The sequence below is a fragment of the Columba livia genome, chromosome 2 (genome assembly GCF_036013475.1).
Source record: "Columba livia isolate bColLiv1 breed racing homer chromosome 2, bColLiv1.pat.W.v2, whole genome shotgun sequence".
Taxonomy (NCBI): Eukaryota; Metazoa; Chordata; class Aves; order Columbiformes; family Columbidae; genus Columba; species Columba livia.
The window spans coordinates 70,710,241-70,998,598 of NC_088603.1; the positions used below are offsets into that span (position 1 = coordinate 70,710,241).

Genomic DNA, 288,358 nt, shown 5'->3' on the forward strand with positions numbered 1-288,358 from the left:
CCCAGACTCTATCTGTTTTCCCTGTTTAGCTCTATCTTGTAAAATCTTCTGTGAAAAGGGAAAGGTCATTTTTGTCATGTCAGTACAGAAGCTTCTAGAGATCTGACTGGAATAACGTTAATGGTATTTTAGAAGTAGTTTTCTGTACAAGCTTACAGCTTCAGAGTAATTTTTTTTTCCCCTCATCTTTATACCCACCTATTCCCATGCTGCATGAGTATTATAAACCTGCACGTGAAGCCAACGGTGTATTCAGTTTAACAGTCGACATCCCAACTCTAGCGCCTTCACACATGTACAATTTAACTATGGTGAGGGAAACAATGCAAGTGTGCAGGAATTCACTTTCTGTTTCAGTGTGTTGTTGGGAAAACCAGATACAACTGAAGAAGTCAAGGGGCTTTGACTTGTGGCTTGTCTGTGTTTGTATAAGATGAAATTTCATTTCAGCGCAGCCAGACAGAAAAAGGTCTGTCTGAAATGTAGGACCGTGATGTGCAATGTGCCTCCTGCCCCCTCTGTCCATAGCAGCCATGAGTCTGTCAGTTCTCACTGAAGGAAAGTGGCTGTTTGAATCCAGCTGGACAGACTTATGCTCCTACTGTGCTGCTGCTGCTAATTATTAGTAAGTCCAGGATGGAAAAGGTCAAAGCTGTGCTGCTTTTTTTTTTTTTTTTCCCCCACACCATAAAGCTGTTTCTTATTTTGAAACTTCATTGCTTTCACTGGAAACCTCACCTGTTTGCTTGGCGGAGTTTCGATTGGTACTGGATTGCCATTTTAACTTGGCAACTTCCGAGTCTGGTTTCCCAATGGCCTGCCAGCTAAATTGGTGTGTTACAGATGAATGCACAGCTCACAGATGGTGTTTGAGTGTTTAGTGGCTCTCAGAAGTAGATATGTACTTGGTCAAGGGGATGATTGCATTTTTCCTCCAGACAGAGCAAATGTCCTTGGGGAGGTTTTCTGTGTCAAGGTAGAAACTGTTCCACACATCAGGTACAGGGCCTCTCTTAGCTTAAGCAGGAGTACTGCCTGCATATACAAGTATGGCTTTTTCTCTTGAGTAAGGTATGCTGTTACTCTTAACATAAATTAAACATTTTAAAATCCTGATTCTCCTGAATTTCTATAGATGTTTTACACTTTAGTTTTTATTTTCTTTTTAACTGAGATAAACTTGAAGGTGTATTTATTACTCTGGTGTCCCTGTAAAGTTCTTCTCTAGGTCCTAAACTCTTTTTTATTGCTCATGCACAAAGTTGAGCATTCATGCTTACTTACTAGCAGAACAGCTTTACAGATAGTGTTGTGTGTGTTAGATCTATAGGTCCACTGACATCTTGCATCCTCCCCTGTGTGGGGCAGGTCTTTTTCTCAGTCATTCATTGTTTTCTTATTTACTTAAAACAGTCAGTGGGCAAGAAGTAGGGGAGGAGCTACATGCTTTTTTTTGCTTCTTGACTGGCTGAGTCATGTCATGAGGATGAATAACAGAGACTATTCACTGCCTTTTGTTCCTTACTAGAGTGAAATATAAAACAGAGCTTCTTAAAAGTTCTAAAAGCCACACTCAAGTTTCCCTGTTTCATGTTTGTTCCCATCCAGAGCTGGAACCACACAGACTGGAATATTTTAAGTCTGTTCTTGTAAGATTTCCAGACTCTTTTGCCAAGCCAATAGACCCATGAAAATGCAGTTAAGCATGAAATAAGAAAAGTTTTAGTTGCCTACCTAAATGGCAGGCATGATGATAATAATTTGGCTTTTTTTTTTTTTCATTTTTGCTTTGTCATTGTCAGATGTTGCTCAAAGCTGAAATGTGCAAAGCTCTGCCAGCTCTCTACAAGGAATCACACTGTCCTCCAGCACTATTGCCACTCTGCCTAAATTTTGTGATTCTTCCTTCCTCCTACGCTTCCTTCCCCAGCTTCATAAGAAATCTTTTCTTTGTGAATGTCTCAGTTAATTCCCCCAGGAAATTCTGAGTTAGCTAAAGGCAGGAGATGGGGTCCTCTGACAGGCTTTCACCACTGGGTGAAGAGACTGCTGAGGACACAATGTGAGGTTGTTTGCCAATTTTCTGTTGTCACAAACTCTTTCACAGTGAAAGCTGGGTGTTCACCATTTTGAGGTTAGCACACCTATCCAGAGGAATATGGAGCTGTCAGCACTTTCTTCCCTTCCTCTTTAATGAACATGTCTTAGCCCACTGACCCACAGTGTCCATCTCCCAGTATGGAAGAACATAGGCAACAGCTGTGCCAGACTATAACCCCATGAGCTTGTTAGTGTGAGTGGGTTGTGAAGAAAAGTTCAGCTGATGCGTTTGTTCTGGCTTCGGGCTATGCATGGGATGCAAACACACCTGGGATGTTGCTGATCCAGAGCTTGCTGCCTGTTGGCCACCTCCTCATGAGCTGGCACAACATGGATCTTGGAAGAAACTTGGCCACCATGGCCCTCCTCCTCCCCAGGTTGGCGGGGCAGCATGGGTGTTGCCAGGTGTGCTCACATACATACGTCACGAGCTTTGCAGAAAACCGAAACTATTATTGCGGTTATTGGCTGACTCTTTTTCCTGCTTTGCAAGGATATTTAATTCTAAAGCCTTCCTTCAGGGTTTTTGGATTTTGCATGCTTCTGGCAGTTTCTTTTTCCACCACAGGTGCACCTGAAAAATAAACTTGTCAGGATTTCTAGTATACCTTCTGTACCATGATTTTGGATTTTTTCAGCAAGCTGTAGAACAAATTATCCTATGATCACTTGCATGTTAAGGAATACCTAATGTTCCTTCAGGTTGTTTGCCACCTCTCTTACAGCAGATAGCCCCTAGATAGCCCCTGTAACTGTTTGTCATACCCACATTCATGATGCTTGCAAACTGAAGAATATGAAACATAGGTGCATCCTGGAAAGAGATGAGAAAAAACAGTGTCTTCATCCTCAGCAAATGTTCTCCCTAGTTATATTCACTTTGCATACAAATAAACAAAAAAGTAATATTTTATTAGGAATCCAGTGGATAGAATAATGGACTGTAACTCAGCAGAGCTCAGTTCACAGCTCTGCCGTTGGGTTATTGGGCAAAGTCGTTTGTATCATCACTATACAGACTGGGGCAAAGACAATATCTTTGTAATGTAGTATGAGATCTATAAAGGAAAAATATTATGCAGAAGGAATAATAATCAAATCCTTCTAATGACAACAAAATTATATATTTTTGTATGTATTTTATTTATGTTGTGCACAGTGGAATGAACCAGATTCTGTTCTGCCTCATGCTTCATCAGTGGTGCTTCTAATTGTTTGCCTTTTTAGGAGATACATGTATTAGCGCATTATTTTTAGATGTACTTTCAGATACAGTTGTGCTTTTCCACTGAAAACTATAGCATTTCATTGTAGTAACACTGGGCAGCATTTCCTGCATCTTCATTACTGTTGATAAGCTATAAAGGGATGATGGGGAGGGGTCCTTTTTATTTGTGAACTAAGTATGTTGCACAGATTCTTGGGTTGTGAGGACTGTGATTCCCTCAAAGTAATTTGCATAAAGTCATTCGTGTCTGCATTTGCTCTTTAAATCTTTGCCTGTATGGGTAACACAAACCATTTATTTTTGCCTTATTTTATGCGATGTAAATAATAGATACATTCAGGAATAGATCCTGAATACCTCATCTGGCATATACTGGTGCAGCTCTGGAACACACAGGGTTGTGTCAACTGAGAATCTATCCCCACCATCAGTTGTAAGTGCCAGTCTTGCAGTGCATTATACAAATGTTCACTGTAGTTTGTCACCAGCAAAGCTGTCAGCCAACACTACACACTGCCTTCTATCAGCCATTACTTTTCTGTCATCATCATGAAGTGTAGCTTAAGAGAATCTATGCATCGTTTCTTTCCTTCTGAACAATTTCCATTGAAATAATTGACCTGCTTTTATGGTAATTCAGTCTCTGCTATTTGTTATTGCAGCATTTTGCAAAGAAAAATGCAAAACTAATGCCCTAGAACAGAAACATTCAGCCAAATTACTTACCAGTAATCCAAGGAATCATGGATAAATCCATTGCTCAAGTGGCTTCATTTGAAGCTTTATATTTTTCACCCAAGGGTTGAATTTTTTTTTTTTTTTGTGGGTGGAAGGGCTGTTTTGTTTTTGAAAGGTAATACTCATGCTCTCTGCCCTAAAGCAACTATATATAAATCTCTTCTGAAAACCGTATCTGCCAGCACTGTCACTCCACCCACGAGTTTTCACTAGTAGCATCAGCTAAAAATATTTAAAGAGGCTGTTTCCACTTGTTTGCTGCATTTCATTTTGTGTTTCTGCTTTTCCTTTCTTCATTCTTCAAAAAAGTCAGTAAGAGATATCAATTAAGCCCAGTGTTTTGAAGCGACAACCAGTAAGCAGCCTTATGGTATGATCAATGAGTACTCAGGAAAAGTTTGCTGTAACTTACAAGTAAGTTGGGGCCCACTGAACTTTGTTTTAAAGTAGATGAGGAGATTCCAGTTATGGGTTGGGACCTTCACTGAGACACTGGTTATGCTATATTTTCTACCGATATCTACCATTGGCTGATGGTGTTTATGTCAAGGTGTTACACAGTCACAGGGAAGTACAAGCTAGCACAGAAGTGACACTCAGAATCCGGACTTCTGACAAGTTAAACAATAAGGAGGACTTTAATTTCCATTTAAAAGCTGGAAATGATGGTCAAGGTGTGTGATGAAAATAATAAAATCTTTAAAAAATTAATTGCTATTCCAAAAGTGAAAATTACTGTTGATTGGTTGTACCTAATGGACAACTTTTTCTTGATTTCATTGACTTCCAGCAAGCTTGGCTTTCTGTGGAGCTTTTGGGCTGCTATTGCTGTTTTCAGAGGGAAGATGCACAAAAGTAAAGACATCATAGATGTTGCCCTGCTGGTTTAAGTAGGGTCATCACCAGTGGAAGGCTTCTAGGGTTTGATAAAAGTGATTGTGCTCTGAATTTTTCTACTTTCCTTTGGAAGTTTGTTGAGTAGGTGGATTCCTGTGGCTGAGAGAGCCATCACCTTGGTAGGGATGATGTAGCTCACAGGTGGAGTTATTAGCTCTCATTTGACCTCTTGAAAATGGAAGTAGGTTGGGGAGCAATGGAGTGATGAAGGCACAGGTTGAATATTTTCAATGATGCCTAAGTCTTAGGGAAGTCCAATAGCTACACTTCATGTGGTGTGCTCACAGTGCTTACACAATGAGTTATAGAGCTGGTGTAAGCGTATTTATGAAACTCCAGTGAAAGTACTGATTGCAGCACCAGATCCTGCCTCTGTGAAGAAGTTACCTCATCTTCCCAACCCAGTGTTTTGATCACTAATGTTTCTCAGTTCTTCTAGTGCTCCAGGTGCTGTGAATGAAAGACGACTTGCTATTGTCGGGAGTCTGAGCTGTGTGCCCTCCTTCTCCATCTGTATGTTTGTTTGGAAGAAGAATTTATGTCTTGAAACATTTTACAGGTGGCATAACGAACATTTCACTCTGGTGTTGCTTGTTTGGAGGTAGTAAATTGACCCTAAATAAACTAGTAGCAACTGACTCTACCATGAAATGAGGTGGCAATCTAAATCCAGACTTTTATGGAAAAATCATGGTTACTCCTCCTCTCATCACAAACATGAAGATTGACAGTGTTCCGGTAGGATGTAGGTTTCTGGCATGGGTGAGACTGGGTGGGACATCTATGTAATTCTTCTTGTTTAATGAAGGATAAGAAGAGTATTAAGAATTAAGATAGTATCATTATTTTTTTATTATTATTTTTTATTCATTATTTTTTTATTATTATTTTTTATTCATTATTTTTTGCACAAGCAATGAACTATTTTGTCTAACTGAAATAATTGTGTGGCTAATCCTGCCCTATTAACTCTCCTCAAGGAGTCAATACGTTAAGAGTACATTTTGATTTAAATTATTAAAGATGAAAAAAAATTCCTTATATAAAAGGAAAGGTAGTACAGTCTAGCTTCAGAGTTTCAAACATCCAGAACACTATTGTAATATAATACCACAGTCAATTATATTTCTTATTTTACATTTTTCTTTGTCTCTTTCTCACACAAGCCTAGACTATGATTTCATAATGTTAATGAAATGTTTTGTGATGTTCCAGTAGGTTGTTGTGAGTAAATAATTACAATATGAGGAAGGTGATTCACGATGTGTCCCTAAGTCTGTAAAGCAGGACTTTGGGTCTGATTAGTATACAAGCAGAGTAGATTGCAGTGTCTTAAAAAGCCCTACAGAACCACTGACAGATCAGCCTATAGTCACTGCAAAGGTCTCAGCCCAACAGATGCCTATGAGAGAAGTTTTAGTCACTTGTACCTGAGGTCTTCTTAGTGATCCAAAACCTATTTGTTGTGTTGTGTTCTCGACAACTTCTCCGCCCATTCTTCAATAAACAAGGTAACTAAATCTTGAGTCTTCTCTTGAAAAAAAGGGCTGGATGACAGCATGCCTTGCCTTATGAATGCATCCGGCTCAACACTTAGGATAAGGAGTAATATGATGCCTAAGCTGGCCCCAAAATCCAGACCTATTGCTGACAAGTTTGGGGCTTTTGTTTCTCTTGCTCATTCAAACCTAGACGAAATGCATAATCATTTTATGTTTCTCCATTATTATTCACAGTTCTCTTTGTGACTGCTGGAGAAAGAAATGTACACAGCTGTTTAAGAAATTCATATGTGTAGGCAGGAAAATGCTTTAAAAGAGTATAAAATACAATGGAGATATTGCTGTTGTTTCTTTCCCAGTCATATGCTACACTTTAAAAAGACAGAATGTGTGTTTTTTGTTTTTTCCACAAAAAGATCTTTATATTTTTGAACTTTCAGAAGCCTTAATATAAATAACAGTTTGAGCATGATGACATCATATTTAGTTCTATAGTTGTGCATCTTAGCTGCTTAGTCATTTAAATCAGTGGAAATAAGCATAGCAGTTAGAAGTTACAAAAGGTCAAAGAAGCTACTGTCTTTTCAGCTTTGAATCAGCTGAGAGACTCCAGTTTCTTGGAAACAATGCCAAGGCTGCATCTTTGCATCTAATTTTTTTTTTCTTTCCCCTTTGAAGCAGTATAGTAATTAGCTTAAAGGGCAAATGACACCACACTCAGTATCAGAATACTGTACAGTGCAAGCTCCTTTCTGTTTCCTCTTTTACATGAAACTAGTTTGAAGACGAGTTTTAGCCCATATTGTATATGGAACATTTGACTGAAATTCTCTTAACCAAACACCAAAAAGCTCTTCACATTTTTCAGTAAAATGAATACTTTTTCGCTACAAATATGACAAGTAATTTTACCATTTTCTCAGAAGTAAAATAAGTGATAAAGTGGCCTTCAGATAACAATTTGTGAGAAAGTGAAAATCAAAGCACGAGACTTTTAAAAACTTGGTTTTAATTCTGATTTCTTGTTTTCTTCATAAAAGGAGAAGCATGATTTCTGGGAGGAAGCCACCTATCACCTAGACTGTGATGGATAAAACATTCTACCTTTTAGTGTTAGATGTGTCAGTCCATCAAAAATTATGATCAGAACCCGTGCCACAGGATTTTACAGTGTTTTAGCAACTGCTATTTCTTATATGTTTTTTTTTCTAATGACTTTTTAAAATTTATTTTTATTTTTAATTTTTTTTATTTCCATCTATTTCCAGCTGCCATTCTGCTGCTGAAGTGAAACTGTCCAGGCGGGTTGTTGAGAGTCTCCATTTCATGGTATGCGCAGCCTTCTCTGAGCTGGGACCAGCACGCTGGCGCTCCAGGGACTTCTGGCTGCTCCTGCTGCTAGTAGTTCTGCTTTGGTTCGTGAGACTTTACCTACATTATTTGAGCCAATGGCTCTTCCTTCAGGCCATCTCGGTTCCAGTTACAAAGTAAGTTCCACTGCCTTCTTTCTCTCTTGGATTATAGCTACTAATAGCTTGATTCAAAGCTGTTCCTTTGCACTACGAAGAGAATTGATGACCAAGAGTCGTGCTAAGGACTCTGCATGCAGAGCTTCATAGGAGCCTTTGCAGAGACTAGGAGAACAAGGACCACATCCAAATTCCAGATGATCTGATATGTAAACGTGACCCTAAGAGAAAGGTGAAGGTGTTAATAATGTAAATTTTCAATCCAGAACAAGATGTGTCTATTCGTGTATCTTGTGTCCTGCCTACCTCTCTCTCCTCTGGGATAACAGGCAGGTTATGTATCTTCCACAAGAAGCATTTATCATTTTGGATGAAGTATTTTAAAATGCCTAAGAAGTGCACAAAACTGAAAAGCATTTAAATCATATTTGATCATACCAAAGTGATCTATGAGTAAAATACTTAAAAGAATTTAACTTTGATATATCAATTTTACTGTGAGGACTCCAATGGGTTGACATATTTTAACTATATGATACATTGACTTCAACTCGGGAATCAGAGCTCTCTGGAGAGTTCCAGGAAAAGCATTACTTGTCATTACTTGACACAAAAAAAAAGATGTAGAGCAAGTCCACAAGGTGATATATGCCTGGTTCTCCATATGTTGCTGTGGGGTAGAAAATGGGTTTATAGAGAAAAAAAGATCAGTCATGCTTAGGGAGGATTTCTGCAATAGAAACTTCTTTTTTCTTCACTTTGAAGCATCATGCAAACCTGAATCAGGCAGTAGCACGCAGTAACTTGCGACTCTGTGACCTTTGTCTGCTGTCGTACTGGCAAAATTGACTAAAGTTTGTACAGGGTGTCTGAGCATAATCCTAATAGGGCTGAGTATTGTTTAGGTGGTCTAGATATTAATGTAAAGCCAACCATCTCTCGCTTCTGGCCTTGCACAGCCCAGGTGGGCTCATCCAGCTGGTGTTAAAACCTCTGGAAGGCCAAGCATCAAGAGACTGTGAAAGCAAAGGAAATACTATAGAAGGAAGCAGCATGTGAGAGAGATGGTCATGTTCAAAGTCACTAATCACAGCTCTCCCAGGCAGTCAGCTAGATAAAGGATCATGTTCTCAAGCCAAGAGGTCCTGGATCAGCATCCCAATCTGTAGCTGCGTGTCCGCATAACAGGAAGGCTGAATTGAGTGGTCTCTAGTCCCACCAATTACAGTGGCAGTGTTAACAAGCTGCAACCACCTTTTGTTAGGAGCAGAATTTAAGCCACTTCAATTGGCTTGAATTTTTTTCCTTGCATTTCAGCATCTGTATGTATCTCACAATACCATGCAGTTCCTGTCTCCTACATTGCCACCAAATTTGTTCATTGTCTGAGCTCTGCAAATCTCACCATCCCATGGTGACAAGAGGAGCATTTCCAGTCACTTTAGGATGCTAAAAGCTACGTCTTTTATACCTCATCTTCTGCTTTGTACAATGTCCAAGAGTGCTGCAATATGCAGAGAGGGGTGAGCTCCTGGGATGTGTGCTCATATTGGTGCTTCTTGGAGCTAATGTCTTCATATAGCCCTGCCTGCACAGTCCCAAGGGCCTGAATGTGCATCAGCTGAACTGAGAGGGGCTCAAAGGATGCAGATTCAGAAGGAGGAGAAATTTGGGGTTTTTTTGGTAGTTTCACACAGTTTTTGGTGAGAGGATTACAACCAGACAGGGATACAACTTCACGATGCAACATGCTGCATACATGATTCTATTTTTTATAATGATTTGCCCAGGAGCACAGACAAAGTCTCTCCTTTTGTTTACTTACAGATTCCAGCTTTTCCCTCACACTGTTGAACTGATCTACCAGAACTCCTTGCTGCAGACCAGTGAAGAGTTGGTCATGGTTGTGGTGGGACCCCTAACCTTGAACGCAGGGCTGCTTCTTATGGTCCTGATCAGATGGGTCTGTCAGCAGCTGTTTGACTCATACCCTTCCTTCTTGTCAAAGTTCATCATAGCTATGGGACTCTGGACAGTGCTAGACCCCTTGGCAGTGTTCATAGTGGATTCATTCCTGGGGGTAAGTCACTTAAAATAACTTGGACATGAGACCTTGACGTAAAAGTTTGTTTTATTCAATGAATCACTGAAAGATATGAAATTCCACCCCTGGCAATGGAACATGAAAGTTAAAAAGAAATTAAATAATAATGTTATACATTACCTTTTTATTAACAAAATTCCCATCTAATGGAGTCACTATGTTTCTGCATAAAATTAAGAGCACTGTACAAGTCATATATGGAGATAAGAAAGTAAATCCACCACTGGAATGATTGCATCTGCTTTGAAAAGGATTACTGCAATTTGGGATGTTAATGGAGATAGGTTAAGGAGCAGTACTGATTTTTAGCGCTTCAGATTTTTCTAAGCACTGAAACAGACAAAATGAAAAAATAGAGGTTATTGTGTACTTCTCTGACATGCAAGGTAGTTAATACAATTTTCTGGCACACCTGAAAAGACTTGTGAGATTGAAAGGAAAGAACTTCATCATATGTAAAATTATAAGAATAAAGCTCTCAACTCTATCTATGCTTATGTATGTGCTGTATAGCCCATCTGTATATTGGTGGCTGGGAACTTTTGTCACATCCGAGGGAATGCCCGGTCTCCCAGAACGTGTGTTTCAAATTTGGCTCTCACTGTGTAGGTGTCATGAGGTCCTTTTGATGGGCACAGGGTGCTGAGAACTTTTCTGTATGTGTGGTACTGCTGTTTTTCTGCCCGTGTCTACCTTCCAAAGACATCGTTGTTTCTGCTGCTCTCTCCAGATTAAGCAGTAATCCACAGCCCTTGTTGTGGATCAGGTTTTCTCAGGTCTCTGAGTTCCTCATCTGCTAACCTGTGCTCTGCTTTTAAGCAGACCTGCTAAAATGTGATTTTCCACTGTTTACATGCTGTTTCCCATTGCAGTGGTTTTGAAAATTAAAATTCAGCTATTCAAGAAAGTTAATTGGAGCTCACTTGGGAGGTAATTGCAATAGTTTAAACATGTGGCAACACACTGTAGTTCTTACTTGGACAGCCTGTCTTTTTTTTTTTTTTTTTAATTTTATGGTGTAAAACATGCACAGAATTGAATTTTAATTGTAATTATTCTGGTGAAGATTTCTTTTCCTAAGAGAAAAACCAAAAGTATTTCCCCCATACCCAGGCTAGAAACATTTAAATATTCAAAAGGCTTTTTTCTCACCCCTAATACTGGTGTATTCATGAAAACTGGAGGAAAGGCTGAGGTTTGCCTTCTCTTTCCCACACTTGCATTGAGAAAATTGCTGCCATTGACTTCAGTAGAATTGAGCTCCCTTCTAGTCAGACTGGATTTGTTATCATTCTCAAATAGGGCTTGGTCATGGGGAAATATGAGATATGAATAACTAAGTTTTTCATTACGACAATAAAAAAGCACACCTCTCTCTGTACTTCATACTAAAAACTTGGCACTTTTACCCACCAAGATTGTCTTTGGTAGAAACTCATTTGTTCAAATATTACACAATATCCTGTGTGTATCCTTTCCAAAATGAGACTATATCTCTTACATGTGTTTTCATTATTGCATTTGTAATTTTTTTTTTCTCATGGAATTCTTTCAGCAGCTATTTCAGATTTACTTGCCAATCTATATTATATCAAGCATTTTTTAAATGTTGTGTTTTGGTAATTTGAGTTACTTTAGGGCTAGGATGTATCTTAGTATCCTAAATGGCCTTAGTACTTATGAAAGATGACAGATAGCCCTGGAGACAAAAGTTTCTTTGTTTACTAACTAATACTTTTTATTGTCAAGACTAGAGAGCAATCGAATATTTCAGGAGGTTCAACCCAAAATACTGTGTGAAATGTGTGATTTCGGCTTTGATTTATTGTCATTTTGTAGAAAGATGTTCCAGATGTAAGAAACTTTCTTATGATTTTGGAGAATGCCGTTCAAGTTCTGGTTCTGCCAGAGCTTTCCTGGGACCAGTCATTTTGTCTCTTTGTAGCTTGTAAAATGCAGAGAGTAACACCTTCTCAGCTACATGGATAAATGTCACCATGTAAAACATCAGAGACCACAAAGTGCTCACACTGTGGTGTGATGGGTATCTGAGACAGATGTTGACAAATGTTATTTAAACAGTTTAAAATAAAGATGCCTTTTTTGGATCATGTCTTCAAGGACCATGGAACAATCTCTTTGTTATAAAAAACTGATAGAAAGGTACACTTCCTCCATGCCATTTTTATTTTGCCAGAAAGGACTGCTTGATAAGGAAGAAATTTATTCTTATTTGCGATTCAGAATTTTGCCTCTTTGGAGGGATGTCAGAATGTGACTGCTGTGCAGAGGGTTTTTACTCTTGGTAGACAGTCTCTTTGGTAAGAAAAAAGTAGAGGCAGGCAGCTTTTTTTTTAAATTTATTTTATTTTATTTTATTTTATTTTTTCTTCAATAACTGAGAATAGAATGAACAGGGAAATAGAAACAGAACCAGAGTATTTTCTTTTTTTTTTTGTAACCAATGTGGACAGATCTGAATTAGTGACTAGTCTTTACATATAGTCTTCATATATCTCCTGGGACCTGTAATTCCTGTTACAGAAACCTAGCAGTGTTGCAAAGGGTGGTGAGAGAGCAGAAATACACTCAAGAATTTCTGTCCTTGTATAGCTCGTCATTGGACTTGTAATTGTCTTTGCTTTACCATGCATGTCACTGCAAAGGTAGTAAAAAATGAGAAGAAAGTTTTGAGTCTTCCTAAGGATTAGTCTAGGCAAGTTGCTCAGGAAAGTGCAGAGTTCTTGAAGCCTAAAGGTCACAGACTCCCTCTCTGAATGATAAATACTGGATTTTTTTTGTGGTGCAGTTTCACATCCTTGTGAAATCTGTCAATGTGATTTAATATGAATATGCCTATCACTGTGTCACCTTAGAAAAAAGTGAAGAGTGGAATTTATTTTAGCTCTGAGCAGTAGAAGACCCATCATATATGTAGCTGAATTCTTCTAAATTGATCCAGTAGAGGGCAATAATATGTCAATACAGTAGCTAGTTCTTAAGAACTAGATAGGGGGGAGGGTCAGACGGAAGGAAAAGATTAGGTTTTTGAAAAATCTTTATTCTATGTTTTAGCAGAAATATTGTAAAACATGAAGTTCTATGGAACCTTCAGGGTTCATTGTGACTCTTTGCAAAAATACACAAACCACCTTATTCCCAATTAAATTACTATTTTTATTCTGTGAATATTAATTCCTTACCAACATTTAGTATGCCGAAGATTTATTTAATCCTCAGCAGAATGCAAATAGTTATACATGCTTATTTTTTTTTTTTACACAGCAGTTGAACATAAACTAGTAATAACATAACTAAGTAGGGTATATGACAGTCATATACTTTTGGAGAAGCTATTAATGATACAACTTATGGCTGCTACTTTGTACAGTTAAGAGGTATCTTTAATTCCACCACAGTAGTGGGAGTATGATACAGTCAAGTCTCTTCAGAGCTGTTAGTCTCATTGTGTCTTTATTTCTTCTCAGGAAATAAAGAAATAAGAGGGCTGTATCACAAAATAATGCTGAAGCTTGTTGGTCCTTCAATGTTACAGGCTGTTCATGTGGCTTTCCAAACTGGACTGACTGGACATTAGGAATGGGGGATGAGGGGAATATCTGATTTTCTGACTTAAAAAGTTGCAGACAGATTTAATAATGCATATATAGAAATTAAAATACTGCTCCATAAGGGGAAACTTGCCTCTGTTGCACTGAAAAAAGGTCATCCCCTTTGGGGAAAATGTAACAAAACCCTGCTGGTGTCTCCTGTAGATCTACTTGTAGTTGCTTTCTCGTTTTTCTCACCTCATTGGGTCTCAGTGAAGCTTTGCGAATCCACTACCTTCTTTGACCAATACTGTTGTTTGCAAGGCTGGTGGAAAAGCTGTGCTAGGTGTCAGCTAGCAACATGTACAGGTGCCCTGATACTTCCACTCAGCATTTCAGATAACATGATTGTTACTTCTGTTTTCCACTGGTAGCACCAAACACTGACTCGTTCTGAAACTGGGAATTAGTGTGTATGCACTCTCCAAAGTGCACATGTTTAAAATTATGTAACTTGCTGAGCCTGGTAGGAACCAGCATTTTTCTTGTAACAAGGGCAAGTAATTTTGAGACTGGTCAGTTTGGAATTATGCACTGGCACAAGTGTTTTGTGGTCACTCAACACTCCTAAAAAACAGCATAATAAATCATTCAATATTAGGCCTCTTAGGTCATTGAAATAAGAAAAATTTCAGCCTTTGTACTTCGTGCTTTTCCTGAAATATGTTAACCAGTATTTTCACTGACATGGGTTTTGTTCAATAAGCCACCTCTGAATGGTAGATTTAAAATGTACGAAAATAAGCCAGAAAATAGTTTATTACTCTTCATGGTTAATTTAAAATACTGTGTAGTAGACTAAGTTTCAAGCCATGTGCCCCACAAATTACAGTTAAATCCTTCTTCTAAATAAATTTTTGTTCTTTTGTGTCTATAGGTAAATCAAGATTGGTATTTTATTATTGTTGATTTTTTTCCCCCATGACAGCGACTTGGAAACAGTGTAGAGAAACCCATTGCTGATGCTGCAAAGCTCTACTGGGTCTTCTTAAGAGCAGAGGAGTCAGGGATTCCTGGTGCCTTAATCACTGTGATGCTTTATACAATCCTGTTCATCATCTCCTCAACATTGTTGTACCTGTACTTTTTAAGGTATGTCTCTTTATCTCATTATTCCCTTAGGAGCTTAGGCTCCAGTCCCTTCTCCTGTAAGGTAAAATAAGGTGACATCAGAAAAGATATATCAATGTCATGTATTCAGAGTCCAGAACTTCAGACAATCAAGGAGGGGTTAGCTCCTGCTTAACTTTTAATGCATTGGTACTTGGTGGCCACAGTGAGACAGAGAGGAAGCCACTTATTTCCTCAACAGGAAGATGAGAGAATGATTTTTCATAGAGTCTAGGAGTCTCTGTTGTTTTGTCTTCAGACAGTGGTGTCTGTGTCAACGATTTAAGCTGTAAAGTGTGTGTACCTTTTATTTGGGTACTTTGGAAGATATCTTTAGTCTCCTAAAATGGGATTTTTTGAAAAACAGGAAAAACTCAGAAAGCTACATATGGTGTGAAGTGCAAAATCTCTGAGTCTGCAGTGGCTCCCAGAGTCTTGTAGCCTTTTAATCACACAGGATTTTTTACTTGATGTCAGTAAGACTTTAACCTACCGCATGACATGACTTAGTCCAAATAATATTTCCATGACTTTACCCATTATTGATATTCAGTTCATCATGAAATTTGACCAACTCCCTTTCCTGTCACCATTCTAGTAGGCATCATTACTTCTATAGTCAATAAGGACAGGTGTAGGACACCGAAAATGAATGAGATAGGCTGTCTTAATATATTGAATGAGAAGGTGTATTTTCTTCTTTTTTTTTGAGTGACTCATTTCTAATGCAGTATGAGGTTTGCACTGGCCCCTGATTCACCTAGTGATGAACACTGAGTGGTGGCAAGCACAAATAAGAAGCTGTACACAAAGGCAAGATGCAGGCAGGTGCAAGAATAGAAAAGCTCAGCATACACCCTCCATCTGACATAATCATCCCTCGGTCTACTTTTAGCAAACTCTTGCAGCAGGCAGAAAAAGATAAATGGGAATGTAAATTTCTGCAAAGTATTTCAAAGCTTGTGCATTCCTGGAAGGTGTGCACAACTCCAATGTACTGGTAGCCTAGTTAATTAGTTTTGGAGATGTTAATGCCTTCTTAATCATTGACTTAATAGTTTTGAATAGCTTCATAAGTTTTAGCTGCTGTCGTTTATTACTCAGGAAAATTAATTTAAATTAAAACATTTGTAAGGCAGGTTTTTATGAGAATATTACCAACATCTTCATTGTCTGGGGAACAGGTGCAAGATCATCAAAGGTTCCTTTCCTTCTGGATCAATTTTCCCATAATGTTTTCCAATAAAGGGGTGGGGGGAGAATGTTACTAGGGGAAAAAAGTTGTCTTAGTATGAGACATTTTAAAAATGATTCATATCAAAATACAAAAGCAAAGGGAAGACAATAAAACCTGTTACAATGCATAAGATCTTTGAAGTTCTTTGCTTGATAACAAAAGGAAACATTTTAAAGACTGGAGTCTGTGCAGAGTAAAGTTATAATATGAGCTTCTGAAATTGGATTGCTTTCTCTTCATTGTATGTCCACAGCCCGACTTGGAGCTGGCTAGAACTCTTGAGTAGCACACTGTCGATCCACTAATGATATCATTAAAACCTTAAAGTGCTATAAGGAAAGCATCTCTGCAATTCATAACATTGTTTCCTGAATATTGATATAACAGCACTTATTTTCAAGAGGAAATGGTGTTATAACGAAAGCAGTAGTATCCCTTTGTATGAATATTTCTCAGGTGTTATATGTAAAAAAAATTCAAATGTAATGTTGCTTGACTCAGAAAATCTATTTTTTACACAGGCATCCACCACATCTTTCTCTTTTAAGGTAAACTGATATAAATATTGAGGCATGTCTTCTGTGTCCTGAGACAGCATTACACAGGGAAGACTTTAGCTGTTGGATGGTGGAGTTGGTGCCATTGGTTAGAACTACTCAGCAATTTGTCATTTAACAGAAGTATTCAGCAAAGTATAAAAAAGGGATGAGAACAGTGAACCCACCAGACCATGAAAGCAAGTAGGGGAAGTGTCTGTTTGTGACGCAGCTAGAAAGCTTCATAGCAGCACTGACAAAAAACCAGGAAGCTAATGAAATCATGGGTGGGGGATAAACAGCAGTAGGCGTCTATTTGTGACTTTATAAACCAACATACCTCAATAAATCTGGCTTCCCTTGGGTGTCTTGGGAGCCTGTAGTACATCCAGGGTGGAAAGATATTTTAATTACCTTTTGGAAAAATGATGTGGCACTGTTTGCAATTCTCTCATTTTAATTCCACTAGACATTAGAGACAGTCAGAAAATTGTTGGTGAAATGTTTTCTGCACTGTGAGAAAATGCAGACCCATCTCAACTAAAATTGTCTGCTGGAAAAAGTCTTAAATTCTTGGTATTTGTTTTTTTTTTTTTTTTTTTTGAGAAAAGTTTAAAAAAATCTACATTTTTCAATGTTAACAGCAAAATTATTTTTATATTTCTTACAGTTATTTTCAAAAAAATATGCAAAAGGCTCAAGTTGAGGATGTAATAAATTGTTCTAAACCACTCAAACTACTGTTCGAATTTTGGTTTGTGTAAATTTTTGAGAAGTCCATGTTTTGACCTGATTCTTGATAGCAAATGATTTCCATGTTTTATGTTCTTTGTGATAAATAAATGAACATGTAAGGTATCATACTGGGTCTCATATCTCTAGAAAACAGCATCTGAGTTTGGTTTTGTTCTTTATTGAAATAGCAATATAAATTATTACTGTAATATTTGTAAGAAGCCATGTTAAGATATGAGAAGTGTTTTATTATTTTATTTTTTTTTCCAAAAGAAAAGAAATCAAAGCAGGTAACAGGAGCAAGCTGAGTACTTTTGGGCAAAAGGAACAAAGCTGGAAGTCATGCTTCATGATTCTTAATTAATTCAAAGTTAATTATATTGTTTATAACCATGTGCTTAAAATCTTCATACAGAAAATGTTTATGGCAGCAAATAGACAGTAATTTAACTGCATTAAATTTTACTTCATTTGAAATAAGAATGTTACATTAAGTGAGCTTAAATAAATGGCAAGGTCTTTTTCTTGTTTAGCAAGATAAGTGGCAAGTCATTTAAACTGCTGACCTGGAATTTCAAAGACAAACACCATAGAATATTATTGTTTCAAGATGAGAAGTCCAGAAAGCCCACCAGCTTGATTGCTAGTTTTTTAACTAAGCACAAGACAGTTCTAAGTTGTGAGTCAATATGTTTGCAAAAATGTATCAGTTATGTCAAAAGAATATCTAATGCAGGCTAAGAAAAAAACTTTTATTTGAAGATGCTGTGGAATTTGCAAAATGAGGGGTATCAGTTATTTATAAAAAAATACCTCTGTAGCATGTTTAAGATAATTTAGTATCCTACTCTGCCTTAGCACTGATTTACATTTCACACTTTAAAGCTTTTTAAAATTATTTTTTGATATCCAGTTTTTTTATCCTCCCAGGACTACCTACATCTCAATTAGATTATCTTCCAGCTGCTCTCTTTGTAAGAGGATCCCAAAATGACCTCTTGGAAACTGCAGCAAATTTAGGGTTGCAGCTTAAAAAAGAATGTTTCAAAAAAGAAGGGTGGGGAAAAAAGTACAGAGAGTACTGCAGCAAAGCAGCAGATATGAACTCCTAATATGATGTTGGGCCAGGCTGCTAGATTTGAGTATCAGAATAGCTACTCCATCACAGAAACTCTTGGATATAGACCTTGACTTGACCCTAAAGTATACGTTTTCCTTTGAAGACAGAGCTAAAGCCCCTCCTGACATCAAGTTGAAAAACTGTCTGTTGGTGGATCTCCTTATTTCTGTTCCAAGATAAATCTCAGTTGTGGGAAAAACTGTAGTAAGCAGCTTATTGAGTGTGCTTCTCTGCAGTTACTGTATGCACTCTAAGGCAACATGTAGAGCTAGTGTAAATGTGAACTTATTCCAATTTACTTGAAAAGTTGACTGCCCTCCACCTCCACACATGTTGGTTAGCTCATACATGCCAACATAACACCCAAGAATAAGGATCAGATGCAAGATCTGCATCTGGTCTTGCTGTACCTGAGAAGGATGAGAGTTCAGAGGCTCAAAGGAGTTGTGCCTGTGCTCTCTTCCACCTGCCAAAAAAAGGAAGGACCTGTATGTCCCCAACTAAATCCGGGCTTTTTGTAATCCCTGCACTCCTTTTGACTACTTAGCCAGTCTCTTGGAAGGAAGGAGAAGCTGATATTGGTACCAAGCAATGACTGAATTATAATAAAGTATTAGCTTGGCAGAGGGTACAGAAGGAAAGACCTCAGTGTGATATCCGAGATTGAGATTCCAGGTTTTCTGATCTTCATTTTCTGAACCCCTGTTTTTGGAATAAAAGTAGAATAAGAAATAGATGAATTTGAAGAGGTTCCATTTGAATTAAACAGCAGTGTTTTGAAGTTTTAAAGTTCATCTAAGGCTAAAAATGTGACACTAGGCTTTTCCAAAAGCCTTGCAATATTTCTTGGTTTCACCTACATTAAGAAATACCACACAGCAAGCCTTTCTTGTGGTGGAGAATTTTACTGCATAGTGCTTATTCAATTCCCTACCACAGCACAGAAATGTCATAGAAAAACAAAGCCAATAAACAAAATGAACTTTTCTAACATCAAGAGAAGTTTAGATCGTATAGACTCCAGGCTTGGGGTTGAAAAAAATGGTGAGTAGTTCCTTCCTATATGATGTGGTTTGCCCATTATTGAACCCTGGTACAGCAGGATGTCCATTTATGTCTAATTGAGGTACTCTATGTAAGTGTTAGAACTAGTTACTCAGCCCAATGCTAAGGACAGACATTGGGCACTTCTGAAGGAAAGGAAGATCAGGATCTTTTTTGGAAGTCAATATCTTGAAATAATTAAACAAAATTGCTGTTGAAGTTATGTGATTTGATTCAAGTATTGTAAACTTTCCAGTGGGTTGATGGGGGTTGTATGTTGGAGAACTTGTAGGAAAGAAGCTTCTTACTCATGAGTAGAGAATATAGTCTTGAAGGCAAACCCAAGATTTACAAAACTATAGAAGGGTAAGACAACTTTTTTCTTTTTCTTTTTTTTTTTTCCCCATGAATACTCCTTTCAAAGATGAACCAAATGTGTCATTTTTGTGCTTAGGCTATATAGCGAAGGTTGGCTCTTGGATGTATTTCGACGCATTCACGGTGAGGAAGGCACATTCTTTGTTCCACTGGATTTGGAGATATCCATTCAGGAGCTGAGCTACATTATGAAGAGAGCTGAGCAGTGGAGAGGAATCAATGGTGAAAGACGGATGGTGAGTGGTGAACAAAGTCACCAAAATGAGTCTGTGACATACTGGTGCAAATTCATTCTTTGTATTTCTGGTTATTACTTAAAAGGACCTAGATATACAAGAAGATTATTCTTACAGTGCTTCTTTGAATGGAGAAGCTGAGAAGCATGTTCCAAAGAATTTTGTGAGGCTGTACGTGCATCGTTTGGACATCTAGAGAGGGGTTACAATCTGCTTATAATAGCCAAAGTCTTAGCAGTGTCACTGATGTCAAAACTGATCTAAGCTATCTGATGACTCTTGACTGGGTCATGGAGTCTTGCAACTTGTTGAAATGTCAGTACTATCCCACATAATTTCTAAGCCAGGTTGGCAAACTTGGAAACTCCATGAACAAGGCGAATTTGTTCCCTGCAAGGGCAAGCTATGCTGAGGAGGGGGTGTGAATTTGGTGAGTCAGATTTGATAGCCATGCTCTCCTCCTTGGCTCTTTCCTTCCAGGATAGCTCAGAGAATTGGGCTGATTTGGAAATCTGCAGGGGAAGGTAGGAGATGTCTGAAGTTGGTCTGCTCTGCTTCAGTTATTAAAATACTTCCTCTTTCTTTTCCATTAAGCCACTAACCTGTATGTACAACATACAAACTTTAAGCTGTGGTGTGCAGATGTATCTGTGTTTACAAAGTGTCCAGTGTTGAGGATGCCATCCACAAATGAGAATTCTGGTCATAATCGCTTTTGGAGAATTGAAAATAACAGAAGTGACATAGTAATCTGTGAGGGACATTTTCTTTCTTGCTTTCTAGCTTTAATTAATTCCCACAGGACTATCTTTTAAACCAGCTCTTGGACAATTGTTAAAGTGCTCATCTATGAGCGGAGTGCCTCTGTGGACAATGCTTTGTTTAGTAACTCCCCTGCTTCAGTGTAACAATGGGAAGATTCCAGATAGGAAGGAAATTAGTCCTCTTAAGCATGTATGAATTGTTTTCCTTTCTTTTCTAACCCACTAGAACAAATGGTTTCAGATTAGGGTCTGCAGGTTTTTCAAGTCGCTATAGCTACCCCTGAAAGATCAGCAGTTTATATAAATATATAGCCTCCGTTGTCACTGCTATAAACATCTGGCACAGCTGTAATTATTTTCCACTTTTTTTTTTTTTTGTGATGACAGTTAGGTCCCTGAAAGGAAAAATAAAAAGGTGAATGTGCAATTGAATGAAAAAGCAGATACTCAGTAGGCTGAATTTCTGTGGGAAAGCACCGAGAACCACATTGCATTTCAACAGAGGGGAGGAAAAGGTATGAATGAGTGAACAAGCTACCATAGTCACCTGCCTCAAACATTCCAACATTCCCACTTTTTATACAGGTAGCACTTATTTGCTATATCCCAGTAAGCAAAATAACCCTTTTTTGTCTGACTAAAAACTTCCTATAGTAAGTCAAAGCATAGCCACTGATGACTGGTTTCTATTACCTTTGTTACATGTTAAGGTCAAACAAAGGATATATATAGTGGACCTTATTTTACATGGCAGGATTACCAATGCCATATGGAAAAAGTGGTAGAAAAGGCAACTGCCAACAACTACTTTTCTGTTTCAAGTGATGAATATATTTCTAATTATATTACCAGCATATAATTTCTTGCAGTAGTACAGAAAGTGCTGAATGAGGAGACAAAAAAAAAAAAGGGAGGGAAAAGAGGGAGGGAGAGGGGAGGTAAAGACAAATAGAAAATAATGGAAAGAAAAATTACTTCTCTCTATACAAATTGTCTGCCCCTGAAGGAAATCTGGATTCTCCACTGCTATAAGACACCATACTTCAGAGGACAGAACATTGAAAACCATGACCCATAGGTATAGATATACATAACTGCCTAGTTTTTCTTCAAATATGCAGTGTGGCATGTATGAAATGACATATTGAAATATGGGTACCTGACTTTCATCTGAGATCCTTTAAAGTGGACACAGCCTCAGCCAGATCCAGCAGCACGGAGGGTGCAGAGTAGAGGGAGGACCCTCTGTGCTGTGTAGGAAGCATTGTGCATTTTGTTCGACAAAGTGAAGTGATGCACACTTTTGTCTTTTGAGTCCCCAAACCTTCTGATTTCTATTCTACATCTGTATTAATTTAATGCTTCTTCCTCTATATCAGTCCTAACTGAACACCAGGCTGTGACAGTATTAAACATCCCTGTTCTTGATGGGACATACAGGTGCAGACTGTAGAATATAAGCAGATACGAGTAATGCGGAAAGAGCACCGAAGTTTGCATCATCAGGATCTCTACCCTTTACTTCAGTGGGCACAGGATCTACCTCGCACTGAGGGAAACTTGTGAATGGAGACTTCTGTCCAAAACTCCTGAGCTATCTGCATGAAACATGAATACTGTGGAAAAAAAAGAACCAATGCTCTTCAGAAACCTGAAATCTTACCCTTCTGTTCCTTTTTTTTTTTTTTTTTTTTAATATAATTCGAATTTTGACTGGAAAGAGAACTGTCAAACCAAGTTTAATTAGCTCTTTGGCAAATCTAGTTTTATAATAAAAACTTGCTCCATTCCAGAAATATGTTCTCCACATGGAGCATCTGCCTGCAAGACTGAGAACTATGTTTTCAGGTCTTTTATGCTCCTAGGTAGATACTGAAAGGCCTTTTTTCTGCCATGCATTTGCATAAGGTGTTTATCTTGTCCCTCTCTTTTTGTATGCCTAATTGTACAAGGTAATCAGTATGGAAGACACATCACTAGGCCTTATTGCGTGCATTATTAATGTGTTAATTTTTAAATAAGATACCAAATTAACTGTGAGCAATTTTTATAAAGGGAAGTATGAGACTGCCATATCTTACATCACTCCATATAAAAAATCTATTTTAAATGGAGGTCATTCAAGTAAATAGTCAGTCAAACCTTCTGGAAAAAATAGGTCTACGTTTTCGCAATATTTTCTTGGTATTAACAATGTGCTTCTCATTTTTATTCCCTGGATTAAAAATTGCCCCATAAATGGGTGTTTTATAATATGCTTAATTTCCTTTTATTAAATTGATAAATGCAGCAGCAGAGGACACATTTGCAGTATGATGAGAATTTAAGGTTATTGCATTTTATAATTTTTATATTGTTCAGAGAAGTGATTTGTCATTTGTGGAATGACATCCATGCCATCATTTCAAAGTATTTTTAGTCATTCTTCTGATAAGAAAAAGGTCACTTTCTGTAGACCAGGAAGACATCACTCTATTAAACTAATTTGCCTACATGCAAATTTTGTCATTTTTACCTCATTAACTATTTATCATAGAGTAAAAAAATATATATATTCATAAAGAGGCAGCTAGCAGCCTGTTGGAGCTGGAACTAATATTTTGCAACTCTAATGATTTTTTGCATCCTTAATTAGATAGCATAAGGTTGATATGATTAGGTCAGGATGTAGTGTTTTTCATTAAAATACATTTTAGACGCTGTATTCATAATCTGCCCTTGCAATTAAATAATGAGCCTATGAGTTTAATATTATCGACCCAATTATTATCCCATGGAAAAGTACACCGTTAATAAATTTGTGCCGTAGGACCTTCATTAGCAACAAAATGAATTATATTTCCAGGTACACAGATTACATGGCCACAATCACATCTACGTAGCGGTTTGGAAGGCCCGTACCATGCAGAAACACACTTGATTATTTTGGAAGAAGTAATTTACAATGCCTTTAACGAGGAAGGCTGCAAAGAAGTAAAAATGTTGCCTACAGATGCAGACAGAAACATTTGTAAGAACAAACATTTGCAGAAACAGTTGTTCTGGGCACCCTCTGCTAGGAGGAAGCCTGGATCACCATTCCTCACCTGTTACAAATATGAAAGCAGAGCTGAATATTTAATGATCTTTTGTTGAAGATGTGCACATGTATGTCAATTTCCAGAATCAGGAATATCAGGACCAGTGGCAGACAGGAATACATTAACTTGCCAGTTCAGTGATGAGGTCAAAACTCTGGGTTTTAGCCAAGTCTTTTTTCTTTTGGTAGGTGTGATGAAAGTGACAATGTCTTGCTGTCCTCATCAAGTAATCAGTTTCCCAAAGTAACAGTTCAGAGCCAAGGTATGAAGTGGGATTTTTTTTTTCCCAAACAAATAGGAGTTGGAAAAAAAACAACAAAACCAAACCAAATCAAACCAAACCAAAATAAAGAGGAAAGTATTCCTAGTAAAACAGGTTCTGATCAGGAATGGTTTTCTGAATGGGATCTGTTGTGGCTGGATCAGGTGCTAGGTGTGCTGAGCCTGCTGCATAACTTTGCTCATGTTTAAAGCCTCTGAAGCATTTTTCATGTGAATTGTTATCAGCTGGGATAAAATGGAAAAGATCTGTCCCTTGGTGACTTTTACTACATTTAGCCCTCAAGGTACCATCACTGCCTGCAATGGGACTTCTTATATAATAATACTAATGATGAGAAAAGTTGTACAAGCAGTAAGCTGAAACAACACGGTCAGTTTACCAAGCATAGGCCCAAAAGGTTTCCACATAGAGAGGGTTTCTGAAAAAAATGCAAGCTCAATGGACAAGAAGATAGTGTGAAACTTAAACTTGAAATAAAGCCTGATGCACTGCAAAATTATTTTAATGGGACTAGGGCTAATTTTCTAATTCTAAAATTATATTATGGCAAACCATAAAAAGTTACCCAGCAGTAGTTTTTTGAAAGGAAAATATATTTGTAATTATCTTGAACACACAAGATTACTTCAGGGCCTATTATCGACACAATTTTTGGTACCACTTTACACTAATTTGCATTTATTACTCTCAGGCCAACTATTAATATGTTAATAAATAAGTCATTAATACTTGTTATTTAATTGCTGTCTATTTATTCCTGTTCAATAATGCATTAATTACTTGTGAATAGTTGAGGGCAAAATCCTGCCCTTGCTAGTGGAATCAGCAGTGGCAAGAGAGAAAACCGATGCTGGATGTGTGGGCATTACAAGAGCTGGCAGAGAACAAGTCGTTTAACCCATTAAGCAGAAGGAGGTGAATGTTTTATCTTGTCTCAGAGAAACCTTCATGGCCTTCCAGGCAATCAATGGTGCAGTAAAGCTGCTCGGCCAGAGAGTGGAGGCTGCTGAAAGCCAGTGGTACCACACCTGAAATTGCTGTAATTTCTGGCTATCCCCTCTCCTTATGTTCTTGTTCTTGCTCCTTTGCTGGAGTTTGTCCCTATTTGCAAAGAAGGATGGGTGATGGATATGGAGAAGCCAATGGCAAAGACTAAAGTCTGAAACAATGCCGAGGAAAGTATGCCACACAGTGTCTAGTGAGAAATCAAAACAGAAAGAGGAAGATGCCCTACCCTGCCCTGATCCATGATCCTGGATTCAAGCTCTTCTCTTCCCTTTGTATAAACACTGAAGTGGAGATTAAAAAAACTGAAAAAAATACTGACTGGAAAATTGGTGTATTTTCTGTTTGAAGGTTTCTGTTTGAATCGCACTACCCAAGTGCGATTTCTTGCCTCTTTTTGGAGAAAGCTGGCATTTAGAAATGGATAGTGAGACAAGGCCAAATGTTGAATAAGAATGTCAGCCTGCCTCTATGGATCTAATAGATCTGGTTATCTCAAATTTCATCTCTGTAGCTGCAGAGCAAATTTTTCCCATGAACACAAATATAAATTGTGCTGTTGGCTTCCAGGAAGCTTGATTTCCAAAAGAGAGGTGAAAAGTTGCAGGAGATTTTGGCTTAAAAAAATGCAACCAACCAGGAAAAAAAAAAAAAAAAAAAAAAAAAAAAGACTGGGGAGTTGATGAGCAGGAAGAGGTAATACTGTGGTACAGAATTTTGAATACTGAAGGAAAAGTCAACAAAGAACAAGCTGGTCATAGGAGAAAAGAATGGAAAGCCATTCAGGAATTTGTGCTGAATAGACAACCATGCCAAATAAAATTAAAATAAATTGAAAGAAACGTCAAGTAAGAGAATCTGATGGGAAAAAAATAGCTATACAATTGAGATACTTTTGGTTCTCCTCAAAGAATGCTTCTCTTCTCAAATTGCTGATTTAAGATATCATTGGTCTGCAAACAGAGAAATGAAAACATGTTGAGAAAGCAAAAGAATAGAAAGTGTAAATTTCCTTTTCATTTGACAGCTCTTCTGTTAGCAAGCTGACTGTGAGCTATATCTTATCTAGGTAAGCTTTACCTCATAGACGTTGTATTACGTCTTTAAAAACAATAAAGGGCTGAAATCACTCAAGCTACAGTGGAAGATATTGTATTATAATTTTGATTTGTGCTTTCTTCTCCCCAGACTAGTTTCAATGATCTTTCAGAGCCCTACCATACTGTGAATTCACTCTGGGGTTTCCATTTCCTAACTGTAACCCATGTTGTAAAGAGTTTTGAAGCTTCTCACTTGAGTAAAGTGTCTCCAGCAATTTAGATTTTACCAAGAATCAAAACAAAGTTTGCTGTTCGACTAGCATAGGAGACTAAAAAGCAGTGGCAAAACCAACTTTGAACATATCCAGAAAAAATAGCAGTAATACAGAATTAAATCTCTTTAGCCAGTATTAATAAATAAATACATTGATCTGGGGTAATGCACATTTATTTTAACCAGCACAAGTGAAAAACTCTGCTAGTCTAGGACAATTCATCTCAGCATGTTGAGATCACAAGACTAGGCAATAAGAAATAATCACCTATCTGCTACAGAAATTGTTGGAGGGAAACCTTGACCCCATTGCAAGCAACAGCAAAACTTGCACTGACTTCATTAGGGCCAGAATTTCCATCTGTCTGTGTAAGCAAAGGAGAAGGGAGGAAATAGGGCAATGTCTTCCTGAACTTCTATGTGATCTGTGTTTATAAGGTCAGATTCTCATCTGGGATAAATTATTGAAGGCAGAGTCTCTATTTTTTTGAAGATTAAATGGAGATTGAAAGTCATGAGATGAGCAGAGGGAAAGCTCAGCCCAGTAATAGGATGTTAGAGAAAATAGAGCAAAATATAAGGTCAGAAAAGAGTGTAGCATTCCACCGCCTCTTAGATTTAAAATAAAATTATTTCTGAATGAAATGATGAGGCTCGAACTGTGTAGGATCAAATTGGCCAGATGGTTCTGAAACACTTCACTTGCTTTTCTTTTAGAGTATTTAGTCCACAGGGAGTGGTGGGTTAAAAGAAGAAAGGGGGGAAATGTGGATGGTTGAAAGCATCTGGAATAGCCAACTATACTGACCATACCAGGTACACCATTAAACCTCACAACAGTTGATGAGTAATTCGTCACAAAGTGTGTATGTGCAAGCTGTGGAAAACAAGGTAATGCAGTCTACACAAAATAAAAGCTTCTTTTGCCTGGATGGATAGGTCTAACGAGTGGAACTACTTAAACAGATGTGCACACAAAAAGAAGCTGTAATAAATTATAAGAATGGTAGAATGGATATAATCAACAAGTAAACTAATGAAAATGACGTTAGAACTTGAGCCAGTAGAGTAACACTGCACAGGACTTTCTTGATTTCATGTTGTATCCCTTCTTAAAGAAGGATAAAAAAAAAGAGAGATGATAGATGGATAAAAAACCGAAAACAAATAGCTATGCAAGCTTCTCTGCATCTGAAAGTTGCATGACTGTGAGTTAATAGTATATAAAAAAAAAAAAAAAGTAAAAGGCAAACTATGCAGGGGCAAGTATTATGAGCTACTTACAGTGTTTCTTTTGTGGTTGCCATGTGATATCTTGTATGATAAGACAATCAACTGGAAACATAATGATTCAGTCAAACTCCATGGAAATTACTTAGGGAGGTTGTAAACATGATCTTGTTTTCAGAAAACATATTTTGTTTCCCTTTTCAATGAGAATTGATTTATTCAAGTCTCCTTGACTATCCCCATCATATGCACAATATAGTATTTCCAGAGTGAATAGTAACAAATCTTTTTAATCCTATAATCAATGCATGAATTATATAAAGGCGTTAGTGCAGATGGACCAAATTAATTGTTTGCTGACATCCTTCTGATTACTGTACTGGCAGAAAAGTGTTAATTTCTGTAATATTTCAACAGATATCCAAAGTGTTTTGTCAGAGAGTTTGGACAGTGATGGAGGAGGAGTACACTTAACTGCAATTTTTGTAGTAATTCATGGGAACTTCATTGACATGTGCTAATGGCACTTGATTGCCCTCAAGATGTTTTCACAACAGAACTCTGCGAGTGCCACATCAAGGTTTGCTCAGTCAAATATTTTTTTCTCATTGTGCCTAGATAATTTGTGACCACAGGCAAACTTTGGAAAATGCAAGGTGGTTTGCAACACTCCATTGGGGTGAATCTGTCATCAGCCGGTTGATACAGATCGGTGCACTAATGAAGAGCAAGCTCTTTGGGTTTTTTGTCATTTCTGTGCAAGCAATCCATTTCATTTCTCCTCAGTGGCAAGGCATGTTATACATTTCATCTCATATAATCTGACTTACATTACAATTTGATTCATACACAGCCTTTCCACTGAGATTAATTAGCAGCAGGCTTGAAGTTTGCAAGTGAAAATATGATAATTAGTTTTCTTGGAACGTTAACATTTCAACACTTCAGGTTCTCTCCATCTTTGTCTTCCAATGAAGCTGCAGTAAACGAGCACTATTTCTCTTCTAAATCAGACTCTTGTGAGGTTTGAAATACAGACATTTTCATCAAGCTGGATAATTTCCATAGAAAATTTACTAGCTCATGAAATATGGCAGGAGTAATTCATACGACTCCCTCCTCCCCTTGGTAGGTTGAAGTATGAAGTATTTCAGAAACCCCCCCAGGACAGTCACTTATTTAACAATGGTGATTCCTATGCTTTGTAACAAAAATCAGCTGACTCTTCATTTTTGCACAAAGCAGAATTAACCAACTGGTCTCTCATATGGTCATCGGGTAGAGCTGTATACAAGGCTACACTAACACCTTTGACTCCTTGCACTCATTTGTTCTGTGGGGGTGTATAATACAGGTAACTCATTGGTGCATACATCTTTAAGTCCAATAACTTAGCAGGATTCTGGAAAGAATTAGCAATTTATCTGAATGACGAGAACATTCAAAGTTACAACAGTGAGTAAAAATGATATATGAAATATCAGCCCTGATGATTTAAAGACATAATGTAATTGCTAACATATGGGGCTTAAGAAGAAACTCATATTATGGTAAAGTTATTTTGTTGTTGTCCATTATGGGTGGGCATAACTGTAGTTGCTTAATTATTTGTGAATTATCCTCCTCAATGTTGTACAGATTTCTTTTTTCCAATTATATAACTTTGAAAAATCTTAGCCTATCTAATTACTGGGCTCATCTGACCTTACACCTTTGGCATCAGTCATCCTCTGAACTTGGGCAGGGTACTGTTAGTGACCATTGATCTAGTCAAGTAAGGGGTAACTGAAATTCTTCTAAATCACCATGTGACCGTGAGCTTGCATACGTGATCACATGAAGCTCATGTGCCAACTACATATGTATGATAATTGCAAACATGTTTCTGCAGATCAGGCTCTGAATCTCTTCCTTTAGAGGAAATGGCTTTATTACCATTGTGTGAGTGCCACACAAAAGGCTGCTAACCAAGAGTGAACTATTTTAGATCTAAGTGCATTAGAGAATACCTGAACAATATTAGAATACAGAAGTGAAGTTTGTATTCTATAATAGAAATGACCTTTAAATATTCTGGGATCAAATTATATTTTCTTCTTTAAATGTAAAATTCACACTGACAGCTGAATATCAAAGACACCTGCACATAGCAGAGGAAAATCTCCTTGCCCACTGATCTGGGCTTTAGGGATATAGTAAGCACTGAACAAGGTTCAGCTGTGTATGAGAACAGCTGCAGGAGACTCAGTGGGAAGGCTGAGGTCCTATCACTCTGAGTCTGTCTACACAGTGAATTTAGCATAGTTGCACACTTGTTCTCAAGCCTAAACATGTCCATCCTCTTTTCTGTCTTAACCAGAGCTGTGAAGGCAAGGTGAGCTTTCTGCTTTACCTTAGATGTGAGGTTTGGCTCAGCTAATCCCAAGGTGAGCAGGACACTTGTCCTTCCTGGTGTAGATATGCCCAAGACTGTGGTCTCAGAGTGGGGTACAAAGCCCAGCTCTGGCACAAAGTTTAAAATAGCTACCCTTTGAAGCTGTATAGAAACATAGGCTGAGTTAGATTTCCTCTGCTGACATCTGACAGCTCTTTCCAGGCCTTATTTGCTGGAACTTTGCAAAGGGAACATGATTTTCATCCTGATGTGTTTGTTAGGACAGAAATTTGCTCTTAGTGTGCTTCCCATCTACATTGTTTTTTCAGTCTTAGTGGGAATCAGGGCATCTCAAACAACAGTAATTTCCTGGGTCTGTCTGAAACCTGGCACGTGTGTCTCTGAGGCCAGCCAGCGAGACTTTGTTGTTGCACAGAGCCTTGTTTTCTCCTGATCGACAAAGGGGGAGAGGAAGCCATGCCCTGGGGAGGTGAGGTTGTAAGGAATTTCTGCCAACAACAAAAAAGAGAAGGAGGCAAATTGACTGTTTTATTAGGAACATGATCTGTAGTGTTTTTCATCTGGAGAGGGGTTTGTTGCATGCTGATGAATATGGGTATCATATCACATGAGTGCTAAAATGCCCCTGAGCGAGTATGTTCCTTCAGCTCTCCTTCAGCAGCTCCTGCTATCCCAGCTACTGACCTGTGAAAAGTGGTCATGTCCTCTGGATTTTTCCTTTATTTTGAAAGCTGTTCTTTTCATCCTGCAAAATATTACTCTAAACAGTTAAATGGGAGTTACATTAGCAAGGATATGTGTATTAATATTAATGAAAAATCTGACGAGTTGGGTGGTCAGAGAGCGATAATCATGCCATTCAGGTGACATGTAGGTACAGCAGGTTTTATAGATTTACTTGATTTTGTCCAAAACAGAATAGGCTTTAAAATCAACATTTCTATAATTAAATCCTGCAATTTTGGATACAGTATAGAGAAATTATCAAGAGAAAAGTTGGGCAGATGCTAACTTGGGCATAGTCTAATGAAGACAGACCCAAACTTTGAGCCTCACAACAGCTTGATCCTAGTGGGCACTGTTAAGATCATCTACTTGCCATGTGAATCCTAGGGCTTCCTTTCTTGCTGGCTTTGAGCACTTCTTGCTGTGTCTAACCTAAGGCTTCAGGATCACCTAAACAGAATTTCTAAGGCATTTATCTCCCTCCCCTGACTGCATGCAGGGACTTATACATACATCAGGCTCCCTGATTATGACCTTAAATGTGCATCATTTATCCAGACACACTAGCATCAGCATGTTGATGTAAAACTTTTAGTGCTTCAGTCAGACACTAGGACTGAATTCTCATGTTCTCAAAATGAGAAAGGAAAAGGAAAAGGGCAAAGCTAGGCAGCACCTTGAGGAGCTGGGCTCTCTCAAAGTCCTCCCCAGGCTGCAGCAGTGGGAGAGACCTGTCTGGTTTTGCAGGGCATTTGTCCGGCCAGTGTAACTATGAAGGGTTACTTAAAAATAGGAAGTTTGCACCTGGTCATTTAAAACATCTCAGAAGGGTTTATTGCACCTGTCAGATGAACGGCCATTGAAATTGGCACACTGGACATGAGATGAGTAAATCTTCAATCTCTAAATCTTTACTCTACTCTTTCCCTTGATTAGTTCCTCTTTGCTGAAGTCTGATGGGCTTCAAATAAACTGAAGGCTTGTGAACCTGGGAGCCTAATCCCTCCTGCTGCTGAGGAAAGGTTTATGGACTAGTTCCTTTCATTATTGCTTTATAAATGACATTGTTTGAAGCAATTTGTACTGCAGCTTGAATAACAACTTGGAGGATATTAGTTAATTTGCTGTTTGAGAACTAGTGTCTTCTCAAGTGGCTTTTGAGGGGTTCAGGTAATTGTTAGTATTTGAGATAGACAGGAAATCTGTTGTCAGCAAATGTAATCTCACCTTATGCTCAAGTTTGGGCAAGGTCCACTGATGTATGCAGACCTTCTGGGCTACAGAGTTCCTTTGGCTCTGTAGGTAAGTGTGATGCCAATATAACTTATAGAGAGCCCTGCATAGTTCATCAGGTCTTTCAACATAAGAGAACCAAAACCTCCCACAGCTCTCCCTGCTGCAGCCCAGAGCATGCAGATCTTTGTGTGTCTCTCTTCCCTTCAAATGGCAGTACCAGGATTGGAGCAGCATCTTCACATACATCCTAGTACAGCCTCAGCACCTTCTTCTATGGAGTGATCTTACTTTGCTTGGTATCGGCAGTATACCTTTTTTTCAGAATATCTAATTCTGTGATGTCCACAACACCAAATACCTTGTTCCAGTGACAGAGAAAAAGATCTTGTCCCTCGCTACAAGAAAGACATTGAAGTACTGTAGATAGTTCAGAAGAGGGCCACAGAGCTGGTGAGGGCCCTGGAGCACAAGTCTGATGAGGAGCGGCTGAGGGAACTGGGGCTGTTTAGCTTGAAAAAAAGGAGGCTGAGGGGAGACCTGATCGCTATCTACAACTACATGAAAGGAGGCTGTAGCATGGAGGATGTTGGTCTCTTCTCCAAGTAGCAAGTGATAGGATGATAGGAAATGTCCTCAAGTTGTGCCAGGGAAGGTTCAGATTGGATATTAGGAAACATTTCTTCATATAAAGGGTTGTGAAGCACTTCAACAGGTTACCCAGGAAAGCAGCTGAATCACTGTTCCTGGAGATGTTTAAAAGACATATAGATGAGGTTCTTAGGGACATGTCTTAGTGCTAGAGTTATGTTATGGTTGGACTAAATCTTGATGTTCTCTTCTAACCAAAATGATTCTATGATTCTATGATCTTTTGAAATGGGAAAAGATACAGCGTGTCTGACTTTAAAAGTATGTTCTTAAAAGTGGTGCTCTTTCTGCCATAGGCCCTTCCATTCTTGGCTTTCTCCAAAACTAATTTTATACAGAATCTGCATATTCTCTGGATATAGCTTTCCCTCCTCAGTACCACAGCTTCTTTGCACTTGCTAAGCTATTTCTACTGTCTCTTGCCCCCCTACTGTGTAACAAGCAGCCAGGGATAAGGGTAGCCTTTTTGTTCAGTACCTGAACAAGTGTGTCCTGATCTCTGTGCTGCTGCCAGTTCAGTGTGAGTGTGCAGAGGAGGGTAATTTTAGGATTTGAGAAGCATTCTTCAAAGATGCGCAGGCATATGGCAATGCTCATCAGAAAAGTGCTGTGAATATTTGTGATGGCTTTAAACTGACCAAACCTCCTGCCATTAACTGAGAGGGTGCTTTAGCCTGCATGGGGAGACCAGAAGTGTATTGCAAAGCTTCCTACCAGGTTGAAATGGTCACTTCTCATCATATGGAGGTCCTCAGCTGTGCTGGGTCAAAGGCCAAGGTGCCACGGCCCCCCTTGCAGCATGCTTTGAGGCTGGGGAACCCTGTGTCGTTCCATGGGGTCTTTTGCTTTTTCAAAGCAGCTTTAGGCACACAGTTGGATGTTGCACAGAGTGACTAAAGAAAAGGAGGCCCAGTAATAGCAAAATATTCAAAATATTTTCTTGTTCAGCTTTTACAAGCAAAAGTATAAACACATGTGCATGAGTGAGAATGATATGACAGTGGATTATGACTGTTTTGGAGTTTTTACCCTCAATTTCCTCTTGCCACATTTACACTCTGAAATGCATGCATGTGGACAAGGATTCTTGTCACTCATGTATACATCCAGCCTGAGGAGCTATAATCAGCATTTAAATATTACAGGAGCAGTTTTTACATTGATTGCAGTGTCTCATTCATGCTAATTTATTTGTATGTGATGTTAAACACTTGAAATCAACCCTTCAGGTAGCTTCCAAATATGTATTTTGTGATTAAAACTAAAAGCAAACAGAATGGGCTTTTGAGAGGACAGAGAGGGAGGGGAAAAACAACAACAATGGCAAAAAAACAAATAAAAAGCCTCAAAACCAAATAACAATAAGGGCATCTTTGTGTAAATATAACATTCTTTTGTAGTGCTTGCAGACCAAATGCTGGGGCACTGGAGAGGGTAAGTGATCGGTACTGAGGCAAAACTTCATTATTATTTACTATAAATGCCTGTTAGTTTTTACTTCATTGTCCAAGCTGAATGCCAAGCACCATGAAAATAAGTAAAATTTACTAGAAAAAAAAATCCCTTTGCTTTTGCACTGGTGATGGTGCAAGTAATTGTGTCTATTTTAAATGTCTGGGGTCTGACTCTCATGCTGTTCTGGCATCTTGACAAAGCTATAGCATGGTATTATGATGTGCCAGAGCTGTGTGAAAAGGCCTGAGTGTACAAAGAGAAAGGAATTCATGATTTTTGAACCTGACAGTGCCCTTTAAGCTAACCATGGAGGAACATTATTTGTTTTGCCATATATTGCTCCATCTCTGGCCAATAAGGGTTACTATCATCATTTGTTGAATCTGTCATAGGATTTAGAGATGGATTAAGCTAAATGTTTTTGCTTTTAAAGCTTTTTTTGTTTTGTTTTCCTTTATTTTCATGGAACAAGCCTCTTTTCTGCCTGCACAAAGAGAGTTGTACAGTTTAAACAAAACCTAATGGAAATTCTTGAATGAGGAAAAGATGCTGCAGTTCAAATACGTTCATTCTGGTTTTGTGGTGATGTGGCATCATCATGACTAGAGTTTGTTGTTTCTTTTTCTGGTTGATGTGCAGCCAGGCAAAGATTTTGACCTAAAAGCTTAGGATTCATACTCCCAGCCCAGGCTTTTTTGAGAATCATTATCACTGCAATTGGACAAGGAGACGCTTTATGAAGCAAATAAACCAACAAAAATAAACAGAGAGCTCACAGTTTTTTTTCATATTTTCAACCCCATGACATTTTGTTTTTCCTATCTATATTAAGCATGTGGAGATGAAAGTTACCATAGGTCATAGGCTTGTGCTCATTTCCTGAAGGACCCTAATACTGTATTTCCTTTTTTTCCATAAGGGAGTAAAATTTGTTTCAGACAGTGCACAAACAAGCATTTTCATAAATCCTCTAAATTCAGAGTAATAATGATTCAGCCAACTAGGATATGTCTTTAATGGATTACTAAAGCATGTTTACCATCATATTAATTCTGTTCTAATGCAGTTTTTTCAAATGGAAGCTCTCTTCTCTAGTCTGGGCTGAATTTTGCTCACTTCAAAATTTCATTGTGGCTGGGGGAGAGAGGGAAGGGACACTTCTTGTTTCTAAAGATCATGTACAAACACGTAATTTGCTTGTGACAGGAAGCTGAACCCACTGCTCCAAAAGTTTCTGCAGCCTTGCCATCGCCCTCAGTACCTTTTTGGATCCTTTCAGTGTGAAGTTATCAGAAGAAGCCATAGGCAGATATTTTTGTCACTGGGCTGGTGCAGTGCTGTAACCTGCCCCTGCTCCATGGTTTGTCAGGTCAGACCTGATTCCCGCATCTGTGCTGTTAGCTCTGGAAGGCATTTTCATCTCACACACAATCCAGGGAGTTGTTGTATTTCAGCTGAAACAATCGTAGAAAATACAAACCAGAACCACATCACTGCACTGCATTATTCAAATGAGAGGTCAAATTACCCCCACTGATGTGAGCAGGGTTGCCAGGGTCTAAACGAAGACACAACTTGGCCAAAGGTCTGTTTCTAATGTGAGGTTTGAGGGCTGGTGGGTCTTGCATCTAATATCAAACAGCTGCAAGACAGTATCAGCTCCATTGGAAAATACACACACATTTCTAAAAAACCTTCCCCAAACAAAACATAAAACCTAACAAATCTAAATCTTAATACATTATTTAAACCTTGCCAGCATAAAACAGAAAGTATAATTACTCACTGTTGCCTGCTATTTTAGTTTGAGTTCCCTGTATGAGATTATTTAGGTGCATTAAAGCATGCTAAGATATTTCAGCATAATGGTGTTTTTGCTTCCCCCTCGGCTCCCACACACCCCCCAGACCCCTGAAAAGCCTTTACAAAAATGAAAGCTCAATTCTTGTATCATTTTCAGCCCTGTAGATCTGTGGCATTTTCTCTTCATTTGCATTTGCTAACAGAAAGTAAGCTCAAAATGTGAATTTGGTGTATTGTTAGCACGAGAAAAAAGATAGCTCATTTATTAGTTCTTAGTTTCATTTTACTGTGCAGTTTTGAGAAGACACTTCTATAACTATAATCACTCAGGAGCTCAACTACAAACATAGATAATAAATATGAATACATTGCTCAGAAATTGGTAATGGACAGTAAAGTATTCTTTTTCTGAATTACCGCCAAGTTTCAAAACTGCATGTGTCATCTTATCACGTACTATACATTAAGTGTTGGTCATGTAAGTCAGATCTGCCCTACGGGTATTTTAAATTGCAAACATAACTTTTTGGAAACTCTATTGTAATGTTTTTTATTTGGCTTGGTTTCTAAATCAACATTGTTTGTTCCTACCAGTTCGAGAGCCTTTTCCTTATTCTTTGGCACTTTTCAATCCTTTACCTGAAAAAGAAAAAAAGATAAAGTAATTTGTTAGGTAACTGAGCATCTAATGCTGTCTAAACTCTATAAAATCTGTAGTAAATTTGAAGTATACCCTTTTTCTTTTTTTATGCGTAACCAGTATAGAAGTTGAAATTTATACAGCTTGCAAGTTAGCCACGAATGAAACATGGTCTTTTTTCCATTAGGTATTGTCAATAATAAACTTAAAACATTTAGGATAATAATAATAATAATAATATCAAAACATTTGAGTTTATGCATATTTCTTCTGCTGTACAGTTGCAGTTCTGTAGTTTAGCTGACACCCTCCTGCTATATAATGTAATTCTTAGTTTGGATGTAGTCTCTTGTACAACTTCTTTGAGGTTTCAGCCCATTGCAAGCCTTCTCTCCAGCCTGAGACCAACTGACTGTGCTGCACTCTAACAATGCTCTAAGCCTCTTTCTGTTTCTTTTTTCTTCCCATATGGTGAGTGAATCTATAAGCAGCCACTCTAAATTTCCAAATCACCAACAATAGTGTAAAGACATGAGGCAGCGTGGTGCACCAGAACTTAGGTTGTTTTTTCCTAAAATGCTGCCTGTTCAGGGACTTTTGCAAACATTTTTCTAATGTTACCTGTCTGCGTGTTAGAAACAGATCTTGATGTGCAGATGAATGCTTTGAATGTAAATAGATAGAATTATCTCTGAAAGTTATGGGGAGATAAATGGATCAGTATAGAGTCATGTATTATATGCAGAATATATTTGTGACATACAAACAAGCTGTGAGGAAAACACAAGTATAGAAAAGTTGACTTTTTTTAGAAGAGAACTACAACATCTCAAAGAACATAAGATTAAAGTAGTACTTCCAGCCCTTCTATCTAAATTAATTATTATATATATAAATTTATTTGCACTGGAATTTGGAGAGGCCATTTATTTCACAAATACCGATGTTATCCAAGGAAATGGAAATGGGATTATGAAAAAAAAAATATTAAACAATACACTTTAGTTTTTAAGATGGCTACAGTTCCAAGAGACCAAACATGATCTAAGTTTGGGAGGCAAATTAGTGTTCTGTTGGAAAGGCTTCTGCTAGGCAGGATACTACAGCACTGGGCTGCTTTCAACTACACCCAGAATAACAAATCTTGTAATCACTCCATGTCCACAGCATATCAAAGTCAGGATTTCTTTGCAGCATAGGTAAAATGGGCTGCTACTATCGGAGGAACAGAGTGGTTTCTGCTTCTGGATCACAGTCATGATGGAGACTCCCAAGCTACTTCTGCTCTTGCTGTCTGTGGAGGAGCAGCCCCAAAGCAGGGACATTCCCTGGGTGCAGCAGCAGCCACCAGCCTGGCTTGCCAGGGCACTGCTGCAAGCCAGGTAATCAGAGAAGTAAAACACAGGTTGATCTCCCAGGCACCTGCCTGCTTTGCTTTTGCCTGGAGCTGCTTCTGCTTTAAGAAGGGAAATAGTCTGGACAGACAGAGCAGTCCTTAGATGGGTGATTGCTCACTAACATAGCCTTATATTTAATTTTCAATGTTTACTAAAAATTCAAGGTACAGTCAGCTGGAAACTGATTAAGTAAGAGGAGGAGCCAAGCAAGATTGCTGATCCTCTTGTAGTGATGGAGATGAATCCTTAATATGAATGAACAATGATTCATAAATATAACTTATCCAGTCTCATACCCAGCAGGGATCCCAGAACATTTTTCCTCAATAATATTTCTCAAAATATATTTTAACTTCAGAAAAAACGGAAGCGCCCCCATTCTCCTTGTGTTAAGGCTTTTGAAGTCAAGAGTCTTTTGGTAGTATTTCCATAGAACCAAACCATCAAAATGTGCTTGAAATTGCAGATGTGCTGAGCATTTTATTACTTTCTTTGAGTGGGGTTCACCCATCCCCATAAGGTATATAATGAGAAAAGGAACCAGCAGAGAGCAGAGAAATGGTACTGTGTCCTGTTTTGAGACTCACACTTTTACATGTACCAAAAAACCAGGGTGGTCAGTTGAAACTACTTTAGGCAAGGAGTATAGAGAAAACGGCTTTTTTCTTGGTGCTTTCAATCCTTGAAAAGTGTCAACTAGGTGTTTGGTAACTGCTGACTTAAGAAGGCATTATACCGTTCTTTGGTACACTTACCCCTTTTCTCTAAAACAACTTAGCTGATGTTTTCCTATGCTTAGTATTCTGTTGATTGATACGTTGTTCTATGAAGCTGGAGAAATGTTGGGGTTGCAGTTGAATAAGATAAAATGTATAGACACGATTAATTCTTTTGCCACTGTCACTCACTCTAATTTTACTCGATCAAAGAAGCTACACCAGCATAAAAGCAGCAAAGTTGCAGTGAATCAAGTACACATGCAAAGCGGAAAACATAATAGTTTTTAATGAGATATTAAATTACTTCATATTATCTAAACTACTATAGAGTATATTTTTTTCATTGAAATTAAAGATTTATATAATGTGATACAAGTGCCATTGTGAGAGGCATAAAATTTACTTAAAACAAATAGTGAAAAGACAGTAGATCTATATTTTTAAAGCTCTGTTGTTGATTTTACTAATAATTTGCCCTTTTGAAAGGAAACATCTCAGTTACAGGTACTATTTTTTGTAGAATTCCATGTAGCATAAGCTGAATTAACTTGCATTTACTTTGGCCAAAGTAATTTTCAGTGTTTACCTCTTTTATATCTTCACTATGTAACAAAAAGCTGCTATAAAATAGCAACGTCTCTTATTAGTTCTGTGAGTGGAGAAGATACTTGTCATCTATTAAGCTATCAAAATTTAAGCAAAATCATTAGGGAGTCATCTTCCTTTCCAGTATCCACTGTCTGATGTAATGAGAATGGTGCACTGACACATTGCTTACATTCCTTACATGACTTGTGGAAGGAGTCACTATCCAAGCAGAGTAAAAAATAGACCCTGGTATAAAACTTTGTTAAAATTTAAACTTCCAGTCTTGTTCATTTTGCCAACCCAACATCCTGCAGTTTTGTGTCTTTGCTATTGTAGTCTTCTACAAAGACTGAGCTGCCTTTTAATGGATTAATTAAGACTAAGCAATGTAATTTATTTGTGTTTCTTTCCCACGCTTTACCATTTATGCTTTGTGATGTACTTAATTGTGGTAATATATGAGTAAAATATAAGATGCTTTCATATAAGGAAGAGATACCACTTCTCCCTGGGTCACAGAGTGAGGGCTCAAGTGATGCCAATTGTGGTCTCCTGATCTGTGTCTTTCCCAGGGTTCTCTTTTCCTGGTCCATGTGTGACTGTTCATCAGTGCTTCCAGGGGATTTCATCTGGCCTACAGCATGACTCCTGTAAACTCCTGAACGACACCAATGAGAGAAGGCTGTAATGGATAAATTGCCCAGGCAGCAGCACCTTGTCTCAGCAGCTGTCTTTTCAGCTGCAGTTCTGGTCTGCTCAAAGTTATTCCTGCACTCTGGTGCTGTAGTGGAGTATCCATGCAATGCACCATGCTGCAGATCTCGTGGTGCTTGCTCTCAGGCTAACAGGACAGAGGTGTGCAGCAAATACTCTGCTCCCTGTAGCTGGCCCTCCTCTTTCATGCTTGGTCAGAGGTTCAACCACATGTCCTGGGAGGGAAGACAGTATTCAGTCCTAGAAGTAACGGGAGGGCAATGGGGCAGTGACTGTTTCTGAAGCTCATTAAGACATTGTGTTCAGGCAACATACATTTTATTATAACTCGATCTTACTATGAGTAACATTTCCTAATTAACTACAGAGAAGCATGAGCTTTGCAGACTGAAAGAGAGAGCATAGGAAATGTCCCAGGTCTGTATTTAATCAAATTTATGTTGTTGTGAGTTGCGTGCTTTTGCAAAAATTTTCAGGGGTAGGCAGTCTTAGGAATTAACCAGGGGGCATGAAGACACTCCCAGTTACATCCTTGTAACATCTCTGGAGCTGTACCTGTGTTTCTTACGAAATAATTCTTTCTACAGAATTAGAACATGCTTCTGAGTGGACATAGGAATGGTGGATTATCTCATTACCTTTATCCTCCTTAGATCTTTTCTAAGGCTGTTCAAGTTCACCAGGGACTGTCTCTCCAGTCCCATGTAGACCCTGGTGGGTCATGAATCTAGAAACTGAACTTTTGCATGCAGAAGAGGATGGATTTGTGATAATGAAAGCATTCAGCTGTTGAAAAAGATTTTTTTAAATAATCCCTAATGGAAAATACCTTTTTTCTTGTGTGAATCATACCAGACTTTGACTGTGTAGACACACCAGTGAAGAACTGGAGAGCTGTCAGCGCATGCTCTGTGCTACAAACATGATAGGAATAGCTGTGTATAAAAGTACAGGGGGAAGCTGTGGGCTGGTACAGATAAAAATATGAAGGAGGGAAGAAGAAATAGGAGTGTAACTACCAAATTGACTCTGGGTCAGACCAGGGCTACGTGTCAACAAACCTCACAGTTCAACACAGGACAAAAAAGGGCAGCGTTTAGCAGACCTAATACACAAGAGGGTGTGACTGGAGTACACATCTTTCTTTTTCATGGCAAATCTTTGTAAATAAACCTGTTAACATCTAGGAGGTGCATAATGTTTTTCTGACTTGTGGCTATTCCATAACCAAGCATATGCCACTCATTTGTGAAAATTAGGGACCATCTACTTTAAATACAATTACAGTAATAAAAAACTCTTAAATTTTTTCAGTGTTAAAAAAAAATCCCCATCAATGTCTGTATTAGTATATTAGTTATTACTATAATAAATAAGCAAGATTTTATCATATTAAAGATAAGGTATGTTAGTGTTTGTGTAGATATGAATACTGTATTCACACAGAAAAAAAACAGCTCTGGAGGGACCAGTGAAACTGGTAACCCTGATCAAAAGTCAAGGTTTCCAAGACAAATATGTCACTAAAGTGATGTGATATTGAAGTGTCTGGCAGGATTTGGTCTTGTTTGTACCTGATTTGTGAGGCAGAGCTGTCTTTTTTTTCTGTACATGAGTTTTCCTGTCACCTTGCACAAGAAGGGTCCCAGTTCACAGCCACAACATGAAAACACTACTGCAGTGTTGAGTGCAGGAGGCTCGCTGCTTTGCCTCATGCAACAACTACTATTACTGTAGGAAGCTTCATGCTTCAAGAGGAAAGTAGAGTAGGTAGCATAAAATTCTTGACTGCAAGGGCCCATGCCATAGCTTTGTGGGTTGTCATCTTCCTCTTCTCAGGAAAAAAAATCAAGAATCAAGAAGAAGAAGGTTTTTTTGGTTAGTTACTTGTATTTGTCAGTGAGCTAGTGATTGAAGCACACTTTTGTGATCCTGTCTTGGAGTCACTGACTGCAGCACAAGTCAAAATCTCTACGCTTATGCTGCTGTGCCAACACAACAATGTTGTGAGGAGCTCTGTGTAGTGGGCACCTGCTGAGCCAAAGATTTGAGATGAATAGCACCCATATTGATTTGCCTATAATGGAGTGGAAAAGAAAAATGTCCAGGTTTTGTTGCAGGTATTTTCATGGGGTATTAAATTGGTGGATTAGTTGCAAACAGCAGTACTGATAAAGTCTCCTGTCCATCTTGATGGTTGGGCCTTTCTATTAAAATGACACATAAATAACCTATTATGTCCCCCACCCATGGAAATTCAAATGCACCTGTCAACTTGATAAAGCACTTGCCTGGAGGGAAGCATTGTTTACATTTTCACTCCATTCTTCAGAAAAAGTGAGATTCTAATTATTTTTCCCACTGTAAATTAATGCTGACTATGATGGTTAGCATATCTCTGTATTGTTATATCTATGCAAAAGTTAAATAATAGAACTGATCCATCATGTATTATGCAACGTGCATTTTTATGACAGGCTTCCCTCTGATTTTATTATGCCTTTCTTCATAAATACTTATTTTTTTTCCCAGCAGCTGGGGAATCTTTGTTGACTGCTGGTTCAGAAGTTGAAATCTGTCCTGTGTGAAAAGGAAAATGCAATTTAGATGTTTATCAGATGCTGAACTCTGCTATCTGCTAAGGGGGAAAAAATAAGGATATAAAAGTACACTCCATTAATTATAAGCTTCATTATAATAGACAATTGGTCATAGTACACTAAACTATATTTCTCCAAATGAAGCACATCAAACTCAATAATGCAATGCAACTGTTTCTACATATCTTAGTAACTTTTGATTCAGGAAGGGCAAACTTGTTGAGGTGAAACCAAATATGGACAGAAACTTTCTTCCATACATAAAATCATATTGCATATTTGTCCAAAACTTGAACCTGACCCATAAATCATTTGTTAGAGCTCCTAGCACTCAATATTACTTTTTATTTATTTATTTATTTACTTTTTTTTTTTTTTTTTTTTTTTTTTTGGTGCATTTCGTGATTACTGCTTGAACTGAAGGCAGAAGTGCTGAAATACCATAGAGGAGGCTATTTTTGCAATACTGCACTACAAGTGGGAAATATTGTTGCCAGAAGAATTTTTGCTATCTGGTTTCTTACCTCAATCAGGGAAGGAGACATTGCTTAGAGGTTCTTGGTATGCTCAGAGAACCCCAGGAGGTGGCCTGATCTTGCAGGTTCTTTTGACAAGTTTTGCAGACTGAATTGGTTTGCATATCCCGTTGAAGGCTTATGCAAGCTGCCCTGAACCTGTGACCCTTTGTCTACTTTATACAGTAGATTTCTACTTCTAGATTTCTAGGCAAGTGTCAGTGACGGGTGTGGTTAAAATGTCTGCAAGATTCAAAATTAAAACCCTAGGGCAGAAAAAGGAAGGAGTGAACCGACAATGAGGAAATGCCTTGGCAATTGAGGCACTTTTGGACTGAGTTCCATTTAGCTTACAATCGCCTGGTCCTATGGAGGCAGAAAAATGATCCTTGGGGTGAAGATGGCAGAGGGTATGGGATGGGATGGGAATGGAAGATGCCAATCTTGACCACAAAGGAAGACAAGAGCCTTTGTTGTCTTCATTTTTTTTCTTCCCTTCTTTTCTACAATGAAACCAGCATGTGTTTTACTGCTGTGAAACATCAAATTCTTACACAAATATACTAGGCCCTTCCACTACTGTCCATCCTGCCAGGAAGATGAAACTTCTTTTCTTCAGTTCTCCATGGCCTACTTGTGCAGTGACTTCTGGAACAAGAAGCTAATTACTGGTGATTATTTGAGTAAATGGATAAGATAATTTAGGGACAGTTAAAGCAAATAGCCTCTTATATGTGGCTATATACTGCTATTGCCTTGATCTTGCCATAGGTTGTTAACTGTTTGTTCTCCATGCAGCCAATTTCTACCAGTCTGTACAGCAGCAGAAGCAAGGAGGCCGCAGTGTGAGTGTTCCTAGACGCCTCTGTGGAAATGTTTGCTAATAATTAATGTCCGTGATGGAGTAGTAAGCATACTCTTTAGGACTACTGGAAGATCAGAGAAAAATGACAATATTTCTAAAAGGGGCAACCATCCCTCTGGGATTTTCATGTGCATTTTACGAAAAGTGTTGCAGTTTTCTTTCCTTTTTCACATTCTTTTTCCTAACACTTTTCCATCTAGTTGAAAAGAAAGCAAGAAAACTAGGAAAATTTTGATTCTTAGAAAAACTTCATAGCAATTTTGCTATTGTTTGAAGACTATTTAAAAGAAGAAAAAAGAAGTTTAAAATGCAGACTTGGTCAGGTGTCCAACAAAAGACACTCTCCACAAGAGTACAGTTGGCACTATGCATTACCCCACTGCCACAAAGATCCACAATTCCTCTGCTTTCACAGAAGGAAGTTTTCTGAAACTGTAGAAGATGCAGCTAGAATCCACCAGTCCAATATATTTAAGTTCTCAGCTGATTTACTGCCCATATAGTGATTTAGATTTAAATATGTTATTTAGCTGACAGGAACAGATCTGTCCATCAGACATAAGTCACAGGTGAGTAAAAGTGTGTCTCATACCCAGACATACATCTAGTATGTACATGGTCTTGGAAGTGGTGAATAAAATATACGAACACACACTTATTTGTTTTAAGTATCTTTTTTCTGTGTTTAGTTCGTTCCAAACAGTAAAAGTCTAAAATAAGATGTTAATCACAAAGAGGTTAATTGATAAACTTAGCTCCTTTGGTTTTTGTTTACAGATTCTTTTTGAGCCACGATGTTTTTATACAGATCTGTCAGGTTGTTTTCACAACTTTTTTCAGAATGTCTTCTGTGGGCAATTTTCATCCCCTAAGTTGTACTGCTCTGTTGATCTATTTACTGTTTGTTGTTTCTGGTGTATGTTTGGTCACCAAAGTCATATAGTATTATTTCTGCTTTCTGACTGTCTTACATTTGTAAACAGATGAGTAATGAACAACAAATGTTGATGAGCAGATAATGAATAGCAGACACTCTCATTTACAGATATGCTCTTGTATGTATTAAAATCCTGACTACCATAGGGAAAATAGCTTTTCCTAAACACTTTTCTACATAAAATCCTGTCTTTCTGAAGTTACTGAGGATGCTTTCTTAAGTAACTGATTCCAGCATCCTTTAGAACATTTGGGAAATGACGCATGGAGAGAGGTTTCTTTTACCCATCTCAACCAGACCCATTCTGGGCTTGGAATACAGCAGGATTCTCTGGAACAGGAAGGGAATGTATTTTATCTCGTTTCCTTAGGGCAAAACAATGGACAAAGGCACTGCTATGCACAAGTAAATGCAAAAAAGCTGCAGCCTTTTATTTGCACTCACTAAGGTTTTTGCTGAATTGAATATCAGTTTTCCTCGACTTAATACTTGAGTAGACTTCTCCACCCTCCTCCCCACCCTTAACCCCCCCCAATTTAAGGTTGTTTGTAAGAGTCTGTTTCTACATTTGTGTATTATTTACGGACAACTCAAATGTAGAGACTTGAAACCACATCAGATTTAGATCTGAAATGATGGGATGGTAAACAGCAGATTACATGAGCAACTGGTGCACAGTGGCTAAGAAATATGTGACTGCACTTTGTAATATCTAAAAAGAGGAGCTCAAAATAATCCCCTAGAAAAGATCTGCATCGCTGTTCATTTGGACATATCCATAAAGACGATGCTGTCGCAATTCAGAAACAAAAAGAGCCTCTGCTGTTTCCTAATGTTACGATGCTGAGCAGCTTGCCATAAATCTATTCTGGGATTTCTCCTCAGTCGTTTACAAAGAGGTTATTCTCTGTAAATGGTTATTTTCATCATTCAGTCTGTCCATGTCAGTTTATTAAATAAATCAGGGAAGACTGTAACAACAATGCTTCAGGCATTCATAATTTGACTGAAATAAACAAAACCCAGATACTACTGGTCCATTATGTTGGTCCATTATGTTCACAAATAGGACGATTTAGAAGCAAGTTATCTAACTGCAGAGTTATTACAGGCAGTTGTAGGTGGGGATATTGCACGGGTTCGGAGGCGTTTGCCGCTGATCTGGCTCCGTAGGTCAGAGTACAGCTGTTACACCACGTGTGCCTGCCAGAGGTCCTCTGCCAACGGCAGACCCAAGGCCCTTATTATGCTTCATTATTGCCCCAGGCACAGGAGTGCATGCTATAGCCCCATCAAAGTATGCTGAATATGTATAAGCATGTGTACATACTTATATTTCTATATTTAAGGGTTAAATATGGGGGGCACTGGTGTAAGTAGTCATGACTTTCTCATGACATTATGACTTTTGGCAGTCTTTTTAGCTTCTCTTGTGCATGCCTTTGCTTTACATTTCTTCAATTTCACAATTTATTCGAATCGAGTTCATTTTCCCTTCTTGTGAAATACCCCATCCTTCCAAGGGTGGCTTGAAAATCTTCTCCACTGTCACATCTAGTTCTGGGTGAGGTTCAGCAGTAGCCTCATCCAGAGCTGGATGCCACCAAGGTGCCTTTGACACGGGCATCAAGGATATTTTTGGGCATGTCCATGTACATTCTTCTTTTCTCAGAGTTGCTGGCAAGACTTTTGGCAGTAGCATGTCAGACATGGGGTTTCAAATACTTAAGGGGTGCTGAGCTTCCCTTGGAGGTTAATACTAGCCAGCTTTTGTTTTTTTAATTGTAGAGCTACACTGGTTTAACAAAGATTGCCTCCAGGACAGCACTTCCCATATTTACAGCTCTTACCACAGAAAATGCACTTACCATGTTTATGAAAGTTTCTTGAAGTAAATGCAGCACCCTCAACTTTTGATGTCTTTTTTTTTTTCTATAATTTCAACACTTTTGCCCTTTTGCCTAAAGTTAACAGCTTGTAACTTTTGCTATTTATTTGTCATGACCAGCTTGCAGTTCTGCCCATTCTCAACTAGTTTGTGTTTGGTCCTTATTGCTCATTTTGTGCCTTTTCTTTGAGTGCTGTTTTCAAACATTTTTTCTACATTTTTGCAATGCATGAAGCTGGAATTGATTCACGTAACATTGCTAATAATAGTGCTACAAGCAGTTAAGAATCAGTACTACTCATAATCAAATGTTTGAACCCACATGGATACATATATTTCTCAACCTTTTTTGAAGAATTTTTTTTATGCTGATGTTTTTTTTAAGACACTATGAGTCAGTCTTCCCCTCATTCTCAATGTAGTTCAGAAAATTTAAGGAATTATTTTTTCCTTTCTCCTTTTACAAAATCTGTCTAACAGTAGAAAACCCCACAGTAACTTTACGTACAAACATGGCATTTTATGTACCCTAACTTAGAAGTATTAATATTAATTGGCTATGTATTTTGTATGTAATAGATTAATAAATATACATTTATTAATATCTTCATATTTAAAATGTTATCATCTTCTGCTTCAATAACATGTTTCTATATACTTGGTATGGCATGAAACAGTTATACAACAAAGTACATTTGTATTTTTACTTACAAATGTATTTTTGTCTTTTGTTCTAGGTTATGTACTATAATTTCCAAAGGGTGATATAATTACCTTCTTTGTATGCGAAGCATGTTCCATTCCTTTTAAAGTCTGTGTATTTTTACGTCACACTGTACGTTAAAGGAACAGTGATTAAAATCATTGTTGTCAAGGAAGAATGTATTAAAATTATTAATAAGACTCAAACCCACATGAGACTTACTGAATCATCTGATCTGACCTAAATTTATGACCTTTCCTCCCAGTTCTTCCCTTTGCGTACTTGTACAAATACAGGAGGATCAGAAGGAGAAAAAAAAAAACCCAAACATAATAAAGACCAATGAAAACTGTATATTGGTGATAGGTCCACGTAACATTTTGAAATTATAATAACATAAGCAAGTTATAAGGGCATTCACATCAGCCCTCATTTCAAGCTGAACTATTATAAAGCAATTAATAGTCTCACACTTCTGCTTTAATTAAGTTATATTGTGAAATATTCAGCAGTTGAACCTGTTCTGGCTTGGCTCTTTTATCATAGAATTACCATCCTTAATGTGTTTTTCTGCTGAAAGATGAATTTCATTTAAGGATTACTGTACGCCGCTCTGGCATTTTGTGGTTTCTTGTCAGCCCTTGTGAATCTAGATCATAGCTAACTTCAGTTCCTTTGACATGTCCTATATGCACAGTCTCTTGACTAGCCTGTCTTTGTAGATTTATTAACTCATATTGTATTCCTGTAGAAATGAATGGACATTTTTGATTAACTTAATGATAGAAATTTCAGATGACAGTAGAGTTTACTTTTGGAGATTACTTCAGGTTATGTAGGCCATGGCAACTCCCTAGTGACTTATCACTTCATAGAAATGCGTTTTGAAAGTTTCAAGGCAGTGGACATCCATCTGCCAAATACTTTAGTGCCAGCAAGCAGGGAATTGAATGGTCCTTAAGAGCTGGGATGTCTAAAATCTGCAGGCAGCCCCAGCACTGCTCTTTTCTTTCCCAAGGTTGGTTTCCAGCTGTTATATCTCACCGCATATTGCAGAGTGTGCCTTCAGGCAAATTCCTGCTACCAGATGACTTTGAGGAAGGGTCAACGAATGGTGCTCTAGCCAAGCATCCCATTTCTCTCCTTTCTACTTGTGATTACCCCAGACCAAGGTTATGCAACTCAGCATGGCACCATCAGTTTTGGTGGTGTTTTTTCACTCTCATTTATCTGATGATCAGACTGTGCTGTTTGGGAGGGGAGGACATGTCAATCAGTATTGTAATATTGTCTTGGCTAGTCACATAAATGTCCTTAGAGGGAGTTCTCCAGATCTTGAAACGTGACGATGTGCAGGTGAGCAGATTTGTGTGCTCTCGGTGTGGGTGACAAGGCAGAGGCTCCTGATGCCGCACCTCATCACGTATGGATATGGTGCCACAGGGCTGGTACCCGGAGCCAGGAACTCCAGAAGGAGGTCTTTGCCCTGCCAAGGTGAATTTTTGCTCAAGCATAAAGTTTTGAGTGACGGGGCTTTGTCTTCCAGCACAGTAATTTTATGCTGTATACCACGCTCATCTGTGTCACTAATTGAAAATATATATGGTAATTTACTTGTGTGAAGATAGTCTAAGGTCCATGCTGTCCTCTAGCATAAAAAAGGATCATGACAGAGATCATCCCATTTGCTGTTTGGATCTCTTGCAGAATGACTTGCTGAGCTGGCTCTCCCAGCATTTCTCTTCCTTCAAGTCATACATCAGGGAGAAGATACGAGGCCAGGAAGGGCCTGGTGCTCTTGATTGCACAGGTCAGAGCTCTCGGTGGTGAGACACTGGGATGAGAGAGGAGGGTAACTGTGATGGAGTCTTCATTCCCATTTCACAAGCTGCCTTTCTGCTTTCATGAGAGCATTGGTCACCTTAATTCTTATGGAGCAACTATGTATGGCAGGCTGTAAGGCACATTTGTGTTGCAGGCAGAAGAAAATGAAGGGCTTGTCCTGTCCTTGTAGCTGCTGTGTGTTCCTAACAAGTTGTTCTGAATGAAAGCCTTTTAACACCAGAGCCTTCGGTGTGGGAAATTCAGACTGTGCGTATTTTACCTTAAATTTCAGATGACTTCTTCTTGTTTTAGAATGTATAAAGTTGCTCAGGACTGATTCAAATGAAAGCTGGCCCTAAAATGCAGTTTCTCATTGTTCTGTCATTCCTGGAAAAGAGTTGGAGATAATTTCCAGTGTCTGTTCCTACTTTTCTAATTCACCTAAAACAAGTCATCTCCTAAGGCAGTTGCTCAGAATAGCAGCATGCACGTCAGGATAGTAGCATTGGCACACTGTGCTGGTTATGGGACTCCTTGTAATGTGTAAGAACAGCTGAGGAAACATGAACTGGAACACAAGCAAACTGAGCTAAATCAAACTTTTCCCAAGTGGGGAGAAAAATTAGTGTCTGGTGATTTTGAGATCTCTTGTAAGAATCTGAGCTCTTCATTTCAGCAAAAAGAAAGAGCAAATCTATGCAAAAGGTTTTGATGCACCTATCTTAGGTTAGAGAATTTCTGTGGCTAGCTTCATGAGTGAGTTCCAATCATTTCAGCTGGTGCAATATATTTTCTGAAAGAAAATGCATGTAGTAGACCAGAAAGGGAATTATTTCCTCTGCATTAAGCAGAGGTGTTTGGGAAGAACATGCCAGTGTATTGCAAGGATGCAACAGTATCACAAATACTTTCCTACTGTAAACCAGAGTAGCATCTTATAGAAGAAAATGAATGACACAATGGTCTTGCAAAGTGAAGGGTTAAAAAGTTTGCACTTCAGTGGGAGTATAAAAATAATGCTTCTCATCATCAGTTCTAGTTAAGGATAAGGGGTGCTTAAGCTGTGTGCTATGATCCATCTGAAGTCTTGAATTCTGCTCAGTCTGTGTAAAGAATTAACATGAAAAGGGTTAAATAGAAATTCTGACTGACACAGGGAGGTACAAAACCTACCCAAGCAAATGTGTTTAGGACAAACCCAGAAACTAGGTAACTTTGTCAATAAACCAGCTTTATACGACACACTAAAATATACCTCATTTACTCTGCTTCGTCTACAATTCAGTTAGCAGTACAAGGTTATTTTAATACTACACAGAGATCAGAGACTAAAAAGTGCTTGTGGGTACAGGCACAAAGGTTTCTCAAAGAGAGAGAAATACAAATACTCACTCACAAAATTATTGGGAAGCTTTCTTTTTTTAATCAGCATTGCTATTTTATTGTTTAACCTACCCTACTTGATCTCTCTACTTTTGGTTAATACGGGAGTCAATTACAGATTCATCTGTGCAGAATTAACTTTATAGAATATACACTGGGGATTTGTCTATCTCCTCTATTTAGATCTATGTCATAAAAAAATATGTAGTGGAGAACTGTGTGCAAGCACTGCATATGGTACAGGCTTTGCAGATTTATTGTAAAATCATTTTAAATCGGTTAAGCTCTTGCCAGAAGTTAATTAAATATGTTCCTTGGGTGGGGGGTGGGGGGACTCTGTGTGTGTGCCCGTACGTGTGTGCATGTGTATGGGGTGGGGGGGGTGTTCTGTCTCACTAGGTGGCAGTGTCTGATTACATCTGGAAGGACCACACCAGCAAGCCTGGTGTCTCCAGCTGTGACCTCCAGCACCAGGATGAAATCCCTGACTCCGCAGCTACCTCGAGAGGTAGCACCACCGTTCACATCTCTGTCTACACTGTACATCTCAGCGGTTTCCAGGAGCTCTACAGGCACTTCCTCAGGCTACCTGATGGGGCTATCATTGAGGTAGGTCCAAGCAGACTCCTCACCTGCAGGTTTTGAAGGCGTGTGCTTCAGAAGTAAGACAGTGTCAGTGTCGCAGTGTCGCCTGACCCTGCACAACATATACACTAAAATCTTCCATAGGAAGATCTCACTGCTAAACAGTAGTGTAAAATCAATGAGTTAATGCATTTACAGTGCAAAGTAGCAATGTGGTATTGTTTATAGAGTCACTTAAAGGCAATTATGGAAGATATACATTGAAACTACACACATAGAGATTATTTATAAATATATAAATATATATTGCTTAGAACTGCATAAGGTTATTATGTACAGGAATTATTATATATAAATATACAATGTAAGTATTTTGCACACTAGTACTACATATACGGTCATTCATTTAGTTCTTTCTGAGATACACAGAGCTAAGGCACAGCTAGATTACCTACTGGCATCTTGCAAGTTTTAAATTGAACCCTGGATGTTGTCAGATCTTTAGCAGCTTGTGTACTAAAATACAACAGAGGATGTTATTAAAAAGAAGTATCACCCATTACGTGTTTCATGGGCTGCATTTTGTTCATTGCATTGCCATTTTTGTTCTAAGTGTTTAGAAGAAGTGCATTTCCTTGTTGCCTATGGTCTTGTGTTGAGAGCTTTAAAAAAATATTTGCATCTAAGAGAGAGTGAAAGAATATTACTTTACCTACCCAGATAAGAAGTGGGAGCATCATCACAGATGTCTGTTTACCACAGAAATCTGGCACAAATGATGCTGAGGTACAAAGTTTTCAGCTGCTCACTTCTCAGGTGAAGGTTCAAGTACGGCAAACATTACTTCTGCTCCTTTGGTTAATGTTTCAAGTCTGCTTTCTTCATTAAAAGATTTTATTCTTAATGTCTTTGCCCTACTTGGCTTTAAAAAAAATAATTTAAACAAAATTGTCCTCAAGGAATCTGAACATAAATCTCTGCCCCGGTAACTTGTGATTCACCGTGGTGAAGACACCAGAGTCTCAGAGCTGGCCAAAGAAAATAAGAGAAGGCATGTAGACTCCATGAAGTAGATCTTAATTACTGAAACAAAGAAACGAGCAAATTGAGGTCCCTGCCTCAATCTGTGAAAGAAAATCTTCATACAAATCATTGGCTAGATTTTTGCTAGAACATATTTTCTGTGTCTGAAGTAACAAATATAGCCCCATTTCTACTTTCTGCCTGTTGGAAACAGTAGCTCTTTGCAGAATGGTTTTCCTCAATGAAGTTCTCCTCAATTTTTTGGTCATGAAGTTTCTGCCAGCTTCCACAAGGCTGTGGAAGGAGACGCTTTGAACACCTAAGACAATCTTAACCCAGTGCACTGGTTCAGTTCATCAATCCCTTCTGTATTTCTGAGGAGGAGAAATGTGTTCCTATACAGTATAATATTGTCTTCCCAGGTGAACTTTCCAGAGGCTTCCAGCTTCTGAACTGATGCTGATCAGCATCTTCAAAGTGAGCACGGCGCAACCCAAGTGTCTCAAGTCACTTCTGTGCAGTTTCTCACACCAGAGCACAACATAGTCTATCCCTAAAATCTACATCACTGAGTCTCATTATGAAACATTTTTTCACAGAAAAGACTGTGAAGCACTGGAACAGGCTGCCCAGGGAAGTGGTTGAGTCACTATCGCTGGAGGTGCTTAAAAGGTTTATAGACGAGGTTCTTAGGAACATGGTTTAGTGCTAGAGTGAGGTTATAGTTGGACTCAATGATCTCAAGGGTCTCTTCCAACCAGAATGACTCTATGATCTTGAAAGCTGCACTCCTAATTTAGGAGGTCAATGCATGCTTAACCACATCTGTACTTGCAGAATTAAATACAATTACATATAAGAAATGTGCTTAACTAATAATTGCAGTAAAACTTACATACAGATCTTACATTTAGCTGATAATGGATGTAATTATACATTTGTGTATTTTATAGGTCAGGGCATTCTACTTCAGTCCTAAATTAGGAATATTCTGTAAGTTAATGAATTTTTAAACTATGTGCTGAGTAGTGAGAAGTTATTTGCCATGGGGCAAATACACCTGAGCTTTGCTACTTGCTGCTGTTGCTGCCCCTGTCTGCTGCAGCTAGTTAAGCAGTGATACTTGAGTGGGCTTGGAAAATTGTTTCAGAGCTGAAAAGTTGCATTACAACCCTAAGTATTTATAGCTTTTAAGGGTGTGAGAAATGGATACTACATGGGCTTCCTGTGATAATCTGTTGAGTCTGCTACTTTTGTGGACAACTGCATCATTTTCAGTCTTAATATTTAGAGCTAGTTCTAAAGATTCAGATGGTTTAGTTTACCTAAACCTAGTCTAGGAATTTTGTCCCTAGATATCCCTTGGAAAGATTTTTTCTGGATCCTTACAGTCCATTTGGTCAGAAATCTTCTCTTATTCTGAAGTCTCAATTAATTCATTGCCAGTTTCTCTGTTTATATTTGGATCACTCTTTGCTGCAAATAAGACTTCTCTCTTCCAGAAGTTTACCTACATAATTTTATCCATTTTCTGCCAGAATGGGTACAGCACTTCATCAGAAGAAACAAAATGGGCTCCCCTTTTGCTTTTCATTGCCATCATCATCCCACGAACAGTGCTGAAGGACAGGAGAGCTCTTCTTCACAGTGGCCAGGGCAGAGATTGTCACCTCTCCTCTCTCTGTCATAGGAATGACAGCTGCCTTTGCTTGTACTTTATTATCAGCCAGCCTTCTTCTCCCCATCAGATGTAAGATATTTTTACAAAATGTTGTCTTGAGACTGTAGGAACATGGCCTGTAGAAACAGTCTGTGACAACTGTGACATGTCCTGCATTTGCATATACATTTACTTCGTCTGCAGAGTCCACAGAGCAAGAAAACAACCAATTTTTGCTTATTTTTCTTCTCTTTTGTGTGAGCCAGTGTTGTACAACTGCAGAATACAAAGAATAATTCAACAGCATCCAGGAACTGGGGGTTGCATGCACCTTCTTCCTGCAAACAGTTATGCTTTTTATTACAGTAACATACCGAATGTGAAAATATAATGATTTCAGTGTAACTTTTTGTTTCTTTCTTCACTTTCATAGAGAAAATCTGAAGGCATGTACCTCTGAAGACTGGAAACTTAAATTTCTATGACTTTCAGGGATCATACCTGAAAGAGCTGTAACACCTATTCCTAATTACTGCATTGGGAGCTACTTAATTCCAGAATTTGGGGACAAAAGCTCACCATTGGATGTGTAATGCTTTGTGCATTTTTGGCATGATGGTTACTGATATTGGTAGGCATCCTTCACAAATAATTTATGTGCATATTAGTAATAGGAGGAAATGAGCAGTTTGGCAAAAAAACCAGCATAGAAATGATAGTAACTTTAAAAAGAGTGTGCGAATCTAGACATTGTTGAGAGGGTACTACCAGCATGAGGAATAGGTTCTTAGTGTCCAATTAACGGAGGTGTGTGGGCAGGCTTGTGAGCTCTGGCTTACTGGAGTAGCAGTATATCTTATCTTTTGTCAAACACAAGGAAAAGAGAACAGTACTTAAATCACCAGGCCGAATTCTTCCTCAAATTCATGTGTTCAGCTTCTAGTGACTTCAACCCCAGATATATTTCTGCATCTGCAGATAATTCTTCAACGGTCCTGAAAGGAATTTTGCACAATCTTGCTTTAAAATTCCTTCAATGCTCATAAGGAATTTACATTATATTCACAACCTCATCCTACTGTTTTTCACTTCAGTGAAAGAAAGATTTCCTCATAGCCTGAATTCAGCAAAGCACTTAAGTGTGAACTTCATTTAAGCCAAGGAGCCAAAACACTTATTATTATTATTATTATTATTATTATTATTATTATTATTATTATTATTATTATTATTATTATTATTTCAGTAAGTAAGGCCAGTTTGTAAGTTCTGTGTGCGGGAGTACACTAGCCAGGAACAAAGGCCTCTCTATGCAATAACTTCTTTAAAATACCTATTTCTTTAAGTATGGTATTCCCATTAAAGGTCCAACTTTGCTGGTATAACTAGAAATTTCATGTCTGGTATGCAAAGTAGTTTTATAGGTTTCATAAGCATGAGGCAAAAATAACTGTTTTAAAAGGAACATTAAGTAAAAGGTGACATGTATAAATTGCCCTAGAAATGTTAAATAAGAAGATTTTTTTTTTAAATGTGCGGCATAAAAATTATAGAGGTTAAACTTGTAAGTGCAGTGCTTTTATCATAAGCATTGTAAAATTCAAAGAATTCACATGCAGTAAAACCCATTTTCCTTTTTGCCTATAATATATTTCTCCTTTATAGTATTCAATTTAGATGTTAGCTAGCCAAGGAATGACCTTCCCAAAATAAATCACTTTTCATGCTTTCCCTTATTCATTAATCTTATGTTATTGTAATATGCAGGCAATTATTGAGTTTTAGCATCTTAAATGTATTGGAAATCCATGCACAGAGAAGTTAATGATAGTGGTACGTGTTTGCTGTCTACATGGTGATAACACCAACTCAGTGATTTTTATCTTGACTCTTGCTGACAGGAGTTGATTTCTTATTAAAAGGGCAAAGATAAGTCACTTGAACTTAGCAAAAAATCAGTTTCTTATTATAGGCCCAGTAAACCTCAGCATTGTAGAGAAACTTTTTTAAAGTATGATTTTATCTATTAAATAAACCTACGCAAATGTCAAGGAGTCATCCAGTTTAAACTAACTGAATGAAAGATCTGTTTTCTCTAATTACTTGAAAAGTACCTAATAGTAATAGGATAAGACAGCGTAGGTGACTAGCCTATTACTTAGTTTAAGCTATTTACATCAACCCATATGCTATAAATTATGTCTAAACTCCCTTGCACTTCTGGAAAAGTGAATAAAATCATATAAGTTTATTTTGAATACAAGATCAGATACGGTATGCTGAGTGACACTTAAAAAGAATGAAACAGTAACTGTAGCTTATTTTCTGAAGCAATCTTGACACTAATGCTAAATTACAGCTTGGAAACATCTAGCATTTTTACCTTTATGAGAAAAGGCTTTTTACATATTTAACATAATTCTAGGGAAAATATACTGGAATTATGTATAAAGATATGTACACTGTAACCAAAGGGCATTTATATTCCCCAGTAGAATACTTACAACAATTTTATTGCCATTTGGTGTCATTTTCTAACAGATATAAAATACAGCCAGTAAACAAACTAGACTTCAGATTTAAGCTGACAGCTGTTCCTTCAGAAGCAATATTCAGATATTTAATCTTAAGAATACTGAATATTTTACAATTGTTTGAGCAAGCTATACTTTTCGCATCTGAAGGACTACGTGCTTTTATATACAGTTCTTGGATCTGATAATGACACTAAAAAACAATCTTAGGATAATCTACACATTTGTCACTCCCATATATTCCCTGGGCAAATCAACAAATTGCCTCATGTTTTATTCTTAATTCTGCAAATTCTTTTTATATACACAATGTTGCTGTGAATATTGGGCCCTATTTTTTCCATATGTGCATAAGGCATGCAGTTTACTCCAGAGGAGTTTGTGTATGTATCTGAGTGCAGAATTTTCTGGCTTGTATGCTGTTTTCATAAAGATTCTTCCTGCAGTGGTCACTAAAGATTTATGGAGAAGAGAAAGGATTGCTTTAGCCCAGTTACTGAGGTTGTCACACTACCTAATAGCTTCATCATCATAGGACTTCATAATCTCACCAGACCCTGCAAGGAGGTCAGGAAAGCTCTGGCTTATCCATACCATAAACTGGATCAGCTGAGGTGAGTGGGTGAGGACTTCTTGGCTGGGGAGAGGCTGGGCAAAGGTAATTATTGGGTGTAAATTGGCACACAATAGTTGGTTTCAGCAGCATCATGCCAGGTCATCCACAAACACGGCCAGTTTACAATAAGTCAGTTTTCTGGAGATCCTACTAAAACTAGGGATTAACAGAAAAGGTTTATCCTTTGCAAGAGTGATTCTACCCACATTAATGCATTGTGGGCATATGCTCCTGGGCTGAATAGGCTTTGCCACATGCTGCCCATCTAATTCTGAGATCTAATCTTGTCCAATTGAAGGCAAATAATAATTCGCAACTGCATCCAATGGGATGATTCCTCTCAACATGCAATGCAGTTCAGTTGGGAATCATACACGATGAAAGACAGCTAAGGGATGCTCCCATGGGCACAGAATCAAATCAGTACAGCCTGCAAATTTACAGCCCTTTAGCTGGGGGTCATGGCAGTGTTGCTAGTTCCTCTGCAAACAGAAATAAACCAGACTGCTTTAAGTTATCTTTACCAGTATATATTTCTCCTTTAATGCTAGAATTCAATTAATTAAAGAAATAAAATTGTTGTCCAGGTGGCTCTTTCTACCCATCTGACAAGATAAAAACAAGAAAAAGAGTTTTTCTGGAGAAGTCTCGCATTTGTGTGCATTTCTCTTACATTGATCCAACTCATTTTGCATGTAACGTGTGAATTCTGTCCTGAAATTGACCCAGACTCTTGCTCCCTGCCCTTGTGATGGCTAAACCAACACGTTTGCTGCAGATAAATAGGGCACACACGTTATGTCTCAGCCAAGGAAAATTAAGTCTCCATAACTTCTGTTTCAGGTTGTTTACCTTTTCAAGTATAGGATTATGTCCTTTTTTTTTTTTTTTTGAATAAAATTGAGGTATAGTCTTAAATGAAAATGGTGGCTGTTAATTATTAATCTATTATCAACTACTGTCAAGGTTATGCTGCTGCAGGATGGAGATACAGGATGCAGCCTTGTAGCATGTGGCCATTTCTCCCCTCTGCAGTTTTCTCCAAATCCCAGGTTCAATCTGCTTTCCACCCCAGAAACTCACAGAACCATGAGGAAAAAGATGGTGGAGGCTTTGGTTTGATGGAAGGAGCAGGAAAATTATAAGACAGAGCCACCACTGACTGTCAGCAGGATACACAGGCTTTCAGATAATCAGAAAATAACAGAAATACCTACACTGCAGCATTATAGCCTTGTTCTGTATATGAATATGCAATTTTAAATCATGCTGGCTTCTTTATTACTAGCAGAGAACGTGAGATGAAGAGCAAGGGTTACATACCTAGCCAACATATACACAAATATTTTATGGGCATGGATATTTACATTTGTTTTTCCATGGGAGCTTCAGGAGTTGGAGCTGTTTCGTTTGAGTGTTCACAGAAGGGATGAGAGCAAGTTCTGCCAAAGCGCATCCTTTCAGTCTGACCCAATGTTCATTGGAAAAATATTGTCATATCACTGTAATTGTGCTGTATAAGAAATATCAGTGCTAACAATTAAGGTGTACTTTAAAAGTGCTATTTGATGTTGAAACTCCTCTTTCACTTCCAGCCCACTAGAAATGCTCAGATTTTCTGTGTTTTCAGTGATTTTCTGAAAGACTTAATGCTGCAAGGGTAAAGCAACAGACTGCTGGGGAATGTATTTTGTACTCTTAAATGCCTGTAATATTTATTCATCTAACATGTAATTTTACCTGAATCAGTACTAAAATCTCTGAAGTCAAAGGATAATTGCCAAAACAGCATTAAATTATTTTATCCGAATTAAAAAATAAAAAGAAATAACCTTTGAAAAAGTACCTTGCAGCTACACAGATTGACAAAATGCATCAATTATAATGTTGCTCACTTTATAATTACACTGCAGTAAGTGCACAGTGAACTTTACTACATGGTTGATTAACTGTAAGGTTACTGCTATTAAGGCACTCTGGGAAACAACAACTCGGACTTTAGTTTAAGTACAGAACTCTGCGCAACATCTGATCAAGTCTAAAAATCTTACATATCCAAACAAGCTTCAATTTAAAGTACACAAATAAATGATAGCACATTAAGTGTTACAAAGTGCTTCTGTTGTTTTGGTCAGGCATGCTGGATAGTGAACTGTCAGATTTGAAAGAGGTTTTGGAATGAGTTAACCAACACCAACAGAGAGGCATTTCCACTGAATCCCAAGTATCACTTGTATCTTCTTTTTTGCATAGAAACATACAACTTAGTGTTTCAGCTTCTAGGGAACTAATATTAAATCTCCAGGGATAGCCTGATGATATTTTTTTATTTCTCATATTATTGGAACTGGAAAAAATATTGCTGTTTCTGTTATGTCGTTCATGCTATAGGCTCTGTTTTGGTCTTCTGTCTTCTTGACTTTGTATTTTGCAAAACTGTTGCTACAAAGCCCTGTCATGATAATGTATCTCTGCTTTATGTGCTCCGAAGACTTTTCATGCCATGAGAGAAACAAATTAGGACAATCATTTCTTAGTGTAAAAGAGTAAAACTGAAAATTAAGCAGTAGGTATTTTGTGGTACCTAGCTATAAAGATAGCATAGCCTGGTAGAAAGAAACTTGCCTAGGATGTAGGATGTACAAGACCGCTACAACATTCACAGTTTTTCATGTGAGGAGAGGAATATCCCCTGCTTTGCCTGTATGCCACTGTTCCAGAGGTAACAGCACTTCCCAGCTTCATAAGGTATCAAACCCAGAAGTACAACAAAGATTTTAAGATGTTTCATCAGATAGAATATGAAAGTACACAAAAATTACAACAGAAATTATTCCTGTACATAAACCAGCATTTGTACAATTTATTACAGCTGTGTTAAAATACGTTGAGAATAGCAAAATACATTAAAATATTACAATATTACTGGAGCAACTTACTTTTTCCATGCTAGCATTTGAGTAACAGCAGCTAAAACAGAGCTGAGGCTCTGTTATTTATCAGCATCTGAAATTTGACTTCTGCTCATATTCATCTGAGCAAAATTTCCTTTATATGGGCACTCCAGAAAGTGAAAAGAATGTGAGCCAGGACACTCTTGTGCAAAATGCCACCCACATGACACAAGCTGAGGATCTGACGTGCAATGTGGTAACTACAAATGAACTGAGCTGGATCTGAGACAGTGTCTTGGCTTTATTACCAGTTTCCAGTCCTATAACACATCATCTCCTCCTCATGGCCATGATTTTCTTCTTTGAAGGTCTATTCTTTATTCACTCAAATCTTCTCCATGTGTCAAGAACATCATAAGAAGAAATTATTAAAAGCAACGGGCGTAAAAATCCCCATTCCACTGTTTTACTAAAGCATTTAGAGGCTGAGAAAAATTAGGCGAATTCACATTTCACATGTGTTTAAATTGCTAATCTCACTGCTCTATCTGTATTAGTGAATACATTTACAGTAACTTTTACTTTATAATATTTTGGCAGAACTGTTAGAAAAATTGTTATAAGCCTAGGAGTGGAACTGAACCATGAAAGCTAAACTGTAAGCTGCTGTAAAGCTGCGTTATTAGTATGACAGAATAAAATTTCACACACAGAAAAGCTTCTAAGCCGCAATATTTTGAAAGCAAGAAGAGAGAGGTGGGGAAGTGGAATCAAAGTCATTCGTGTTCCCTCTGATATTTCACTGAATGCTGCCATAATAATATTTTGGTTTTGTCCATTCTGTTTTTCAGGCATTTGGTGATATTGCTGGAGAAAGTCTTTTGTATAATGAAATGAGCACAGCCCAGGAGTGCATAAGCAAAAGGGACAGTGTGCTGCACACATCTTCACGTATCAAGCTGAGGGAGAGGAAAAAGTGTACAGCAAAGTGGAAAGGTATTATTTTCAGTTTCTGTACCTAGCTGAAAAGCAATACTGATACCTAAGCATAAAACCATGGGAGGGGTAGAAGAAAACAGATAATTTGCAAACACAGTTTCTTTTGGAAAGATTAAGGTGTGATCAGTTAGGGCTGAATTTTCACAGTTGTGTTTTCCAGTGGGACTTCATCCTCGGGTAGTTTCATAGGTCTGTTGCAAGAGTCTTGAAAGCTGTCTTGAGAGCTGTCATTTACTCAATGTCACACTTTCCGTTCAGAAACTCAGTACAGTAATGCAATCCAGAGCAATCTGGAGCAAGGGCCAACATTTAAAGCATGCTGAGGGCAGTCTTTAATCAGCTACTTTACATATAATCAGGTGTGTGTCCACACATATTTGTCTGAGTGGGAAAGATCCAATCTCTCGGGCTTGCATTGTGTTTGCCACTGTGTAATGAGAGCCACTGGACCCCTCCCAGTGCCTAGAGAACTACATGCAGAGCGGAACATGCCCTCATAGTTGCAAAGTGAAGTTGCTGCTGCTGAAAAGTAGTATCAGGGTGTTCAATGACAGATAATTACAGAACATGCTGAGTGTTCTTAGATGTCACTATTATTGCGAGATATGAATTTCCTCTCATTCCTTAGCCAGGGTCTCAGTACGAGATCTGGCTCCACTGGATCCCCGCACTTGGCTGAGTCCTACCTGTGTCAGTTTTCTGATGCCCTCTGAGGAGTAAAGTTCAGTTCAAAGAACCTTGTGTCTACTTTTATACACCCAGTAGTCTTGTCTGCTGATCGAGAAACCTTGGAAAGTTCAGATGAGCACACAAGACACAGTTTTTTGAAGGAAAACTGATAAATTTAACGTGTGGTCCCTTGCTCCTGTATACCTCTTTTTGGGGGAGGGAGGTCATCAGTACAGTGTTGCCCAAGTACTCACATCATGTCTTTCTCTGCATCTTTTTTTCTAATCTTCAGGAAATCACGTTGTCTCCAACAAGAACTAATTCCCTCAGTAATGTGTAGCCGGCAGAGTTGTTTACATCCTGATCCATAGCCATGGTATGGTTACTGTCTGAGAGGATCTACAGTTCTGACATCCACACCTCTGTGCATACAGTGCTGTCCTGCAAATTCTCCATCCATAGCTTTTCTGTGGCTTCAACAAGCTTTTCAGGGTGGTGAGATCAGATCACAGATCGGATCATGCAAATATAATTATTTCATATGATATTTTTTCCTTCCAAATAGTGTGACATTCCTAGATTTCTCAGGTTTGCTTGTTCGTGCTTTTTGTGGTGATGGAGAAAATGTTACTGACTTGTCTTTCAAGTTTCATGACTAAAACTTTGACAGTGTTTTCAGCAATTGTTCAAAGCACAACACTATTTAATTGCAAGGCTGTAAAGATGCCCAGAAGAGGAACAATGGTGGCTTCATGCCACCAGTTCTGTAGCCAAGTCCCAACAGGCTGCAAAACTTACAAGATCCCAGAGAAGATAATTTTGCTGGGGTCTTGATGTTGGTCAGACCTGCTTCCCTGGGAGCTACAGCAGCTTAAAGCAACCTGGAGGTTATTCTCATGCTCTTTAGTTTGAAACAGTTAGTGCCTATTCTATTTGGTTTCATACAAATGCATAAGAAATGAAGTTCATGCCCCAAAGGCAACGACTGCGAGAGACAACAGAAGGAGAAAAGGTGAAAAAAGGCAAGAAAGGTGAAATCATTTGTTCAAGGTCACCAGTGTCAGAAGCAAACATACTAATAAAGGGCAGACTGCCACTGCCCTGACTCTTGGTCTTCCCTGTACTAGGGTCCTTTTTGTCCTGAAAATGCAGATGAAAATGGGAGAAGTCTTACCTTCCTGCTATATTGAACCATTCATGTAGAAAACATGTAATCAATTGACACAGTAATCAATGATGTTTTTCTAAAATGTATGCTTTTCCGATGTCCCTTTGTTCACACTGGTACAGTAAAACCTTTTCAGATGCATTTACCTTTGCAAGGTCTTTCCCAGTGTCTTGAACATTGTTGATTAATTTTGATTCTTAGATCTATGTTTCTCATCCATCTGACTAATCATTAAGATGGTATTAGGTAGTAACCTGAAGGTTTAAATTTCACTCCTGAAAATGTTTTTTCTTTGGTTTTGCAAGATAACAATTTGGTTTCTACTGTTTTTTTCTTCTTCTAATTGATTTGTATGCATGTGCATACACGTGTGTGTGTGTTACACCCAGACAGAAATGGTGTTAAGAATCTTCTGAATATCTACCAGAAGTGATGTGATTTCTGTGGGTTGTATTGCATCAGTTATTACTTGGATGACTTCTCTCTGTCATAACAGGAATAAAAATTGCCTTTTTAATGCTTGCTTTGCCTGTTGACACTTTAAACTATTGTGCATAATATTGGAAATGAAACTAGCTGAAGAGAAACCACTCCGTCACGGAATTTTTCTGTGGATTTTTTCCATCTGAGCAAAGTCGTGTTTTTCACCGATTGCCCCAGTATTTGGGGTAATACCAATTACCCCACAATGAGTGACTGACACAATCAATGGAGTGGAGGCCACTGGGATTGCTTGTGTACATGACCGTCCTCTGCTGTGAGTTGCAGTGATGATCTGTCATCTAATGCATTTTACAACTGAGAGTACCAAGAAGACAACATGCTGTGGGCACACCATACTTTTTGCATCTTCTTGGCTTCAGTTTTGTCTTTGAATGTGACTGAATGTAATGGTAAAACCTCCTTTGGGCAATGTTATATCTTAGGTTTCTCACCACTGAATTAAAATATCCCAGTCTGGTTCTGTGAAATTTTGACTTTAGTGTTGGTAACATGCCATTATTTTGTTTAATGAAAAGACTGACTTTACATGAGGAACCACCACACCTTCAGTTCTGATATGAATATGCTGATCTTTTAACAAATGTGGATCTAGTCCTGAGACTTTGTTCAGCATGAAGGATTTGATTCACCACTTCTATTCCTTCAGTTATGTTGGCATGTCTCCACTGATTTTTGTCTGATCTAGGATGCAAAATTCTGCAACAGTACCTATTGTTGAAAGCGGAATTTAAAGTATTCCTAAATATCAGATAAATTTATCTTACATTTTTGCTGAAAATATAAAATCCTACCTATTAATTTTGGTTTTCAAATCCTGTGAGTTCCCATAATTTCTGGTTGATGTACACTGGGTGACATTGGCTTTGCAATTGTTTTCTGAAGTGCTTTTATCAGCAACATCGACCATAATGCTCAGTTATAGTAGGATAGTAATTGGCTGTCTATACAATGTTCCTTTACAACAATTTTCTCCCGTGTAGCTGTATATATGTAGTCATTACTGAAAAGTGTAAATAAAGAATCCTTTTAGTGGTGTAGTTTCCCTAGGTACCTACTGTGCTCTTATTATCTAAAACATACTCCCCATCTGTAGTTCTGTTCTATTTAAGGATAGAGACATAAGTATGAATTAAAAATTAAAATGCTTGTTGTAGATTGGAGAGCAAGGTCTATTAGAATATATCTGGTGCTAGGCTCACAGTACAGTAGATAGATTACACTGAGCACCAGTTAAGCAAGGGGATGAAAAATGAGTGATTTTCATCATTCAGTTAAATATAGTGCTAAGTGGTATGTGCTAGCATTAAAAGCAAATTACTTAGCACTTCACCAATCACAGCATGAGAGCATTCCATTGGAAGCAGTATTTCCAGTGATGCTCAGTCCTTGGTTTTATTAAATAAATCAGCTCTTAATGCGTAAGGAAACAGTTGAAGACATATCACTATGATAATAAAAAGATTGAAAATGTAAAAATAAAGAGCAGCAGTACCTTGTTTTAATGAAATGCCCTAAGAAAACCTCCCCCTCTCTTAACAACAAAACTCCAAAGTGCTGGTAGATCTGTAATATTTGCATCTCCTGTATCTTCTTTAAGTCTTCCTTTCGTACTAATGAATTTGACCTTTCCTCTTTTTTTTTTTTTTTCCCTTCTTCTTTATAATGACATCTTTTTTTCTCATAAATCTGCTGCCATGTCACTGAACATTTTGATGAGCTTTTCTGGTTCCCTTTTATATCTCCTTGATAGGATATTATTATCCAGTAATCTAGAGATGGGGAGCCTGATCTTCAGCACAGGTTTTTTGGTTGCTCAGTTAAAGATGATGAAGATGTGAGAATTTACAGCAGAAGAGGTCTTGACATTGAGGACTACCTTTATATCAAGCAGCAATGCTATTTACTCCAAAGCAATGGGCATAGGGAGGCACTCAAATCTGCTGCCTGAACATGTGGAAGCTGTGAGAAGACATAAACTGATCTCAGACTATTCCTAAGCTTCCTCCTCCTCTGAAATAGGAGTCATCTGGCAGAAGCTGCACAACAAAAGTCCTGGAAATGACACATGCAGGAGATGGCTCAAGGTCTCAGCCACAGCTGCATCTTTGCCAGCAAGATCAAAAAGGAGAGAAAATTACAGCTCAGGTGTCAAAATTACAAGATTGAGGATACCATACATGAAGCTGCCTTGAGTCCTTAATGCTTTCCCTGGTGTCATTCTTTGGGGAATCTTATTTTAAGGGTTTTTGGTTTGTTTGGTTTTGGTTTGGTTTGGCTTTTTTGGTCTTTTATTTTTTTTTTCCTTGTTTTGGTCTTTTTAATGACTAGGTTAGAAAGCTGTTTTCTTTTTTAAGAGAAAAAGGTAGGAAATGGGGGACAAGTGAAAGGATGAAGACCAAAAGTTTCCTGTCAGTATGTAATTGTAGGAACTCGTACAGCCACCTCATCTGGGATTCGTTGTAAACAGGACAGTCAGATATTTTCTTTGGTCAGGGGAGGAAAGATGCATCAGCTTAAACTTGTTTCAAATACTACTTATTTCTGGGTATTTTTGGAGACAGGGTGAAGAACCATCATGAAGGGATGTTAGATAGTTCATCTATTTTAGTACAAAGGTTGGCTGGGGGTGTTTTGAGTTTTATTCTGGTCCTACATTTCTGAGGATCTGTGAAAACGATGAGATCTGCTCACAACAAGTACCTTTTCCATTTGTGCTTAACAACACTTTAGTGAAATCAGCATGGTCCTATACAGCAGAAATCTTTTCACTAATTGTGTGGGATAATAATGTTTGACCTGAAAGACTATTTTGTAAAAATCTTGGCTTTTTTAAAAAAAATGTTTCTCTGTGAAAAAATTTGTCATTTTTTTTACAATATATGTTCTCAAACAACGTGTTTAAGTAATGATTCCTTCTCTTGCTGCAGCAGATTTTCATTCTAATTCCCTACCTGCTTCTACTTAGATATGCAGATATGCACTCAAAAGTCTTTTTTTGTTTGTTTGTTTTTTCCTTGTTGTACAAAGTCTTTAACTGAAGTACTTCCTTAAACCTTTAAACAGCACACATTCTTTTTGGTACCAAAATAAGACTTCATTCTCAAAATATTTAAGGACTTAATATTTAACCTAGTTTTCAAACACAGGATTCCTTTTTACATTTTCTTGGCTGACATGTAATGGTTCTGATGCATCTTTTCTGGGTATGCCAATCCTGTCATATACACTAATATGAAATAATGACACAAGGTTGACTTAACTAGACATAATAGGGAATGTTTCTAAAACATTCTGTATGGAAGGTATATGCACAGATCTTGCTACTTGTTAATGAAATTGGAGAAGTTCCTCATCAGCACTATGACATATATTTATAATAGCCCCTTATTCCGAAGGCGCTGAGTCCTTACATAATAAAAAAAAAAAAGACACAACACAGTACTTTTACAGATAAATTTTAAACTCCACCATCCAATGGAAAACATAGCCACACTGCATTTGGAGAAACCGACAACTATCTTTGCATCTAAAGCCAGTACACGAATGTGTGTGTGTGTGTGTGTGTGCGTGTGCTCACAGGAACAGAACAATAGCAGGACAGGTTTCAGTGGCAAGGCTAGGTATTTGAAACCTTTTCAGGGGTTTGTCTTTTGTCCATGCTGTTTAAGCTTTTATTTCCTACTTTTGAACTAAAAATCAGTGCTCAAAGGCTTTTGCTTCTGTCTTTTTCCACAAATATTATCTGTGAATATATTAGAGAAGCTCTAAACTACCTGAGAATGTATATTACTTTTTCAGATTAGAGATGGAAAAGCCTAAAATTTTCAGTGGTCTCATCACATTATGTTTTTTCTTTAAAAAGTGGTGGGCAGGAATTTATTATAGCCTCCTATTTTTCCTTTTTTTTCAAGTTTCTGTTAAGAATCACTCATATTTTGGATAAAAAATGTTGTAGACAGCTGATAATGGAAAGGTTACCACATCATATCAACACTTAAATGCTGTCTTTTCCCTATGAATCAATGGCCTTATGCACATGAATCCAGCTTATCAAGAACTGACATTTTACGTAAGGCTAGGGCTGTACTTATAAGCTGAGAGCCTGTCTGTGCTCTGTTGACAGAGATATTTTTGCAGAGAATGTCAAAAGACCTGGTACAGTCACAACTTTGTCAAAAATAAAATAGTGAGACCAGATTAAGAGCTGTTGCATCCAGGTGTCTAATTTTTAGCCTTCCTCCTGTCACATACACTTCTACCCTTGCTATTGTTGTGGGCAAAAGCTCTGCTTTGAGTGCAGCTGTGCCACCTGAAGATATCATCTGCAGCTGCTTTTTCATGTACGAGCAGGTCTCATGGGAGCTCTGCCTCACCCGTTTCAGGACAAGCAGCAAATACCTTCTGTTTCAGCTGTTCAAGCTTTGCAGAGCCATTTTAACCAAAACCAGGTGAGAAAGCATTCGCATGAGCAACTCCACTAGCAGCTCTGAGCGCCGTCATCTTTGAGGGAAGGGTGTGATGACAGGTGTGGGTGATGCTGTTATTCCTTCACCCAGCAGAGCTGCAACTGATCTAGATTTTTGCTCTGTGCATGTCTGTCTCTCTGGTTTGAAGGTTTATTTCAAAGTCCTATGTTTCTTATTTGACTGCAAATGTTGTGAATGGTAAGACAGATCTTCAAGGTAGGAGTCCTCAAAGACAGCTAAGTGGTTAGAGATGACACATGGACTTTAATATTCATTTTAGTCCAAAATTTAAAAAAATGTAAGAAGTGTTATGCTGTGTGAATGCACAGGGAAGCAACACAGAGTCTACATCTACATTAGCAGTAGTACAGGACAGTAGGAACACGTCTGTAGAGGAAAACAGCTAGTGCTGAAGGTCTGGCATCCGTAAGACAGAGGTTGTGTGGGATTTCTTCAGATGAGTTGTAATCTGGTCATGTGGACTTAATGCCCATTTGTTGCCAGGGTAAGATAGGTTTATTTCTGAAATAAGCCTTCAGGAATAAATTGGAATGTTCTTCCAGCCTAGTTTCAAGTAAGGAACACAGTGAATGTGCCCCAAGACTGTCACAGTGTGAAGTGAGAAAGGATGTTGGGAAGATTTGTCCCAAAAGCTCATCCAAGACACTAATGTAGAAACCTCCAAAGTTACCATGTCACCTGCTCTGACAGCAGGAGAGACACAAAATTTCCATCTGATGGAACCTGCTCAGCTCTATGTTGGCTTATACTCTCAGCACTACTCGGGTTATCAACAAAGTCATTAAGTAGATATATGTTTTAAAATTCATAAATAATCCTATTTAGGCATTAGCTTTCTCTCATATCCCTGGTGATATGTGCTCTCCTTCAGCTTTGTCAGGACATATGGACAAGGCAAAGTGAGCATTATCTATATGCAGCTGAAGGCTTCATCTGCCCAGATACGTGACAACCATATGTTAGATAAAAATGTGTGAAAAATATTCTCTGTTTTTTAATCACATAAACATATTTTCAAAAACAAAAAAAAATCAGCTATATTTTATGAGGAGTTTCTTTTTATTATTATTATGCTTTCAATGATAGACTCTGCTGCTGCTCTTTTCATGTAATTCCTTTTTTCTGCTCTGAGGGAGAAATTCAGCCCATGTTTAATCTATAGTTCATGCACCTTGGCTGGAGAACAGCACTAAAATACGGGTTGCCAACCAGCTTCAGACTTAACAACTCTGAAGAAGCAATGGAAGCCTTTGCATCCTCACTGAACACAATAGACATTATTCTAAAAAACTAAACTAGTCTATTGGTTATGCACTTGGCTTTCTCTAGCACGCTTGCCAGCCGCTTTATGTGGCTCTGCCTAATTATGTGCAGTGGATGGGGAGTCCCATTCACTCTGCAGGCTACAGCCCTCTGCTGCCTGCTCAGCTGGGGACACACGCAGCCTTCACTGTTATATTCCTGCTGCAAATAATACTGCTTCAAGTGAAGGACCCAATTGTATGACTTCTCAAGGCTTTTGATCAGATAGGACCTGAACGGGAGAGGAAAGGGGCCTCATGCAAGGTCAGAGCTTCGTCAGTGAAAGCTACTGTGTTTTTATTGGCTTTGCAATGTTTCTGTAAGGGGAGTGATTTGCCTGGGTAATTAGGTCAGGATTGTAATAGTTTGGCTTCCCTTTATCCTTGTTATGTGGATAACTCAAATTTATTTTTTCTTCTTCACAGACTCAGCAGTACAATTTCAAAATTGACATGGTGCTTATCAGAAGTTAGTAATTGGATAGTGCAACCCATTTGTTTGATAAAGCTGAACTGTTCATTTTTGGTTTCTAAAAGCTAATAGGCATTGTTCCTTCTTTGACATTTGATTTTAATGGCTGTAATGTTGCTCCTGTCTCAACAGCTGTATGTCTGAGTGTTTTCCTTGACTCCACACTATCTCTGCAGGCTGCAGGAGACTTTTTTTAACTCTTTATCTTCTGGCATCTGTGGTAGTTTACTCCTCCAAATGCTGCTGTATCCCATGGAGCTTTTAAAGGCAAAGTGCTGGTATTTAGCAGTGAATTAAAGCTAAAGGTAGGGGTATAGTTTTTTTTTTCCCATGTCTGCATTGCTGTAGTTAGTTCAGAAATAGTGTAATAATTAAAAAAATCTTCATTATAATTTTGTGCCAGTGTGAGTATATGAAAGCTGGTGAGGTGGGGTGAAACTTTGGTAAAAAAGGGATGTGTAAAAATCCTCTAACTGTATCATTTACTGCTGATGGAACTCTCTGAGGTACCACTTTTGTTACTATAGTACTGGCTATTGCAGCTCCTTTTTTTTTCTGGCCTTCAAGCAAAATCAATTCATGAACTATGCAACACTGCTTTAAGGCTCTTTTTATGAGACTACCCTAATCTACATATGGCATTGTCCCTACTTTACAGTCTTTTAATTGGCTACAAGCAGCTTACCATATTGATTGAAAAATTCTTCTTGTTACATTTAGAGCTACAGCTAATTATGATGTTTCTCCTCTCCTTGTCTTCTTGATTTGTAGTTCACCTCTTCTCAGGAGCTGCCTCCTTTGTTTTTCAGCTCAGAGTCTCCTCTACTGGCACTCATTCCCACTTTGGTTTTATGAAACCTCATGTCTAAGCTTCTGCTGCTAGCAGGATACTGAATATGATGTACTACTGCTCTGGGGCTGAATGGCAAATTCTGTTTTCCAAATAAATACTGGGTAGCTCTTTATGGTATCATTACCTTAGCTAAGATTGGATGCTTAGAGAATATTTCAGTAGCAAAACAGAAAATATAAATTTCCAAAAAAATTGACCCTAAGTACTTCGTGTAGTTTCATGGGGGCTAAAGAGAGGTTACATGGATAAGTTCCACCAGTAAATAAAATGCATATTTCCTTACAATTAAGTACAGTAGAATCCTTACTGAAAGGGCTGTTAAAAATAACATTGTCACTCATGATAACTGTAAGCATGTGGCAAAGTTAATTCATTAACTGATTATTATGGAAGAAATACCAGAAGAAAGTGCTGTGATGAAGTATTATTTTCCAGAAATCTGACTACAGTAATTTCTCCTATATCATGATCTAATGTTCCATGAATTTCTAACTCCTGAAAAAAAAAAAAAAAAAAAAGTTAAATATTGTAAAATATCTGTCTCGCTTTTAAGTCTGGTGTGTCAGATTGCTGTACAGTCCTCACTGCTGATGTAATCAATGGGAAATCCATCTAAGCAAGAAAGATGTGAAACAGCATGCCACACTGTGTCACAAGTAAAGTTGATTGAAAAAATTCTACTTCTCTGTGTCACAAACTGGGGGCAGAAATTTTAGCATAATTCAGGAACTCAAAAGAAAGTTATTCAAAGATCTGGAAAATGTTGTCATCAATATATTTGGAATAAAATATGTGGATTATTTTTATTGTTCCATGCCTTTAATATCCATATTTCCTTCTTTTATGCCTTATTTTATGCATTTAATTCAAATGAGAGCAAATATTTTCTGGTTGAATGTCATATATATATTGTATATAATAGAACTATGATTAACTCTATGAGTAATTACCAGTTGCAGCTAAACAATTCAGATGGATAGTTTCATTAAGAAAACAACATGGGGTCATTATAAGGTTCTGGTCACTGCCCATAGTCTTACAAAAAAATACAGTTCTCTGAACCACCGATCTAAACTGGTGATAAAACATCCCAAGTAGGCTCACATTAACTGGATAATATGCAGTCTGCTTGATTTGTATTGAATATGTGTCTGGTGGCTGGAACCCACTCTAATGAACTAGCCCACAAATCACAGCTTAATGGGAATCTACTTATACATATTGCTTAATTAAAAGTTGTGAGCTTATTAACATGTGTCTTTGGCACTGAGCTTTGGGGATGTAATCTCTGTGCAAATAAGACTAGGTTGTAAAAGTTTTATAGATTGACAATGATATTAAATTCCATACCTTAATAACCCATCATTTTCTCAAAGCATGGCTCCTATTCTGTATTTATTCAAAGCTGGGACAAATTATTTGTTGGTGATCTGTTATAGTAGAGGACTTCCTGTACTTGTTTTATCTCAGAAAGCTAGTGCTGCTGATGTTTCATCTACTTCTGCTTTTTTTTGGGTGTTGCTAGCTATTCTGGCTGGTGAACAGCCACAGAGACTCTTTTTTCATTACAGAGGCACCCCATGGCACAACACCATTAGTTAGGATTGTGCCAGTGTTTCCATTATAAACCTCTGCGTTCATGGGTTTATAACTCTACTGTAAAAATTTGCTTCGGGCTCAAACTTGGACTAGAAGGTCTGAGAGTGGGAGAGAACATTTTTGAACAATTAGGACAAAAATCTGCAGTATGTTGCTCTTTACTTGGTTACATGGCTTTCTTCATTTCTGTATGGCTAATTTCAGATACATTTTTGTACAATTTTTTCTTTTTTTTTTCTCCTTTACCTCAGCTAATTCCACTTAATGTTCATTATTGCTTTCATTTTACATTAGAAATATAATAGAATAAAGCATTCTCTTGTAAGGCTTAAAAAATAAAAAACAAACTTCTAAATGAGAGTACCTCTTATTTCTCTATCGAAATATTTAAGTTATTTCGTCTTATTCAGCACCTCCCCTTAGAGGCTTTGCAATAAGATGGTGCTAGAGGGGAGAAGAAGGGAGAGAATTGGTAAATGGAGATAGAGGATGAGTTTTCAGAGGTTGTTGCAAGTCATGAATATCACATACATCATAGCTATTCTTTCAGAAAGAACGCTTTCCCATTACACCCTCTGAATCACAGATCTGTGAAGGAGCTCTATTATTTTTGATGGTTTCCTCTTCAAGCAATCTTCAGGAAAGGAGTATTAGCTGTGGATGTGCCTCCTCCCCTTCATGCCTCATCCCCCATCCCCTCACCTCTGTGTTCCACCTGGGAACACACATGGCTAAGAGCTTTGGGTCAGAAACCATTTCAAACAGATGTGCTTAATGTGAGAAAGTTGTCTTCATTGCTAGCATCAGATTGCTCTGAATAAGCTCAAATGAAACCAGTTCTTCTTAAAGGACTTGAACATGAGAGGTGAGGACTTGACTCTCCACTGGTGACTTGAACATGGGAGGTGAAATCAGTCTGAGGGGAGCTGCACCAAGCCACATGATGGTTTACACAGAGGTCTACACAGTTCTTCCACCCTTGAGGAGACAGAAGGATGTGTGCTATGCCTTTGTGCTTTGCTATCATGCCACCCCTGAAAAATGTATCTGGGAGACAAACAGGGACATTTGTTCAAACAAACAGGGAGATGGGTAGGATTCTGGTGTGGCAGACCTGTCAGATGTGACATTTACAGTCTGAGACTTGCACAGCTGAGTCCAGCCTGAAGTTTCTCTGCAGTATCTCTTCCATGGCATGGTGTCACCAAACCATACTGTGGCATTAAGCATGGCTACACATCTGAGGTGCCTTACAAAAAGGCATAGCCTCCATCTCTGAACTTGTGATCAGTCACTGTCTGTCATGACACCCAAATGTTGTTGTGCCTCCTAAAGCTTTGGATTACACCAATATCAGAAGTCTTGTCCTGTTTTTTGCTGGAATAGAGTTAGTTTTCTTCTTAGCAGTTGGTATAGTGCTGTGTTTTCAATTTAGTATGAGAAGAATGGTGATAATACACTAATGGTTTGTTTGTTGCTAAGCAATGTTTATACCAAGTCAAGGACTTTTCAATGAGGAGGCTGGAGATATACGAGAAGCTGTGAGGGAGTACAGCCAAGACAGCTTGGCCCAAACTGGCCAAAGGGATATTCCATGCCATATGATGTCATGCTCAGTATACAGAGTAGGGAGAAGTTAGCCAGGGGACCGCTGCTTGGGAAATAGCTGGGTATCAGTTGAAGGTTGGTGAAAAGTTGTCTCTTGCATTACTCGTTTTCTATATTATTTCATTATTATCATAATAATTATTATTATAGTTGTTATTTTTTCCCTTTCTGTCTTATTAAACTGTCTTTATCTTATCCCATGAGGTTTACCTTTTATTATTTCCTTCCTGATTCTCTACCCCATCCCACCGGAAGGAGTAGGTAGTTAGTGAAGCACTGTGTGTGGTACTTAACTGCCTGCCCAGTTAAATTACAACAAGCCTACTGTAAAGAGAGGTTTTTGTTGGGGAAAAACAGAGAAAGCAGGGGTCTGTCTCTGGAGAGGGTTCCTGAATGACCTGCATCTAGTTTCTACCCCAGTCCTTTGTATCATGTTGAATGTCACAATGGGATCCTATTGTAACAGACTGGGGTCTACTAGACCTGGTCCAGGCTGTGATATTTCACTGTCTTGATTTGCACAGCACCTGACACAACAGTTGGTGCCTGCATGAGTTTTTACAGTGAGCATTTTATAGTAATGAAGTATTAATCACAATTGACTAACAACTAGATATTTCTTCCTAGAACAGGATGCAGTTGAATATGTTGTAGTTGAAGAAATAATTATTGTTTCCAATATACATGCTAAAATATAGAATAATAGAATCATAAAATGTCCTGAGTTGGAAGGGGCCCACAAGGATCATGGAGTCCAACTCCTGTCCCTGCACAGGACAACCCCACAGGTCACACCATGTGTCTGAGGGCATTGTCCAGTCTCTTCTTGCACACTGTCAGGCTTGGGGCCATGACACCTCCCTGGGGAGCCTGTTCCAGTGCTCCACCGCCCTCTAGGAGATTATATATTTCTGGGTGGTTATGCACTGTATAACTACTCTGTATTCACAGCAGCTAACATTGCTGCATACAATAATTGAATAAGCTAAGTTATAATAAAATATGAATGGAGGATCTCCTTTCTGTAGCCCATGAAGTTAGAGTACATGGGCAGTTTTGTTTGTTTGTTTTTGTTTTGTTTTTTTGGGGGGGGTGTTTGTTTGTTTGTTTGTTGTTGTTTTTGGCAATCCTCAGCAGTTCTGACAATTCAAAAAATAATTAATTCAGTTGGGCACAAAATTAGTTATTTGGAACAACTGATTTGAAAAATATCAAGTCAGATGAGGTTTTGATTTCAGACTTCATGACTGTACAGCAAAAAGAAATTTCGAAATAAACAGATGCTTCAACCTGGTTTGTTGAAATGTTTAATTAAAAAATGTAGGCACTGACAGAGCCGAATGTTTCTGAAGGAAATTATTTTCACAAGAAGTTCAGCAACACTTCCATATTTTCATAAACCCATTTCATGGCACCTTTTTGTCAAACAAAATTTTTCCCTGTTTTAATCTCAAAGCCACAGTTTTAGGACCTGACTCAAAACAGCACCTAAATACCACTGAAGTCTGTGGAACTTGAGAAAGCATTTGAAACCTTGAACATGCTAAGTTCTTGGACCAATTCCGTCTGAATCTCATTCTTTAGAAATCTACTCCCTCTTAATTAATTTGATTAAGTAGCATTTTGTCTGAGACATCTTCCATTGTGAAGAAGAAGAAAGTAAGAAGAGGTAGCTGGCAGTTAGACTAATGAGAAAATGATAATTTCTCTAACACCCTGCCACGGTCCAGTAAAATACTACTCGCATTAAAATAAAAGTTATATTTCCATAATCTTTTAGAGATGTGTGATTCTTTCAAAATTATATTCAAATCAAAGACTTATTACTGTACCATGCCTTAGCTCATTTGTTCTAAGAGGTATGTTTGAATTCCAGGGAAGAAAAAGGTGAATTAATTGCAAATCTGTCTTACAGGCTTCTGTATCACATTTTTTCCACAATTTTTTTTTTTTTTTTGAATAAAAATGAACTTCTGTATGCTTTTTCAGTATCCTCACTCATTAAGTATCCAAACTTTGCATTGGAAGCAATGTTTGTGTGTTATTTTACCTGTGTAAGAAACCCAGAGAGAATAACCCCAGGCCTTATTGTGTAATACAGACAGCTGAGCAATTAACCCATGAGCAACCTCACTTAGTTGCACTTCTCATGCATGTGTTGGTTGTCAGGAAGCCTGGCAAAGGCCATCCAGAGTGACAGCCAAATCAATACCAGGGTGCTGGCAGAGCGAAGGACAGCCAGCTAGCAATGGTGGTGCCACATGGGAGGTGTCTGTGGAGCCTGGGGAGCAGTGGGATCTTGCAGACTGCCTGACCGCTGTCATTGGGGGTGAAAGCAATGGCTCATCTTCTGATGGCAATGGTGGAGGCTCCAGCAGCAGCAACGCAGAAATCACTGTCTTGTCCAGGGGCACCTTGACTTGTAGCCAGGCATGTGACTCCCAGCCCAGCTTCTGGGGCCAGACAAACCTCCTCCTCACACATTGCCACACTCAATGGCTCACTGGGGCATATAAGGGATGTGTGCTGGTCCCACAAAGGAAGAATCGTAACTCTGTAGCATCTGGGGTATAAGGAACCACAAAATTTGAAAGCCCTTAGAAAATCAAGCTCCCAGTGCAGTTGACTTAGGTAGGAGATTTTCTGCTGCTGTTCCTTCTGTGCTTCAGCAGCTGAGCACAAAACAACGTGCCAAGACCAGAGGAAAATCCAGACATAAGCAGGGATCACAGACACTCTTTAGCCTTTACACAGGTTGCATCTAGACAAACAAAGACAAGCTAAAGCCATTAACTCTGCATTTTTACGTCCTCTGTGTATGTGACTCAGACTTTCCCCAAAACTGCATACGAGTGTACTTTCTTAAAGGTCTAATTGATATTCAGACAGAAATTTCTTCATATTAATGGAATTCACAGTTAGTCTTCAGGGGGAAAAAAACCCAGAATTTTTATGTGAAATTAGCTGTGTGTTGCTTAATCAAGGCTTTTATGAATTAATTTACTAACAATAAGTATTCACGCAAGTTCTCTTTCAAAAAATCCCTTTGTTTAAATTCATCCATTAATTTTAACACAGTTACAGCTAATTATCAAAGAAAAACTAATGAGGCTGCTCATGACGTAATGCAAGAAATATTTCCGTTAAGATATTATACTTCTTTCGTTGTTGTTGTTTCTTCCATACTATAGGTATCCCAGGAACAAATTATGTTTTATCTGCTATCCTGGAAAGCCATTGAAAATAATTCAATTTTACACTGAAAAAAGGCTTTGAACACCCTAATGCTTCACAGAAAGATGAGTCAAATCCTTCCTTCAGATGTACCACATTAGCTATCTGCCCCGAATCTGGACCCAACAGAAAAGATGCTATGCAATCCAGACTGCAGCACCAGGAACATATGTAGAAGAGGAATAAAGCCAAGAAAGGTGAGACCTAGTGAGGGATGAGTAGGTTGGCAGTAAGCCTTAGTGCCAAAATTGGCTTTAACCAAGCTAAAGTTCACAGAGTGCAAAGTGCAGAAACAGTTATTTCAAACTGTGGAGTACTGAATGTCTGCAGTGCCTGACAACTAGATACAAGTTTCATCATACTCCATTGGACAAAACCCTGCTCTCTGTTAACTCTTCTGGAACATCATACACTTACACCGGGAAGCTGGCACTGATGCTGCACCCAAACCATTGCACAGTGACCAAACATAGTATGACAATATTGTAGGGTCTGATCCCCTTCACCTTGTTCAGGCAAATATCAGTAATTACTCAGACACCTAAGGCAGAGTTAAACTTCTTAAGTAACTGAGACAAACAAGATATGGCTGCTGGTATAATGCCCTGAGAAAAGTCACTTGTACTAATACCTCCTCTGCAAAAAAAGAAAAAAAGGAGACAGACGCTAATGATTCTATGGATGTCTGATTTCCTAGATAAAAAAGAGGATCCTGCCTCTGTTGTCTAAACTTCTTAAGCTTACTGAGTAGGAACTGGAAGAATAAGAGGTATATTTTCACTTGTTCAATCATGGTCTCAGATGAACTCTGTGCAGTGAAGAGATAAATGAAAATGTTCTTTAATTGTTTAAAAAAAAATCATTCTGAACTTAAACAGAATTATGATAAAAGTGAAGCAACTAATTATGAAGTAAATCCACATACTCATCTGGGCATATCCATAACTTGTTGAAGGGTTTATGTAATAATGCTGATGATTTCACTGTTCTTTCTGGCCTCTCATGTACATATCCAGAAATGAAAGGATTCTATTTATTCACCATGCAAATACAACTGAAGTGTTGCCAGTGCAGACTTTTCTGCCTTGTCCTGCTAATCTATGCAGCCCTAATGGGGGGATGATCATTCATTTTCTCTGTCCTAGAGCACTCTAGACCATGACACTGAACAGGAGGAGGACTATGTGTCCTGTTTCTGAGGAATAAGAGAAGAATAGCAGTATTTTGTATTGGCCACTGGGTAATCATCCAACAGTAAAGCACATAGAGCCTGACTCAGTACCCATAAAAGACAAAGTGAATATTTCAATTACCTTCAGTTGAGTCCTTTGTGCTCTTGGACTAGATTTTATCAGCTGAAAACTACAAAGGACAGATGTGTGCTGCAATAGATTTGTATCCTTTCTGAAACATCGACCTAAAATTAATTGGTCCATGAATATCTGAGTGACAAAACTGTGACTGAATCCTTATGTTACAGGATAGCGCTTGCTATGTTCAAAGCCAAGCTAAAATATACAATATGTAAAATATTGGTCCATATTTTCAAACATAGCAAGTGGCTTCTGAGGCTGGCCTTTGGGGTGCTCTGTTTAGAGCCCTACAAGGTGCTGAAAATCTAAGGTAACCAGCCTCATTTCCACCTTTTGAAAATGCAGTACCTGTTAGAAAACACTTCCACATAGCCATAACCAGGACAGAACCAAAGCTGCCCAGCTCTTGGGAAAAGTTAGGTCTTGTTACTTTCTTACCTCAAAATCTGTTTAAAATAGTGAAAACCTTCTTGGCAGCTTGTTAAATTAAAGATTGAAACAAACAAAACAATACACAACAACAAAACACACACACACAAAGAAAAACAACAACAACAAAAACCCAACAACCAAACAAAACCCCCAAAAAATAAACCCCAAACAACCAAACACTCCACGCTTTAGGAATACCTACAATTAAATCCTTCTGAATTAACCTTTCTAAAAGCAAATATATATACTTGACTCAGTACTTTGTTCTTTCCAATCTCAGAAGTGCCAAGGAATAGGAGAAAAGATCTTCTCATTTCTTCTTTTTCCATATTTGAGCTCAGATGAGAGACAGAAGTATTGCCATTCTCACATTGGATTTTCATGGGATTTTGTATGTAATAATGTAGAACCAGAAGGCTCGAATAAGCATCCTAACATCTGACATTTGCTAATTGCTGGCTATAATGAGCACCTGATGCCCTAAGATAACACAATTCCTTTTCACCCTTCCCTTATGAGGGCATATTATGTTGTGTCCCTCCATGTTAAATGGGAGATGAAGAGTGACTACTGGTGCCAAAAGAAATATAATCAAGATATCTCCCAATAACTTGAGAACCAATATATGTCAGTGCTCTGGCTCCCTCTGCTCTTGACATCATTTAAAGAGTTCTTTGTGAACTCACCTGGGGATCACAGAAACAGAGAGCAATCAAGGCAGGACTTCTTGAAGAAGCAACGGTAAATCTGACAGAGAATGAGTTTATTTACTCCTTTGCTTCTTCAAACCTTCATGATGCTATTTGGGAATTACACCAGGATGGACATGTGTGTATGGCTACTGCAAACTCTATTTACTGGAAGAAATTTCTTACATTTCTTACCGCACACAATCAGTAAATGAATCTTCCTTGGGAACACATGCTATCAGGGATTTTAACCCTAGTCATCTCAAAATGTAGTAAATCTGACTCTTTATAAGAAGGAATTTACATTTAGGCAATGAGTTTGTTTGGTGCTGCTGTCTCTGTGTTTCTAACTCAGGGGATCTGAAAGCAGTTGCTTTATGAGGAAGTAAAGCCTGCACCGGATAAAGGTTGCAAGGTCTTCCTCAGGCTGCTCTCAGCCCCTCCTTAACTTGTGAGATCAGCTGTGCTTTAGAGAGACAATTCCTCCTACCTTCCCTAAGACATCTTGATTCAAGAATTATCAGCACTGGAATGAATCTTGTTGCTCTTAATGAGTGCTGGTAAGATCGAGTATGTAATTCACTTCTTAAATCTTTTAGTATGTGACTGCATTCAGCAGTCATTGGACATAACCCATCAAGTAAGTAACTTGTTATATTAGGTAATTACCAGCTGCAGATTCTGAGACTTCAAGCAACAGACTTGGATTTATACAGGAGGATGCAGGCAGTGCAAGCCCTGTTGCCTCCACACTGACCAGGTGGGAGCGTTCCAGCTCCAGTCTGGAAGCAGTAGAGCACAACACTATGTCCATGTTGATGTGTCTTGCTTGGCTTATATAAACATACCGTGGTGTTGACTATACCACCCTTTCCCTGTTTAGTGCTATATTTGCCTCAAGACTGATCTCGCAGTAAGTCACTGCTCAGTCTAAGAACGGGTGAGATCATTTACTCACACGTTTAACTCCAGTAGCATAGCTTATTTGTGCCTTTGGCTTCAGATATTTTGTTAACTCTTTTGTTTATTTTTGTGACTAGACCTTGTGCTGCTTAGAACACTGCTATTTACCATCCCTTATTGAATTGGTGGGTGGGCACTTTTCTGTTTTTAACTATTTTGGAACTGAATTTCCACTAACATTTTAGCTTACAACACTGGAATGAAAAACACTTAAAAATGTGGTATGGATGTTAAGTAGGTGGTTTTGGTTTGTACTTATTTAAGCCTTGGTTAAGACTGTACATATGAGCTGCTGAAACAGTTTCCAGTAGGTCCTTGGGGTTTGGCTATCGACTTCTGTGTGTCAAGCTTTTGAATGAGGTGCAAAGTGAAATTTATTACAAATGTATCAATATTGTCACAATTTTAAAATTTCAATTGAGTTGCAATGTCTTTTAGTGAAAGCGGTGTGTTTGAGCAGTAGCAATGTTAGTGAATTTCCAGCAGAGCAGAAAGGATTAGTTCATAGATTCAGTGCAATAACTACTATAGATCTTAAAAACTTGATGGCGGTAAAAAAAATCAAAATGCTCCCAACAAGAAAAAATAATCTGATTTCTTCCATTCCTAAAAATTCAGGCAAATCCAATGCTAAATATTATTTTTCTCTCAGATATGTTCTTCTTCCTTTCTCTAGTTTGTCACTCTCAGTATCTCTCTACCTTTACTCAGGCTCCCATCTTTGATCCTCTCTACACTTATTTCTGAGTAGTGTCAGCACAACATTCACTAGTGTCACAACACTCAGCTCCTTTTGCTCTGCTACTGACTCCTGTCACTTCCCTGACTCTTTACACCTGTTGCCTCTTACCCTAAAACACCAGCTCCTCTCCACTGCCTCTGAAGTCTCACAGATCCCCTCTGAAGACCACAGGGCTTGCACAAGTCTCTTAATTCTTCAGGTGCAACCTCTCCCTCCAAACATCACTGCCTGGCCCCAAGGTCAGTGTGTCCCTCCATCCAGAGCCTCACAGTGAAGTCACACCCCTGTCTTTGCAAGTCTTCATCTCTTTGAGAATGTGACAGTTCCTCAGAGCCCTTCCAAAGCAATCAGACCTCCTTAGTAATCCCCTGGAAGGCCACCTTGAAGGTAAGTCTTATTTTGCTTGTTGCTTTGACTGTGTTACTACTCACTGTACATCTCTTCCATGTGCCCCACAGTCTTCTGCATCAAGTGAGTTCCCACTACTCCACCTCCCATCTCACACTCAAGATATTAAGCTCAATTTCTAGCTAGAATTTTGAAGCTCACTATTTTTTTTTTTTTTTTGCAATGCTCAAAAGCACTGCTGCTTTTCTCACAATTCTTTCACAACTCTGCCTTATGACTATCCTTTAAAAGAGGAGCTTGAAGGAGGAATTTACTGTGCTGCATAAAAACTACTGAGGTCTGCAAAGTGCTCAAGCAAGACTCTGACATGAATTTGCTGTTATTCTGCAAAAAAGAAGATACTTCGTTATCTCCCTGTGCTCCCCCATCTGTCTGCCTGTCTGACTTTACCTCTTGTGTCTATCAGTTATATTCAGAGCTGACATACAGATTTTCTGTGGCAGAGGCTGTATAATTTTTCTGTGAATATGTATTCTTCAGCAGAAAAGCTCGATCCTGGGAAATGCTGAGCTAGCAGGAGAAGGTGTTTGGTTAAAAGTCTTTGCTGTTCTCTTCTCTTTTTGTTTCTGGAGAGTCTTATGGTTTTGTTTATTTCCTTTTAATTTTAATTTGATTTCATTTATTCATGTGGCTAAGAGTGTCTTTGAGCATCAGCGATGGATCCTATTCTAGCTCTTGATACTTAGCTGTCTGTAGATAGTTTAATGAAGTGGAGGAAAGTAGAGTGCTACACAGCAGAGAGAATCCTAATGTTGACATCACTGAGTGCCTCTTAGTTGACAGAATAAACCCTAACAAAGTAACCAATACTGCCATGGAATATTTACATGTAAATCTAAATCAGGACATACATGTGGAAAAACTATACATGATGACACTGCAGATTGCCTTTTTTTCAAATAGGTCCTTCATGGTAGCAGCTGGATTGGTTTTAAGATAGGAGCTTCTTAATCCAGGCAGATGTAGCTCTCATCAGAAGTTAATTTTCAGGGACATTCACATATGCAAATCATGTCACAATGCTGAAATGCAACCATGTAATGACTGGAAAATGTTATACCCATAAATCATACTACCACAATCATCAAAATTTCCACTCAGCCAGGACAAATTCAACAGCATTTATGTCTTTCCAGCTTTTAGCCCATAAAAATTCTGTGTTTTTGGAGAGTGTGTTATACTGGTGATCTTAAAACTCCCAAGTCTGGTATAATGAGTCCTCAAGTGCGTTATAACTTACCAGTAATTACATTTCAACATTTCTGCTTTCAGCAGTTAGTGTTTTATTCATAAACATTTAAACACTGAATTAGGCATAAAATAAGAATGTTGGCAACAACCCGGCTTAATTTCATTAACTATTAGGTAAACGTAGCATTGCTTCTTCAAATAATCCTTGGTTTGAATGCTAAAGATGTAATGAACTTCATGGTTCATAGCATCTGACATTGCTTAATTAATGGGTGCATTTATAGTACATAGGCCTCGGTAATTGATTTATATGCATGATTTGCACATACAGCTGTTAGTTCCTGTAGGAAAGTCATAATTCAAATGTGTACATATTTTCTAGAAATGGGGAAAGGGGAAAAAAAGCACCTCACAAACTCATCGAATTCCCAAAAAACATGATAGAAAATAAATAGCACATGAATAAATAAAATAAATAGCACAGGAAAAAACCTACCAGAAGAGGCATTAATGTTATAGCTTTGAGTTTCCACAGCTCACAGATTGAAAGTGGAAAACATGACAAAATGCTTCTCAGCATTCTTTTCCTCTTTACAGTAGATGTGGTTAAGTCTATATATGCCCACACACCTCTGTAAGTCTGTTCATATTACAGTGTATGCAGGGTGAATGGACTCCACATTTTCTATTCCTGTTTGAGTTTCTACTCCTCACTCACATACACATAAACACACATGAGGTATACATAATTTAGATTTAGGAGCAAGTACAATAAAGCTAAGAAAAGGTTACGCTTAATATTACACATGTTTAGTCTTGGGGCAAATCTTCTCCTAACCGAAGCCAAACATTGGAGACAAGGGAATTCAGCACAGGTTTCCTAGCCTGTCCAACAGATTACTTGTGAAAGCCAAAGTGCTGTGTTGAGAAGTCGATACTAAAGAATAACTGTGCTCTGAATGGAAAGAGGTCTCCTGTGGCAGTTTAAAAAAGGCTGAGGAAGAGAAACAGCTGTTTCTGGATTATCCATTATCTTGGAGCTAAGACTGTGTCCTTCCTAGTCCTTTTCTTGCTGTTTGGTGTATCCCAAGAAACAGTCCCACACACTGAAGCAAACATCCCCATTCCAGCAACTGGAGATCCAGTTTCCCTGTCTTTCTGCCTTACACTGAGAACTACCCAACAGAAGTGGCAAACCTTATTTCGGGGGTTCTTGCAGGAAGCACTTGCCATTTTAGGGTTTTTGGTTTGGGTTCTCAAAGCACTTCATTGTACATTAAGGAATGCAGAGTGCAGGCAGCTTGATGACTTTCACAACCCTGGTTCCATTTCCTTGTGCTCTAAGGCAACACTTAGCTTTTCACTTTCCAGCCCCTTATGTACTCTACATCTGCTATTCTAATGCTTGCATTCATCAGTAGACTGGCAATAATAAATTTCCTTCTTTCCTTTCTCTTTTCTTTCCAAAGACCCTCCCTTGTGCACACGTTTGTCATTTCTTCGCTATTGACTGCTGACTGGCCAAACCTTCACGAACAATAATTGCATTATAATGTAAGCCAGGGGCATGGTTGGCTTTATGGTTTGACTGCAGGCAGGTGAAAGGGTGGAAAGGAGATTATTTTAAACTCTTAATCATCACTCATCTTTTTTCAATATTCATTGACAAGCTGCAGTGGAAGCTATATTTTTTTTCTTGCGAACCTGGGAACTCTTCCAAGCTCTTATTTCTCAGTATTAGCCCAATGCTTTCCTTCTGAGGGCTTTACTGCAGTCTTCCAAATACAAATCTTTCCCACAGAGCTAGAGACTACCTTCTAAAAGTCCAGCAAGGCCTTGCGCTCAAACTGGTGGGCTAACATGCCTTACATCAAAATGTCATTTACATCACCAAGACCTAAGAGGTGTGAAGAACAACAGCTGAGAGCCTGAACCACAAGCCCAGTCCCCTCACAATACAGATGAGTTTATGCCATGTGGATGGGAAGTCTAGTACTGCAACTATCATTTGAGAAATGCTGCTGAGAAATGTTGAGTGATTCCATTTGAATCGGAGTGTAGACAGGTTAGTTCGAAATAGAGATGGTGGTGTAAAGGTAACATGTGCCTTTCTCCCTGTTGTAGGTACACCTGCAGTGAAGTAGAGAGGCAGTTCATGAAGCTGTAGCATGGTGAAGACCAGCTCAACTGTTAACATCTCCAATGTAGCATTGGTGGGCACAGTAGTGCTACTACAGAATGACTGAACCACAGAATAATTTAGCTTCAGGGATAAGGTGCAATTTCAGCATGACAGATGCACTTCATCTTTGAGCTCCGACTCAAACTGTATGACTACATAAATATACCACTGTTCATTTTAATGGTATGTCCATTTTATGGTATCTACATGAAATTTCACATGCTGTTCCAGCTTTCCTGGGAATGGGCAGTAGTAAGAATTTAGACCATGGAGGGAATTTCTCTGGTTGCAGTTACCTTTTATAGTGGAGGAAGCAGAGAGGCAGGGAGTTAAGCTATGTTTAGAAGACTTTGTATTTATATCGACTGACTTACATCATATACATTAAAAAAAAAAGCCATTTGAAATCCTAAATCTAAAAAAGACTTAAAGGGGGCCTAAAGGAATTATGGGGAGGGAATCTTTATTGGGGAGTCTAGTGGTAGCATGAAGGCTGAGGGTTTTAAACTGAAAAGAGGGTATATTTAGATTAAATATTAGGAAGAATTTTTTTTAATGTGAGGGTGGTGAGACACTGGAACAGGTTGCTCAGAGGAATTGTGGATGCCAAATCCCTGGAAGTGTTCAAGGCCAGGTTAGAATGAGGCTTTGGACAACCTCGTCTAGCAGAAGTTGTCTTTGCCTGTGTAGGGGAGTTGGAACTAGATGATCTTGAAGGTCTTTTCCAACACAAATCATTCTAAAACTGGGAGAAGAAAACAGAATAAATGTATTGCAGTCGTTGATGTCAGATGATTAAATGGCTTCTCCTCTTGTCTTCTTCAGCATGTTTTTACTGATCTGAGACACTGTTTGCAAGAATTTTGATCATGAGTTTTGATTTTCAGGGGCTTTGGCCTTTAAAATTTAATCATGACACATTTTTCAGAGCAACAAAATGAGTTTTTTGGAAGAGATAGGCAGAAATGGTGATTATCTAAGATTATAGATACTCAGTAATACAAACATTTTCTGCTAAAGCTTCTTCCTCTCCAGTACATAATCCAGTTCTCATTGATTTCAAAAGCAGTTGGGTTTCATCTGATCACTAGTTATTAAACAGCTTCCAAAGTTATAAAAAAAACCCAAAGCTTTGCTAGAAATTATCTTTGTTTCCCTGGCAGACTGTAACAATAATAACAATTATATATAAACATGCATATACACACATTTTCTTTGACTTTTATATCTTCAGTCATCTGGAGTTCTTCAAGCGTTTTATGCAGGTGAGTAAAAAATAATTATCTTTGTTTTGCAGCCACAAAGGGAAGGTATGGTTAAAGCTGGCAGAAAAAGGAAGAATATTGTGAATTTTCCACTGAGATTAAAAAAAAAAATAGTTTTTGTATGAAAACTACTCTGGGTTTCTTTGACCAAAGCAGGCTGTGTTGATTATTTTTATGCTTTATCTTTCCCAGCCTTCCAAGTCTCCTTGAGACAGGGCTTGAACTCTCATGAACAGTATTCTAGATGTTAAATTGAAAAATTGGTAGAGCATAGCTACCAAGCATGTGTTCTCTGTTCAGATAAGACCATTTCTAGGTCTACCATTTCTGAGCCACGGTCCTTCCCCTCCCAAAATCTGTCTTAATCCATGTAGAACTAGTGTTCTCTGCAGAAATGACAGTAGATGAGGGAACAGGCAAGACTGAAGGCATTAGCTCATTCATTAATGTGGCAGGATGCTGGTTATTATGCATCAGATTGCACTGGAAACACCTTTTTCTTCAATCGATATCAGTGTTTCTTGAGCAGTGAAACTTGCTGTGTGTCATGTCCTCCTAATAGGTTCTAGAGCTTGTTCTTTCTCATGCAATGGTTCCTAAATTTGTGACTGCACAGCAGGAAAATATGCTCAAAGCTGTTGTGGTCTCATTTGGACTATGTTAAAGTATACGGATGTGATCTTGTGATTAAAATAAAGTTTCCTGTAAACAGATTCCTGGGCAAGTATTTGTCTGTTCTGCAAAGGGACTGAAGCTAATTCTAACTAAGGAACACTTTAAAACTATTAGAAGATAGTAATTTTAGCAGCTCAACAGATGATTAAAAAGTCATTTACTAAAATATTCTCACTGGAGGGTTTTTTGTTTTCTTAAAGAAAACATTTAATTGCTCCAATCAACCATAACTACTTTCTGTTTATGGTGTAATTTGTATACCCTGATCACAAGGTATATGGCTATTGTTAATATTTGCTTATGAATGTATTCCCTGCAGTTCCTATCAGTAACATTTAATTGACTCACTGCCCTTTGAAGAAGGAAGGGCTAAAGTGAGATGAAAAGTGGGGCACTGTGGTTCTGCAGTACCATGACCTGACACACCTGATAATGCTTGTATTATTTTTCCCCTTGTACAACACCAACAGGTGAAGTCCCACCTCACAGATTGGTGAGCTTGGCTTTGATTTTAGCTCTAGAATTTGCTTTGGCATCACCCACCTGTGTACTACAAAACCAGTCTGCAGAAGAAAGCCTTGCTAGCAAATACCACCAATGTTTATCAACACTTCAAAAGCTAAATAGGTCAAGTGATCAAAGAGTGGGACTCCTCTTCCCATCTTGGATGCTGAAGCTAGCTCCTCTACCATGCAACAAAGAAGGCTGTTTCCCACACACCATTCCTTGAGGGTGTGACATGGTAAATAACAATATTGTCCATGTATTTTAATGTCTCATCAACATTCTGTCTAAGCCCTCAGTTTGTCCTGATAAATTATCTTCAGGTCTTGACTGAACAATGACACAATTAAATCAGGTGTCCAGCCAACGTACAACACATTGGCAGTATTGCCTGCCTTTAAATTTCACCTGTGTAAAAAGTCCAGCACAATGTACTATTTTTCAAAATGACAGTGTTGCATATGGCTAAATGCTATTGACGTTGCCCTGTGATTTAAGCTGCTATTGCAGCCTTTTTACTTTGCAGCACTGAGAAGCAGGAAAATTCAAGAATTTCACCTGGTGACTCAGATTTGGTAAGTGTTTTGACTGAAGCATTTACTGCAGAGCAGTGTGCAAGGAAGGGCAGTAAGGCTGTCACCTCACTGTAGGGATAATCAGCTTGATTTTCTTACGAAAACAAATCACAGCAAGTGAGTGCTGCTACAGATCTTTGAAGTTCATTCAGTACCTAGGGTCTGTGTTATCTCATGTCTCTTCCATGGGACCCATCATTCAGCAGTGTCTTACCATCCATCACTTTATGCTCATTTTCTTATAGATTTGTTTCCTCACTAGAGTAGACCCAGAAAACACCAGACACATTTTCCATTATGCAAGTCTGAATCATCTTCTCTTTTTCTGAGGGAATAGTTTTGGTCTAAGGACCATTGCAGCAACACCAATCTTCTGCCCAAGGTGGATCAGCTCTGCAAATGAGCCTTTGGTGTGGTACCTGACACAGCCGTTGCTGTGAGAAAATTGCCAGTGATTTAGTCACTAGGACCACTCTAAAGTTACTTGTTTTCAAGGACCCAAAACCTAACTTTTTCTCAGCATTTTGAGTTTTCAGACTTTGCATGAGACCCCACTGAAACCCAAAACTTCAGTATGTTTTCTCCAAAAGTTCTCATGGATGTTTTAAAATCTGGAACATTTGTATTTGCTTTATGATAGTTCTCAGGGGCACCTGCCTAGGACTGGGTATCCCAGTGTCATAAAAACATGAAATAACAGAGGTGACTGTAGGCGAAAAGCAGCCGTGGTACAGAGTAGCAGAGTGCCGACAGTGACTTGTTGGGTTCTCCCTACTCATATTTGTGGTGCCCAGAATGACTTGATTAGGCCTTTGAACTAGGGGGGGAAAAAAAATTAAAAAGACCTGATACTGCCCAAGCTTTTCCACAACATTCCTGGCCCTGCCACATTCAGAGTGTGGCTTCCCTTTCATTTGTGACCTTGGGCTGGAAGGGGTCATAGTGTTCATGCTGACTCTCCAACCTGCATCCACCTTCCCAAATTTCTTGAACACTTCCCCTACATGCAGCAACCCGTCTAGTCTCTAGGTGGTTCACTAAGAGAAGCAGTGTCCATACCTGCATGGCTGTGATCGTAGCTAAGCTTCTGCTGACACAAGCAACATTGTCCCTTTGAGTCACCAGGAAAAACTGACCTCACCCAGGATGACTTGTACCTTTGTCTGCTAGAGGACTCATTGCTGATGTGAGATTTAGCCTTTTATTCCCCTTCTGGTTCAGCACATCACAGTCTGATCATATAGAGGGAAAGGGGGGAAATCAGGACACTCTGTTATCAGTTCTTTGCCTACTCTTCATCTTTCTGTGATCCAGGGCCGCCCCTTTCCCACGACATAGTAACCTTCAGGATGTTATAACATCGAATAATACATCCAAAAAGAGACCAAAGCTAAGAAAGCCATTGCATTGATGTGTAATCCCTCCTTGTTCTGTAATAATAAAACCTGATAATTTTTTGTTACGAATAAACAGTACATTTGTATAGCTACTTAGCTACTTAGTAGCTCAGATTTTCTCCCTGAAGGCCAAATAATTGATTTCATGATCCCCTAATCCCTGTATTTGGCTTGAACTGCTGAATCTACATCAGTCCTCAAACTTTCATCAAGTCATGCTCCTGTTGCCATAGACCTTTCCATCTGACCTCACCAAAAAATTCTGCCTTCCCCTTGTCCATAGACATCTGTATTTCTCAACATCAGTTAATTTAGGGCTCACACCAAATATGGAGACATACCTGACTAATAGGATAAGACACATCAGTGGAAAACAGAGTAGAATTTAACAGGTGATAGATAGTTGCCTCTAAAACATGACACGGTGAACTTCTGACTTTGCTGAAATTAGCGGCGAAACATGATGAAGAGAGGATTTCAGTTTATAGTGTTGAAAGAAGAATGTCATCCTTTATGCAGATTTCCTAACCCTTCCCATACACTTCCATACCAGGCTTGATATTAAAGTTGACAGGATGCTTTAAAAAAACAAACTGTAGAAAGAATAATTATTGATCTTTTATGTTAACAGATTTTCCATAAAATAATACTGGAGTCCTTTATTCATTATTTCACAGTGCCTTTCAAACTCTGCATTTGAATAATAAACAAAAAACAAAACAACAACAAACAAACAAACAAACAAAACTAAAGAAAGAAGCAAACTCTTATTTCCATCCCTATTAGAGAAGTTTGCATGTTGGCTAGATGAATCTATTAAAATATTTCTGTTCTAATCTATTCTATAGAATCCAACTCCATTCAAGCAACCACAAGCTTTGGCATTTATTTCAACAAAGAGAAGATTTCAGTGTATAGGTGTCTTGAGTCAGATGTGTAAAAATACATTAGTCTCATTATGACCCACTGCTAGGGAATTTGGACATACAGATGTTTTAGTATTGCCTAAAGTCCATATCAGCCTACAGTCTGGTCCTGCTTATGTAGATGCATCTTGCTTTCTGCCTTCCATGAGGTCTTTAAGAGAAAGAAATTAGCAACCATCTGAATTTAGCTAATCTCTGTATGAAACCAGATGCAAGGAGAATCACGGTTTTACTTTCTCTGTTTTTTTTTTTTTTTTTCTTAATTTGGTCTTCATTTGTGTTTTTTTTTCCCTAGCTTTTTTTTTTTTTTTCTTCCCTTTTTTGTGCTAGATCTCATTTCACCTTTGAGAACAAACCTAAGTCCAGGTAAATAGCTCAAAGTTCCATGTTTCATAATGAGTGATCCACACAGCTCAAATACTAACCTCAGGCACAAATGGCAGAAAGTTAAACTTGTTCACAAAGAGTGGTAGATCTTAGATCTGTACCTGCAGAGCTCTCTACTGACATATTATAGTACACCATGTTACCAGCTTCTCAACCAGCATCCAAGATGGCAGTAGCACATTTGCAGTACTTAAAAAATCCACAGTATCTGTATTTGCTAGCAAGACTCAATCCTCTTTTTTCCTTTGAATCAGACTATGTACCAGAATAGGCATAAGTGACCAAACTGTGCTCATCCATTGCCCACTCTTCCCAGCCAGTATGAGCAAAAGATGAACAAAGACAATAAGTAAAGCAAGCCAGTTTTTGCATCATCTCTTGGTGACCAAAGCTGATGGCAGAAGCCTGAGGCAAACCTATCAGAATGTGTAGCTCTATGCTATCCATGACCAAGGCTCTGCAAAGTTATCCTGAGACAGTAAATTTTCTGCCTCTGTTTTCTTATCTTTGAAACTTCCTTTGCAGAGTTTCTTTGAGTCCTTTAGCTGACAAACCTTTCCTCAAAGATCAGTGTTATAGTAATCAACAACGACATCTTTGTATCCTTTCTAGGTACAGAGGGCTGCATGGCCCATGTGAAGTGAGTCCTGAAGGAGCATTGCAGAGGGATGAGGAGAAAGGAGGGATGCTAGGGCTGAGCAGCAGAAGGGATGCCCCAGCCCTGTGTGCTGTGCTGATACCCACCTGGTAGATGTCTTCGGTAGGAACAAAGTAGAACCTCTGCTGACAATTGTCACCTGTCTTCTGGATGATACTGTAAGTAAACAAGCAAATACTTAGATATTGGTAACTGTTGTCTTCCCTTTTTGTTCCTTTACATCCATGTGCTTGTGATTACTGCAAAAAGGTGGCTAAGTAGAGGGTGGGAAAAAAATCCTTCAGAACGGAGGTCAGTGTATGAGTATAATTCATATAGTCATTTGTAGACAGGTCTCTAGTGTCTGTCATAAATGCACTAATTACATTGCTATGCAAGATTTTACAGTTGCTGAAACATTTACAGTAAATTTTGCAGCTAAGACACACAGATTTTTGCTTTATCAGGCCCATCAAGTAAATATTTCAAGAACATTTACGGCTGCTTTCTACACTGATGAATCCAAACAACTCTTAAACTAATCTGGTGAAATCCATCCTGGAGAAACGTGCTAAACCAAGCCTGTATTTTAAAAAAAGCATTTGATCTCAAAATGTTCCATGTTTTTTACGTGTATTGAATAATTTCTGTCCCCGGGGCAGAGAGGTTTGTTTACTTATCTGAAAATCCACGTTTTGCAGAACTGCATCAAGCTACAGACTTTTCAGTTCTCTGATGCTAGCATTCAGCACCATGTCCAACAAAAGGCTGTATGTAGCCAGGGACTGCTTTGACTTTGCAGTTGCTGGCCTCAGTTGTCTTTACAGTAGTTTATGTGAATGCAGAGCTGGGAGCAGTGGTATTACACCAGCTGGACCCTTGCCCCTTTCCAGAATGGGCGAGGGTTGACACAGCGTCTGATATTAAACTATCTCAGATGATTCTATCACTGAGAAAATCCAGAAGGAAGCTGCGTCCTGGCAGTGCCCCCCTCGCTATGCCCTTAAACACTGCTGAAGTCCTCTCTTGATGGAGAAAATGAATCAGAGTAGAAAGCTTTTGGCCATCTAGAGGTGGTTATTCTCACCGAGTCTTCCTGGGAATAGAAGTGTGGCCCTCCATGTATTTTTATTTTACTTCAGTGAAAATATCAGGTTCAATTAAGAAAGAAGTAGTGTTATAGAAAGGGCGGGGGGGAAGGAAGCAGGTAATAAACCAGCAATAAAATTGAAAGCAAATTCAGTTTAGAAAGTTTAAATGCTTCCACACATCTCAGTTTCACTGTAGAAACTTGACAGTCAAATATTAAACAGTATACCATCTCACTGAATTTTATGTCATTATAGTAACAATGTTATTAAACTTGATATGGTTTTATTTTTAATTTCAATGAAACATATTTCCTGATCTTTTCATAAAAATGACCTTTGGGAACCATAGTAATCTAGATATTTCTTTATTTATCCTGCTGCATCAGCTACTACTTCGAATCAGAAGCTATATTGGAAAGCATATGAAAGCCCTTTCAGGGTACTGTAATGTTACTGTAATGTTAGATATTTTATTAGAATATATTTTAGAATATTTTAATGAGCTCTCTTTTATTAAATTACTCGATTTGTTACTGTGAACAAGACAGTGTCAGTGGATCTCCAATCTGCTTTTTCAGAGATTGCTTTATATTATTTTCCTTCTTTTCTGGAATTTGACACCTATCTTTTCTGTTTCGCAAACTTTCTTTGTGACACATCCTTTTTACAAAGTAAAAATGGCAAATATGTATATATTACCTACATGAGCCATTCATCTTAAAAACAAAACAAGCAAACAAAATTCGGATCGCTTTTCATTATCTGGAAAGAATATTGCTAACAATTTCCACTGTTGCTTGAATGTTACAGGTGGTTGTAGTGGCTGAGAACTCTTCAATAGACAAGAAGTTGTGCAAGACTCAGGAAAACTTCAATTCTGGTCTTAACCTGGTCTTCTCATTGACTTTCTGCACAGGACTGTGAAATTCATTGATGGCAAGAGTTTTTAAAAACAGAGTTTTCCAAAATACCTCAGTTTGGAGTTAATGAAGATAGTAAGCGTAAAGGACACTGAAAGCCTTATTTCTGCTTCAGCAGGCTTTGTGAATGCTCTGAATATTTGAAAATCAAGCAGTTGTCTAAACTGGACCCACAAACTGCCAAGTCTCAAAAAAATCACAGGCATCTACTGAGAATATGGAGTTAAATTATTTTAAAATCATGTCTCAAAGGAAACCCACTCCAGTATTCAGAATGTTGGGAAAATGGTCAGAAATAATTTGTCTCATTTTTGAGCATTCATAAAGTGAGAAGAAAAACATTAGAAAGCAGAAAAGAAATAATCCCATTCATACAGCTTTCAAAGCAGATGTAGGTCAGGAATAAAAAGGGATTGCATTCCACATGAAGCATTTCAATACAGATTGGAAATAGGAATAAATAATAAATTCCATATATACATAAAAAGGAATTCTATTTTCTCAGAATCGCTGTATTAATTTGGAAAAAATATGTACTAGAGTGACAGAACAACTAGGACCATTACTGACTAAAATTAATGTATGACTCCTCTATTTCTTTCTCTACTGCATTTTAGGATGTAGTGGAATTTAGTATCAAGCTAAATCTAACTCTTATTTCTGATAGGATCAAGGAAATAATTGACTTGTTGCTAGGATTTTTCTCCACAGTTGTGTTGGGTGACCACAAATGGAATTTACTCTATTTGAGTTATGACTAGAAAACTGAATTTTTTGAAAGAAGATAAAATAGGACAAATTTTTCCTTCACTTACGTTATATCATTTCCTAGAAGCCCCTTTTGGTGCTTAGGATCTCAGTGGTGTCAGTGTAATAAAAGGAAAAGTTAGATCTATGCTATTTTCCTCAATGTATTTTGACATCACTATATAGTTTTTGGCAGGGGTCTTCATGAGCACAAAAACCTAATTTCATTTTACCAGCCCTAGCATCATCGTTTGATTAAACCTTACTTAACAAGAAGTCATTAGCTTATTGCCAACCTAAGATCATTGGGACAGTCAGATCAAGCGAGGAATTTGGAGATCAGAGTTACATAAACAGTTGTAAATACTGTTCTGCAGAAATGCATCTGAAGATGTAAACCAAAACTAGTCCTAAAACAAACATAATTTTCAGATAACACTATGCACAAATCATGGTATGTCAGATCCATCCAAAAATAAGTGCACGGGTCAAAGAGTTTTGCACCTGCTTACTCTGGAATTAAGTTCAGCCCAAGACATCAATTAGAGTAGGCAGGGCAAATGTTCAGCTCTGCTAATGAGAACACAAAATGCTGAAAATCAGTCCTTTTTTTTAGAAGAATGGGCCAAATGCTGCCCTTGGTTACATTCCCAGGCCTCAGATAACATGAGTATAATTGAAAACAGTTTTGGTTCAATATTTCTTGTATTTTAGAAGCTATGGAGCAATCAAGCAATATGACCTTTAGTGGTCCACCAAAGAATCAAGTTCTGCTCTGTATGGGATCCAGACTAATCAATATCCTATTACGATCACAGCCTGTTTTTTTTACAAGTGAGACATACTGGGAATAACCTGGACAAAACATTTCTCCCTGCAACAGCTGAGAATCAGCAGATTCACCGACTATTAGCTTGTTAAATGTATGCTTTTCACTAAAATGACATGGAAGTTTAAGCTGTGTTGTACAGCATGGTACAAATGTGCCTAATCTTAACTCACTCAAGTGCTCCTTATTAAGCCAAATTTCCAAACAACATCCACAAAGACCTGAGAGTTTAGAATGCTACATAAATTCATGTAAATAAAAAAATAAATAAAAATAACAAGCTCGATTAACTTCTCAGGTGTAATAGGGGTAAAAAAAATCAGAAGCATGGGATAAAGTCAATATTGGTACAAGGTCTAATTTTTCTCTAGGACAATAGAAGACAATTCACTGAAGGAAACCTGAACCCCATTGAGAGCCAATGACTTTCCACGAGCCACAATATCACCCATTGGTTTCAAGCAGCAGGGTGACTAGTAGCATCCTTGACTGGAAGGAATGCAGGGTGAAATCCTGCCATTGAAGTCAAGGGCACCTCTCCAGCCCACTTCACTGCGGCCAGACTTTTACTTGTGAGATCAGTGCAAAATAAGGGTGGCACTGCAGGTGTGTCTGAGCACACATGTTGACAACTAGAAGGGAAAAAAGCACTGGATCTGTCCCTATTTTCATAAGATCCTGTCCAAGGAAGCAAAACCAGCATGTGTCCATGTGCACCCAGCTGTATTTGAATTCAAGAATAAGGAGGAAAAAGCACAAACCCTACTTTGGGTACATTTTTTCCTTCAGAATAGGCTTGTTTTCTTAAAACAAAATAGCCAGCAGCCCTGTTATTATTATAAAATCAATAATGAACTAATTTCAGGTCATAGTTGCCCTTTTATTTTTAAGACACCCATTTTTATGGTAAGCAGTGCCTGCAACTAAATCACTGAAGAGCAAATTTAGTGAACTTTCAGGTCAGATTAACAAACCAGTTTCACTTGTTCACACTCAGCTCCCAGTAAGGCTTGCACATATGTGTTTTATTACTTAAAATTATTCTGCTAGCTATCATGGTGACAACGGGCTGAAGGATAAAAATGCTATGTCACTCATGCATGGGCTGTTTTGTAGTGAGCAGGGTCTATGAAGTGGCTTCGGGAGGGGTGTCCAGGTGGGGGTCCTGCAATGCCACATTCTTGTCACAGTGTGGTGCTCTGCAAGGGGACAAACCCATCCCGCAGTGCCACGTTACCAGTGGGAGGCATGTGGGTGTCTTTGATGTGGGAGGTCTGGAGCAAAGCCACTTGTGTTGTGGGTATGCAGCATGTTTTGTGTTGCCCTTATTAGCTGTGCTCAGGGTGAGGAAAGAGGTGGAAAAGTTTGCTGCTCTGTCTGTGGAGATTTCAGATCTCTCTAGAGGCCATGTGTTAGATTTTAGGAAGTGAATTCGGTAAAACTAGATTTAGGAGGATAGAGCCCTTCAGTGAGTTTGAGCTTTGAGTTGTCTGCAGTAGCTACAACAGGCCATGAAGGAAACCTGGTGAAGACTTTTTCTAGAAACTTCATGTTGCACCATATTTAATATGCCTTTCCCTGGATACCTGTTTGGGTTACGAGTAGCTAGGGCAGCAAATAATGGAAGGGAAGGGAATCCTATTTGAACTTGGTAATGTGCTAAAGAATCTGTATGAAACCAGTTGGTTGGTTGGTTTGTTTGAGGTTTTTTGGTTTGGTTTTGTTGTTTTTGGGTTTTTTCCTAACCTTTTCAGCTGGCTAGGAAATCTGTAGTATATCATTCTATTTTGCATTTACCTGATCACTCTTTGCCATGCTAATGAAAAAATAATGATACTTGACTTGCCTGTTTAGGAGAGGCAGGAGTACTTTTGTAAGAGTGAGTGGAATTTTTCAAGAATGTTTTAAGTCCTGCTGGAGTCAAAACCATGTATCTTTAAGACCATGGCTTGAGACCTTGTAAGCAAAGAGCTAACACTGTATGCATCCTTAAAACTGAAATAATGAGAGGTCCATAAGTGTTGTGGCATGGACACATTGACTCTAAGTATCTGAATGAAGCTGACCTTTTACATACTAATGTTCCATTGCTGCTAATAAAAAAAAAAAGCATTTTTTCAGAGATGGGAGTAGAAAGAAATATTACTAATACTTTAGTAAGATCTATGCATTCTAGCTGCAATGAAATGAGAAAGGTCAAATTTTCTCTCTTGTGTCTTTTTTTTTTTTTTTTTTTTTAGTATTCTCTATAACTTCTCACTCATCTTTGTTGTACTAATGAAATTAAGATATCCTTCATGATATAACTGTGAGCTGGGGGATCTAAATTACCTTCATCTGGCATCATTCCAGTATACTATAAATGAGGTAATTGTCCTTGACTATAAAATTTGCATTTTCAAGACTTAATTGCTATCATTACATCTTTTTGTAATTCTATTAATTTAACTGAATGGAGCATTCAGTTTTATGGTAAAAATTTGCATTAAAACATTGTACATCTAAATAGAATTTTAATATTTGCGTCAAAAACTCAGTACAGTTGTCCCATAGGACCCAAATAACTTCACAAGAAGAGACTAGGAAGCGGCTGCACTTTAGGTCAACAAACAGGTTTCCTTTGGTGGATATTAATAGAGCTTTCTATAATAGGCATCATGTGCTGAAAATCACTCCTGCCTGAGCACCGCAAAAGTATTATTAATTTATTAATTCCACATTATAATTGTTAACAGGACACGTATTTGCCCAGATACAGCATAGGTAGGATGTATGTTTGTTCTGTCTCAGAAGGATGCATGCCAGAGAGCTCTTTTTAATGAATCATGCCTTCCCTTTTCGAGTCCTTTTACTCTTTTTAGGCTATATGTTTTGCTACTGCTTGAGAAAGCACTGAATACACAAGCAACACTTTCTCTGCAGTCTTACGTGTGCACATAGTCATCTAGCTAAGGTCCCCGTGCTATGAAATGAATTAATTGGTCAGTATGTGAGTACCTGCTAGGAAAGTATTTCTATCTTGTGCACTGGACCCACTTCAGCCATTGCATAGTTAATACTGTGTAATCTGTTAGACTTTCTCAATTTTTTTGTCTTCCTTTCTTCATTCTTTTCTGGCAACTTGGTCATGCAGAGACTACGGATAAAAGGTTAAAGCAGTATGAGGAATCTGTTCAACTGCAACGATGCCACATGCACTCTTTTTATATGTGGGGCCTAGTGGTAAGGCAAAGTTGCATTATGAAGTATGCACAATTTGAAACCAAGTCCATCTCTTTGCAAGGGATTTACGTAGCATTTGGTGGAAGGGGACCTCATGTCAGTTCTTTGGAGGTATTTAAGCCACTTGATTTCTAGGGAAGCAGACCTCTTTTGGGTCTGGGGTCCCAGACTTGGCCAGGTACTGTAGGTAATGACAGACACATGGATCTGCAGAAAGTATTCCACATTGGTCAGAAAGGTCTATGCTATTTTCCATGCTGTGTTAATAAATATAATTGAGTCATATAACATAGTATTTACAGAAATAATCAAGCTAGATTTGTTTTATATTGAATGTGTCTGTGTTTTTCTTTTGAAAACATGGGGTTTTTTTCAACATGTGAGTAATATTTCACAAGAGATAAAGTCTGCTTGTGACAGAAATCTCATTAACTACTCTTAATATATGTTGTATTTACTGGACTTCATAATCATCATGTAATTAAGCTTCACAACTGGCTTGTGAAGCAGAAAAGATGAAGGATGTCTCCATTAGAGAGATTTATGGCGTGGTGAAATTAAAGACAGATTTCTGAAAACATATAGGTACCACTCTTATTGATTTCAGTGCCTAAGTACTTCTGAGGGCCTGATGCTCTTACAAAGCTGCTTAGTGGGACACTGGTGCCAGGCTAGACCCCAAACTGGAAGTACAGGTTGAAGCCTCTATATGACATCATGATTTCTGGGCAAGTGCTGCAGTCATTTTGCCTTCTGTACTTGTATCTTGCATGTGAACCATGCTTTCTCACTTTGGGACCATGTGATCATTCAGAATAGGCTGGAAATGCAACACAAAAGTGATAAGAACAAGTAACCCTTCCTGTTTCTTCTGCAGCCATATATACAACATTTCTATAAGGGTCTGGGCCTTTACTGGAAAAAATTTAGTATTACAGACAGAGGAAAGGGCGGCTAAGAGCTCAGTGCTGAATCTCCTGGTCCTACAAGCATCAGCTCTGCTATGGTACTGGAGTCTGCTGTATTGTTCCAGGCATGTGCACAGGGTAAGAAGGTTCACAGGGTATCTGCTCTGCACAAAGACTGAATTTTTTCCACTTCAGGGAGAACCCTGTGTATGTTCTTTCTTAACGGGTGAATTTCATTTGATGTGAACATTATGCTAAGGCTGAATTTCTAGGCAGTTTATATGATAGTGCATTAGAAAAAGAAAACAATAGCAATAATAAAAAAACCCAAATCCAAAACAAAATGCATATTCTTTTGAAAAACCCAGGTCTAGCTGTTAGTGTCAATTATTTCAAACACCTACTGACTTTTCTGGCACATCTATCTTATTGAATCTTGGAAGTGATTTTATGTGCTTTAAGCATTTGATCACATAATCAGCTTCTGCAAAGCAAGGCAAAGCATCCTGAGCATTATCCTGGCAGATAGTCACATCAAACCTGACACAGAAACAAACATAAGCGAACAATTGTTGTTAAAACACATTGCATCACTTTGCATGCTAAAGCATTTGCTCTGGTAATCCACCATGCTGACATGTCCTTCTGCTGATGCCATCTGAGCAGGGACTGCATCCTTAAAGCTGACATGTGCATCACATTACAGCAGTGATTTTGTTATATATCATTGGCATAATGGATATTCAGAAGAGATTCATAATCTTGAAAGGTGGCTTGAATCCACAGATCTCATCCATGTTCTGGTGACTCAAAGCATTTCGGAAACTCCTTTTATATCGTCTCGTGCTGGCTTGGGCAAAGGCAAAGTAAACAGTTGCCGAGGGCAGCAGACTTGGGAAAGAGGCAGTCCAGGTCTCGTTTCCTACTCGCTCTCTGCTGACGATGACAGGAATACAATCCTCCAACCTGCCTCTCCACTGTCCTTTTCTTGAGTTTAATTCTTGAGGAAATCTAAAGACATCTTTTTACCTTCTCCCAGTCTCTTTTGCTCATTCTCCTTCCCTCTAAAACTCCTGCTGGTTTCTCCTAGTTTTTCTCCTTCAGGGGGACTCCACTGCTTCTTACTTGCACTGTTTCAGGGCTGAGGGGACTCAGCCCTCCCAGACTCACACCTGTTTCTGCAAATAACTATTTACTCCTCTTTTTTTGCTGCCTTTGCTGGATAGCCTCAGCCAGCCTTGGGTTTATGGTAGTGTAAGCTAAGTGAGAAATGTGCAGAAATGTGTAAAAGTGTAGTAGGTCATTTGCCCATTGATAGCTACTGCTTTAAAAGAGCTTTTTCATATTGGGAAAAGGGGAAAAAAAAAAACAAAAAAAAACACCACATATGTGGAAATCTTTGTTGTATTGCTTATGATTCATGAGATTAAACGAGACAAAAGTAAGATGGTGTCAGCAAGTTACTGAATCTCTGGAAAGGTGTGGCTTGCTCTGTTGGTAAGGTTGTTCATGCAATGAAAAATTAGAATGCAGAATTCATTGCCATGGGACGTTACAGAAGCCAAAAGGCATAAATGGCTTCAAAAGGGAATTAAGCAAATAATTCCATCAATGACTATTAAACACAGTTATCTAGATGCAGCATCAAGCTCAGGAACCCCCTGAAACAGGGGTTGTTGGCAGGTATTTGGCTGTCCCAGTGCAAGGACCACCCTGTCCACTGACCAAGAGTTACTGCTCTGTGTTAAGGCTGAGGTTTCAGTCTGTCTCAATAGTATGTGCCTTGTGGTTAAGGTGCACTACTGTGAAGTTAGTAATCTCAAAGTCATGTCATTTGAAAATGAAGGTAAAGGAAGCCTTATTCCAAGTGGCAGTTTCTCCTGTCTGTTTTGAAAACACTTTAGGATAACATAAATTTACCTAGATTAGGTGCCCTGTACTTCTCTTATGACTTGTACTTTTGTCCAATGAGCTGGTGGCTTTGTCCATAAAAATGAGCAGAACTCAGAAAAGACTGTTTTGTTCTTCTGAGAAAGAAAACAAAACCTTGAATAGTCTGTGTGGGTGTTGTTCATTCATGCACTGTGTGTTCTTCCACACAGATTTACTTTTCCCCTGTCTGAAAGCTTTGGATTGCCTTAACTTGCTCGGCCTGGCCAATTCCACCTCCTTTTGGTGTATGTGATACACCCTCACTCCCTCAGCCTACATTAAAAGAAGCTGCAAGATGTCCCATCCTTTTAGAATGACAAAACAGCAAGGAACTCTCTGGAAGGCTTCTTGCACATTGTTGTATGTACAACTATCACACATAAGGGAGCAACAGATCATTCAGTCATTTGTTTCATTATTTTTGCCTAAGAAAGTGGAGTTCACATATGTAGACATTTATTTATGTATTTGCTGCACTTGTTTCAGATCCCTACTGGCAATGGTTGTTATCGAGGGAATCTTGAGAAGGGAAGCAGGGAACTGTGAGTAATTTGCCAAGTGTGAGGTCAAACACAATGTTTTTGCTTAATGCTCTCAAAATCTTAATTAGACAATACCCCCACCAAGGGTTAGGATCTCCTCTGGAGTCACTAAAATGGTACAAGTGGTGGCTTGGCAGAGGTTTTGGAAAGCATGGGGAGAAAGCTTGCAAGGTTGCAAACAATACATTGATAGTAGGCAATGATTTTGCTCTGTGTTCTTTTAATGCTCTTCAGGTAGATGCCAAGGAGGCATGACTGAGGGTAAAATTGTGGCCTCGTGTCTCTAGAGTTAATGACTGCTTGCTAGGGTCTGCTGAGTACAAGCAGGATTTGGGACTACATGTGCCAGTGGGGTTCTAGCAGGACCTTTGCCTGGGGCTCAGGGAGGTTCAACAGTGGTTCAAGGTTCGAGCAGGCAGAACTGCCAGAAACTTAAGTGGTACAAGGAAACGTTACCTAATTTTAACATCCAGAATCTAACTATGTTTGCTGTTTCTGCAAAGGATGTATTATTTCTTCTGTTCAGCCTGAGACTTCAGTGGGATTGGTATCTCAGACTCTTCTTTCTTAGCCTGTCCTCTGTTCAATCAAGTAAAAATTGGACTCCATATCTCTTCTTCCTTTAAGAAATAAGTATCTGTAGATTCATATCTCTAAAATAAACCTCCAAACCTTTGGAGGCTTATTTTTCATTAATTGTATGTGTCTATCTTTTCTCTGTTACTTTCTAATCTCTTAAAAATTTTACTTACAGGAAAGTGATAGTATTTTAGCTGATAATTCTGCAAGTAATGAATTGGACTTTGACAGACACTCAGCAAAGAGCCTCTGGATGTAAAAATGAAGTTGCTCATGTGAAAGAATTATCTGTACTAACTACTAGAAGCAGGCTATAAAAATCCAGGTTGCTGGGCAATGCCTACATTGAAAATTAAGAACATGGTCAAGTACAACAAATCCAGTGGTCCATATGTCTTCTCTCCCTTTTGGAGTGTGTTAATTCTGCTGTAACTGAGATTTAGATCAATTACACTACATACTGCTGAGATGATGGTTTTTTTCTGACAGACAAGCTTGTATCTTACTCACTCTCATCCATCTTGACCACGCTAACAGTTTCAAAGGCATTACAGAATGAACAAACCTGACCTCCTTCTCAACCCCAGGTAAGCTTGGGGAAAGTGTTTGGGTTTTTTTGTTTGTTTGCTTGTTTGTTTGTTTACTCTGTGTTTGTGTGTGGACAACACAGATGGTAGGTGAGCCTATGTAGACACTATGAGTAAAGCTGGATTGCTTTGGATATATGCAATGGTTGATACCCTGTTTCCCTTTTTGCTCCAAAAGATACTTACTTTTCTACATGCCTGGACACTATTTAAATTGACTTTTTCTATGAACTTTAACTAGGGCTTATTTTTGGAATAGAGCTTATATGTCAAGCATCCTCAAAAATCCTGAAAAATCATGCTAGAGCTTATTTTCAGGGTAGGTCTTATTTTTTGGGAAACAGCGTATGTAGGCAAAACCACAGTGGGCTATGCACCATAGTGTACTGAATGAGAAAGTAGAATTTTTGAGAAGGTGTTTGTAGATGCAGTCTTTTCAGTCCTTGATATTGATCTGTAGAGTTAAGCTCCTTGTGAGTCAATTTAAGATTTGCAGAAATGGTTAGGCTCAAACAGCATGAATGCGTACAATTTTTATTTTTATATTTTCTTCCAGCTGCTTGATCTGAAACTGTTTCTTAACAAAAATTTTTCCACTAAATGCAATTTTCTTAATAGTCTCCCCTCATACCATTCTGATTTAACAGCTAAGGCAGAAAATGCACAACATTTTTAAAGCACTTGATATTGTTACTTTAAAAAAAATGCACTTGTCTTTTGGAAAGCTCTGTAAATTCCTTTTAAATTGTGATGAAACACCAAACGATTATTTGTCTATCCATTTGTGGCTTAGCCACACTTCCTGAAGTTTTCCTTCCATGTATGTGTTTGTTTGATTTTTTTTCCCTATCTCTCACAGTGCTCTGTTTATTATTCTTACAGCTTAAAGTTTTCTTCTTTCCTAGCCATTGGTTTGTCAGTTATGATCAGGTGTCAAAATGAAAGCAAACATAAGCATCAATTATCAAAAATTACACAGTCTGTTTACCTATTCCTTAGCAGAAAGGATTTTTCACTCAATGCATACCGGATGTGAATTGTAACTAGACACGCGAGTTGTCTACATACTCATTTTCACATCTGAAACCTAACAGCTAGGTTGGGTAATCCAGTATTTACCTCCTAGGCATGGAGTTCTTGCAATATATGAGCAGCACTTTTAAATCTTTTAACGCTGGAGGTTATTCAAATATATTTCAAGCACCATCTTTTCTGCAGGAAGAATTTTTAGTCACTTTTCCATAGGAAGGCTGTAATAACATCTCAGGTTATACGATCTTCCTACTTAAAATTCTGTTGCATTTTTTTCTCTTCCCCTCCCACACTTTATTTTTTGCTGAACAAAATGATAGGCAAAACCGAGATTTGAAATAAAAAGAGGTAGAAGCATCACACTGAAGAAAGCCACTTCTAATTTTACTGCCACAAAACATTCTTCACTTTATTATGGTGAAAAAAGTCAAAACTTTTCTGATATTTTAAAATTTCCTTTGCACCTAATATGTAAGGGAAGATATTTTTTGCAATTTAGCATTTTTTTCAGTTTTTAATCAGATTTTCCTTTTCAGTACAATGGTGGTGACTTTTACATAAGTGTATTCTCTCCATTGAAAGAAGAAACAATAAGTGAGGTAAACTGGCAGTTTTCAAGATTCATGGGTTTCTTTGAAGTCAATATAAAGATTTCTATTTGCCCCCTTACTAGTTTGCAGAGCATATGCTGCAGACATCTTGATCATGCAAGCCTTTATGTGACCACTGGCAAGCATTATTAACCCACTTTAGAAATGGAAAGAGTTTGCTCCTCATTGCAATGTGCTGACCCATTTGATGCCCATTGGGTCTGCCCAATACAGATCTGTCTGCCCCAATGGGTGAAAATCAAACAAAATCCCAGCTACATGTGTTTGCCTGTGGGTCCTCCCTTTCCAACTTGTCCTCTGTGCCAATGTTAGTTGTTTATTGTGTGAGGTGAAGTAGATCTCTGAGTTCACAACAAGATTTTAGAAAGTTCCTTGTGGCTGTTTCAGCATAACAACTCAGCTCATGGACCTGTTGGCAGGAATGTGGACTTAGACTGGTTTAGGCATCGATGCCGTTATCCTTTTACACAGTTAACGGTTATTCAAATCATAAACCACTGCTTTCCACATAGATGGTAGAGTGAACAGCTGCTGCCTTGAGGAAAATCAAAACGTTCTGCTTTTATAAGATCTTTATAAACCCATATAAGTATATTTTTCATTTTTTCTCCCTGGGAATATTTAAGGCCAAGCAAGGTTAGGAGTAGGGCTGCCGGAATATTGCAGTGAGAGCTGTCATCTAGCACTTCCTAGTGTTTGGGTCACTTTGGCACCTCCTGTTTTGAGATTTCAGATCTTACAAACTCAACTCAACCTTAATCTGAACGTTGTCTGAGCTATTCCTTCAGATATTTGCACCTCTGATAGACAGTTCTGTTAAGAGTGGCAGCAAGCCTGCTAATTTTTGCCAGTCATGGCAGATTGTTTTGATATTTTTACCCTTAATAAAAATAACTTGACTGGAATCCCTGGATTTTCATGTTTGAAGCCATTGAAACTTTCCCCACTGGTAAAATCATGTATCCACTCTGCTTTTTCTTAAAAGCTTCCAGGTTATCTGCACACTTGATTGCACTGCAGCTCTGTACAGATACCTAATTTCCTTCCATCTGAAAGCCATTGAGATGTCCCATTGTGTTTTTCCTGCCACTGAAATATCTAGAGCACTTCTTGATATCATCAGTAGGCTGCACATGGAGCTGGGCTCCATTTCTTGTTTCTCTGCTGGTGTAAAAGGAATGCAAAAATGCCCAGGTGTGGATGAGGGTGAGAGGAGAATGGCAATCCCTGCATGGCCAATGGCCTCTTGGGGTACCGTTACCATCCAGCATAATGCAGCGCAGCCTGTAATAACTTGTGTCTGGTTTGGATATGGAGGCAGAAGAAAGGGAACATATGACTTTCTTCTATGACTTACTGCCTTGTGAAAGGATTTTAAAGAATCTTTGGGGAAAAATTTAGGCCTCAGATGCACACATATGGATCTCATTGATTTCACAGGAGGCCATGTGAGTGTGTACATTAACAGACAGAATAAGGCTTTTCATCTTGAAGAGCAATTAATATAAAATATGGAATTACACTACTGTGTAATAGGATATTTTTTTTACTACTTTGTTAAAAGTACTCCCCAAAGTCAAATACAAAACAACATAGCTTCCCAGGCCATGGTTTTACAACAGATCTTCGCCAATACTTTTCACCTTCTAATGCTGTTCGTAAGTATGTTTGGCTGTTACGCTTTGAACTCCAGTGAAACATTTCTACTTAACAAAAAACAAGACCAAGCATCTTCCTGTCCTCGTGTCTGTCCACACTGGGGCGTTATGATTAGCAGAGAAAGGAGAAATAATTGTCATCCGCTCTGCAGGGGCTATCCCATGACCATTTCTTCCCTGCTGCTGTTCGAGATACAACCATTACGGCTAAGCCCCCATTCCACCTGAGTCCTACCAGCAGAGGCAGACTGACAGCTTGGCAGTGCCTCCTCCATGGCCTACACATTCAAACTGCTGCAGTCACATCTACCTGTGAGTGGGTGGTTATAAAATGCAATGAACCTCAACTGGAGACATCTTTGCTGTCATTTTACCTACCTGACATTCTCAGTTTGTTGGACTGACAAATGCATTCACTGTGAAATCTGAAGCAGCTTTTGCCTGGAAAGATTCCCACAAATGTTGCCAAGGAAAACAAGTTCAGGAGTAAGCAAGAGACATTGAACAAAGTCTGCTTTTGACAGGTTCTCAGTGGGAACAGCAAACTCTTGCAGGAGAGAATACTATAAGGTCTTTTCAGGTCCTTTTATTAAGCTGTTGAATTGCAAATAAAAGGGAGCTAAACTGTAGGAGTCACTTCATCAAGGTAAGTGTCTCAGTCGAAAGAAGAATTCTTGTATCATCTCACAACAAGAACTTACATGTTTCAGTTGGAAATGAACTGTGGTTTTGTTCCCTGTTCCCCAGTCTGGCAATTACACAAGGGGCCTTTCTCCTGAAAGGTTTCCATAAGTCTCCCAAGCCATAAGACTGGTTTTGTTCTTGCTTTCGTACTTGAGCATCTCAATATTTTTGGCTGAAGCATTCAATATATATTCATCTTCAGGCAGTAGCTGAATCTAGAAAATTTCCATCTGATGCTCTAGGTGAGATTTTAGGAAGTTGCAAACAACTGAAGCGGGAGTAATAACAGAAATATGCATGCAGCCCTAGCCATAAATGGCACTTGAATTTTAGCAATAATAAATATGCATCTTTCACAGTATTCCTGTTTTGACTAATCTCTAAGTCCATGGACTGAATATTTTTTTGCTATTAAGCTTCATAGATTACAGCTGAAGTCATAGCATTCTCTGAAAAGCCATCTAGCTAAATGACTTTTGAGTGTTTGTAGTGGTACTGTTTAGCTGATTGTATCAGATGGTATTTATTCCATCTAGATCCACACCTATAAAAAATTAATATTATTTTTATGAAACTAATTTGGCATACAAAACCACTTTTTCATGCTGTCCTCTTCTCTTCAAACAACACTGACTGTAAAATATTGCTAAAAGAAGTAAAGCTGCAGAGAACTTTAAAAAACAAACAAATAAACAAAGTAGTATTTTGCAGCAAATTGCTACAAGGGTAGAAGTAAGGAACAGAATACTATTGCTGATAGAAAAGTATTGATGTAGCTGGGGACTGTATACTACCTAGCATCCATCCACTGTCCTCATAGTGGAAAGAAATGCCTGCAGTGCTTTGTAGAGGAAAGCAACCAAAACTAAAAGACTTTATGCATGTGCTGTATTACAATGAACCTTTTCAGTGTGTGATGCAGTAAAATCCCTGTTATCTGAATTCCATATTCTTCAATTACTGTAACTTGTGATTCAGATAAATGGGAATCACCAAGATACAAACTTGCAGAGTTTATTAACTCACTGGATATTAATATGTTCCTAGTATTATTTATATAATCTGCAGCATGATCTGGCACATAAACACAGCAGGTTTAGTTTATTTTACCAATGCAGTGCAAAATATCTACTGCATCAGAAAATACATTCAAGTTAGACCTCAGGGTACAAATCTGAATTTATGTTAACTGGGCTTCATGAGTTCAGGGTTGGAAGTAAATCTTAACAGCTTCATCGGAAAGAAAGATAGTACAGATGAAAAATAAGAAATTATTATCTGTATTGCAGTATGTAGACACATGGAGATAGGATCTACCTTCATTCTTTTCCAGCTCCAGGAAGATTCTAGATAGTATTTTGGATTGGTTCTTTCTTTTATTTATATTAGCTGGGTAGACTAGAGGAAATCTTAGGGCAACTGGAGCCCTGTGGTAAATTAACTGAAGTAGATGCAGATAGATGATCTGTGAATTTCCTATCTCTGAATTATGTTCCTGGCATTACAAGCAAGAGAGGATGCTGAAGGTAGCTCTTCTGAACATCAAAGGTGCAGATAAAGTTTATTGTTCTGTGAGATACTTTAGCTGGATGTAGAGCTGCTTCTTAAAGATTAGGCCAGCTTAATTAAACACACATGCACATTAGGCACTTAAATCTAAAGCTTTTGCTGCCTTTATGCTTTGCATTTGGTTGATGCTGAAAGCTTGTTTCATGTTTTATTAGTGTGTTCATGCAGCTAAGGTTTATCCAAGTTTATTTTCTCTGAAGGAAAATATATGTACACTGGAGCCCAGAACTATTCATCCTATTTTGGATGCTGTGTTACCTCCTTGCTGACTGGCAGGGGCAAGAAGGGCTATAGATATTATCATTCTGTAGAATGAATGGATCGGGTATGTTCATTTTTGCAATGGGACAAGAAGTGTCATCCAACCCTGTTGTTTTTTTTTTAGTGCTCAAAGGTGACATAAAAGCTGGATGCCAGGGAGGAATATCCATTTGCAGAGGGGGAAGAAACCAGCCCTGCACTCCTCTGTGATTGGGACTGACTGTGTTGTTGCTGGGTGGAACAGTGTAATGCTGTTGCTGCTCCAGCACCGTGATGTTTCTGTTCCAGATTGTGCTGACTCACAATCAAGAAAACATGACACACAGACACAATGCACTGTAACTCTTTTCCTTTCCCCCAGTAACCTCGGTAAGTGTTTGGTTTCTTTTTCCTGTCTATGGCTAACGTAGTGTTAATATAGCCTTACTGTTAGAATTAATAGGAGGGGGAAAGGTAGTCTTGTAAATAAACTGGTAGCTGATAGATAAATTTTGGAGAGGGCATTTAAATGTAGTCTGCTGTTTGTGGTACATCCACCTCCCTTTAGAGCTGATCAGTCCTGGTAACTTGCCGATCTCTACAAACTACACTTGTTAGAGCTGTGTTCTTAAATAGAAGTGCTTACAATACCCATTTACAACTGTGTTCTGTTTAATTAGTCAGCACAGCCAGTGCTGCAGGGATAGATCACTTGCCTTTAAAGATTTGAGAATGTTAATAGTACAGTATATCATTTTAATTATTATTGGATTAATGTTGTGTCTCAAAGAACATCTAATCCAAATCACAAAAAATGGCCTGAAGTGACCCAAGGGTTGTGCTTTATTAGAAAAGTAATAGGTCCATTGCTTAAATATAAAAAGAGGTTCTTTCTTCAAATGTCACTCTGCACTGGGCTTCTGTGTGTATGTATCTGGAAATGAAATCCTCTTGCTTCCCTTTTGTCCACAGAAACTTTCTGTAATTCATGCAATAAATGGCTGAGACAGTAGGTGTAACACCAAGAGATGAAGAGGAGATCCAAAATAACAATGAGGACCCATTTCTGAATCGTGATGCTTTAACAACATCCTCTGGTTGCTCTGCCAGCTCTTTGTCAGCCAGCCTTAATGAAGACAAGGGAAGCTCAGCAGTGCCCGAAAGATTGTCCATCCTCTCCAGCAAGGCCATGGCCCACGTGACACAGGCAGGGAGCAATGTTGAGGGCAATACAGCCCCTTGTAGTCCGAGCCAAGCGATTTGGATGAAGACTGCAAAGGTAATGGAGACCTTAGAAAATAGGAAAAAGGAGGAAAAGGAGAAGTACCGTCTCCAGCTAGCCATGTACCGACGGCTTCTGCTGCTGCGTTCCATCAGAAGCTTGCACAAGCAGTTGGAGCAGCAGCAGGCCAGATTGCAGGAGTGCTATGGCACAGTAATAAATACCAAGAAAGAAGTGTTGAAACACATTCGCTCAACCTCGACCTCACCTTCGCCATAATCGTGTTGCTGCATGCAGAAATGAGCTTTGTAATGCCACCGGAGCCATCAGTGAACTGCTTGCATGCCATAGGGGTGGTGTCCTAATAACCAAGAGTACGTGCCCACATGTGCTGAGAGCACAGAGGGAACAGCAGCAGAGGCAGAGCAAGAAGAATTAGGAAGGTAAAGTGTTGGCTCCTGAATTTATCTGAAGGAAACCAGAGCAAGATTGTACCTGTGCAAGAGCTGCCTCTTGGTGCGCATTCAAAGCTTCAAGCTGAAATAGGGTGTTTGGATTATAGGTTTGTTAAAAAAAAAAAAAAAAAAAAGAAACTGGGAACCTAGTCTGAGACCTGATCTGTAAATGTGGTCAGATGCAAGAGTTACTGCCTGCTGAATATGTGATATGGCACATCTACCTTCTGCTTTCAGAGCTAACAAAACTTGAGCAAAATCAGAGTTTGTCCCCCAAGAATACCTGAATCTAGAAAACCAGGATATTTGAAACACTTGGGCTCAGGCTTTATTATGTCTAACTAGCTGCCTCTTTCACGAAACTGCTGAGGCTATTGTACCTTTGTGACCTCTGCCTTCCTGTAAAATGTATTCAGATTGACCAGAAATTATTGTGGGAAGGTAGGAGAGTTAAACCTGTGCACAGGGAGACAGTGCAACTGCCTAAGCCTTATTTCCTTAGGAAAGCAAGCTAAAAAGAAAGGCCTTATAATCTGGTATTACATTGGAAACCAAGACTGGCCGTGCCAGGGGAATGTTTGAGGTCTGCACAATTATTAAACTGCTGCTAACTCCCAGAAGCACTAGTGTCTGCAAATCAAGCATATTTTGTGCCTTACTGCTGTCATTTAATGGAAGTTGGTGACAATTAGCACTTTTTATCCAGGTGTATTAGACACGCGGAAAACCCTAGAGCACTGTGTCTCCAATTGCAAGGTTAGGATGCCTGCAGGGAATTTGATGTCAGTATGCAACAAACACACAAAGAAAATGAAAGCAAAAAGATGCAACTTTTTTGTATGCCTTTAAAAGGCAATGTGAGTCCCTATTATTGAACAGGAAATTGAATAGTTGAATGTGCTGTTTTAGGATCTGAAGCAAAAAAATAATTCACAAAGAAAAGATTCTGAAAAGCTTCCTTTTCTAGGATTTAGAGGGATATGTAAAAATCTGATTTTCTTCATATATTTATCTCCGATAGCGCCACCCTTCCTTTGCCCCTGTTGTTTTTTGTTGTAAATGTTTAGGTACATGAACAATCAAACTGGTTTTTGGTGTGTTTTTTCTTTATGAAAAACTAAGCCTGTTATTAGAAGTTATATGTTTCTGAGAAAAATGTGTTCTAGAAAGGAAACCTTTTATCCTCAGCTTTTTTTGTGCATGTACAGAGGGTGTGTGTTTGTGTATGTATGCACACACACATCCCTTTATACAAGAGGTTATGAAAGGCTGATTCTTCTTTTTCTGTTGCAGAAGCCAGGAAAAAAATCTCAAAATAATCTCTGCTGTCTGCAAGGAGTTTGGTTGATTAGATTCACATGCACACATCTGTGAGCAAGGTATTGAAGTAATTCAACAATTGAAGTGCAGCACAACATTGTCATTATTCCATCTTTATATTTCTGCGCACCCAAAATTATGGCAGTCCGCTGGGTATGCACAACCTTAGATGGGTTCATTCATCTCCTTGGGCCCTGGTGTAGCCTCACATGCAGCATGAGCCTGTAACTTTGCATGCAGAATTACCATAGAAACATCCTTGGCCTCAAGGAGATATTTGAAGAAGCATCCTCTGCTGCCTCATTTGGGGGATGTGGGTTGCCAGGGGCCTTTAGTGGGCTGTAGAAGAGAGCCGGGGATCGCATGTGGCCAGGAGACATTACTCCTGAGATCTGATCCCATCCAGCACTCCACTCAGACTTGGGAAAGCTGTTCCCTGTCAGTAATGCAGGTTTCCCAAAGAAGGCTTAATTCCTAAACTTACCTCGAAAGTAACCTTTTCTGTCTTAATATACCTGCCAAGAAGGAAGGTGGGTTGTGGCCAATAGGGCCATGCAAGGATTTGATTATTTTTCTTATTTTTTTGTACTTCGTGAAGTAGGAAAGCCTTTTTGTCATTGGTTAAGAGTAAATGTTCAATTAAACCAAATGCAAGCACGTTGTCTCTCTTGGGGAAAGAAGTGTTGGAGAAGGGACACATCTCAAAAATTTTGAAATCGAATGTAAAATTATTTCAGTCAAAATGTATACTCTTGTTGATTTCAGCCAACATTTTTTGTTTGAAAAATAATTATCTATCTTCTAAATTAAATTCAGTTTGATTGGTACTATTATGTCATTGAATTTTCCACTGAAATGAAATATAGGCACAAAAAAGATTTTAAAAAAGGCCTGGTAAGACAAAGTAGCTTTTTTGCCTTGGTAGCTGCTGGAGTATTGTCCTGGATTTGTTGCAAGAAGTGGAATGCCCTCCATTACTGCACAGAGCTACCTGTAGTGTAAAATTTGCATTTAAAGGTGACTAGAATAACAAAAAATAGTTCTCACATAATACACAGTGCAGCAATAGTTGAGTTTTCAGCCTGTCCAACTGCAAGTGCTTTGTGGCAGAATTGTGACAATGTTTGTTTTGTACAGCAAACACTTAATAAAATTTCTTGATCCCAATTGACATCAGTAGATACTTCTGGACTATGAGTATTAAATACCAAAAGATTTGTGCATGAGCAATGCTGTCTGATAGTTGGCAAGAAAATGAAGTCAAGAGTTGTTCTGTGTATGTTCACACTCTTTTCATGTAGCACTTTTATGGATACATGCAAAATAAATGTTAACTGAGGAAATAACTTTGGTCTTTTCAAAAATTTGTTGTTTAGCTGGTGATTCTAGTGTGGCTGCTAATAACTGGAGCAGAGCAAACCAATTAACAGCTACATGACTTTTAAAATTAATTTATTTTACAAGCTTGGAAAATGTGGCTTAACATCTATGTTTCTTTCTTTGTGTGTTTTAGCAGTTGAAAGGCAGTGAGAAAGTGCCAAAATGCCATGAGTAACCCATAGAGGTGTTTTCAGCCATACCAGGCAGAGCAACAGCCTCAGATTTAATAAAAGTGTATCCTCTCAAATTGTTCAATTTCCTTACATTGTTAAGAGCTTTGGTAGTTTGCATGAAGTTCAACTAAATTCCTTAAAAATCTGTATTTTTATCTGAACTCAAACCTCAGGGATTTAGTGCTAGTGAGAGGTACAAGCTTGAATTACTGAAATTTTATATCTGTACATAAGAACTCACAGGTCTTGTGTAGCATTTCAGTTAGTGAAACTGCTGTTCTGGAGACTGGTCAGAGATGTGTTTTTGCTGTTTCTGTAGTTGATGGGTATGACTCAGCCAAGATAAACAGCCCAGCTTAACATGTTCACTTTTTACCTCTTGTGATGAAGCCACATGTTATACAGGGGATTATTTCACTTCTTCTTTCCTGATATTTTCTTCTGCATCCGTCACATTCCCTATGACAATGATGATTTTACCAATCATAGCAAATTTATGATCTTGTGGTAAACTTACAAGCCATGCACTGCTAAATGTGGATCATCCTACATTGTTTTCAGAACTATGAAAATTATGGACTCTGGGCATGATGTAAGTATACAAAAGATAGATTTAAAGTTGAGGTTGTTTAGAACTCTGCTGGCTCATGAGTAGACTTAGTGAAACCCTTCAGAGTCCTTTTTACAGTTTATTTCTATAAGTGTTATGAATCTAGAATATAAATGCCTTGGGGTACACCTCATGCAAAAGCAGGTTTTGTATATGCTTGAATGGGACCATATTTTGAATGCACCAGGCAAGGAGTGAATGTTCCTCAGTCCTAAACCTCAGAGATTCAGAAGAGCATTAAAGCCAAAAGCCTGAATGGTAGATGGAGAGTTGGAGTGAAGGGGACTACAAGGAAAGATGGAGCTTGATTTTTAGTGCAGCATAGAGAATGGCACACTGGGCAGGTTTTTGCATGGTTAAAGGGGACATTTCTCTATTTCTTCCTCCCAAAATAACTCTTCTGATTTATTGGGCTAGATGTATGATAAGGGGTCTTGATGTAACTGCAGTATGTGGGAGTTGATATCCACCTCTGATGCTGACTCACTGTAGTTAATGTTGCCAAAATTTGTGCATACTACTTAGTTCCCTGACCTGGATTTTACCTAAACTGAAACATGTTGAAACAGAGTGTCCTGATGACTTTTAATTACATTTGAATGCAAACCTGGACTTTGAGGTGGAACACCTTGCTCAAGTCCTTTCTCAAGTTTAATGCATTTCAATCTCCCTGTGTCTTCAAGCAATCACAGTGTCTTGAATGGTACTAATCTTTGCCTTTCTGGCAAAACATTTCAAGATTTGGGAGACGAGGAAAAAGGCCTAGTCTCTTTTGCTGTTGAAGAACGGGGGAAGTAGTTGTTTGCTTTTAATGAAAATTTGTAGCAGGGAAGATGGTCCTGTGAAAATACTTCTGGAGTGTTCACTTAAATGTCTTGAAATTAACAGCAGTTTCTACAGCAATGAAACTAAAGCTGTGAACAAGTTTCCTTATTTTTGTTGATCATCTTCTCAGACAATTTTATCCAAGTCTCCAAAACAAACAAAACAGTTGCTTCTGTCTCTGACAAATCAAGTCTCTAAGTCCACAGCCCAAAGTGACTTCTGTGTGCGTGAGAGGCAAGGAATTCTTGAGAATCTCAATAAAAGTTACATTTTCCCTTTGATGAGTGGGGGTTGGAGAGGAAAGGGAGTGTGTGACCATTCATCACAGCTCCAGGCTCATTAGTACCCAGGAACTTTCTACTCTAAATGACAAAGAGTTTCACTGTCACCAAAGAGAAATTGCTGCTGACCTTAGACCTCTTTTTGGAAAATAAAATAATGGAGCACAGGAGCAGAGTTTGATATTTGACCGAATTCTACACAATTATCATGCATGTGTATATAATAAAATTAATTCTGTGTCTCTGCATTGTAGCCTCAGGCAAGCAGCGTACAATCAGTTTTGTATGTATAATAGATCACAGAGTTGTTCATGAATAATACAAATGCATTGAGCAGATACTAGTGAGTGAGGATGTTTGTCTTTGCATGGAATCGAAGTGAACATGTAATATTGTGATAATATATATTTGATGAATTCAGGTCTGACTTGCCTTTGCCATAGCCTGCTAATTCCCCGACAAGGGTTGCCACAATAATTGAGTTTCCAATAACATTATGATTATTTGCACATGATAATTTAATTGTAGGTATTTTTTAATATTGTAATAATGTAGATTTGTGATTATTATGCATTTGCATGCAGATTTTTATGGTGACTCGGAGCACATCCCTACATTTATAACTTAATTTCCTATATTATTGCATATATATTTTGGGATGAACTCATTAATGCAAACTAAAAAAAAAAAAAAAAAAGAGGTCTTTTTAGTCATTTTGCTTTTATTATAAATGGCTGAAAGCTTTACTCATTTCTTTTTTTTTAGACCAGACTAAACAAGACAATTGTAATTCACAGATGGATTAATTTAAAACAATAATGTAACTACAAATCATGGCAGATTTGTCTGAGATAATTGGGGTGCAGACTGGTACGAATTTTGTTTTACTGAAACAAAACTTGTTTAGATGAATCACCAAGTTCAGTAGGGACTGTTTTCTGTTCTTCTAGTTCCCCTATATAATGTGCTGGTGAAGTAACATTGGCTCAAAATTAATCAGTGCCTGTACACTGGGTATAACAACAGGGAGGCCTGAGCATCTGGACCTAACTAGATAATATTTCCTAAGCAGTATGCCCAGTAAGAATAGAATTAGCTATACAGAGTCATGACACTAGCGGGGCTTTTAATCAGTTAATTTGTCCATTCTGGAAAGAGGCTGGTTGCTTGCCTGATAACAGCCTTCAAACTGCATTAGCAAATCTCATCTGAAACTCAGTGGGGCAAAAGGAGGTAGGTCTTTCTCCAGAAGTAAACTCTGTTCCCATTAATTGAAACAGACATTTGTACAATCCTGCAAGTATCCTGCTTCAAATAGGAGAGCTCTTTTCCAGCTGTATCTAAAATTAGAAGAAGAGGAAATGTTTTTTGTTAAATACTTGTGTTTTGAAAAGAAACTTTCCAGAGAAGGTGACGTGGAATTTGTGTGTTGTTCAGTTTTCTGGTTTGTCTCAAGTACGTGTAGTTGAAGAAACATCTCCTCCACTCAAATCAAACAGGGGTCACAGATTTCTTCATCTCCTCCAGGTTATCCATAGCTGGCAGGTTGGATTTCCATTGCCTCATGGCAGGCACATGCAGTAGGAACTATGAGAACAGGCCTTATCCAAATCTTCAAACATATTCTTCCAAATTAGCAAGATACAAGACACTATGAAATTAGGCTCCTTCTCTTTCATCTTTCCTTACTCTGTGGACCTAAGAGTTGAGTGGAAAAGTTGAACCTTGATTTAAACAGCAAAGAAAGCAGCCATGGTTCTGTTGTAGAGGATGGGCTTTGACTACTTGTACAGGTAAATTAGATTCTGTCCTGAAACCCACCAAATCAATTTTGATCCAAGTTTGTTGTAAATCCAGTCTCCAGCTAAGACGCTCCACTAGATTCCACTAGAAGCAGTAAAAGTATTAAAACACAAAGGTGGTTCATCAGCAAGTGCACAAATTTGTACCTGTGCCTTGCTGAGAGCAAGCAATAGGTCAACACAGGGGACCTGGAAGATTGGTCTAGTTGTTATTTTGTTTTATAATGGGGCACCAGCATAAAATTAAGTATGTCTTTTATACCATGGCATTAGATTTTAAATTATCTCAGACTTTATTTTGCACACAGCAAGCACCATAAGAATACAAAACTATCTTTATCTCAGTAAGTCCTGGATGCAACGTGTAATTCCTGATTGTATTGAAGATATCAGGTTGTGTCAGATACCAGATGATTTATAATCAGATAATTCTTTTCATTACTATATGTCCCTGATGTTACTTATACAGATGTGGTAACTGGATGTACATAAAATTTGGGAGCGAGCCTGCTGAAAGACACTGATTTGTGTTACAATCATGGATAACACATGTTCATCAGTAATATTCTCTGATGAAAGAAATTAATACTAAACTTCAGTAATGCATGGGATAGAGCTGCTTGTCACCTCAACTTTTCCAGCATCACAGAGGTCAAGACATGGAAGAGTTCAGTTGCTTTTGTACCTCTGTCTCATGGATTTTGAACTTAAGTCACCCATTTGCCCAGAGCATGTCAGAATTGCTGTAACATTTTAAAGTGGTGTGGTATCGCTCAGCCTCTCCAATTTGTGCTGCTTCTCATTCTGCAAAAAAAGCTGAATTTGGCCCAGTGTCAAGGCAGGACTCCACATGGGTGGTTACTGCGCTGTCTGTGATAATATGTGGCAGTGCTTCCACAGGAGAAATTAAGAATGATCTTCTCCCCCTGGCCTTGTACACAGAGGTGGAAATACATTATTATCTGGTGGCCAGGATCCCTTCCTGAGGAGAACAGGAGGTTTTTGGTTCAACTTATTTCAGCAGGAAGACGGGTTTGAATCCAGGGGCCAGTCAGAGGGCTGGTGGGTAAAAATGCATGTCCCAGCTTCAGTGTTGCAACTTCAGTGCATCATGTTCTTTGCTTTGCTCACAGTCTGTGAGAAGTGAATGTTTAATTTTAGGTGACTTGGAAGTCTTCTTTTGACACAAAATCATTTATTGCTGCTGTTTTTTCCTTCAGTTGAAGAAAAAAAATCACCTTTGACTTTCTTGCAATTTTTTGTGAAGCAGTAGGACCATGTCATTTCTGTGTGAGGCACAGGTATGTGCTCTTGTACACAGACCAATATTTCCCAGCTTATTCTTAAGGAAGGCATTCCTCAAAAATCATTGAAGTAAGGAGGTACTTATGTATAGCCCATCTTCTCTAAGCGCATGATTCATGGCCACTAGCTGTTCTTCTCATAGTGGGGAAGGTTTATTTGCCATAATTCTGGAAGCCCCCCCCATGTCAGATGATCATTGATTCTATTGGAAAATAATGCTTCAGTGACAGCAGGCAGGCCCTGGGTGGAAAGACATGTCTCCTGTCCCTAAGCAATAATTTTATACAGATGACTGAGTCTTGTTGATAGACCTCCATGGTAGTCTTACCTAGTAGTCAGGGATTAGCAGCACCTGACTTGGCAAAGGATCCTTCAGTACAAGATGCTTGAACTGATTTCTTACTCTCATCAAGGAGGGCATAAAGGTAAGCAAAAAGTGAACATGCCTAGAGGCCCAGGAAGATGCAGTTTTACTACAACCTCTGTCTTATGGGGGGAGAAAGAAAAAAAAAAAGGCTGCTAGAATTTACAAAATATAATTATTGACTAATTTCATCAGCAAGACCTGTAAGAAATCAGTGGTGTCCCTCCTGAGAGATCAATGGTGTCACCTCACATGTCCTCAGGGTGCCAAATGGTATGAAACACTCTGAAAGTACTGCACCATGATATAAGCTTCAACTCCCAAGGGATGCATTGTGTGTACATTTTGTTATATGTAATGACACACTGAAAGGGCAATGAAGCTGTAAAGGGAATGCTGCGTGTCTAAAAGAACTTATTTTTCTTTCAACCAATAAAAGAAAGACTTTCAGAAAAGCAGTTAAAATGATATCATTTAAATGTAACAAGTGATAAAATACTAGAGAGAATTCACCTGTCAGATGAAGAAATTTAAAACATGAGATATTGTGCATAATACAAATATTTCAAATTGGAATATTTCCCTTGTAAAGCAAAAGTCGTCTTCAAAAATCTTTTAAAACAGATATGATATATATATAAAATTTTAAGGCTAACACAACCAGCATAATGGAAACAGTTATTTAAAACAGTGTATATGAAGAATAAAGGATAAAATGCAGTCATTTAATGCAGTCATTCTAGATAATGTATGGGGTGCTGTGAGATTTAACAAGACCAAAGTTGGATGTGAGACTGGGAGATTTTCAGCAAAGGCGATTTTGTAGTAAACCAGCTCATTGCATATAAAAAATACCCCTAGAGATGTCTACAGTGCTAACAACAATATTTTGAAATTAAGCTAAAAAAACCTCATGTTCCTTTCAACAAAATTCCACATGGACATATTAAAAAATTCTGTATGGCCTCAGTGCATCAGGGCCCATCTTCCAGTAGAAATACAAAACCTACAAAACATATGGAAATATATATGAGTGTTTTCTTGCATTTGCAATGAAAAAGTAGTTGCCTTTCCTAAACTTGACACAGAATTAAATGTGAGGATATGAAATCCCAGTCAGCAAGGTGACAGATCAATTTGGCAAATGTGTTTCTGATGAACTTTAAATGTGGAATTCAAATTGGACAAATCATTCATTTGATGTTATACAGAAATAAAGGAGGACTCATAAAAGAAACACGAAGAGTGAATTGGATAGGATGGCGCAGTTGTGTCTTCTATTACCTCAGAACTGGCTATCAATCACTGTCTGTTAATTATCATTAAGATTGCATTAAAAAAGGCCCCTGTGGGAGCTGGATAGTCTGTGGGCTTCATTCTTTCATTGAAAACAAGATAAACAATATAAGCTTTCTTGTCCTGTTTTTTCTTTTCTTTTCTTTCTTTTCTTTTCTTTTCTTTTCTTTTCTTTTCTTTTCTTTTCTTTTCTTTTCTTTTCTTTTCTTTTCTTTTCTTTTCTTTTCTTTTCTTTTCTTTTCTTTTCTTTTCTTTTCTTTTCTTTCCTTTCTTTTCTTTTCTCTTCTTTTCTTTTCTTTTCTTTTCTTTTCTCTTTTCTCTTTTCTCTTTTCTCTTTTCTTTTCTTTTCTTTTCTTTTCTTTTCTTTTCTTTTCTTTTCTTTTCTTTTCTTTTCTTTTCTTTTCTTTTCCTTTTCAAGGAAATTATGTGAAAAGATGAATCTTGAAAAGAAAAATTGTGCTGAGAGTTACTGTATGGATTTCAGAGAGAAGGCAATATAACAAGAGATTAAAATTAAAGGTATTATTTTTCAGGAAGAGTTTAAAGATTGGGGTTTTTTTCTTTCAAAAAAAAACCAATAGGATTGCCATTGCCAAGGTTGAAAACTTGTGGGATTTTTTAAAGAAATTCTCAGTTCTGTACTGTTTTTCAGCCTCTAGGGTTTATACTTTTCTGTGCAACATCCAGTTTGGAAACTTTTTTTTTAAATTAAAAAAAAACAGGATAAAAGCTAAAGTTACATGACTCCAAAAGGTGATTCTTTAACAGTTCATGAGCCAGCAAGAAATTCAGCAGCTAGTATTATAACCAAGATGGTTCCTGGCACTGCTGAGTAACAGTTCACACTCTTAAAAGTGAACAGGTTTATTGATAGCACTCATCAGCATCAGAAACAAAAGGTCATTTCGGCCTTTTATATAATATAGGTTCTGTGTCAGCTGGTGCTTCCTCAGCCTGGGGACTACAAGGCTCTCCTGGCCAAGTGTTTCCTCTTCAGAAAGTGGCTACAGATATTAGGATAAACCCTTATGAATTTTTCACATCTCAAAATAATTACTTTAATGGAAAAATGTCTGTGTTATAGACAGAATTTTTGGTTTGTTTGTTGGATTTGGGTTTGTTTTTTGAAGTGAGACTTCCTTGGTAACCTTTCTCTCCTCAAATTACAGAAATAGTGCCTTATGAACAAGAACAGTTTAAAGGCTGAAGTGCTTGGGGCCAAAGGCCTCTCTCTTCAGCAAAATAATAATAAAAAAAAAGCCACTTGCATTTTGAATTAACCACATTTCAGGCAATTCTCAAACGAACATCAGAGTTGGAGTCACATAAATGCAAGTGTTCCCACCTAGATGTCAAACAAGCAAAAGGCCTATAAATGACACAACCTCAAACCAAAATTAAGTCTTTAGCATTGGTGAGTAGTGGTTTCTAATAAGGAGGAGTGAATGACAAACTAGAGCAGAGCTGCCTCATTTAGGGTCTTCAAGCCCATCAAGACAATTCATCTGCTCCTTGTCAACCTCTTTTCTCCTGGGAAAGCCTCTTTGCCTGCACATATCCAGAGTGTAGGCAGCACTTAGCATGTGAAGGGCAGTCAGGTGGTCACCTGTCTTCAGGTCATGTCACGCAACTCACACTGCCCTTGCATCCCATTTTAATTTATTGATTATTTTCTGATGTGTCAGGAAAGTTTATACTTTGGTAAAACCTTCACCAAGTAAGCTTATTTCTTATTTCTACTCTTGTATTTTTCCTCTGTCTGTCAGGTGTTGAGTTTCTTCATTCCTATTTGGCCATTTCAGAAGGAAGATCCTCCAGTGCTGATTTTATTTTACAAGGTTTGGGTCAATGTTACATGTCTGTAAACTTGTAGAAGGGCGAATTAGGCCATAGCAGAAAGGGACAGTGCATCTTGAAAGAAAACCAAGACAGAAACCCTAACCTCTTCTAATTTACATATGGTGACATTTTGCAGAAATATTGTAACATTAGCAGTGGCATAATGAAATTCTGCCTATCAGCCGTGGAAGGAATAATGTTACTGTAAAGGTAACCTGTCCACAGTTTGTTATCAAGAAAATATTCATGGCAAGAAACATACATTTACCAATGAGTGTTAAGAACACTATTTTTTCCTTATATTTTTTCCTCATGGGCTATCCATCTTCCCCTCCAGATTTACTGCATGATCACTCCCTTTACATGCTAATTATGTGCAGCTCTGGTGAATTTGTTAGTAGTGACACTTTGGGCACCCAGTGGGACTGCAACTCATTATGTGGCAATGTCCAGATATATCAGATATTATTAGCTGTCATTAATCTGCTGTGGAAACATTGAGTGCACAGCCAGGAGAGAGACCAGGAAATAGAGTAAAAATGAAGTCTGCAGCCGCCCTGGCCCCCAGAAGGTCAGAGGGCAAATCGGCAGGGGAGAAGAATACACCTTAAAATGGCCAATGCTTAGCAGCAGACTTTTAACCCATTATAAACCAACATTTCCAAGAATAGGAAAGACAAAAAGAAACTATACTGTTTTAAGGTCTGTATGACTGTGCTTTACTGGAGGAAATGGGGATACAGTCTCTCAAAGCACCGCTTTCTAATGCAATTTTGTACAACTACTTCTCAGCGATAAACGTGTGAAGAGGAAGAAGAGTGAGCAACATGCAGTATCTGTCTCAATGTGGATAGTGTCAAAGCATAAAACTTTGAAGTTAGACACGCTTAACTTGGACTAGGATTAGGCCCACCCCTCCCCCCATTTGAATGTCATATTTTATATAACCGGACATGGCAGTAGAGAAAATTCTCCAGGAATGAAGGGCTTGCTCTTGCTGTTCATCCAGATCTGTAATTTGCCTGTATAAGCACAGGACTTTGCCTCCAGACTGTGGACACAGTGCTGATCAGCCTCTGCTACACTTCTTTAAAACACAAATCACAATAGGTTGCATTTTTTGCATCAATTCTGAAAAATAGTCACATCTAAGAGTGACGCATATCTGCTTGTGCAGGATTAATGACGTTGCTCGCACTGCAGAAATGAAAATATATATTCTTCCCAAGAAGCACTACAGTTTTTCCAATCTCCAAGCTGACTTGCAGAGTTACAGCCCAGGACTGTAGGAAGTCATATCTTCTTTTTTCACATGAGACAATAAGGCTGCAAGAAACCAGGCAGGCTTGAAGGCAAACAGGGTCTTCTGTGATCTTAAAGAGAAAGAGAAAACACTGAAGTAGAGGTTAGGAATCTCTGGGTTTATTGTTAATGGTTTGGTTAGTCTGTGTGTTTTGGTAACTTATGGGTGGCTTTTGCAACAAAAAGGGCCAATATTAAACCAGAAGTAAATAATGGGATAGGGGGATTCAAGAGGGGAAAAAACCTACATTTTATCACAGAAAGTAAAATTCTTTCATTTTCAAAGTTGCAAGGACCTATACTCCTTTATCTAGATGTTGCAGTGCTTTAGTTAGGAGGTTTACTAAAAAAATAATGGAAGGAAATCACCCTAAAATTCTTCACAAATTACAGCTTATACTTGTTCAGACAGTTGCTTTGCAATTTCCAAGTGAACCACCTATTTGAGTTTCCTGAAGGAATTTAGGAAGTACTGGTTTTATTTCCATTGAAGGGATCTAATCCAATGCTTTAAAATTTTTCATATACTGTGACCTCTGTGTGATCTAATCTTGTCCTAATGAGGATAATAGCAAGCAAAAAATGGCTTGATGTTTTATTTATGGACCTATCTTCAGACAGACTCTGATACACTCATACAAGAACAACAACAGTGGGCTCAGTTTTATATTGTCTTAAATTCTGCGCAATCCCATGAAACAGAAAACAATGTTTGCATTTGGTCAAATGGCTCCCATTAGTAACTCCTAAACTAAAGATTCATGAACTCCAGTTCTAGGAAAAGATTTAGAAGTCATTTTGGTGACATTGTGGGTTTTTTCAAAATACCCAGAAGTATTATGAAGTACGGTGTTAGCCATGGGGCAGGTGGCAAGTACCCAGGGAAATAAAGAAGCAGCAGTTTTATCATTGGTCTTGGACCTTTGCAATTTTGATGTTACAGGACAGTTGGTTTATTTTTATGTGAGAGGAATGCAATATCAATGAGGAGTTATAGTCTAATGGCATGAATGTGGACAGAAAAATAACAACAGGCATTCTGAGTGCTCTATGAATACATTCCATGGGTCAGTCACAGGCTTTTTTTTATAGTCTTTCTAACGTTTATGAAATTTTACAAATAAGGAATGCCTGCCCTTTTTCCAGGGGAGGGGAATAAAAGTTAATTCCAGTTCATTTTTCCTTTAAGTGCTTTGAAGGACTGAACATGAAGTGAATACTCTTTCAATGGCAGGTTAATGAGTTACACTGGAAAGATTGCAGCCAGCCTCCATGGTGGTATGTACTCCAAATTTACACGGATGAAGATATTATGGCAGGTTCACTTTTTTCCTTTCTTCTTCTTTTTTTTTTTTTTTTTCGCATGGAGGAATACGTTTGTTATTTGCCCATCAAGATTATGCTGTCTTTTCAGTGTCTGTGTTGCTCCTTCCAATCCTGTGGGCACTTATTTTCACATTTAACATGATATGCATGAGTAACTGTCTCTCAACTGGTGGAACTAGTCAGGTGTAAAAATTACATGTACACACTCTGTAGGACTGTGGCCCAAGCAAATTGCACCAAACACAAAAGTGAGTTACATTTTACAGAAGTCTGCATTGTTTCTTATTCCATTACTTGTAGCAAGTTGAACAGTTAGGTCTTATCCAGATAAACCTCTATCAGCAATGCTACCAAGGATATCTGCACAGCTGCCTGTGATTTTTATTGTACCAAAAATGGTGTGTTAAACATTGTCAGGTTGGGTCTTTTAAAAAATGGATCTTCAAAATGTATACTCACAACTGTTTTCAAAGTAAATTCCTGGAGATAGGTTTAAAATAATAAGTTGTAACTTAAGGGAAGGAGAAGGCTATCACCTTGAATTTGGAGTGTGAAGAGAACCAATAAACTGAAAGTACTGGATTTCTCTTTTTCTTGTGACTCAGAAAATTAGGAAGTGTAATAGTGTATACTGTAAAAGCCCTAATGGCAATTTTACCTTCCTGTACAAGCATGAATACCTTTAGAAATACCTTTATACATTTTTTTTTCTTGATCTGCTTTGTAGAAGGTAACCATAGTTCTAGATTTATGGTGTATAAAGTGTGCACAATGAGTTGTAATCAAGGCTATATTCAGCTTTCTGAAAGTTAAGAAACTATTATCAGCTCTGAACTGATAGATTTGATCAGGAGTCGCTTTGCTGTGTGAGCTACTAGATGAGTTGCAATATTCTCAAAGGCTGTCAGAGGGCCTTGCTTCCTGAATTTTAGGGTCATAGAATCGTAGAATTGTTTTGGTTGGAAAAGACCTATAAGATCATTGAGTCCAACCATTAACCTAACACAGCCAAGTCCACCCTTAAACCATGTCCCCAAGATCCTCAGTTACATGTCTTTTAAACACCTCCAGGGATGATGATTCAACCACTTCCCTGGGCAGCCTGTTCCAATGTCTGACAACGCTTTCCATGAAGAAATGTTTTCTAATAGCCAATACGAACCTTCCCTGGCACAACTTGAGGCTGTTTCCTCTTGTCTTATCACTTGTTATTTGGGAGAAGAGACCAACACCCTCCATACTACGACCTCCTTTCAGGTAGCTGCAGACAGCGATCAGGTCTCTTCTCAGCCTCCTTTTCTTCAGGCTGAACAGCCCCAGTTCCCTCAGCCACTCCTCATTAAGACTTCTTTTCATGACCCTGGGTTATGACATGAAGATGTAATTCTGTGGTTCCTCTGCAAAAGGGCAGGGCTCTATCACAGCTCTGCTCTCCTTACCTCATGCAGCACTTTATAGCATGCTACATTGCCAGCACAGTAAGTGGTAAGTGCCATAAATAACCCTACCTGATGTAAACAATAATCAATAGTTAGGACAATTCACTGTTTTTGTGATGTTTACTGGGAAAAAATAGAACAGATGAGTTAAGGTTTAGATTCATTGCAGCTTTCCTGATGTTCCTGGATATTTATTCATTATCATCATCCCTCATTTAGGTGACTTAAGCTCTTGCCAAATGAGGTACTAGTTAGCATGAGTGAAGAGGTAAGAATCTAAACCTGAAATTACTAAGCTGCGGGTTGTCACTAAAGTTTTACTTAAAATTATTCTGGTGCAGCTGATACAGAAAAAAAATGCAAGTCGAAAATAACACCACCAAAACTCAGGGCAACTTTTCAAGACTATTTCTTGAAAAATCTAAAGATTTTCACTATATTTTTCAAAGACGTTGATATTTTTTATAATTACTAGTATTTTTATTTAATTAGCACTTGAAGAATGGAAATCAGAGCCCTTTGGCTGGTCTAGCTAGAAAAAGGTAGGAGTTTTCTGAACCCCAGAAAAATATATATCAAATTGATGAAACAAATTCAAGCGAGACAGTTTAAAGTGCCTAGATGATGAACATTTGAGAATTCATGTTTCACTGCCACAAACAGTTGCAGAAATTGTGTTGCATGTGTCTATCCACGTGTCTACGTGTTTATATGTGCTCAAAGTGCATATTGTTGGATTAAGGGTAACAATTCCACAAGTCTTCACTAAACAGTTGTAACTGTTCATTTCAGGTGGAAACAAATTATTTCATTAAAAAATACAGATAAACCTTAAATTCACTTTAATTTCTCATAATGATAATGAAGGATAATGAGGGATCACATTATGCGGTACCAAAACATAATAATTTCGTAGATCTATTGTAATATTTTTTTAAATGCATCAGGTGTTTTCTTAAAAGCCTTGTGGTTATGCATTCAAGTTTTGAACCTTGTTCAGCAGTGTTGTAGCATCAGCTGCCTCTGGGGAAAAAAAGAATATCAAACTAACCAAATAACAACAACAAAAAACACAAACAAACAAAAAAATGCAACCAAACAAAAAAAAATACCCCTTAAGTTTTTTTTAGGGGAAAAACTTTGGAGGTTCATGGGGAATTTTGCTCTTCCCCTTAACAAAGCAATGGTTTTGCCCTGGTGGCCTGGACCTGGATCTAGCATGATGCTGCTTCCAGATGTGTTAAAGATGCTAGTAATCTCTCTCACTTTCTTCCTCCTCTCTGCACCTGAACCTACACTTGACAGTGAATTTTGACGGCATCCTTTTTGAGCAGCCTTATATGATTGCTTCCATCCACAGGTTACTTTATTCAAGTGGATTTGCCACAGAGCAGTTGCCCATAACCACTCTCTTCTGCAGCCTGCTTTAAAATCTGCTTATGGTTATGGCCAGATAAAAGCATGTGAGGTCAGTTTGGTAGAGCAGAGACAAATACTTTAACATAAGGTTTTTTATTCTGTGCAAGCAGCTAATAAAAGTGCCCGCAGGTGTTGAGAATTATCCTTCTCTTGGAGATTTCTTTACAATCTGAACCTAATCTTGGCAAAAGCTTTGGCAAGGATATCTGGCACATTAATTAAATGACTTTCCCTCCCCCACAGGTTTTATGCTGTGACTTTGATTAACCACTTCTGTGCCCAGAAAACAAACTGCTGGATAGGCATTATCAGTTTTGCAGGTGTATGGATGTTAGAGATAACATGGAATTCCTCCTTTATCTGGATGGATACTCTTTGCTGTTTCAACACTGCACAGCTTTTCCCCTAGCTACAGGGATCCTGCAGGCATGTTACAAGATTTTAGTAAGAGGACCTTTTTATTTATGTATCTCTGGATGGCCTCTGCTGAGAATTTTCAGATCCTTAAGGGGGAAATGCCTGACTCCTTTGGAGTTCCACCCCCCACCCCCCTACCCCGCCCCTGTTTAAATGGCTTTTCCTTACAGCACTATCACAGCTGTGACACATCAAAGCCAGTAGCTGGTGTGGCAGGGCATGTCATTCCCAAATCAGCCTCAGTGACGAAAGGCACAAACACAGGTGATTTGCAGTGACAGGTTTCCTATCTTATGGTGTCATTTTCATGAATGACTTGGCTAATTAAATTTAATGTGGAACAAGAGCATGCTTACATTCTGCCAGGCTTAAGATGTTCTTACTCACACCTTACTTAAGGAACAATTTCTACTGTTGAATAAGGGCTCCAGGATTTAGCCCTCTGTTAGCAGTCTTCCATAAACCCTTTGTTTTCCTAACATCTTAAAAACCAAGGCTTAATGGGTTCATGATGACATCAGTTATCAAGATTTGTGTGGTGTTGGCAGATGTTGAATTTTCAGTGGAAAACCATTAAACTGATTTGAGTCAAGGCAAGTTTCACAACATGCAGGTATTATACTGGTGGTTACATGTGTTGACTTCAGTTTTATTTATTACAAAGGAAAACAGGCCTGTTCTTATACAACAGCAGCAATGAGAAATTAATCTTCCCAATAGGAAAATCAGTCTTGTCTTGTTAAAGGTACTCAAAGTTACATATTGGGCATGCTGAGCTTGCAAAAACTATGTCTGCAACTTTCAGGTTTAATAAATCTAAAATTAAATAATTTTTTTAGAAAAAAAGAAAAAAGAAAAAAAGATTTTTTGCTACCTTTATTTTTGCATATCCAGTATAAAGAGGATAAAATTTCAGAAAGTGTTGAATGTCCATTCTTCAACAACAGTTCTTTCTGAAATGTCTTAAATTGAGCACGTTTGTTTTCATACTTGGTTAGTTTTGCCACTTTTGAATGCTGATTGCCCCTCAGCTCAAAACACATCAATTCTGTACTAGTTCTAATATTCCTCAACATTAAAAAGTGTTTTTTTGTCCAATGACTGCAACGTTTGCCCAGTGGTATTGTCTAGACCAATGATGGTGTCCAGGTCTACGTGTGATGTGGTATGTGCATAAAAAATCATGCGCCAAGCATTGAAACCAAATACATAGGGAGAAATTATTTTTCAAATAAAAGCAAGACCCAAATCAGAAAAAAAAAAACACAAACAAATCCACAACAAACTAAAAAATAACAACAAAAATCAAAGAAGAGTTCTGTCCTGGTTTTGTTAAAAAAAGTTTCTTTTTAGTGAATTTCCCTGTCAACTAAAGTCTTCTTACTAACTGCTTTCCTGAAAGCTAGATACATGTTTTGGTAGCAGTGGTATGCAAGGTCACTCGACTGATAAGCATGGATGTACATCCCACGAGAAGTAGCGAACTGAAACTGACCAACTAAGTATTCCATCCCATTCACGTGATACTTCATATAAAATTGGGAGATCATGAGGATCTTGTCACTTTTTCCTTATGGCCAACATTAGGAGAGAACCTTGCGAGTCGTCCCTGTGAACCTATGCCTAATTACAGACTGAATCCAGTTTCGGTTGGCTGCGGAGTCCAGTCCAAGACTTTGGGGTGCTGGCCCTACATCTGCTGGAGCAGTTGCCGGGACTTTCAAGGTTGGTTTTGTATATTTTGTATTATTTTCTCTGTTTTATTAGTAGCATTAGTAAAACATTTTTAATTTTTCCACCTTTCTTCTCGCAGTCCTTCTTTCCCTCCCAATTGCCTGTCCTTAGTGGGAAGAGGGGAGAGGGAGAGGAGAGGGAACTAACAATACATCTGCCACACTTTATTGTCACCCCGCAATCAAACCTTGACAAATTCCATTTTGTGTATATGTGTGTATATCTAGTATCTTGAAATGAAATGGTTTTAGTTGCTGTAATGTTTTGTTCATACGTTAATTAGGAGGAGGTCAATTTGGAGGTGTATAACACCATGCACCAAAACAAAAATGTATTGTGTCTCACTTTCTATTCAACTGTAAATGTGTTGGAGACTTTGTATTTTCTTGGAAACTAAACATTAGCAGTTATTAAGAGTTACTTGAGGTTCTCCTTATGCATCAGGAGGCATCTAATCGTGGTCCTTCTCAACAGAAGCTACCAGTAAAGTTGTTGTTATAATGCAGCTTTCCCCTCCCTGAAGTTTGTTCCGAATCTCTCATTGTCAGTGCTACTGCCAAAGCATGAAATATTCTGAAAGCCAAATTCATTCTGACAGTCACAATCAGGTTTCAAGGGCTAAATAAGTTCTTTTTGGTCATATTATGTACTACATAGAGAATCATTATAAAAACAAGTGTGGATATTGCATTTGTGTGTGCTTAAAAGTAAATAATTAAAAAAAGAAAAGAAAAAATAACATTCAAATGTTCTTCTGAAGAAGTACTTAATTTTCTGGTTTTTTTTTAAGATGATTTAAGACACTTTGAGGAAACTTTTGAAATATGCAAGTTTATAAACACTGAAATGCTTTGCAATATCACTTTTACTCAGGAAATCTTAAATAATTACATATTTAAATATTACTTTGACATTTTGGATTCAAACAGATTTCTAATGCCTTTCACTTTATTTTTTTTTTTATTATTATTTGTCTTATTTAATATTATAGCTGCACAAAATAAGGACAACCTGTTTTGAACAAGTAATGGAATTTTCCTGCAGAGGCAATTCCACTATTTTAGGTTTTGCTTCAGTTTGGAATAGGGCCAAATTTTTCTGTCTGACAATCCTGTATAAAACAAAACTTTGACTTCAGCAGAGCTCTATTTTTCATCAGGCAATAGAATAAAAAAAATCTCCTTTGTGGGGTGCATGCAAAACCACTGTTTCTTCATAAGCAGCAACTTTTCCACTACATGAAACCAATCACCTGATAAAAAGGATAGGTAAGATTGTAAGCTTTGAATTGGGATCTCAGTTTTCACCAGCTAAAGAGCAAATGATCATCCACAGATGTGAGTGTGCAAAAGAAAAACATTCCCTCCCAAACTTTTCAAGTAGAAAACAAATGATGAAATGTAGGATAATTATGAGTTCATGAATTACGTGATCTCCTAATTGTTACAAATGGGTAAATAGAAAGACTCTGATTATTTACACTGCTGACCTGCCTCAGTTTTATGCCATTCATTTTAGTCACTAATGTTTATAACAAATTTTTTCCTAACAATAACATTTATAATATTTTAATGTGTGTATGGAGGGAAATAGCACATGAAAGAATTTCAGTGCAAATAAACCTCATCCATTTTACATTTGGAACTCTGCTCTATTATTTTAGGACCCCGGTCCTCAAAACACTTATGGTTAACTTTGTTCACACAATTCCAATGGGACAACTCAGACGTATAAAGCTAAGTCTTTTCTTAAGGGTTTTCTTGTACCCTTTCCCATCCCACTCTTTACTTCACAATATGCATGTGCACAGGGTGGGGTAGATACGTATAAGCAGATTCCTGAACACACTGAACTCTCTCTTCGTTTTCTGGATCACATCATTTTAATGACATAATTATTTAGGGTTTTGTGTATGGATGAATATACAGATATTTGCACAAGTATTAATTAATTTATGCTACGGCACCAAGTAATTATCTATTTTGCTGCAAGGACGATTTACTGCCATACTAAGCAGAAGGCATTATTTTACCAACCAAAACAAGCATAGCAGCATTTTCAGCTGTGTACTGAAATGTGTGATCAGTATTAGAATGTGTTAAGCATGGCATCATTATTCTAAAAACAGTCACAGACATAACATTCACTGTGATATTGCAAACCGAGCAGTTTGATTGTAGGACACCCGAGTAGAGGGGTTTTGTATTAGAATATACATCACATCTATAATGCCTTCTTCTCTAAAATGCAATTAGGTTTTTTTATGAACTGGTAAAATATAGTACATAAAGGACTCAGGGGATTTCCATATAGCCACATTTATTCCCAGACGTCTTTCCAAATCATAAATGGTTGTCTTCTTTAGAAATGGATTAGGACAAATTGCATTAGGACACGATTGCGAATCTGATTAAGGTGGAACCATGATCAGGTTTTTTCTTTTGGGCAACCATGTTTTCTTATAACAACCAGAAGACAAAAAAGCCTTTGGCAAGATGTTTCAAAGGCCTTTCTCATATGCACATAAAAGCAGTTTTCATGCTAATTCAAAAATTGGTCCACACCTATAATTTCTTTATATAGCCAAGACAAAGCTTTGGGCAAAATTTTGCAGTAGTATATATTTCAGATACAGACTTGTGGTTTCAGTAAAAGCTCGTAAAAAGGAATTTCCATGCTTAATTTCCTTAAGGAGAAGACTCTGAAGGCAAGCTGCAAGATCAGGCATTGATTCCAAAACGGTTCAGTGAGAGAAACACTGAGAACAAAACCATCCTCAGTGGAAAACTGATTTAAGATACTGAATAAATACCTTTTCAAATGAACATGCTCATAGAAAGGCCCCAGCCCCTCCTTTTTTTGCATTAGCATCTGACTCAAACTGAACACACAACATGACATTATTTGACATGGTAGGAAATTAGTACAGATATATCTGTTCAAGGACAAATGTTTCAAAAAACAAATCTTGTCAAAACAGCTTTTACTGTCTTTCCCACTCACCACCCCTCTATTTATTTTTAAGCAGGATTCTATATTCCATAAAACTAAAGGTAAATTAATTGCAGTGTTGTTATTTTTGTGTTGTAGTCAAATCTTAGGTGCTCTGTTGCTACTCAACAGACAACCAGACTGGAAGAGTCATCTTCATTTGCCTCCTTATGACTCCATTGCATAGGAGTGTTTTGATCTACAGAACTAACACACAGGATTCAGCTGAGAAGAAGGACTCCACTGTGTTAGGAACTGCAAGTATGTATAATGGAAGAAGATCCCTTTCTCCAAGAGCTAACGTTTGGCATGTGAAAATAAAGAAAATAGGTAGAGAATAAACTCTGGAAGCCTGAGGAGCTCCATAACCTTTGTGCTTTGTATACCAGCTATCAGTGATATTATACTGCCTGAGTGACTGCAACCATGTACCTTATTGCTACCCTTACTAGTTTTAGCAGATTTTTCCAGTTCAGGCCAAGATTTAGTGTATTTATTTTAAATTGTTCATGTTTGGTGACATTATATTAGCATTGTTTTGGCAAATAGAAGTAAGAATCTGCATTTTTCATATGTCTCATGCAGGCAGAGACCAGATAAAAAAGGAACAGATCTGAAACATGGTTCAAATTTCAGGGTGTATCCATTTGAACTAGATATTTTTTTTTTGCTTAGACTGGAAAACATTTAGTTATCTCTTGTCTGTTGTTTTTGGCAACTCAGTCTAGTTTCATCCAGAATCTGAAGGCATGACATGACTGTGGTTGGAAGCTTGAGCTAGTGACCAAGCAAGTCAATCTTCACCAGATTTCCAGGCTGACAACCATTGAGTAACCCTTCAGACTTTGCATGTTTGTGTAAACTGAGTGTCTGAAAGTGTTGTGGATCAATAGCACTAGCTTATAGCCCAGTTTCCACAAGTAACAATGATCAAATAAATGTAAATATTTTTTTGCCTTTTTCTATCCCCTGCTATTTCCAATTGGATTTCCTCAACCTGGGACTGTGAACACATCTAGAGGGAGATCCCATTCAGAGAGACTAAAAACCAGCAGTGGTGGGGCACATTTTTTGATTTCTTGGCCAAGCTGGGACTCAGTTGTGAAATAAAAGTATGAATATTTTCCCTTGGACACTTCAAAGTAGAGGTTCAGCTACATTTCAGAACAGTAATTTTCAGCTGAAGCAGGGAAGGTGCAAACCCCCTACCCTTGTATTCTCCAAGCTTTCCTGTTACCATACCCTTTACCTGAGAACATCTTGGCCCATGTTAATATAGCCGTGGCTTCTTGTAGAGTTCAGGTCTTACTAAAATAGTTAGAAAACACAAAGTCAAAAATAATTATAGTGAGTTGGGAAATAATTGTGTTAATCAGAAATAAAACAAGCTAAAAGGCGAGAAAATGTTAGCCAAAATTGTCACACCAAGTTTTCTTATCTAGGGGAGTTCATCTCAGATTTGTTCACCCACTTTATATATATATATATATACATACATATATATATATATACATACATATATTAAAAGAGGATGAGCGAGAGAGATATAAAAGATATAAATACACACGTGTGTATATAAAGAAGAAAATGTTAAGATCAGAAATCCAAAATCTAAAATTGAATTACTGCAGGATGTAAGAGACAAAATCTCTGCAGTAAATTCATGAGCTGGATAATCTATCTGTAATACCAGCTTAATATTTTCAGAAAATTTAGTCCTCTTTTCTCAGTAAAAATCAGTCTTTTTAGTGAAAATTTTATAGCTTTTTAGATACTTATACATTTCTGTGAATAGTAGAGCTGGCTGGAAAGTCAGGTGTTGAAAAACAATTTATTTGTATTTAAAAGTATATCCAGAGGTTTTCAGAATCTTCCCAGCTAAAAAGCTAACTGAATTGTGGACTAAAATGGGGAAAAAAATTACTTTGTGTTTGTTCCACTTGTGTTTCATAATAATTTTAGCTTTTATTTCAAATTGATAATGAACTGTTTCAATAGAATCAGGCTGCTTTTTATTTTTTTTTTAAATTTCTAAATGGAACTTTTGTCTAAAATGTCAAATGAAGAAAATTTTGATTATGTGTCATATAAAAAGTGTTCATATTCAATTTTTCCCACAGCTTTTCTGCCTAAATGTTCCTTTGAGAACTAAATAGTCCATGCACTCATAGTGGTTATCTAAATAATGCAGTTTTCTTATTTTCTCTGATTGGGTAAGGTTTTATAAACTGCTTTCACTTCTGCCTGAAGTAAGGCTTATTTGTTTCATAAAATTATTTTCATTTCATGAATGAATTAATCTCAGCTCCAGACATAAAAATTCACTCTCTTGACAGTGTACTCACATTAATATTTGTGAGAAGCAACAAAGTAAAATTCAATGTTTCTTTAGAGTGTCATGTTTGGATATTCTCACTGAAATATATTATTTAATTATGCTATGAAAACTGGATAATTAGTCACCAGAAGGCCCTGTAATTTAAAGTATGTATGGAGAGTGACTGGAAAACCTGACTCTTGGTTGTAGTTAATCATATGGTTTACCTTCCATCATGTCACTTTTCTGGCACTTAAAGATATGCTGTATCTATTTATGCACCTAATTGTCCCAACCAGTTTTTGTGACAAATGTACTTGAATTCAATAGGGTTGTGGTGCAGTAAGAAACCTACTGTAGATATGTAATAGTATAAAAATATAGAGCTGCCACATCCCCCATAGGTGCTCCATAGATGTACAATACCACCTGTTTGAGTCAAAGAGATCACAACTATCACTGAAGAAGACATAACTCCATTAAAGGAGGCTGTGAAGAGTGTCTTAGAATGAGGTAATTAGGTTAGCAGTTTCTCTCCTCTTCCAAACGAGGGATGCATATTGCATCTCTGACCAGATATACAAGCCAATGCCTAAGTTCATTAATGTGCCACGCACCACTCCCTTTTGCTGCCAGATCAGCCTCACCGCTACGGAATTCCTATAGTCTCAGCATCTCAGGCACTAAATTAATTCTATGGCAATGTCTAGTATGAGTATCGACACAAGGGAGGGTCTAGTACAACCATTGAAATTGGGAAAAGACCGAGAGAAAACATCTTGGAAAAAAAAGTGAGGTCCTGAAACTAAAACCTCAGATAGTTGACCTAGAAACTTTGAAATGTCCTTTTTTATTCAGTATTTCAGCAGTTTGTTTCAAAAACCACAAAAATTTAGATCACTGAGTGCACTTTATTTAATCATCTTGCAATTGCGAAGTTATATATTTTAAAAGTTAAAAGCTAAGTTACTAATATGGCCCAGGCTGATAATATGATAAAGTACAAGGATTTAACTGAACTGGTTCACATAATGTCTTACAGCTAAAAATTATTAGAAGCAGTGGAGTTTTCTGACAATACTGTTGTGGAATAATTATGGGATTAAAAAGCTGGAATAAGGTTATTTCAAAACTGGTGTAAGGTAATGTGAGCCAGAACTCTCAAAGTCCCTTAATAGGTGTTCTTAAATCAGAGTTAATACTTTATTTAACATAACGTGCTGTGTGCTCTTTAAATTATTAGCTTGGAACAGATGATTTATGTTGCTCTTGTATCCAAACAAGAATTAATGCCCTTATCCTATTCAACTGGAATTGTTAAGTACTTTCATTCTTGAACATGTATCAGAATGATAACAAAAACATAAAATCAGCAAGGTTTTTAACGAACTTGGCGTTAATTTGAAGTGCCCTGATTTACAGATATTAGAGTGGTGCTCTCTTTCAAGTATTTACTGAGGTGTTAGAAAGTTTGTGTTCTCATTCAGCTCAAACAGCTAGTGTACTGCAGTTTCTTTGTTTCTAAAATGTTAGAAAGTGGCACTTAAGAAAGCTATTGCAGCCAAGTCTCTCTCTTTTTTTTTTTTTTTTCCAAAACAATTATATCTTTCATTATGTTTAGAGGGAATCTGAACCAAATGTCACATCTAATTCACGTGATCCTGTTCAGATCTTGTTTTTGCAGGTTTCTGTTTTTTTTTCCAGGTGTTGCCTTTTCTTCCCCCGCCCCACCCTATAGTTTAGCTTACTTTTATGTATTTCATACCTGCACCATAGTTTACTCACCTGCTTTCATTACTTTCATTGGCTAATCTTGGTACAACTGGATTTTGCTAGTGTAAAAGGCAGTCAGTGTAAGCACAGTGATTGACACAGTTGCTTGTCAGTATTTCACTAACAGGTATGCAATGTTACGTTCACCTGTACAGAAGACTTTCACTCCATTTTGGTTTAACTACTGAAACAAATGCATGCACTTTCTTTTCTGATTATTATCCCTGTGTAAACAATTGTCCAACATCCTGCTGCTGGCAGTTAGATCTGCTCAAAGGACCTAAATAATACGTTCAACAGAAGTTTTTTACTAGTTTGAATTTTTATGAGCAAGCCTTTATGTTCAGAATTTTAAGAAAAGCTTATAATTTCTTGTCTAAAAAAAGGAATATTTTCACCTTGGCATAGTTTTGACTTAATGGAACATCTGTTAAGAGCTATGTAGAACATTTAAGTGATGACACGCTTACAGATATTGTTAAAAAAGAAGGAAGAGGAGAAGAAATGTTAAGCAGTGAAAAATTCATGTGCACACAACTGAAAGGGGGAAAGTGAAAATGAAAGTTTGAGCCATTGCAATGAGAAATGATATTTAGCATGCTAAAATGTAGAGCACATACCTGAGAAAAAATCAGTGAGAATCATAAGATGGCATCGCTGAAATAGTCCCGACATAAAAAATAGAGAATATCTAATGCTGGTGGAATGAACATCAACAAAGAGTTTGATGTTTTTCCAAGGCCTGTTATAACACTTTGGTTTTCCATGCTCTGCCAGGCTTGCCTTATTATTCACCAGTACGTGATTTCTCGTGATTGTAAAGGTTGATAGCCCACCCTTATCTGAACTCAAGCAGTAGAGAGACTGGTGAAGGTAAAGAGGAAATACACAGTGTATCTGAATCTCCAACAACAGCTACTTTGACAGATTAGCAAGGCTTTGGTGTGTTCGTATTTATAGTCAGGTGTAGTCCTTCCTTGCTGGACAGATTCTTTCACTCATGAAGTATGTATTATATTTAACAATGCAGCAGAGTAAGATTGCAATTACTAATTTAACCTGAACATATGGATTTGAGAGGATGTTCCTTATAAAACAACGCAAGTTGCTAACAAATGTACAAAGCACTTTTTATGTATAAATCATATATATAACTTGTATTGCTTCAGTGCCTCCAAGTATGAAGGTCTTGTCAGAGATTGTCTCCTTAATACTTCTGCCTCACACCTTTCCTGCCATTTGAGAGCCAAGAAATACAGGAAACATGATCAACCTACCTTTCAGTTTTGTGTCCTTCAGTTGTTAAATGCATCATTTAATGTGCATGGGAAGAAATTAATTTGGAAAAATAGACCTAATATTTCAGATTTACTGTATTTTCAACTGACTTATTCTGGATGACTTAGCTTGTCTCAAACTGGGCTTTCAAAATTCTGGCAGTCTGTAAAGGCTTTCTGTAAAAACCCAAATATTGTGGGAATGTCCTGGAACGAGTTAAAAAATCGTGCCATATATATGTTACATCAAACAGCTCTGAAGCTCTGAAAGAGTCAAGATCCAGAGATTCCATAAAGTCTGTTCAGACATTTGCTTTTGCTGTCAGTAGTACATGCAAAAGAGTCAGATACTCAGGAGATAAGAAGTAGAATGAAAGTCTGAGAATACAGCATCCATTTCTGAAACCATTACAGTAAGTGGCTTTGCCAAGGTCATTCAGGAAATGGGAGTCAGACTGTACAAATCCAAAGTTTTCTGTCATGCTAGCCCTCCAAAAGCAGCCCTTTCTTTTCTTTCAGCTGGTGCTGCTGCAAACTGCATTTATATTGTAGATGTTGTCCAAAAGAAAAGAGAAATGAATTTTCAAATTTTCTTTCTGTTGCATCATCTGTTTATTACACACAGCATTGTTCCACATCATGCCAGGATGCAAAATGCTTCAGGGGTAATGTCTTCAGTCATCACGTGGGAAAACAGAGAAGCAGTTGGAGAGTAATTTCTCACACCATTCTGCCATGGCAGTTCTTTCTGCTATGATTTAAGAAACTACAGGCAGTGGAAAAGGTTCCCTTTGAAACTGTTTTAAATGTCAAATATGAGATTCATTTCTATACTGCTTTAATCCAAATGCCAGAGTTCTGAGCTAAGCTATCAATACGACCACAACTTCATGAGCTTTCTCTGTCCAAACAACTATCTCTTGAACTGGAAGTCCTGCTAACATCAGTGTATTTATCAGGATAATTTTTAGGAAAATATGACCTTCATTTCTTTGTGATCATGTGCTGTAGCATCCTTAGGCTAGTTTTCTAAGGCTGTTTGTGAGGGGTCCTTTGTCCTACAGCAGAGCAATGAGCTGGAAAGCCAAGGCTGTGGGAGGGAAGAAACTCTGGAATTATTCAGGCAGTGGGAGAAAATCAGTAGGGTCAGGGGTACTTCCTACAGAGATCCTAAGTCTAGAACTGATCACTGCTGTCATCAGACATGGCCTCTGCCACAGGGATCCTGGAGTCGCCTCTGGTGCCTCATCATCTGCTGATGCTCTGCTTGAAAAGAGCAAATCTCTGAGTAAATTATTCAGCTCTGCCTTTAAGGATTGATCTGTTACTGAACAGTCTGTTCATTCATCGCAAAGGCATATGTCCTCCTTTCCGTGCTGAAAAATATGTGCCCTCCTTCAGCAAAAAGTTTGACTATTGCCAGCTTTTAGCCAGGAGGTCCTAGTTTCCCTTTTGATACTAGATCTTTTGCTCAAGGAAAAGTGTATAGCCTTCTCCCATTTTTTTTTTTGTCCCATTTTTCAGTGCTTTAATTCTGTGATTCTTAAATTTTTCAAATCTTCTGCTCTATCCTTGAAGTATGGACATCAAAGTATATTTCAGTAGCAGTTTACTCAAGTCTAGCTGTAGAGGTAATATGACCTATTTGTTTTTCCGGGATATTGTCCTATTTGTGCCATCGAGTTAGCACAATTAGCCACTGCAGTACAATAAGACCTCCCTCCCCAAGGTGTTCAGTGTCCTTTCTTCCGAGCTGCTGGTTTCCATCTCACGTAAGGGATACCTTCTTTGATAGGAATTTCCTGAAAGCTGCTCCTGTGAATTTTTGGACCTACTCAGAATTATTTTTTGCAAGGTAGATGATCTTGTACTTCTTAGATATCAATGGAATGGAAAGTTTGACAAGAGGACAATGTCTTTCACGTCTGTGAGTAGTCCTGGAGCAAACAGCTCGACAGCAGGATGTGGCTTGACAACAGAAATTGTTGTGTGATGCTTACTTCTACTAAAATTCAAAGGCTGTTCAACAGGTGAGTCCATGTTTTATAACATAAAATAGAAAGATCTCAAAAGATTGGAAAAGCTGTCCAGAGAAGCAGGGATCATTTACCTGAAATATTTTCTGTAAACAAAAAAAATCTACCTGACCTTTTTTACCTAAATCATAGTGAGCTGACTAATCACAGTTAGTTAGTCAGTCTCCTTCGAGGATGGGCTTCTCTCTAGTTTTCTGTTGCACAAGGCAACTATATTCTGTCGGAACCAAATTTTGAATCATCAGAGTGGCAATGGTAAGGAAACATCTTCAGCCACATCTCACTACACCAGTGCATCTCAATGCCTTTACAGTGCCTTTTGTTTCTCAGTATCCATCTTCTAATATGAATGTCCAGGTTTTGTTGTTTCCAGAAATAATGTCAGATAATGGTTATTTCCTAAGGCTTTGTTTGTTAGAGCAGACCATGTAAAGCAAGCATAGACATTTGTTTCAGAAGTGACCTTGAGAGTGCTCACTTGCTCCCATTGCTTCCCAGGCATGTTCTGTCTCCCAGTTGGTACAGCACTGCTGAATCTGGGCTCACAAAGGTATCATGTGCCTCTCCCCACCTTCAGCTACAACTACCTGGTGACAACAGCACTTGGGATACCAGCTCTAACTATCTTGCCCATCAACCAAACACCTCTTGTATCTGCTATGGGTATTAATTCCACACAGGCCAATTTGTTTCAGGTAAGCCAAACTGTTTAGGTACCGGTTAATCAAAAATGAGGTGAGTCACTCAGACTGAAATTACATTGACCACACATGGACCTTGCCTTATTTAAATTAAAATATTTTAAAACTCAAACTAATAAAGTAGCTACAGTTTAAACAGGTTCTACAGAGACTTCCATCCAAATAAGGAGGAGGATCTCTTTTTGCAGAAGGCAGTGGGACCAGAAGACTAAACAACACTCTAGGCAGGAGAAGTTGTGCTTTGTATTAACCTGTGAAGGTAAAGTGAAAGAACCTGTGTTTTTCTTGAACAGGACTATGCACGTACAACTATCTATAAAAAGTAGTTGTACTCTTGGACAACTAATACCATAGGTGTTTGCTATATTTTCTCTAAAGAAATCAAATAAAAAAATAATTAAAGGTTCCCATCATTGTCAAGCTGTTTTTAATAAGGAAACAAAATGCCTGTGCAACAATTCTACATAAGCATGGTTTAAAAAAGAAGGGAGGGATCCAATTATTGCACAAGCTGTTTGAAGTTTTCTTTTGACTACAGTTAAATTCAAAGAGGACATCACTGATTTTATGCAGCAGCTTTTCTTCATGGGAAATGTGTCATACTTGAAAATTAGTATGTGAAATACTGATCCTGTAAAATAACCCTGAACACTTCAGATGAATGCAGGAAGGTCAAATACTCATCCAGAGCAACTAGATTCATATTATAATGTCTTTAGTTCACAATTCATGACTAGGTGTTTGTTAAAGTTCTTAATTTCTGCTGCTGTAGGTTTAGCACTTGGTTTTGGAAGTGAGTGTAATCCAAAGACTGATTTTTATGTGGGTTTTGGAGTAGGAACAGGGAGTTGTTTTCTTTATGTTGTCCTTTTCATTTTTGAATCAAAGTTGATAAAAGTGAACAGACAGGTTACAGAGATCTGCATTCGTATTTTCTTACTGCTAAGCATGATGCATTACAGATATGTTTAACCTTGTATGGAACAAAACCAACAGCAATGCAAAAATTGTCACTGTCATGTAACTACTGTGCTAAGAGTATTCTACTATCCTAGCTATCTATTTTGAAAAGTTTTCTTTCTTTCTCTCTCTCCCTTTCTCTTCTTTTTCCCCCATCTTTAAGCAGAGAGTTCTGTAAAACTAAACACTAAGTACACTTCTTCACTGCTGTCAGATGTGCCCTGTATGACTCAACATTCAGTTCTTGTGGTCAACAGCAATTAAGACTTGAAGCATGTGAACTCTGGCAAGATGCACAAGTTTAATTCTTTTTGTTGGTTTGTCTTATGTGTAGTTTAAATGCAATGTGACACTTGGAGAGCCAGTACATCCTCTGGGAAATCCATTCAAGTAGGAAGCACAGCCATGGCTAAAATGGATTTTTGGAAGAAACATGGTCCTATTCATGCCTTTGAGAAGAAAACAATCAGAAATATTTGATTTTTTTTAATAGATAAATTCTCTTATCAATCAAAAGCTAAACGAAATGTAATGGAAGGGCTAAAGGGCCCTACCTTGTTGATTTTACTCACATAAATAGTTCCACTGAATTGGGTAAATATACTGTGTCTAAATGGGCTTATTGTGAGGGATTGGGGGGGAAGTTGTTAGATGGTCCTATTAAAAAGCGGTGCCATCTTTGACAGTAGCAGAAGGAATCCAAATTTCCTTTCTAACAGACAGGCTAATCAGTAGCAATTAAGAAGCAAAGTAACAGACTAATAAAGTACACTTGTCACCAGTTGACCAGTTGTCATCTTAGTGATCAATTCACATCTCTACGACAATAGCATCAGCCCTTCAAGTGCTCTAATGACCCTGAATCCCTAAAGTGACAGGAGGATTAGAGCAAAGATAATGTGCTGGGAAGGTGCTAATGAAGTGGTGGGATTACAAGATGAACTTCATCCATGATAGACAGCAAAAGGAAGTGTTCAGTCCCACCCCAGCAATGAGGTTCGCATGGATAAAGTCTCATTGACTTCCACATCCAATCAGGATCAGGATCTTAATTTAACTAATTAGGGCTTTTCATTTCTTAGTTAAATCTGAAACATGCAACTGCGACAACTCTGTGTTTCCTGAAAGCAGTAAATATTTCTTAGGTAATTAAGTTTACTCTCCTGTGTTGTGTGGGTTTTTTTGTGGTTTGTTTGTTTGTTTGTTTGGGGCTTTTTTGTTGTTGTTGTTTGTGGTGTTGGTGGTGGTGTTGTTTTTCCTTCTCCCTACAAGTTGTGTTTTCTAGACTTTGATTGCTTGTGTCTTTTTATCTTTATTCAATTAGTTTTAGAGACATTTAATTTTTTTTAGTAGAATATATGTAACTGCTTTCCCATGCACTGATTGTTTTAAGAAATGAGAAATTGAGTAATTAGAATATAATGTCTCATGTTCAGTAACAAAATGGTGTTAACTTGCTCAGCATTACAAGTGTGTGTATATACTAATAGATACTATATGACAGTAGCATTTTGAGGTGCTACTATAGAAATGGTGTTCTTGTATATTGTTGAATATGCATACTTTAAAATGTCCAATGTGTTTACTATGTAATCAAAATAATCCTATTCATTAAGGGCCTTCTGTCACTTGTTCAATTAGACTTGAACTGTGTCTGTAACACATTTCAAAAGAATGTGTCGATATTAAAGAGGGGAGAAAGGGTATAACAGGCCACTTCTGGTATTTTAAGCCCTGGCCTTCATTAGATGTTACTCTGCTGCTTCATTGTAGCTAATTAACTTGTATATTGAAAACCCTTTAGAATGATTTGATACAGGGAGATGTGGGAATACATCGTGCTGGGATTAGCACATTTATATTGCTGTATCTGTGTCCCTGCTGTTTGGGTGCTGGGGGATGTAACCATTTACAAATTTAGCTGTATTAGGATCACTTTCAAGTGGTATAAATTCTACTGATAGCAGTTTCAACAAAATCTGCTTTACTTCAGTGAGAGTTGTACAGATAAATAATTTGCTGCTGCACACAAGAGTACCGGAGTGTACCCTGAAAGATTAGTCTTGAGAAGCTGTATTTGTTTTTGCTATTCTGTGATTTTTGAGAATAATAATTTTTAAAAAGTGGCTTAAAAATACTGATATTAAAAAGCTGGATTTTAAAATAAGGGGTTGTTACTTCTTTGATCATCAAAATGAAATTTTAAATACATTTGGGTTATGCCTTCTGCTCCTCTCAATATTTTGAATTTCCTGGGGTTTAGCTTTACAGTTAAGCACTCAAATAGCTTGGTGAGCATGTTGTACAATTTTTTGCCTTTGCATACTTTGTATAATAGAGTACTGTTTATAAGTCTGTAAAATATTGCACATGTGCTAATTAATTAACTCTTCATAGAAAGTTTCTCTGGAAAATTTGCTCTCAAGATTGAGGCTCAATTTTTTTTTTTTTCCTAATGCTAGGAGTAAAAATGAAAATTGATGTAATACAGAGCACAGGTGTGAACTTCCAAATGCTGAATTCAAGCCAAAGAGCATGGATCAGGTATTTCTGAGAGAAGAGTCATGAGTAATGTGTTTCAGCACCAGTAGTGAATCTGTGGAGTAACAGGAATCAATGAAATTTTCTATCTTCTCATCAAACACATCTTTTTCATTCCCTGAATTACATTATAATGCATTTAGGATTATTCTTAAAAATAAAAAAGCCATTTTTATTCCAGACCTTAGCCTTAGCTTGTAATATTATTTTTGGGGGAGTTGCTGTGATGTGTCTTTTCATTACATCTCATAATACAAATGGAACCACAAGACCTGTTTTGTACAAGCTACAAAAGAGTTTTTGGAGAGAATTGACTTTTTATCATTGCCAGCCAGGGTTGGAAGAGAGCTGATGGTCTAGTGCAGCAGGTGAAGGCAATACCTCTGTGCCAATTCCAGTCCACAGATCAACATACCCTATGAGGGGCAGATCCTGAACTACAGGTGTTTATTGTGGGCTTTTTGCCTTTGGTTTGTAGAAATACGACATCAGATCCTATCACTTCTGTAAGGCTGAGTTCAGTACATACTGAATGTGAGAGAGACAGCCAAGTAAAGGTGAATATGCAGTAGCAATCTTTATTGCAGGAATGTAGCAATCTTTATTGCAGGAATGTGGTCTGAATTTAACGTTCAGTATGCATACATGTGAACTCTGTAATTTTCTGTTACAGATCAAGTTTTGATCTTTATGTTTGTAGTACCTTGGGGTAGGAGCACTCTTATTTCACTTTGATACAGTGTGGCGAGCCATTTTTGAAACAATACATATAGTCAGTCTTTTATTTATTATTTTCTTTTGTGCTCAACAGATTGCCCATTCAAAATGGAAGAGCCCAAACACTGTTGCCTCCTCGGTAACCTTGCTGTGAAGTTGCAATGTAGCAAATGGCTAATGTATGCATACATGCGGAGACTGTTTTAACCCACATTTCACACTGCCGTAATCGATTCATTGGTTTTGAAGAACAAAACAAAAACAACAGCCCTCGTCCAGCTGCAGCTGGCAAGAGCTAGGACATATGCCAGTGTGAAAGAGGAGGTGGGGCAGGAGACCCCTGCCCAAAACATCAGAAGAAAGGGAGTGCAATTGCCTTGGTGCGAGGCATGGGATGACTTAAATACCCTATTGTACGAAATATGAATGGATCGACATTGTGAGTCGCCACATGGGGGGGCTCCTCCGCGTCACAAATTAGCCACATGATTACCCAGATTACACGGGGAAATGGCAAAGGTATATAAGTCTGGCCTTCTGCCACCTCCTCCCTGGGGCCAGGAGCAGGCTGTCCTGACCCCATCCTGCTACCTGGAGCTGGAGGGGAAGGGGAGTGAAGCCATAAGCCCTCTGGTTAACAAAAATTAGGATTTCAAGGGTAATAGCGTGAAAACATCTTTCTGGTCAAGTGATGTATGAGTATTGTTCCTTGTTACCACACAATGTGGAAGTAAACTGTGTGGATAAAAGAGATCTTGTATCCTCTATGTTGTCTCTCTGTGCTCCCAGGTTAAGGGAGGTCCATCAGGTGAGGATCACAAAGGATGCAGTAAGCACAATCTACATCCTGTGATCTTCTCTCCGCTCCATAATCTTGTGGACAGGTTAGCTCTTCCCTCCCTCCCCACTGTGCAGTTCTTACAGCCATGGAAACTGTTTATTCAGCCCAGGGTGGGTCAGCTGAGTAGGGAGAGATGATTTCCCTATGCTGGAGCCTTAAGGCAGTTGTGATCCAAAATAAATGCGTATCTCTATTACAGAAGGTCAGGGTAGAGAGATTGCACTGTCACCTGACTCACAGTTTTCGATATTAAAAACATCTCCATTTGCTATGCCTAGAAAGTCAGTGGTAAACTCAACTGCAATGCTGACGCTGCCAAAGTCTCAGCTTTTGTGGGATGATCTCAAAAGAAGTGGTATCAGAAGAGATCAGCAATGCATATGTATGTGCTCACAGTATGAAGTGTACAATGTAAAATACATTTGTATGGTATGTTATACATATAGACAAGCTGGCTTGAAAGCAGAGACATTTTTTTCTTAGAGAAGCTATATGCTGTTCGAGTTTCTCTGTAGAAAAGCCTTCTAATGTTTGTACATCTTGTAGCATCTTTTACAACTCTGAACTCTGGCTCTCTCATCCTGTAGAGGGTTAAACTGGAGGTATCATGCCATGTCCCACCTCATTGCAATGATGCTTTCAGTTCCTAAACTGGGCTGAAGCATCCTTGTAGGGAGGAGCCCTTACGCTGAGAGCTCTTTGACGCAAGTGATGTGCCCAGCTGCAAGGCACTCAGAAACAGCTGGGCTCCCAAAGGAGGCTACAGCTCCCTGGGTGTTTTTAGGGAGATTTTGGTGCCTAAAGTTACAGTTGCTCAGAAAGTATTAAAGTGGGTTAAACTGAGACCTGGTTCTCCCTGGAACAGAAAGGGATCAGTTTTAGACAATAACTGGAAACATGGTTTTGAGACAAGAGGAAAGCATCAGTGTGACTTTTGTGAATTTCTTTCTTTGCAGTTTCAGGTGACCTACTAACAAAATCCAGCACAAGTTTATGAATAGTTTGGCTTGGCCTAAATTTGCATTCTTCCCTAAATAAAATATTCAGCAGAAACATTTTGCCCAGGACTAACTTGGACTACTGTGTTAGGGTTATCAGTTAATGGCAAAACAGATTAAGAAACAATCCAGTGTCATTGCTACAGAGAGCAATCAACTGAAGAAGAAAACAATAGAAAAAGTGAAAAGACACTCATCAGAACTTTTTAAAAAAGCGAAGACCCATTACTTTTAGCAGTTCATATTTTAAGTCTTTACACTTCTAAATGGTGGAGAAACCCTCAAAAAATATAATTTCATAAAATGTATTTCCTAATCACCAGATAGAGTGCTTATTGTAGTTTGCCTAAGGTTTCTGGTGAAAGTGAGCTACTTGCCCTTTCTTTGACGTCAGTACTGATTTTGGTCTTCTAACTAATTTGGCTGGCTGCATTGTTTTATGTAATCTAAACTTCACAGATTTTTTTTCACTTCTCACCCTAATCTGAGCACTACCACTTTGCCTAGTTATATGGTAATTGTATTCTACCCAAGGCTGGATGCCTGCCCATGCTGAAGGGTTTATATCTTTGTATGTGTTTTGCATAGAAGGTGGAACCTCTTGGATAAGCTTGTGCTTGTTCAATACCATGTTTCATTACACTTTTGTTTTGCAAAAACATATTGAATGTACTGAACTTTACTGGTAGTTTCTGGTAAACGCAAAAGATAAGTCTCTGGTTTACTATCATTCTTTATTTGAATGCATTTTTTTTTCTTTCTGCAGAACTGAGCTTTCTCCATTTGCAGTCGAAGGATGTCTAGAGATTTGTGTACAAGCATTTGTTGTTTTTATCAAACTAAATCAGAATAGTTCAGTGGAATAGAATGGTTTCTACAATTTGTATATTGCCTAAAAATGGTGCAGTCTGTCATTGCATCCTAAATTTTCTGTTTGTTTTTATATAGTGAAACTTTGCATGCACTTCTGGTTTAACATAATTCCACAGATCATCCAAATAACTGCCATGTTATTGGAAGTAAAAGCTCAGGTCAGTTCTTTCTGTTGCTTTAAAATCTGCCTCTCTACAATCTTGTTTCTAGAGGCTGCCATGTTTGTGCACTTGTGAAGTGCCCAGAGAGCCACCTGTGTGTACATAGTACACCAAATAAATGAAGATAAATTCCTAGGCAGGTTTCTTTTACACTGACCTGCTTGTTGTTAAACAGATGCAAAGGAGGAGTATATCAACTGAGCACGAGGAGCAAGGGTGAACTGATCTAATAGTGAAGTGATGCATTTTTTGCTGAGAAGGGGACTTTTCTCATGGAGTAGGAACAAATTGACTTATTGGTTAATTGAGAGAGTTGACTGGGAGAGGCAGTGAGAATTTGATGAATGTTAACTGCAGAAAAGAAGGGTTTTTCTAATGTATGCACAAATATTTATTTCTTCATTTCTTTCTTCATTCTTTCTTCATCTGTCTTTTACTTAATGTGTAATGGAAATGCGTGGCTTCACTTTGGGTCTTTTTGGCATGATGCTCAGTCCTTGGACTTCTGCAAGATGGGTAGGCCTGACTTTGTGTTAAACATTTTCTCTTTTAAAATATGACTAGAAATGTCTCTACATTAAATTCTGCAAAAGTTTGTCACTGCTGCTTTTTTTTTTCTAAAGCCATGGCTTGTGCTTCAGTTTACTGGGTCTGCCAGTATATGTTCTATGTTATTAGCTCCTATTGACTAATCCAGACCTGGACTTAAATGTATGTTAGTCTCCTAACTCTCGCTGAAATCAATATGAATTAATACTTTTTTCCTTTAAATAATCTTTCAGATTTTGCTAGGAAACAATTTGTGTTGGTAGGACCAGAACTGCTTCCATGAGCATGGTCCTTGCCCCTTAAGCTTTTGAAGAAGGAACATTGATTTGTTCTGTTTGGTTGGTACAGCAGCAGCCTCATCTGTGGCAGGGGCTTCCGAGTGGTACAGTGTAAAAAAAAAATCAATTAAAATAGTAAAAGTAACACCAACAACAGTACTACTAGTAATAATAGTTACATATTGGTGCCATATAAATATTAATTACTCTAATGCTTAATTTAATTTCTAATTAATTTAGAATTAATTTCCTAATTTCTGTCTAGATAAGGTAACCATAATCTTCATGTGTTGCCTTTAGGAGGCCAGAATTATTTTCATTCCCACTTTATAGAAATGGCATAGAAGGGTTTAAAACACTGTCTTCTGAGGACTGCAACTCTTAAGAGTGACCTGAAGGAAGTTTCTGTCCTCTCCTTGGGAAAACTGTGTTTTTAATAGGGTTAGGGAAGGAACCTATTCAGGGAATTTTCCATATTGGGGGACGACAAATAGCAAAGTCCCTAGGGGTCAGCATGGTTATTGGAGCTCAGTGTTGTAATGTTACAATAATTTCCCTCTTGCAATGACATTACCCTGGGGACTGTGGAGAAACTGAATGCTACTGACTGCTTTCACTTGCAAAGGAGTTGTGTCTGTCCCTTCTTCCACTTGTAGCCTTGCAGTCTGCTCAGATGTGCCATGGCCTTATTTTTATCACCATTAGATAAGATTCAGCTGCATTTACAGTAGGGATATTGTATCTCTGAAGAAAAAAACGTTAGAATTTTTAAACTCCCGAGAGGAAGGCGAAGAACCTTTACTTAGCGAATAATAAGCTTAGCCTGTAAACTGCGCATTAAAAAAAAAAAAAGAAAAAAAATCCCCATGCATCAGGAAGGAAATGGATAAGGAAAAAGTCTTCAAATAATTTACACACAAGAAAGAATTCTTGGCTGTGGATGGGGGATTCCATTATTTTTAAATGCATTTTGTGTTTTAAAAACATAGGAACAGCTTTTCTCAGTCACTCCTTCCAGGCAATCACACACCTGTATGTTGTTGAAGCAACACCAGAGGGAGGCGAGTGGTGGAAAGGTATTTAGGAAAGTTTGTGCAGCTGGAAAACATCTTTAAATTTGAATTCATAATAGGAAGCTTATGAACACAGCAGAGCTGAACAAATATTTCAGTGTGAATAATTTATATGACAATACTAGTCATAATAGCAGGCTGCTGCAATTCATGATACAGCTAGCATATTTTGGCTGACAGAGGAGGAGAGGTGTCACCATCATACGATAGCCCTTGCTTTGTCTTGCTCTGCCTGGGATTTCATCTTGGAGTGAACCAATCCATCATCCTGCTAAGGAAAAAAAAAAAGCAGGGCTTCTCCATAAAACAAAAGAGTGTGATTGAAGGACATTTTGCTTCATTTTCCTCCTTAATAATTTACAAGTTTTCTCTTGTAGAAAGTGGAACCTCAGAAAGTTTCGTCCCAAATCAAAAGCTTGCTCACAGATTGCCTGTTAAATGTACACTGTGCGTGTGTCAGGGATGCTCTAAGTGGTGCCAAAGCTGACAGAATACAAGCAGAAGCTGACAGCTTCACTCCCGTTACAGCTGATTAAAGGCTGCAGGGGCCTGAGGGCCCCATCTCAAAAAGAGGACCACAGCAAATTCACCAGAGCACTTTCAGTTTGCATGTTTCACATTGGCTGGCACAGAGCACTTGAGGTATCACACTTGGTAATCAATTTCTCTCTCCAATTTTGAAGTGTTTGATAACATACAGACCAGAAGTTAAAAATGCAAATGATAACATACATACATAATGTAAGGTCAGTTAATAATGTTATGTATCACAAATGGCAGTGTAAAGTATAAGCTTGGGAGCTTGGGAGCTTGGGAGCTCTTCCTTGGGTTCTGTGGCCACACCAAGGTGTTCAAACATAGCTTGGCATCCAGCATGATCTAACTAGAACCACTAAAAAAATAATCTCAGTGCTTGGCACTGTCTGGAGATAAGACAGAGCATATCTTTTTTTCTGAATGTTCTCATTTATAACTTCCAGCTGCTAGCAAGTATGCATTGCTTGTATATGCTGTACATACCTTGTGCCTACACCCATGCTAAGTGAATGCCTAACTGGGGAAATCTCTTTCCATTCTGTCCCAAGTTTTACCCAGTGGGTATGTTCTCATCTCATCATTGATGCAAAAAGAACATCCCAAACAAATATCCCCTCCCAAACATGGATAATAAAATATAACTTTTTTTTTTTTTTCTTCTTTCCCCAAGTTTTACTAAAATCATTAGAGAATTTTCCTTGCATTATTTCTACCAGGAGCTTTCTATTAAGCAAAACAACCACATTTCCCCCTTCTGCCCTAAATTTCAGTCTTGCTTTATTAGCACCAGAGGCCAGATTCTCAAAAATGCTGATTAAAAAAATCCATGCAATCTTTACAACACTTTGGCAAGGTACTTTTTTTAAAACACTTGAAAATAAATCACAGATTGTGGCTTCATAATCAGAACTGCAGGCACAAAATATAGCAAGTAAAGTAATAGACATTTGTTAGCGTTTTTTTTTTTTTTTACATTAATCCATTAATATATTTTTAGAATTGCTAAATATTTAAAGCTTCAGACTGAGAGCTATTCTTGGGGTGATTTCTTTGCTTAAGTTGAGCTCAGGTAATACTTCTGATCTCCATTTTCATTCAACTAACTGGAAATAGTTTTGCAAAAGTGGGTATGTGTTGTGAAGGAGACCCACGAGATGTGCCTCCAAACATAAAGAATTAAAATAATATATCTGTCCAGATTCCTCAGTGATTGCAAGTTTATACACTGGTACACTGTTGAACAGTTTGTATCAACAGAATTTTTCATAGTTTGAGTCCTCTTATGTTGAATTTTAAAAGGCAGACAGTAAGACTTTTTAAACTGCAGAACTCAAGGAATTTGTTGCTTTCCTCCCATTGAACAACAAGAACCCTACATAGGCATATTTCAGCAGGTAGGTATGTATGCAGATGTATGTGTCTGCATATTCTTTTTGTATACAAACACACATTTAATATATAGAGACCTGTATATATAAGCTCACATATATATAAAATATATACCACTAATATAAACATGCATACACATACATATATTCCTTTCACCTCCTTTTTTCCCAGTCTTATTTGAGACTGTCTTTATTCTAAATCATTTTTTGGCTCAATCAAAGCTCTGCTGGACCCATTAAATCCTTCCTCTAATGGTATTTCAGACTTAGTTTAAATTAAAGATAATACAAAAAATAATAGAATTAACAGGTGAATATAATTTCAATTACTGGAATAGTTGATCATTTTTTTTAAACACAGAATAAGGGATATAGATTAGAATCCACACATTAAAAATGTGCCCACTCCAGAAGGGACACACTGATGTTTTGACTAGGATTTGGACTGCCAAAAAAAGCAAGGATTAAGAGAGTGCATGTGCAGGAGACTGGAAAAGAGAGAGCTTAAGAAAGCAAATGTGCTCTGCAGAAGTAGTTCAGTTTGCATAATTTATTTTAAATATGGATCCTCTCTGGTGTGTGAAAGCTCCCTCATGCCTCCCACACCCAGCCTTTTTCTTTTAAAAATAGGAATTTCTGTGCTTCTTGCATTCCAATATTCCAGTTCAAACAGGGTGCCTGACAGTAGCTCAGGATCTGTGTACTTGACTACTTACTGTTGAGAAGCCCTGCTTGCTGCTAATCTAGATTTATGGCAAACCTACCCTTTCCCTTCATCTACAAGGTCCGGGGACATTCGGGTAGCCAATCTGCCCTTAAACATGTCTCTGAGGAAATGGTGCTAATTAGTATTGGAATTTACAGCCTTCCATTTTATTGACTTGTCCTACTTTCTTCGATAATTAACTAATGAGTAAAGTAATGAGCTATGTTAGTCAGTCATGATGTTCAATTAAACAGCAAATCAATTATTGAAAATCGTTTCGGACAGCTCTCGTGTCGTCACGGAGAGCATGTGTGTGCGTGCATGTGTCAGACGCGTGCCCTAGATGTGCCAGCATCCCTCCCTCCCTGGAGGGTACCTGGCTGCTGGGGCACTGCGTGAGCACAGCTAAATCTGACCAGTAATTCCTCTTGCCCACCTTGTCCACCCTCTGCTCAGCTAGCCTAAATTGCCCCTTGACCTTGCACCTTCCTGAGGTGAGCTTCTGGGCAGGGGCTCCCTGAAGCCTGAGAAAGATGAAGTTGCTGTAAAATAGAGAGTGCTTTTGGTGATGGGGAGGTAGGCAGAGGGATGTTGGGTGGCAGGCCTGCCTGGTCGCTGCCGTGACTGACCCCTACTGCATCTTTTCTTGGCACGTGAAGCCTTTCTCGATGATGAGCGGGGCAATGTGTCACAGAGCTTGGTGTTACAGCACCAGAGACTAATACACTAATATTACCTCTCATCTAGCCAAGGAAATAGCCAGGAGTGACAGACAGGCTGACAGGAATCTAAGGATTTTTCCCTGGAGGGCTTTTCATACCATCCAGAGCAGCAATTGTCCATGGGAAGAAGCCTTCAGGGCCATTGTGCCCTGAGTCCCCTGCACCGTGCCCAAGCAGCGAGGCGGCACCAAACTTGGGGGAACACCAAACATGACCATTGGCAGGTCAGGTCATGGTTCTTTGGGGCTAAGTAGTGGCTCTGGACCTGGCCTCTGTCCTTGTAGCACAGGTGGCTTCATTTTGCATGGGCTGAGCAAAGAGCTTTTCCAACAGGATGAGAAATGCATGTTTATTATTATAGAATCATAGAACAACTTGGGTTGGAAGGGATCTTCAAAGGTCATCTAGTCCAACCCCTCTGCATTGAACAGGGACATCTTCAACTAGATCAGGTTACTCAGAGCCCCATCCAGCCTGGCCTTGAATGTCTCCAGGGATGGGGCATCTACCACCTCTCTGGGCAACCTGTTCAGTACTTTACGACCCTCATTGTAAAAAATTTCTTCCGCATGTCTAACCTGAATCTCCTCTCTTCTAGTTCAAAACCATTAACCCTTGTTCTGTTGTAACACACCCTTCTAAAAAGTCTGTCCCCATCTATCTTATAGGCTCTTTATAAGTACCGAAATATTGTGAGTATAATTTTGGCTAGGAAATGTGAAGTGCAATTCCAGCAAAGAAAACGGTACCTGGCATCATCATTCAGTAACTTGCTATTTCTTCAGGTTTAATTATTCTTTCATTCGAACTTTTTATCTTTCCTGTTTCCTTCAGTTCTTTTGCTTCATCCTGGCTGCTGCACTAGCTGATAGCATTTCTGTGCCTTCTGCTTTGCCAGCCTTCAAGCTCACCCTCCTGGTGTCAGCCAGCTTGTTGCATTTGCCCTTTCTCTTATTTCTGCTTTTGGTGTTAGCGTGTACAGCAGTATTATTCCCACGTACATTAAGCAAACCTGTCCCAAAAATTAAGCAGTCTGGGAACAAACTTTCCTTTACTCATACAAATAAGAAGTTTTGACTTGTCCTGTCAAAAGACCACTTTGCTGTGATGGCAGCAGTTTTTAGAGGTGACAGTACTATTGCATTAAGCAGTTTGATGGTTTTAGACAGCAATAAAAATGTGAAAGTTATTAAATGGAAATTTTGGGTTGGTTTTAAAATTTTAACCTAACATTATCAGATGCGCTGAACCAGAAATAAAGCTCCTAAAGCCTTGCTCTGCTCTCTTGTGGTTCTTTTTGAATAGTGAAGTGGCACAAATAGGGCCATGCCATGCTCATAGGATCTGTAGTCATACAAATGTGCCCTAGAATTATTCAGTATTAATAATAGTCTTCATATGATTACTGTTCTTCAAAGGTAGTGAGCATATAGAAAGCTCACCCCCACCTTCCAAACTCAGAAAGAAAAGCAGGCTGGTGAGAAAGGTGCCTAAATATGGAGAGAGGGGAGTGAATATGTTGGCCTGAGCCATCCAATTGAATTGTGATTCATTAGAGAAACAACAAGACAAAACAAATCAAAGGCAGTTCAAAAAAAGGCAACATAAAGTTTTCATTTCCAAACAGTTCTCATTCACTGTTTCATTTCCAAACAGTTTTAATTCACTGTTTGTGCTCTTTACTGAGGATATGCAAGGAACACAAACATTCCCATATGAATTAAATTACAATTTACATATGAATTACATTAGAAATATGAGCTACACTAAAGAGATAATTAGTGCTGTCCTGGGTTATGTGAGCACAAACAAAATTAAATAAGAACAATTTCAAAGCCAAGTTTTGCTTTGCCTTTTCAACTAAGCTGGTTTAATCAGTGATAATGACTGAAATAAATCCACTACATATAAAAGAACACACAACATATCGTACTGTGTGAAATGCCATTACTAAATCCTGTGCCTCGGTAAATCACACAGTCAAACAGGAGCACAATGTCACAAACATGATGCTATAGAAAATTTGTCACTGCTGGGTGACCAGTGCTGAAGGTGGTGGTCCCTGAGGTTCCCAAGGAAGCAGGACCCACGACAGGCCAAAATCACAGTGCTGCTCCAGAGAGAGTAATGGGGAAGAATCCAGGGGGGAGGCACTCTGAGGGTAAGTGTAGGGGATTTTTTTTTAAACCTCACATATGAATGAGAAAGAGCTGCCATGGGAAAAACAAAACAAAACAAAACAAAACACAAGAAAAAACACCAAAAAACCCATCAGTACTAGCAGAATGCAATGAGAGGGAGGGGAGCTGGAGAAGCTGGGGAGGGGGGAGAAAGAGGAGAAAGCAAGAAGGATAAAAATACCAAGCAGAAGCAGACTACCTGTGCATCAGTGCCTCAGCCTTTAAATAGAGCTATGGTTTATGACTACCTTGCCTAATGAGCTAAACTCTGGTGACCATAAAACTGAAATATAATTATGACATTAAAGATGCCTATATTTGAACTTAATTATTAATTAATTTAATGAGAGAATAGGAGGTTGTAAAATTGCTAATTAAACGGCTCTGTAAAACTGCAGACGGCAGAGGATTTACCAAATGATGAATCCCACAACAGTATTTGGGCTATATCAATATTCTATTAATATACAGTATGCCAGAGGTACTGGCTAGTACACTACTCACAGTTAAGCTGATGTGACAGGCATACAGAGTGAAAGAAAATGAAGGACATAAAATTCCAGATGACAGCAACCTTGAAGACGCTCTCTGCCCCCCACCTCTGTGGCAGTTTCTGAAATCAGTTAAATAAACTCAGAAATGCAGGATAAAAATCAATCTTACCATCGCAAATGTGAATAAATTGGCTTGAATCAAATGACCCACCTATGGTCGTAGGCACCGTGGTGTTGTGTCGCTCTCCGCTTGCGTGCGGGAATGGTCAGAGCAAATCTGGACTTAAGTGCAACAGAACGGGAGGGATGCAGTGTGTGTGTGTGTGTGTGTGCATGTGTGCCTGCCTGCATGTGAAAGAGGAGCTGAGTGAGAACAAAAAATAACTGTCCCTGTGTGATTAGTGAAATTAAACTCAAGTGAACCTTCAGGGGCTGAATTCCAACCTACAGGGGACAATTTTAGAGATTCCCACACTGTGCTATCAGCATGCAAGGAATTTCACTGTAATACTGGGATGGCAATGCCATTTGGATGACATTCATTTAAAAATATAGCGGAGGAGTGCAGAAAATGTTTTGCTTTAGCATTGAGCCTAATTCAAGGAGTGTCAAAAGAAAACGCACGGAGCTGTCTCACTCTGCATGTCTCTAAATGTCATCATGACTTAATTACAGGGATAAAAGCAAAAGGAAAAATTTAAGTATCCCTTTGTAGGAAACAAATATCACTGGGCAGTGTAACAGAAAAACACCAGCAACAGCAGTTTAAACATATAGGGTATGTTTTAACACATGCACAAATCCTCAGAACTGTTGCTTTTTATACCTGCTATGTAGCATAGCTTTTTCTTTACACTTTTTTTTTCTTTTTCAAAATGCCTTGTTGGCAGAAACAAGAAGGAATTTGACAAGGAAAATCAAAGATAGATCATCAAGAAAATAGAATGGGAGAAGACTCACCCCTACACTCTAAGGAAAACAATACAGTCATTGCAGTACAATCTCTCATTTCTGGAAAATGGATGGAGGATCTCATGGCTAAGCACAGGATGGCTAAGCACAGGAGTTGTATTCCCACATCCTTTGTGACTTTTGAAAAACTTACATAAAATTTTTGTACCTGAGTTTTTGCTTTCTAAGCTAGAAATAAGAGTGGTTTCTTGTCACTCATCATTCATGTTTCACATCACTAAAATGGAAGCTTGTAAATAATGGCAAAGAAAGCTATCTCTAGAAGTTACTTTTTATTGACTGGTTTGGGACAGGACTTTAGAAAGAGTCACTTCTTTCTTTGTTTTGGTTTTTGATGTCCATCTTGGGACATATGAAGAAGGTAATTTTAATGAGCTGTGCCCTTTGTGTGACATTTTTGTTTAACTTCTCTCAAATACCAATAGAGTCTCTGCATACTCAGAAACCTCACCGGTAGGTTTTGTACGAGAATCTGAAGCTAAAAGAGCTGCTGCTTTAAAAAATCTTGATCCCAATTTAGAAAACTACTCTGGCTGGTTTCTATCATATAATACATGCAATTAATAAATATGAAAGCTTCTATGCATTTATTATCGTTGTATCATGCCCTGCAGTTTTATAGATCCAATTTCTCAAAAAGTGACTTTTACCAGAAATAAAACCAGACAGATTTCTTCTATTGTGCGACCAGCTATCCAGCCTGTCTCTTGATTGGAGGCTTTTGTGAGATCTGAACTGTGTTTCACTCACTCAGGCTTCAATCCTAGCAATTCTAGACAGACAGTGAGTTAAGAGTTGGAACAGGCGGTTTTCTAGTAAAAAGGAAATGCCAAATGACTCATCATCACATTGCAGGTTACGTGTTTAGAGCATCAAACAAATCGGCTTTTTATCTCCTTTAGAGCTACCACGTGGTGAACTCCATTACTGGTAGGTTGCACTCCCTGGCAGAAATTCAACCTGCAGTGCAGTGGCTGGCTTGAAACAGAAGAGGTGCAGGAAATCTAGGGATGCTCTTATCTCCAAACTTACTTTCATGCAGCCATTGCAGGCAGCTCCCCATGAGAAAGAAATATTTGAGAAAGAGTAAATGTTGATGAGAGTTATTGTCAAACCAAAAGTCTATCAGTTGTTTTCTGTGATACTTACTGCTATCTAGTTGTGAGGAGATCCTCAGCAGGGATAGGCAGGGACCTCCTTGTTGCAAAGAGCATGAAAGGTCCAGCCGACAGCTCTGAACCTGGAATTCATGGTCATCTTCATAAGACTGGTCACTGTAGATCCTAGGAGAAAACGGTTTTAGTACCTTGCTCTGCTCTGAGGCCAGGAGACTGGTCACTGTTGCCTGATGTAACTGGAGGGGTGAGCAGGGCTGCCATGTCTCTGGCTACCAGCAGTCGTGGTAACAAAGCTACTCCCATCCTCATGGCATGCATCGCCCCAAAGTGGCTCACAAGCTAGTGGTAGCAACTTGGGTAGCGTTTATGTACGTCAGTTTGCAAACCTCTGGGGTTGTGCATGCCTTAAACATTATGGGTAAAATCCAGCTGTGGTCCAGAGCTAAACCATAGAGTTGACAGGGGAACTTGTCAAGCTTGATTACCAGGAGACAGAGCACTCTGAAGTAAGAACAGGCGTGATTAACTACCATTGGTATTGCAGTTGTGCGCCAGGATCTCACTGCAACACATGTGAAAAGCATGTGTAAACCCAAAGCTTTCACTAGTTTTATTTAATTCCCGAGGATTCAAATTATATGTTTTAATTGTAATTTAAATGATCAAGGAGGTTAAGTTGGTTTAAGTTATCTGTTACTCTTGTTTGTGTTTGTCCTTTTTTTTTTTTGCTTTTAGAAAGCTTTCCTTTTACAGATTAAAAAAAAAAAAAAATATATATATATGCTAAATACATACTTCAAAGTAAGCCACATAAAATTACTGTATTTGTCACTTATCAGAAGGATACATTATATCTTTGCACATTTAATTAGCAAACTTTTTAGTTTAATATAATTTAACTTCTTCATTTTTTTACTTTTACATAATGTTAGAATACAGTGAGTGCTGTACCTCTGCTTCATTGGGTGAATACTATTTTTTCTTTGGTATTTGTGTTAAATGCTGTTTATGTAGAACTCACATTTTTCCAACTGTAGAAAAAAGTCACTTTAAAATAGTTCTCACTAAGTAAATAAACATATCTTAAAATTGGTGGATATGCAGGAGGAAAAAATATATTTACTCAAACAGATTTTTTTCATTTAAAACAAGTACATTAAACAAGTGGTGTAATGGCATATTTAAGCCAACTGTTTCAGTTCGTAATGTCCATCAAGGCCTTCAAAATGGTAGAGCTCAACCTTTCAAGTTTATTATATACATCATATTGAAAGACAAAATCAAACTTTGAACTTTTTAAACTTGCAATTAGTTTCTAATGTCGATTGACTTATACGTTGATTAGGACTAACTGAATACTTTGAAAGAAATAAAAAAAGTTCTCAATTCCTGACAATAGAATTTCATTGGGCAAAAATTCTGCTAACTTTAGTTTATAGGTATTTACTAGTGATTCCACAAGACTGGTATTCTGACTGATTTTTAAAACCTCAGAGTAAGACTAGCAATTCTTAAAACCATGTGGCATTGCAAAGCTAAAAAGAAAAAAAGACAAGGCCCACTTGATAAAAACAGAAGTTTATTTCTAAAGCTTGAAGTCTGCAGATTTGAAAGATGAAGTCTGTGTAAATGGAGGTTTACTGAATTTATCAACAGACAACAACAGAATTTGCATTAGTTCCTGTTATTGCCATCTTTCTTTAAATCAAAATAGATTATACAGAACTAAGAAGACAAGAAATATGTGGATTCAACTTTTCCCTCTCAGGAAAAGTTGCCAAGTATTACTTTTGGTTTGAAATCTGAAAGTTAAAAGGTGTTCTCCCAGGTGTATACATTATCAGTATGGCAAAAGTTTGGATTGGAATTAAATTAACAGCTCTGTTGTTCCATGAGGTGAATATAATCCACAAACTAACTGGACTAGGTTAGCAGTGGTGAAATATATAAGTATTTTTGAACACACAGGGATCAAGCAGATCTGTGCAGCATTGAGAAGCTGTTTTTGTCAGATGACTTATGATTATGAAATGCTTGTAGAAGGAAAGAGGTCTGTTTATTTTTAGTTAGTTTTTAATGAGATCACAAATTCTTCTGGAAGGAAGATAAAGGAGACAACTTTGGGGTCTGGAGTAAGCTCGTGCTCACTTTTTATTTTGGCACTAGATCATACCTTTGTTTGAATCTCTCCTCACTGTTTATTTATGAATAGTCAGTGAACTTTTCCATACCCCAAATTAGATAATTATCATAAACCCTCCTCCACATGCAAATATGTAGAGGACAGCAAACGGATTTCAGCTGCTGAAGCAAGCTGCTGTGGTCTTCGTGGAGATTTTGCTGCAGGGAGTCACACAGCCTTTCAGATGATGTCATGAGGAAGACTGAAGCCTGGCAACCCTTCCTACTTGGCATTTGCTTGAGAAAATCTAGCTGGATACTTTTCTTCTGTTCCAAATCACAAACCAGGCAAGCATCATACACAAGAGTGAGTCAATCTTTCTGCTCCCAAACTCCAAATGTGTTAATCTTTTCCTTACTCAGTCAGTTTTGATTTAATTCTGGAGGAAAAGGCAGGAAAAAGCAGCCTGGCTGAGGTTGACTGCACTCTCCCACAAACCTAAAGAACCAAGGTCTAACTTCTCCTTCTGTTTTCTAGCAGTTCAGGTCTTCTCCACACAAGAAGCAAAGGCAGATCAGCCTTTGCTGGAGTGTTCAGAATGATTGTCCCACAAACCCTGTGTGTCGGGCAAGCTGCTTCTTGGTGTGATTCTGCTGCATTAGCATGGTTTGACTATGGTTTGTCCTACTTTTTTTTTTCCCTCTTTTCCTCTTCCCTGTGGTTGTTAATTGTGTTATGCTTGAACACCGAACTTGTTAAAAATCCAGTTGGTCAGAAGAGTGTTTAAAAACTGTTCTAAATACAGTCCCCTGTCCTAGATTTCAGTGGGAATATTCATATAGTTAAAACTATGTGTCTGTTTAAGGGCTAGGCTGCATTTATGGGCAAATTTTAGCCTTTAACCCTACCTTAATCTTTTGGATTTTTTTCCTTCTGTTTTATGAAATTCTTATTTGTTGTATAGAAAGCTTCTCTTACATATTAAAGGATTAAACATAAAGCCATGCATGAAAAATATGTTAAAAAAAAAAAAAACAAACCAAACAATAAAAAGAAATGGCAGTATAAAACCGATATGGACAAATGTAAATCCTAGCTATAAAAAAAATAAATAATCTAAACATAGCAAAGCTACCTTACCTACATGTACATACAGTTTGAAGCAATGTTTTCTTCTGAAAGAGAAATCTCCTTGTAGACTAGGTGACATAATTTAAGTAAATATTGTCTGGAAAAATAACAACTGTCTATTTTCAGCAGATCCACTTGAGAAATTAAGGGTAAAAAGAAAAAAGGTTAGCAAAGCATCTCAGAAGCATAGGTGTGACAGCATAAAATATATATATATATATATATATATATATATCTGTGAAGATTTAAAGAAAGGGATCATGGTGCCACCTTTTTTCTTACATATAGAGATGGCTTAAGGAGGAAAGGAAGGTAGAGTCATGTTTGACTTCTGTGAAAGCCTCTAATGCCTGGGATAGGATTGATTCATCTGTGGCTTTAGCTTTTGAGTGTGAAAAATCATAAGAACTGGGAGATAAGTCACTCTATGTTCTTGTATGAGGGGTAGAAACCCTCAAATCCTTGAGTTTCTACCATTAACAACAGAAGAGGCACCTGGCATAGTAACTCAGATTAAAAGAGTTAAATAACAGTTTGATCTTTGCATTATGAAAAGTAAGATTCTGTCTGGTATGAGTTTGCTTCTTGTTTACAAATGCCCGAGTTTGAATTAAGAATAGAAAATAAAATAAATAAAAAAAAAACCTACAAGAGTTATTGCTCTTTCCCTCAAGCAAATGGGAAACCCAGGTGATGGTCTTCCATCATAGCCAGGTCAGCAGGATGCCATTTACAGATGTCCATGGATGTCTCCCCAGATAGCTCCATATATATACATGCAGTTGGCCATCCCTAAGCTTTTATGGTGACATAAATTCCCTTCAAACATTTGTCGCTTCCTTTTGATGCATCCTGTCACAGTAATAAGTTCTATCACTGCATCACTAAATGATATTGGGACACATGACAACAGCCACCCAACCAGATGATCTCATTCTCGCCATACTTTGATCTAGTTTAATTTCTGGTGACTCAGGTGTATGAACTAATTCCCAGGAGATACCTGAAAAAAAATGCAGATCACATGGTTTGCATATTCATTTGGGAACATCAGGTGCAGTGAACAACTGGGCAACAAAAGTTCAAGTTGCACAGAGGATTTAAGTTGTACACTGGAAAATACATTTCCTAAGACTGTACGAACCCTAATCACAGGTTTAAAACCTTTTTTATTTTTTTCATGCTGTCTTCCTAAGGGGTAAAATTTGAAAACATAACCTACAAATAAAACATGAATTATAATCTAATACCCTCCTTGTTGTAATCAAGGAAAAGGAAAGCTACATGTGTGCACATGATGAACAAATATAAATGCTGTAGTTATAGCAATGCTAGCACAGATTCTCCCACTCCACCTATGTACCTGTGATGTCAATAAGTTTACACACACATTTATACTCTCATAAAGGAGAGCAAACATTGTCCTGTTAAAACAAAGAAGAAAATGAATGACTAGTATCAGTTTCACATTTGGATCTCCAATATTTAAGCCACCTTCAGGAGTCGTTTAAGAGCAGAGGGTTTGATTCTTACTTACACTAATAATAAAGCAATATAAAATAGACTTAAACATGGGTGTAAATTACATTGAATCTGCTCAATCTGATACAGAAGGAATGGTAGTATGAATGAGAAACTGTCCCAGAAGCTCTGCCTCTGCAAATTGATTAATGTATCAATGTTAGCTGCAATCTAGTTATCCTCTAAACAAAAGTGATCTGGTGTTGTAATAGAAGTTTCTTTTAAACTGCTTGACTTGAATTTAAGGAAAATCAGGACATCATATTTTCTCTTCTCTGTTTTTTCCACTTATATCTGTTGGTCTAACGAGAGGCATTGCCTTTCTCAACATGCCTTCCTTCTCTGCTGTCTCTTTACAATGGCACAGCAAAAGAATATCACTATCATAAAAGTATGTGTTACATTTCAAGAATGCAGCAGGAGAGAAAATTTTTAAATTAATTTTTCCTTTTTGTTTTTATCTGTGCTCCTCGAGGTCTTTTGTATTGCCACTTGTTCCTGCCCTGCTTATACTGAGGTTTATTTCTGCTCCAGCAATGAATTTTGGAGCCGAGTGGGTCAGAGTTTTGTATTAAATCATGAACAAAACCAATCTCTCTCCCTCTCCTTCTCTCCTGCTTTCTTGTTGTCTGTCCTTTTTACTTAAATATAGTTTCTAGGTTAATTATTTGTTCTTCTAATAGGCTGCTGTGCCTACCAGATTATACTGTAAAATCTATCATTCTGTTTATGTCTAAAATACAAGATTAAAGCAGTGGTCTTGCTGAGGGAAATGGTTCTCACACACAACAAGAAAGGATCAATCCATGTTTGTTGAATTCAGGCTGTTTTTGCAGGGGCTGCCGTTTTGGTGTGCTGCCAGACCCCAAAGAAATATGTGTGAGCTCTGAAACTTGGTAGCCGTTCTTGCACTGAGCACAGCGAGGACCTAAAATAGGACTTATCACACACTAATGTACCTTTGAAAGTTAGAGCAGCCTAGCTATCTGTAAGTTGCAGGGAAAGCACTCGAGAAATAAATTATTCAGTCCTAATGGGAAGTGAAAAGGTGAAAAATTTTATTACAAAGTAGCCGGTATGGTACCTTTAAAAGTATTTGAGGCTAGAAATTTGCAACTGGTACTGTGGAATCAATATTCAGGTAATATATAGCCAAATGATCAGTGGCACTAATGCCTTTTTTTTATAGTGTCATGCATTATCATAAAGGCAAGTCAGAGCCAACATTAGTGTATTCTTTTTGTTACTACAGTGTGACATGCCACATCAAATAGGTTGATCCATAAAAACTAGTTGGGTATGTAATGCCAGACAGATATTAGATTTGAGACTTGCATACACTTGAAAATTTACAAAAATAGCTCATTTGAAGTAATTGCTCTGGAACAGCTATTTGGGCAGAAAGCTGTAGGGATATTTCTCAACCACTTTAGATCAGTTATCTCAGTAAATTTCTAAGTATAGACAAGCCCTCCTGATGTATCCTGCCAAATGAAGATTGTTCTGTTCAATTAGCTCTCATTAAGGAAGGCAGAAAGGGGTAAAAGTAGATTCTCATTAAGTATAAATTTTCATATTTATTAAGCAGAAGTGAGAATACACAAATTCAATTTCATATGTATTTTTAAATCACTGAGTGAAACAGACCTTTTAAAGAAGCCATGAGCCCACTCACTGGAGGCTTAAAGGTGTCTGAAAAACGTTGTTTGGTGTTTGAGGGACCTGGGCTGATGGGGATGCTGCCATTCTACACGAGAGTTTGAATTATGGTTATGAATCATGGTTATGAATAGTTATTTCAAGGAAAGGTCCTTGTGGAAACATCTTATGTGCTGGATTTTTTCTCCCCAAAATTTCTCACTTGAGTTTTAAGAAGGACGGAAGGTATGTTTTAAATAAAAGGCAATACTTTCAGGGGCAGGAGTGAAAACACTGTATGTCAGGTGTCAGCTTCTCCATAAAAGTCAGAGCTGCTCATAAAACACTTACTTCTTTTCTAACGGTAGTGTTTCAAGCAGTATTGCGTTTAAGCACTCAGGAAGCACAGTTTGAGTAGGAAATCCAGACTTTTGCCCATTATATCTGTGAGTAGAATATACCACTATTTGGTACCTAGTGAGGTCCTCGGGAGTGCTGTGCTGAAGCTGCTCTCTGTGCTCGCTCTGCTGCCCGTGACCTCCCCCTGCTCCAGAGTACTGTGTCTTGGAGGAAAAACTTCATCATTATTTCTAAAATCCTGTGTCTAGACAAATTGCTACATGCATACAGATTAAAAGCTACACTTTTTATTACAGATATTTAGATCCTAACTTGACATAGATTACTATCCGGGCCACACTAAACATTTTTAATTTACCAAACCAGTGCTGGCTATAAAGGAAGGATGAAATAATGTTTAATATATGCTATATCATCTTTTCCCAAATGGTTTCTATTTATCATCCAAGTACCTAATCAATGCAACTACATATAAAATCCACAGATTTTATAGTCCAGTAATAATCACATGCAAATTATGTTGTCATATAAGCATACTGGCTCAAAAAGATGTATATCTATCAGACTAGTTGGCCAAAATCTTAATTATGAAAGGATTATCCTTGTAAAGGCAAGACCATAATATAACAGGAGTTCTGAAATATGAACGATCTCTAGCTATGTTTATCATTAATTCAGACTGCACTTATATTTCCATTTCCCCTTCTCTACTGTTTATTTTTGTTAATGTTTATGTGTCCCTTTGTAAGCAGCAATATGGTACAGCATCCCATCAAATGCACTATGAAAGCTCCAAAGAGCCATCCTAAGCATATTAATCCTCCATAAAAATAAATAAGCTATATGAGAAAGAGCATTTCTATAAGGCTTGAGTGTTAGTACTGGCAGCTGGAGCATGAGGTGGTGAGAATGTGTGCGCCAGCTTTGAGATTCATGCATGAAAAAGCTCTTTGTAGTGTTTTTTCCCAAAATGGGTTTTGTTCGTGGATTTTTTTTTTCCCCTCTTAGTAAAGATTTTTCTGTCTTCAGCCCTCTTTCTGTGGAAGTAAAAATTGCCTTCTGAAGGGTGGGCAAAAGATAGGGGGCCTGAAAGAGATCAGGTCACACGAGAAAGATGTTTCACAGTTGGGACTTTGCAAATACAGTGCAGAAAAAACAACAAATATAAGAAGTAAAACCCCATCTCTGCCTAACATTACATTTGCTCTGATGTATTTTCTGAAAGCTGCCCAAGTATAACTATTTATTTTAACTAAAGTAATCAAGATTAATGTCAGCAGTTATGACACACGCTGTTTGCTAAAGAACACATAGAACAATTGCTCAAGGCAAGCTTCATTAAGAAATCAGATAAAATTAGTAAAACTGATTATATTTCAAAACTCAGCAGCGGCAGCAGCTCAAATTGCCATTCAGGAGTCTCCAATTAACACAATTGGTCTTGTTCACAATCAGCTTTGTAATCTCATTAGCTTATTATATTTTAATCATTGGGATAACTGCACAACAAAACTTATTTTATTTTTGCGCTGACTGCTGATGGCATAAGTGAACATGCAACATACTTTTTCTTCCTCTTTTTCTTTGTTTTCCTTTCAATTTTTTTTCTTTCTTTCTTTCCACAGAACAATGCAGGCTCCTTAGAGCATTATCCCGGTTACAGATTATTACCATACAATCCATCAGTGCAGGGGAACATTGACAGCAGGCATCTAATTTGGCATTAATTGGCAGGGGACTAATTGTGTAACTGACATTGCTGGTAAAACTTAGGGCCTATAAGGTAGAGATGGTACAAAGTAGCAGAAAAGAGACAGAGGGGAGAAAGAGCAAACTAATGCCTGCAGACAGCTTAGTGGACACATGCATATAACTCGTTTGCTCCTTGGTGTGTTGCCTTGTTTCATAAATGTGTTCCAGAGATATTGGTCCTTGTAAAAACACAAAGTCTTTCTGTCCTTTAGGTACTGGCAGTCTGCAAATACCTACAATACCAGTGTTTCATTGATATTGAGTATAGCCTGCTGCAATGAGATTATGTTCTATTGATGGGAACTGGGGTGTAACATAGCCATCTACAGAAAGCAATAGGTTGCCCTATTTTCAAGCTGAAAATGCTATGTATTTTATGAACTGCCTCTATCTTGCACACCAGGGATGTCTCTGTGGCTAAAGCCATAATAGGATTTTCCTAAATGATACAGAAATACAAATATTCTGACTGAGCACTTTTCTGGGCTCGTCTTATTTACCAGCAAGCTTTGATACAGTATTTTGCTTCCATCTTTTAAAGGACATTTTCAATTTCCCATTTCCCTTATGAGTGCTTCCTGTAAAGGTGTCAATAACCACTAATTGCGTTCTGCTTGGCCAGTCTGCAAATCAAAACAACAGAGGCAGCAAGCCAATATGCATTCAAATCCCGTTACTTGGCTGCCTCATTCTCAACTGGAAAGATACAAGGAGGCAAATATTCATACAACTGTATGCCGGGAAATTCAGAATTGCTCCTGTGATCTCCAGAGATACCTGTGTGGCTGCTGTTAATTCCCAGACTTTTATTTTAAGAGGGTTACTGCTGAGGGTATTTCAATGTTGTTTCTTTTATCTTCAGTCCAGGAAATGGTTTGTCTTAGATCAGAGCAAATGTAAAAGGAAATAGCTCTGCAATAAGGGCAGAGGGTATGTAATAATTAAATTAGGAGCCCTCTTCCACAGGCAGGCCAGTGACAGAACATGGTTATTTTACTGTATTTGTGGTCTAAGCAAGAGATGGGATTTAGCTGCACTGAATATCATACAGTGGAAGAAGTCACTGATTTGATTAATTTTGCTCCTGTTTCATGACTTGTATGTCAGCAAAGTGTTGATTTTCTTAAATTGATTAGTCATGCTGAAGTGTTAGCTGCCTATTTTCTCCTTGTAATATTCAGCCTGGAGTTTGATTGAGAGCAGTTTGTCTTCAGCACTTGCTTCTGCAATTCAAACTGCTTTGATTTCACACAGTCAGGAGGGCCATTTTCCTTTCCTCATTTGAGGAACAAGTTTTCCAGGGTGGCTGTCCATCAACAGAGCTTCCAGAAACACTTTCCACAGATATTTTTTCAAATTTCACTTAAAATCTTCAGGCTGGGCAAAAGTTTCTGCCAGAGGCACTTACATACAGAGAAAACTCTTACAGGAAGGACCTCCAGAGGTGCCAAGAGAAGCAGCTCGAATCAGCTGAAAATGCCAAATACCTGTGTGCAGGACAACACATTTCCAAGCCCATTTGGTTCTTTTCTGACATGAGGAGATCAGAGGTGGCATCCCTGATGTCTCTCCCCACCATGGCCCATTTAGAACCACACTTAACTTGGTTATCAGGGGGGCAGAGGTCTTGTATTTCTGGTGACTGTAGGGATACCCTTCCTGGTGATACAGGAGGATTGCCGAGTCATGGGCTTTTTCTCTTGTGCCCATGGATCCAAAGGCAGCGACTTGTCCCTCTTCCACAAAGCATATGAACAGGTGCCTAATCAGGTGCAGGAAAATAAATTAGAATTGAAAGAGAGGATGGAAGATCTTTCCTTTCATCTGTTAACCAGCATATCTGACTGTGTTTATAGTAATTAGACATTTAGGAAAAGATGAAAAGGATAGTCCATCCTCTTTTTTGGGGGCAATACTTTGAATATATGATGGATTTTGTTACCATTTGGCCTAAATAACGACCACTGTTAGCTGCTTTTAATTTAGTGATCAACTTATCACCTTCTACCCTGTTCTGCTAGTTTTCTATAAAAGACATAAAATGCACTTAGAGATTGAACCAGCAATATGATGTTTGTTCTCAAACTCAGTGTTGTAAGGAAGGGAGCATTAAGATACCAAATTAAGTTCTTGCTTACCACTTCTGTAAATCACAGGTGTGATACAGTGGTACAAGTAGCTAAAGGGGAGGCAGATCTGGCACAACTTTGTTGTTGTGAGATATCCAGTGATGTTTCTTTTGTTGTCATCCCAGGTTTAAGAGTTGTTGTTGGTTCCTCTCTTCACACAGCATTTGCCATTTGCCTTTGAATGAAAGCAGACTCAGAACGGCACTGATCTCTGGATTGATGTGGCTAAACACATTGATGTACCTGCTGCCAGACAACCTCCGTGTACCCTTGATGTTCTACATTAACACTTCACTGCACGAGTCAGTTGGTGAGGATTTCTTCTTTCCTGTAAAGGTTTGCTGGGATGGGAGCTGAGGCCATCTCATTCCTAGTATCATGTGATGCTGTGCTACATAGATATTGCAGAGTCTCAGCCAAACTAAACTGATGCCATTTAATGCTATAAGTCATGGTTTCTGACAGCTGCTGGCTTATTGGTGTATTTTGTTCACCAAGCATATTTTGCATGAGTTGCAAAGGTGATGCTATCAGTGGAAGTAACCGGAATCACGATGGCAAGCAGAAATGCACAGGCAGATACCAGGGTAGTAGAAAGTGCTGGGAAGGGATGAGTTGTTGTGGTGTTTAAATGGAGTTGAATTCTGCTTCAGAATGTGTGATTGAGCATTTCTGACCTGTAAAGGAGAGCTCGCTGCTGTCACTCATGCTGATCATACCCTTATCTTTTCCTTTTCTCCTGAGGCTTAACCCTGTTGACTTCAGTGCACCTTGGAGCAAGCTGCTTGCCAGCAGCTGCAGTCAGAGTATGTGTGAATACGCTCCCTCACTGCATCTGCAGGGTATATTGGAAGGAAAGTCAATGAGGTTAACCTGTCACCTCCTACAGTCACCCATGAGACAAGCAAGCTACTCCTGAGCAGTAAACTGAAGTAGTCAAAGCCATGGTAGCTCCTCCATACAAACACACACACTGGGCCCGCTGGAAAACATGTGAAACACCACTATGATGTGGTGTCACCAGTCACTGTGGGTTTATGAGTTAAAGTGCATTCACTATTTAGGTATTTTATTAATAATATATTTGTGGCAATTAGGAAAGGCTAGTGTAGGTTTATAAATACATAAATACTCTTAAAAACAATTATTTACAACACTATAGACACAAGTGCTTTTTTTTTCCTTCATGATTGAGAATAACATATTTATTAATTTATTTCCTTGTCCTGTATCATTTTCTTTGTATCAGGTTCTTTGCAGCACCAGCCAGCCATTTTAAGCCTGGGAACACAGTTAATACATTGTGTATGGCCCAGCTGACTCTTAAAAGGCGGACTGCACCTTGATAGAATCATCAGATTTTTGTCTTTACAGAGCAACTTCTCCCTTCACACCTGGGCTGGTGGGGATAGGCACAAACAGCCAAGTGCGTCATCTACCATGCACGCCTGGGTGTCCCACTGCTGTTGCGCGGTGCCTGCTGTTCTTTGTTTCTGCCATTTTCCAGCCTCTCCCTACCAGTCTGGGCACACAATGACTCCAGAAGACCATCAGCAAAGCAAATTAAAACGATGTGCCCTGGATTTTGCAACAGCGAGCCTCTCAGTTCAGCTTCAGAAGTTCATTGTTCATCTTCCGGTATGATACCGGCTCCCTCAGCAGCTCAGACAGCAGCAGCAGATGGGCCTGAGAGTTATGTTTCCGAGTATGCCTGCCCCTCCTTGCTCTTCCTGTCTGTCTGTGTGCTCACATTCTGTGTTGCAAAATCACACAGCGTGTATCCCAATGCCATCCCCAGCAGCACCAAGAGAAAAACCATGGGACTAGCAGAAAATGTATCTATGGGACTGAAAGATACCTCAGGATCCCGGGATCCTGCTTCCTGCAGTCCCAGGTTGCATTCTCCAGTTAAGCACCATCAATATCAATACTTAATGGTATTCTCTAAGCTGAGGCAGTGAAGAAAATAGGGTTGTTATCTATCAAAGCACATTTTAGTTTTTGACAAGTAAAAAGCAGCATGGGGAATGCAGTACGTCTGAAATGAAAGCCTAAAAGAAAACTCATATAACATCTGGTGTCATTTATCCCCTGTTGGCCTTTCATAGTGTGATATGATGAGCTTGTTCTGATTTAAGATCAGATGATTTGGTTTGAAAGAGGGGAGTGGGGGATGTAGCCAGTCTGGCAGCAAATTGGGATACAAAATCTGCTCAAATAATTGGAAACACGACAGATTTTCCTTAACTGATGCCAGTGGCATCTTAGTTTATCCATCTCTCTCAGCTGAATTTGTTAAGTGCATTATCTTATTGGTTTTAAAGTTTTCATCTCACTTATTTGCAGGGGAAAATGTGAGCAAATCAGTCATGATGGATTGCCTAATTTTCTGGGCTGAATAAACCAGTTTTATAAGACTGTTGATTCCTGGGTTATTAGTTAATAGAAACATTTATCAATTTCTTTATAGAGAATGGAAAAAGAAATCTTTAACCAATGATTGCATTTTAAAACTTTCATTAATGTTTCCACATAATGCTTAGTGTTGGACATGAATATGGTAATCACAGATTTAGGGTTGGCTTGAAGCAGATTTTTTTTTTGGTCCTGTCTTCCTTCTCCTTTTCCTGTAAAAAATAAATAAAATAAAATAAAAAGACAAAGCAAAAGGATGTAATTAGATTGTTAATTATATTGCCTGTTCTTTGGTCAAAGAAAGTATCAGAGGAAGAGGAAAACCATTTCCTGGCTAGCAAATGTGGTGTCTGTTTCTATTTCCAATTTTCTTTACACAAATGGGGCCTGACTCTTTTAGCTTGTACCTTAATGACATAGCAGCCTCTGTCTTCTTCTCAGTATACTGAAGTGCCAGCCAGATGTTAACTCTGACTTCTGTGTGCCTTAAGCACATCCTTAAAGTTACCTACTATTCCTTGAATCCTTTGACATTCTTCGTTCCTAAGAAAATACATGGGGTTTTGTGTGCTTCACAATGAAACCTCTGAAAATGTTGGTTTGTTGATAGAGATCCGAGTGATATAATCTACAAAGTGACCTTATTTTTTTTTTTTTAATGAAAATAAATATTTTTACTTCTTAAAGAGAAAGACTGTCTTTTCAATTCTACAAAGTGTCAGGTCTGAGCCTCATTAAAGTTCATTTTAAAATGCAATATCTCCAAGCAGATGAAAACTTGGTGTAAACAGATAGGTGGTGTAGCCAGTTGACCACATGAGATGCGGCACTACACACTGGCCCAGCTGATGCACACAGGGAAGAAAAAAGGTCCTCCTGCCCTCAGCTGGGGTGTAGCTGTGCCCATTACCTACACATTATAAAGCCCTTTGCATAAAGGGCCTTAATGTAACTAAGAATCTTTGCACATTGATCAAACCGAAGTATCATTTAAAAAGACATCAAGTTCAGAGCAAGAATACATCATGTGTGGACTGGTGAATAATGAACTCATGTTCTAAATGAGATGCAGTATGTCCATTAAATTTTTTTATCACCTCTATTTCCATCTCCTTTTTAACATCTCAGATACCTGTCTTGAGCCTTGGTTCCAGAAGTGCAAAAGACACTTCTTCCTTCAGAATAAGAATGAAGGGAGTTAAAAAACTTTTATGCAAGTAGACTTTGCTGTGAAATGTTATCTTTTGTTAGTTCAAAGGTTTCTGAAGATATAAATTCTTCACAACTGCCCTGAGGTACTGAGAATGTAAATTGAATACTTTACAATTTGTAGACTGTTCCTGCAGTAATGTGTATCTCCTCTGTGAGTGAGTGTTTGGGGATTTTTCAATTACTGTAGTCTGAAAACTCTCTGCGATTCTTTAGGGCAGAAAAAGGCTTCCTTCTCAAAGTTGAGTCACTGATGTTCAAATTAGCTGCCAAAAGCATTCTAATGATCTGTGTTCCAGATTTTGCTAAACAGGGGAAAAAATTGGTCCATTTCACCAGGGGAAAGAAAAAAGAAAAAAACACAACCACAAGACTTTCCTCCTGCACTGTAAGTATTCAAGGGTTAGGCACTTTGCCAGGGTCAGGAATGAGATGAATTGTTGACAATAAGTACACCTTGTTTGATAGGTCAAGGTCATTATTAAGGGACTCAAACGAACTTTTTTACATTTCCAGGGCTGTAGCATATGTGTGGCCTCCAGGCTCACAGTCTTGTTTAATAGCTTTTGCGGAGCCGTAAGTTAAATGATAAATTGGTTGAATATGTCTTTAAACTCACTACATTTCAAAATCATATACAGTACTCTCATATTTTTATATACTGTGATCAAATGCACTTTACAGAGCATAGTGCAAATGGTCAGAAATACCTGCATTGTGCCAGCTGATTATGATGTAGCTGTGTTTACTGTAGACTACTCTTGCTACAGTTTATTGCTGCTCAGGTCAATAACTAATACAATTTAACAGCTATTGCATTTCTAAGACATAAAAGTACCTAGCATATTTCTAAACACAACATGCACCGAAAATAGTGCAGTTTAAAACACTCAGATACTGGGGATGATGTAACGCCATAATATTAAGTAACTCCTCAGGACATCAGGAAGACCGTCTGTGACTGCCAGTGCAGCCAACTGTCTCCATCCATCCAATTGTCCAGCATTGAGGTGCTTCCAGGCTTGAGAGGGGTGGGTGGACTGCCACACCAGGCTGGCTCTTCTGTGGGATCTTTCCTACACCTGTGCCTTGGTCATCCGTCTTCAGATGCAGCACTGATGTCATCGGTCCCCAGATGGGTTGATGCAATTCACTTATCAGGATCTGTGTTGCTTTGCTCATGAGGTTTCTCTACTGCAATTGGTCATTTGGAGCCTCTTCTGACTCAGAAAGTGGGGAATATTCTCTGAAATTAAAAGGCAACAGATTAAAGTGTAATGAGGGGAAGTTTTTCTTGCTTGGCACAAGAGGTAACCAGTGAAATTAATTGCCATGAGATGATATGTTCTAATAGCTCAAAAGTTAGAAATGAAAGAGAAACTCATGGTGTTGGAAAACTTCCATTCTAGTAGCCTTGGTATGTTCAGCCTTTGTCTGCTATCCTGACTTTGGTCAAATACATTTAGCAAGTATTTCGAGTCTACTTTTGATATATTTTTCCTGCCCCTGAGCCAGGTGCTCTCTAGCTAATATTCTCCATCACCAAGCCTTTTTTTTCATTCAGATCTCACCTTTTACAGTCTTCGTAGTCCTTGGAAGACAAGATCTACCAAAGATTTCCCATTTCCTATTCCATTACTCCCGATCCACCAGGGTTAGTTTATTCCACTGCTTGCTTTACTGTTTACCTTTGCATGACTTTCTAGTCATCCCAGAGACTCTGTAGCCATTTAAATTATTCAAAATTTGTGTGCTTAATAAAAATTACACAGCTTCCTCTTTACAGTCAGTTTGTGACATGGTGTTATTGTAAATGAGACTACATCTTTACAGAGGGTAAATTCAGTTTACAGTTACTGGTGAACTTCTCTTCCCCACCTCCAGCTCTACCAACAGCTTCTTTCTGCACCCTCAGTGGGCTGGTGTGTTTTTAGCCATGTCAAATGTGATACCTACCCTTCTCTGCAGTTCTGTCAGAAGCTGAAAGTCATAGACCATCTGCACTACACCTGGCTTTCAAGTGTGTGATCCAGCAGGGAGGAGACTTGTCTGCATAAGAATTCTTCGTGTGATACAATGAAAGCATAAGTAAAAAGGATTTTAATGCAAGCAGGTATCAGAAGCATAATTTTGACCATCATGCCAGGGCTTAGGCATACTAGAAGTCTTTCTGTGACTTTGAAGGAAAAAAAGTCAGAACAGATGAGCCTGCCTTAGCTGATCACTTCTTAAACAAATTCCTGAAATAATTGTCCATCGATAATGTAGCTTTAAAGCAGGGAAATAAGGACGCTGACAATTAGGTTATATGCCACAGTTAAATCCCGTGAGACCCAGGATTTAGAAAGTCAAGAATGGTTTGGTGAACACACAGCAGGCACAAGTTTATTTTCCACAAAGGTTTCTCTGCAACACAACTTTTTAACCCTGGGTCTTTGACTTTTCTCTAGTACTATTTAGTTGCACAAATTATCCAGGATAAACTGAGTAACCAGGCCAGGTTATGCAGTTTGATGTGTTTATTTCTGGGTGAGCAGTTTCTGGGTTCTGTTAATGCTCAGCAGCTGGATTACGGAAGCAACGACTCTCCCCCTTTCCTGAACATGTAGGTATTTTTCCCGGCTGGTCCCTCACTGGAGAAGATGACATAAGTCGCCGTTGGGCCTGTTCCCTGGCAACCATCCCATTTCTTGGCTCTTTCAGCTCCAGCTGAAAGCCAGTCCGAGTCACCCTGCACGTTTCCAGTGTATCAAACAGACATAGGCTCAAGTTAATCTTGTTAGTGCAATGAGGCAGTTTTCAAACATTGCAGCAAATCAAATCATCCCTAAGGACTGGGAGGGAGGGAGGAGAGGGCGGAAGGAGGGTGGGGGAGAAGGAGGCGAGGGCGAACCATCAAAGGTGGAATTAGCACAGGGGGAGCCTGGCTGCTACCTGGACGTTGTCAGCAAGCTCCTTTGGTGAGGCACTGCCAGGTCCTGCTCTTCCCAGGCACCACCTCCCTCCCCTCCAGTTCCTGCATCTGCACCATGCTCAGAGCGAAGGCAGCAATGGGCAGCGACGGAGCTCATCCATCTGCAAGGAAAGAAGCAGCTTTGATGGTTCCCCAGTGGACGTAATTGTGCTCATTACTGCCCATTTACGTTTCATCACTCGATTATTGCAAATGCCTCATTACTGTTGATAAGGGTTTGCTGTTGAACTACTTGCTAACTATTCATTCCTGAGCTTCGCTGTCATCAGGCAGACCCGTGTGAGGCAGGAGGAAACTGGGGAGGGCTGGGGGGTAGGGGGGAACATGGAGAAGGCGTGGGCGGGGAGGAGAGACAGGAGGTGAGAAAGGTCTTCTATCAGATTTGATTAAAGGCTGTGATTTAAATCGATATTTAATAAAGTGGCTGCTGCCACATAACGCGTGCAATTCCCCATGCAGGCAGAATCATGAATCTGAGGGCCTTGCTGCCTGCTACATAACTCAATTGGGTTTTGTGCACTGGTCTGGCACCTGTGTCCCTGAGCATAGCGCCTCCGAGGTAATGGATTTATGAGCCGATGAACAGAGCTGATAGGTTCTAAATGGATTAACTAGGTGTCTGCAGCCTAGTGATGAATACATCAGGAAAAATAAAAATAAAAAAAACAAAAAATTAAAAAAAAAAAGAGAAAGAGAGAAATTAAAAGGAAAGAAAAAATGTCTGCATAAGCAGGGAGTGATAGAATGTGTTGACAGACACTGTGGCTGTCACGAGCCCCACAGGGTGAAACACTGCTCAGCTGCTGTCAGTCAAGTGCTCTCCGAATAACAGGTGAAGATACCGAGCAACGAGGCTTCACAAGCCCGCAGGTGCCAGGTAGAATCATCCTGCTGCTGCTCTGTCGGTTGCTACAAAAGGCTAAAAGTGGGGCATGACTCATCTCACAGCTACGGCCGGCTCACAAGTTCCTCCAAGGCACTGCGCCTGCCTCTTCTGCTCATGGGCCTGCCTTCCACTGTGGCTGAAGCACATGCTCAAGCCAACCTGCATGTGTATTTATATGGCTGGAAATAGGTTACTGTTGCTATTATTGTGGTCTTGCAGTGGTTCCTCAAGAAGGGCTGGGTTTCTGCAGTTCTGAGCCCTGCACGCAGACAACTGCTGTAGGGCAGTTCCTACCCTTAACTGCTTTGTAAGTGAATAAACCACAAGAGTGATGAAAGAAGTATTATTGTCTTCCCAGTTGGGAGATAGGAATTGACAGATCAAATAATTTGCCCAAGATTCCATAGGAGAGCTGGAAATTGCACCCAAATCTCTTAAACTCAAGTCTAATGCCCTAACTATGTAGTCATTCTTCCTCCTGTGGAAGGGGCCATAGAGTCTCATAGTCCATGATTGATATACAGAATATGTGCTAAGTGGAGAATGAAATCAGGTAGACTTTAATGCTGACCTCTGTTTACTACTATTAAGCTACCAACAGTAGAATAGTAGGCTGGAGAATTCAGTGGAGTTTTGTGTCTTTCCTACTATGTTTCATATCAGCTAACAAGATACATGTTTTGTAAGTGCCACGACACTGCGGAAAAAGAAAAATACAAGTCATGTTAGTACATGCAGACATCACACAGATAAATGAGCTAATACTTGTGTCTATTGTCACAGTTAGACAGGAGTTAACCAGATTGGATTGAAGTAGGCAGCTGTTCTTCAGAATATGTTGCCTTTTTACCAAAAATTGAAAACTGAACATTTTTATTTGAAAAATACTTTCTCACTGCTCATGGGAGTTATATTTTGGATCTTTATCCCACCATTATTCTTGCTGTGTGATTCTCCCTAAACAGATTACATTGCATATAGTTTTCTCGTCTTGCTGAGCTGCTGCAATGAATTATGGAAACCATTGTTTTCCCATGGGAAATGCAGTCTGAAATATCGTTTCCCCGGATATTTCCAAATTGAAATCTCTAGTTAAAAAAAAATATGAATCTTTTGCAAGAAATTGTAGATTTTCATTTTGTATTGAAAAAATGAGTAATTTTTAGCCTTAAATATGTGTAACATAGAACAGAGTAGGCACATCAGATAGCTCTTTACTATGTTGTTGCAAATAAACTGTAATTTAAAACCATTATCTGATCACATAAAGCCACAATTTCGAAAGTCTGGATGAGTCCAGGAGAGCAGGTTCTGAAGAACACCACCTATTTGTTTGAGATATTGCTGTGCACTCACATTTAGCAGTTGCTTTTGAGATTCTTGTCCCAATTTTTACTAAGTTTACTTCCGAAAGAAAATAGCAACAGTGGTATGAGTTACTTTTTTTTTTTTTTCTCTCCTACAAAACATCATCTACAACAAGATTGTATACAATTAGAGTGGCTGGAATCATTCAGTCTTATTTAGAACATCTGAGTAAACTATAAAATGCCATCCTGGCTACAGCAAACTGCATTCAAAAGTATTATGAGAAGCAGCAGGTTTTTCTTTGAGGATGCATTTTGGGAAAGGAAAAGAAACTTATGCACGTGAAGGCAAAAATATCTACCAGTGGATGATCAGAAACCATTTGTCTCTGTACAAGATAATGCACAGGAGCATGTTAGTTCCTTCTCTCCAATCATAACGTTTGGCTGACACACTGGATTTGTGAAGAATTACCTTCTCATTTCAAGTTCACTTTGTGTAATTCAGCCAGATCTCAGCCACACAGGTAGCTGAAGACTCCAGACACATATGTCCCTTCTGAAATCTGAAGTCTCCAAATGATGTCTGTGGCTATTAAAGACACAATAGAGGCAATGACTATACTTCTATAAGTCTACATTAAATGAACAGCCATTAATAACACCCAAAGTGCATCTTATTATGTCTGTATCTCTAAAAGTTTCTTTCTGTTGATTAGTTCATTGTTATGAAAAAAAGATTAGATGATAGAATTTCCAATTACTGCTTTGACATTTTCCACTTGAAAGCTGAGACAAAAATATAGTGACCTCTCCACCGGAAATGAAAGTATAACCTACCAAAAGGAAAAAGTATGTTAATTTGGAAATACTAGTGTGACAAGCAGCCAACACATCACTGCTGGATTCACCATGGAGGGATGCAGTGTGTCATGGCACATGGCTGGGAAGCCAAGTCAGCAGGCAAGCATGAAAGCCTGATGTTAACCTAACATTTACAGTTCTCACCAGGTAAAGACACGTTTTGGAAAAAATAAAGAGCAACTGTGCCTGACCACAAGGCCACGTTCTATTTAGACTTTCCTGAGGAAAAATGACATTAAAATTAGTGGTTTTTTAATGGAAATGTTAAATTGTGGTCAAATTATTTTTGTTTTGCTCAAAATTCTACTTTTCTATTTGCTTTTTATCTCCCTCTTACTATTGAAGATTCCTGTTTAATAATTGCTCTCTTCAGCTGTAATTTAGTTTTGTAGATAGACCACTTATTCTACCTTTAAAAATATGACTGTTGGCAATAGTCCTGACATCAGTTCCAGCACAGGCAGAGTTGGAAATACATACACACTCAGCTCAGTGTACTCAGCAGAGGAAGAAAGAAAATGTTGCTTCTTCTATTTGGCTATTCAGGAGATATCAAAGTAAAATCATATGCTGGAAACAAACAAACAAACAAACAAACATATATCTTTCTATTTCCTGTGCAGTGTAGAAAATGTACAAAAATCCATTCTTAATGTTGTCACATCAGAGTGATTCATTTTATTAAAAATATCAACTAAATATTCTTGCCATACCCCCTGTCTTCCCCCCAGAGACTGTTATTGGGGAAGAATAGTTGCCTTCTGGCATCAAAACCACGGGCTGCGTGCACCCCTCTTTTCAATGGAAGTGATAGATCCTTGAGTCACATGGAATAGTGACTCAGAATCAGAGTGAGATGACCTTGAAATGCTCTCTGGAAAGCCAGCTCTGATGCTTTTGTCGTGGTTTGTGATCCCTGATCACACTTCGCCTTGTCTCCTGAAGGACCTATTCTTTGTCCTCTGGAAAATGAAGGTGCAGTCAGAAAGAATTGCTTTGGTCACATCAATAGGTAACATGCCATAGAGTGTCCTTTGATTCTCCATTGTAGTTGCTGCCATTCATGGAGAGGGGAGGGTCCTTGGTCACCCTACTACCATCGTCCCTCCAGCTCAGGCCTACAAAGTTCTCTGAGATGCCTTAGCCAGCATGTTCTTCCTGTTGCTCATGCATTTCTGCAAGGAGCTTTAAATCATGTCCCTTCTGGTCTCACCCCATGAAAGACTGGGTGTACACATATGCATATATGTGTGCTCAGGAGTGGTCCACAAGCAATTTCTTCTGTAGAGAAATTTTGCAGCACTGAGGTATGCAAAACTGCCTTTAAAATGGTTTGGGGTGCTGAGGATTCACAACTCTTACCACAGGAAGAGCAGTGTGGGTGTTCAGCTCCTCCGGATCTTGGCCATGGGGACAAATCATAGGAGGGATTTGCTCATACCTCAGCTGAGAAATATTTTGCAGATGCAGCTCAATGAAGGCATCTGGACCAAGGAAGATAATTAAACCAGGATAGAAACAAAGACAAACTCCTTTCATAACCTAAGAAGGTTTGACCAATTGAGTCCTTCTGTTTGTATCAGCTAAACATTTGTGCATGGAAATCCAATGGTTAGAATAAATATTTGGTGCCTACTTGGTAATATTCATGAAATGCATTTAGTTGTTTAGATTTTTCCAGACCTGCATACCTAAACTTTAAGCATATGTGCAATCAGCTTCAAATTTTCCAAACAAAAATAGACCAAGAAAGGGGGGAAAAATAGCATCTGCTCCTCAGCTAATCAAACCACCCAGGCAGATTGTCCATAAACATTGCAACGAACAGGTCCTCACGTTGCTCCTTATTCCTTACATGTCATACAGCATAATGGCCGTTAACTGAAAGCAGATCATCAGAGATTGCTAAAAAGGGGTTTTTCACCCCAGTACAGCAATCCCAAGTTTCACTGTAGTGTCATACAGCTTAGGCTTCTAATTAAGATAACTTGGATGGCAGCTGAAGTCCATGTGAATGAGTTTGTCCCATTGCAAGTGGCTGAAGTCATGGTCATTTGCTGCAGGTGAGGTGAGAAGGGCACTCGTTTACACTCAGTTGAGCACCTGGATCAGAAGTAGTTATCTTCCCTCCCCCAAAAGTTGTGCTGTGTCTGCAAGAACCTTACAGTCATCCTGTGCAATTGCCTCTAGATTTCTGTTGCTACAGACAGTCCTGAGAGATGGGATGTGGGTGACAGACACAGTTGGTTGCAGCTGGTCCAAACCAACCCACTGCAGGGCACACTTGAGCCCCTCAGTCATGGGTACCTCTGGGGAAGGTTATTTAAGAAAGGGCAAAACAGAGGAGGAGGCTTTCAAGGGACTAGAGCAGATTCCTCTGCAGTGCTTGGAGAGACCCTGGTGGGGCAGTTGGAGCTGGGAGTGAAGGTAAGAACATAAGAGGGGAGGTAGGAGGGTGAAGATGTTTTACTTTTTTTTGCTTTTGTTTCTTACCACCCAAGTCTACTTTAGCTGGCAATGAATAAAATTAATTTCTCCGCAGTCAAGTCTGGTTTGCCCATGAGGGTAATGGGTGAGTGATATCTCCATCTTGACCCATGACATTTTCCATTTTATTTTCTCCCCTCTGTCCTGTTGAGGAGGGGGAGTGAGTGAGCAGCTGGGTGAGTGTCTGGCCAAGGCTGACCTGCCACAGAAGGAAAGTCATGATAACAGGAAAGAAGAGGATTCACTTGACAAACACCCTTATAACACTTTTGAATATTAGGACTTGTATGACTATCTGATATTGTTTATAATAAAAAAAAAAAGTGCAACAAACCATCCAGTGTGTGTGTAAGCTATTGCCTTGTGATGGACAAAATGCCAGCTCTTCCTGACATGCCTACATATGCCTTAACAAGAATTACCTGCCATCTTGCTTACTGAGCACAGTGCCTGTTGAAAAAAAAGGAAAGGTGATTTCTATTTGTGTTGTTAGTGTGACAGTTTGAGTGACTTCAGTGGGTAGAGTACTGATAGGTTGAAATGAAAAATATTTGTTTAATATTACATGCTACTTAGAACTGTATCCCATAAGGGACTCATGGGAAAATGAGATTAAGAAACATGCCACTAGAGGGAAAGATGAAGAAAAAGGGTGATATGAGGGCCCAGCTGTTTTATTACGATTTCATACTAACAAGTCACTATATTCACTGGTGATTTTTGGTGGTTTGCCCCCTATTTTTACTCAAGATAGGGCTCTCTCACAGTTTCATAAAATAGTGTAACAGTGTGTCAGTTGCATGCTATGTTTTCCCAGTGGAGTGGTCTTCCTGGCAGACATGTTGTCACGTTAAAACTGGTAGTGGGAACAGAATAGTCCTATCTTATGCTGGAAAGACTCAATGTGAACAGGATGGAAAATGGGTGGCATAGGGGTAATGTGTATTTCCCCAGTACAATTGTCACCTAGTCAGAAGAAAGCCTGTGCCAATAAGGAAATGGTGACAAAGCCAAGAACTGCTGCCTGGGGAGGCAAGGAGTTGCTTTCATTTCTTTTACCTCGTGTACAAGGTGCCAGTCACGTTGCAAGAGCTCTGAATCTGAATATGTGACCAGTGTCAAGTGCATGGGATTATCACTGTGTCCTTTCATAATCCCATTTCTACCAGATCAGGATGTACCATTCTGTGCTTTTTAATATGTGGGCTGTAAGGGGACTTTGTGCCTAAACAAGATGTTTCAGAGTCGAGCCATCAATTCGCTCTTTCTTTGAGTTGCAATATGCTGTAACACACTGAGGAGATTGCTATAAGATCCCCCCCGCTCCCCCTATTGTGAATGCCACCTCACCTTTTGACTGTAAGCAGAGTTTAAAGCAGCAGCCAAGATGTATAGAGAAATTACTTCAGATTTATTTACAGAGACTCATTTGTGTTGAACTAGCAGCTTTCTATTGTGTCAGCAAGTCTCTATTGCATTTATTTGTTACTGTGACATTAGGCAAGAGTACAATCCTATTAAACCTGTACATTACATTTCACAGAATTGTAAGCCTTTTCTATTTCACAGAATGAGAAGAAATATGAATCCTTACTGCTGAAAATTCCTGATACAGCAGTCAAGAATAAAAACATGGTCACTGTCAGAGTAGGAACTTGATTTTTTCTTTCTTTTTTTTTTTAAAAAAAACAAACAAACAAACAAAACCCCTCTGTGTTTTATAATAACTTTATTCCTAAAATAAAATTCACAGGTTTGCTCCATTCATCTGGATCATAACAAAAACACTGAGACTACTGTTGGTGAAGAACTGGAGAGGAAAGTCATCGCTCTCTTCTCTCTGGCTGGCATCATATTTAGCAGGGAGTTCCATTGAGTTTACCCTCTGTGTTGCAGTTAGACCATTGATATGAGGCTTTAAAAATCAACTGTTAAAAACCCAAGTTTAAAATCACAACTCTTTCTAAACACATGACACTCAATACCCTCTGAGAGACTAGATGGCTGCAGAAGGATGATGGCCCTGCCGTTTTCCACATGTTCTCAGGGTCAGCCGAGTGACTTGCTCTCCCTGATCCTCCAAAAACATTGATCAGGGAGATTCGTCAAAGCATCCTCAGGTAGCAAAAAGGCACCCAGGAATGGTTTAAGAATGGTTTGGTGCAGAGAAAAGTCCCAGCAGAGATCCAGACCCGAGCGGACGGAGGAAGAAATGCGGTCGACCCAATATGAGTGATAAAGCATACTTCAACTTTATTGCCCGAGATAGCGTGCATTTATACCAAATACCATATTTATGCATACTTGTCTCTATCTAATAGGCTAAGCACATTTACTTACTCCACCTACTTGGGTTTAGCTAGCTATGCGCATCCCGCATTCTTCTGACTCTTATCTCTTCAAGGATATCCTGACCCTGCCTTAGTTAGTACTTTTCCGTTCCCCCCTTTCCCACGGCCTAATAGACAAGCTAACTCAGGCCTACTTATGTCAACTAAAATGGGCTCTGCTCGTACAGTTGCTTGGTGGACTCATGTCCGTGCTCCTTGAGCCAATCCCCGACAGTTTGGTTTTCTTCATGGACAGCTAATGTTTTTTAGCAGCAGTGCAGACCATTTGAAAATTCCATGCAAGTGAAATGACCACATACCACAGACTTTCTTTTACTTTTTGTGGGTACCTTGGGCATAGGCAACAGATCATGAGTTGAAAACCAGTGTTTGGCAGAACAGGTATTTAGTCGTGTCACACTTCACCTCATTAAGAGTACCAATGGAGGAAAAAATAATATTAGTTTGTGCACATTCCTTCAAAAAAAGAAGGGGATGTGTAACTAGCTGTGGAATTCACAGATGACTACTGAAAGGGCAAGTTATTGAAACTGGTTATCAAGGATACACTTATTGAGAATAAAGTTATATCCAGCTCTGTATGATTTCACCCCCACACACACCTGGCCTACATTCTTAATTGGTAGTACCTGAGGAGGGTCAGTGTAGTATCAATTAAAAGGTATGTGGAGCAGGAGGTGGAGTGACATGAAGGTATTATGGTCAGACCCTGTTAACAAGGCAAAGATACAACAGCCAGATAGTATAGCTGCTGTCAGTTTTGACGATAAGATATAGCTGCTGACAAAATGAGTAAATGTTCATTTCTGTCCAAAATGCTAGTTACTGAGCCAAAAATTTGTCTGATGGAAGTTTACTCATTATAATTTCATTATAATACCAAAACACACCTCCATCTCAAAGCATACCTGCCTCCAGCCTACCTTCAAGCATGCATAGTGAGGTTTTTACCTTAACATTGATGCGAAGATTTCTTAAACCAATCAATTACAAAGGTGTGCATGAGTCACTCAAGCTCCACCTAAACATAGCAAACAATATAAAATGCCCTAACAATAGAGGAAGGGTGGGGGGGAAGAAACAGTAACTGAGAAGTCAAGGGAATGGCATGACAGGACTTTTGGGACCAGTTGACAGGCTGAGCCTGTTTTCCGTGCCCTTAGGAGGATGCTTTTGGGTAAGATTTGTGCACTTAATTATGCCAGGTTTTCCCTGGGACACTTAGACTTTAGGTTGTATTTTGTAATCACATTAATAGCACTACATAGTTATCTTAGAATTTATATATATATGGTACCAATACTTATTTCTTGCAACTAACAACTTATTTTGACTAAAGTGTATTTTTGCAGCTGAAGTGTGTTTTTGCAGACAGTGTATTTATCAATGGTCTCTAAAAGAACTTCCACCTGTTGTTTAAATAAACCTTATTATTTGTGCAACTAATCACGAGAATTTCTCATTGAATGAACCCAGACCTATAGTATAATGCACCTAGACCTATAGTATACGTTATGTAATTGTGAATCTTTGCAGCATATATATTCAATGATAGCTACTGGCCTGCACTATTTCTGAATCTAACTGTGCAAATTCAAAGTTAAAGTGCCCAGACCTATAGTATATTTTATACTGTTCATGCATCTGTGTGCCAGACTGGCCACTGAGCATGATTTGACATACAGTGTCAACTTGAGATTGTTTATCTCACTCAGAAGTTCAACCTAGCTGCCTTGCATGGGCTTAACTTCTGCTAAATTAATTATCTTAATGCAACACTATGTATGAAAGTCTCTACCACCATGTTGAGAGTGCATGAGATCAGGGCCTATATATGCAGCTTTTGCTCTGCTAGCTCGATTAATTATCTAAATATGATGGATTCATTGGAAATGATAAAGAAACTTGACTTTCACTGGAGACAGAGGGCTCTGCTCTTGTTTCAGACTCAGGGTGGGAACCCAACTAATTTTAGTTCATTTCTTGTTTATGACACTGCCTTTGTTGTAATTTTGTACAAATCCCTGTCTCTGTACTATTTCCCATAAAAAGAAGATAGTTATCTCCTCCCCTTGGAGACGTTTTGTAAGGGTGTGGTTTGTGAAGTACTTCAATATTAATGCGATTGATCCTATTTAATTTCTGGGGATGAAAAGCCTATTTGCAAAAGATTATATGGCCTGATTGCAAGGCCTGTTCAAATAGTTCCTTACTATTTTATCTGCTATGATATGAAAGTTTTTAATTTCACTCTACCAACTATTTCAATCCTATCTATAATACATACCAGTATGAAGCTGTTATGATGAATTTTGTTTTTTAAAAAAGTGACTATTCTAAATTTTTACTTCAGCTTCTGAATGTGAGATTGTCTGAGGCAATGTGAGATTTTCTGAGGCAAATTCTCAACTGTCATAGAACTACATACTTCTAGGGGACTGTACCAGTTTACACCAGCTGAAGATCTGGCTTGTTGTGTCTATGTTAGTAATAAGTTTACCTGTACTTACATTCATTTTAAATATTAACAGCAAGGTTATTTCTTTTCTGCCATTCACTTACATCTACCAATGCCTGAATATTTACATCTTTGTCTCAAGGGTTTTATTGTGACAATTTTTTTTTTGTTTTAATGGGTGAATTATTATGCAAACTGAAATGACTGAACATGTGTTTTTCCCATTATTAATTTTAATCCATTTCAAATGGTTAGACAGTTCTCAAATTTTAAATCCCATATGGAACAAATACTTATATCATCATATGGTTATTTGGAAACATATATGCTGTGAATCTTATGTGCTAACATGATAATAGTTTCCATATATTTGAATGGTTGAGATATTAGATTACTTTGGAAATCTTACCTGGTGATGAAACTGGAGGTATGGAGAGTTCCGTAAGAGCTAAGCAAGTCTTATCAGAGCTCAGTGGGAAAGACTAAGATGACTCATATTTATTTTCTGGTACTGCTTGAGGTAGTTGTGGTGGGGGTTTTTGTTTGGTTGGTTGGTTTTTGTTGTTGGTTTGGTTTGTTTTTTGGCCAACTATTTGCATAAAAACATACCTTTTTTTCTGCTTCTAAGGGAAGACTTTTATCCATCTGAACTCTTTAATGTGATGTAAAAAGGTCTGGGTTAATACCAGAGTCCAAATCTTGTGGATTTCCTTGGATAAGTGTTCCCTGTGGAAATAAAAATGGAGAGGCCATCAGAAAGGAGGGCTGGGGCAAGAGGTGGGGTCCTCAGGGCAGGACCCCCAGCAGCAACAACTCCTGCTGAGGCTTGCACAGCTGAGATAGGGTGGAGAGACTCGTCTAGGGCACAGGCAGGGTTTTTCAAGCTTCTGAGCAATCCAATACCACCAAGGTCAGGAGGCACATTTTCAACTGCTTTCTCCAGGAGGAGTGAAGCAGGACAAGGCAGGGTTCCCTGCTAGTATTACAGAGTTCAGACTGAGGTTGGGAAGTGTTTCCCATCCCAGTATGGTTTTTTGAAAAGTGAGTCACAGTTGCATGTGCACTGCATGAGACACCTCAAAGATGCCAGATTCACCAAGACTCTGAGTGTTTGATCTTTTCAGCTTCAGTCAACTCAAGCTGGACAAGACACTTGGAGCTGGGAAAGTACTGAGTTTTTACTCAAATTTGAAAGGGTAAAATTCATAATCTATACTGTCTGCTTTTCTAACCCATGATATGCATACCATGGCATCCCCGATTATTTGCATATAACCCTACTTTTCATGAACAGGAATGTCATAACTTGAAGAGTATATATTTAACGGTAGGCACTATTGTAGGTCTCTTGTTATTAAAAAATATTTTTACAACTACTTTCTGTCATTATCTTTCTTTGATTTAACGTATGTGTTCATCTATTTTGCATTACACTATTTTACCGCAGATGTCCTGCGTATTAATGAAGTTACTTTAACCATATTTGTGTGTTTGTGTGTGAATACACATAGACTACTGATGAATGTTTAAAAATGCGAGCCTATACCACAGCAGTGTGTTTTCTTTTCAGAACAGTAGTTTATATTAATGTCTCCATCACTATTGGACACCATCTGTAGATGGCAACTCACAAGAATAAGACACCCTAATATGGCCGTGAAATGGAATTTTTTTTGTGTGTGTGATTTAACAACATTGAGCACTTTCATTAGGGCACATCCAGGGCAAGTTCATTGAATTCTTCTGCTGATGAGTCAGCAAGATACGGTGAAAGCTACATCTAGCATGAATCTATCAATATTTAAAATGCTGTAAAATACTACACCACAAATTTGTATCCAGAGGTAGAGACCAGATGGAAATTCATGTTTGTCTAATCTATCATCCACCTCTCCCCACCAAAAGTTGGGTTTGTTTTTTTTAATATTTTGATTCAGAAATGTTTTGATGATGTGGGTGTTTTTAGTAGATATTGTAAATTAAATGCTAAACATAGAAAAATATCCGAAAAACTGTGTGCTACTTTTCAAGGAAAACCTTGTGCATTCCAGAAAGTTAATCTATTAGCTAAATACTTATGAGTAGAGAAGTATAATGCAATGTGTAGGGGACCTTTGGTAGATTGAGATGGCTGTATTCCAAGCTTTTAATATAATAACAATTGTACATGGTTTTAAAATGTTTTGCAGAATTTTTTAGCTGAGGGATAAACAATCCAGGTCTCAGAGAAGACAGAAAATGTCTTGTGGTACAGAAGTGTAACAAAGGAAATTAATATATATGGATGCCAAAAAAGTTCTGTGAACAAGTATTTTGTTTCCACTGCTTAAAAAGGAATTGCAGATAAGTTTGCTGAAAATTGAAGATATGTTCTTTTAGTTTTTAGCACAAAATCATCTATTTAAAAGAAAAGTTAGTATTAAAAAAAGTTTCAGAAACTTTTATCTGATCTTTAGTATGTATTGGTCATCTGCAAAAGATCAGCTTTTGCTAACATTTTTTATGCAATAACACTTGAGATCCGGCAATAATGCTGCAGTTCAGAAACCACTTTGTGGTGACAGCTGGCAAACACCTTCTTACTTAGTGTCAGTCCCAGTGATACACTTGGAACATATGCTGGAAGATGAAACAAATACTGTGAGAACAGCTCAGAAAACTCCCAGTTTGTAATTTATTTCTCAAAATGAATTCAATTTGTTTGCTACATCAAAAAATCACCAAAAAAGAATAGCATGAAACACAGAAGTGGCCAACAATTGCAATTTGGAAACAGTGTATAATAATTCTTCTGTGTATTGCTCTGAAAACTGTTCTCTTAAGAGTACCAGTGTTGCATCAGCAGTCTCTAAGACATCACTATATAGTTCAAAAAAGAGAATAACCCAGGTTAATATAACAATGAAGTGGTGTCAAAAAGGTCTAGAAGACCGCAAAGGTTAAAATTATCTGTTGTACAATCACAGATCAAGTCACCCTAAACTAACACTTATAACATAATATCAGCGTTCTTCTTTTTTATTATTATTTTATTTTATTTACAGCCTATTATCATTCCCGTTCTTCTGAAAAGCCAGGTGGAAATTTTGTAAATGTTGACATGTATTAGAGTTTTCCAAAATTATTCATGCTATGTAACTATCATGTCACAAGGAAAGAATATAGCCGATAACTGAAATAATTTCGGTGCCACAGATAGTGCATCTCTCACTTGTATGTGCTGTGGACCTACACCAGGAACATCAGAGGATTTCCTACACTTATCAAGTTTGTCCAGAGATATTTAAGGCACTTTGACCTGTCTTTCAAGATCAGTGTTAAGTGATGTGTGATGCTAAGATGTATTCTCCCTCCTTTATTTATTTTAATCCAAAAAGTACTTACTTACATGCATATATATGTATGTGTATACAAAAAAAAAAAAAAAAGAAAATATTATTAATTATAAAATACTATTTGTAGATGTGTTTCAAAGTTTAGAATTCCCAAATAAAACAATATTCCCAGCAGCATTTTCTTAGTTTAAAATTATTCATATGCATCCCCCAGAGTACTGGGAAAGCAGATAGCAGAAGCTTTTTATATACAGCATGTAATTGACAAAATTGGGTTCCAGGCATACAGATGAAAAGGTGTCCCATTTCTGCTGGACGCAGTTTTCAAAAACTTGCAAGGTGTTCTTTGATTCACTTGGGGAAATGCCCTGGGAAGAGCTGGGATAATTTTGTGGAGAAAAGAGACTGGTGTTTCAGGAAAAGTGATTATTTGTAATCCAGAGATCATCTGGGAACCAAGTGAAGGAATTTGTGTGTGGTCTGAGGCCAAGCATCCCTATTGTTCATCTAGTCTGTCTCTCAATAATGAACTAGTCATTCTGCAAGCTCTGCCTTTATAACAGAGCCAAGAATAGAAGAAGATTTTACACAAGCGTCTCACTGATGCTCACATCTGCCCCTATTGAATTGCATGGATGCTTAACTTGCTTCTGAAAATACTGCGTATTTTTTCTTACCTCTTCTGCCCTCTGAGGGACAGGGAAACCAGGAGCTCCCACTCACATGAGGAGGGACAAATTCTTTGCTGTGGAGGTGTTGGCAGGTCCAGATCTCTAAACTGGAGGAAGATTTAGATGAGGGGTGTCAAACTCATTTTCGCCGGGGGACACATCAGCCTTGCAGTTGCCTTCAAAGGGCTGCATGTAATTTTAGGACTGTATAAATGTAGGAGTAGTTACTAGTTGAGACTGTGGAGCCTTACTTGTGGGGTGCTGTAACTATCAGCTCCTAGTTTGCCTCTGAGGCAACAGCCACTATACCTGGGGCTGAATTAGGCTATTCTTAGGTAAAGTTTTTATTTTAAGTTTTTAAAAGGGATATTCCAAAACTTTTAATCTTCTAACACTGTCTTGTTTTTGAGACACAGTGTGCTGTGGGTAGAACAATTCAACAGTTTCTGTCGAAAAAATTTGGAACCACAATGGCTATTTGATGTAAGTAGTTGGGAAAGTTGTTTGGTTTTATTTTTCTGGAAAATATTTAGAGGCCAGAAGTTATTGCTATTTGATAAATTTTTCCTTCCTTGAACAACACTCTGAAGGGGTTAGCTTCAGTTCTGAGCATCACCTCAGATAGTTTTCATAAAACATTTTTGGGAGATGGTGGCTGAGCTGGTTTTGTTGGAAATCACTCTTTCCTTTTTATAAGACCTGATTCTAAATTATTATTTGAAGATATGTATTGGAACATGTTACCCTAATGTTCTTGGGCACATAGAAGCCTTCTAGAATCAGAGAAAACAGAACATTTTTGTGTCTAATAATCCTAACAGACTTTTCTTCTAGGTACACATCTTTTATCCCTTTTATTCTTTTTGGTTCCAAAATTTCCTGTAGGGATAAGGTCTATAGTTTAATTGCATGTTAAATGAGAAACTATTTCCTTCTGTTAACTTTAAACTGGCTATTATAATTTCTTATCAAATGAGAAATAACAATGACTCAGAATCACAGAATCGACTGGGTTGGAAAAGACCTCAGAGACCATGGAGTCCAACCCTTGGTCCAACTCTAGTCCATTTACTAGATCATGGCACTAAGTGCCACGTCCAATCTCAGTTTAAAAACCTCCAGGGACGGCGAGTCCACTACCTCCCTGGGCAGGCCATTCCAATGCCTGACCCCTCTCTCTGTAAAGAATTTCTTTCTAATATCCAGCCTAAATTTCCTCTGGCAGAGTTTAAGCCCATGCCCCCTTGTCCTACTGCTAACTGCCTGGGAGAAGAGTCCAATCCCCACCTGGCTATAACTTCCCTTCAGGTAGTTATAGAGAGTGATGAGGTCACCTCTAAGCCTCCTCTTCTCTAGACTAAACAACTCCAGCTCCCTCAGCCTCTCCCCATAGGTCTTATGTTCAAGTCCCTTCACCAGTCGTGTTGCTCTTCTCTGGACCCGCTCCAGCACTTCAATGTCTTTCCTGAACTGAGGGGCCCAGAACTGAGCACAATACTCCAGGTGTGGCCTCACCAATGCAGAGTACAGGGGAAGGATCACTTCCCTTGTCCTGCTGACTCTTACCTATTCATTCTCTCCATGTCACTTGTGGTATGCTTTGCTTTTCTAATATCTTCATTTATTACTTTCTGAATTGGTAGAGTCCTACTGTGTTCATACACAGGAGGTGTAGTACATTGCTGATTAGCTGCATTGTCACTCTTTTTCTTGGAGAGAGAATTCCATGAAGTTCATTAACAAGAGCCTTGCGTTGCCCTGGTCTGTGCTGAGCTTGGAGGAAGCAGTAGAAACAAGTCGTCAGATTTCAGTGCTTTGATGCAACTTAAGAATAAGAATAGTTCTACATATATTTTGTCCTTACCTTTTAAGTTCTAATGCATGAGTGGAGCACAATATTTGATGTTGTCCAAAAGGTGTGCAGGTCTGATTCATAAACACTTGTCTGAACAGTGAGGGAGCAGCCACCTTCTGCAACCACAGCAGCTTTCCACCCAACTTCAAGGGACTCCTGACGATTACCAAATTGCAGTAATCTAGTCTGACATGAGTGTACATAAGCAAGTATACATTTATATTGGGTATTTTATGCTAAATTCCACTTAGTTTTAAGATGATGTTTGAGTACAGGTGCTCAAAAAGAGAGGGAGATCAGTACCAAGGAACAGTGAGAACACTGAGGAGCTCTCCCTGTGCCATGTTTCACTGCACAAGGGCTTGCATAGAGGTTCATTTGGGTCAGGACTCAGCTGTACCCAAACACTTTGCATTAAGCAGATGGCAAGAACTGACTGGTGAGCAGTGGGCTTCAACAGGAAAAAACAACAGCAAAAAGAGGGAAGAGATATAAGACTGACAAACACAGATTTTACTGCCAGCACAGTCTTTTTCAGAGAAGAATTTCTGCTTGTTTTAAAGAATTAAAACAAGCAAAAAAACAAAAAACAAAACAACACAAAACAAAACATGTCTTTTTATCATAGTTTTAAGTCTGAGATAGAGGGTTAAAATGCTTGAAAGATAAGAAAGCTGGACAAGTGCTTCTTCTTAAAAAGGTGTTTCTAAGAACTGGATTAATAGAGATGCTACTCTCTAATTGTACGTTATTCAATGTCATCTTAGCTGACATTGATTCCTAGGTCCAACTGGTCAAGAATTTGCTGCATTTTCTGCTATGCACTTTTAGTGAAATAGAAGCATCAGCTCAAGTATTTCCATTGGAGAGTTAGATATTCTTTAATAAATAATACATAAACCATAATGTATTCAGGTCTTTTTCAATCAGCTGGGGTGGAGCAGAATAAAAAGAAGAGAAAAAGAAGAGTGAAAAATAATCAGAAGTAGAAAATTGGATCATTGTTTTCATTTTAATTAGAGGGAAAATTGAGAGCTTTAAGAAAAATCAGCATTTTCCATCCTAAGGTTTAGGGTTATTTGGGGCAGGCCTTTTGTATTGTTCTACAGCAATGAAATGGCTCTAGTTCACATCTCCTTACTTGACCACACTGATCATTAGGCAGACAGAAAAATGTACTTGCATGAAAACTTTTCTGACCAGAAGGGTAAAGGATTGAGTCCATGGACTACAACAAATGCCTAAGTCTTTTTCTGGAGTTTTGGTTGTTTGCATTTTTGCATTGTATTTAGTTTCTCCAGCCACACAGCAGTCTAGACAGATAAAAGAGAAGTAGATCTGCAAGAATGCCACTGTCTAAGGAAAAATACTGTAGGTCTGCCCTCTTCTGGGCAATAGGGTTCCAGATCCTGCTGTGACAGCAGGTTTTTGGTTTCCCTCATGCTCTTTCTCAGCCACCTGTGTAAGATTTGAGGATTTGAGGGCCTGTGAACTGTTGAGTAATCATGGGCACCACCAACCACATCCCATGAACACTGTCAGCTCGTCCCTATTATCTCAAACTGTGAGGTCATCCTTCCCAAATCTATTAGAAAATAACAGAAGCCAGAAATTGGAGCTACGAGGTCATCTGCTCTTAAACTTGCTGGGAAATTATAAGCTCTGCCCTCCTTCATTGTGAGCTCCTGTGGTACTTCGAGTGCTCCTCAGGAAATTCTTGAAGACATGGCTAACACAAATCCCAGTCTCTCCATGTGTGGCATGTCCCGCACAGTAAATCTGATCTTGAATGTCATAATACCGATGTCTTCTCACAGGTAACATAGATATCTATGTTGAGCCTGGATGAAAATGAAAGGATCAGAATGGAAAAAAAAAAAGTCCAAAGAAGGAAATCTCAGCATACACAGACTTACCATAAGGCAATAATCTCTCTAATTATGATGTGCAGTTTCACCAGGCTACACACAACTGCATCATGAAACCCAGAATGAGCATTTGCTCAGAGCCAATAAAAGTTAACTCTTCCCATTTCTTCCATGGGTAAGTGAATATGAAAGCATTTTACTATCTTGTTATTTTGGGATCTCTTATTCAGTCACTTTACGCTATGAGAATCTCAGTTGTAGCTATTTTAAATGCTCAGTGGTTTAGTAAACATAAAGAGGGTTTTTTTTGTGAACATTTCCTGCTTGAGACTAGAAGGTACTGGGATCACCTGGACCCAGTCACATTTGCATGGCTCTGCAGTAGATTTAGGGTGCAGCCCATACCGTGAAATGGCATGGTTGGCCTGCCTAGGTTTGCTTGGAGGGACATTGTTTGGTGCCTGATTGCTGGATTATTCCAGCATCTGTGAGGGATGTTTGCCATTCCAAACCATGGTCTCGCATCTTGTTATAATCTACCTTTCTGCATGTGTTGTGAAGACTTGGCAGTTTTCTTCTCACAGAGTCAGTGTTTGTGTATCAGACCTCTGACTATGGATGTGAATGTCTGGAACTAAGAACATTTCTACCTCTCATTTTGCTTTTGTGAAGCTCAGTTTTCATGGTTGCTTTCCAAAAAGACAATTTGCATATTTCATCCTTTGTTAGTAAACAGATTATAAGGCACTCATTTGTGTGCTAAATCACAGCAAACTGTGCTTTGCAAATCTGATTCTCATCTCCACTTCATGGCTTAACTCCATTGATTTCAGTGGAATTACTGCTGATTTATGCTGTGAAAGTGAGAGGAGAATCCAAAGAGCAAATTTCCCTTTTGTACATAAGCGTGCCAAAAGAAGTCCTGATTTACCATTGTGAATCTTTTCCAATACAATTCTGGCTTAACTACTTTTGAATTACTTCAGTGGAATGCTACTGCAGTGAATCAGGCCCAGGTTCCATATAATTCTTTTTGTGTTATTTTTGGATGCCAGTGACATCCTGGGGTGTATGAGAAGGGGGGTGGTTAGTAGGTCGAGAGAGGTTCTTCTCTCCCTCTACTCTGCCCTGGTGAGACTGCATCTGGAATAACGTGTCCAGTTCTGGGCCTCTCAGTTCAAGAAGGACAGGGAACTGCTGGAGAGAGTCCAGCACAGAGTCGCAAAGATGATTAAGGGAGTGGAGCATCTCCCTTATGAGGAAAGGCTGAGGGAGCTGGGTCTCTTTAGGTTGGAGGAGTCTGAACGGTGACCTCATAAATATTTATAAATATATAAAGGGTCAGTGTCACAAGGATGGAGCCAGGAGCCAGGCTCTTCTTGGTGACAACCAATGATAGGACAAGGGGCAATGGGTACAAACTGGAACACAGGAGGTTCCACTTAAATATGAGAAGAAACTTCTTCACAGTGAGGGTGACAGAACACTGGCATAGGCTGACCAGGGAGGTTTTGGAGTCTCCTTCTCTGGAGACATTTAAAACCCGCCTGGACACGTTCTTGTGTAACCTCATCTAGGTGTTCCTGCTCCGGCATGGGGATTGGACTAGATGATCTTTCGAGGTCCCTTCCAATCCCTAACATTCTGTGATTCTGTGATTCTCCTCACTTTATTTCTAAATGTATATTTCCCACACCAAGACTGAACTTTACTGTTTGCTTTGCAGACATGTTGCATATGACTCTATAAGAAAACACATTTTTATTTTTTAAATCACAAGATCAGTTCAACAGAAAATGGCTAATACAAATGAGAATTCCAACACAACATATTTTTGTTTCTGGTTCTGTCATTATACTATCAAAATAACTGCTGTAAAAAGACTGGGGAGAAATTATAGGGATCTTGATGTGCACTATAATTACAGAACGCCTTTGCTGTAACTTAGCTTTGGTAACGACATGAAAATGCTGCTCTGCCTGTCCTTTTATCTTGAGAATATAGCACAAGATTGTTAACTATGTGATAACTGCTTACTCACACATACCTGTACCTAGCCCTAACTACATGAAACTTACACTTTTCAGCAGTGTCTTCTGGTTTTTGTATCTTTAGATACTTGTTGCAAATCCAGTCTGAAAACTAATATACTTACGCATTTAAAAAGAAAATGCAATGAAAATCAGTCCAACTTTTAAAAATCCAAGTGAAATATGCACACAAGCTGATTACTGCCATACTGAAATCAATAAAAGAAGCTGGCAAGAGTAACTGAAAGATTCATGTGTTATTCTTTGGCAGAATGGAGAATTTTCTGTTTGTATGAGCAAATTATATAGTTTTGTATCACACTGTTTGCATTCACTCTAGGCAACTTAGAAAAACAATATCAATGAGGAAAAATCTTTGCCATGATCCAGGTTTTTTAAGTTTATTGGTGGGTTTTGTGCACTTGGCACAGAACTTATACTTCTAAATTATTGAGGTGCTTTTGAAACATTTGTTGTCCATCTCAGTTTCCCATATACCCTATATATAAAAACTAAGATTAAATCAGATTGATGGTTGTGTTTCTGCAGCTGACTTAGGTGGGAAGCTGACTCTCTCATGTAAAAGGTTCCCTCAATTTATTCTCTGCTAGGAGAGCCCTTGTGAAGAGGACAGGAAAATGCCAGCTGATGGGCAGTAATAGTGGGTGGTTTCAATGCACAACAATTGTGGTCACCCATATAGGGGCACAAAGAGTTGCTCCAAACACCCACCACTGACACAGGTGTGACTGTGAGGCACAGTTACCTGAATCCATGGTTTAAGCTTTCGTAAAACAGTAGCTCTCCAGGTCTCTTTCTCTTTTTATGCTGAAGCATAAAAAGTTAAAAGGAGACCTCATTAAGTTGGCCATTACAGCATATACATGAATGATTAGAAGAAAATCTGGAAACAGGGCCAGATTAAGAGCACATTCGCCCACAAAAATAAAAAGAAAAATGCTGAATATCTTATAAACAAGACATCAAGACATCAGTTCCATAGAACATCAGCGTTCACATTATTAGAATGGAAAATAATTAAACTGCAGCAATTTGAAAACAATATTAATATTCTGCCTGAACTCCACCCAGTGAGTAACTAATGACAATATTTGCCACTTCTTAGTCAAGCTCCACGCAAGAGAGCTATTGAAAAATAATTTCATACACCCACTGTAAGAACCACTATACTAACCCCCCAAACATGTTTCATAGGAGATGACAGTGTGAACATGTTTAAATTAAGTTTTGAATCTATAATTTCATATGCTAAATAGCGAGAATAAAGATATATTTGAAATGTTAAATACTTTTAAACTTTTCTTAATTTAACACGTCAACAGTATTTTAAATATTGCAACACATTTTCAAAGGAGCAGTAGTGTGGTTTGTTGAGTTACACCCAACTTTATACGTTAATATTTTCTCTCTCGTGCTCATAAACACATCTGAATTTGAACATGCAAACCATATTTTACAGAAATATGGATGGGTATCTGGTTCTCCTACTGTCTTGTCTAAATAGCATGTTTGTAAAAGAGGTGGAGGAACCCAATTAAAATGAAAACACAATAGTTCCTAAAGAAAATAAACACTTTCTGGTAGACTTACAGTATCAGTTGCAACATGCTGTTAACTGTATGTGTCCAATGCCTGGGAAAAAAAAAAAAAAACAAAACAAAACAAGAAACAAAACCAACAACAACAAGATAAAGATAAGTAATATCTTAGCAACATTTAGAAAACTCTGGGCTGTCTTATGGTTAATTCCTGGAAAGTGTAGGGCAATGCTGTTCAATTTTTGCCTGTTCCAGGACAGCATCTGTCACATTATAGGACCGGGCTATCAGTGCATACAGAGGATAAGCAAGAAGCAGTCCAAGAGAAATGGAATTGGTCTAATGCCAGTTTTGCAACGATTGAAAGGAATGAGCTACAGTGCAAATACCAAACCAAATGCTGGGAGCTGCCATGGGACAACGCGGAAAGCTAGAGGGTCAACTTTTTCATTTCTTCTTTACTAGCAGAACTAATGGTATGAATACAGAACAGTCTGTTTGTTTAACATGGGCACTTTCTGCTTGATATATTTACTAGCAGGAATACCAAATTATATTGTCCCCTAAAGTGTTCACAGTACTAACCCTTGTGTTCCCTCTGTTCCAAGACCAGTCATAATCAATGCAAGCAACTTATAGCATCTAAGGTTTTACTGAGTATTTCACAAAGGAGAACAAAGCATGTGACAATAAATATTAAATACATGTCACACAGCACAGTGGCTCAGTGAGTTATCCATGTCACCAACTTCAGTCACCTACTAAGTTAGGTAGTGAGGAGTCCCAGGCTCTATAACTAATCAGTGAGGAAGGAGAAGGACCACTGTAGGGCAATTCAGGGAAGCAAAGAAAGTCTCCTCATCTACTCTACCACTTCTACTAGATAAATTGATTTGGATATTATGAATACTTCCAATAAAGTAGTACTATGAATAGGACAACTGCTATAATCACTGGAGTAGGCATCACAACCCCATATCCAGTTATTTTTCTTCCAAATTGTGGGAGAAATACATTTTAATTCAGAGAGTGGTCCTAGTTAGAGGAGAAAATCCTGGGGAAAAACTCCCTGTCAGTGCTGTGGTGGATTCAAAAATACTGGGCGAGCACAAGAAATCCTCAGAATGTTTGTGAACAGTGTTTCTAGATGGAAGAGAAGGTACATCTACAGGAAGTCCACAGTGTTACAACCAGACCTTTGTGACGGGCCTAAGCACCCAGACTTTACACCACAAATCTCAAATATCTTTCTAACTTGGTTCTCTAGTTTATCTTAAATTGAAACAGAAAGAGCCAGTTCCATGTTGGAGCAGAAGGAGAAATAATGTCGTGCTTGACCAACTTCATAGCCTTTTATGAGAATGTAACAAGGTGGATAGATGATGGCAGAGCGGTGGATGTGGTCTACCTTGACTTCAGAAAAGCCTTTGGCACAGTCTCCCACAGCATCCTCACAGCTAAGTTGAAGAGGTGTGGTCTAAACAATAGAGTAGTGAGGTGGGTTGCAAACTGGCTTAAGGAGAGAAGCCAGAGAGTGGTAGTCAATGGTGCGGAGTCTAGTTGGAGGCCAGTATCTAGTGGAGTGCCTCAGAGGTCAGTACTGGGGCCAATATTATTCAGTATATTCATTAACGATTTGGACGAGGGAATTGAGTGTACTATCAGCAAGTTTGCTGATGACACTAATCTGGGAGGAGTGGCTGACACGCCAGAAGGCTGTGCTGCCATCCAGCGGGACCTGGACAGGTTGGAGAGTTGGGTGGGGAATAACCTGATGAAATTTAACAAGGAAAAGTGTAGAGTCCTGCATCTGGGCAGGAACAACCCCAGGTTGGGTATAGGTTGGGAAATTACATATTAGAGAGCAGTGTAGGGGAAAGGGACCTGGGGGTCCTGGTGGACAGCAGGACGGCCATGAGCCAGCACTCTGCCCTTGTGGCCAGGAAGGCCAATGGCATCCTGGGGTGTATTAGAAGGGGTGTGGTTAGTAGATCGAGAGAGGTCCTCCTTCCCCTCTACTCCGCCCTGGTGAGACCACATCTGGAATATTGTGTCCAGTTCTGGGCTCCTCAGTTCAAGAAGGACAGGGAACTGCTGGAGAGGGTCCAGCGTAGGGCAACGAAGATGATTAAGGGAGTGAAGCACCTCCCTTATGAAGAAAGGCTGAGGGAGCTGGGTCTCTTTAGTTTGGAGAAGAGGAGACTGAGGGGTGACCTTATTAATGCTTATAAATATATAAAGGGTGAGTGCCATGAGGATGGAGCCAGGCTCTTCTCGGTGGCAAACAATGATAGGACAAGGGGTAATGGGATCAAGCTGGAACACAAGAGGTTCCGCTTAAATTTGAGAAAAAACTTCTTCTCAGTGAGGGTGACAGAGCACCGGAACAGGCTGCCCAGGGAGGTTGTGGAGTCTCCTTCTCCGGAGACGTTCAAAACCCACCTGGACATGTTCCTGTGCGACCTCACCTAGGCATTCCTGCTCCAGCAGGGGGATTGGACTAGATGATCTTTTGAGGTCCTTTCCAATCCCAAACATACTGTGATACTGTGTGATTACATCCTGTCTTTGTCAGAATGGCAGTAACATTCTGACATGATGTAAAGGAAAGGAAGGGATAAAAAGCCTTGGATTTGAAAAGTAAAAAAGGGTAAGAGTGTATAAGAGAACAGATGTTGGCCCTGCAATGTGACTGAGGAAATTTTGTGCAGCAGTCATGCTTGGGATGTCAGCTAAGTATTAAAAGAGTGGAGAAACTAGGGAAAGTGTTTTGCAGAAAGAAGAATCTAGTTTGAGGATGCAGCAGAAATTACATAAGGAACAACTTCAGTTCTCATTGTTGATAATTAATATTAGTAATAATCTAGTGAGACTCTATGTGACTGCCTGTTTCCACCAACTCTGCTTTCCATTCAGGCTACAATACTGGCCAGTGCTTTAATGGCACAATCTGGCCCAAGACAGGCATTGATTCAAAACAGCCAACTCAGAAATGAAATACATGGAAAGGGAAAAAAACAAAACAAAACTCCATGTGAAAGGAAAAAGATCCAAACAACTGATGGTCTTTCTGATCCCTGAATGGATGCCAGTTACCCTGAGGCAGTGAAATAGCCAACAGATAATTCCAAACTTTGAAAGGCGTCCATATTGCTACTGGGTCAGGCAAAGGAAAAAGAAACAACAATAAAAAAAAAAAAACAAAAAGGCATAAAAAATACCTCAGGTCTCTGTCAAAAGCCTTTATAAAAATGTCTCTTAAAATGAAATGGACCTTAAGATAGATTTCCATTTGATCTGCCAAAACCATGTTTACCCACCATGTCTGTTTCCTGCTCAGCCCAAGTTTACCATCCCAAAGCAATCCTTAAGACTCAGGAGAGCCAACAACGATAACTAATGAATTTGCACTTAGGTGAACCATGAGAACAAGCATGTGGGGCATACTCCACAGAGGAAAAAGTGGGAAATTCATACTTGGCCACCTAGTGTTCACGTGCTTGTGGGGGAAAGAGGTGCAATCATCCACAATTGGAGAGGGAACAAGCAAGCTTTCCAGATCAACTGGCTCCTTCATGACGAGAGCAGGACACGAGCCAGACATGTCATTCTCACTTTCTGCCTCTTTTATCTCTCGCCACAACTAGGGACTGCAGAGAGGAGATTGTTCTGGCTGGAGGCTGAGGGACACAGGTGGCACCAGCAGCTGCAAGCTCTTTAGCTCTCTTTGGCTCCACTTATTCGAACATGCATTGTATGTTTAATACATCGCATCTCATTGTGTGGGAACAGGAGTTGGAGGCTGGTGGTGCAGCATGAGTCTCTTGTGTTGCTGAGGCAGGAAGGCAAGGTGGAGGCTGCTTCTCGTTAGAGATAATTAGAAGCTGGGGCTCCTGAAGAGAATTTGGTAACTCCACAAAAAAAGCAGCTGTCCTTGATTACACTGATATATTAGTCACTCTAAGGTAGCTCTCCTAGTCAGCATTTTGCAAACAGCAAATAATGTAGAGATATTTTCAAGGTAGAAATATGTGGGGACCAAGCTTTATTCATGGCTTAGCCTTGAAATAGGCTGATTTGTTTGTTTATTTATTTTTAAATTGCTAGCCATAAAGAACAAAGGATTTGGGGAGATCCAGGTCAGGTATCTTCCTTTTATTTGCTTTTTACATGTAAATATCACCACATTTTTGGTTTTGCCCAACTTACTCTGTATATGACAAGGCTGTTAATCTGTAACACATATAGGAGAGGTTCTTCCAGGAATTGTAAGATTTGATTTCACTGAAGTTATCATATGCTCTGATCATTAAGTAAAATTTTATGAACAGGTATTGACACCTACGGGAAATGGTTTTCCATGCTGCTTATTTCTGGAATGATTAACTGGAAAATATTGTTTACCCTAAATGGGAAACCATTATAAACTTAATTTTAAAAACTAGTGGGTTGTTGTCCAAGAAAGGTTTCAAAACAGGAATCTGGGTAACTACAGGTCTAGCACTTTTACTTTAGAGTGTGCAAGTCTCTGGAAGTGTTTTTGGAAAAATAATAATAATAATAATAATAAAGTGTGAAAACAAATGGAAAAAGGGATTAAAACACAACACAGGTTTATCAATGCAGATGGTTTTCACACTAATCTGATATTACTCCTTGGTAAGATTTTCTTAGACGAACAAAATGCAGGAGGTTTTGTCTGTTTGGAATTTCATGAAACACCAATATCACACTGATGGAATATTACTGAGGTGTAAAGGCAGGATTTGGTCAAGAACTTTAGGTGGGGCAGAACAGGCTAAAGGGAACATGGCAGTACTTTATGCTAAAAGGAGAGGTGTTGCAGTTACAGGTTTCTGCAGGCTCAGTCTTAGGACAGGTTTTGCTTAGTACTTTCATGACTGACCATGTCATAAAAAGCAGGAGCATGCTAATGACATTTTTTGAGGTTTCCCTGACATTGGGAAATCTTCTCAAGGCTGAGCAGAAATAGTGTACGTACCAGAGAAGCATAACAGGAGTCTTAAACAATGAAGAGAAAATGCTACACAAGAGAGGAGCAGTAGTACAAAGCATTTGGTCTTTCACTCAGGAAGCAATAATAATATTGGATGCTTTTGTTAGAGCTCCTATCTAGAAACAACACAGAAGGGAAAGAATTTGATGTGTAATAAGTCAATCACACTGACGGCTGAGACCCAGCAGGCTGATTCTGTGAAAAAGGCAAGTGCAGTCCTTGGATATGTATACAGATGAATCTAATCCAGCATTCTCAGTAGAAAATCCATAACTATGTCAACTATTTTAGAATTATTCTGATCTATAGAAACATTTTAAGCTTCACTGCCAAAGTCAAATAATATCCAAGTTTATGAAATACTTGAAAACAGGTACTTGAGTACCTGTCAAAATTGACATTGACAATTTAAATCAAAGTATAGCTTAAGCACTTCTTCATGTATATTGCATGATGAGAATGAATTTTCCCAAAATTTCTTCCCCACTCCACCAGGTCTTTGTGTGTCTAACTGACACCAATGGGGGGCAGTTGTAGGGGAAGGAAAAGTATTAATGGAGCCCAAGAAGAAGCTGGTGTTTGATAGCAAACAAAAATAAAATAGCCAAATGCAGTCAAACTCTTGATGGGGACTGGAAGCATTTGTGCAGTACCACAGTACTTTGCTGTCACATAAACAAGACAACACACATCCCATGAGATGCTTTACTCTCCCCACACCTCCCACTCCTGACAAAACTGCTTCAGGACTACAAAGCTTGTTTTATTTTTGAATGCAATGTGGAATTGTGTAATTCACTGTGGCATAGTTAACAGTCTTGAGATCTAACATATGTCTTTCTCTGTGAGATGTTGAGGAAATAGTACTTGAAAGCTTACAGTTTATCCTAAACGGTCACCATTATGATCCACACTCATTATTATAGTACTTCTACCACATTTTGTTATCCTTAGCAAGCAAACTATTTTTCTAGTTTACTGAAGTCTTAAGTATACTAAAATATATCCTGTCAGGTTAGTGTACCGTAAGTCCAGTGCAAAAAAACCTCCCACATAAGTTACACCCAGATTCTTTGACTCACTACTGTATTTTGTTTGTGCTTTTTTGTTTTAGTTCAGTTATCTTACTGACCTAGAAGATAAAAATGATGATTTTTCTAATTAGCTTTTCTACAGTCTGTTAGCCCTCCCTGAACATGAGACTAAAATAGAAAAAAAGGAAGCACAAAGTACTTTTTACCCAATGTCAGTGGATCATACAGTCTCTAGAACCAAGCTTTCCATGTGCAGATTAACATTTCCTGAGACATTAAGTCAAGTAATTCTGAACACAGCTTGGTTGCTAGATATAATCAAAGCCAGGCTTGATATTTTGGACCAGTTTTTTCCAGCCAGAGTAAGCACTGTTATTACCAAGTCTTGCTTTTCCTGGTTTTCATCTCGTTTACAGGCTGGAAAAACAGAAATGTCATAAGCAACTGAGGGAAAACTAGGCTAAGTAGAAACTTGTCGTGGACTTGGCCTCATTTCGCTCACACCCTTTCCCAATATTGCAAATAGACTCCTGAGAGCAAGCATCAGTGCCATGCAAATTTAATTGGAAAAGTAATAAACACAAACCTACTTGGATGGTTTTCTTGTTCCTTATAACCCATGAAGCCACCTAAAAATTGAATCCATTTCACTGAATCTGTTGACATGTTGAGAAATAGCAAATAAAGAAAAAAAAAGAAGTAAAATCATGCATTTTCTCATGTCTCCAATATTCCTGTTTCCTATCATGTACAGTAGTCATTAGAGATCCGTCTGCAACTTCTCTATTTGCCTGTATCCTATTCCTGGGCTATTTTATTCCTATGGAAGATAAAAAATTAACAGTCTGTAGATCAAGTAATTATAATCATGAGGCCACAGGTTGATAGGGCCTATGGAGAAATGTCTACCTTTAAAAATGAAAGTATAATTACTACATTATGCCTTGGAATAAATGCAAGAGGGGGGAGCTGTGGACTTCTGTCATGGCTATTGAATGTAAATGAGGAGGAAAGGAAACATCACTAGTTAGGGCAGAAATTAAGCAAAAAGTAAAGTTTAAAATAACTGTGGGGCAGATCCTCCATCAGTTTAGGTTTCCTACTTACCACCTTTAATATTACTGCTAGAATTTATATTTCGTACTATTCTGTAAGATGTGCAAGGCTAACTATTTTGCATCTCCATGTCATTCTCAGGTAAGGGACGTCATCTGTGCTGCTAGAGTAATGGTGCAGCAGCTTGCCCACAGATACAAATAAGTCAGCACTGGGGTGAAAGCTTCTCACCTCCCTTCATTGCCCTGCAGCTGGATGGAGCCACTTGAGGTCTGAGCAAGAGGCTTTAACGTCCAACTCATTTACATGTGATGCCCAAAAGCCCAGTGTGTAAAGATAAGATGGCTGGTTTTCTTTCCTCTGTAGATATAGCTGTCCATCCTAATTTTCCTTATTTGTGTGAAACCCTATTTCCTCTATTTTCTCTAAGAAGGGAATGAGGAAAATTGACATTAAGTTTGTCTATTTGGAAACTATCACTTCTTTGTCTCCTCCTAGGGGTGACTTCCCTGGATTTGACCTGAATGCAAGAGCTGACTGGGAGATTGAGCTTTTCCCCATGTAAAATGCATATAGAGGCTTCCTTGTTACAGATGCTGCTGCAATTATGAACTTGCTAAAAGGCAGCTGACAACCTGTTGCCATTTTTTCAGGCATTAAATACACCCTTTGGAAACCTGCACCCCCTCCCCACCAAGGTATCCTCACCTGAAAGAGACTCCTGTGATACCTGCAGCTTTGGTTGCCTATTCAGAAGCAAGGAGGGTATGAAGGAAGCTGAAGCAGAGTGGGGAGAGGGGAGTCAGTAGGGCAAATGAAGGAAAGAGGAAACCTGGAATAAATGCCCTGAGACACAAATGCAACCTGAGCTTCTCTTAAACCACAGCAGGGAGACGGTTAACCTGTGCGTTATATGTCTAAAAATACCATAATCTGGGAAATACAGTGATGCTAGCTGCTGGAAGCAGGGAAGAGAATTTGCATGATGTCATACCAAAAATATTTGCTGCTGCTGTTAATTTTGTTACTTCCCTTTCTTCTGACTTGTTGAGTAACTTTAGACAAAGCATGTAACATGCTGAGGCCTCTGTTTACTCATTAGTGAAGTGCGTATAGTAATACTACCTACCTCAGAGATTAAATGATTGAAGCTTAATTAATGCTTTCTCCTGTGATCTCTGTTGAAAGATACTACACAACTGCAATACTCTACTGTATTATTACAGTTTTTAAATTTTATTATACCTTTCTAACCTTTAGACTTTGTTGTCATCATGCTCTCTTAGTATTATTTTGCAAAAGCAACATGAGAAGTCTTTCAAAAAGGGGGTGGAGGGAAGGGAAAAGTCATGTAGCATGCCTGGAGAGGAGAAGGCTCTAGAGAGACCTTATTGCAGCCTTTCAGTACTTAAAATGAGCCTATAAGAAAAATGGAGACAGACTTTTTAGAAGGGTGTGTTGCGACAGAACAAGGGGTAATGGTTTTAAAGTAAAGGAGGGGAGATTCAGGCTAGACATGAAGAAGAAATTTTTTACAATGAGGGTGGTGAAACACTGGCCCAGGTTGCCCAGAGAGGTGGTAGATGCCCCATTCCTGGAGACATTCATGGCCAGGCTGGACGGGGCTCTGAGCAACCTGATCTAGTTGAAGATGTCCCTGCTCATTGCCGGGCAATTGGACTAGATGACCTTTAAAGGTTCCTTACAACCCAAACTATTGTATGATTCTATGATAATAAAGAAGCAATAGCGTTATAGCAGAAACACTCTCCTGCAATGAATACCAATCAGATAAGGAGCCTTTCAAATGAGTCTTATGTGGGATGTGAGCAGTACGTAGGTCCTAGAGATTAGGAAGGATTTGTCCCACTGTGTTGCCTGTTCGTGCAAACACAAGACTGCAAAGCATGCCATAAACTAAAAGCTCAGCTTTGTCTTGCACATAAATGCTCATGAGAAAGTTTGTCTTTGGATACTCCCAAAAAATCCCAAGTCATTGGTTGTCCCAGTCAGTAGCTTGAGACCTGCACTTAATTTTTCTTCATTACATGAAACAGAGAAGAGAAGGAAAAATAAATCTATCAAGTGTTCGGGGGTGAAAATAAAAACCATAGTAAGTGGTAGGACTTGGAGGGATGAAATTTTGGGCAAGTTTGAGTGCAAGGGACAAAATACTGGGAATTTCTTTTAAAATCTGAAAAAGGGAGAGGGTTTTACACCACATGATTATTTTCTTCCCTGGTAGAACTGGAGGCCTACCAGTGCTGGATCAGCTAAACTGGGACTTAACCAAGCATTTCACTGCCAGAAGCCCCATTCTTCACAGCATCGCACCCCTTTGCCTCCTTCATTAGAGGAAAAGGCCTGTTGCTCTAGCAGACAGGGGGACATGGGTTGAGCAAGGTGCATGCTGGTGGATACCAGACAGAGTGTTGCCTACTGCAACTGTCTTTGGGCAGAAATGTGTCCATATGCTTCACCCTGCATCTGTGCTTGAGCAGAGCTGTGCTCTTGCCTGTCTCCACCTGTAGGATAGCAGAATGCGAGTTAGTGAAAGTTTGCAATCAGGAGGATCCATCACACAAAGAGATAGTAAAAATGGGCAAATGAAATCCTTCTTGCTCTATTGTGATTAATAAAATTAAATAATTGCTTAAAACCAAGTGGGAAGGAACATTATTATTCTATTACCAGTATTAATATTTATGTATTATAGAAGATAACTCCATCTCGGAAATTAGATAGCTTGAACTGGAAGAACTTTCTCTTTAATTTCAGAGTAAGTTTGGAAGAAACTAGGTCTCTAGACTTTTCACAGTGTTCTTCCACCAGCAGGAGCATGGGAAATCAAAACAAATCTCAGGTTTTGTGTCCTTTTGCTGGAGCTTTGATTTCTGGAATACTTTTGAAAACACTTTCTGGCTACTGATGATGCATGAGTCAAAGAATACACTCTGATTTTTCAGTCCTTAATTGAGTTTGCATTGTGCTGGCATTGAGCAAACACCTTCCTTTGAACTGTGAATTGAGCAAATATCGTATGAAACTAACTGAGAGGGAATAAACAGAGAAACCCACAGTGTCATTTTTCCAAATCACTTCTCAGAATATAAATGAACTTAAAGATTCTTAAAGATTTCCAGGAACTAGAATTGCACTGCTGCCATTTCTCTCTTTATATACCATAGTAAAAAAAAAAAAAAAAAAAGCCTTACTCTTCTACAGTTAACCTAAGTATTCAACTTTCTGGTGATTATTTCATTATAAAGGCACTGATCCGAGACATGGGAGATCTATGTCACATTTCTGGCCCTGCCACAGACTTCCTGTGTGACCTGAGGCAAACCAGTTAATACTTCTGTGATTTCATTCCCTGAATGTAAAATGGAGATGGTACTGCCTTTGCCTGTCTACAGGGATACCTTGCCAAGGACCTCTTTTCAGCAGCAAGGTAAATTTTTTGTAAGGAAAATAGTGCCCTCCTTTCTGCTCTTTATCTTCCAGACCTTTAGCTGTGTTAGTGCAAGTGTTTGCAGGATCTGGGGTGGTGGGGAAAGAAAGGCAGGGACATTTAACCTGGACTTGATTATGAAGGTGATGGATATTGAATTGAGGGGACAGTGATGTGATCCTGGGGTGAAGGAAGAAAGCTTCAGCTCAGCGTCTTTATTGAGAAATAGCTAAATGGAATAGTAGCTCACCTTACAGTTGCACATGAGCTCCACCAGCACAGTAGTTGTTATTTACATCACAGTAGCTAGATAGCCAAGTTGATATGGGACTGAAATTGTGATAGACTCTAGAAATGTAAGCATTGTTAAATGAGTATTGTCCTGAACAGCTACTGTAGAATTAGATATGTTGAACAAAGAATAATCTCTGTTTTCCAACTGTGACAGTGAGTACAGGTTAATGAAGTATTTTGTTGACAGTCAAAATAGTGGCAACGCTAAGAACTGAAATCAGTTCTCTGCAATCCATGCTTAGTGTTTTTCTTGCAGGACTCTTTCCTCCCCACCAGTTTAAAGATTGTGCACATACTTTAAATGTATTCAGACTGTGCCTTCAGTTTAATTAATGGGTGTTTCCACCAGGACAATATTAATCTCCAGAGATTCTGTCTTGGACAGGGCCTTGTAGTATCCCACAAATGCAAATAGTAATGATACTACTCCAAGAATATGAGGTTATAAGTCAGAGGAAATAAATCTTCCCTGACTTATAAAACATAGGCATTCCCATTCTGCAGGCCAACTCTGCAGCTTCCAAAAGATCGAAACGGTCAGAGGTGGCTTTATCAGGGTGGAAGTTTACCGGTTAAGCAGTTAAAAGCATCCGTCACCCACGGGTCCTGTGCTCCAAACCACATGCCAGTGGAACCATCTCTTCATCCACACCAGGGCTGTTTCAGTCCCTCTTGCTGCACTGCTTGAGAAAGCCTCAGGGATTCTGCAGTGACAGAGGTGCCACATCTGCCTGTGGGCTCCCCTCGGTGCTCACCACTGTGCACTGGTTCAGGCAGCAGCTGCAGGGTCTTGCGGGGTCACCAAGACTTGCCCTTCTCCACTTCTCTGAGTGTGGCCGTACCTTTCCTCACATGGGTTGGCAGAGCCCTCTGGGGCCATGCAACTGGGGACTGGGGAGTGGATGATGGGCACCCTCTCTCAGGCATGCACATAAAGTTAAACACTTTGCTTGTCACCATCTGTGGCTGAAGAAACAGCTTCGTCAGTTGATTCCTGACATAATTACAGGGTGAGTGCAGGGCACCTTCTACTCTAGTGGAGCACAAGAACCTACTTGCAGCATTATTAGTATCTGTGTATGGTTGTTGGCTGTCTGCTGGGGCTATCATCTTGCTTTAATTTAGGACACTGATGATTTTATAAGGTAGTTTGATGTAATTTCTTTTGATGTTGTTTGTTGTTACTGGATATATCAGCTGGTTTTGATACCATAAAACACAACATTTCATGTCCTCCCAGGGAGGGGAAAGGGGAAGAAAGAGGGTGGTAGCAGGGAGGCAGGCAGAGAAGGAGGGGAGAGGAGGAAAGGGAAGTCATTTAGCACTCTCCCAATCTGCTATTTGGAGTGAATTATAATTTCTTAGTACAGCAAAGCTGCCAGCAGTGCTTTTGCTATCAGGGTTTTTACCATGCTTCTCTGCTTATCTCTCAGCATGACCACTGAAATCTGTGAGATCACACTACGAGCCGTGGTATCCTGTCAGGTTTGAAATTATTTCCGACAGGCTACAAAAACAATTGGGCCCTCACTTTGGCTGCTTTTACACTAGTTGAAGTCTAATTTATAAGATAGATCATTCACTTCACTGATTCTGTCCTTGATACTTTTCAAGCTATGGCTGGTGGTGACTTTTGTTTCTTGATTCTTACATCATCTGTGTTTTGGTTGTTGGGGTTTTTTTTTGTTGTTTTTGTTTGGTTTTGGTTTGTTTTGGTTTATTTTCCAGCTCACATCCTTATTTAATAGGCATTATTTCTATGCAAGTAGCTAGTTCACTGTTCATTTCAGCTTTGACCTTCACAGTACATCACAGCCTGCCTGAGCTGAGATTTATTTAATACTTCTTAGAAAGCTCTTCGGTTAGATTTTAATACTATTTGTTCTACCTTTGTGCATGAAATAAGAGAAAGCTTGTTTTCCCTTTAGACCACAGGGCAATGTACAATTGATGCTAGAGATAGTTAAAGCATTAGACAGTAGTCATTAAAGCTACAGTATTGCTCAGCCTTGTTAGACCTGTCTAGCTTTAAGCCCACTCTTGATCATGTAAAATTGGGTATTAAATTGAAATCATACTTCTTTTCTAGAGAAATACATAGCGAGACTGGGCTTAAAAAAATAACTGAGGTACTCTGTTCTCAACAAAATGCCTTTGAAGATCTGACTCTGACCATGGGTGGGGTGTAAGAATTAGATAGTCTTATTGATCCTTCTATCTCTATCATAGAAGATGATGATGCTTTCAGTAAAATATGAAAAATTAAAACTTGCACAGTATACCTATACTTGAAAATATTCTCACTGCAGTGTACAATATTGTCTTCCTGGTGATACTGTGAACACTTGGCATGTCAGATAGTTGGGAAGTGACACCCATGTAGATAAAAAAACTTTGCTGAAATTAATATTCTATCCTCTTCATACCTTTACTCCTCTATTTTCTAAAAGTCCAAGGGTGCACATGAAACCCACAGGACTGAATTCTTTGTACTTTACATGTTTCAAATATTGTGCAGTTGTGGCATCATATCGGCTCCTGGTCCTGCAATACTGAACCCCAGATTTAAATGAAACATCCCAGCAGTCTTAACGCAGCTCTTGATATGTGAAAGGCTCAGTGGAAAGAGCACTGTTTTCACACTCAGGAGATGGAGGTTTCATTCCTCTTCCTACGTTTGTTTTGTGGTTTTCTGGGACATGGGACTCAGCTCCACAAAATGCCTTGTTATGTTTGATGGATTGTTTACTACTGTAGCCTGATACTGCTTTAGAGTTTCTGTTTCCCTATCCGTAAAACAAGGACTACCACCTAGCATTTTACTAAAGTGCATGGACAGTTTTTTGGTGAAAAGCATCACATAACATGTAGCTATTATTAAATGCTGTCCAGATCACTGTATACTTTGTAAAGTGCTTTTGGCCTGGCTCTACAATCAACAAGAAGACAATTTATTCTGTGCTAAAAAACTTCCCTATAACATGATCATAGTATTTACTGCTCAATGGGAGGAAACCTAAAGAATAGAAGATGCCATGAAGATACATTTCTTTGTTATTTTTGCAAATACAATACAGATATGCTGTGCCAAGATCATTCCTCTCAATGGCAAAATTGTTCAGCATGAGAGATGTGACATTTTTGTTTCCAGACTTCTCTGTCTATGATCTCTCTGACTGGTTCCAAGGTGACAGACGACTGGGTGGCAGAATGTGTAATGGATAGCTTGATTATTTTAACAATTAAATATGTAATGAAGAGCTGGAAAGGTTCCATGTAAGTCTCATTTTCACCCTGGTTAAATATGGTGTGCATAATTAATTTTCAAATATGAAAGGGCTCCAGCAAGAAAAGAAATGAAAGTTGAAGAGATAGTGAATATTTTATTAAACGTCACTCATTCAAAACTCATTAATATACATAGTCCAGGAGTAATCACCTCCTATAACATTAAATGCAGTAGTGCGTATTTTCTTGGCAGATTATCTGTTTTATTGTTGAATGTAATAGCTTAATATCATCTATGGACCAAACTCAAGCTTGTCTGCCTCTCATAGAGGCCAACAGAAGGTGAAAAGTCACAGTTTTCTGTGCAGAGGTCAAAAGTAGCACAAATTTGAAAGAAAGGAGACTTTGTTCTCTGGGTCAATACAGAGGTTTCTTTAACAGTGAAGCCGTGTTATTCACTTTTGCTCAGCCACAATGGATTAATTTTGTCTACCTAGAGCCACCTCAGAGCTCTGACCTAGGAAAAAGAGCTTCTTCAGCACTCAGTGGAGTGAAACAGATGCCTTTGGGGAGATCTTGACCTGCCTGTGTTGGTCATGCATCTTGTGCACAGACCAGTGAACCTCCTTCTCCCCCTCTGCGTGCTAGCAGCCAAGGATGAGTGAACAGCCTTGTCTTCCCATGCTGTCAAGGTACCTGTATGCATCTGAAATCTGGGGACATGAATCCCAGTATTGGCCTTTTTCTAGGCAAGAACACCATTTCCTGTGCTCGTTCTTCAGCTGGATGTATCTGGAGACAGTGATTTCCTCGTTTGCTTTATGTGGCTGTGGTTCACACAGCAAATGTTTAGAGGAGAGAGAAGTGGCACAGTGCTCTGTTACAGTTTTGGACTTAATAGAGCTGATGAAATCTTGGAAATCTATCTTCAAGGAAATTCCAGTACTTCATAATTTATGTGTTCTAAATACAATATTAAAAATGCCTCTTGTGGTTTTTTTTGTTTTTTGTTTTTGCTTGTTTGGGTTTTGCTTTTTGTTTTTGATTGATTGTTTTTTGTTTTGTTTTGCTTTTTTACGAAATTGCCAAAGAGTTTTTAACAACAATCAACTAAGTATTCCATTTCAATTTGTTGAACCAGATCTACATATTCCTTTTTGGCTTGTTCAATATTCATCTGAGCTGTCTGAATGACACAGTGGACATGTGATCCTTGTCTTTTCCCAAAGGAACCAGACTACTTTGTCAGACCAAATCCCCCAGATACTTAGACTAAAACATGAGCTAATAGGAACTATACCTATCCACATCAAAAAATTAGTTTTAAAAACTGTTTTCCTTTCCAAAAATTAGCAGGGAAATCCCGGCTAGTTCTATAAACTTTACTTGTGAGCAATATGGTTTATAGTTAAAGAATGATTTGAAGATGTAAATTGTCATGTAAATGCAAAGAAATAATAAATCTTATAATTAGAATGTTATTAACTATGTGAGAAGATTAAACAACTGGGCTTCCTTATGAAATCCATTTGAATGAACTAAGTATGAGTAAATTTATTAAATGTAGTGCCGTTCCACTGCAAAAGAAACACCCTTGCTCTTGCATGCAGCGCTCTGATCTTAGTGTACATCCTTATTCTTTCAGCATGAATCAGATATGAGCAAGAAGCCTAGTGTAAGGAGAAAAAATGACTGTAGTAACAGAGGCACTATTGTTTTCTTGCTGCCAAGAGCTGCTTTTATTCTCAATCACCCAATCATGGCTGATCACCAACTTTCTAGATATGTAATCCAAAAGATCTTTAGCTTCTCACTGCATGTGAAAGCAATATCCTGGTCTATCTGAAAAGTTAGAGTATAACTCTGCATGTTGAATTTTCCCTGTGTTATTTCTTCTCACCTAACACTGCGGACATCAGCTTCAGTTTTTCAACAATTCCTTTCGTATTTGCTTTTCAGAGTACTTATCTTTTAACAGGCACCACTGGTTGCTGTGATTATTTACTAATTTTATTTTCTATAGTCCCTAGAAGCTCTGGTCTAGCTCAGAACACTGTGTGCTGGTTGGCTTTTATTTGGCATTTCACCAAAGCCCAGGTCAATTGAGAATTATATTCCAGATTGCAAGAAAACTGATCTTTATTACCTTGCTAAAATAAGGTTTCAATTTCAAGTAAGGGGAAGTAGTAATATCTCATTCCTTTGCAATCACTGTCAGCCTACCTATTATGGATTCCCTAACTTCACCTATTAACCACAGCTATACAAGTTCCTGGTCAGAATAGGGTTTCTTTTGCATCTCTGGACACAGCTGCCAGAAGAAGACAACTCCCCCAAAAAGGATACACTGGCAAATACTTCACTGGCTCCTGCTAGTCCCAGTTTGCCCCCAAAATGCACTCCTGTTGAAGACAGAAAGCGGAAGGGTGAAAAAGGCAGCCTAAGAAGCTATTCTATTTCATGTAGACAACTGCGACTGCATGAAATATGGCCCCTGTGGTAGTCAATGGCAGCCTTGATCTTGACTTCAATGGGCTATGATTTCACCATAGATGCTTATTGTGTCATATAGCCCAGATGCTCATTGTCTGTGGCTGATGGACAGAGATCCAGGCTGGGTGTGGTGGGCCCAAAGGAGACAAAACTGGAAGCCAGTGTGTCCAATGGCTGGCATGGCCTTATAGCTTTTTCTTTAGCAAGTGTGCTTTTAGTTCACGACAATCTGTGGCTCCACACATCATGACAGTAACTGCATCCAGGAAAACAAACTGACGTTTGGGGATCTTTTGAAACTATATTATTTGTGGGATAATTTAGATGGGTAGTTTCTCCAGCATTTGTGTGACTGGTTAAGCTCCCATTTTGTTTCTTCTCTGTCTTTACCAGAATTTTTCTGCTCCTACTGAAGTCAATGGTGAAGCTTGTGTTGACTTCATAGACTGCACAGGCACACTCTCATCTACTAGATGAGCATTGTATGTTAGAAATTTTTGTTCTTTTCAGTCAGATTGTGTTACAAAACAAGCATTTGGTAGTGTCAGTAATCCCTGATAAGGCATCTTGAGTTATCATCACTTTGCACCTCCACATATTACTGAATCAGACTGATTGATGTAAGCATATTTTTTTCTTCCCTATATTTATCTAGCATTTCCAATGTGCTTCTCTATAAAACATACAATCTTATTTTTGGCATACAGTAAATTTTATCTACAATTTTGGGTTTAGTATTTGACACATTGGTTTTCTATAAAGAAATCAAATCTTCAAATGCATTATTTGTTGTCATTTGCTTTTGATTTACTGTTTCTCCAGTTCAGGAAAGCCATCAGTTCTTTATAATGTCTTAACACACGCTAAACTCCCCAGACTCAACTGACCACAAACATTTATCTGCTTTCCCAAATGGAGTGAATTTATATACAGGCTTGCTGCTTCTTTAAATTCAGGCCTAATGAACCTTAAGTTTGGTCTTCCTTTTTCCATCTTTGCCTCTCATGCAACTGTCTCTATTTCTAGTATACGTAACACCTAGGATCATCTTGGCTATGTCTGAAATGACAAGCCATTGCAATATGATAATAATTTCTCCCTCTCTGAAGTCAGTGTTTTTTCCCAAATATTTAAGTTGATTTAAAAGACATCTCTAGCTGCATTTACAATGAGGATCCTGTACACCATTATAAGCAGAATATATGATACATTATATCAACTAGGGACAGAGAACAAAAAGCCTTCAAAGGCGTTGTATGAATTGCAGGATGAGAAGGTCCTGTAATTACGTGCATTATAAAGTATATTCTATCTACAAACTTAGAAGTTATTTATCCCCTTTTGTTGTTGACAAAAACCACATGATACTAGAATTAAAAAATTCAGTGACACCACTGATCTCCAAGGAGCAGCTTTAAACAATTGCATTCAGTTTCCCCATATTTGTTATATGACAGTGGCATCCATCATGAGAATTAGCAGCTTATACTTTCAATAATATTTTGTTAGTTGTCGGCATAGCCGAATCTGTTGGAAAGTCAGGCTAGGTTCTTTTTGCTTGAAATAGTCTCTGTGTCTTTAATGACTGCCATGCTCTAAAACCTGTATAACTTTATTCAAATAATGCCATCGGTTATAAGCAGGCATGCCTTCAGCTTTTGACATGGTTGCTAAATTGCAGTGGAGGTATAACTGGAATGTAATGAATGTGTAGAATTTCTCTAGAAATAAAATTCAGTAAATGTCCCTGTTGGCTGGGAGCATCCACCAAATCCAGCTTGCTCTCCGAGAGCTACCCGGACCACCAGTAGATAAAACAGCTGGTAAAGAAGCTAATTTCTCAAGCAAGACAGTGCCATTTCTTAAGCAGTACCCTGTGCAGCCATATCAGCAAGAGACTGTGCAGCCATTGACTGTTGATAAAATGGAGATCAGTGACTCCCTGAGTCAAGGTCACAGATGATAAAGTGCCAAAGGCCCATCAGCAGGGACAAGAGGCCTAAACATCAGATCAGTTTTTGTGTCTTTCAATAGCAAAATAATTTCAATATTTAACTTCCTTTTCTGCCAGAGCCTTCAAGGTCCACAGAGGGTAAGAAGTCACTCAAGTTGTCATCTTTGTCAGTTTTAAATCATTCCAAGAGATGCAAATCGCTTCCTAGCAGGGACCCCTCCTGAGCTTTGTTTGCATTTTGCAGAATAATAATAAGGGCTTTTTAAAGCTTTCCACTTGGCAAGGGAGCTAACATCTTCTGTTCTCTTTGTCAAGTGACTTTTGAAAGAATATGGGGTACGTTTAGAACATTAACATGAAAGAGATAATCACTTATTCTGCGGGGATTTTGAAACCAAGATATTGCAGGTTAAAAACAGCATCTTGAAGAGAATTGCTGATGTAAGACTATTAAAAAACATCATTTTTATAGACCTTGGCTTATGCCAGGAACAGTTTAGTTACAGTTATTGATCTATTCCAACAATGCTTCTGGTTTGTTCAGTGGTTTGCTGCCATTATTTTTAAAATATTCAGATTGTGCCCAGTTCTGACTGGATGCTCATTTAGAATCCAGTTGACATTTTTGACCATTTGGCATTTTGACAGTTGGCATTTGTGCCAGGTAACAAGATGCAAACATTTGCACCAATGAAAGAAGTATACCTAGCGATATATTGAATGATGTATCTGCTCTAGGTTGGATTTAAATAGCTACGTGTTTAATCAAAATGACAAAATCCCATCTGTATACTGCTTACATTTCTTCTTAACTGAAACTAGCAGTGGAGGGATAGGATCCAATTAGCAAGAATTTCCTTGTCTGATGGAATAATATAAAAATTCCAATGAAGAATTGATTTTCCAGCAGTGTTTGTGCTAATCACAATAGGCCTCTTCCAGCTTCATCCCAAAGAGAAGATGGTTTGCTAAGCAGATGGTGGAAAAAAGTTAGGCTAGCCAAAAACCCCCAAAATTATATTTAATTACAAATTTTGAGGTTTCAAGATCTGTTTTCATTCCAATGCAGAATGAAACCAAAACCTTCAAGAATTTTTCACCCCACCTACACACAAGCAAAAACTTCACAGTAGTTTCTACCTTGGCAATTAGAACTCTCACCTGAGATGTGAGGAAAAAAAAAAAAAAGCAGTACGAAGTGTTAAAGAAAATAGGAGAAAATGGTGCAAAAATACCACAAAGAGGCAGACAGTATTGTCTCTCCTTATCCTATTAATCACTCTGAGATTGGGTAGGATGTGATGACTTCTGCAAGCATGCTAGTCCAATACTGTCATTATGAGGCTGAGGGCTAATTTTCTATAACTTCATCCAGAATTCAGTCTGTATAGACTCTAAGACCTTAGCAAAGATGCCTTGCTTCTGCATCTTGGTCTGTGATGGCATCCTACAGTTTTTCATTAAGTTAGTATTTTCTAGTTAAAAATTTAATCTACAGGGCTTGACGATACATCTTGGTGTCACCTTAGAACACACTTTTTTATCTGTGATCTGCAGATTCATTGTAATCAGCAAGTTATTTTCTCAAACAGACCTGATGATGAGCATCCCTGGAGATTCAAACACAATTCTAAGAGTTAATGGTGAATTTATGAACTATTGACTTTAAAATTTAAGCGTTACCAAATATTTGTGCTTGCTTAACAGCCGGTAAGAGTTTTCAACATAGTCTTAGAAAAATCTGTCCTCTAACTAGATAAAGGTTTTCTTCCGTCTTCCATTACCTTATCAACTATTTCTGTTTTGCGCTGTGTAGGTTCTAAGTACTTTGGGATTAGGGGTTGTTTTTCCTCTAATCTCTATAAAATGCTCAGCACATAGAACATAATGCCAAAACTGACACCAACTCTGTGAATATAGATTTCTTGCATGAATGAAAATTGACAAGTGAACATCCTGATCCCCCAGTAAGTTGTATGTATATATGAGAGAAATATAGATATATGATTAATTATGTACCTATTTGCATCTTCATACAAGTTCCACATTTTCTGTATATATTTGGAGAAACAGTTATGCAAAAAGAAATGTAGGTACATACTATTGTCTCTGTTGGGGAACCATACTGAGAATTTAGAGAGGGAAAGCCAGGCACTTGGATATCTTGCCTAGCTTAGAAGAAGAGAGAGGAGAAGTTTCAAAATAATCCATTGGCTCCTGGGGACCCAAAGGCCTGCTGCAAGTCAGAGGAAGAAAGAGGATTTTATGACATGTCTCTTTTCCTCCAGTGAAAAGGATCCTTCTGGCTACCTATGATGCAGACATAGTTGACTCTGGAGGAGGTTGTCTTTCCATCTCACTTAGGACACCTACTGTAGAATACAGTTTGCCTGCTCACCACAGTTGCCTCCAACCAGGAGAGCAGAGGGGTGAGGGAAGATGGAGAGAGCTTTGGCTGAGTAGAATCAAGTGGGCAAAAAATTAATTGAATCAAGTTGCTGACCAGCTGCCTTCACAGTATCTTGGCTTCTGATGGCCCTGGTAGAGTTAGGATGCTGCAGTGCTCTACAAAACACTCACTCATCTCAATTTTAAAAGACTTCATTGTGGTTTATCACATCAAAGCAAAGCATCTGCATGTTTCAGTTGTGGGGCATCATGTGTCTGGCTCCCCTCTGGCTCTCACTAATCCGCTGGATTATCACAGCTCTCTAAAGCGGCTCTTAAAAACCCTGTAAAAATAGGAGTCCAAGTGGGTGTGTGAGAAGCAGGGACTGAAGCAATAAGGCTTCCTGCACCTATGGAATTCATATAATCGCAGACTACATTACCCCAAAAAGGTATTGAAAAGTCTGCTTTTGCACCAGCTGATCCCAGACAATATTGGCTCTGGGCGAGACAAAACAAGAGCGAGTCTGGTTCATTCATTTGCTGGAGCACATCCGAATGGCTGCTATGAGTTATAGCTTGTGCTGAGGACACTCAGGCTTTGCTCCCGAATGATCTTCCATCGTTCATTTTTTCAGCACCAGGGGGCTGCTGGGGTTCATGCAAGGTGGGCTTGGTGCAGGCTGCAGTGAGGGGAGGGGAGCCGGGAAGCCTTTGCCGTGCAAGTGGCATCTGACACTTCTTTATTGTGGGTGGCTGTCCCTTCCGATCTGTAGGGAGGAGACTCTCTCATGTGGCAGGGTGCTATCCCAGCAGCTCATGCGTGAATAAACAGAGTCCTCCAGCCCGTACTGTCAGTCCAGTGCCTTTCATAAACCTCAAATCCACTTCAGAGGAAAGGAGCCAAGTGATGAACACAGAAGGTGAAGGTTTCAATGTGTGAAGGAGACAAGAAGTTTATGCAGACAGCATGGCTCTTCCCTGTCTTAGATCTGTTGGCTACTCGTTCCTGAAGGAAAATGTAATAATCCCCATGAAAGTCATGGTATTGAGAACTAAATAATAGTAAAACCTCAAATCTTCAGTAGTTCATGAGATTTTTTTTTCCTTTTCTCTCATTTAAAAATAAAAAAAAGATTAAGCATGTCTGACATTGACATAAAGTCTGGAGTATTGACCCGTAAAGTAATTAGGAGAGGAATTCACCCCGTTCTCTGCCCCCCTTCCCAACCTTTCCCATCTCAAAGCCAGATCAGATGAAAGGCAAGCTCTGTTTACTTCCTGATCTGTCTAATTTCAGTAACAAGGACCATCCCGACTTCATCTTCCTGCAGCTGCTACAAGTGAAACTCAAGAGGCTGCCCCAGGCACTGCAGCACCTTCTCAGAACTGCTTGACCTTAATGGATTAGCTTTTCTCTGAGCAGGTGGCAATTTAACAAGAGGAGACAAACTTTTTACACTTAGGAGACCTCTGGTGAACAGCATCAAATATCAGAAGGTTGAAACAGAGCAAAGAGACTTCTGATGCCTTCCCACCTTAACCTTGTGCCACCTTAACCCCCTTGCTATGCACTTCAGTTACAGCTTTCCAGTTAGGATCCTAAGTCCATTTATTAAGGAATCAAAGTGAAAATGGCCTTATATTCTTAACATGTCGTACCCTCACAAATCCTATTGAATTAAAGAAGAGCAATTGGTGCTTTGATTTCACTCTGCTTACGTCTGAATGTCTGAATAGGGTTTTATGAGTACTACTTTAGGCTCTTCACTTTGCAAGTATGTGCCACAGTAAATACATCATACTAAAAACAATAATAATATTTTTTTGCTTATGAAGATGTAACTACCAAATAATTCACAACTTAAACTGGCAATGTCAAATGCATTGTATGGTATGCTTTCAGTTGGTAGAACAGCAGAACAAACTGCTGGCTTATTAAAAAAGAGGTATTATTGTTTGTTTTCCTGTTACATACATCAACCCTAGCAAGAGACCAGGTTCTACTTTGTTCTAGTGTGTTTTCTACTGTCTAGTATGATCTGTTTGTTTAAGGATTTATCTTAATAATTACAAGTCATAACTGTCAAACAGATGTCCAAGATCTGATAGCCAGGTGTCAGATACCATATCAAAACCTAAAGATAGAGATACCTATACTTAGGCTTCTTTACACTAGGTCTGCATTTCCAGAGAAGCTCAGCACCTGCAGCTCCCACCACAATGTCTTACAAGATCTGATTGTGTATGTTTTGAAACAGAACAGTGCTGCATATTACTAGATTTTCCAATCAGCAGCTAAGAAATGTGATATTGTTTTTTATCACAATATGAAGGAACATTTCAAGGAGACAGGCAAGACAGTAAAAAAAGATCAAGTAAAATGCAATGATAAAATGTCTTATTTGTTATAAGTAAACCTGCTGCCTTCTGGATAGGTTTTTCTTGTTAACAATCTGTAGGAATATTTTATGTAAATATGCATATACATATGCATATACATATGTTTATATAGTTATTTTTCTATATACATTTTTTATAGTGTTGCATATATATATGTGTGTGCATGTGCACATATATATTTCCCATATAGTACTACCAGATATTTATTTACCAGGTATTTATTTCTGAGCTCCAGTAGTTCATGTATTTCTTGATCAGTGGAATGTGTTTTTTGTATTTCAAAGTTGTCACGTCAAAATGACAAGGTGATTAAGGGAGTGGAGCATCTCCCTTACGAGGAAAGGCTGAGGAAGTTGGGTCTCTTTAGCTTGGAGGAGAGGAGACTGAGGGGTTACCTCATTAACATACTGTTACCCTGTATTCACTTAAAACCTGCAGTAATTCAAGATCAATGACATTATCCCTACAAGAAAATAATGTTCTGAGAAGCACTGCTTCTGGGAACACATTCTTTTGTTTGTCCAGTGACATCCATCTTTTCTGAACATATCTGGCTCTGTATTGTCATGTCCTTAAAGAGTTGTATAGCCATATACCATTTATGAATATTAAAAGCACGATTATACTTTCCAGACCAGCATAGTTCATCTCTCTTTCCAGATAATTATGTCAGCTATTTTAACCAAAACTGTCTCCCTGACTAGTACCTCATGTAATCATATAGTATTTGCATGGCTTTCTGAATATATCAAAATCGTAAAGCTGCATGTCCTGCAGCTGTGTGTCCTGTAAACCTGTGCACATTTCTGAAGTTTTTTTAGTAAGGGTGTGTTCCCTGGGACCTGTGCAAAGCACAAGTAGAAGCAGTGGGCAGAAAGCAAAATCAGCAAAGATGAGATTGGTGGATTTCTCCCCCAATTTGGTGGGAGCCCATTAGTCAGCACTTGCTGATACTGTGGCCATGCTGGTTTTATCTGCAGCGATGCATAGCTTTGCAGGTATGCCCACATTAAAAAACCTCCTATCCTCTAGTGGGAAAAAAAAACTACTGTAGAGCTTAGCAACAGAGGCCAGTGGGTTTCAGCAAATGGCTTTTCCCTCTCTGCATGGTGGATCTATGCTTGAGGGCTCCATGCCCTCAGAGACTTCCCTCATGGAAAACCCAGTTGGTGCATGTCCTGCCCAACGTACTCTGATTCTTTTTAAGCGACAGAGAGTAAAGCTACTGCATAGCACAGAATATCACAGATACTCATGTTGGGATGGAGGGAGAAAAAATCAGCTCCCCACACACAAACAGCAAACAACAGGTTTTCTCTTTCAGAACAAAGAGAAATTCAAAATATCTCTTTCTCTGAGCCAGACAAATTTGCAACCAAGCAGTGCTTGCCTATAAAATGGGCATGTTTCAAAATGATTCACACTGTAAAAAAGTAACAAATACCGAGATTGTTTTCTCTTGAGTAAGTCTGAATAGTAACTAAAAGCAATCCATTGAGATTTTGCTGGAACAATATATTATTTTAGGAAAGTAAGGAAATATACATAATATATATGTCGCTCCAGGATAATTTTAACCATAAATTATGTGAAGTTTACCTGTGGAAGTGGACAAATCTCGGTTATGCCAGACTAAGCAGCAACATTAGAGTTTAACTTCTAATTGGTTGGTTTGCTTCTGTCCTCCAAAATGTAAAATCAGGAAATTTCTCATGCCTTGAGAATTTTCAAGGGCTAATCCCCAAGACCTATGTGATGTGAACCAGTAATTTATTTTTATTAATTTTAAACATTTAGAGACTGGAAAGAGGGACAGATTATGTGAGTGTAGTAAAGGGAGAATTCATTCTAATCTGCAGCACCCATCTTTCAACTTCATCAGAAATCTCATTTATGTTCTATCAAGATGAATTCAGGGAAATCCTGGAAATTTTTCACACTCCCTTAGGTTTCAGGGTCTATAAACTAATTAATGGTTGGCATCATCTCTACAATACAATAGTTAGATTTTTTTTTGTTATTTGTGGCAGATATAATAATGACAGTTTCTTTCATTAACTTTTGGTAATAATCTTTATTTAATAATTAATACAAGTATAATTTAATACAGCACAAATTAAAAGTATTCTTCATTTCTCTGTAATGTTTCAGAAAGCTCCATCAGAGAGCAAGTGATTGCTTACGAAATACATGCTTTAGTCAGATTATATGTAGACTTTTGCTTTGCTGTACCTACGGGCCTGATCTTGCTGACAGTTTACAACACAGTTTACTATTCTGAATAGTAAACTTCTGATTTTTCAAAAGAAACCAGTCATATTTAGCCTGTATCCTTCCATATTATAGCCTAAAACATGTGCAATTATTTTTATTTGAACACTGAACTTCACACTGTCTGTAAGAATTCACCCAGTAATCCTTCAACAGTCACCATTTAAATTATGGTATCAGTCTTACGGAATAAAATACTATCTCAATCTTCCATAGTTAGATAAACAGTAGGACTTTTCCCATGAAGAGCTACACAGACACTCTCCACCAGCAAAAGCTCCATTGACTAACACGTCACTTTGTTAAGTGTGGCAGATGTGTTACCTGAGTATCTCCACCACAGTATTACATTGACACGTCACAGTCTTGTGGTATTTATATTATCATTGCAGATAAGTCATTCTTCAACTGTGAGATGGCTGTATTTTTCAGAGGTTATCCCTGGACCAAAATGAAGCTTGCACCTTCAACCAAAGTGTTCAGTTAGCCAAAAGCCTGTGACAATAAGCAGCAAAGCTGTTCTGACGTGATCAGTTAGTAAGGTCTTTATACCTTTCTTTAAACTGTGGTTTAGTCCTTAATTCATTTTCCAAAATCATCATGTAATAGCAGTTTATGCTTTCCCTGTGGTTTATGATTTTGGTAGAAGAAGGATCGAATTATTTAATATGGCCAAATCTTAGCATAAAGAAAATTCAGCTTTGTTGTAACTTCATTCCAGAAGTTAAAAGGGAAAATATTAGTACTTTTGCAGTCTTAATTTAAAATTCTCATTGTTCTGTCTCGTAAAGTAGTTTCAAGAATATGGTATATAACAACATATGTAATACTAGGATGGGTTTTCCACTGCAAGTGGGTACTTGCTGCTTTTAAATGTGCTAATTATTAGGGTACGTGTATACTGGAATATTTGTTGTTCCATATAACCTTGGAGACCATAGCATTTTCAGTTCAGATGTTTCCTACCCACAGATAGCATCTTAGTTTTGGCTGGCTTTTCAGTTAAAAACCAGGAAAGGAGTGGCAAAGAGCACTGAATTTTTAATAAAACAGTAACAGCTTTTCATCTTCCTTACTCAACAGTTGCAAAAAACTGAAACATCAAAGAAATATAGGAAAAAGAGGAAGAATGTCTAGCAGGAAAAAAAAAAAAAAAAAAATTAAAAATCCCTTAGCTGTTGTGTTTTCCAGCTTCAGCCCCAAATCTGCAATAGGTCACTAAGGTGCAGATTTGGTACAAGAATAGAGAACCTTCTGCTGAAAGACCATTTATCAGCGCATCTAAACATCTCAGGCCCTTTGAATTTCAGCCCATAACTCTCACGTTTCTGTAAGTTTTGCTGTTTGGAGCAAAGGAGAGAAGTACAAAAAGACTGGGAACCCGTTATAAAGAAGTATCAATTTCTGAAATGGAAAAGAGACTGGTTATTAGTGCCGGGGGAGGGGGGACAGTTCAGGACACTGGACTGCATTGTGTAAACTTCAAATGCTGCAAAACTGGCTGCTAAAATAAGTGTCTGTGGGGAAAAAGCCTGACTTGGGGAAAAGTTCAGAGAGTGGGTAAAAGCCTTCTGGAAGAAACCTCTTTCGTTACCTTAGGAAAGATGCTTATTGTGACATGAGCTGGTGTTTGGAGGTCCTGTGTATTACACCATATTTACACACCTGCCTTCTTGGAAAAGGAAAAAAAAAGCAAACCAAACAAACATTTGCATGATGTTGATAAAGAACTGGGTCCCAGGCCCAATGAAGTTAGGAAAATACCGATTTTGACTACTGATGGTACAATTGCAGGCCCTCCTATGCCCTATGGATCAAGATGATTCAAACTCATGGATGCAATTCTGTGACCTTAAAAACAAAACATTACTCCTGAAATCCTTAATACTAGAGACCTTCACTTGTGTCACCAAGCAGCTGAATATTTTTATAAGGGACTAGCTCTTCATATGTTGCAAAAGACACCTAGTTCAATTTCAGAACTAGAGATTTTACAAAACTTGATTATTTGATATTTCTTCAAAGTAAACACAAACATTAAAGGATTTGTCATTGGTGTGTATATGAGACCTTAAAATACTACATCTAAAAATGCTGTCTTCTGTAAACCTCTGAAGAGTTTTGGTTGCTTGATATGTTTAGAGGAGTACGATACTCACTTGAGGTCTTCTTTTCTTTTTTCTTTGTTTTATTCTGCTGTTTCTGGAAAACATTCAAATAACTTTATGACCATCTACCTCTGAAAATTCCCTCCAAATTTCCAACTAGCTGTAATATACTGCTTTAATTCCTATCCTAAACTACAGTATACTGGCATGCCATGCTTTGTTGAACAGGTGCTGAACTTGTCTCTGCTTACTGATAGAACAGGTCAGTATTCTGTACTAGATCTGTCCTGTAGTGTGGTGATCATGTCCTCACATGCAGCTGTAGGGATCAGGCTTCTCATTGTTAAAACTTCAGCTGGGAAATTTATACTGCCTAAAGATCTGGACATATTTATTGCACCTAGCATTTTATTTGGAAAGCTTTTGGGGAAACAAATCATAGAGAACCTGTCACCATGCCAATGGATTGAAACACCTTTTCTCCCCTCTTTAGAAAAAAAAAAAAATAAAAAAAAAATATCTTTTTATTTAAATTCAACTTGTCTAAGGCTTCTGAGCACACAGTGAAACTTCTTTTAAAGAGATTTTGCTTGCCTTGGGTTTCTTAAACTCTCCACTCCATCTCTGACTCATTCCATGTGGGAGTAGTTGCAAAATTCTTTGGCTCACTAAGTCTTTGATTGACATCACTATTGTTTCCTTGCTATTTTTATCCACCTTGTCAGGGCTAGTAAGTACAGTGCAGCGTGTCAATTCTGAGTCAATTTTTCATCAATGTTATGCAGCTTGAAGGTTTTAGTGATGTCTTTAAAGCTGCTTAGTTGATTTTTCTCTGGAAGCTTAAATAAATGCTGTTCACATTAGGATTGGCAAATCTGAAAGATTTCTGTTCTTCATTCTTTGCCACCTCACCAGCAGTAAGCTGTTTTGCAGAATTTCAGCCATTGCCTAAATGTCATTTATACTTATTTATGTGTTGGTATTCTCATGATTCACCATAGGAGACGGAGGGCGGCAGGGTATTTGTGAGAAAAGAATGAAATAATAAAACCGTACCTTGCCACACTTTTCACGTATAACCTTCAGCACACCACTCAGTCTTTCCATCCCTGCAGTCTATATCTGTAGCTGGAGATTCAGCACACATTTCTCTCTGACTTGCAGGTAGAGGTGGAACAAGAGCAAAGTTCAAATGAATCCAGAGGGAGAACCTGAAAAGTGGGGTTAACCTCTATTCTGTTGCTGTCATCAAAAAGGGACCTGTAAATATATAGGTTACTATTATGTTTAATTAACTCTTGAAGGCTCCAGGCACTATGGCCCAAATCCAGCTTCCACCTCTGCAGGCTTTGAAGTGCTGGAGGAAGCGTGTCCTATGGTAGTGTAATCAATTTATTCTTACAAGGTGAGAGGACTTTAATGAAGGAAAGGGTGATTAATGGATGTTTGCCAGCATGCTTGGCTTTGCTTCACAAATGTTCTCATTGCTGACATTAAACCAAGGCAAACGATCCACTTATGCACCCAAATGCTCCTTGCTCGTGGTGTTAGGTAGAAAAAGACAGTAGAATGAGCAACAAATATTCTATTTCCTCAGTTTTGTATCCTACCAAGTTATCTCCCATTCCATTTCCTAGTGTACATGTCTCACCAAAATTCACCTTGGTTTTTTTTTTGGTTTTTTGTTTTTTTTTTTTATGTTGGGACACCAAATTCTCTTTGCTGTCTATTCTACCTCCAAACCTAGTTGCACTGTTGTCCTTGTACAGCCTTGCAAGAAGTTGCAGGACTTTGCCAGAATAGTAGAGCTACTATCAAAGCCCATGGAGTCTGATGCATGGACTAGTCTGAAACAGCTCAGCAACCACTTGCTGAAATTCCCATTTGGACAGCTAGTTGGTGTGGTCAGATAGCCTCAATCAGCTGCTGATTTCTACTTCAGGTCTATTCCCTGCTCATATGTGGAGGACTTCCTATTAGACAGTTTTATGTTCTTGGCATGAGAACCAAACGCTGGAGAAAATCTCTTCCAACTGATCATACTACACTTAACAACTTCCGCTCCTTGATTACTGAGGAAATTATTAGAAGAAAAAAGTGTGTAGATCTTTCATCATGCCTACCTTAACTTGGGGGAGGTCAAGAATGGTAAGGGGAGGAGAGGTTTGAGCAGTCACTTAAGTTTCTTAAAAGCTCTTATTTCACTGTTTTGTCTATCTCACTTATTGTCTGCTGCCTAATTACTTCCATATCAAGTTCTTCAACTCGGCATCCAACCTCTCACAGGCTTTTAAAACTTGGTACAAGTCGGCATCTGGAAGCTGCAGTTGTGAGACCTTGTTTTCTCCTTTCACAAACACAGAGTATGTCACTTTCAAAACCAGATGCAGTACTACTAAGATTTTCATCCATGCTTGATGTATTTTACTCTTGTTCCCCTCACATTAATGAAACTGCACAGCATGCTCAGGTTCACTACAAACACGAGTCTTTTCTGAAGCTGGTCCCTAATGTGCTTTTTTGTGATCCTCAGTAAAACGTTTGAAATTACAATAACTGGAAAGGGTTTAGGTAACTTCAGGTATGTATTATTGTGAGTTTGGCATTTGTAATGAATGAAGTGAGAATCAGGTTAGAAAATATTGCTTGATATGGAATGAAGAAACACCTCAACAAAAGTAATGAAAATGCCTTACTTATTCCTGCAATACAACATGGCATTTCTGTTCTTTGGAGCAGATTTCTGAAGCAGAGAAATACAAGATTCAGTTACAGTCTTTTAACTCATACAGAAGAATGAATTATTTTGAAAAATGTATGGACAGTGGGAGTTTCTGTTACTGCAAAAATTACAATTACTTTTAAACAGCACATAATAGGAAGAAAAACTCGTTGACAAAGACTCAGTCTCCTGTGTGATGCTCAATTTAGACATCCTAAGGGTGAAAGAAGCAAATATGGAAACAGTTATAATAAGTGCCCACTTCTAATACAGTTACTATGTCAGAGAACAGCATTTATTTGGTGAAATAATTAGGGCCTAAGACCATATTTTAAAATATATTTCTCTTCAGCTTCCAGTGCCTTTGACTTCAGCTTGTCTATGTGGGCAAAGGCTCTGTTTCCTGCGGGCTCTTTGAGGTATCAGAACCTTATCTTGTATGTCCAGTTTTGTGCTTAGTGTTCAATTCAGGCAACATGAGGGATCTAATATTTGGAGGTTAAAACAATCTTTACACATGCAAATAAAGTAGTCTGATAGCTAAATGCTAGCAACTGTATTTGTAGTTGATGACACATACATTCCTTCAGGCTAAGACTGACAGGTCAAGCCTTTAGGCTACAATTTTCAAAAGCTTAGGGATTTATATGCATAATTCCCAGTAATAGAAAGGAATCTGGGCACCCACATCCTATAGTCAACTTCAAAGATACTAGCTTTTCCCAAAATCCACTCATCCTCTTCCTTACTCTACCAGTTCAGAGAATAAGTGGACACCTTTTGGAAACAATTCCTCTGAGAAAATGAGCACTTTAACTAAACAGTGTGCTTAGATGAACGAACCAGGCTGGCCAGCAAAAAGCAAAAGTTGTACCCTAATCTTAAAGTAAGGGAAAAGTCTGATCCTGAGGAGGAAGAAATGTCAGGATAAGCCTGACAGAGTTCTTTCCAACTCCCACATACAAGCTAAGCACGATGATCTGCCTCACGGCCCTAGAGGACTTCCAGTAGTTTCAGGGAAAATGTATCTTCTGTTTCTTTTTTCCACAGCAAAGTTTTCCAATAGCGTAGCTAATGCTCTATCAATTAATTGGTTTTGGTTTTGGTTTTTTTCTGACTATTGGCTATTGCAATATTCCATTTTATTGCATATTTTCTATGCCATGTAATTTAGGCCTTGTACACAGTGTTAATACATGCAATAATTATAATTCTCCTTGACTGCATCATATTTAAAGGTGTAAGCTTCTCAATCCATCTCCTTGAGGCAGATTACTCAGGAGACAACCCGCACATTACAGATGGAGCTGCTCTGATCCCATTAACTGAACAGTGAGGGGAGTATTTGAATCACAGACTCCAGAGCTTAGTGAAACCCTGATCTCATTAAAAGCAAAGCTGGCAAGGCTGTACCATTGGGGTGCCACTTTGGGTGTACCTTTGAACTTAGGGCTGCATCCAAGGAGTAAGTGTTGAGTGGAGATGGGACTGAGACATGGGGATGAGGTCCATTATACCATATCCACTTGTGCTTGTGAACTTCTGATCCTTCCTACCAGACACCTCTCAGCAATTCCTGAAGGTGCCAGGGGTCTCAAACCACCAAACTGAGGCACATAAGGAAAATAAAAGAGCAGACAACTTAAAAACAAGTGGATTAATTAAATAATCTATATATTTACCAGTGATAATTCTACAGTAAAAAGCCTTTGGGGTTAGACGTTTTATAGGGATTTTAATTCCTTAATTTGGAAGGTTTGGAGCCCTGAGGACTGTTACTCTTTTTGTTTTTTAAGTGATTTTGTGGAATTGTCAAGGTGCAGGCTTTGCCTTTTGGGCTGTTTGCTGTCAATACAAACATCTGTCAAGGACAAGCTGTAAGACAGTCCTGCTACCACATTACATCATGTAGTTCATTGATTTTTGTAGTGCTTAATGGTCTAGAGGTACACACAGTGATCTGGAGAATCAGGAAATCTGGATTATATTTGCAGCTTTACCAACAAAAGCTCCCTTTTCCATACCTAGCGTAAGAGACTTGTTTACCAAACTACATTTTTTTGTGTGATCCAGTACTACCTACTAATATTCTGTGCAAGAATTAAGTAATGAGTATTAGTAGGATCATGTCTTAATTCTGTATGTGGATAAATTCATGGCACCTATACATTGAGTAACACTAATTGAACAGAAAAATAAAAACAATACAGATCTCCCCCTTCCCACCCTTCTTCTTTGTCACAAATTATCTCTTTACAAAAATAACTCCTGCCCTAGATTTTACACCTTTATCATTGGGAAACACAAGCTTAAAATATATTTCCCCCCCCTGCCCCCACCTGTTACTGTACATGTGAGAAATGAGGGCCTATTGACTATTTGACTATTGACTATTTGGCTGGTAGACTTTTCCAAAGCATAGTGTCCTGGAATTGTAACATAAGGAGAACAGATGCAGAGGCATAAAACTCCTTATTCTCTTGTAAGGGACATGGAAAGGTTTAAGATTAAAATATCAGTGAATCAGCTGTTTAAGTAGACGTGTAAACTGTGTTCAAAATCACAGCAAGGTTAAAGACATGGTTGCATTGCAAGTGTCTCTTGAGACTGAGGAAGTTCAGGTTTTCCTTGTTATGGTATCTCTGCTAGTTGTCCTCTCAAACAGAGTTTGAGTCTTCCGGCACAACAGAGAGAAATGACAAATCCTACCAAAAAAGAAAAAAAAAAATCAACCAGGTTTTCATTCCTGTTCTTTTTGGATAAAAATGCAGAGATCTTTCTACACCAAAATGGAGCAGGGACAGAGCATTATTTTTTACTTTTGGGTACCTTTAGGGAAGGAACTAAGCAAAGGCAAACTAAATACCTAAACTAAATGAGAGTTAAACTTACCTTAGGGAAAATGGGAATCAGAAGCTAGAAACAATATTTGCTCTAAGCAGTGATGTGCTACAGATAAGACTGCTTTGTCCCAGCCTCCAACAAGTCCTCTGTCCTTGAATGCTCCCACAGGAGGGAAGGAGGAGAAATCAGCCTAATAAGTAACATCTCCTGCTGTTTAAGACATAAAAATTTTGCATAGCCAAGGAGAGGTGAAAGCACTGTTTGGAAAGCTGGCAATATCATGTTGCTGTGAAAAATAGTATCTTTTTGATTTATCTGTAGTAAGTTATCATGTATTCTCATAAGAATAAGAAGGTCTCTGGCTGGGTGGGGGAAATGGCTCCTTTCTGGAGCACGATGCTGAGCTCAGGGGAGCAGGAGTGCTGCTGATGGGAGCTGGTTGCCTCAGAGGTGACAGGAAGGGTGGCCCAGGAGATGGGACAGGTTTAGCTGCTGGGCAGTGACCCACTGCAACCCAAACATAGAAAGAAACCATAAGGCCAGGGTGGGCAAGACCAGAGATGGCTTTAAGCCTTCTCTGGTTTGTTTTGTTGGGGTTTGTTTGTTTTGGTTCTGTTTGCTTGTTTGGTTGTAGGTTTTTTTAATCTGTTATCTATTTAGCATGTCTGGTTTTAAAAGCTTTTAGTTTTTATTCAAATAAATTCTGATTTTTTCTTTCTGTCTTTTTCAAGTATCTCATTCAAAGAATAGACGGAACAACCTCATCTGTAGCTAGGTTGTTTTTATTTCACCATTGCGCCTTCCCAGAAATAGGCAGGTACTTTTTCCTTAAAAATATACAACACAGTATTATTGTACAATAAGGGTTACAGCTAGCAGAACATGTCACTATACCTGCATAATTTAAAAATACCTGTCATTTGATTGAATTTAGTTCATCACAGGGGCAAAAATTATTCTTATGGAGGAGTATTTTGAAAAAGGAAGGTATAAGTTATTGCTCACAGCAATGTTTTAGTCTTTATCCAGAGAGTCAATGCGTGTGGGAGAGATCTGAGGCAAAGAAAACATCTCACATTTCCCTCTACTCTGGTTGCAAAATTTTAGAAAAAGGCTGCCTAGATCCACACTTCACTTAGCATGCTAGGAGCCTTTAGATATCTGTATCTGCATAATGGGGTTTTTTATTAGTTTTTCTCAGGGAAGTACACCAGTGCTGGATGAGAACAGCAGATTACACTGCTCCTCCCCATATCCCAAGCAGTCTCTCAGTTTAGAAACATTCCCAGCATTTTCCCTGAAGTCTTCAGGGGCCACAGAGCAGAGCTGCTGCGGAGCTGACAGACACCTTCTGTACGTGGTAGGGTTGAGTTGTGTGAAAGAGGCTGCTTTCCTTTATGCAGCAGAATGGACAATGTGGGCCAATAATAACATGCATCTATTGTACAGCATGAAAGAGGCTTCTCTGCAAAGCATGTTGTTTGCTTTCCTTTGTGTCTTCTCAGCTGCCAAATGCAGACTTCTTCTGACCCTTCTCTCTCATCACCAGCTCCCACTCAGTGTGCCTCCTTAGCACGCTCCGTGATGGTGACACACACTCCATTGAACCCTGCTGGAGTCTGAAATTCCCCAGCATGAGACAAATAAACAGCCTTTTTTTTGCCTTTTTTTTTTCTGTTTTGTCTAACTTCCCAGACTGACATGCTGTAAAATAAAATAAACAAGAATTTTGAAACCTATGTTGATCAACACTGGTGTGGTATGCACAAAATATGTTGTGAATCAACTGCTTTGAATTAGTACAAATGCAAAGGCTTAGGGCTGATTAATAGATACTGCAGTCAAAGACTTCTCTGTTGTTTTTTTGTTTTGTTTTGTTTGGTTGGTTTTTGTGTGTTTTGTTTTTTTTTTTAAGTGCTGCGAGCCAGGATAGAGTTTCAAACATATTAATTAGCAATAGTGTGCATGTTTGTTGCCGAACCACTAAGCAAAGGAAAGTAAGTGCTAGAACAAGCCAAGAAATACTTTTGGATACTCTGTCACAAAAAAAAATCAAAGCAAGAGTACTACTGTCAGCCTCTGGATTAATTGGTCTGTAGGAGCGGGTAACTTTGAAGACAGGGAGGAATGAGAGACTGATAGATTAAGGATAGATTTCACTTGCTAGTCATGTGCCAATATTTGACTGATGGATTGATTCAATTTGACTGATGAAAATCTCTATCAACCTTATGCTGCATCAAGATAGAAGCATGTCCAATCAGGTAAAAATATTCATCTGCACAAAATAATCAACCTAGAGGTGTATGAATAGGATCTCTACAACAGCTGGGAGAATCCTTCACTGTACAAATAAAAATCCCCTTTTTGAGGCAGCGAATTTTTGCTCACAAAGAAATCTGGTAATTACGGAGGAAAAGGTCTCCTGTCATCTCATTTATTGTGCAGGAAAAGTGCTCAGCTACTTCAATGGCTGCAGGGTTAAGATGGCATGCCAGGTGGTCAAGGGAAATCCATACAAGTCTATATGCAAGGGGAAAGGCAAGATCCTGAAAGCCTTAAAAGATTCAGATGAATGCTCAAGAATGGGGAGAAAAATCAGGTAAGTGAGTGCATATGCTTATTCTGGTACTTCCTTCGGCTCCATTTGTCTTTTCTGCTAACACATGGGTGAATGGCATAAAAGTTCTTTGAGAAGCTGTTGTGTTACATGTTTCAGAGCTTCTATGAAGATGTGAACTACAAACCAGAGCCTTTACCAAGATGGTGAAAAATGATAAGGTTAAACAACTGGGTTACAGTGAGGGAGCAGCACTGATCCCACTTCCTCACTCTACCTTGTATGCAACAAAAGACTGGGACCAAAGAACCCAAATTAAAAGAGTACTGAAACATTGTTCAATCAAGAGCATGCATTTCCAGTATGGTGAGACCCACCACTATAGACTTGAAAGCGTTTGCCAAGGGACAGTTATTGGGCCCCTTGTTTCCCTAATGTTGACACCATTAAGGAGTCTCTTAATCTGATTTCTCTCCAGTATGGAGTAGAAGCAGATATTTAGATGTCCTCTGGAATTTCTTGAGCTCTAATTGAGGGCAGGAGATCTATGCTGGTGAGGGAAAAATATGCCTGTGAAACTGCTCTGCAAGGCTGTCATGGTTTCAGTTCTGTTCACATGGTGCTGCTCAGTCTGGGAAGCTCTCTAACTGTTCACAGCTGTAAAAAATGGATCTTATGGCTTCCCTGGTAGAAGAGAGTCCAGGAACAAAGCTACTACCTGTTTAAAACCAAGGGTTGTGAGAGAGGCTGAGGTTGCTGAAGATGCATCCAGAAACTATATTGCTAAAGCTCCATCTCCTGGAGTCATGCGATTATGCAAAACATTCATAGCTTCATGGTCTATTCTTTTAACACATTGCCTTATCATGGTTGAAAAGCCAAGTTGGAAATAGGAACAGAAGGCTGTAAAGCACAAGGCAAGTCAAGGGAACTCCAGGGCTTGTTGGCTGGTTGGTTTTCAATCGCGTGATTCAAGTAAGGGCGTAGGGAATTCAGAAATGCTTTTCTTCATCAGTAGTGAGAGAGTCTAAAGGACTTCTGCTGCAAGCACTAGCAGCGACTCTCATAATGTCTGTGGCTGTTCCCTTGCTACTGTGATACCATTTTGCATCACACCATTACTATGTGAATCATGTGAATGATTAGGATGTTCAGAGATGTTCTAAAGCCAGCAAAGCCCTGTGGCACAAGGCTGAATTGTACCATGTGAAAGCTTTTTAAGCGCTGAGCAACTACTGCCTGAGAATCCACCTCTTCACTTCTGATCCCTTCTGGAAACCAAAAGTCAAAGCCTTTTAAACCACAGCCTGCTCCTGGAAGACCTCATCCATGCAGAGTATGAGTCCAGCCCCACCAGCACGATGTTCTCATACAGGACAGACCTTCTGGTTCTAAGCATTTTGCATATACTAACACCACACCTGTCAGGAAAGCGGAAGACAACCTGCAATCACTCCAGTGCTTAAAAGATCATGTTGGGGCTCTGTATGTAAAGACATCAAAGTGGTAATGAAATCATAAGTGGCACTTGAGGAAGTCACAATTTTATCATAACATCAGATTCTCTGTTTTAACTGGTATGCACTATACAGCTGGCTGATGGTTGTTTGTTTCTTAAGCTTTCCTTTATAAAAACCTGACATGCTGCATTTTTTTGTTTTGAAAATTGATTTTACTAGTTCTAATATTTTCTTCCATGAACCTTTGAGCTGGTGCTGCAATTTCTAACTAGAATGACTTTTCCAGAAACAATTTGTAATCAAGATGCAATAAATTAGAATCCTAATCAGTTCCCCCGCACACACCTTCTCTCCATTGTTTTTGAAGTATGATTTCAAATACAGTGTTTTGCTTTCTAAGCTATAAAAGCATTTTTAAAAGTTCAAATATACTTAATCCATAAAACTAATTTGTGGCTGTGCAAGTAGGAGAAACAAAGGTCACCAATTAATGGCCTGAGTTATTTAAAAATGACTGAGGTAGGCACTTTTCCTCTGATTTTTGATGACTTTTCACATGCAAATGCTGGCCTACATGGTATATGAGCTTACAAAAAAAGTAGACTCATGCAGATATGAAAACCCTTACCCAGTACTGTAAAAATAAATCTAATGTGCACTCTGACTAAACTGTAATGCTGCGGTAGCGTAAAGTACATCTGCTATGCATATGCATTACTCTAAGCACATGAATGGATGAGAAAAGTCTTGAGAAAAATGCCGGGCCTAGTAAAATAAATGCCAACACTTACAATTGACTTTGGGTGAGGAAGAGGTTTCCACTGCCTCATAATGCTTAATGGCTGGCACTACCAACATTACATAGACCAAGAGCTGTTTTATTTAATCAACAGTGTTACTTCTGCAACCTGAAGTGGTAGGTTGTTTCTTTTTAGTTCTTTAAACAGAGTTACTTTTCCTCTGTGATACCTATTAAACATATTGTTCATTTATGGGATCCAATTTAGTGAAATATCTACATGTGTGTTCAATATCAAAGCCCACTGAAGTCCATTTTACTGAATAGCAGTCAACTGATTGTTTGGTGTGTTTGGTTGGTTTTTTTTTTCAGTAGGCACATAACTAAATTTTGGCTGGATTATGACCTTGCACATCATAACAGTGATGGGCAAGGAAGGCAATGTGTTTATTTGATTATATTTTCTTGATGATCAGTGAAATTTGTCCAAATAGCCTGATTCTTCAGAGATGTTACAAAAGAATCATCTTGTGGAACACACATTTAATAAAAAAACCTCTAAGGGATGGTAGTGGTGAAAAGCCTGTGTTGCACGTGCCCTTCCACAGGTTGCTTTATTTACAGAAGTAGGATAGTCACACTGAAGAGTAGATAACAATAGGGCACATTATGAAATGGGAAAATAAATGCCTACTAGGAGGTTTTCCTACACATACTTGAGAAGAACATCTTTGGCCCCAGAGAGTGGGTTAAGCCCTCCCCAAACATGACATTTTATGTGAATAATACTGAAGATTTCAACCTTGACCTGGTAATACAAGCTTGATTCTATTGGTGCAAATACTACTGGTTTATTAAGTACACTTAACTCTAGATCACGGTCCAAGAATGGGAGGGGAAAAGGGGTGTGGAACTACTGCTTATGCAGAGCTTTAAAGGAAGTCTTTGAGGCAGTATGTTCAGGGAGGTGAAATTGTCTGTTCCCTCAAAGATTCAATGCAGAGCTTTTTTAATTGGTTAAAATGATATTTAATCCTTCCTTCCTCCCTTCCTCCTTTCCTCCCTTTTTCTCTCCCACTTTGTTTTGAGGGTTGTTTGGTTTGGTTTGGTTTCTGGTTGTTGTTGTTGTTGGGGCTTTTTGTCTTTTGGTTTGGTTTGGCTTTTTGTTTTTTCCTCTACACCCTACTGAAAAAAATCTCAAAATATTCCAGATGGACTGAAGCTTCACAAGGAGAATAATAGTCATAATAACTATCATACAGTTAGAGAGGAAAAGAGGCATGCTGGGTATATCTGTCTCCCTATAGATGCTGTTCCATTTTTATTCAAGTGGAAATTGCAAGAGTTGTGTAGATGGGTCCTCTGAAGATCTCTGAATCAAGCCAGTTTTAATTAATCTTATCAATCATTTCAGAATAATCAAATTAATGAAAAAAATGTGGTTGACTCTTTGATTCCAGCAGCAGCTACATTTTATCATATGAAAAAATGGCTTTTCCTTTTGTATTTTAAATGACTGAAATTTGAAAAATAGATTTGTTAACTTCATAAAGGGCAGTAAATGTTATTACAAAAGTGGTTGGTTAACTTGTCACTGTTCTGTTCTGAGGCTTCGAGTAACACCCGCAATGGGATTATTGATATAAATAGCATATTTTTAGGAGGAGGAAGGCAACATGTTCCTTTGCAGTGGTTCATTTATTAAAACCTCAAGTAATCTTCACCCTTTCAAAAGATAGGAGCTCTCTGAAAATAAAGGGTATATTAATGAGGGGCATATAACTCATCAAGCTTGGAGATATTATATGACTCTTTAGGATATAACTATGGATTTTTGATGGAGTCAGGTGTATGATGAAGAGCCCTGGTAGCTGCATGGTATTCTGCAAAAGCAATGGGAGTACCTAGCCCATCTGCTGGCTGCAATTTAATAGCTTGACTTCTGGCACATTGCTGGCAGAAAAAGTGACAAGCAGTGCTTTATACACTGAGCAATGTGCATTCTACACTAGTTCCATTTTATTTAGATAGTAAACTCCTTGGGGCAAGGTATCTCTCTGTGCTGTGTTTGTCAAGTACTTTACACGGTGGGGTTCTGTTTTGTGACTAGATGTTTTTACACTGTGTGGAGATGCTCAGGACAGCAGCACCTGAGCTACTGCTGGGATCAGAGGCAGCCTAGCTATAGCAGCGTAGTGCTGTACTGGCACCACTGAAAAAGCAGCAGCCTCTTACCTGTTTCTGACAAGCTTGGAGCTCTGCTGCGGCAGTGCCACCATGCTGCTTTGCGATCCAGGTTCGTGGAGCTATACGTCACAGAGCTGTGACACGTATGTGGCAGCTTGGGCCTCCACTAGCTCAGGCACCTTTGTGCCATGGCTCATAGTGCAGGACAGAATGGCACTTAATCTCCAAGGCACTACAGTAATGCTGCTAATACATGCTGCCCTGCAGACACTTCTCCATGATTTGGACCACATCAGGTCTGCACAAGTTTGTCTTTCTGCCAGATCCATCCAATCCACCCCAGATCTCCTGCCTGTTTGGGACTTGTTTCTGCCATGTGCCTGATCCTGCTAAACTCATATGCATGGAAGTAGCATGAGGATTTCACCAGACCAGCTCACCTATCTAGTCTGTTTTAACAAGATTATGGTGCTCTTAATTGTATGCCTGAGTACTCTATGATTTTAAAGGGTGTTGCTCAAATTGGTTTCAGTCGGATTGTAGGGCTTTTAGAAGTTGTTTCTATAGGAATTCACCCCATTTTCTCTTAGATGCTTTAAGCTCTACAGTGGTCAGGCATTTACTTATGTCCTGCAGACCCAGGGAGTGCTGGATTCCCTCTGACCCTGCGTTTCAGGGTTGACATACATGTTGCCAGTGGCACGTTCGGGATTTCCATTCTCTGTCTCCACAGTGAGGGTGCTTCCATCTGAGAATTCCACCAAAAAGCAATGTATCATGATGCTCTTAAGCATCACTCTGCTCTGAGCCCTTGGGCAGTGAGATTGCAGCGCACTGTGTGGGGAAAGGACTCCCTCCTCTGCTTCATCCTTTACCAGTCTGCTCCTGCTGGAACCATGACCTGTCCCTGGGGAACATCACCATGTGCACTATTGCACACACTGTAGTGCAAGATCCCATGGGGCTTTTTCTCTTAGTTGTATATTTCAGTTTTCTTCTACATAATGAAATGTTGTACATTGTCAACATGGGGGGAGAATTTAAAAGTAAAGTGTTATTCAGAGGGTTAAACACCATTGACTTAGAACTATAGAATCATAGAATCGTTTTGGTTGGAAAAGTCCTTTAAGATCATCAGGTTCAACCATTTACCCAGCACTGTTAAGTCCACCTCGAAATCATGTCCGTAAGAAGCTGATCTACAAGGGAATATCACAAGCTTAATCTTTAAAAGCATTGAAGTCATACGAGATAATAATCTAATATGTCATTGTGGATCACCTCTTTTTCTGCCCAGCATTTTTGTCTGGATCTTGCAAATTGTCCTTGGTTCGGGAACACCTGGCAGCTTGGGCAATGCAGTAATGACAGGTGAGAGTGAAGTGCTGATGCCAATATTATGATGTGCTAATGCTACAGCCACACTCATATCACTAGCCTTTTGTCCTACTCTTTTTTTGGACTTAATGTTTTGCCATCTCAGGTTCTCACCATTCACATTATCTTTCTGCATGTTCCCTTAGAGCTGGGAGGTTGCTACCTGCACTTCTCCCAAATAAGAAAAGGAGAAGGGAGAGGCTAGAGACAGGCACATGCCCCTTCTCTTTGCACAGCTCTGCAGCTGTGCCAATTATGAGCTCTCAACATGCTGCAGAAAGAAAGAGGGAGAGGGAAGCAGGCCATGCTAGGGTGGGAAGTCCTGTGTCACAAGGGACCTGAATAGAAAAGACAGTCCAAGTACCTCTAGTAACACCTTGCTAACACCCTTTCCAGTGATGGATGCAAGAACTCTCTATCTAAGTTGAGCTATATTTCTTTTCTAAACAACTCTAACATAGCTTAGAAATGGAGTGTCCCACAAATATTAAATGAAAGTAAAATAAATATTTTTACCATTTCAAATCATCCTAATTGAATGTGAGGGTTGTGTATAGAACTGTAATTCTGTCCAGAGTCTGCTTGTCAAGTCATGTTTTTATTGTAATTACCTGATTTGTTCAGTTTTAATCGTATTTACTTTTGAAGGTCAGCTATCCTGCTCTGAGATGGTTAGTGAAGGCTGTGAGAATACACAACATCCAAAGGGAGAAGAGCAAAAAGCACATAAGCTCTTTTAATTTGGACTTCACAGCAGAAGAGGTAATATTTTCCTTCACTTCTTAGCAGCCCATATTTCTTCATCAATACTATTTATTATTTGTTCCATAATAACTCTTAGAAGCACTGCTTGTGACTGGGCTCGAGTGCACATTGTGAAGTATATGTCCACAATCAGCATCAGTCTGTACCTTGGAGACGTAATGTGAAGCGGCAAAACCACAAGAAAAACAGTAGAACTCTCTTCATACCACTGATGTATCAGCGAAGGCACAGAATTTTGTGCTTTAGCCTCCCAACTTCATTTAACACCATAATCACAGAGTGGTCACTTCTCCCTCCACTACAGGAGTGTGTAAGTGAACCAATCATGTTCTGTCCTCCTGACTTAGTGAGACGTACAAAGAAATGCTTATTCTCCCTGGCCCAAAATCATTTATATAGTCTGGAAGAAGTCCAGTAAGCCTTAAAAAGACACTTAGAAGCAATCAAATACACAGCATGGGTTTCCAAAGTTGCTCCAAGATTTATTTCATTTTTGTTTACAGTTTGATAATGTCATGAAGTTACCTGTCACAGAAAGCACATTTATTTTTTGCTGAAGAAAATAAACCCATTTCCCTTGGAAGATGAGAGGTATTAGAACTAAGCCTCCATCTCAAAAATAGTTTCAGGTTTAGAGCTAAACTCTGAGGCTCAAACCATTGCTGCTGGGATGCCCTGCAATAAAGACCTTTAGGATTCAACTTCTATGTATTATGAAGGAGAAAGAGCATCATCAATCTTTCTTTTCAGAATAAAACATCTTTTTTTTTTTTTTTTTTTTTTTTTTTAAAGGCTAAGTCATTATTTTCTTTGTTCAGCAGTCCTCAGTTCAGTTTACCAGTTTAGTCCTCAGTTTAGTTTCTAAACTTTAGATGTACCATGGAAAACCACAACTGCGAGGAGGCCTCAATGGCACTCAACTTGTGGATTTTTTCCATGCAACAGCCATTTTGTGTGCAGTCTGCTGATTAACTGTGCTACAGTGTAAATCTATCAGAGGAAAATCCCCAAATAACAAAATCACCTAACATACAAAAAGAGCAGTAGACATTTAAATACACTTAATTATTTTTAAAGTCCTTGTGTTCCTCGCAATTTGAAAGGAACAATAATATATTCATAAGCACTAACCTTAAGTCAGTGCTGTGTGCTCGAGCATAAATTCTATTATCAGTGAATCTACTGTAATTCTCAGAAGATGGAAACTTGCTGAGTACTAACGTTGTTAGCAGCTTCTTGTTGAATATATGCACTTTCCTAGAGCTCACCTAAAGGGAAAACTTTGTGTAAATCTTTTATCACCTTCGTCTTCTGGATTTCCTTTCCTATACCCTAACCATATTGAATGGTTTTAATGCTTTTCAGTTAAAACTTCTACAAAAGTTAGATTTTTGTATTAAATTTCTCTTCAAGATCTGATCACAATAATTTTCCCAAGTCAATAATCTATACTGCATTGGTTTTGTAATGGGTTTTTTTTGCCTCCAAAGTAGGTTGCATTAGAACAAAATTTCTAGCTGGCAATTCAGCTCAGGTAGCTGGATGCTGTGCTACCCAGTGGTATCGTGGCAAACAAGGAAATGGATAAACTCACCCATCTGTCCTTCCAAAGTGGGCAACATGGGACTAATCACTCTTCTACCTATCTTAGAAACAGATGAATTAAATTTCCCTGTGTTTATCTATGACTGCACTACTCAGGTCATTTCAGGCATCTTAAAAAATGCTACTGTACCATCTCCACTTTTGGGCTTGCATCAGCCTTGTGGACCCTCTGTTCAAGGAAATATGTTTGCATTTTCTTTTCTAATGAGATTCTTAGACAACCGGAACAAGGATTTTGTATATCATCAATTTGAATTAGCAGAGATGGGCAGAGGAAATGACACCACACCCGCATATGCAAAGCATATTATATTTCCATAGGCACACCTTAACGGCATCAAAGCATAATCTAAAGAAATGAGAGGAAGTGTGGAACAGGGAGAATTAGATCCATCTCAGGGCTTATTCTGGTTCCCTGAGGTCCTGGCAGTAACTCTCTGGAGCAGCTCGAGGTCTATCAGCACAGCGGTTCCTGCAGCACACGCCTCCCCACCTACTCTTGGCTCAAAATGTGACTAAAACAGCCCTAAAGGAGGCACAAACAAGGTAAACCATGTAAAAAGGGTACAGTGATTCATCTCAGCTGTAGTCCCTTCCTACATATGCAGAATGTACTTGGCTGAATAACTGGACTCTTTAACCTTCCATTAAGGGTTGTACATGTCAAAGGATTATTTACACAAAATGGAAACCAAGCCTGGGCTGTTCTGTTAACTGGAACATCAAGGAGCTGCGTACAGAACTCATTTCCTTCGAGGCATTTTATCATCAGCCCAAGGTAAATGGGAAGACAATACCAGTAGGTGATTCCGTGATAAAGAAAGCTAATCTCTAGGAATAAGTAATGATGGAACAACACTTAAAAAAAAAAAAAAAAAAAAAAAGTCTTCTAATTAGAACTGAGGTAATTATTTTTTCAGTAAAATCCTTTTCCTAAATTTGACCTGTATCCATAATAGTGCGAATAGTGACAGCACTGCCAACACTCCATTTTCTGACATAGTTTCAATCCAGTTCTACACTTTCACCTGTGAACAAACCGGGGCTTTCTTCATGTCAGCCACTCCACACTTCATCCATCTTCAGCTCTAACTGCTTTTTAGGGAGGGTACTGTGCAATTATATGCTCACAGGTGGGATTATGAGGTTCAGTTAAGCAAGCTCTTAAAAAATAATTCTATTGTAGGTAATTCCACACTTTCTTATCTTCCTTTCAAATTGTAACATTATATTCTGTTTTCAAACCTGGAACTCTTACTCTTTGTTATATTGTACGATTAACAATTTCAGACTGTATCATGTCTCCTCCCTCATTTAGAAAGCTTTTGTTCGCTGCTTCATCACTATCTGCATGTAGAGACAGGCAATCATAGTTTGTGAGCTACAGTAATAATAGCACACTAGATAACATCACCAAATCAGCTACATGCTACAAACACATCTGAAATTTTCCACGCTTCAGTACTATTAGGAGGGTAGGTAGTATTATGAGTATCAGGAAATTCTTCTTTCTTACAATGTGATCTAGTTAGGCCAAGAAAAAAATGCTTTGCATTGAGAACTTGACATATCAAATGTAAATCAATCATGCCTGCTTTTTTAAAGGTGTGAGCTAACTGCTTTGCATAAAATAAGAATGGAAGCATATGAGAATAAAAATTCACAGGAAGTTCACAAGACCTGAAATTTTGGAGACTTTAAGTCAATACATATTGAGTGCAAAGTGAGGCCACTATAAATCTGAGCCTCATTTCTTACACATCTTTGACCCTTGCAATCCACAGGCATTACCCTGTATCAAGATCAATAAAGTACATCTTCAAAAAAGAAACAAGCTCTTGAGTTGAAGATCCCCCAAAATGGTGCTTTGTTGTGGCAATTCATCCCTCCCCACCACTACTGTTAAACATGTGCACCTTATTTTCTATCTGAATGGGTCTAGTTTCAGCCTTTGGCCATGGTTACGCTTTTTTTCCCCTCTTAATTAAGTAGTCCATTAGTACCAAACATTTTTCCACCACCTGTGATCAAATCACATCCCATGGTTCTGACTAGCTAAAGAGATTGTTCTCACTAAATCCCTTACTTTTGCTGTCAGATAATTTTTGTGGTTCTTTCTGCACTTTTTCCAGTATTTCAGTGTCCTTTTTTTTTAATAGGAAAAGCATGGCCACAAGAACATTAGGTGTATCTACACCCATTTTCCACTTTCCCATTCATGTTCACTGTTCCCTTCACTTGCACAAGGATGGCAGGAGTTCCTTCAGCCTTTCAGTTGTTGTAGAAGTTTACTGAGAGCTATTTGTCTCATGTGCTTTATTTCAGTCGCTTTGTTTCCAGGCTTCCCCTACTCTGACCCTTTTCTTGTCATGACTTCTATTTTTCTTCTCAGATAAGACTAATTAGCTGTATTCAAAACAACTCGTTTGAATAAGCTTAGCTACAACTGATCCAGATCACATTGTGTGCCTGCCTCCATGATGTCTTGGTCACCTAGAACCTTCCACAGCTGCAACTCATTATTTCCCAATCACTGATTCCCGGCACTGAAAATGCTGAACAATACTGACCCAGCATTGAACCTTACGGTAATCTCCCACCATTAGGACACAACTACCCAACAGCAACTCAGCATTGACCATTGACCACTGACAACTGCAATTTTGAGAGCAGCCATTTGGCCAATTTTTAATCCATTTCACCTCTTATTTATTGAAGTTGCATAGCATTGACTCTCTAATCAGAATATTATTCACCACTAATTCAAAGGTCTTGCAAAAGTGCACTGCATTTACAGAACATCCCATCAATCCAACCTCAAAACTGAGCAGTGAAATCATTGTTTTTCCCTCAAATTTAAAATATGCTTATTTTCTAGGAGCTATTTTTGATGTTCCATTAGCAATGAAGAAGGCTGGTGAAATATCTCATCATCTTCATCAAATAGAAGGATATCATTCCCCTTATTTCCAAATGCAGGGACAGAAACATTGATTGAATATTTCTGTCCTTTTTGCATCCTGAATAATACTGCCACCTCACATCATCCAATATCTATTTGTCCTTTATTCTAACATATATTTGCCTTATTTGTAACTACAAACTTAATACAGTTTTTCCTCCTTCTATTGCATCAAACCACAATTTCTGGCCACAGATTTTTTCCTGAGATTTCCAAATTTTCATTCATATGTTTCTTTCTAGATTTTGTTTAGAATTTTACCAGCTTTTTCCTCCTTTAAATCACTGTGTATTTGTGTGCATATATACATCATTATCATCAATCATTGTCAATGTAAGAGTTAGTGGCATGATAAACCGAATCTCTTCCAGTTGTCTCTTACTAATCTTGTTACCTGATTGACTGAATATTGGAAAAATTGGTATGACAAGAGATCCTAAAATATGGAGCATGTAGTTAAAATGACAGTCCCACAGAAGACAGTAACTGAATCCATGAAAGGAAAAGGAGTAAATGTGTATGAACTTGGCAAGGCACACAGAGGAATTAACAGAACTGAGGACCACTGCTGCTGTGAAGAGGGAACTTTGGAGGTTTATAGGTTCTCCCCAGATCCTGCTCTTACCTTTGTAAATGGCTATTCTCCACACAATTTCCTTCATTTTTTTTTTCCTTACTTAATTTCAAGCAGAGCCTTCAGTTCATAATGACCCTTGATTCGTAATGTACTTCCCAGATCTGACTTCATTGTGTCTGATTTTTTCTGAAAATCTCATTCATGTGAATTATCTTAAATAAGACTATACACACAAATGAGCTCTTCACTTATTGAAGCTTTCATTCCTGCTAGAATTATTTGTGTTTTTTAGCCCATGCCAGGAATACAGTCCCCTATCCATAGCTTGTAATTCCTCTCTGAATGGGGCAATCAGAACTTTTACTTAAATTATTAATAAACCTAAGGTCTGGTTTGATTTCACTTTCTGGGATCTCTTCATGGTCATCTGTGTTAACACTAATGAGATAAAGCAAGAGCAAATCTCCTACCTTATCCCTTTCTGGAGTACCAATCACTTTTATAATTTTTTTTTTTCACAGTAACATACTAAGTAAGCATGTAATGTGTCAACTAAACATGGTGTACATCCCCATTTTCAAACAAAAAACTGTTTTCCCCTCACCAATTGCTTTAAAATCAGCTAAGCAAACATACATTTGGCACTGATCTCACAGCTCTTCATCTCTTGTGCCCTTTCTAGGTCTGACATATAAGTGTTTGGCAGATGTTTGTAATTCTATTTTTCTTCGGCCTTCACCAGCCTTTGTTTTGTATGTGACAACTGAAGGAACTCTTATGCTCTCCTCCTAGATGGCTTCCTGTGGTACCAGAATATGGAATGATCATACCTAACAATCTTGTTTCATCATATATAATATTACTATGCTTCGGACTAAGGCTACCCTATATTCAATGTAATCAATAATTGGGTTCAATGATCCTCAGATCCAGTCAGAAAGAAATTAATTTTTATGTTATAATGCAGTGTAGTAGGTCTATATATATTAATTATAGCTCAAAAGAAAAGCATTTGGAAACATTTGTAATGAACATCCCTTGACTACAATGGGACCAACATTTTTTCTCTGCCCAACTTTTTTTTTTTTTCCATTTGGAAATGCTGAAGAATGGATAATCCATCAGTACTGTCTACACAGTTCAAGAACTATTGTCAGGACATATAAAATATGTCTGAAATGTGAAGGCCTGACACAATGCACATTCATGTCAATAACAGCACATTTTTTCTACAGAAGTCATGGACTTTGGATCAGATTTCATCACAGAGGAAATGATAAAATGCTTGAGAACTCAACTCCTGTTCTGTTAAATTAAATGAAATTGCTCTAGATCAAAGGAAAGACTGAACAGTTAGTATGGAGAAACAATAGGATTGTGCATTCTTAAAGAAAATGGAAAATAGTAATCATATTCAGAAGAAAAATGCAATAAAGAAAACAATTTGACGTAATATTCTGTTGGCGAAAAAGATATCTCATTTTCAATTTAATATTAAAAAATTGCTCACATTAATTCTCTTCAGTTTTCCAATATACATGTATGAGCTGCAGATTGAGCTGTGCAATTCATCATAAGTGTTATTTGCCAATATAATGTCCAGACTACTGACTCTGACAAGAGGGAACAACTTACTCAATACTTTACATCTTTCATATTCTCAGTTCCTTCCTCCCTATGTGTGTTACAGTGTAGTAGCATTATTTAGTTCATTTTTTTAAAAAAAATTAAAAGGTACGTAAAACTGTTGATAGTGCCCACTCTTTTAAGCAGCAGTGGAAAGAGTATCTGAAACCCAAAGTGAGGGAATAGCATAGACTTGGAGTAATGCAAATACATGTTGTGCTGTGGATGAATGTTAGTCCATGAAATATGTATGCTATTTGTTTTTCATCAGTTAATTTCACTTCTTTATTCTAGTAGTTCAGTCCTTGGTATCATGCAGACAGATAGGTCAGGAAAATAGAAATATCACTTTGAAAGAGATTATACAAGCATGCCAGGAATGGTTCAGGTAGACCTGATTCTCTGCCCAAATGGAAAAATATGGACAAAATGATCTCTTCATCAATTGCACCTGTCCATGGTGTATTTATTCTCAATTTTCCATGCAGAATACAGATTTCCATGATCCTAGCTCAAGTGCTGACTCTGCTGCCTGCATACTTGTAGATTCTTTAGAAAATTTGAAAAGAACACGTATAATAAAAGCACACTCTGCAGAGCTCCGAGATCATGTTTCACTGAGACTCCTGCATGTTGCCATAACGCAAACATGTATTATCTTTCATAATATTAATAGTATTGGGAAACTGACCACATTGGAAGAAAGAGCTTGTTTTCTTTTGGTGTTTCACTCTGTATTTGCTCTTCCACGTCCTGGCTGCCTCATCTGTGCCTTCCCTGTGTGTCCTTTAGGTTAACATGATCACACATACTGATGGTTACCATTTTGGTGTAGAATAATGTGCATCAAAACCTGAGGCTCCACAGAATGCAAAGTAAGGGTAGGGCTGGGTTTGGTGTGGTTGGTTGTTTGCTTTTGTTTGTTTTTATTTTTTCTACTCTATTGCAGTCTCTGATTGGCAGAACCATGGTTTGAACTCAGCCCTCTCATACCATATGTGATATTGTAGCAACCCAGTTATCGGCCTGTTGTAGTAAATACCACAAATATAGCTCATATTTGGGCTGCAAAAATCTATTTAGTCAAGAGGGAAGACATAAGCAAAAAAGGCAGTTTTACGGGCTGCTATAGACACATCAAGATGACAGTGGCCCCACTGCCTATTTTCACCTGTGACCCTGTTGAAAGCCAGGACGGCTGCAGCTGCCCACTGAGAAGCAGAAGCCAAATTTGAGGAGGGGCACTGTGATCTGAACCATCCACTTGCTTCTCTTGCCCAGGTCTAGATTTTCCCTTCTTACAGACACAGTGATTGTTCCTACCCCTCACCTCTGAATCAATAAAAGTAATCTTCTGCCTACTCTACTGAGAAGCCTTGAGGTGGTCCTGCCACCAGCTTAGTTCTTACCACTTCAAAACCATTATGAATAGATAGGCATACAATCCAGCCTACAGCCTGAATAGCAACTTGCCTTGTTTATTCTTTTCTTCAGAAATGAATACCAAAGAGACTTTCTTTTTCTGTCTCCTTTTGCACCATTTACTGGCTTCTAATACACAAAGCAATTTGCTGGAAATAAAACTAATATATTTTTTTCTTTTTTTCTTTACATTAATCAGAATAAGTGGGAGCATCCCATATTGCCATCGTAGCCCCAGAAAGCAGACAGAAGGCAGGAGCTACAATGGTATTCTTCTCCAAAAGGCTGCAATCACAAGGGAACATTTCCTTCTGTTCCTTTTTTTTTTTTTTTAAACCATCTTAGGCAACCAAGATGAGGTCATCTTAGGCAGCCAACACTATGTGAGAGAAGAATGAGCAGCTCAAAATCATCATAATAATATCAAAATAGGCCAATTTTCACATTACGTAACTAAGTGGGAAAGGAAGGAAATTAAGATAGCATTCAATGAAATTAATGTCACTGCAGCCCACTGTAGTCAGAGTAATTTGTCTGCTCTCATCTTGTGTATGATCTAAAAAAGGAGAGAGTGTTTCATTTTAATGGATCCAGCTGCAAGTAATTGTGAAGGAGCTAAGTAGAATCAGCAATGACGGTCTAGGAAAGAAGTAAATATTGTTTGTTTGTTTCTTTCTGGGATGAAATGAAGCAATCAAATGTTTCAGAATTGAAGACAGTTGGACTCCAGAAACACAGCACTCTTACCATGCATTTGCTTGGATGCCACAACCCAAAGGGCCAGTTCTCTGTGAGACTACTGAAGTGGGATACACAGAAAGATTAACTTAAGCCTCAGCACTACCAACCACCTCCAGCATCCCCTAAGTCAGTGGGAAAAGAGCTTCTTTCAGTGCTCAATTCAGAACAAGGGTTTTATCTGCCTGCTGTGACTCCCATCCTCGGGCATCCCATGTCTCACCACTTCTGGTATTTCCCCCACTAGGCTAATCCTGATGGTTGTCACTCCTTCTTCACTTTCAACTGCTGTGGAAATTGATCCTGATGAACTTCTCATAAACCTTCCCATTTCTGAATAAAACTACTCCTAACTTTTAAAAAGGAGAAATAATAAAATCAGGTAGGAAGTAAAAGCAACAGCCACTAAGGCCCAAATTTACAAACAAGAGCATTTCCTCGTCAAACTTGCAAGCTTGTAAAGGGCTGAAATATCCTGCTTGTCTAAGAGACATCCCTGTCTGTTTAGGTATCTGGTATGTCATTTTCTCATACTGAAGTTGTCTTGTGATCCACAAACCAGGCAATTATCTCCCATCTTGCCTGCAGCATATGAGTACACTTACCCAGCCCTCCACAACACATAGACATAGAAGAAGTTGGGGGGGACGTGAGCGGGGGAAGGAGAGGAGTTGATTAATTCTTCCCAATAGCTGTAGGACATTACTCCTTTTATGCCTCCAACTGAAATAATTTCAATGTCCATGGAGTGATTTACTGCAATCAACCCATCCTCAAGGACTACTGTAATCATGTTGTTCTTTAGTAACACAGAATTGTCACCTCTCCTCCACCATCTTGTCATACAGGACTATCTAAAGCCATACATGCTGGAGAGCGTTTATGGCTGTGAAACTCCTCATAATGCATCATTAGGTGTCTAACTCTCAGTTAAATAATTAAATGTCTTTTTTCCTCCCTCAAAACACCTGTCACCTCTTAACATTTCCTGCCAATTTTCTCTTGCCCTCCTTGTTGCAAGCCAGTGATGTGATTTTTGTAATGAGTCAACCCACCAGCAGCAACAGAACTGTTCAGCTGCTTGTGTTCTCTTTGCAGATACGGGCTTCTTGGTTTGGCCAAATTCCCATATGATAGAGCTGTCACATAGTGCAGGGTCACAACTTATTTTCTAAAGTGCAAAAGGAGAGAACAAGAGAGAAAGGAATGAGAATGACAGATTAATTCCCTATCAAAGAATACAGATTTTAAAGGGTAATGTTTCTTGAACCTTTGCGAATGTACCACTTTGTAGAAGGCTGAATGTAAACTGATATGAGGAAATACAAACTATTATAGAAAGTTGTGCTGTTTGGCCTGCTTTTTTTCAGTGGGCTCACATTTTGTTCTTTCAGGGGAGAAATTCTGCTGTCTGCCTTGGAGATCTTTCAATTTACTCAGAAATTTGAAAATTACAAATTATGTCACAAAATACTCTTATCTGGGTTTTGCAAATATCAGACTGCTTGTCCTCAGAGCGCTAGTGACTTCTCCAAGCTATTTTGCATATATGAACACTTCTTAGAAGGAAGTATAAAAATATTTTGTTGATTCTCAGCACTGCTGACAGTTTAAATGTCACCCTGCAATAGCACTCATCTGCACGGTTATCATATCTCTTTGCCAATTTTAATCAATAATAATTCAGCTAAATAAGTCATGCACCAGTTGGGTATGACCACATCGAAAATAAATGTGGAAAGGAGAAAAATTTAAGTTATTCAACTGTAATATGTTATGGGTAACTCCAGTTTTTATAATCATGTTCTGTCCACTGGGTACATCAACTTTTCTCCAAATGACGCCTTATCAGCAGCAGTGCATTGTCAATATGTTGTTTTGCTGTGTTGCTGAGATAAACAGCATGAATTTTTTGTACCCAATTCAGTATCCAAATGTGACAAATAAAATAAATGGCCATCAATTTGCAGGTGATTTATTCTAAGAATTGCAACTCTGTGTGAACTGTGAACTACCGGAATGTTGTCTTTTATATGCTACCTGTTGGAAATACTCTGATGTTTTAAAAATCATTCTTAGCCTGCCATTTGTTCAAGATTACTTCATTGCAATTGAACTAAATTAGAATAGATTTTGTTGCACTTTGGCTGATATTTCATGTTTCTGTACAATAACAGGTTGATCCTGAGCTTAGTTACACTGTATAGTAAAGCTTTTTATTATTAGAAATGCAGATTTGACTTTTTTTGCAAATTACCTGAACCTTAAAATCTTTCATTTGGGCAAGCACTCCTGCCAATAAATCATTCACTAGAATGATCAGATAAAGTGTACATGAAATATGTATGAACAGAGTTGAAATGAGTTTATTTAAAAGCTGGAATGAGTATTTGTAGACAGCTTTCTGAGGCAATCATGCAGCATTACAGAAAATGGCACAATTATTGAATAAAAAGAAATGACACCTGATAAGTGTAGGGCTGACAGCACACTGGAAGAAAAATGTAGAAGATATTACTGGGATGGCAAAACTTTTAATGGACCGAAAAAAAGCACCAAACAATTAATTCATTGCATATCCAAATGCTGAGAATGTTCATACCTGTCTGGGCAGACACAAACTTGTATTTTTAAAAGGGGAGTTAAAATTGGAAGGAAAAATGCATGGTGGAGTCGTCATAAATGCCAGTAATGCAAAATGGGGAGATGGAAGATTGTTTGATAGAATAGTGAATTACTAGGGTGTGTTCCAAAGCAGATTTATTCAGTCATTCATTCTTTACACTCTACAGCAGCACTGATTTCACATTTAACTTGTTCACTCTTGTTTCTGGGATTAAAAATAAATAAATAAATAAAAGTTGTACATTTATATTATTTATATTTTTCCACCCTGGATTTGTTATATTCCTCCTAAAAAAAAACAAAAAAACAAAAAACAAAACAAAACATCAAACCAACAACAACAAAACAAAACTGGTGATTTTGTGAGGCTTCAAAGCATTTTACAGCCATTAACTAGTTAAATTTCACAACACTCCTCTGAGGCAGAAAATTAAGTACTGAAATTCCCATTTGTTGGATAAGGAAACTTAGGGACAAAGGTTAAGTGATTTACTGAGGCCACAGGAAACAGTATAAGCAGTGGAGTGAGGAGTTCTTCCAACCCATTCCTGTGGCTGGTTAACACACTGGAGCACAGGATGAAACTGTAAAATTTCACACTCTTCATCCATAGTGGAGCTTTTTATTGCTTCCCATTTCCACCCAGATAAAAAACATTTTCAGTGAAGCTTTATTCTATATAAAGTACTGGGATTTCTATTTCCATGATCTTTTTTGCTTCAAACAAACTGATTTTTTCCTGTCTTGTTTAAAAGCCTACGCTACCTTATAGACAAGCTAGTCTTCCTCTCCTGAATATAAAGTGCCAGTGGATACTAAAAATGTGGCAACTACTAAAGTGTCCAAGAGCCACACTAACACAGACCACAAATGATGGGTCCACAGCTCCCTTGGAGCCTTTGGAATAATGCAGGCCAAGTCATAAATCAAACCAAATGGCATTTTTCACATGTGAAATATCATTCCATTGAAAACAGCTTCTGAAGCAAAAGTAGCTTGAGATTTTTTTTTCCCAATATTTTAGACTGGAAATTTTGAAATCAGATTAGATATCTGTTTTCTGACTGAAATGTTTACTTATGGATTAAAAAGAACAACATTAATATATTCATTCAGACTTCCCCCTCCCTCCTTTGTACCTCTTATCTTTGCCAGGTTAGCAATCAAATGGATAAGCCCTGGATGTTTCCCTGTTACTCTTATCTTCAACTGTCTCTCTCCCCTCTTCTTTTTCTGTGTTCTTGCATTCAATTTTCAAATCTTTCTTGACTTTGAAAGACAGAAAGAAAAAGTGAAATAGTGTGAGTATGCTACCACATCCCCTGAAACACTGAGAAAATGGTGAAAAAATGACAAAGGTGGAGAATATATAAAAAAGATGATATTTCATAAATTAAAGGTTTCGAGTCCAAGTGACTTAGAACAAAAATTTCTCTTCCAAGTACATTTCAAATGATTTTTTTTTTTTTTTCTGTATTGAAAATTCCCCTTTAAACTTTTTTGAATGGGAGAAGGTGAAGGATATTTTGGGCAACCTTTTCCATAGAGAAAACTGAGATTTTAGGTGAATGGGAAAAACTTCAAAACACCTTTTAGGGCACTTTTAATATCTTCACTAACGATCACTTTCATTTTTCTGCGTTCAGCTAGCTTAGTTTGTTTATGTAGGGCACATTGAGAAAAAGCAGTTGTCAAGAAGTTAATTGTCCTGTAGTCTTTATATAAGCTTGTTCTAACAGGCCAAGCTTACTTGAAAAATTTCCCTCCCCTTTCTGCAGCATCTTTAAAACACACAGTTTGTGTAAGCAGTGTGCTTTGTTAGGGGGTTAAGGCTGCCTGCAAGAAGCCTTTTCTGAGCAGGAGCTGGAGTCAGACTGTAACCTTGTAGCTGGATGCAACTGGCACCAAAGACACTCAAACCATTGTGTAAGGCAGCACTGTGGGATGAAGCACAGTAAAGATGGGACTATACTGAGAGGAGTTTTCACAGACATCCTGGCAATTCCCAGAACCTCAACTGGGCCTGTACACATTTTCATAGCGGTCAGTGCCTCACACAGGCAGGAACTTGTTGGGGCCTTGACTTCTCAGGCTAGACATGAGGAAGACATTTTTTACAATGAAGGTGGTAAAACACTGGCCCAGGTTGCCCAGACAGGTGGTAGATGCCCCATCCCTGGAGACATCCCAGGCCAGGCTGGATGGGGCTCTGAGCAACCTGATCTAGTTGAAGATGTTCCTGCTCACTGCAGGGGGTTGGACTAGAAGGTCCTTTGAAGGCCCTTTCCAACCCAAACTATTCTATGATTCTCTGAGAATAACTCATAGGGAGCACAACCCTCTAGTTGCTTCTCCCACAGCTTCTCAAAGTACTGAATGCCACTCAAAACATTTATTTGGTTTGTATTGGGTATATGTAGACCTATCAACCGCAAATTAAAAAAATGTTTACCGGAAAAAAAGCTTTTGTTTCACAGAAAATTCCACTTTATGTCACTTAATTTGAAAAGTGTGTTTATTGAATATGTTATCACAGCAATAAGCCAAATGGGACATAAAGCTTTCTGTACTTGATGGAGCTTCCCTGCCAAGTGATTCACAACAATGTATTTTAAATAACAGCAAATTGCCTTAAAAATCTGATTCATTTAAATTGTACCACCAACAGAAGAATTACCTGAAGTTTACATTAAGCACTTGCTAACGCATCTATTGGTTTAATCCAAAGATGTAGGATAATTTTAAATGGTAGTTAGAACAACTTGCAACATGCGCCAGAAAAATGCAGCAGGCTTCCATCTATACTTTGCTTTGATCTGATACTATTCAATGGACTTTTGTGTGGCCACTCTGACCAATCAGAACTCCCACTGGCTTTCAAGATTGACAGTAACGCCAAGGAGAAGCTTATGAATCAGGGCAAATCTGCTAAGTCATGTAAACCCCTTTTTCAACAGTGCCTCAAGCATTTAGGCACAGCTCTTGGAAGGGATCTTAGCAGTAATAAATTTTCTAAAGACAATGGTCCCAATGCCTGAGGTGCCCAATCTTTGGAATAACCTACCCTGCCAGAGTGTTCAGAGTCTACATGATAAACAGGCTTATAGGGTTTTGAGATCCATAGAGTGTGCCATACAAGTATAAACCACAAATACATATTTCCTTGATAGATCCCAAAATCATGCAAAAAGTCTGACTCTGGACTCTACTGAGAAGAGCTTACAACTCACAGTGAACACAGGGAAAAGGGAAGCTGAGATTGCAACAGTAAGGCTATATTTTGTTGGCTTTTTTTTTTTTTAAATACAGTGTTACAGGTAACGGCCTTCCATTGGGATGCTTTGTGTCCTTATAATCAAAAAGCCAGCCTAACTCAGTATTGGGGAATTATTATTCCCAGGGCACCAGGGAGTTAGTGTGGTCAGTGAAGAGCAGTGACTTTGCTACCCGAGCTTTAAAGCAGTCTCTCGGTTGTTCACACTTAGACTAGATCACTCACAAGTGAGTCTTATAACTGTAGGTCTCTAAAAAAAGTTTTATAGGGTTTTGATCTGCCATGAATGGATCTCAAGGGCAAGGTTACTATGCTTTAACTAAACATTTTGATATGAATGCCTCTGCTATTACCTAAGTTGTTGAGATCATGTTGAGGAGGGAACCCAGGGGAATGACAGGAGAAGATAACAACAGAAAAATGTGAAAATGATGGTGAAAGATAAACCGAGTATTAAAACAGAAGAGAGAATTTGAATGGTAAGAGATGAAGAGGGATAAAGCATGTCTGGAAAAGGGCAAGTCATACAAGGCATAAAGAGGGAGGTTATTTTGGAAAATGCATTGAACGCACCTCCATTTCTATTTACAAGCTGATTCAGCAGTGCCTGTCATTCAGATCATGTCTCAACAGCAAAGGAATTGTTATGAGAAGCAAATCATAAAACCAACAGATGCAGAGAACATGTTACTGCTGCTATGTTTGAAAAAAAAAAAAAGAAGACCAAAAATCTACAGGTATCACATTTAGCATCAACAACAAAAACTTGAGGTGGAAGAAATTGCTGTAAGAATAAAAGTGAGAGAGTAAGCATCTACCCCTACAGTGGTTTGCTCTTTTATTTTATTTTTTTTTTTCTCAGCACACTTTCCATGCAGGATCAGGGTGCATGTGTATGTGTTTTCATGTATGCGTGCATTTGCCTTTTGGGTTTTTTTAATCTACCTCCCTCCACCCTATTTCTCACTGGATTCTCTAATGAAAGGTCTGCTAGTGAAAGATAGAATCTCCCTTCTTTCTCCCATTATTTTAAATTACATTTTGTGAGCTGCCTAGGGACTTCCTGGCCACAACTCTTCCTGGTCACAACTGTCCTTTTTTCTTTTTTTTTTTCTTTTTTTTTTCTTTTTTTTTTTTTTTTTTTTACGTTAATAAGACTGTGAATGCTGTGACTGGAAATGCGGAATGTGTCAGCCCACATATTTGGGGTAGCAGAGTGTGCCTGCGTGTGAGGGAATGCAACTAACCTCGCTAACTAGCACATCTCTAGCCTTTTCTACTGCAAACCGTTGCAGATTTTATGTGAGCTGTCCCTCTCCAGCAGCAGTAACAACAGTTTCCAGGTGCCAAATGAATACCGCCCCACAACTCCCCACCGTTTTGCCGTGCTCCGCAGCAATCACCCAGGCACCCACAGTCCCCTTGGGCAGAGAACTCTCGGCTGAGCCCTTCAGCCAACTCCAGAGGTAACGCAGCTAGAGGAAACCTTGCAGGAGCTGCAGTGAGCCAACAGCCATATGCCCTGACAAAGCCACCGACAGCAGCGGCCAGCCCAGGGAGTGCTTTTATCATTAGCCCCTCACCCAGCAGTGGAGGGAACTCATTTAGCCCCATGCTGGACTTTCATTAGGAGCGACTTGCATCAGATGGTCGCAGCGTTCTGGCACTGGTGTCGCTGGGTCCATTGCTGGAGACGCGGCCATATCTCACCCCGGCAGGGATCCCCAGATTGGAGTGGCTCTTCATCGACAGATGCCAAGACAGCAGCACTAGCAGCAACAAAGGCAGCTTGGCTTGGTGCTAGCTTTTATGCTGGCGTGTTGCAGCCTCAAAGTTTTCAGAGGCGGCTTTTTACAAACCATTTATTCCTGTTAAATTATAAGACAGAAAGGCAGGGCGGCTGTATGGGTGTGGACAAATACAGTAAAATAAAATGTGCCTGAAATTATCACTTGAAGCTAAAGCAAGCAGCAAAGAAGCTGTCACTGACAATCATTATTTCTAACCTTGGGACTCTAATAAAAAATCAATGAAGCAGGAGATGTCAATATTCTAAGAACAAAGATGTGATACCACCACCCTCCTCTCCCAACTTCCTAGCTACTTACGTTAAAAACATACAAAAGCAGAATCATAGGTGTCAGAATAGAAACATTTTTATCTTTCCAGAATATCCCACAATTTTGGGATCACTATATGGCTTGCAGGAGAGGATTTTTGAGGAGAGGTGAACTGAAACAGTGTTTTCACACAGAGACATCAGTTCTTTAAAGTCTACAGTGACTCTGTCCAACGTGACTAAAAAAGAAAAAAAAACACAAAAAACAACAAAGCCAGAAGAGCACCTTGACTGTTATCACTGCCCTCCTGCCTGCTTCCCAAACATGGATATTTGGTGCTTAAATCCCTTACACTTCTTGCAGTAGACTACCTCACCATGCAGATACTTTATAAAGTTATCTGGGCTAACAAAGAAACCTCTAAATAGATCTCTTGATTTTATCAGCGTTTTTAAATGAACTTCTGTGTTTAATAAAAACAAACACACCCAAAGTAGAAAATGAGCTTTTTTAAAATCTATCATTTCCCTCTTTGCTTTTCCCACCACCATAGTAGAAGGCTGTCCCAATGGGTTTTCCTTTGGAGAAGGCAAAATATCAGTAGCTAGAGAACACAACAGCAAGAGAAAGATGAGGTCCTGGCTTCTTGAGGGGAAACTACAGCCTCACCTTACATCTACTGGATGCAGGGTGTGTGAAAGTTGGGTAACTGTGGGGTGTGGGACTAAGCAGTTGGGATGCAGAGATGGGAGCTCAGTGGAGAGGGTGCAGCTTCTCATTTCCGGAAGGGACTCGTTCACCTTTCCATTAAACCTGGTTTATGCCAGTAGGGCCCACCTGCACTGCTGTGTAAACCCGGCTGATGGTGAAAATGCACCCTTATCGCACAGACCCCCCCCCATGCCTACGCACCAGCTGCAGCTGCGACCAGCGCCTGCAGCCAGGTGGACTCCGTAGGCCTCGCTGACTGAAAAGTAACCTATTTTTCATTCTCATTTTTAATAGTTTGTCTGTAAATGAGAAACCCATTAGGGTGAGAAGCCCACAGAGCCAAGCACCCGCCTTTTACAGTCCGTCCTGCCGCTCCTCTCTTCAGAAGAGAACATTCTTACAAAGCAATCAGCAGCTTTGTTCATATAGTTCATTTATTTATTTGTTTGTTTGCTTGTTTATTGAGTTAGTTATTTAGTTATTTTTCCAAGCACACCCGCTGGCGAGGACCCAAGGAAGCCGAGAACAACACAACAGCCGCGCCGACAGGGCTTTGGTGCGACCCGCCTGGCGGCCTCCTATCCCCTTCCCTGGCGTGCCGGCTACAAACGCGGGGAACGAACAACATTTAACGGCTCCGCAGGGCCCAGGCGACGGTGGCGCTGGCCTCCGGCCCGCGGTTAACGGTGCCTCACGCCAGCCCTGCCCTGCCCTTCCCCGCCGCCCCGGGCCTGGCCCGGCCGGGCTGCGCCGCCTCCTCCCCCGGCCCTGCGCAGGTGGGCGGTGTTGAGGCGCCACCTACCGGGAGGCGGCGGCAGCGGCCCCTGCGAGCCGTGGCCGGGTTGGCGGGGTGGGGGGTCGTAAAATTATAAATAGATATACGTGCCCATACACGTACATACCTATAGACTGTTGTTTGTTTGTTTGGTTGGTTGGTTGGTTGGTTGGTTTAATAAAGCCTGGATTTTGTTTTGTTTTTTCAATAAGGCCTGCCTGCAGGGCCCAGCTGGCAGCGGGAACTGGTGTGAGAAATGGCAAAGGTTGGGGTTTTTTTTCTACAAAACCACTGTTGCTGCCGCGTTAGGGGCTGGCGGGGCGGAGGGAAGGGGAGGGGGAAGTCGGGAGTCGGAGGTACAACACGATTCCTGTTTTAATTGCTTCCATTTGGCCTCTGCCTGTGTTGGGAGCGACAGGGACATAAGCGAATGTCCCGACCACAGGAAAGAACGACGTTAAACGTTTCAATTGTGCAGGGAGTGAAACAAAGTAAAAGCGGAACAATGAGGAGCAAATATAAAGAAAGGGAAGCTCATTAATGGAACATTAACACGAGAATTTAATGCAACCAGGCTGAATCTGGTTCGTGGATTGAAAAGAAGGAAAAAAAAAGAAGCTCTATTTTCCTGGAAAGAAGTGAGGGCAACTCAGTAACCAGCGTTTCGCACACAGCACAGCTGCCATGGCCTTGAGCAGGTTACTTCTAATGGAAAGACACTTTTAAGGTTCAACATCTTTAGGAAACTCTGAACCAACCTACCTAGCCTTGAAATCCACGGAACTGCCAGGCAGGCAGTTATTCAATGAAATCATTAAAGCGCCGTAAGCAAAGTGTTGCTGTAGGTATCCTCAAATCTACTCTTTAAGTAAAAACACTTGCCACAGACATAAGTGTGAAATGAGACATGTTTTGAAAGGGGCCATCCAGTTGCCAGGACAGAGTTTTTTGCATGTACTGTGCTTGGTTATTCTTACACCCCAAAAGTGGGCATGTCGCTTGGTGTGAGGGTCCATTTGGCCCACGCACCCTTTGTGGTCAGTGGAGAGGTGAAAAAGAGGGTACAATGCTAACATCAAAATCTGAGAGCAGAGAAGTGCCACCCTCCGCCGCAGAGCCCCTGACCACAGAATGAGCTCAAGGAGACCACCCCACTGGTTTAGCCGGTCAGTGTTGGATTATAGAGCTGCCACTAACAACTAGGTTCCTTTCAAGCACCTTTGCTAAGGTCTGTCCATCATGACAGTCATGTTCAAGTGTGCATTCCTCTCTCTGCAGCTCCAGGCGATAGCAGATTAAAATACAAAGCCCGTGAACTAGGAGGAGATTTTCCAGGTTAAACTCTTTCCTATTCAAATAATAGGGCCTCTATGGCTTTCCCACACTAACATCATATGTGCATTACACAGTATGCACATGAGCAGAAGAGATGGAGTTCAGGTTAAGGATTCTTTCATTATTTGGCCCAAATGATGTCTCAGCTTACATGGCAGTTGGTGCTGTGATGAAGTTTCCATTACATTCCCTGAACTCTAGCCAAGTTTGCAGATCTGTTGATGACACTTAAGTAAATGCAAGCAAATCAAAGCATTTTCAGGGGAAAGCACATGTCATGAGGCACATATTTTAACCAGAAACTTGCAGTTCTTAGCAGATGGTGACTGGTTTAGTTAAGTTTCTATAAATCAAAGCAAAATGCTTGTATGAACCCCAAAAACATATCAGAATCGCACAGCCAGGTATGCCACTGCCTGGCAGCACTGGCCAAAATTTGCAAAAGGGATCAAAAAGCCTCACTTGCCATTTAGGACTTAATGTAAATCGTAATAATCCTAGCAGAGGTTTTGCCATTGCCTTTATTAGGAGACAAAGTCATTTGTTCTCTGGGGAGGAAGGAAAAAAGAAGAGTCACCCTTAATATAACAGGGAATACAGGGTTTTCTGATGTATTTTGCATTCTCTTGAACAAGTAATTGTTTTTTAAAGAAGACAGCTAGCCTCACTGAGTAGGTATGCAAACAAGGCAATAAAGCAAGTAATATATTATAATATAGTTGTCTTTTAATAATCTTAATATGTATTTATGCTATGTACGTACATAGAATAGACATTGTAGATTTGAGAAAATGCTGCTAGTCAACAATTAGATGATAAGTCATTGTATGTGTATCTCTTTAAAGTTATATCATACTTTTACAAACTTCATTGTGATGTTTAGACCTAAATGGTTTCCACTAAATAGTAGGAACTTTTCCTAATGCCACTTCAGGAATAAATGTTAGGTTGTTTCTGCGGCAGATGGACCAAAACTTGAGGTCATAAATGGTTGGAATGACTCTGAGCCATACCCGACTTTTGTCTGGTACTATATCTAGGCCAGGGTCAAACTAACATGTATATCTGATTCTTTCAACATAATGCATGGTGTCTGGATATGGGAGGAATCTTTAAGCAGTACAGACCAATGTCATTAACTTTCTTGTCTCCCATTGTGTAGTTTATTGCATCATAAATATCTGCACTGTATAACATTCTCTGTAAAGCTCAATAAAACAATTTAAATAAGCCATTGATCGGGAAAACAGAATGAATACTGGTGGCCAGATTTTTTCTGTTTCTACTGAAAAATTTAATTGACCAAAATTAATTCACTATCACAGAAGACCTGCATCTTCCTACCATATCTAAAGGCTATTTCAGAAATGAGACTAATTAACACAGCCCTTTGTCTTTTCCTTTCCATCATCTGAATGAATGAAGGAGGGTATACAAAACTATTTGGAATTATGGCCTTGTCAGGAACATTTCTTATGACTCAGCATTAGGAGATATGCTAGTGAAAACAGCTTTCAAATGAGCAGAGCTTGGAAACCCATTCTTCAGAGATTTGCCAGTTCTACCTTCCACCTCCCCCTATCCACCAACTCTCCCCTCAAGCCACCCACTGAAAGACTGCTCTGAACACCCCTGTCTTCCAAGCACACTTGAGAAGGCTGCAGGAGGCTAGACCAATTATTCTGATGTCAGCAGGAGGAAAACCCCTGTGCTTCTCACAGCTGGGTCTGTGGCATGTAAGCAAATGGCTGATATGAGTTGCTTTTGGGCACCACAGTCTGGTGAAAGCGGAGGCCAATTGCACATAGTGGTTTCATATTTTCCTCAGTACATGCTCTGTACCATAATGTTATCGCAACCTCAAGGTATAAAAATGCATCAACAATGGAGGCTCTGCAGCGGCTCTGTGGAGGATAATAAAAAGCCACCAGTTAGAAAAGAAAGATATGCATGGAAGTATTTGTCTCTTGGACAATTCTGTTGATGTCCAGTAGGACTGATGCATGAGCGCAGAAGATGAGGGACACACACAGGCAAAAGACTAGCCAGCATATCATTAACAGATGATAGATATGGCATCTTCTCTTACAAGACAGATGAGCAGGAGAAAGATACTCAGAAATAGTTATCAACATGAGGATGCAAGGAACAGCAGGTAAACTGTAGTGAACTAAATATGCAAACAGTAGTGGTTAAACTTGGTTCAAATCTAGAAAAGGTAGAAAGACTATAGGGAATGATATGCTCCATAAAGGATGTCTGTGGTCTTTGAGGTTTTTCCTCAAATGGGTCATTGACCCTTGACCACTAGAAAATGCTTTTCTTCATCCTAGCTCTGCTACTGTAACTGATAATATTGAGGAGAAATAATAGATTTGCAAATCCATTTTACCATTTCACACATTTTAATCATAGGAAATAAATATAAGCGATGCAATGAAGACTAACGTATTGTTAATATTTTTTATTAAAATACCACCTTTATTTTTATGAATGAAGTGTAGCAATGAGGCATGTGTGTATGTCTATGTGTGTGTATTTGCATGAGGTATCTGTAAGTATCCCTTCAAGAAGGACATACTGAATGGACTTTCCAATATGCTGATACGATTCAGTATGGTATTAAACCCCAAAATGCAAAGTGATCACCACAGATATCATTTTTTTTATTTTAAGCGTTAGAAGTAATTTTGACAGTAAGTATGTTTTCTTTACAGTTTCCTAATAGAATCATTTAATTTGCATATTTTGCAGTAAAATCAGGATATAACAGAGACTTGCCTTGAATGGTTCTAATTTAACAGCTTCTGGAAATAATTTATAGAGATCTGGAAGGATTTTGCATGCAATGTGGTTTTGTCAGAATAAATAAAGGTACCTCTTAAATGATGTTGGGCAGCTAGCACCACCCAAATATGCTTGTCATTCATGATTCAGAGGAGCTAGATGGATGAACCCTAGGATATTTCCCATTCCCTTCCTGTCTCTCTTCATCCTCTATCTTTCTGCTTCCTTCCCAAAAGCAAGCCTTTGTCAGCTTGAAGGCAGAGGTATGATTATGGAAGTATGGACTATCCACTGTCTACAGCTTGAGCCAAGCGTGCAGTCTCAGGATTGCATAGATTTACAGTGAGGTTGAATTAATGGCAGCTGGTGTGAAACATGGTTGCACAGAGAGCCATGCATTTAAGTGAGAACTGTGTCTGCTCCTACAAGAACCTGCAACCAGCTTATGGAAGGTGAACACCTTAATTTCAGGATACGAGGAAAGCCATGGAGAGATAGTCATTGCTGATATAGATGCTGGGGTCCTACAGGCCAGTAGTGAGATATCTGATTGAATTTCTGCTTTCCCAAAAAGCACGAGTAACCAGAAGTTCCCTTGTGAGATTCCTCCAGGACTCATTGGAAACCACCAATAATTTTCAAAATGCAAATACTCTTGTCTGCCAAGTACTCAGTCACATAGTGAGCTTTTCTGCAGAACTGAAAGCCTACTTCTTGGAGGGGGGGAGGGAGGGGGGAAGAAAAGAAGGAAATAAAAACAAAAAATTAAAAAAAGGACAAAGCCTACAAAATTTTTGGCATAGTTTGAGCTTCTTCTTTATTGCAAAATGGTAGCAATGGAAGAAAGAACATGAGTTAAAAAACAGATGTATAGATGGCATGTAAATTCAGGACAGCATCTCTGCACATTTTTATATGGTTCTAATGAAAAACAATTGCTAACAAGAAGTGACTGGTTTAATTGTGTCAATGACCAGTCACATTCTGCATGTTCTGCTGAAGTGAGGCACCCTCTGAGGACAGCTGGAGCTCAGCCAGAGTGTCATGACCGTGGTCAAGGTCATAGGTCCTCATGTGCCAAGCAATATGGTCTGGTTCCTAATCTTTACAAAATCTCTTTTTCCATGGGGAAGCAAACTGTAATGTACTCAGTTGGGCAGGTTAGTATTTTTAATCCTTATCTCCTTTTGATATAAAAATAAAGCTAACAGTTATTTTTTGTTTCATTATTAAGCCCTTGGTTTTTACAAGGATTTCAGAACTTGGCCTAGATTAGAAACAAAAATAGTAAGAGCTCCTTTTCACGAGAAATAAGATTTAAAGGTATTAGGGGGTACATGCTCTCCTTTTTAGCAATCAGCACGGGGATTTCTTTTTTTCTGACCCTGAAAAAATTCATCTACAGTAGCTCAAAACGTGGGGTTTTGTTTCATTTTTGTAAATGCTGTTTGTAGTAATATTCCACTAACACACAGAGAAGAGAGTCCTTTCCTGGCCTTTTTTTGGCTAAAATTGGACTTGCTATGAATAGCTGGTATGCAGCCCAGTGCAGGGGGGATTGGACTGAATGTTGAGTCAGGTGTATTTTTGGCTCAGCTACTGCCCCAGTATGTAATTGTGGTCTCTGCATCAGTTTTCCCTTCTACCCTAGTTTGTCTGTTCTACTTAAACAAAAGCCTTGAGTTTTAAGAGATGACGTCTTACTAGATATTTGTAACTAACCATACCCAAAACAATGGTTTATGCTTGAATCCTTGTGCTCCGTTAGCATTGAAATAACAGCAGCCTTTCAATGGTTGCCTCTTCAGAGGAGTTGGGCAGCTTTGACATCATGCTTTCATCTTAAATTGAGCTTTGTTTAGAGCTGTAGCAGTCAGGAATAAACTATTATGTGTGGGCATGTGAATGCAGGAACAAATGGAAATGGCTGCATCCAGGAGTCTGGAAATCATTATGTTCCTGCCATTGCAGGCAGCCACATTGTACAGTTCATTCCAGAATCAGAGCCTCAGCTTGAAAGACCACTAGACTCACTAGATTTTGCACAAAACAAAACCTGGCCGATATTATATTTTGGAAGTTTCTGATGGTTGTGATTCCACATCCTGAGCCGGTGCCACTGCTGACTGTTCAGTGGCTTCCTCAGTCTCTGACCGTGCTGTCAGCCAGCTTCCATTCCCTGGTGCTGGCAACCACATTCTGATGTAACACTAAATCTCTCTCCTCAGTGACAGTGTTTTTTGGAAACAGATGAAGTGCCAGACAACATCAGACCCGAGGCTCAACTACTGTAGCACCTGCTCTCTGGCACTCTGGCATGGAAGTAGTTCTCATCTTGATCTCTAAGTTAGAAGAATAAAAGTTTCACACCCAGCTTTGTGTGGTTTAATCTGTCTTTCAGAAGAAAGGTGCAAGAGCTTTGCATATTCGTACTAGTATTCAGAGAAACTTCCTCTTCAAATTCCATGTCTTCTGAACTTCATTGCTTAGGCACATTTCAATCTGAGATGCATTTATCTTGCAGCTCAGCCAGGGGCTCCTTGCACTGTGAGACATTCAATCTAACTTCTCCAAACCTTTGTCTAGTCTCATGTTGTGGTTTAACTCCAGACAGCAACTTAGACCCACATATCCACTTGCTTACTCACTCCCACCCAGTGGTATTGGGGGAAGAGAATCGAAAGGGTAAAATTGAGAAAACTCATGGGTTGAGATAAAAACAGTTGAATAATGGAAATAACATAGGAGTAGTAATAGTAATAATAATAACAACAGCAGTTGTAATGAAAAGCAAAATAAAAAAAGACAGACAAAAAATACCACAATAAAGACAAGTGATGCAAATGAAAACAATTGCTCTCCACCAACCAACCAATGCCCAGCAGATCCCCAAGCAGCAGCCCCCTGTCCAATCTTCCCTGCAGTTCTATTGATGAGCATAACGTCATATGGTCTGAAATATCCTTTTGTCAAGCTGGGGTCAGTTGTCCCAGCTGTGTCCTCTCCCAGCTTTTCGTGTACCCCCAGCCTGCTCGCTGGTGGGGTGGTGTGGGAAGAAAAGGCCTTGACTCTCTGCAAGCACTGCTCGGCAATAACTAAAACATCCCTGTGTTATCAGCACTGTTTCCAGCACAAATCCAAAACACGGTCTCAAAAAAATTACTATGAAGAAAATTAACTCCATCCCAGCCAAAACCAGCACATCTTATGAATATACACTATGTTCCCTAGCCTGATTTTAAAAGGAAAATTTATTTCCTCATTAGATGTTTGAGTTACCTGAGACCTATCATCATGATCTTCTTCTTTAAATATTCTCTGATCCTGCAATATCCTTTTGAAGTATACTATCATATACAGCAGCAGAGATCAGGCATTGCTAGTGATTTATGTAATGACATTCCATTATTTGCCATATTACTGTCGAGCCAATCTCTAATTCACCCTGGTTGTTTCTTATACATAGTTAATGCAAAATGGCAATACTGTTCATTGTTTTTTCTAGCAATTGTCTGGGTCTGTTTTGTACCCTTAGATAGTAATTATTAAAGGCAATAAATGAAGCCAGTGAGTGCCAGAAAGCCCAGTTTAGTGCTTGTAGTATTTGTTTCCACAGACACAAAGAATCAGCTTGTCCACAGATTCAGTTTTGGTGCACAAGGCTGGATCATTGCACAAGGAATTCCTCTCTCCTCCTCCTTTTCCTCCTGTGTCTTCTGTGTACAGGCAACAAAGATAAACAAAGGACTCCCCATCCAAGTGAGAGCAGAGTGAAGGCCCTGGAGTTATCAAACATCTTGCTTCTGTAAAGGATGCTGGGCAAGCCAGTTATGTAGGAAATAGCCCACATGTCAGGTTAAGCAATACTTCCACTACAAATGCTTCAGAGATGGGCTTTCTGACCTGGTCCATGCTATAGCTGCAGCATGTATTTCGAAGAAAAATTCCTTTCAGATGAGCTGTTCAAGTGACCTGTGGCAGTACTTGTCATGACGAAATTCCCTAGATCTCAACCACATAATTTTTTTGCTATATTTCCCGCATTAGTATCCGTTAGAAAATATGTGTTGTTGGGTTTTTTTTAATGAACTCAGACAATCATGGCAAATAAGTTGTTTTCCCTTCTCTTCGTCCACTCCCATCTCATAGAGTGACTGATTCACAAGTAAATAAGGTGATCCCTGCTACAATTGCTACTACTGCCTGCTCATTCACTCCCAGATTTTTACAGCTTAAAGGGCCGTTTACTCATCTTAACTGGACAAGAAAAAAAGTCATGCAAATTGTCCTCAGTTCACAAAACACAGTGAAAAAAAATGAAAGACCAACACAAAGACTGGTTTATGAGTAGGCTGGAAAAGACAGCTACCTTACTTTTATACTGAAAAAGTGTATGTGTTGTCCAAACTGACAATTTAACCTGCTCTTGAACTTCTCAGAACATCCTCACACACCCTGCATCCACATGTGAAAGATTCTGGTTGCTTCATAATTGAATTCCTGAGCTTCAACTTTGGTCTTCCAGGACAACTGGGCTCAAGCCCAAGAGCCTGGCATTCTGTCTCTTCCCACATCCACCTAAAAAGCAACTGGGACTCTGGTCTTGCACTGGAGTCTCTTAACTCTTCTGCATGCATGGGAAAGTGGGTCCCAGAAGCCAAACTGATGCCAACATGAGAGTTTAGTGCACAGTCAGCTGTGTGGCATGATTGCATGCCTGCCTACAGAACCTGAACTTTAGCTGTAGACCTAGCCAGTAAAAAGGAAAAGAGTCAAAGAAAAAAAGCATTTCAGGCTTCACATTGTTTTCATAATCATAATGTAGCTGGTTTCTCTAGAGAAATGGAACAGTTTGCCTCTTTCTCCTCAATGGTTAAAACTACATTTCCTGGGGAAAGGCTAATAAACTGAACAATAGAACCCTGGAGCCTGCAGAGATTGGGTCCAGTTTGTACAAAGAGAAAACAAAAAAACAATCCTGAAAAAGGACCTCCTCTTAAATTTGCCACAACAACCTCATGCCTAGAACCACAGGAGGAGGCCCACACATAGTCTGGCCATTAATTACGATTTTTTCATCCTTTTAGTGGTATTCTTTGATGACAGGAGCAACTGGAGGAAATCAGAAGAGTCAGAGACCATTCTGAGTCACTTCTTGCTTTCCCTGTCTCATCTCAGGGGTTGGCAGCCCCTGGACTTACTTCCTGAGCATTTTCCATGAAGTGCTGACTTGCAGTCGGCAGTCTGTATCATTTAGAGCAGTATTCAGCATCACAAAAGATCAGATCCTGTAGCTGAATCCAGCCAAGCTAGACTTAAAACTTGTCAGCAGTAATCCACTGTGAGCAAGGTGACAGAGTACCAAAGATCAGCATGGCTGGATGGTTGGCACATGTGCCCCACATTTTTGGGGCACATGTATGGCCATGTGTTACATTAATGCACTCTGACTTAGTCTTACTGTAAAGAACTATCAGCCTCATTCAATCTATTCATTGTGGTTGAGTGCTCACCGATTATCTGTAGGAGTGCAAATACAGCTGTTTGTTAGACATGAGACATTCATTTAGCTCTCTGTATTGTCAAATACATTATTAGCTAGTGTATAGCAGGAGAATCTTTACCTCCAGTATGTGTGATGAACCTCATTTGAACGTGTTTTGCACCTATTCCATGCCTCAGCTTGCTCTGGGTAGTGATGTGTGTGAGCCAGAAAGAACTCTCGACTTTCATAAACATACTGAGCTTCCGAGAGTGACAATTAAAAGAAGAAATATGCATTCATTAATTTTTAATTTCTTGCTGGTAAATTCAGTGTATTCCATGTTGATTAACAAAGACACAATGCCCACGAAATCCCACAAAACCATTTTTTTCCAACCATGTTCCAGAAAATAAATTTGTTTTAATATGTAGTGTTAGAAATAGCTTAAAATCAGACATGACAGTCCTAGAAATCCTAAAGCACATTTCTCTGAAGGAAATTCATCTCAGTTTCATATTCAGCATTATTTCTTACTGGTTTATTTGATGCACATAAAAGTATTAATTCATTGCTGTACTTAATACTGAGAGTGGTGAGTAGCTGGATTTTGAACCAACTTGTATTTGCGGAAAATGTCAAGGCCACTTTTTCAATAGTCATTTAAATACTTGGTTAAACAATGACAGACATATAGCAAACAAGCAGTCAAAGAAAAACATGCCTTAAGTGAATGAAACAGTACATAACATCATATTCACTGCCTTTAAAGAAATCACTCATTTTTTTCAGTTTTAAGTAGAAGATGTGCGAAAGGCCATATCTTTCCTTTTCCATCTAGGTGCCACAGGGTATGGGAACCTATTCAAGCCTCACAGGTAGGGAAAGATTCAGATCAGCTGGAGAGAGGCCAGGAGAAAGCAATGAGAATGATAAGAAACCCAGAGCACATGTGCTGCAAGAAAAGACTGAAAGTCTGGTGGTGGTCAAAAGCAACAGCTCAAGAAAACTAGGGGTGAACATGATAAAAGTCTGGCTATTTACGAAGGAGTGAGAAACATATTTTCATGCCCACTGAGGATAAAGGAAGAAGTAATTTCAAGTAAGAGACACCTAGGTTTAGACTTCAAATTTCTTTTGATAAGAGTAATGAAATACTGGGATAGGTGGCCAAGAGAAGTTTTTGAATTTCACCCATCAAAGGCAATTTTTAAGAAAGTGTTGGGCAGATGCCTTAATGTGGGTATAGTTGTTCCTGTCAGAAAGGTGGAAGGGCAGAATAGATGTTCTCCTGAGAAGCAGCCTACTTTCTATGCTTCTGCTGCAGCCAGTATTTTTATGGTCTGGGAGTTAAGTAACTAGCTTTAGACCTGAAGGTTTTGTAAAAAAAAATTCTTACTTTTTTTCATATTTTTTCCATTTGCTTTTATATTTTTATCCTCTCCTCTGTTCTATCATTTTGGACCCCTTGGAAAGGGAAAACCTCTTTGTCTCACTGCTAGATTAACCCTCCATAATCCTTCTCCTGTATCTGTGCAAAGCTATGCTCTTTTTTCTTGTCCCTGCAAGAATGTGTCCCTGCAAAATTATACACTAAACCCTTGCTTGATTGTGTATTGGAATTACCCAGTTAGCAGTGACAGAAGCATTTCTGCTCCTGAAGAAGATATCAAGATTTGTTCTGAGAATCCGATCTCCAAATTAGCAAAAGCAAACCTTTCATTATATGCAGTTTTGGCCACCATCAACTTGACAGCTAAAGAGGATTCTGTCTTACTGAACTGCCATGGATTCTTTTAAAAATCAGGCACATGCAAAACCAAAAAGTTATCTACTGCTTTTCCAAAAGACCCCGGAAGTTTTGTTATACATTTTAATAGCAGTAGGTCTATTGCATTACACTGGGAAAATATTATTTATCCTCTCTTTTTTTATTATTTTTTTTTTCTCTTTGCACAACAGTTCTCATAGAACATTGAATAATGCCAGCAGGATTTAAAATTGAATTCAGAATTATTTTAATTAGGTTAAATGTTTTACTTTTTTCAAACTAAATGCATAAATAGGATCTGCTCAAACATGCCTAGCAGGATGCATTTAAATGCTTCATGAAGACAGGCTGTTCCCTGCTTCCTTGTTTGGTTTGGTTTTTCCTTTCTTGTTTTTTTAAAAAAAAATCTAGTAGTGAATGAATGAAACATAATTATGCAAATATGCTAAATGCAGTTGACAGGCAGGATACCGGCAATGCTGAAGCAAAGCTGGTAAGCTGAGGGCAACATCTACATTTCATTATTTATTGGGAGCTGGATATGAAAAGGCATTTGAGCACACAGTGAGACAGTCAGTCAAAAACACCTAAGCGAATTATGTGCATTATTCCTTTACAATTTTACTGATGACAATGTGGGTAAATTAGTGGGTGAAATTAGCAAGCAGTGGTACTCCAAACTAGTCTGCTTTAGGATTCAGCAATCCTATGCATTTCTCTGAACGCAATTTCCAAGTGCAAAACAAGTGTCGTACTTATGCATACCTCTACACTCCCATTTTTAAAAATTACTATATGCTGCATGTAAGGAAAAAACATTTTGTCGCGTATATAGAAACTCTGCTAGTGACAGTTTTACCTGTTCTTATTGAAATGCTATAGGAAATTATGGATCATGAGCTATAATTTCAGTGGTAAAACCAAAAGTTATTTCCAAGCCTCTCTGCAAAGGTGTGTCATAAATCAGGGCAAAGAGAACATGACAAGGGACTCACGTAGTTAGTATTTCTCTCCTGGAAGGGACTGAAGAAAAAGTAAAAAGCAGTGGCACTGTTGTTTCTATAAGCAATTTATGAAAGACATGTTGGTTTTGACACAGCTGCTTACAGATGCTGACATTTGTAAAGGGATCTAATCACAAGAATTACATCATAAGCATCTAAGCCTTCATATGTTGAGTTAGGTTGGTAATTATGAATGAATGGAGTGGGTGGAGTATTACAGCCAAAATAAACCCTAAACTTTGTCATTTTTAGCAGCTTGCTATAAAACTCACACAACAAATTTGTGCTGGGTCCAGTCTACTAAATAGTCACATTACTGACGTGGACAATGGATTAAGGAGTACACATAAAACTGGCAGATGACATCTTTCTAGAAGGGGTTCCAAGCACTTTAGAGGATAAGATTAGCACTCATAGTGAGCCTGAAATACTACCGAAATAGTCCAAAACTAACAATATGAAATTTTAAGGAGAGCTATGCTTGGGAAGGCAGAAAACCAACTGAAAATGTAAGATAGCTAAGCAGTAAAAAATCTGGCAGTAATGCCAAATTAAAAAAAATCTAATCTATTTGAATGCTATGCTGGATAGAAAGACCAGTGCCATTCTGGAGTGTGTTATGTGGCGTGTCATAAGTAATAGATGGAGGTCTTTATTCTGTCCTGTGCAGCAGTAATAAGGCTTCAGCTAAAATACACAGCCTGACTTTGAGCATGGCACTTTAAGAAAAGATGCAGACAACTCAGAGTGCAGACAAGAGGAGAAACACTGCGAAGAGGTTTAAAAATGCAACAAAAGGTTGAAATAAATGGGTTTGTTTAGTTTGGAAAAGAGAAGACTGAGGAGCAATTCTGTAACCATCTTCTAATGCAAAAAAAATACGTTAAAAAGAATGGTCATCAGTTACTCTTCATATTCACCCAGTGTAGGAAAGAAATCACTGGTTAGATGAGATTAAATAAGATTATATTAAATTAGACATTAAAGAAAAAAACTTTCTAGCTGCAAAGGTTGCTAAGGACTGGAAGAGGCTGCCTAGGAAGCTTATTTAACCTCATAATTGAAGGCTTCTATAAACAGAGCAGACAAAGATCAGATAGATAGTCTAAGTGTATTTGACCTCTCAGAGACGGGAGATTGACTAGCTGACTTTTAACAATGCCTTTCATTCCTATATTTTTATGATGTTATTGGGCAATCACTTAGAAAATATTACTCTTAAATGATCCTAAATCCATACTTATTTTTTTAAGTAACTCTCTTTAAAAAATTATAAAAAAAATCAATGCATTCAGTAGCAATTATTGACCATGTCAATGTCAGATAGCTCATTTGAGATTTTCATTCCAGTTTGAAAGGTTCAATTTAAACGAGGAAACAAACAAAAACAACAAAGAGATTGATAAACTCTTTTTACGTTTCTCAGACAATGAAGGAACAGTCTACGTCTCTTTGAAATAAAAGGCATGATTTGTATTGATTACAAGAGGAGATCCTGTGTTGTTCAGCATCAAGTTTTTTTTGTGTTTCATCACAGAGAAGTGCACGTGGATTGTCATCAGATTTGTAAATATTGCACATCAAAGTTAGAGGGACTGGCTCAGGAAATACCTATTAAATACATACACCATTATGTGTCTGCTTGTTATATGTTCATTTTAAATAATGTGATGCGTAGGTGGGAGGTTGTCAAATTAATTTTTTTGCATGTAGAATTTTCAGAGATATTTCTAAAGGGACTATATGTAACCTTGCATTGTATCCTCTTAAACTCATGCAGTGGAACAGAATTTTCGGCTAAGCAAATTCTGTAACTTGCACTGTTTGTGATTGCTGATGCCAAAAATCCTGCTAAGGAAGTAGCCTTATCTGAACCTTCATGCCATGACAGATGCTTTGCAAAGATTAACATGTCTGTCATCTACATGCAAGACATTTGGTTTGACAACAGTAGGGACTTAAGAAAAAACTTTTCCCGGGAGACAATGTGCTTCAAATAGACATTAGTAGGTAATATGTTGTAAATATTACAATTGCACACATTTCAAAGGGAGTCAAATAGCCTTTCCTTTTAACACTCAGCCAAGTTAATTCTTCCTAAAATTAAAAACAAATCTTCTGGCTTTTCTTCAGACACCGAAACAATCTGCCACGTAGATACTGATAGGCAGCTACAAATGGGTAACAACAGCACCCTGCAGATCCATGGCAAGAGATACAGCAGTCTGCTAAATATTAGGTTTTATGTCTGTGGCTTTTACAGATCAAGAGCTGCCTCTCCCTCCTTTTTCCCTGTGTTCTCCTTCTTGTAGCTGCTGCATTCAGATCACTTTTACAATAATGACGTTCTCATCATGAGCATGTGTTTGAGGCTTTACTTACACCTTATAGGCTAATGATTGGCTTTGCCCCACTGAACATGGACATGTCAGTAGGTATTAATAATACTGTGAAAGAGATAACAGTATTTCCATAAATTGACCTTCTCTGATGATGACTTCACCCCATTTTCTTCAGTTCAGTTTAATGACTTGAAGAGTGCTTGGTGATGAAACCATTCCCAAGCATAAATTATTCACCGCAGGAAAAAAAGAAGTTCTATTTTGCAATTTTCCATCAGTGACTGAGCCTCTGTAGGTGAATTGTCTTCAGAGGCAGAGCAATCCCTCTGACCCTCATAGAGTTATTCACAGCCCTTTAAAAATGAGGTAACAAAAAGAAACTTTTCTTCAAAATAAATGTTGAATCATCCATTTCTGCTCTTAAAAAATGTATACATGTATAAAATGTCACAGAAAACCCATCTTTTAAAATACTTTTACTGTAGCTCATTAACAAGGAATTTCTTTTAAAAGATACGAATAGGAAAGATCAAAGGGCTGGACTAGAACCAACATGACCATAAATATTTTAAATGCTTTTCATTACATAGCAGACACAAATAAACATAGAAGCAAATTATAGCTTCTATTTCTAAATATAAACATATATCCCACCTGCATGTTAATATTTGCATATTCAGTACTGGCTCTCCTCTCAAGCTATATTTCTGAAAGGATGATTTTTCTAGTATCGCCCCACTGCCTATTATATCATACCACCACAGTCAACTGGAATTCTATGTAGAGAAAAAAATCTCAGCGTGCTTGCATATATGCACCATAACCTTCTGATATTCAAGGGAATGTAATCTTATATTAGGAACTACCTGGCTGCTCCAAGAGGTCCCAAATTATGAAGATCTAAATCAAATCTGGTAGACCATCATATTTTAGCAATTTGATGGATTTCCTCTCGCCTATTACCCTTATTACTGTGTAACCGCACAGAAGTTGTAATTCCTGAAGAGTCCCAGAATGGTAAATGCAGTTCAGGTCTGGGCACTTGCTGGTTTCTGCACTTTGAAAGGTAATTGAATAGGAACAAGTACAAGTGCAATTGAATATGTAGGCTAGAGGCACTAAGTTGCAGCCTCAAAGAGGTCATGCTGAAATGAATTTTTAAAAAGGACTATAAAATTCCATCTAAGATAGATGGCGTGCAAAAGCAATATTTAAATGAAATTGTTATGGATATAAGTCACTTGCCAGGCATTCTAACTATTTCCAACATAAAATATGTTTTCACTTCATATATAAAACATTGTTATTATTCACATCCTGTGTCATGTTAACATATTAAAACTTAAATGTTTAATGCATATATTAAAATTTTGTGTCATCATTAACACCGCTGATGAATACCCTTTAACAAAAATAATGGAAAAGATATGTCAAGGCAGATAATTTTTACAATTAGAATAAAAATATGTAACTTAAAGTGTGATAAGATAAAACCGTTTAATTCAAAGTTTCACAGTCCTCTCTCCTTGCTCATGGGAATCCAACTGCCATTTGTTTTCCTATTAAATGACATCTCAAATACTTTATTATAAACATAAATCACATCTCCTTTTGAGAAGGCAAATGACAAACTAAATTTGAGGTCTGACTTGCATTTCTATGCTCTACCCAAGACTAAATAGATGAGCAGTTGCTTTATAGATTGTATTTGATGGATAAACAAAGAGAGGCAGTAGGTTATGGAAAACATGTCACTTGGAACTGACATCTGCCCTCATAATTCGTGAGTGTCTTACTCTGCCGTGTCACCTCTGCAGACATCAGTTCCCCCTCCTGGTTCACAACATCCAGGGAAGAGATTTGGTCTTTTTTAAAGTAAAGCTGCCTCTTGTAAAATGCTCACCTTTCCTTATAGGGGATGTTATGTTTTGTGTGCTCAGGTAGGCAGTGAGAAATGCTCTCAATTACCAGGATGGGGTGTGCAGAACCACATGTCACTGCATGGGAGCAGGAGGGTGTTGGCATGGAGATGTGACCAGAGAAAATGTACTCACGCTGCCCTTTGCATGGGGATGTCACCAGATGGGCAAGACTACTCCAACAAGCAAGATTCCACTTGGTATGAAATCACGCTGCAGGCTGGACCTCGGAGAGTTGTCTTTGTGAACCCTTTGACCTGCCATTGGCTGTGCAAGGCATTTGTCTGACCAGGAGTGACCAGGCATGTGTGAAATGCCACCAGTCACACCGCAATCACACCACACAGTCCCATCTTCTTAGTCTTTGGGCATTTTTAACCCTATCAGCAATTATTTCCTTCCCAGACAAAACAGGCCCACCTGACACATGGGATGTGTTGGTGATCACAGTCCATCAACACTTCTCCCATAGACCCACACAGAGTGAAGGCACACCCAGGTGCCACCGAGGCAAAAATCAGTTTGATCATCGCCAGCAGGGTGGTAAATCTGGACTAGATATTTTAATATTGTGACACAGTTAGGTTTGTTTGTACCACTTATAGAGATACTCTTGAACACCACTGAATTTACCAGAATCCATGAGACAAGGGTTCACTAATTAAGACTTAACATGTGGAGAAAGGAAATAAATTATCTTAATAAAATAGTTGAAACTTAGAAGGTGCAACATATTCACTCGGAAATCCCTACCTTTTCCATTGCAGCATTTCCAGCTCTTACATTTTTATTATGAGTTTTATAAAGATCAGGGTGTTTGGGTATTTTTTTCCTCAAAAAAAAAAAATCCTGCAGTCAATTGGTCAAAAATCTCTGCTTTCATTTAAATGTGGTGCATTTATCAACCATTCCGCTGTAGAGAAAAAATTAAGGATGTGGCTTTTCAGGGTCTAAAATCAAAAAGGCAAACAATAAAACTTTAAGTATCTTTAAAAAACAAACAAACAAACAAACCCAGAACTACAAACAACCACAAAAAAAACCTTCTTGGGTTTTAATCTACTTTTAGTATGTTGTGACCGAACTCAAGATTTTTGAAAGCCCGATATTGGCAATGTCAATGCTCTTGTCACGCAGAGATATTGTCAGCAAATATTTGGAATGACCTGCATAATTCATTCCTGAGTAATACCTTCAGCCCAAACACATACTGAAAAAATCCTTTACAACATCATTCATTTTTATTTATGTGGCGTGTGTTTATAAAGTATAATGAAGAAAACACTAGCCTCTCTACACCTTGCAAGACCATAGCATCCTTTTGCGTAACTGTGTGTGAGAAAATTAGTTTAGCTTGATTATTAGCCAAATTAATTGTAATGAGGAAGAGAGCGTCCTGCTAGAACAGCAAGAACAAACTTAATCTCACTCATTTTTGTGATGCAAATCAATAAACGTGTTTAAATATTTGTTTTCTGCCTAGTCTTTGTCTTCCACTAGCACAAAATTATTTAGAAACAGCTGTTTAATGATATTTCTTTCAGATAGATAGATAAACCATATTTGTTTCAGACAGAAAGCTTAAGAAAGCTTTGTAGGACTTTAAAAATTCCTGTGCATAACTCCCATTTTAGGAGTTAACTTTTAAAGAGCTATCCCTTAATACTTTGGAATCTTTCCTCTGTCACTTAAAGACCTTTTCCAGTTAGAACTTTCTTAGAAAAGTAAAATCTTGGAATGTTTTTATTATTGTTTTATGAACATCAGGAACACTGTACTAGTGAAGCTGGCTTAAAAAATAGGTATCTTAAGTCAGCTAATGTGATGGTGATGTTCATGATACCTTAACAAAATCTACAGCAACAACCAAGCAAGAAGCATGCAGGTTTTTCCTCACCTTTTCTGGGATCAGTTGGCTTAATGTTAATCAATTTGAATTTTTTAAAAAAGCATATTTTTCTAATGATAAGAGAATGGAAGCAATTTTGAAAAAAGGTTGTTTCTGAAAGAATTCCATGACATAGAAAACAGTCTACTGGTAGGTAAGAAAAAAGGAATATTCTGTGCTAATAACTAATGATGAAAATTTTAAAAATACCCTGATGTAGCAAAACCCATCAGATTCAGGTGAACCTGATGAATTCAAGGAATCAGATTCCTAACTAAATGTAATGTTTTATATAGAATTTTCTGACACTGAAATAATTCAAGGAAAAAAAAGCTTTCTATTAATAAACTCTCATATTTTAAATATCTATTCTTAATAGACTGTGCATAAATTAATAATTTTTTAAAAATAAAATCTGCAGAAAATATATCCTTAGCCTTTGCTACACAATTTTTATTCCTATAACAACTTTTCTGGAAGCAAGTTAAATTGCAACTGTCTTTTATCTTGTAGTATATCTAAAAAGGCATGTCTAAAACTTAATTCAAAAAAAAAAAAAAAAAAAAGGAAAAAAATACCTGAAGATGTTATGGCAGATTAAATAGTTGTGTTCATACAAAATAAATGCAGAAAATGTGACTGTAATTTTCACCTGAATCTTAGAATATAAATTTGACAAATAAAAAGGTTTGCATGAAAATGCTGAATTAAAATAATGGACCTTATAATCATGATATCATCATGAAAATGGGGTGAATATATCAGGAAAAAAAGATAATTGTTACACAATTTCACATTCTCATGTCTATTTAGGAAAAAGATAACTGTAATTTGAAATATAGTAGGTACACAATATGGATGACAGAATAATCATGCATATGCATGAAGGTATAATGCAATTTCAACTTAATAATATTTTGTCCTGAGATGTTAATAAGGTAGCTTTAAAAAGAAATCAGGCAGTCTTTGAATATAAATATTTTTCTGGAGCATTTATACACTGAAGCAAATAATATTCCAAAAGTGTGTTTCAACCATAAGGAAGATACAACCACAGTATCTTACTGAATTGTATTATGTGAGTTTTTCCAGATTATCTTGAAAAATCCCATTGTAGATGACAATACAAATTAAAACAACTGCTGTTTTGTCCATTGCACTACGAACAGATACCGACTGCAGTCAGTGCTGACTACCAAAGCTGTCAGATTAACACACTGGGGAGACCGAGCTGGGGTGTTGATTCCCTCTTCTCAGTGTGCAGCTCTATAGAGTTTCACAAATCACTGCTCCGTAACTGTTTTCTACTGCTGAATTTCAAAACTCCCTCTGTATTCATCTGTATATGTCTTTATGGAACCAGAAACAGGTGAATCAACATTTTACAAATCTCAGCTTCTTAAATACAGACACGCACGTCTGGCCTGATGACAACAGTCCTGAGGACCTCACAGCTCCCACTGCTGCCAGTGACAGCAGCTGAATCATCAGCGCAACTTTGGAGTCAGCTCAGGTACCAACATGAGCAGCCTCTGCATGGGCGATATGGGCAGATGGGGGACCATGCTCTGGCAATGACACCAACTAGCACAAAATGCTATGTATTACCTGAAATTATACCTAAATTTTCTTAGCCTCTGAAACAGGCCAGCTGCATGCAGGCAGCCTACTGGAAGTGGTCTGTGCCCTCCAAAAATCTCTTGAAACATGACTAGGAATTGCTTGGAATGATATTGCCTGGTGGGCTAGCAGGTCCAAAGCCATGGAGGAGCCTATGCTAACACTTCAGTAGCACAGAAGATGATGGTCCAATGCTAAGGAGTATTCCCTGGCAGGTTTTAGTTCAACAGTATGAGTCTGGCTTCAGAAACCACCTTTACTTTTGTGTTGCTAAAATATTAGAGACATAGCTTTTCTTCAGCAGCCACAGGAAAGCAAAACTGAAGAAAGAGTATTCAGGTAAGATAAAAAGCTGTGTTTCATTCTGTAATAGACAGAACATCTCAAAGATTTTTTCTAGACACTATATATTTTTCTCATACTTCAGGCAGGACAGCATTTCTGTGGCAAAGCTCTAGGAAAACAGCCTCAGTTTAAATGAGTGTTTAATTAAAAACTGTCACATATAGACAAGTTTGGGTTTATTTTTATATGAATGTTTACTCAGCTAATGCACCACAAATTAGCATTTAATGATGGAAGGGTGACATGAAGTTCACAATGCCATCAAAACAGAAAATAAAGGAAAGAAACTCGCAAAACACTGTTTCTAACGAGACAAAAAGCAAGATGCAGAGTGATTTCAACTAATCATCAGGCATCAAGGCCAACTGGCTGAGCTGCTCTAGAACACCTACAAACAGGGGTGGGAAAAGTGCTTTTGTGTGACCTTTTCACACTCATGAAGCTTCCTTTACCAGGTGTTTCATGAGCTTGGTGCAACTGTTGTTTTAAAAGGTTGAGCTGAAGTTTCAAAGTTCAGATTGTTTCCCCCTTTCCAAAAGAGTAGTTGCAGCTCATTATTTTCTCTGGAGCAGGTGCAAGCCCATCTCAGCGGGGCTGGCTTTCCCCTCTAGAAGGCTATCCCAGTGAAAGGTCGGCTGACCACCTGAATGACAATAGCTGCCACTTCCACTGCTTGCAGTGAGGAAATTCAGCCTGACTCAAAGTAGGGAGGCCTCTCCTGATTTCCATAGACAGCGATTGCAGTAGTAAGCAATAAATGAATGGCAGAAGCAGAAGACATTCTGGAACGCCAAGGGGAAAGCACTTTGAGAGTGGTTGAAGGGATGGGTCTGAAGGGACTGTGTGCAAAGGATGCATGAACATGAAGTATGGGGGAAGGGTATCAGAAAACACACAGCATGTGTGTAAGTGTAGGGTACAAGAGAGTGTGAGGTGTCCCGGGAGAATAAGTGATGCAAATTGTAGACTGAAAAATAAGTGCACTGCAAAGCCTCTGGTGATCATGAGGTGCGAATGTACATTAATTGCTAATATGTACAGATATATGTAGGCATTCTTGTAAAATATACTTATCACTGGTATATTAGTAGGTAATACATATAGACTACATAATACATAACTACTTGCTTATATATATTGATATTTCATTATTTTCAGAGTTTCATCACTATAGGGTGTTAGGACAGAAGAGCTAATCTACTCTTCCTCCATCACCCACTGAACAAGTAGAAAAGAAAGCTCTGCACTCCATTTAACTGTCAGAACACCAAAAAAAAAAGCAGCAACAGTGGGTTTAAGAAAGTAAATCTGTCACTAAGCCAAATGGAAATTAAATGCTGTTCTGAGGACCTGCTGAGGAACTTGCAGGCAAACAGTAAGAGGTAGAAGACACCTGTAGCCTAAAAAAGCTACTCAGCTTCAGGACAGGGCAGTCATTTCACCCCTCAGTGTACCTGAGCATGGTACTACCAGCTTTTTCACATACAGGAGAGTAAATTGTCTGGAGGCCCCAAAAGGTAAAATGCAATTCAAGGTTGTAGCCATTTTCCTTGTGTCCATGGGCATTTTATCCAGTCGTCTAACTGCGTATGGGGATACAACCACATACAACAGACAAACACAGCTAGCTTAATGCCTGCCAAACTTGAATATATACATGTATACAAGGTATTTATTGAGGGAAGTATTGCCTCTTCATCTCCTTTTGCATTTTAATAATACTGACCTTTCTGAAGTAGCTAATTATATAGAACATATTAATAAGCCTCATCCATCTACTCTAAAGTAACAAACCAGAATACAGCTCACCATTAGGTTGCTATGACCAGGAAGACCTTAAGAGTGTTCCCTCACCCAACATCATTTCAATTCATCTTTATTTTACTTTGCTAGAAAGTGTGTCTTTGTAACTCACGGTGCTGGGTGATGTGCCCTGCTGTGACATGAGACGTCGGGTTCTGTCAGTCACATCAACTGATGTGATGTGACGGAGCCTAATGTGATGGGACCAATGCCCCGCCGAATGCATATTGTGTCACTGTGGTATTCGGAGGCTGGTTTCTCCGAAAAGAAATGCAGAGAAGGAAGCCAGGCTTCCCATGGCAAGTAAGGCTATACGCTTTTGTAAATGAAAATGCAATCAGGTGTTTGCTGCATACACATGTACAAGTAATGTATTTGGTTTATTTTGCTTTTCTTTTTGTTTGCAGGGGCACTTTGATGATATCTAGCCACAGATTTCACACAAGTTGTCTGTCCATCCTGTTCAGCCCTAGCTAGGGTCTGTTTGAGAGAGGGACTGGAGTGCTTCAGCTTGGAATGCTGCTCTCCTTGGGACAGAAAAATGCTGTTCCTGGAAGGCTCATGCACCACTCCCTCATGGATGCCACAGTGCAAATTTGAAGGTCTCCTCCTGCAGTTCCTCCATGTTCAGAGCCAACCACCATTGCTTTTGCCAAGCCTACCCCATATCCCTGAATCTCAGCAACAAAACGTTTTGATGTAGCTTGTCCTAGGGGTAGTTCTTTCCACATGCAAACTGCTCTATGCAAAAGCACCATAAAGTTTACTCAGATCTTAATAATGTTTTCAGAAGACTTCCAAGGAAATAAACCTAGCAATCATCCATTAAACTATCACATTTAGCAGATATGTTGTCGTTTAAGGATATGGCTTTCGCTACTCTTTTGGCAGTGCCAGCTCTCCAGCTCTCAGATCTCTGTGCCTTGTTCCCACTAGCAGTCCTCCCACATGAGGTAGCCACAAGAGCTGGTGAAGCCCGAAGAAGAAAGCAAGACAGTCCTGTCCTCATAATCTGCTAGTAGTACAGCTCCCAGTGAAACTGGATGGGTAATGAACGTAAATTATTTCTTTCTCAAGCCAGCTCCAGGTGAGACCTCAAGCAAGTACTATTTATTATATTTTGGTTAAGTGCTCCACTGTGTGAAATGCTGACCACCTGAACACTGCATTATCTTAGTTTCACAGTCGCATTCTTAAAGAATTGCTCTGGCACTAAGCAGCTATTTCCATTTAAGATAAAGCCAATTTTATGACAATTTTAAAAATGGCTTTGTTTACATGGGTCACCTAAATCATCATGAAATTGCTAATTACCTTTTCACTCAAAAAAAACCCAGTTTCTGTATATATTAGTTATGAAAGAAATGTATCACTGTTTATCATTCTCATTATGGAGTACTCCAATAAATAGCCTGCAGCGATGTTGCGGGAACAGGGAAAGCCCTTTGGGTTACATATAGATATGGGTGAAACATCTTGTCTCAGAACCTACAGAAATGTATAAGAAAGATGTTACATGCCTTCTAGCACAATTCCTCGGGAACATGTCAGGCTTGCTGCTGTTATACAAAGCCTCATTAAAGAAAAAAAAATCAATTTTTATGTAGCTAAACAATCAATTTATGCTCCCACTCACAGTTAAGAAGCTCACAAGTGCTGTATGTTTTATCCAACTTATTTGTTTTTATTCTACTTTGTAAACTACCAGCACAGAACAAGGTGGACCAGTCATACTGAAAAAGTAACCCAAAAAAAGCCAGCTTTTAAAGAAAGCATCATCAAGGTTGTTTGTTGCTAGTACAAAACGTTATCTTGGTAGGAAACAGAAAGCTGGGTGGAGGAGCAGGGAGAGAGAGACGGAAAGCAAACTTAACAACTGGAGCTTCAAAGAGGCTTGGAAATTATCCATTTCCATGAGCAAAATTCACAAAGCCAAGTTCCACCTACACTAAGGAAGAGAGAGAAGCTGTGTGTCCAGGAAAGCCAGTCACAGCAGTCCCAACATTGAGCTGAGTAGCAGAGGGGTTATCAAAAATGAACTAAGAATGAACGCTGCATAAAACCATATGCATGAAATCTTCCTTCACTGCCATACGTAGCTGCCAACTTGCAGCCTTCAGTCAAGCAGCTTTTTAAAACTATTACTTGGAGCCAAGAAACAATTTCTTTTACTTAGGACCATAAATTGGTCTTTTGAATGTAGATGATTGTCATTTCTCCTGATGGGAAGATGAGCTGGTGGGAATGGCATTTCTCCTGGGAAGTTCAAACACTTTCAAACTGGGGGCAAGGTTCAGGTTTCCCAGTCATGCGCAAGAACTCCAACCTACTAATCAAATCCTATTTTCCAAAAGGCAGAGTTTCCTTTTTGACTCCACCAGTGATCTTTCCCCTCAGGCCTTCGCACCATGTCTCCGAATGACAGTGACTGTGCACTGGGGTAATGACAGTGATGCTGGGTGCACACCTATCTCCCTGGGCCCATCACAAGTTTCAGATGTTGGTATAGTAAGTCTGCAAAGCCCTAGAGGTTTAGGCTCCATGATGTTCCATCCAACTAAGATAAGAGCAACTCTGCACACATGTGGTAACATCACTTTAAGGCTATAAATAAGCTTTGTGGTGTAAATATAGGTTCCTGGATAGCTTCTCCTACCCTTAATAGTTAGGCAAGATAATTGTTATTTATTTTTTAAACATTATCTTTGATTTAATTGCCTATGTACTCCCTGGGGTGCATTTTAATTACCAAACTGCTACTTTGGATCCTGGCTAAGTACTTGAGCATAAAAATGAGTCTTGAAATTCAGGAAAAGGTGAGTTCCATGTTGCTGGACAACATCTGGCAGTGGCCCATAATTTCCAGTCCAGGATTTACAAGGTACAGGTCAAATCCTCTCATTCATGGTATGAGTGAAGACAGGTGGCAGGAAGGAGGATAAGAGGTCTGCCAACATGTACCTATTTCTCCTTCCCTGTCAACATGCACAGATGGATGTTGTGGTCATGCTCCAGCATGTGTGATGTGGAACAATCATGGTGCACCAGAAGAGGAAGGAGGAAAAAGGGTTGTGATCCACCTGCATTTCTACACTGTTTGCTGGAAAGAGCCCAGCCCACAGGCAGGAATTTCCAGGAAAGGGCTGTCACTGCCAGTGCAGCTCCACTGGGATTGGGGCTGGTGGGTGCTGGCACCACAGCTGATTGTTCTGGTGCTCCAGCACTGGAAGAGGAGATGTCAATTCCGTAGGAAGGATGCTGTCAAAGCACCATCAAGCTGACTGCAGAGCACAAGGAAATATTTTTGCTGTGGATGTGGGCTCTGACAGGGTGCAATGAAATCACCACCATCCGAGATGGCTGAAATAGCTTTGGGAGATGTCTAGGAGGAGGGTCACTGCAGGAAATGGCTGTGCCTTGGCAAGGAGATGAATTGCATGATCTGATAGGTGTCTTCCACCTCTGGTATTTATGACTTCCTGATTATTGGTAAGGAATGAGGCAGAGGAAGAGAGAGAAGCTGATAGATTAGGATGCTACTTAGTTTTCATTACATGTCTCTTCAGCTGGAAAATGAGGCCTTTTAACCATCCCCATGCAAGCTCCCCACTAGAACATCCATTGAGGGTTGTTCAGTAAAAATGATGTTGTTTAGATACTTAAGCATACTGCCTCATACTTTGTGCAAGTGGCAGTTAAATGGTGCTATTATGTTTATATCTAGCAGTTAGGCACTTGCATTCCATTTATGTGGAGAGATCAGTAGCCCCGATGTGACAGGCAGTGCTGCAGGGAGCAGTAAAGATGCTTTTCTTGGGGTAGTTTGACTGGTCTTTGTTCACAGCAGGATAGCAATTAAAACCATAGTTTTTGAGGAGCAAATATAAAAAATAAAAGGTCAGTTACATTTTTGCAAGGGAAGATTACATAGCTTGATTAGTTTCAAGGCCTTCTCAGACAAAATTATTTTTTTTTATTTCTACTGTTATTTCTAAGATACATGACTCTTTCTTACAAGTGACAGAAAAACTTCAGGTCTTGCTATGACATCCATTCATTCTGAATAGCTTTTCCATGTCTCTTTGTATATACAGCTCCTCCATTAGTTTCAATCTTGAATCAATATCGTGTAATAATAGAGTAAAACTTACTTATTTTGGTCTTTCTATATGCATATAGGCACCAAATACTTTGAGGAGGTGGGGAAAATACTATTTTGTCTGGGACTTTTAACAGGCAAAAGAAAAAGTGTAAACAATTATATTTGAAGTGTGGACATTGTACACAAAATAATTGCATTTCATGGCTTTTCCTTTTGAGGAAAAAAAAAATTGCTGTTATAAAAGTAGTTTCCATGGGGTGACATTTTCAAAAGAACCAAGCATCCACAATTGGGACCAGATTTCTAGAAGGCTTAAGCTCTGGCATAGAAATAAGTGGCCAGATGTCCAAAGAGCTCTAAACATTAGATTGTGAGCATTTATAAAAATCTGGCCTGTATTTAAGAGCATAAATGGGAGCTGAGCTCTTTGGAAAAATCTAGACCCCATGCTGGGTGTTGAGCTGGCTTTAAAAAAAAAGTCTGAGTCTGAGACTGTTTTGGTGGGGGGATTGTTTTTTGTTTCGGGTGTGTTTTGTTTTGTTTAGCTTTTTTTTTTTTCTGTTGTTTTTTAAAAGAAAACTGATCTTGCATGTCATTAAGTTGTTTATTGGTTTTGTGGAGCTTTTCACTTCTAAGCACATATTTCAGTTTTGCCATCCAAATAGTCCAGTTTCCTCTAAGCAATGTTGATGTGCTTAAAATTAAGCATGTGCTTTGCTGGGCTGAAGATTGAATTTACCATTGGAAATCCCACCCCATATAGCTGTGAAATGTATACTGTCTTTACCAACAGGCCACATGCATGGAGGAGGTGTGGTTGAATGGTGGCCAGTCACAGTAAAGCAAAGTTTATCTCAGTGGCTCTGGCTGCCTAACTCTCACAGCATCCTCACAATAAGCTCTCCTGATAACTTCTAAATGTTGCGGTTGAGCCACAAATAACATAAGAAATTTCTTTTTAGATAAAGTACTGATGATATTTCTTCTCAACCTGGACAACAGGAGTCAAGTAGACCAGCAATGCAAGTTCAGATTTACAGAGCTCACTACTTTTCAGACTTTTAGGGAGCATTTCATGGGGGGTGGGGTTGGACAGGGGCTTCAGGAGGTTCTTTGGTTTTCTGAACAATACTCAGTGTTGCCTGGAATTAGAGTTTAGTCACAAGCTAGGCTGCATACCCTGTATTTTGAGACTTAGACAAGGCCTCCAAATAGTTTGATCCCAAAATAAAGTTTCAACACTTTGCCCCACAACTCCTTGGAATATCTATGTGGCTCTGACTATTATCACTTATGTGAAAAGTACAGTGTTTTTCATGATGTGAGGAAACGACTCATGTACACAGCTGTAGTATAGCACTGCTGGGACTATTGGGATGAGAGAGTATTAGAGTACTGTGTAATAAAAAGGAACCCCCTTTTTAAAGATGGGGAAATAAATGCAATACCTTCAGTAACCGTATGTGGTAAACATGTATCCTGATGATTTGGTCTTCTCAACACAGAAAATTTTACCCATAGGAGAACTACATTATATATAAAAAGGAACTCTAGGGGATGTACATCTTACTAATTTTACCTAATCCTTTAATATATTGTTCTGAAGACAATCATAAAACAGTTAGAATAAAATATATTGCAATGTAAGAGACTTTGTTTAACCTATGGAGGCCAGTTAATATCGGTGATGGGCCCAAGTTGGGGCTTCAAGAAGGTTTCTGTATCAACCCAGCTACAGATCTCTGACATGGGACACTCTTCCCCAGCAAATCCAAATGCCTCCTGATTGTGAGAATGGCCAGGGTTGGATGCATTCCTGGATTGAGTGCTTTTCAAAGCAGGCATTCCCCTTCCACAGCTCCACTGGAGTGACAGGAATGGATGGACACTTAATCTGCCTATCATTTCTGATTAAGAGAAACTAAGGTCCAATATTTGTCTGTGTGTTTTTCCTTGTCACATTACAAGACTGCTCTCCTTGTCTCTCCCCACTCAAAGTAGACCTATACCAAAGTATCCGAAAAAATATTATTCAGGCTGTGAATTCTTTTTAGAGTTATTCTAATGAGCACTAAAAATGGGGAGCCTCCATTTCCTCTGAAGCCCAAGTGTTTGTTAGAACATTAAAGGGTAAAGTAGTATATCTTCTATTTCTTTTAGAGGAATATATATCTACTTTAGGTATCAACTGAGCTTCAGAGAATAATTTAGTTATACCTGTAAATGTCATTCCAACAAAAAAAGTCACCAGATATGACAACATTGCTTTGACTTTTGGAAAACTAAGGCTGACTTGCTGGTGTTAAAAACATTAACTCTTTTCCAAGAGCTACTGATGCCAGAAATCTGCTACAAGTTGCCATGAAGGTGGGGGGAGGTAGGGACACAACTACCTACATGATAGGCAGTTCTTTTAGAAAACCGCAGCAAAGCTTGCTTGAATATTACATCCTATATAGAAGCCTAAGACTATTATTAGATGTGGCAAAGCCAGGGACAACTGCTAGTGTACAAGACTGAATGGATTTCAGGTCTGGCGATTTCAGGGCTAGCTGATGGGGGAGATAAACACTTCTCATCACGAGGCTGCATCAATCCTTAGTTAAGTGCTAGATTTATGACTGCTTCTCCCATCCATTTTCAAATTCTCTCATTGTTTCTGCTTTAGCCCAGGGCCAAATTAAGTTGTTCTACTATAAGTCAATGTTTAGAGCCCCAAGTCCTGGAGTAGAAAGCAATTTCACAACCTCTGCTCTCAATTAAAATAAAATACTGATTTTGTGAATTCAGTGTTTGTAAGTGTATAGCGCATATTGCCTTCACATGTCCAAACGCTGCTCTCATGGCTTTCAAACAACGGACCACTGCTACATCTAACCCTGACTGGAATATTTTCTGGAGCTGACATGACCTGATTCTTAATTCCCAATTCCCCTGATCCCAACTTGTGGGACCAGAAATGTAAGAAAGGGAGGAAAAGCATGCTTCTGTCACAGGTATCTTATTCTGTTCCACCACATCTCACAGCCCCCATAATATTTTGAAAGTGTTACAGTGTTTTTCTTCCACAGAAAACCTGAAATTTCATGGGGTGCTGAGAATCTGAGCCAGTAGGCAGCCATTGTGTTGAAGTGCCAACCAGCTGTGGGTGTGACCAAGCAGTGACCAAGAGGTCAGCACCTTCCAGCATCTCCAGACCTGCCAATCTCAGAGCTAGAGAAGCCCACAGACAATGATTTTTCATCTTCTGCATAAGCTTCTGTTGGGAGCAGATTTTTCCAACAGAAAGATGTTAAACATTTCCATACAGCTTCATTTTATGTCCATCAGCGGCACTTTGCAGACAGACTGCCGTGTCAGGCAGCTACCATGAACACACGTCTTGGAGCCCCACCAAGGCTTTTTCCTGTAGAGTGGTTGTTCAGTTCTGCTGGAGGTACCGAACAACAGACTAGCTCTTGCCAAAACATTTCCTTGTATATTTATTTAGCAATGTATAAAATGGTTATTCCTCTAGAATTTATTCATACCCATTGAGAAATTACCTTTTTTTTAAGAAAAAAAAAACCAACTAGATTGTCAGCTGTGCATTAAAAAGACTAAAAGTGTTGTCTAGTCTAGCTGTGGATAGAACAGCATGGAACAGAAAGCATATGCAAAACTAATCCAGCCCAGCACTGACAGCTGGACTAATCATCATAAAGGTATTGAGCATGCAAGTCTTTCAGTAGATGGGTTAATAAAATGTCTAGGCACATATTTTTAACCCTATGTACCAGAGAAGTTATATCCATGCTGACCTTCTGTGGCCTGGTGAGAAAAAAAAACCTCAGTGGAGCAGCAAGACTCCCTGTTTGTATATCCAAATCCTCTTACCCCCCTCAAAAACTTTCTAGTTAGACAGGTCAACCATTGCTGTAAACTCTCAGATGGAAGCAGAACCTTTTCAAGCAATACTTTGCAACTCCAAAGCATGCCTCTAAGTAGGAGGAGTGGCCTTCTTTGCCCTCTTACTTAATTCCTTGCACAAAACAATTACTGTGGGCAAAGTGGACTGCAATCACGTGTTCTACCTTCAATAGAATTTCCAAATCCATAGTAAAGTAGTTCTGCTCTTGGGCTAAGAGCCTAGTAAGCTTCACCAAAGAAAAGTCTTGATCCCTCCAAGGCCTGTGAGTAGTACCACAGCTGAAAATTTTCCAGGGTTATTATTTTCCCATCTGAAAACATAGATTCACTGATCAAAAAATATATTTTAAGACAACAACATAATATATCAAGGCAATAATGCAAAAAATTATACTTAGCTCTCATCAACATAAAGCAATTTGATAAAGTGAAATAAATGTTCAGAATGACATTTATTGGAGATTTCAAACTGAGATTTTAATTTATTTGAGATTTATCTGGGATATCCATCAGTATCTCCATCTGAGCTTAAAGAAAATTTCAAAATATTAGACTGTTGCATGGAATTTACAGACTAAATTATCCACACTAAGTTACTGATGGAAATAAAGTTATTTTCTAAGTGTAGCTGTGCAGCACTGCGGCCTGCTAGAAACCATCAGAAATGAAGCACCTAAATACTGCCATAGATTAGGCTCTTTAGAGGTGGAACTCACCTGCTTCTCCTGTGCTTTAATCTGCCATTGTCTTTAATGGTGTCTTTGAAGAACTGAATGTATAAATAATGACCATGTAATGCACTGAACAGGCAGTCACTTACTGGGTGCAGTCTCTACAGTCACTTCTAGCTGGGATGCTGGTCCTGAGTATTTGATTCCCCTCCTTTGCCTTTCACCCCCTTCTTCTCTGCCAAGTTGTAATTTCCATACTGTGTTGTATCAGCAGTGGTGGGAATAAGACTTCTAACGGCATCTCTGCTTCTATTAAAAACAAATGTTTCCACATAAATCTGCTAATGTAAGGCATAGTATTCCTTACAATTTTTTCCCTCTTAATGATGAAAACAAATGAGTAAGATTTATCTCTTTGACAAGTCATGTGGGTGTGAATCTTTAATTAGCATATAACAGGTTTAGGCTTCAAGTCCCTATAGGCGTGGGAATCACTTAAAGAAGAAAATCCCACTTGGTAAATCACTGGCTCAGGAAGCCAAGAATGTTATTTTAAGAGATACCTGTAAAGATGAAGATTGCAATCTTCATACATGTCAAGGTAAAAAAGCAAGCTATTT

General features: G+C 38.7%; 2 protein-coding genes and 2 long non-coding RNA genes across 7 annotated transcripts; 3 read left to right on the top strand and 1 right to left on the bottom strand.

The window, feature by feature from the left end:
- Positions 1-7,387: 7,387 nt before the first annotated feature.
- On the top strand, positions 7,388-66,843 carry LOC135578537 (uncharacterized). Its single transcript, XM_065052435.1, has 7 exons — positions 7,388-7,952; positions 9,762-10,014; positions 14,578-14,741; positions 19,886-20,045; positions 51,157-51,366; positions 60,921-61,065; positions 62,030-66,843. The coding sequence occupies exons 1-7, from the start codon at positions 7,792-7,794 to the stop codon at positions 62,056-62,058; spliced, it is 1,122 nt and encodes a 373-aa protein (XP_064908507.1). The 5' UTR covers positions 7,388-7,791; the 3' UTR covers positions 62,059-66,843.
- Positions 66,844-91,203: 24,360 nt separating this feature from the next.
- On the top strand, positions 91,204-112,743 carry LOC110366284 (UPF0500 protein C1orf216 homolog). Of its 2 annotated transcripts, XM_065052437.1 has the most exons (4): positions 91,204-91,428; positions 102,509-102,606; positions 108,710-108,790; positions 109,373-112,743. In XM_065052437.1, the coding sequence occupies exon 4, from the start codon at positions 109,398-109,400 to the stop codon at positions 109,899-109,901; it is 504 nt and encodes a 167-aa protein (XP_064908509.1). In that variant the 5' UTR covers positions 91,204-91,428; positions 102,509-102,606; positions 108,710-108,790; positions 109,373-109,397; the 3' UTR covers positions 109,902-112,743. The 2 variants fall into 2 exon arrangements, with proteins under 2 accessions (XP_064908509.1, XP_064908508.1); XM_065052436.1 differs by lacking the exons at positions 91,204-91,428; positions 102,509-102,606 and having other exon boundaries at positions 107,825-108,790.
- Positions 112,744-121,967: 9,224 nt separating this feature from the next.
- LOC110366285 (uncharacterized) lies at positions 121,968-155,419 on the bottom strand. Its single transcript, XR_010470271.1, has 3 exons — positions 155,234-155,419; positions 155,033-155,141; positions 121,968-122,645 (listed from the first exon to the last, which is right to left on the bottom strand). It is a non-coding gene; the product is annotated as an uncharacterized LOC110366285 (long non-coding RNA).
- On the top strand, positions 141,979-170,937 carry LOC110366304 (uncharacterized). Of its 3 annotated transcripts, none has more exons than XR_010470272.1 (3): positions 141,979-142,109; positions 167,927-168,075; positions 168,510-170,937. It is a non-coding gene; the product is annotated as an uncharacterized LOC110366304 (long non-coding RNA). The 3 variants fall into 3 exon arrangements; XR_002426547.2 differs by lacking the exon at positions 141,979-142,109 and adding an exon at positions 158,966-159,600; XR_010470273.1 differs by lacking the exon at positions 141,979-142,109 and adding an exon at positions 159,619-159,911.
- The last annotated feature ends 117,421 nt before the right edge of the window (positions 170,938-288,358 follow it).

Coding starts and splice junctions, on each gene's coding strand:
- LOC110366284 (XM_065052437.1), top strand. CDS start 109,398: ATGGCTGAGACAGTAGGTGTAACACCAAGAGATGAAGAGGAGATCCAA.
- LOC135578537 (XM_065052435.1), top strand. CDS start 7,792: ATGGTATGCGCAGCCTTCTCTGAGCTGGGACCAGCACGCTGGCGCTCC. Junction 14,742..19,885: donor TTGTACCTGTACTTTTTAAG/GTATGTCTCTTT, acceptor TTTTGTGCTTAG/GCTATATAGCGAAGGTTGGC. Junction 20,046..51,156: donor TCAATGGTGAAAGACGGATG/GTGAGTGGTGAA, acceptor CTGTCTCACTAG/GTGGCAGTGTCTGATTACAT.